The sequence below is a fragment of the Danaus plexippus genome, chromosome 8 (assembly GCF_018135715.1).
Source record: "Danaus plexippus chromosome 8, MEX_DaPlex, whole genome shotgun sequence".
NCBI lineage: Eukaryota > Metazoa > Arthropoda > Insecta > Lepidoptera > Nymphalidae > Danaus > Danaus plexippus.
The window spans coordinates 3,701,456-3,989,813 of NC_083542.1; the positions used below are offsets into that span (position 1 = coordinate 3,701,456).

At 32.7% G+C, this 288,358-nt stretch overlaps 4 protein-coding genes, 2 long non-coding RNA genes, 48 other non-coding genes and 2 pseudogenes across 57 annotated transcripts; 30 read left to right on the plus strand and 26 right to left on the minus strand.

Annotated features, from left to right (window-relative positions):
- Positions 1-527: 527 nt before the first annotated feature.
- Positions 528-600, minus strand: Trnam-cau (transfer RNA methionine (anticodon CAU)). The gene has a single exon. It is a non-coding gene; the product is annotated as a tRNA-Met (tRNA).
- Positions 601-9,231: 8,631 nt separating this feature from the next.
- On the plus strand, positions 9,232-19,820 carry LOC133318854 (uncharacterized; annotated as a pseudogene).
- A 31,959-nt stretch (positions 19,821-51,779) lies between these two features.
- Positions 51,780-52,442, minus strand: LOC133318855 (ATP-dependent DNA helicase pif1-like). Its single transcript, XM_061521229.1, has one exon. The coding sequence runs from the start codon at positions 52,440-52,442 to the stop codon at positions 51,780-51,782; it is 663 nt and encodes a 220-aa protein (XP_061377213.1).
- Positions 52,443-74,908: 22,466 nt separating this feature from the next.
- On the plus strand, positions 74,909-74,981 carry Trnam-cau (transfer RNA methionine (anticodon CAU)). The gene has a single exon. It is a non-coding gene; the product is annotated as a tRNA-Met (tRNA).
- A 16,455-nt stretch (positions 74,982-91,436) lies between these two features.
- Positions 91,437-91,555, plus strand: LOC133318901 (5S ribosomal RNA). The gene has a single exon (XR_009752634.1). It is a non-coding gene; the product is annotated as a 5S ribosomal RNA (ribosomal RNA).
- A 510-nt stretch (positions 91,556-92,065) lies between these two features.
- On the minus strand, positions 92,066-92,258 carry LOC133318911 (U2 spliceosomal RNA). The gene has a single exon (XR_009752644.1). It is a non-coding gene; the product is annotated as a U2 spliceosomal RNA (small nuclear RNA).
- Positions 92,259-92,969: 711 nt separating this feature from the next.
- LOC133318920 (U5 spliceosomal RNA) lies at positions 92,970-93,086 on the plus strand. Its single transcript, XR_009752653.1, has one exon. It is a non-coding gene; the product is annotated as a U5 spliceosomal RNA (small nuclear RNA).
- Positions 93,087-95,043: 1,957 nt separating this feature from the next.
- LOC133318921 (U5 spliceosomal RNA) lies at positions 95,044-95,160 on the minus strand. The gene has a single exon (XR_009752654.1). It is a non-coding gene; the product is annotated as a U5 spliceosomal RNA (small nuclear RNA).
- A 729-nt stretch (positions 95,161-95,889) lies between these two features.
- On the plus strand, positions 95,890-96,082 carry LOC133318915 (U2 spliceosomal RNA). Its single transcript, XR_009752648.1, has one exon. It is a non-coding gene; the product is annotated as a U2 spliceosomal RNA (small nuclear RNA).
- A 444-nt stretch (positions 96,083-96,526) lies between these two features.
- LOC133318909 (5S ribosomal RNA) lies at positions 96,527-96,645 on the minus strand. The gene has a single exon (XR_009752643.1). It is a non-coding gene; the product is annotated as a 5S ribosomal RNA (ribosomal RNA).
- A 17,926-nt stretch (positions 96,646-114,571) lies between these two features.
- Positions 114,572-114,690, plus strand: LOC116773732 (5S ribosomal RNA). Its single transcript, XR_004353730.1, has one exon. It is a non-coding gene; the product is annotated as a 5S ribosomal RNA (ribosomal RNA).
- A 493-nt stretch (positions 114,691-115,183) lies between these two features.
- Positions 115,184-115,376, minus strand: LOC116777142 (U2 spliceosomal RNA). The gene has a single exon (XR_004354011.2). It is a non-coding gene; the product is annotated as a U2 spliceosomal RNA (small nuclear RNA).
- A 742-nt stretch (positions 115,377-116,118) lies between these two features.
- Positions 116,119-116,235, plus strand: LOC133318922 (U5 spliceosomal RNA). Its single transcript, XR_009752655.1, has one exon. It is a non-coding gene; the product is annotated as a U5 spliceosomal RNA (small nuclear RNA).
- A 2,171-nt stretch (positions 116,236-118,406) lies between these two features.
- On the minus strand, positions 118,407-118,523 carry LOC133318923 (U5 spliceosomal RNA). Its single transcript, XR_009752656.1, has one exon. It is a non-coding gene; the product is annotated as a U5 spliceosomal RNA (small nuclear RNA).
- Positions 118,524-119,260: 737 nt separating this feature from the next.
- Positions 119,261-119,453, plus strand: LOC133318916 (U2 spliceosomal RNA). Its single transcript, XR_009752649.1, has one exon. It is a non-coding gene; the product is annotated as a U2 spliceosomal RNA (small nuclear RNA).
- Positions 119,454-120,120: 667 nt separating this feature from the next.
- On the minus strand, positions 120,121-120,239 carry LOC133318908 (5S ribosomal RNA). The gene has a single exon (XR_009752641.1). It is a non-coding gene; the product is annotated as a 5S ribosomal RNA (ribosomal RNA).
- An 11,654-nt stretch (positions 120,240-131,893) lies between these two features.
- On the plus strand, positions 131,894-132,012 carry LOC133318924 (5S ribosomal RNA). Its single transcript, XR_009752657.1, has one exon. It is a non-coding gene; the product is annotated as a 5S ribosomal RNA (ribosomal RNA).
- Positions 132,013-132,466: 454 nt separating this feature from the next.
- LOC116777189 (U2 spliceosomal RNA) lies at positions 132,467-132,659 on the minus strand. Its single transcript, XR_004354022.2, has one exon. It is a non-coding gene; the product is annotated as a U2 spliceosomal RNA (small nuclear RNA).
- A 731-nt stretch (positions 132,660-133,390) lies between these two features.
- On the plus strand, positions 133,391-133,507 carry LOC133318925 (U5 spliceosomal RNA). Its single transcript, XR_009752658.1, has one exon. It is a non-coding gene; the product is annotated as a U5 spliceosomal RNA (small nuclear RNA).
- Positions 133,508-136,165: 2,658 nt separating this feature from the next.
- Positions 136,166-136,282, minus strand: LOC116777234 (U5 spliceosomal RNA). The gene has a single exon (XR_004354034.1). It is a non-coding gene; the product is annotated as a U5 spliceosomal RNA (small nuclear RNA).
- Positions 136,283-137,013: 731 nt separating this feature from the next.
- LOC116777187 (U2 spliceosomal RNA) lies at positions 137,014-137,206 on the plus strand. The gene has a single exon (XR_004354021.2). It is a non-coding gene; the product is annotated as a U2 spliceosomal RNA (small nuclear RNA).
- Positions 137,207-137,660: 454 nt separating this feature from the next.
- Positions 137,661-137,779, minus strand: LOC116777117 (5S ribosomal RNA). The gene has a single exon (XR_004354005.1). It is a non-coding gene; the product is annotated as a 5S ribosomal RNA (ribosomal RNA).
- Positions 137,780-151,037: 13,258 nt separating this feature from the next.
- LOC133318902 (5S ribosomal RNA) lies at positions 151,038-151,156 on the plus strand. Its single transcript, XR_009752635.1, has one exon. It is a non-coding gene; the product is annotated as a 5S ribosomal RNA (ribosomal RNA).
- Positions 151,157-151,578: 422 nt separating this feature from the next.
- LOC133318930 (U5 spliceosomal RNA) lies at positions 151,579-151,695 on the plus strand. The gene has a single exon (XR_009752663.1). It is a non-coding gene; the product is annotated as a U5 spliceosomal RNA (small nuclear RNA).
- A 4,199-nt stretch (positions 151,696-155,894) lies between these two features.
- On the plus strand, positions 155,895-156,013 carry LOC116778636 (5S ribosomal RNA). The gene has a single exon (XR_009752642.1). It is a non-coding gene; the product is annotated as a 5S ribosomal RNA (ribosomal RNA).
- A 6,927-nt stretch (positions 156,014-162,940) lies between these two features.
- On the plus strand, positions 162,941-163,059 carry LOC133318907 (5S ribosomal RNA). Its single transcript, XR_009752640.1, has one exon. It is a non-coding gene; the product is annotated as a 5S ribosomal RNA (ribosomal RNA).
- A 492-nt stretch (positions 163,060-163,551) lies between these two features.
- LOC116773726 (U2 spliceosomal RNA) lies at positions 163,552-163,744 on the minus strand. The gene has a single exon (XR_004353726.2). It is a non-coding gene; the product is annotated as a U2 spliceosomal RNA (small nuclear RNA).
- A 733-nt stretch (positions 163,745-164,477) lies between these two features.
- On the plus strand, positions 164,478-164,594 carry LOC133318929 (U5 spliceosomal RNA). The gene has a single exon (XR_009752662.1). It is a non-coding gene; the product is annotated as a U5 spliceosomal RNA (small nuclear RNA).
- Positions 164,595-165,653: 1,059 nt separating this feature from the next.
- LOC133318926 (U5 spliceosomal RNA) lies at positions 165,654-165,770 on the minus strand. The gene has a single exon (XR_009752659.1). It is a non-coding gene; the product is annotated as a U5 spliceosomal RNA (small nuclear RNA).
- Positions 165,771-166,486: 716 nt separating this feature from the next.
- Positions 166,487-166,679, plus strand: LOC116777152 (U2 spliceosomal RNA). The gene has a single exon (XR_004354013.1). It is a non-coding gene; the product is annotated as a U2 spliceosomal RNA (small nuclear RNA).
- Positions 166,680-167,166: 487 nt separating this feature from the next.
- LOC116777090 (5S ribosomal RNA) lies at positions 167,167-167,285 on the minus strand. Its single transcript, XR_004354000.1, has one exon. It is a non-coding gene; the product is annotated as a 5S ribosomal RNA (ribosomal RNA).
- An 11,500-nt stretch (positions 167,286-178,785) lies between these two features.
- Positions 178,786-178,904, plus strand: LOC116777106 (5S ribosomal RNA). The gene has a single exon (XR_004354003.2). It is a non-coding gene; the product is annotated as a 5S ribosomal RNA (ribosomal RNA).
- A 497-nt stretch (positions 178,905-179,401) lies between these two features.
- LOC133318912 (U2 spliceosomal RNA) lies at positions 179,402-179,594 on the minus strand. The gene has a single exon (XR_009752645.1). It is a non-coding gene; the product is annotated as a U2 spliceosomal RNA (small nuclear RNA).
- Positions 179,595-180,320: 726 nt separating this feature from the next.
- LOC133318927 (U5 spliceosomal RNA) lies at positions 180,321-180,437 on the plus strand. The gene has a single exon (XR_009752660.1). It is a non-coding gene; the product is annotated as a U5 spliceosomal RNA (small nuclear RNA).
- Positions 180,438-184,666: 4,229 nt separating this feature from the next.
- Positions 184,667-184,785, plus strand: LOC133318906 (5S ribosomal RNA). Its single transcript, XR_009752639.1, has one exon. It is a non-coding gene; the product is annotated as a 5S ribosomal RNA (ribosomal RNA).
- Positions 184,786-185,436: 651 nt separating this feature from the next.
- LOC133318913 (U2 spliceosomal RNA) lies at positions 185,437-185,629 on the minus strand. Its single transcript, XR_009752646.1, has one exon. It is a non-coding gene; the product is annotated as a U2 spliceosomal RNA (small nuclear RNA).
- A 732-nt stretch (positions 185,630-186,361) lies between these two features.
- Positions 186,362-186,478, plus strand: LOC133318928 (U5 spliceosomal RNA). Its single transcript, XR_009752661.1, has one exon. It is a non-coding gene; the product is annotated as a U5 spliceosomal RNA (small nuclear RNA).
- A 9,370-nt stretch (positions 186,479-195,848) lies between these two features.
- LOC133318919 (U5 spliceosomal RNA) lies at positions 195,849-195,965 on the minus strand. The gene has a single exon (XR_009752652.1). It is a non-coding gene; the product is annotated as a U5 spliceosomal RNA (small nuclear RNA).
- A 733-nt stretch (positions 195,966-196,698) lies between these two features.
- On the plus strand, positions 196,699-196,891 carry LOC133318914 (U2 spliceosomal RNA). Its single transcript, XR_009752647.1, has one exon. It is a non-coding gene; the product is annotated as a U2 spliceosomal RNA (small nuclear RNA).
- A 654-nt stretch (positions 196,892-197,545) lies between these two features.
- On the minus strand, positions 197,546-197,664 carry LOC133318903 (5S ribosomal RNA). Its single transcript, XR_009752636.1, has one exon. It is a non-coding gene; the product is annotated as a 5S ribosomal RNA (ribosomal RNA).
- Positions 197,665-202,001: 4,337 nt separating this feature from the next.
- Positions 202,002-202,118, minus strand: LOC116777256 (U5 spliceosomal RNA). The gene has a single exon (XR_004354038.2). It is a non-coding gene; the product is annotated as a U5 spliceosomal RNA (small nuclear RNA).
- A 708-nt stretch (positions 202,119-202,826) lies between these two features.
- On the plus strand, positions 202,827-203,019 carry LOC116777159 (U2 spliceosomal RNA). Its single transcript, XR_004354015.2, has one exon. It is a non-coding gene; the product is annotated as a U2 spliceosomal RNA (small nuclear RNA).
- A 504-nt stretch (positions 203,020-203,523) lies between these two features.
- LOC133318910 (5S ribosomal RNA) lies at positions 203,524-203,663 on the minus strand (annotated as a pseudogene).
- Positions 203,664-217,419: 13,756 nt separating this feature from the next.
- Positions 217,420-217,538, plus strand: LOC133318904 (5S ribosomal RNA). Its single transcript, XR_009752637.1, has one exon. It is a non-coding gene; the product is annotated as a 5S ribosomal RNA (ribosomal RNA).
- Positions 217,539-218,027: 489 nt separating this feature from the next.
- Positions 218,028-218,220, minus strand: LOC133318917 (U2 spliceosomal RNA). Its single transcript, XR_009752650.1, has one exon. It is a non-coding gene; the product is annotated as a U2 spliceosomal RNA (small nuclear RNA).
- A 557-nt stretch (positions 218,221-218,777) lies between these two features.
- On the plus strand, positions 218,778-218,894 carry LOC116777237 (U5 spliceosomal RNA). The gene has a single exon (XR_004354035.1). It is a non-coding gene; the product is annotated as a U5 spliceosomal RNA (small nuclear RNA).
- Positions 218,895-221,011: 2,117 nt separating this feature from the next.
- Positions 221,012-221,128, minus strand: LOC116777243 (U5 spliceosomal RNA). The gene has a single exon (XR_004354036.1). It is a non-coding gene; the product is annotated as a U5 spliceosomal RNA (small nuclear RNA).
- Positions 221,129-221,685: 557 nt separating this feature from the next.
- Positions 221,686-221,878, plus strand: LOC133318918 (U2 spliceosomal RNA). Its single transcript, XR_009752651.1, has one exon. It is a non-coding gene; the product is annotated as a U2 spliceosomal RNA (small nuclear RNA).
- Positions 221,879-226,896: 5,018 nt separating this feature from the next.
- LOC133318905 (5S ribosomal RNA) lies at positions 226,897-227,015 on the minus strand. The gene has a single exon (XR_009752638.1). It is a non-coding gene; the product is annotated as a 5S ribosomal RNA (ribosomal RNA).
- Positions 227,016-244,985: 17,970 nt separating this feature from the next.
- Positions 244,986-245,058, plus strand: Trnam-cau (transfer RNA methionine (anticodon CAU)). Its single transcript has one exon. It is a non-coding gene; the product is annotated as a tRNA-Met (tRNA).
- Positions 245,059-245,702: 644 nt separating this feature from the next.
- On the minus strand, positions 245,703-245,775 carry Trnam-cau (transfer RNA methionine (anticodon CAU)). Its single transcript has one exon. It is a non-coding gene; the product is annotated as a tRNA-Met (tRNA).
- Positions 245,776-250,944: 5,169 nt separating this feature from the next.
- Positions 250,945-253,359, minus strand: LOC116772088 (uncharacterized). Its single transcript, XR_004353630.2, has 2 exons — positions 252,697-253,359; positions 250,945-251,731 (listed from the first exon to the last, which is right to left on the minus strand). It is a non-coding gene; the product is annotated as an uncharacterized LOC116772088 (long non-coding RNA).
- A 2,893-nt stretch (positions 253,360-256,252) lies between these two features.
- On the minus strand, positions 256,253-258,237 carry LOC116772037 (deoxyhypusine hydroxylase). Its single transcript, XM_032664065.2, has 4 exons — positions 257,868-258,237; positions 257,394-257,717; positions 256,981-257,170; positions 256,253-256,454 (listed from the first exon to the last, which is right to left on the minus strand). Exons 1-4 carry the CDS (start codon positions 258,145-258,147, stop codon positions 256,334-256,336), a joined length of 915 nt encoding a protein of 304 aa, XP_032519956.2. The 5' UTR covers positions 258,148-258,237; the 3' UTR covers positions 256,253-256,333.
- A 4,748-nt stretch (positions 258,238-262,985) lies between these two features.
- On the plus strand, positions 262,986-271,773 carry LOC116772059 (globin). 2 transcript variants are annotated; one of them, XM_032664109.2, is made up of 4 exons: positions 262,986-263,049; positions 266,579-266,739; positions 270,524-270,749; positions 270,954-271,773. In XM_032664109.2, the coding sequence occupies exons 2-4, from the start codon at positions 266,585-266,587 to the stop codon at positions 271,083-271,085; spliced, it is 513 nt and encodes a 170-aa protein (XP_032520000.2). In that variant the 5' UTR covers positions 262,986-263,049; positions 266,579-266,584; the 3' UTR covers positions 271,086-271,773. The 2 variants fall into 2 exon arrangements, with proteins under 2 accessions (XP_032520000.2, XP_032519985.2); XM_032664094.2 differs by lacking the exon at positions 262,986-263,049 and adding an exon at positions 266,136-266,276.
- Positions 271,774-274,939: 3,166 nt separating this feature from the next.
- LOC116772081 (uncharacterized) lies at positions 274,940-276,065 on the plus strand. Of its 2 annotated transcripts, XR_009752628.1 has the most exons (3): positions 274,940-274,990; positions 275,310-275,535; positions 275,887-276,065. It is a non-coding gene; the product is annotated as an uncharacterized LOC116772081 (long non-coding RNA). The 2 variants fall into 2 exon arrangements; XR_009752627.1 differs by lacking the exon at positions 274,940-274,990 and having other exon boundaries at positions 275,050-275,535.
- A 3,239-nt stretch (positions 276,066-279,304) lies between these two features.
- LOC116772045 (hemoglobin-3-like) lies at positions 279,305-286,121 on the plus strand. Of its 2 annotated transcripts, none has more exons than XM_032664084.2 (4): positions 279,305-279,541; positions 284,817-284,977; positions 285,241-285,466; positions 285,900-286,121. In XM_032664084.2, exons 2-4 carry the CDS (start codon positions 284,823-284,825, stop codon positions 286,035-286,037), a joined length of 519 nt encoding a protein of 172 aa, XP_032519975.2. In that variant the 5' UTR covers positions 279,305-279,541; positions 284,817-284,822; the 3' UTR covers positions 286,038-286,121. The 2 variants fall into 2 exon arrangements, with proteins under 2 accessions (XP_032519975.2, XP_032519967.2); XM_032664076.2 differs by lacking the exon at positions 279,305-279,541 and adding an exon at positions 284,161-284,303.
- The last annotated feature ends 2,237 nt before the right edge of the window (positions 286,122-288,358 follow it).

Consider the following 288,358-nt stretch of genomic DNA (forward strand, 5'->3'; position numbering starts at 1 on the left):
AGGTTGCAAACGAGCAGTAGTCATTTTCGCCCATGAACATCTGCAACAGAAGGAATGTTGCGGATGCCTTGCCGACCCCGATTGTGGAAGAGGGAGAGCAAAGGGTGGGAAAAGGGAAAGGGCAACCTGCTATCTCATTCATCGTACGAAACGCAGCCATAAAAAACTACTTCATGCCGATCTTCTTTGGGAAGGTGTTACTTTCCTGGTCGAGTTAGCACACGTTTAAGCTGCAGTAAATTAACCATGGCTAGGCTCTACCACCTTACACTACCATACGAAATTTAATGGCATAAGAAATATAATTTCTTCAATGAATTTTTAACAGTATGTACTCCACAATTGTATTTTAATACGAAGAAATAACCAAACTGAATGAGATTATGTATGAAGGACGAGTATGTATAATATTGCCCTAATATGTATAGGTGAGATAGCAAAGACTTTTATTAAAAAAAAGATTAGGAATAACACAATATGAGTATCGTCTGTGTAATTTAGTATTTTCTTCATATGTGCAAAATACGTGCCCCGGGTGAGGATCGAACTCACGACCTTAAGATTATGAGACTTACGCGCTACCTACTGCGCTACCGAGGCTTGGAGATGTCTTGAAAAATTATAAAGTATTAGTAATGGTTTAAATTATGCATTGAAGATTCAGACTACTGTGAAGCTAATTTATTAAGTTTTTTTATTTTTGCATCCTTAAATTATTCATTTTAATATTATAAGAATTTTCGCAAGGAGTTATTAAAAAGTTCAGGAACTAGAACGAAGCCTTTGACGCTAAAAGAGCCAAGCGAATTTTAGACTTTTATACTCTAAGAATGTTTTTTCATTCTTTCTAATATTTATAAGTTATAAATATGAAAATTTGAACGGAAAGACACAGATTTAAGAGTATTAATTGAACTAATATTATAAATGAGACAGTTAATACGGTTGTATGACTGTATGAATGTTTGTTGGTCTGTTGCACAGAAACTACTGATAGGATTTTAATAAAACTGTACAATAATATATCTTAGACATTAGAATAACAGGAGGCTCTATTTTATCAAAAATATTTTTTAAACCGTTGTTTTATACCATAGATCTTCCATACAAAGACTCACGATGGAAATCTAAAATTCACTTTTTTACCCCTACTTTATGTCTATACTGTATAACTAGAGAACTTTATTTATAACAAGAGATGCCCTACATATTATTAAACATTCTTTATAAAATTTGTAGTTAAAAAAAAAACTTTTAATAATAGAAATTCAATCTATATTTTTTTTACATTTTGTAGGCCCAAGTACAATAGAGATAGGATTGTGATATACAAAAACGAAAATAAAAATAACTATCTAAATTAAGCAAAATAATAATAAACAAATGTTATTATTATTCAAGGTAAATATTTTATTATCTTTAAAATCGTAATTTTCCAGACGTGTATCCTTTCAAAAGATGTTTTGATTATAAAAGCATTTCCAAAACTATATACCTTAAAGTATTTTGAACTTTGAAATTTGGCTTTTGATTTCAAGAATGTCAGTGTAAATAAACTATGAATAAGATAACATTGATTAAAAATACCAATTTAGATTCTTTAATAAACTCTCGATATATGTATTTGTAAAAAGTAGAGCCATTAAAGGTATCATGAACGCATTTTTATTAGTAACACCTAAAAATCGTTTTATTTTAACCACCTGTTATTCGAGCATATTAGCCTTCATAAGCTACCTTACTTTTTATAAATTAAACATCTAGATGTTTTTGAGTTCTTTTTGAGTTGATATACATTATTTTTAATTTTAAAGGTACTAGCGTTGCAATCGCAAGGATTCTAACGTATAAAATCATTTTTAATAACGTATACCTATATATATATATATATGTAATTAAGTACTAATATTAACAATGCTTTTGCAGTAACATTCAATAATATGCAGGTCAAATGATAATAACAACAATTTACATTCATGTACGTCCACAATTATGAATTACTTTCCTAAGATAAGATTGTTTTTATGGTCATTTCAAGTTCTCACTTCTTAAATGTTTTAATTATATTTTGTTGTTACGGGAAGATAAGATAATAAACAATGTATATAATAAATAAGGATCTTTTCTCTAACAGATATTAATATTAAGTAATTTACTAATATTTTATGTGTAGGCCTACACAACATAATGTTGTGTAAAATATATTTTTATGCTCAATTATATTTAAGAAACCTAAAATTATAATCGATATTTTTATATCTATCCAAGTATGAGTGGTTACGCTTACCCACTTTTAGACCCAAATTCTGAATCCTAAGCGTCATATAACAGAATCTCAAGAGTGGTCTAAAATCCTCTAAAAAAAGGGCAACGTTCCCATGATATGTCAGCTATTCACATGCATGAGATTAAGGTCAGCGGTCACTCTCTATACGATTGTGGCGTCAAAAGGGCATTAACGTTCAATTATCTCTTTAATTGTAAAAGAGTCTTTTATCATCTCTCCGACATCTTTCATGTCCTGTTTACTTATTTTATTGTTTGTTTAATTATATTAAAACCAAAACAACTATTCGAAGCATAGTGAATTTGAGAGAGTCCTACTTTTATTTTAGTTTTTTATTTTTTATGTCACAGCTGTATTATTTTACGACAAATATTTTAATAATTTAATTTTAGCATTTCATAACTTTGATACGATAGTAGGGTTTTAATGTGGTAGAATTTGATAGGTTTTTTAAGAAACATTATTTCGTATATTTTTCACAAATGTGTCTTAAATAAATATTGTCGATATCTTATGATACACGTCTAACCGCTATCTTCTGCCAGCGAAGATAAAATTATCAGTTCTGAATTCCAAGATTTTTGTTATTCTATTAAAATAAACTATTTATTAGATAAAGATAAACAGATTCCAGTTGTGGATTCCTTTTTCAAAATTTTTATTACACTTCATAACTATTTTAAATTTTGGAATTAAATAGATCGAAATACATTTTTACTTTCAATTAGAAGATCTTGATCGTTTCTTTAATAAAATAAAGTAAATGGTAAAATTTTGTAAAATTAAATTCGTGAATATTTTTTTAATTCGTATCATAATTATATATAATAAACTCACCTTACCTCTTTTAGGATTCGAAGTGATGATCTTTTTCAACCACGTGGAAATACAGGTTAATTTCTTAGTAATACAAAAAATTGATTTATTTATATAAGTTTATAAATATAATTAGTATAATGTTATAATAGTTGAAGAATTTTAACTAAAAATCCTTTCAAAGGAACAAATAAGTGGTGAAATTTGAACATTAACTCTTATTTGAAGAAAACAGTAAACACGAATGAGTTGACAAAAACGCTTTCCTGAAAATAAATTCAAACGGTTTCTTTTAGGTCAGATGAAATGAATGCTAGTTCGTCCATAAATAATCCACATAAAACCTAAAAAATGGTTGAACCTAGTAAAGGAAAAATGGTACGTACGAGCTACGAGATGAATTGAACCGAGAATAATCTTTTATGAAACACTTTAAGTCCAACTTTCAATTAAGTTAAAATAATAAAATTAATTACGGGTGGTATTTTAATTTAATTATGTTACAAACATTTTTGTACGAAAAATATTAGAGATTAATTTCAAGTTTAATCCTTGATCACAAAACTTCGTGATTTACGGGAAAAACACAATAATAAAACATAAATTTAATAGCTCAACTGTACAGTGGAATCTAATTTATTCAATTCTAATCTATATTCTAATTTATACGAACGTATTAATATCAATGTATATTTATACGGCGCTATTTATTGTTCCTAGGGCGCCTACGGTGACGATGACGTGAAATAACGCTATTTGTTCACCAAAAAAGTAAACATTATATGCAGTACACAAACGAGAATAGTTCATGTAGGCTCTTGGTGACAATGGTGTGGATTTAACGCCGATCGATCACTTGTAATGACGTAAGTAGGAAATGTTTTTTGTTAGATTTGGATATTTTAATTTCTTTGAAAATTAATACTTTTTCGCCAAAGGAAAATATTTGCAATAGGTAAATTATAAACTCACGAAAATATATAACATTTGAAATAAACATCAACTAAGTCTTATACAAAAGCCACATTTTCCGAAGGTTTTATGTTTACTAATAGTGGAAAATATCTACAAACAATAAAATTAATGAGTCTGTTACTTTTGTTGTTTTTATTTTTGTCTGAATTTTTGTTGTTAGACTTTTGACTTGTAAGTTTGTCAGTTCATGGCACCAAATAACAAAACTATCCTATTTTCAAAGGAAAATAATTTATTCGGTATAACTAAATTATTGTGATTCACATGGGGAATAATATTTTTAACCATTACAATTTGTGTTTGGAAAGCATGACGAAATCGAACAGTAAATTTTTATCGTGGTAAAAATCTTTATAAAAACTAATAATATGGAAATGTATTAACATGAAAGACTTCTTATCTTAAAAACTATTTACAGTGTAAACAAAATTTGTATATAAAATATTTTGTTCTCCATAACTTCTTTCCAAATTCAAAAAAATAAAAATAAAAAACTCATTTTGGCCGTCGAAAAGTTAGTTAATGTTACAATAAAACAGTGAAGTTCTGAAAAATTAAAAGTGATTACACATTTTCTTCTTTTCTGCAATTTTCCTAATTTTAACGTGTGTTATGTTACGTCGACATTTGACAAGGGAAGAGTAGATTAGAGCTGTAGGCATATTGGAAGCGGACGCTATACAAAGCGTGGTTGCTGAAACTCTTTAGACCGGCCAAAATGTAATCTCCCGGTTATGATCACTATATCGTGCTACAGGTGATGTCGCTGAACGGCATTCAGTCAGATATCGCATCACCACTCCTAGACAGAACCGTTTTCTTCAAAATATCGCTAGGAGACAACCCAATATTACAGCTATGCAAATGGTTCAAAGGCTACAATCTGATCACCAATTGTTGGTTAGTGACCAAATTGTAAGAAGAAGATTACATACAGCTGGTCTTCATTCTTGCAGACCACTTCGGGTTTCAGCTTTGCGGAGTGGCAATCGCGGACGGAGACTGTTGTGGGCTCGAGAACATTTCGCATGGAGTGACGAGCAATGGTCCATGGTGCTTTTTTCTGATGAGTCTCGGTTTGGAATTCATCCGGATTTACGAAGATTAAGGGTTTGGCGAGTTTCTGGTAGACGAAGCCGTCTCCAGAATCCAAAAGAAGTCCATTCATATCAAGGCGGCACTATTATGGTATGGGCTGGTATTCGTATCGATATGCGAACCGATCTCATTTGGATAAGAGGGAACATGAATGCACTGAAATAACGCAATGAGGTAGTGGAACCTGTCATTATCCCACACAGGGTACAAATGGGTCGGGAGATCCAACTCATGCACGATAATGCCCGTGCCTATACCTCTGAAATGGTATCAGCTGTGCTTAGGGAACATGAAATCAGGGTTATAGACTGGCCTGCTCAGTCCCCCGACATGAATCCCATTGAAAACGCATGGGACATGCTACAACGAAGAGCAATGGTAAATTTTTCTCCAAATTTGATAACAGAAAAACAACTTTTCGTGCACTTGAAAAGAACCTGAGATTACCACAGCTCGATTTGGATAACTTAATGACTTAATAACTTTTGAGCATGAATAACCGATGGCGAACTCTACTTAATATTGCAGGAGGAAATACTGATTATAACCTTTAATTAAATGCCTTTTTTTGTTGTTTTATGACTTTAATTTTCATTATTTCCTACATAAAATCCATTATGTAATAAAAAATTACACCCTAAAATAAAATCACAAAAAAATAAATTAAAAATCTTTGATGCATCTCTTTTGATGTATTGCAAGTATAAACCATAATATAAACTTCCATTTCATATGTAATTGTTTTATCAAAATATTTATAGAATTTCATATAGTAAGGTTAAAATGAAATATCCCTAGGCAATGTTGATGTATGTACATCCAAATCCCATTATGCTAATGATGGGATTTAAAAAAGTATATTACGATTATATACTTGTAATAATGAATTGTAAACTAAAAATAATTAGAAATATAAATATATATTTGTTCGAACAGATTATTAATTTATTTTACAGAAATACTTTTTATTACCCTTATGGTTGAATTAAAATAAGGGTTAATATTTTTAAATTAATGATAAATATCAATTATTATTCTGCGGTTTGGCTTTAAATACACATAAAGTTCCTGTATACCTTTTGTTTGTTTAGTTTGTTAGTAAGTGTTGTTTATGTTTGTGTAATACAAGTATTATAACCGGTTTGTTGACAATCGGCTAGCCTTACTTAATTTTACAGACGATGCAATTCTATTTTACGCCTCATAATGGTTAACTCCTAGATTGAATTATTTAGTTAAAACTAAGAGAAACTGTTTATTATTAAAGTTGAATTGTGTAATTAAAATAATGTAATAACGGTAAGTCTCTGTAATCGCAGATCAAATTATGAATCAGAAATATATTTTCATTATATATGTGAGAGCACGGGGATCCTCGTGGAACCTTGGCCAAGACCCTAGTCCTTTAAAAGGCTTTCGAGTCTGGGCGTTAAGTACCGATGACGATGGACAGGCTTCCATTTTGAAGCAAAGATAGTCTTTGCTCAAAATGATACTTGTTTATTGCTAACAAATTCTTACATTGAATGTCAAGAATTGTATAGCGGAGATTCTACCACTGTGGCTCCTAAGAGCGACCAATGTAGAATGAATTCAGTACGATTATGCTTTGACTTTTATATGGTAAATTCTATATTACAATTGTGGGTACTTGGAAAAAACTAATCACCTGATGTATTAATAAAGTTATTAACATCGGTGAAGTGGGTAATTTGAAAACAATTATAATGAACGAATACACAAAAAGGAATATTTTCGATACGAGAAGGCTGTCGGCGCGACATATATTTTTTTTTCTAAAAAGAAAAGAAAAAGAAAATCTATAGGACAGTGGTCGAGAAAGTGATTAAAAGATTTCTACTGAAAATGGTATCATATATATATATATATATATATTCGAGGCAAAAAAAAATCTAGAATAATTTATATTGGCTAGACTATATTAATACAAAATAAATAATACCAGGGTCGTTATTGGGATGAAGATTCGATATATATATATATATATATATTCATTTACGATAAAGGGGGCAACTGAGCAGACGGTCTACCTGATGAAGGTAGTACCGTCGCTCATGGACATCCACAACCCAGTTTTGCGGATGTGTTGCCACCCTTGATTAGGAAAGAGAGAGAGGAAGAAGTGGGAAAGGGAGGCAACAGAGAAGCGTGGAAAAGGTGGGAAAAGGGAAAGGACAACCGGCTATCTTACTCATCGGACGAAATCGGTTTCTTTTTTATGAGAGTGGTGGCAAACGGACAGACGGCCTACATAATGGGCAGTAGTCACCGTCGCCCATAGACTTTCACAACAAGTCTTATGTTGTGGACGCGTTGCCAAACTTGGTTATTGCGGAAGAGGGAGGGGTGGGAATAAGGACACGGTAGGAAAGGATGGGAACAGGGAAAGAGCAACTGGTTCTCTCACTCATCGGACGAAACGCAGTGACTAAGGGCTATTTCACGCCAATCTTCTGTGAGAGATCCATATGGACCGGGGAAGTACCCTCTACTTCTCCGGTCGAGCCAGCGCATGTTCGAGCTGCAGTAACTTGACCACAGCTAGGCTCTACCACCTACTGTTTACAAATTCATTTATTATTAATTTAAAATTACAAACGAATAGTTTTATTAAGTTCATGTTTACTGATCGATGTTACATGAAAGCATTTTCGATGATTGCTGCCTCTATTTATCGAATTAAAATGGTTGTGTAAATAAAACGAATATTTTTCAGATTATACTACACGTATTTTATTATTTTAAAAAACTACATACTCCCGACGTTTTGGTTACTTTTCTTTTAAAATTAGTAAAATTTATAGTGGCGATTAAATGCCTTACCTGAATAACTAAAGGGTGAAAAGTTTACTTTATAAACATTTTATTTAATTTTCACAGTATTAAATTTAAACAAAGCAAACAAGTTGTAAGACAACATAATAGTTAGACGAATTTTGCAATATAAATTTAATATACTCGTATAATTTAGTCTTAAGATATCAGACTTTTCAAATATATTAAAGTTACTGTTTTGTCAGGAGCAATATGTTGCAGTTATTGAAGCTAAAATATATATATTAATTAATTAATTTAAGTGTATTAATCTCTAATTGACAGACAAAGTGACTATTCAATATTTTTATATGGTAATTACTACAAAACTTTCCCATAGATTAGAAATCATTTAAAAGCAATATATGCATGTCGTTATTGGATTCGTGCAAATTAATCCTATTCATGTTATGGAGCAGCTGTATATTGATCTCTAACATATAGGAAGTTGGACTCAAGGGAATCAAGGAGTTAGATGTCTGAGCTAAACAAGCTGTTAAGGTAAAGCCTTTGATTTGACAAAATTAATTTAAACAGAACAGATATGATTAGTCCATAAAGGCCCCGATCTGAACACATACTGCTAAGCAGATTTAGATATTTAGTGACTATAAGCTCCTTTACAAATCCCTAAAGGCTAAATTGTGGACGATATCTAATACATTAGGCACATTCAGAACGAACCAAAAAGGTCTCATTTTATAATTTAATGTGATTTAGATATAAACGTTATAAAATCGTGTATTGATATAATTGACCATATGAATCTGATGTTACCAAATTATTAGTTAAAAATATAATTCCAGGTTTTAGAAGCATACTTTATTTACCAACCAACCACAGGAGTGGTGTGTTGAATAGTGATTAATATAAAAGTATAATAACCTTATCTTCTCTAGTGATATATATGTCACCGCGATACTCATTTAAATCAAAACTAAACTTAATTCACAGTGATTACAGTCGTCTCAAAAATTATAAATTATATTGTTGTCATAATTACAACTTACTCGTATCATAATAATAAGAAGATTATCTTAAGTATTTTTTTTTAATTATTCTTATCCGTCCGACTGTCCAGCACTTTGGAAGGTCTGGTTTATGCCGATGACCTATGCCTGCTGAGCCATACACACGCCGACATACAAGCCAAACTGGACGACCTACGACGAGAAGCAATAGAGATGGGGCTAAAAATAAACACGCGAAAGACCTAGGAGATGAGGTGCGGAGCAACAACCTCTCTGGCGTTGCTCGTTGGCACAGAGGCTGTAGAAAAAGTTCACTACTACACCTACCTAGGAAGCCTGGTGTCGGAGAGTGGAGGGACCGAAGAGGACATCGCTTCGAGAATCGCCAAATCAAGAGCAGCCTTCGCGCAACTCCGTCCTGTATGGCAGTCGCGGAAACTGACCAGGAGAGTTAAACTCTAAATATTCCGATCCAACGTCAAAACCGTGCTGTTATACGGATGTGAGACTTGGATGGTTACTAAGGACATCTCGCATCGGCCTCAGGTCTTCGGCAATTGGTGTCTTCGCCGTATTCTCGATATTTACTGGTCCGAGAAAATCTTCAACGTTAATCTGTGGGAACGCTGCGGTGAGATACCGATTGACTTGCAAATCAAATGTCGCAAGTGGAAGTGGATTGGCCACACGCTTCGAAGGGATCCGAAACACATACTGAGACAGGCCCTAGACTGGACCCCTGAAGGAAAGCGGAAACGTGGCGATCATTGCAGAGGTCAAAAACATCGGCAAGATTTGGAGCGACATGAAAGGGGAAGCTCAAGACCGAACGAGATGGCTGCGTACTGTGGACGCCCTCTGCCCCATCTAGGGGACATAGAACCAAGAAGAGAGATTCTTATATGTAGTTTTATAATTTGTAAAAGAATTTATTTTAAATTATTTTAAAAATATTTCTACATTAAAAAAGCTTTAAAAAAAAACCTTTAAATTAAAAAAAAATTGAGAGCTGCATAATTAGTATTTTATTTTAACATTCTGTGCTCATATATGTTTCTGGGATAAAAAGATTTATAGAGCAAGTAGCTTGAACAAAAAGTTAATTTTTGCTGCTTACATTGAAAGCCAACACTCAATGAGTAAAGCTTGAGCTTATTTTAATACATTATTAACTAATTATATAAAGCGTGCATTGTGTTTGATAAATTAAGTTTTTATATACTACCATTATACAAAAATGTACATCGTCAACTCATACTAAAAGTTTCTGCCTTCTTCTCATATAAATCGCAGGCAATACGACACCCTCTGGTGAGTGATTGAAATAACGTTGATATTATAGTTCTTAGGTAGGAGATGAAAATAAATATATTATGAATGCTTAGATCCTTAACAAGTAAATGGTACAAAAAAGATAATTTTATAGTTATCGAACAGTAATTTAAAGCTATATTAAATCAAGCCTGTTTAACACTGTGATTGGCCAAAAGTTCCTCGATGAAACCTTTAATATCAAAGACTAGTAATCAAACTTCTAGCTAAGATAGAAAAATCGAAACTAAACGCATTTAGCTACTAAAATGAAATCATTATATGAATATTATCATCAATGTCTTGAATACTTATGGATATTTTGAAAGCAATTTGATTTTTATGTTTTTTTATTTGCACTATTAATTTTTATGTATATATTATATTTACGTGTGACTTATTTATAATATTTGGGTAGTGCAAATAATAATTTTCATTACTCTAAAAATTAATTGAATATAAGCACAAACATAATCCCACAAATCTCCCAAAAACCTAAGATTTCAATGGATTACCTCTGCTCGAATCCTTTACCAAACTCTGAGACTTCTATAAACTTGTAAGCTGGCACCCTTTCTTGAAATAATGGTTGAAGTTGGAGGTTATGTGACCGTATAGTTTAGACCTCAAGATGATATATTCTTTATAGCTCATGATTATTCAACAATTGATCAAATAGTTTTTGAATATATTCATTTTGCTTCTCTTATATTATTTAATTCGTAACCCCCGGCAGAAGAACTTGTGTTGCTATTGTTACATGTACTGTTTAATACACTCTACTGTATTGTCTACGTCTTTGCTTATATTTTTAAAACCAAAAACAGTACGCTAACCTTGACCGGTTGTTTATTCGTCATAACATGCTTATAACACACCAAAATTCTTACAAACTTACGGCATATTAATTTACTACTAGGTACTTTTTTTTAAATAGTGCAGTAAAATATAAAAAGTTATGGTATTAAACGTTTCCTTTATATCATTTTACTAAATATTTCCTTTTAATGAGTTGACATATTTTTCATAATTACAAATATCGTCAAATATCTATAGATCACGCCTCATTAAACTAACTGTAACTCAACAGGAATATGAATATGAATATGAATTCATTGAGTTTTTATAGGTTTGGGATGTCATTGGAGTTATAGTCAGTTATATTAAAATGATTTCACACAGAAAAAGGTTATTCAGCTGCTTTTCTGGGTAACGGAGTGAGATTGAAGAGTGTTCTAAAACTCATCAAATACATATATTGTTGTTACTTACTTTATGCATACTTATTTAGAAAAAGAATTGTATTTTTTACAATCATTGGAAATAATGAAATCTTTTTCATTATTATAAATTAAAAAATAGCTATCCTTTTATGACAATTTCACCTTAACAAGTTACAAGTTTACTTACTTACGAAACAGTTATGTTAATTTTATATAAATACCAATGTGAATCTTTAAAATATTAAAGTATTCTACATATTCAATATTTGAACAAATAAATAATCCAATCGTATGCCTACCTTGAGGTGCCTTTGAGTGAATTGTACTTAAAATTGATATTCAGTTATTATAACTCTAGTATCTTTATAGTAAAAAACAAACCAAATCTTGTACACGAACAAAAGAAGAGATATTAAAACACCGTGAAATTGAAAAGAAATGAGGACAACTGATGGCTTACGACAGTTATCAAATGGGAGGCAGTTTTAAACAAGTAGCTATTTTACACATATATAAAAATCAATTATATACATATATATATTTAGTGTAAGACCATGTATATAGAAGATAAATAAATTTAATGGTCAGAATTACATAGCAATCTCTTGCGATCAAATTGTTATGATAGAATATTAAATATCGCTTTGTGACAGTTTAGTTACAAAATGATGTCCAGAGATAAACATGTACAACATTAGAATAGTTTTTAGTTGATTGATAAAATTTGACGCCATTTCTCAGAAAAGTTAAGAATTATGAAAAACAAATCGCATGTTACATGAAATGCAAAGAGTTGAAACTCTAGATACTGGTTATGGAATACCTAAGAACTTGATTGTTTGACTTAAAAGTCTATTATGAAAGAAATATTTTAACATAAAAACAGAAATAGTTCACTTATAGTATTGGATATCTACTTTAAATATACTTTTTTTTTAAATAAATAATGGATATATTATAATTGCAGTTTATAATACTTGAGTAGTTCCAATATTTATTGGGATTAACTATTGTACAATCCAATTCAATGCCATCTAATATTTATATTTTATTTTTAAACTTTGGAGGCCGATTATTTATATGAGTTATTATAAATTAATGCCTTAAATTGAGTTCATCTTAAAATAATAATAAAAAATTTATTCTTAATGTAAATAAAATTCATTCTGTATTGAAGCTTATATTTTAATACAGATAGACATGTTTTTTTTTTCTTTTTTGCTATTCCTTAAAGTCCAAGCATTATATTGATTTAAAACTTCTACCAGCCGCACCCCTTCAATCTGAAATTAATAATATTAGTTACTAGACGACTGTAGTTAGTTATTTTATTTTAGTTAGTTGCTCTGTATAGTATAGTATGGTCGGATTTAAAAAGGATTTTAAAAAGCCACTTTTGCTTTAAATCATCATCGGGACTAAAATTACCTATTAATATCTCTTTCATTTCGTATTTCTTTTTAGAATTCTGTGGGATTTTGTTGGAATTGTTATGATTTCTTAGCTTGTATTTATTATTATGTGATCACAGATAGTAATAACAAATGATAATTAAATTAATGTTTTGTCTTATCTGTTATTATCATCTACATTTTTTTTTTTTGTAGAAGATTAGGCAAAAATAGCCTGGCTAAAATTCGGATAAATAAATATTTTTTCTTAATATTAATGCTACAAAGAATTGAACACATTTAATTAATTTTGTTAATATTTCCGTTCCTATTTTGCTGCTATCAACCGAACTTGAAATAAAAGATTTAATGTGGGTCTATAAGGCTCTTTCACTTTACTTGTTTTATAATACTTTGATACGTACATCAACACATACATACCTTTCATTATTTAATTCATTTTCGCATATCACTGGTGACATGAGAAGTATATCCTGCGTTTAAAAATATAAATATTTAAAGCTGTTTAAATATTTTTATTATAAATAAATGAACGAATTATTTATCCTCGAAATTTGTTTTTAGATTTAAGACTTTCTTCTTTATTTCTCTCTCTCTAATAATATACACTCACCCAATGGTTCAAAGCGTTGGACAACGTTCATTGTGCAAAATTTTCTCAGTATCCCTCTGTCATTCTATTCAATTTTTAAATGAATCGGGATGTTATTTGTGGCACTATAATTGTAGACTTTGTGGAAATATTATAATCATATACATTAGACTAGTTTGAACAGAGTTTGGTTAAAATATTATTTCCAAATTTTAATAATTTTTTTTTCAGCAACGTACAATTACAATTCTAGCAACATACTTTTTTAGTCAAGAAATAAGTATTTATTTATAAAAGTTAAAAATATGGATAAGATGGACTAATTTTAAACACCTCTTTATATCTGTTTATATAATTTTAAATTTAGATTTTTTCGTCTTACAAACGTGACTAATAAAAAACATGAAATAAAATATATATCAACTTTGCCATTTGTTTTATATCATATTTTTTTTACAATAGTAAACATTAATTTGAGAGTAGTAAATTACTTTGACATAAGATTAAAACAACATTGATGGAATTATATCACAGTAGCTACAATTATAATTCCAATATTATTTCAAATAATTATATAACTCAGGCCTGTGTTGATAAATAATCTTTAAGACAGACACTTTACTACAAGATAAAACATTATAAATGTAGTAAATTAACATAAAAGAAATAAGATGGTTTTACAATTAGAGAGGCCAGACCTCTTACCATTCAATGGATTCACCACACGGGTGCCGGGTCCATCGCATTACAACGAGAGGAGCTTCAACAGTGCCTAGTACTTGCGACCCAGGTGTAGGTTTAATGGTCCCCTATCTAACGCGTGGTAAACGCTCACCTCCACCATCCAAGCTCCTCTCTCTATCTAACCAAGTTTGAAATGAACCAACTAAGGCTGCCTTCGACGCACGTTCTAAGAATGAATTGATGTTAGTTCGGGATAGGTCCAAGTCTATTAGTAGGTTGTAGAGAGATTTAGCCATTATACCCCTCGCTTCCACTTCTACCGCGCACAAATCCACCATGAACCTATTTCTAGTGAATTCCTTAGTGAGCTCGTAATATTTATTAACCTTGATGGTATGCTCTTTGGGGATGTCGGTTTCCCAAGGAACCGTAAGCTCTATTATCACAACGCGCTTTAAAATTCGCGTATACTTAAATATGTCTGTCCTGGAGGCCGACCCACAAATATCCTCTGGGATTTAGTATTGCTTCTCATATGTATCCATCATTATAGTCCAATGCGAGGCCGTTTTAATGATGGAGTAAAGCTTTTTGCGCTCTATCTACCGAAAGAGTAACGGCTTCACGTATGATTTCCAGAACCCTATCGTGACGACGCGAGTATTGACCGCTATCCAGGAGGACCTTACCAGCAAATGCTTAGCAGTTCCAACTGCCTTCCAACAGATATATCAAGTTTTTTCAGTACCTTTATCCCATCTTACTAAATTACTCTGATCAGGGAGAGTCATTTGGAACGCATTGAGATAAAATTTAGCAATGCTGGCGACCAATCATGAATCCATGAATCATGATCAAAAAATCTCCTATGTCTATTTCGTGCATTTATTCCATATTGTATTAGAGCACGGTCTGGAGTGGAAGTAATCTGAAAGGCAGTATGCGGGACCGTTCAGCAAGCATCAGCTGGCTATATGAGCTTTATATCCTCACAAATTGAAGGGCTACACAATATTTATAAATTTTAATACATTAATTAAATAAATGTTTAGTTTTTGATATTTGTACATTTATTTAAATAATTATATTTATTTTATATTTCGTAATTTCATATCTTACCTCCCATTTATTTCCCATTATCATTTTCATTTTAAAATTATAAAGTCAAGACTAAAGAAAGGAGACATAAGTAATGACATTTTTAAAACGTTTGATTTTTCATTCCATGGGCATGAATTTGTAGTGTGAATAACCGAGCACCAGCTTAAAGGTATTAAAGCTAAATAGAATGGAAACGGGATTTAAGGGAATAAGTAATGGGGTTCATCATATTAGATTGATGTCAAAACGTGCTATGTCTACTGCTTAGATTAAGTTAGCATTTTTTAAATATACAGTAATTAATGACTGAAATTTGTATTTTACAGTTTTTAAAAAAATACTTTATAAGTTATCCAATAAACAAAACTAAAATCGGTCTATAAATATAAATAAACCGGTATATGATCTGACAAAAAAAATAGACTAATAACAGTTCGGTATTGTTTTATTTTAAATATTATATATTTTTTAAATCCGTTTCTTAATCACATGAAAAATATCGTGGGTAGATGCCGATTAACCTTTTATTTAAAACAAAATAAATAAACAACTACTCATCAAATTCTACGTTTCTAGAATAATTCCCATAATGGACTAATGAAATACTGCAGTATCAGGATGAAAATTCATAAACTTTCAAGCTATGTCCATTATTGATAGTATTTATTAAATTAGTCTAGTTTTATAGAGCACTCATTTAAATATATATAAGTAGGAAATCTTAAAGAAATAAAATGGGTAATGGTTAGGTATGGAGAGGAGCTTGGACAGTGGAGGTGAGCGTTTAACGTGCGTTAGTTAGGGGCCCCTAAACTTACACCTGGGTCGCAACTCCCAGGCACTGTTGAAGCTCCTCTCCCTGCAACGCGATGGACCCGTCACCCGCACGGTGAATCCATTGAATGCTAAGAGGTTTCGGCTCTACAAACAGAAATTATAAGAATCATTAGACTTTTCTGTCAACTTAACGCCATCTGTAGTTTTAATCCCTAATGAAGCGTCGATAACGATGAGTGTAATTGGTGAATATTAACAGTAGTGAAACGATTGATTGCTATTTAAAACACCACTTTTAAGTTCATATTCCACGTTGTTTATATAGAATTATGTGTAATAAATCAATAATAGTATTTTTAGAGTTCAATACCTAAATTTTATTTGTGTAATGTATGTTTATGACTATGTAAAACATAAGAACCTTAGATAATATAGACAAGATTACATTTTTTACACGATATATAGGGTTTTCCATTAAGGGCGCTTGATCTTTGAAATGCAAAAAAAAATACATGTAGGAAAGATATTTGCGAAATTTTTTATTTGGAAGGTCTATCGACCCCATTATGTATGGAATATGACATCATTCAAATGACCGCCACGGCTTCGGTTGGTGGCGCGCACACGAAAGGTCCAATTTTCGATGACTCTGGCGCACAAATCGGGCTGTATTTGATCGATGGCGTGGCGTATGTTGACTTTGAGGGCATCGGTGGTTTGCGGCTTGTTGGCATAGACCTGCGACTTAAGAAAACCCCACAAGAAAAAGTCCAGCGGGGTCAAATCGCACGATCTCGGTGGCCAGTTCACGTCGCCTCCGCGCGAGATGACCATGTCCAGAAATTGCTCGTGCAGAACTTCCATCGTAGCGTGTGCTGTGTGGCACGTAGCGCCGTCCTGTTGAAACCACATGTTGTCCAGATCTATATTCTCGATTTCAGGCCAAAAGAGGTTGGTTATCATCGACCGGTATCGCTCACCATTGACGGTGACGGCCACACCATTATCGTTTTCGAAAAAATACGGACCAATCACGCCTCCGGCCCAAAATCCGCACCAAACAGTCACTTTCTGCGGGTGCATTGCCACTTGGTGAACCTCGTGTGGATTGGTCTCGTCCCAAATACGGCAATTTTGCTTGTTGACATAGCCATTCATCCAAAAATGCGCCTCGTCGCTGAAGATGATTTTTTTGCCAAAATCGGCGTCAACTTCCAACTGCTCTAATGCCCAGTCAGCGAACACACGGCGCTGTCTATGGTCATTAACCTTGAGCTCTTGGGTCAGCTGGATCTTGTACGGGTGCAGGCTCAAGTCACAACGCAAAATTCGCCAAGTTGTCGTCTGCGAAAGGCCGAGTTCCTGTGCGCGACGCGGAATTGACTGCCGCGGGTTTTCGAGGACACTGTCGCGCACAGCGGCGATATTCTCGGCAGATCTCGCGTTACGTTGACGCACGGGAACCGGCTGATTGTTAACTGACCCGGTTGACTCGAATTTGTCCACCAATCGACGGATAGTCGACTCGGCAGGACGATCATCGCGACCGTAAAACGGGCGAAGTGCGCGGAACGTTGCTCGAACTGAAGACCCATTTTCATAAAACAATTTTATGATTTGCACGTGCTGCTCGACACTGTAACCTGCCATGGTGGTTTGGGAGGACGGAATGAATATAACACACTGCATTTGACAGCTGTCACTCAAACAACATGGCCGCAATCAGCTGTCAAAGTTCAAGCGTCCCTATTGGAAAACCCCATATTATTAATAATAATATCTTAAACTTTCACGAGTATTTATGTAAATAAAACTAATATTTCCGGATGTACTGTATGTATTGCTATCAAAATGTCAGACATTTTCATCTCGTCTACCCGTGATCGGGGTTGCAGCAAAGTAACCGAAACGTAAGAGAGTTTAAAATAATAAAAAAACTATCAAGTACATCCGAAAATATTAATTTTATTTATATGTTATTAATAAAGTAGCTGATAATATATAATTAAACAGGTTAAAGATTAGAAGTCAATATTTTATTTAACATATACAATATAATATCCTTAATTTATGTTTCCAATACTATATCACAACTCAGCAAAAGGAACTTCAAAGTAAATTGCTATGCCGAAATGAAGAGGTCGGAATGGTTGAGGCAAATAAAGTGCTGACGTAAAACTTGTCACCATATTCGCAGCCGAAATAAGTTGAAATTATCCATTCTTTTTATAAATTATGTTACATGGGCTACTTTTTTTTATTTTATGAAAAAATTATACTGTTTATAAATTACTATTCATATTAAACTATTACTATGCTAATGATATATTAAAAGTAGGAAATAGAAACTAAACAATTATTTTTGTATTTGTAAAAGTTGATTTTTCTATTGGTAAGTATAGCGATGCCATATTGACTATTGGTATATCGAAGTTCTGAGGTATTTGTATAAAACGCCACTAACTCAATCCGACTTCAGAAACAGGGTTCGAAGGCGATTTCCTTAAAAAGAGCCATAAGATAGGGAGACGTCATATCTCCGAAACTGCTTACGGCCGCTTTGAAAGACGCCTTCAATGTTCTGCAGTGGGAAGGACTGGATCAATATTAACGGTGAATACATTACTGGTTCTTAGTTTAAGTCGTGGTGGTCTGGAGGTTAAAGGCCCACCTCTCATGCGTGAGGGCGCGGGTTCGTAACCTGGCAAGTACCAATGTGATTTTTTCCGAGTCATATGTACTTTCTAAGAGTTTTTAGACACCACTGATTGACGGTGAAGGAAAACATAGTGAACATAAGAAACCTGGTCTTATATTCAAATTATAAGAATAAAATCACCAACCCGTCTTGAGCAAGCGTGGTGATTAATGCTCTAACCTTTTCCTTGTGAGAAGAGGCCTTTGCTCAGGAGTGGGCTCCGATATGCAGATGATGATGATGATGAGTTATTACCCATTCGGTTTGCAGACGATATAGTAGTCATGGCAAAGTCGATGAAGGAACTCAGTACGAAACTCGAAGGCCTCAATTGAGGTTCCCAAAAGGTAGATCTTAAAATGAACATGGACAAGACGAAACTCATGTCTAATATCCATGTTGCACCTACCCCTTTTATGGTTGAGAACTCGATACTTGAAGTTCTTAACGCGTATGTATACCTGGGACAGACAGTTCTGTTAGGAAGGTCCTACTTCGAGAAAGAGATCAATCGCAAAAATCCAGCATGGATGGGCAGCGTTTAGAAAGCTCCGTAACGTTTTTTCATTCAAAATACCTTAGTGTCTTAAGACGAAGGTATTTACTCAGTGTGTGTTGTAAGTAATGACCTATGGATCCAAAACGATAGGCTTTACTAAAGGCCTTATAAACAGACTCAGAGTCGCTCAAAGAGCTATGGAGATAGCCGTGCTGGGAGTGTCTCTACGGGATCGAATCAGAAATGAGAAGATACTTAGAAGAACAAGAGTCACCGACATACATAGCTAACCGGATTAGCTCTTTGAAGTGGCAGTGGGCAGGCCATATAGCATGGTTAAGTGATGGCCGTTGGAGCCGAAAAGTTCGCGAATGTATGGAGGCCACTGATCGGAAAGCGCAGCGTTGGACGTCCACCAACGAGATGGACGGACGACTTAAACAAGGCCGCGGGTTCACGGTGGAAGCAGGCCGCTTTCGACCGCTGCGCTTGGAAGTCGATGAGAGAGGCCTATGTCCGGCAGTGGACTTCACATGGCTGAAATGATGATGAAGTCAAAAAATGAGGGCACGGAGACTTCAAAAAATTCATGGCATGGGATTGAGGAACGAATATTTTGTTTTATTTTATTTTTGTTAAACTATTAAAGGTTAAATAAGCCCTACAATCAGGTATCAAGAACAAATATTATTAAAATAAACTCGCTTTCTCCTTATTTAATATGCAATTTCAATTACTTATAGAGACTGATAGTCTTATAGTCACACACTTCTACGCAACATCTATAAAAGTAATGGCAGAGATGCCAACTCTGCTTGGGATGTTCTTCTGAATTTCAAATATATAAATTACATATTTATTAGATTTCCTTGGATTAGTATTCGACGAATTATGATAAAAAACGATGGAAATAAATCTTTTACTATGGTATCTATGCTGTGCTATTCTCTTACCCTTTCGATTAAAATGTTGTCTATTAGTTATCAGCTTTCGTAATTTTTGCGATATTGCTTTTAATACCTGCAGATGTAAGCCAATATTAGGCATGTTTATTTATAGCTGTGTTATATCTTACGTATTAATTTTCATTAACATTAATGGCTTAAGCCATGCCAGAGTTTAAACTCTGAGCAACTTAACTATAATAAGAAAAGTTTAAAAAAAATTACCCCCTGTAAAATTTTTACTAATACAGAATTAAATTATAAAACTGCCGGGTAGTCGAACAGTGGTACTGGAATCCCAAAATTATATTAGGGATTCGCGAATGTTCTTTGAGCCATGTCATTCGTGTGTGTCATGTTGAAAAATTCATTATTTTAATGTATTGAAGTTCCGAACAATTTATTTTTGTATCGTATATACATACGTATTATATTTTTATACTAATATTTGCTTTGCATTGCGTTCCAGATGACTCTCCCAGATCAGAGTAATTTAGTAGCATGCAGTAAAACATCGAAAATACTTTCTACATCTGCGGGGAGGCAGTTGGAACTGCTAAGTATTTGCTTGTGGGATGTAGGGTACTCCTAGATAGCGGTCAATACTCGCGTCGTAACGATAGGGTTTAAGAAATCATACGAGAAGCCGTTACTCTTTTGGTTAAAACGGCTTCGGATTGGACTATAATGATGGATACATATGAGAAGCAATACTAAATCCCAGGGAATATTTGTTGGTCGGCCTCACACCTACACCTGGGTCGCAAGTCCCAGGCACTGTTGAAGCTCCCCTCCCTGCATTACGATGGACTCCGCACCCTCGCAACAGATCCATTAAATGCTGAGAGGTTTCGTCTCATTTTCTATTATTAACTAATCTGTTCCTAATGGCAGAGTTATTGTTTATTTTCATATAATACATTACATTGTTATTTGCTTTTACGGGTGCAACCAAAAAAATATATTTTCATCTTATTCCAGCTTAAAACGTTGCTTCTACCATAATTACCATTTTGAAACATACGCATGCATACGTAGCCTCAGTTATTTGAAAAACGCGTTAAACTGTATATGAGACTGCTTACTCGTATGCACCATAGTATCTTAAACTTTTATAGCCAAATTTAAAGATAAAGTGTTTAGTATCTTTTACCTTATTATGTTTAATAAACTAGTATAAAGTGCCATTTTTATTTTTAAGACCCGAATTTATGATATGGTTATAAGCTTATATACATACCTACATATTTATCTCTACTTCTATCGTTTCTGGAACTTCTTTGAAAAATATTAATTTTAGCATCCCTTCATAAAATTGCTGTTGATAAAATTTTAATTAAGCTATAAATAAAGCCTTAGCTCCATATTTCTCAAAATTATCAGTAGTCTATTTACTGTGGTTCTATGAATTGTGACACTAATGAACTTCACTTCAATAGAGGCTTGTTCTATTGTCAGTTGAATTATGTAATAGTTGATATTGTAGGCTATGTTGATGATTAGTTTTATTTAGATGGAAGATTTTAATAATGGTTTTATATTCTCATTTTTTTTAGTTAATTTTATATAAAATTTGTAACTCAATTTAACAAAAATTGTATAAACCAATAACTAGTCTTTATATAAATTTTGATCAAATGCTCGTTATGGATTATAACATCGTTTTAGAGAAAACTAGTATAAGGTGACTGGTATAAAGGTTAGAGAATCAGTTATCTTAACTATGTTCTTCCATGTTTCTATTATGTTTATACATTTGTAACATATGTTTGTGCCCGATTGTCTATTCGAATGTGGCAAGTTATTGCTGAGAGAGTTTTTGAACTCGCATATTTTCTACAAGAATTTATATACTTTTTGAAACACCATATTTTTTTTTACAAAACATGACATTATTTTCTTAGTAAACTCGTCTTAAGATACGTTTAGAAAACTAGCAATTACTCTATTTCTCAGTAGTAATAACTTTTTGTTGATAATATAATGTGCAGAAAATTATAGATTTTTTGTTAAAAAAGTGCATGTATTAATTATAGTGTTTACCTGGGAATGATATAAGAAGAAGTATTAAATGGGATACCTAGGTACTACTTTTTATTCATGGAAATATTAAATTATTTTATACCCAACATGTCGTGTCAATTTTGAAATAGATCAAAATATTTTTTTGTGCCACGATCGACTATGACCTGGTTGATGTTACAGTGGCTTTCGTTTTTCTCATAAAAAATGTTTATTTCAGTGGTACAAACAAAGATAATTAATAACATTTATACATGCATTTTTGCGAATTTAATATTTCCTGTGTTCTTATTTCTTTAAAATTAACCGAATGAACTTAAGTATTATTTAATTGAAATTCAAACACAAATTAAATCAAGGAATAAAATCCTAGAAATTTATTAATATCACTTATCATTAAGTCTTTTAGAACCCTAATACTTTCTAGGTTATAAAAAAATGGACATTATAAAAATAGTATTAAAAATGTATAAATTTCCGGAAACCACAAAAAATTATTATTGTTATCAATGATATTTTAGCTACTGCAATTTCTAAGACTTAATATGATTTGCAAAAATGTCTCCCTATATTTACTACAAACATACCTTCATAGGAAAAAGAAGACATTTATTCCTGGTGAAATATAATAAAACTTTGAGGCAAAATTAAGAAGATTACTTATTCGATATTTAAAAAATTACAAAGTGTTAAAACCATTCAAATCGACTCTATTTCTCAGCGGTAATAGCCAGTAATAAGTTTTAACGACGGTAACTAGCCTGTGACGTCCCTACTATTTATAAAGCTAGTAGCCTAGTTGGAATCGAGGTGTAATAACTCTTTGGAATTAAAGTTTTCTGTTAAAAATACTAATCTCTATTTCATCTGCCCTAATTTGACGTTTAAGTCACGTACAAACTTAATTCATTTCTGATGCTTAGGTAATGCTAGAAACATATTTTTTTAACATCAAAGGACTTTTATAAAAAAGAAAACAAATATTTTATTTTCAATTACCAAAAAACAAATACATTCTTAATAAAAAAATATTGACTTGAACAGTTTAAGTTACTATACACGGAATGTACCAGTTTCATCAAAGAATAATATAATGCAATACAATTTATGTATTTTTTAAAAATAATCTTTACAAAATACATCATATACAACAAACAATTTGTCAAAAATACCTATCGTACCGGAGTGTGCAATAAAATTTATCCCTGGTCAAATGTTGCAAAAATCGTTTTTTTTTTCATTTCCCAGCTAAATGATAAAAATTATTGATCATACTTTCTATTAAATTATCTTTAATAAACTGTTCAATTACTTTTTTTCTAAAAATCACCAGTTTGGAAATAATTACCGAGGCAAAAATTTGAAAAACTTTGCGCGCCACCCGTGAAGTAGTGCTCTTGGCGTGTTTTTGTCACGTCGTTTCCCCGGTAGGCGTAATCGACGATCCATTGTGTTCCTGTTGGAACACAATTTGTAGCCATGAGATAGACCTACCCACTGCTCTTCCTCAGATAGTAGCGAATACTGTAACTTTGCCACACAATGTTCATGACGATATGCAAAATCTCATCACAAAAGAAGATTTACGATTGTGGGAGAGATTTATTTGAGATATGAAAAATAAATTGATAGCTGCGTCTTAATTTGCTTCTACTAGATAAAATGCCCAGTTAATCAAATGCATATCACCGTTCTCATCAACACACTTTGTTATTCGAATGAAATAGTTAATTACCTCTCTGAATTTTCGAACAGCTTGGTTGCACCCGCTTTATCTCCCCACAAACTGGATCTCAAAATTAGTGTCTTTATAATATTGCTCAATAATTCCAGACTTTGTAATGGCACTAGACTCCGACGCGTATTATTACAAACGAATTATATAGAAGCTATATTTAAAACGGGTTGTGGAAAAGGTAAAACTGCATTTATGCTACCACTTGAAATAAATACAGTTTTAATAACAATGTTGATTTTTCCATTTGTATTAAAGATATTCCAAATCCCAATTAATGTCAACTTTGCTATAACCATCAATAAGTCGCAAGGGTGAACTCTAAGAAAAGCTGGTATTGATCTTAAAGGCGATTTCATCATGGATAACTGTGAGCAACAACAACGTTTGATCAGCCCCAAGAACGTTATCTTACTAAGTCAAGGCAACAGTACAACCAACATTGTATATAAAGAAGCATTACAATTCATATTAAATTGTCGACATCCCTTAAACATATATATATCGGATTTTATTATAATTTTTTTTTTAAAAGACAGGATGCCAGCCTCGCTGACGTCACTAATGTCACTTGTTTCAGTACGTTCCAGATATTTTAAAATGAAACTTCAATTCTTCTAAATGTTCTTGTATTTCTCGAAGGTTCTTCATAATCACATTCTTTATGCTCCGCACTCGCTGAACTCTGCAGTCCGCTGTCGTGCGTCCAGACGTCATATTTATACCAGAATTCAAACATAGTTCTATTCTCTTTGATTTCGTTTTACTTTTAACAATAGTAACGACGACCAATAAGTTGTTATAATAATTGGTGCCAGCCTTGAGTTATTTTCATGTTACATCCGTCATTGAAGCTGCTTGCGCCGATATATACATTAAAGTTCGCGTAACTTATTATGAAGATTATAAAAGTATTCAAATCCTCTTGTCTCTCTTAACAAATTCCAGAATTATTTCATTAATTTTTAAAGTCACAGCAATTTTAATTTTTGCTACATATTTTAACACTGTTTGGAGAACACTGTGGAAGAGCCATCGAATAAACATATCTATTCTAAAATATACTTTAAATCCTGTTTCAGACTCTCATTTATTACTACAAATGTGTTATTTGAACATTTTTCATCAAATTTGCAAATTCAAAACATTATCAATTCAAATGCTACGGAAGTCTCGGGTGTCAGCTAGTTTTAAAATAAATTAGAATACTGTTAATAATTTTAGATTCGATAAGATGAAGTTGTGTGACTTGTTAGTTGTTGGTGAAGCGCTAACTACGGTTTATGTTGTTTTAAGTTTCTTAACAGGAATCTAGTAGAATATTAACATTTCATCACATGTTACTCTAGTAACTTCCTACATGTACATAGGAAGTTAGCTGTATAAATATATATTTTGTTGTATATTTCAATATCAACGCTCATGTAATATCTTCTGTAATCTTTTCACTTTAATTAAAATATATTTAAAACATCATCGACGGCTATTGTAAAGTATACAGTAAAACTTATGATAAAAAATATATGTGGTAAATGTCATTAATATAGAAGATGATATGTCAACGAAGTATGAAATTAGAGCTTTAAAGAATGCAAACTGTTATTTTTCACAAACCTGGATGATTATAAAATCTCCAATAACCTTGGCTCCTACTGGAGCTGCTCACCTACTCGTGAACGATTTGACTGGAAACTTTCTTACGACTCGTTGTGATCATTGTGCCTACTCACAACTTAGCTTAAATAGGGACCGCAAAATATTATTGGACGCTTGATGCCATCTTCCCTACGAAAATATTTACTAGAGATAATGTAAATCTTGAACTGCCGACTTTATTAATATTTATTATTTGTCAATCAGAACAATCTAAATTTTCAATTTAAAATAAAAAACCTTGAGAAAACAGTATAGAATTTTAAGTAACCTTACTAAAATTTTGCTTTAAGAAGTAAAACAGGAAAAAAGAAATTTAGTTATTACACCTGAATTAAATTGCTTTATACGGTTCCAAATATAATTCCTACTTGAGATGAAAAACAAGATTTCTCGGCTTTTTGTTTAAGTAATGAAATGATAAAATCTGTAAGAAAAATACAGTCTGAAAAAGAAATAAAATGAGTTTCACAATTATGTTTCGTGTTATATGTCTATAGTGATATAATAATCAAAGAAAAATCATTCGTTGTTTTTTTTTATATTTGACATTATTTTAATGATTGATATTAATTTAATGAGATCTAAGATTTTCGCGAGTATTCATTTAAATGAAACTCGTGATCACGGTTACTGCAAAGTAACCGAAACGTCGGGATTATGTAGTTTTTAAATAATAAAATCCGCGTAGTAAATCCGAATAATACTAGTTTCATTGATATGAATTTCTTAGGCGAGATAAATTCTACATTAAATGTTATAGAGAATGACTGAAAAGGCTTCTTTCTTTTTGTTTTTTAAATAGATACTTAATTTTTTCTAATAAAACTCTTCACTCGCTTCATTATTATACGTTTCCAATATTAATATATTGGATTATTTACAAAAACATTTTTTTTTTTTGAGGGGGAAAAATCATGACCCGTCCTGTCTTGTGGGGCAAAAGGGAGTGCCAGACTCCAACTGACTAAAAATCCCCCATTGCTTCTCCTGCTCCAAATCAGGCTGCAGTACATCATTGCGATTGCGCCAGCAACCCGGCTGGACATCGGCCCTATGGCCCCATCTATGGTGGTCTAATGGCTCTTCGAGAAACATGCGGTAAGCGACGCGCAGTACGCTCGGGTCTGATTTAGGTTGGAACTTACTTTTGCTCGCCATCCCCAAACCCACGTTTACGGTTCTTACCATACTCCTTAGCTAGTATGACTCCTACGTAGAAGGAGATTACGGCTTCTCAGTACTTCTCGCTCCATACCATAGCCTGAACTAGGCAACTAGGTAGGCGTCAAGGAGGTTCGGTTATTTATATTCCTGTATATCGTGTAGTGTTATATTATTAAAAAAGCTTAGTTTAAGAATCAAGATTATTTAAAAATGTCCTCTTTTATACATTTTACAATACTTGTCAATTTAGCAACTGATATAATTTAAAAATTATATAAATCATATATGTTTAAAATACAATGAATTCTGCTGTATTTACATCTTGTTAAAAGTCTTTCTAAATGTTATAAGAATATTTTACGTAGTTTGGTACAGCTGGCGTTGTAAAACTTTTAGATTCTATTTTAAAATTATTTTACATTAAAATTTCTTCTACTCAGATCATATAAATTTGAAACCTAAGTTTTTGACAATTTATTTGAAATATTAAAAAGTAAATAAAATCCTTTTTCAATTTAAAAAATACTAAATTTAAAGTCTATTTGGAAACCAGAAAACATCCTATCTAATCACTAAAGAAAGCTTATAAAATACCGATAATGTAGTTTTGGAATTTTCGAAGAAAACCTCTAAGAACAAAATAATGTTTTTTTTTGTCTTCAAAATAGCTGTTGCTTACATTAAATTAAATTTAAATAAAATATGTTGCTTCGTAACCACAAAACTATCTGTACCCTTAAATAAAAAGAAAAACATGGGAAACTATATTCTTTTTACAATAAATTAGTTATTCTAGGTTTGGGACGTAATTTAATAAATTATCTGCATGAAAATAATCTGATTTCGGATTATTTATATAATATTTAAGATCCATGCAATGAATTAAAACCACGACTAAATAGTCGTGGTGGCCTGGAGGTTAAAGGCCCGCCTCTCATACGTGAGGGCGCGGGTTCGAAACTAGATTCGAAACCTGGCAAGTACCAAAGTGATCTTTTCCGAGTCATATATACTTTCTAAGAGTATCTAGACACCACTGACGGATGGTGAAGGAAAACATCGTGAGGAAACCTGGTATTATAATTTCAAATTAAAAGATTGAAATCGCCAACCCGTCTTGAGCAAACGTGGTGATTTATGCTCACCTTCTCCATGTGAGAAGAGACCTTTGCTCAGCAGTGGGTCTGATAAGCTGATGATGATGCAATGAATTTAGAGATGCGGAACGACTGGTTAGACATAGGAGGTTTTTGCATTCCATTAGCACTACAATGCTGCACCTTTTATCGGTCTTGAATTTTATCTCAATGCATTCCAAATGAATGTCCCAGATCAGAGTAATTTAGTAAGATACGGTAAAACATCGAAAAAACTTGCTATATCTGCAGGAATGCAATTGGAACTGGTAAGCATTTGTTGGTGGAATTTAGGGTACTCTTGGATAGCGGTCAAAACTGGCGTCATCACGCTAGTGTTTTGGAAATCATACGAGAAGCGGTTAGTCTTTCGGTAGCCAGAGAAATAACCACAAACAAGCTAGCTATCAATAGGTTTTGTGAGAGAAGGCACTAGGGCTATAAAATCAAACGTCAAGTCTTACTCTATCCTTAAAGTGGCTTCGGATTGGACTATAATGATGGAAACGTATGAGAAATAATACAAAATCTCAGAGGATATTTGTACGTCGCCCTCCAGATCAGACATATATAAATAAATATGTATGTATATTCGCGACTTTTAAAAAGCGTTGTATTAATAGAGACTACGGTTCCTTGGGAAAACAATATCCCCAAAGACCATGCCATCAATGTCAATAAGTATTATGAGCTCATCAATGAACTCACTAGGAATAGGTTAGTCGTAGATTTAACTATCTAACCATCCATAATATCAATAAGTATATTATAATTAGGTAATTCGTATTAATACAATACATGTATGTTTTTGAAAATGTTTTTCTAAATCGTGTCTTTTTTCCACGACAGAAACGAGAGCATTGCTTAATTTCAGTTAAAAAAAAATATAATACACTTTCTTCATTAAGTTGCATCTGCAATATGGAAGCCTTTAGGTCTATTATCTTATCTAAATAGGAATTTAAAAAGGTTTTTTTTGTTCAACTCCTAACACAAAAAAGTTATAAAAATACAAAATTTCAGTTATCAAGATTTCCAAGGATTTTTTCGGTAATCTGTAAAAGTACCCTCGAATTTAAACTTTTTGTAGTGAATTGCTTTGCTAAAATAGAGCTAAGGCAATTAATAAGAAACTTTATGTTATTGCAAAAATTTTGTAGTAAATCACGCTGAGACAGTTTAGTTTTTCTCCAAGCTCAGGTTTAGTCATATACAAAACTATCTTCAATTGTAACCTCACTGGTTTAGACTCTGTAAAAAGACTCCTTCTTCATGAACAAAGGATTCGGACAATTTGAATTTGTCTGTATTTTTTATCAATTATAATTGAAGTGTATTGAGAGCTAGAGTGAATAGACTCTTACTCAGATAGTTCATTCACCATTCACCATCAAATTCTAATCGTAAATGATAACTGTCGTATTGGTAACGTACTGTGAAACAGGACTGCGGCAATTAAAAAACCATTAACACGCCCGTGATGATAAATTTTTAAGTTAGTGCAGAAAAACGTCATAGTTAACCTAAACGTTATAATTTTAAGGTAGTAGGTTAAAATTATAATTATTCAATAGTTATATGTTCTTCTAATTTATACTATGACTCTACTTATTACAATTGTAAGTAAGTAAGTTCTAGTTTTGATTTAGATGTGGTTATTCGAAAAAAAGTTCATTATGGATTCGAAACCTGGCAAGCACCAATGTGATCTTTTCCGAATCATGTACTTACTAAGAGTATTTAGACACCACTAATGGACGGTGAAGGAAAACATCGTGAGGAAACCTGGTTTTATAATTTCAAATTATAAGATTGAAATCGCCAACCCGTCTTGAGCAAGCGTGATGATTAATGCTCTAACCTTCTCCTTGTGAGAAGAGGCCTTTGCTCAGCAGTGGGCTCCTATAGGCTGATGATGATATCACCGCAACTTAATAAAGTATTAAAAAAAATTCTCGCTATCATTTTACATTATCCCATTTTGGAAATTTGATTTATATTTTTCCTGTTTTCAGTAGAAATAAAGGATGACGTCGTTACATCGTTCCCGAAAGACAAAGATGCCCCAGAGCTAGAGTCAAGGCTTCAATTCCACAAGCAGTTTATGATAGGAGCGCAAAGTAACAGAGTAGGGTTAGGATCAAGTAGGAAGGTCCAAGATACGGATATATTGAAGTCTTTTATTCGACAAGACGAGAATGATAAATATAAGATCCATGCAATAAGTTTAGAAATGCAGAACGAGTGGTTAGACATAGGAGATTTTTGCATCCCATTAGCACTAAAATGGCGCACCTTAATCCATGATTGGTCGCAAGCATTGCTAAAATTCTATCTCAATGCGTTCCAGATGACTCTCCCAGATCAGAGTAATTTAGTAAGATGGGGTAAAGGTACCGAAAAGACTTGCTATATCTGTGGGAAGGCAGTTGGAACTGCTAGGCACTTGTTAGTGGGATGTAAGGTACTCCTCGAGAGCGGTCAATACTCGCGTCGTCACGATAAGGTTCTGAAAATCGTGAAGCGGTTTGTCTTTCGGTAGCCAGAGCGCAAAAGGAAATAACCACAAACGAGCGATCAGTAGGTTTTGTGAGAGAGGGCACTAGGGCTATAAAAACAAATGTCAAGCCTTACCTTAAAGCGGCTACGAATTGGGCTATAATGATGGATACGTATGAAAAACAATACAAAATCCCCGAGGATATTTATGGGTCGGCCTCCAGACCAGACATATTTATGTATTCGCGAATCTTAAAGCGCGTTGTCATGATTGAGCTTACGGTTCCTTGGGAAACCAACATCCCCAAAGACCATACCATCAAGGTCAACAAATATTACGAGCTCACAAACGAACTCACTCGAAATAGGTTCGTCGTGGATTTATACGCGGTAGAAGTGGGAGCGAGAGTTATAACGGCTAAATCTCTCTACAACCTACTAAAAGACTTGGGCCTGTCCAGAACTCACATCAATTCGTTCTTGGAACGTACTTCGAAGGCAGCCCTAGTAGGTTCTTTTCAAATATGGTTAGGTAGGGAGAGGAGCTTGGACAGTGGAGGTGAGCGTTTAACGCGCGTTAGTTAGGGGCCCCTTAAACCTACACCTGGGTCGCAAGTCCCAGGCACTGTTGAAGCTCCACTCCCTGCAACGCAATGGACCCGGCACCCGCACGGTGAATCCATTGAATGCTAAGAGGTTTCGTCTCATTACGTATAGCATTTTATTTTTAAGAGTGCATTTCGTTTGGAATCAGGCTAAAGTATACCTTCAATAAATTTAATATTAGAAAAGTGGAATTTTATAAAATATTGCGATTTTATTAGGTTTTTTTTTAAATTGCAATGAGCTTAATGAGTATTTCAAATTGAATTGAATAAGAAAATTGAAGCTGCAGTACAGCGTAAATTTTTTTTATTACAAAACAACTCTCTTAATGACCTTTTAACTTTTTAAAATGTTTATATTTTGTAAATTTTACTTATTTTTAGTAAATCTTACTGATCGATAAATTTTACGTATTATGTACTAAAGGATTTCTTTATAATAAAAAATATAAGCATAAAAATCCCATTTTAGCTTTATCTAACAAGTTTAATCTATTTCGAAATTGATGTTTAAATGTTAATGTTTAAATAAATATAATTTTAGAAATCTCACGTTAATGTTTATCTGTTTAAAAATATCAGAAGTTCAAAAAAATAATGTCCAGAAAAAAATACTGGTTGTATTACAAATAACAAAAGTCATATAATACCTAATATCTTAATTATTCTGTTATATTTTATTGGATATTTCTATGTTATAAAATATAGATTTCGTAAATTTTTGAGAAACGATTTACCCATGAATTATTTATTTATTACTTAAATGAGTGTGCGAGATTGTTTATTTCTTTCAATACATTAATGGAACATAAAATTCCTCTTTGTTATATAAGTTACATAACAAATTTATTCGGAAATCAAAATTAATATATAATAATTACCATTTATAAATATCAATTTTCATAACAAATTTCATAAGTATTATCTTCTTAGCTCCTTTTTCAGCTTTTTAAAAATCGAATGGGCAAGGATTGGATTTATATTTATTACTTTGAGGTGGTAGAGCCTAGCTGTGGTCAAATCACTGCAGCTCGGAAATCTGCTGGCTCGATCGGTACCACCCTCTCACAGAAAATTGGCCTGAAGTAATCTGAAATGACTGCGTTTCATCCTATGAGTGAGAGAGCCGGTTGCCCTTTCCCTTTTCCCACACTTTCCTGTCCTTTCCCTTTTCCCTCTTACGCAATCAAGGGTGTCAATACATCCGCAAAACTATGTTGCGGATGTCCATGAGTGACAGGACTACCTCCATCATGAGGCCCTGCTTTAGAATAAAAAAAGTTAATACTGATTAAAAATTTAATACATAATAAAAAACGAATCCCAGCAATATAAAAATTATGTCATAAGTACTCACCACAATATCGTTTATTTGTTACTAAAACATCGAGCAATTAAAATGTATTGGACTAATTTTACATGTGTTTAACCAAGTGGTTTCAGGTGTAGTCCTCAGTGTGCCTATAGTTTAAGGTAACAAAAATATTCATTTTATTGATTTTTCTTAACATACCTTTATCAATCCAAATGAGAAATAAATGAATTATTACAGACAAATATCCTTTAAATGATTTACAAGTAAGATTTAAATGAAGTCCATTAAATGAGAAGTGGGCTTGGAGAGGATCGCGCAAACAAGGTGAAAATAGCTTGCTTTATTTGTTAACCATCTTAAAGCTAGCTTTCGAACATCCAGATACCAGAAACGGAAGCTACTATTTTAACACCATCCGGTTATAAAACAACTTATTACTATATAAAATCTAATTTACCTAAATCTAAGTTTACATTTTTTTTATAATTTCCTTTACTGTTACTGAACATTACTGTTTTTTTTTTTTTGCTTCTAACTCTTGATTCGAAACCATTAAAAAAATATATTCATTCAAACCAGTAAAAAAATATAAAATAACGAAAATATTAAAAGCTATATTTTTAAATCGTGTTGACTTGCATAAATTTAATTTCTCAATGCTCCAAATGTAAGCGAACCCAAGTTTTTGGTATTCAATTTAAATATTGCTTCCTTTATGTCATTGTAGTTTTGCCTGAGGCGCGTAAGCTTTGAGTGTGAATTTTTAAATAATGAAAAATGTATGTATTCTACATACATTTAATTAATTAATATATTCCATACTATTTGAAACTTTTCAAAAATATTGTTCCATTCGTCCCAATGACTGCTTAATATTTACGAATATCAGAAGTTTGGCTTTGAAGATATTTTGCTATATAAATCCATCCGATTTTAATTACGCAATATGGCCCTAGAATTTTATTTTCTTAGTCAAATTTAGTTTAAATGGACGGAGAGTTTACGACTGTTTAGTTTTGAAATTTACAAATTATCCAGCGAACCATAGTTAACAAGGCTCTTAATTTAAAATAAAATAGAGCATATTTAATGTTTTTTTATTAGTAAAAGTGGTATAAATGAGGAAGTGACGATGACTAAAAACGACTGACTAGGATAAAAGAAAGGATATTGTACATCTTTACATTCCTTCGCGCTTGCTGCCCAACCTGGGGGGGCCCGAATGCTCATGCCGGAGACTCTACATGGGGGTCTTACGGTCGATGGCTCTATACGCTGCGCCCGTGTGGGCAGAGGCCCTGACGGCCCGCAACGTCGCTGCGCTGCGAAGGCCGCAGCGCGTGATGGCTATTAGGGTCATAAGAGGGTACCGTACAACCTCCTTTGAGGCAGCGAGCCTCCTAGCCGGATCCCCCCCCTGGGACCTCGAAGCAAAGCTCCTCACGTCGCTCTATTGGTGGCGCGTAGAGGCGGTCGAGCGAGGCGAACGCCTGATGCCTCGACAGATTGAAGCACGGAGGGCGGAGCTCCGCCAGGTCCTAGTGGCAGAGTGGCAGACGCGCTTAGCGCAACCCACGGCCGGTCACGCCGCTGTAGCGGCGGTAAGGCCTGTTTTCGAGAGGTGGCTCAATAGGAGCCACGGCACCCTCAGCTTCCGGCTGACGCAGGTACTCACCGGACACGGGTGTTTCGGGAAGTACCTTTGTCGTATAGACCGGGAGCAGACGTCCCAGTGCCACCATTGTGGTGACGGCCGCAATGATACGGCGCTGCATACGTTGGCGGAGTGCCCAGCTTGGGCCGAGCAGCGCCGTGACTTGGTCGGGGCTATAGGTGATGCGGGAAATCTCTCGCTTCCGACTGTAGTGTCTGCTATGGTAGGGAGCGAGTCAGGGTGGTGTGCCGTCGCCACCTTTTGCGAGGCTGTGATGCTCGCAAAGGAGGCGGCGGAAAGAGAGAGAGAGGCTGCCTTCTCTCTCCCCTCCCGCATCAGACGCATTGGGCGCCGAAGGGTGGCCGAATTCCGGCCACCGTAGAGCGCGGCCTGTGGACGACAGATTCGGGGCATCGTGTCGTCCGAACAGTTGCAGGCTTCGAGGCGGCGGCGTGTGTCCCGCGCGCGCCTCATAGTTGAGTCCTGTGGCCGGGTGACGGCCGCAGAGCGGCTGACGGGGCCCACCTGACCATCTGGTGGGTCAATACTTGTCGGGGGGGTGGCGACGAATGCTTTGGCGATACCCGCCCCTTTGACATACGGGTACATGAGGAACACGGGTTGGTTTTTAGTCAGTAAGAGTCTGACAGTCCCCTTCGCCCTTCCCCGAGGGCGACGGGGCTCCATGAGGATTTTCCAACCCGAAACCAAAAAAAAAACATCTTTACATTCCTAGTGTCGTCAATCAGAAATAGAATATTAAAGAGGTTCATGTTATCGTAAACTCCTAATATTAAACAAACCTTCATACCTAAATAACTTGTCAGAAAAATGTTGCTCGGTCCTAGTTTTCCAATTGTTTAGTAATAAAAGAAAGTAGCAACAAAATTCTCATTTATTTACTTTTTTGTGAATTTTGAATAATCTATCCTTCGTAACTTGGTATATCTTAAATAAATTGGACAAAACTTTTAATTTTTTTGGCGTATGCTGAGAAATATTTTTCAACATTCGAAAATTTATTTATTTAAAAGGGTGAAGTGTTTATGAATATGGATTTTATTCGTCATACACATAAAACTCTAGAAATAAAAAGTGACATGTGATATATATTTAAAAAATTTATTTAATCAAACATACAACCATAACTGAATAAATTTAATATACAAAACGTATGCCTATCTAGTACTCATAATTAATTTAAATCAATATTGACGTTTTTTGTGTTGATTTTGAGGTTATAGCGGTCCTTACCATAACATTGTTGCATTTGTTATTTTTAAGAAGTTTCAAGTGGCTCTCATAACATATTTATTAAAAAATATATAATTCTTATGTCATAAGTATATGTAAAACTGTTTTTCATAAAACTTTAAATTTATTATTCCGACATAAAACCGGCTTTTGAATTTTTAGTTGCTAACATTTTTTACGTGTATGTGAATTGTAAAGTTGATTATTAAGCATAGTGTACTTTACAAAATTCATCTAACAAAAGTGAGTTACCTTTAACACAAAGTGTAAGTGATATTGACAGGTGCAACGAGCCAGCAATCTGCATACAAAGGGGCCAACTAGCAGCTACCTCTGTTAGGAGCTATTCACAATTCGGTAGTGTAAATTTGTGTTCCTTTAAAAACATAATTGTATACAACGGTCATATTTAAATACAAGATTGACTTAAATATACAATTTTGACATTGATGTCATTTAAAAAAAAGTTAGTATAATACACGTTATTAAATCTTTAGGAATATTAAATGTAATCACTTGAGACTTTAGTAGTTTTTCTTAACAATTTACTATACACTAATTACTAAAATATTTGGATTTTATTTAAACAATTTTTGTTATTCTAGGTGTTGGTAAAAATATAACTAGAGGCTTCTTAAAAACAATATAAAAATAATTAATTAAATGAACGCCTTTATATTATTCGACAAAGTCCTTTGTAACTAATATTTTTCGGATTACTACGTATCGTCTGCCCGTGATCACAGTTGCTGCAACGTAACCGAAACGTCAGGAGTATTTAGTTTTTAAAAATAATAAAATACGCGTAGTAATCCGAAAAATATAAGTTTAATTTAAATGAAAACTCGCGAAAGTCTTACATCTCATTAAACTCCTTTGTATTTTCTTCACACAGTATTCAAGATTTTAATTCATCCAACAAATAAAAAAGTTGAAATTTTCAAAATATTTCACGATTCAAGCTCGAATGTAGCACTAGCATAAAAAATAAATAAAATATCTCAAGAATAATTACTGGCTTTACGTAACTTACGGGACCCGAATTCATAATCACATAATTTACAAATGTTTATTTAAAACTATCATGATTTCCTAAAATTGATAAGTCTAGTAAATCACATGTTCCAAATTTAACTTCATTAAATTGGACGTATATATTATGGGGACATTAATAGTACTAATGAAATAATAGTGATATTTCAAAAATAATAAAATCAGTATTGATAGTATTCTAGTTAATACTGATATTTTATTTAAAGAATAGAAAGGTTTACTTCATTTAAACTATTTAAATAATGAAACACTTTCTATAATAATTAAAACGTGATGTCTTCTTTGTATTAAATTTGATTAACACAATAACTTGCTTAAACTATTTATAAATAAGGCCTTGGATATTTTTTGGCATATATTCGTATATCTGTAATAGCATTGGTTGAACGCCGATTATGCTATGTATAAATTGAGATAGCTAAGTGATCATCAAATCATAATTTTGTGTGCTTTACATATATTTTTAAATATTAATAAAAATGTTTTGTTATCTTTCACTACCAGTTCAGTGTTATTAAGATTTAAATACTATCATTCATTATCCATTAACCAGAATTAAAAAAAAACAGTTTGAAACAATGAAAACAATAAAATGATTTTTTAATTTCATTATGATAAAAATTATGCAAAACTCATAGTTACAAAAAATATTGACACATTTTAATTTATGCTGTGAGCGTATATTGGTAATAGACATAAAAATTACAATATTTTCATTTGACGGGATGAGTTTAATCAATGTATAGCTGTAAGCCGCTTGAATGGGTTTTCTAAATAAGATTGTCTGTCCTTTAAGTGTATGCAATAAAGTCTGTGAGATACTCCAGATAAGGAAAATTTAAATTAAATATTTTTCTGAGAGAACGCCCTGGCAAAAAAAATGCAATACAAGAAAAAACGAACTAAGCCTCTTATTGCATTTTTACAGGGTAAATTTATTTCGTGCTTTTATAAATACTTTAATGAAAATTTTAGAATGATGAAACTTCTTATATTAACTTCGTTTTAAAAAGAAATAAACAGCGTCCATTACTTTGTTATTATATAATATTAAATTAAATTCTTTATAACTTATGCGCTTCACAAAAGTAAAGGCTCTTAACAAATATTACGGTTGATTGTGTTTTATAAAGTGGCAGCTGCGATTGTCAAAATAATTTAATTATAAATTGGTACAGATGTAAAAGGTTCTGCATATTTTTTTCTACATTTATTTGTAGTATCCAATAGGATGGTGTGGATATAAACCTTATTTATATATAAGGCGTTGTTTTTACCTTGACTGAAGGAATCGCAGATGGAAGGTAAATATAAGAATTTATTCTACACGTCGTCTCGATAGAGATATTTTCACATCTCCGCTGCTCTTTAACTGTCCTTTTCGACAATTATCTTTGGTATTAAGTTTCTGTCTGGGTCTCCTATTAACACAACTACAATCATCCCATTCCCAAAACAGACACACAATCATTTTACAAGTTCTATTCTTAAAATTACGTTTACAATTAACTACCGACCAACATCTGGCGATAGCATACCCAATGCCTAATTATAGAATTACCTATCACAATCCTTAAATTTACAACACCCAATCGGACTTCAAATAAAAAGTTATATATATCATCTAGATATCTGTATGTATATATAAAGTATGTATGTACGTATCTGTATGTATAAAGGTTAATACGTGACTCAAACAATTATCATTATTTTGTTGATTTTTTTAAATGTTGGTAGCCTTGATGAATTAATTTGATAATATTGATTTCGTTATGACATGATTTGTATTTAGCATTACGTAAAACGATTATTACTTACCCAAATAATGTTAGCTAATGAGGTAGCGACAGAGCAAAAACAGATAGTGTTGTACATTGTACAAATACAGATAGTATTGAGATAATGTTGTACATGTACTGTTGTACATAAGTGGAAGTTCTCTTTTAACTGTTCTTAACTACATACATATAAAATATATGTACACATTTTTTAATGAATAAAACAGCTCAAGGTAAGGTTACAAGCTTTACGCCAATAAAGAAGGCAATGATATTGCTAGAGTATTTGTTAGAACAGTAGAGAAGAATGTTTTACCAGAAAACTTTTACTTGTTTTATGTATTTAGGATGGGAGGTTGTATTACTTTGAGCACATCAATGTTCTATTTGATCTCAAAATTGGATCATAAATTTGGATTTCTTTTTATATTTTACAGCTCACTTACTTAGTCAGCATTTATCTTATACTTAAATAAATTTCGTAAATGGTATTTAATAAATAATTTGTGTATTCTGAAAAACAAAAAAAATAACGTGATAAATCTTTTAAATATATTTAAAATTTCATAAATTTTTACAATATCCCTTAATTTTCCTAAGACTTAATTTAAAATTATTTTATAGTATTTATATTAAAATATGTTATATTGAATAAATATTAATACGTTCTTTGCAAAAATTGAACGAATCAGGAGCTAAAAGTCGAGTATTCCAATTTTATATAAAAGTTTTATATTGCAGTAGATTTTCTCATTAGCTTTACAGACATGTGTATATTCCACAAATACTATTTGCTTGTATGTAGCTTTTATAGCTAAAAGATCCGAAGACAAGAAGTTTTATAATCTGGCAAAACAAAATTATTATTTAGTTTTTAAGAATTAATCACAATATTTACTGTATTAAATTTCTGTGAAAATGGATATTATTTTTTTTTAGATTTCTAAACGTATTGGCACGGATTGTCTGAATGCGAGCCAAAATATCGTTCAGTTTGAAAGATTAAATGCATTTTAGAACAAATGCAAGATTACATTACGGTTAGATAGAACGAATGATCTATGTTCAAATTAAATTTAACCAATTCACCAAATTTTCTCATAAATTTAACCAATAACAAATCGATTATTTATTGATATTAAGGACTAAAAATCATAATATAATACTTATAACTTTTATTTTAGACTATTCTGTAACCTTGATTATAGATAGTAAATCAAAATCACAGTTTGCAGAAAACCAACTATCTGCGAAGAACTAACAGCCTCGCTTGCGGAATGTCTTTATTAACGTCAACTATTCCATAAGCAGAGGAGAGACGGTCAGATAAACAGTTCATATAATTTCCAATATACATGTAGAGCCTAGCTATAGCCTACAGGACTGAAGTTTGTATATCGGTAGCTCGACCATGAGAAAACAGCACCCTCGCAAGATGGAGATATATGGTTTTTCGATGAGTATATCGATGAATGGTTATTGTATGTTTTATTGATTTGAGGTCCAAAGCAAATGGACGAAACGTTGCAAGGCTTATTCGTTAGCCCGCAGGGGAACAGCACCTACAGAGACTCTCTGGCAGCAAAAGAAAGTAACTTACTTTGATGTTCACTAAGTTACAATGGAAATTGGGATTCTGATTTGAATTGCACGCTAAATGAGGGGCCCAAACATTCGCCACGTAAGTGATTCACAAAACATTAACAGGTTTTCTTTATAGGATTTTTCCTTACAAAATTTTGAGTCGGGTACTTGAAATGAAAGGACGCTTCTGTAGTGCCTGGAGAATATGGTTTCTGGTGCCGAGTAGCAAAGGCTTCCTTTGCCTGTTCCATCGTTTTGCAATGGAATGTTCATAGAAACTTTTACACGTAAACGTTATCCTTCTATACCATGCAGGACGCTGATCGAAAACACGTTAAAACAGTATCGGTTATTTTAAAAAATAATAAAGCCGGCAAGAAATTTACCACACATTTGCAAAATAAAAAAATTTGAATTAGGCCCCAAAAGTGCATAAAAATACATTAAATAATATCATATCTCTGAATAAGTTAGCAGAGTAAGTAAGTACGTATTTTATCGGAGTGTAAACATACACATCTCTGCCGATTTTGACTTCAAGGAAGTGTATTGTGATAAAAAAAAACCATACGACGTTTTCGGCTTCTATAAAATAATTCCTATTAAAATACATTGAATTTGAATTAAGACAAGTGATATGTCAGTGACACAGTCCCATGATTATAAATATTCTCTTATTCTAGTTTTTTATGAGGTGATATTGTTAAGAAATAAAACATATTTTACCACCACTTGTTTAAACCAGAACTTTGATTCAATCATATGAATTTATACATATAATAAGACAGTAAAAATGGAATGTCTGTACATTAAATATTTTTCCAAAAAACTGATAGGAGGCAATTAAAGAAGAGACATAGAAATCAAAAAAAAAATTGAAATTTTTGTCTGTCTGTCTGGTACGTTATAACTTCAAAACTACTCAACGGATTTGAACGTGGTTTTCACAGTTGGATTACATATAATTAGGAGCATTCTCAAAACTTTAAAAAAACTTTTGAAAAAGAAGTTATGGTCAATTTAAAATTTACTTCAAGCACTGCTTCAAAACTCTTAAACACTACAACTTAATATTGATTACTTATATATTATATATTAGTTAATAGTTAATAAGTTATATTAGTTACAACAAAAATATGTTCCAATATAGGTTAATCTTAATATTAAAACTTATGAGAGGTAATAAAAATAAGAAATAACGCAGTGCGCGCGGGCGCGGTTGAAGTGTTGAACACTGTGCTAGATAGATGGCGTTGATAAAATACGCCATCAAACTAGATCGCGGTGCTTAGATTCTCCGTTGTGTAATCACTACCATGCGGTTCGAATATTCGTTGTTGTTAGTTGGTTTTGGTTTTCTTTCATTTGTTTTTCTTTTGTTTGTTGGTTGTGGTTGTCTATCATTTGTTATCATCTCTTTTCTGTATGTTATTAATTCAAGTTTGAAATATATATGGTAATGCGAAAAGCGACCAACACGCAGGCGGAGCCGTGGGCAACAGCTGGTAATAAATAAAACACAAATAAAATAATTGCTTGTGTAGTAAATAAAAAAGGAAAGGAAAGATGTCAAATGCAGAAGTTGTATACAATTAATTAAACTTATGACTTAAGCAAACCTTATACTTTTGTTTTTATTGAATAAAATTATATAATTGAATAAAATTATATAATCCAATTTTAAAATGGAACTCAGCCCGTAAGTAAAGTGTCGAGAGGAGCTTAAAGCAATGGATAACAGTGGATAACTGTGCTGATAATTTTCGAAATTCTCATAGTAGCAATACCACAGTACGTTACAATATTGTAACAATTCAAAACATTTATTGCCGCTTGAACTGCTTTGTATTGTTTGTTTTAGAATTGTTATTATTTGAGTTAAATTGCTGTTAAATTGTGACAACTGTATATTAGAAGCAAAACCATATCGCTTTAAATCTATTTAACGTATCCTATTTCTGTGTCTATTTGACTAATAACAAATATTTTTGCTATATTTTATGAAAGACCATTTATGGTTTAGGATAGTATACCTCTTAACACTAGTTTCCTAAGCATGAATAATGTGATATTCAATTAAACGGATGAAAAATATTTTTTATTGAGTTGATAAAAAAAAGCAAAAAAAAAACATAATGAGATCTAAGATTTTCGCGAGTTTTATTCATTTAAATGAAACTAGTATTTATCGGATAAACTACGCGTGATTTATCCGAATACTACTAGTTTCATTTAAATGCATAAAACTCGCGAAAATCTTAGATCTCATTAGTTTCATTTAATTGAAAAAAAAAAAACATGAAAAAAAGTGTACTTAGCACAACATAAACGATGCGAATAAAAATCTTGAGTTCCTTGATCTCTTTGTCAATCTCTTGAATCTGTTTTATGTACAAACATATAAAAGTTTCGACAAGGATTTTAATAGTACACTGTCATTATGTTGAAATGGAAGTCTGAAGTTCAGGATCGTAAAAACATGCGAATTACGAACAAAGTAGTGGGTTGCAGCTACATCAACTTTGGTATGTACCCGTATGTTGCTGTTGAAACCACATTGACCTGAACTCCGCTTTTAGTATGTTAGTGATATTGAAAGGATAAGGAGCGCTTCATGTAAATTTAAATGTAATTTGAATATGAAATAATTCTATGTAATATCTTAGTAGAAATATTGAAAATAATTGAATAACATGAGAACTGAATTCAATTCATTGTTTAAAGTATCACAGAAGACTAAACCATATTAGATGAAAGCCAGAGGATGGAGTCAATTGGGATGACTTTAGGAACATTTTAATCTGTAATTAAGTGTATATTTTTATTATATTTTTATTTATAAATAAAAAACTTAATAAAAAGGTTTTTAATATTTAAAATTTTGCCAAAATAAATTTAATTTATAGAAGAAAATTCATAACAATGTAGATTAAATATCATATTATATGCAAGTATTGGTTATATAATGCAATCTAAGTATTTCGCAAGTAATTATTTAAATAAAACTCATATTTTCGGATTTACTATGCGTTTTTTTTATTATTTTAACTATATATATACTAAACTATATACCAAACGTTTCGGTTACTTTGCAGCAACCCATTTTTCATCACGGTTGCTGCAAAGTAAACGAAACTTTGGGAGTACATAGTTTAAATAATAAAAAACGCAAAGTAAATCGGAAAATATAGGTCTTATTTATGTAATACAAAAAAATTAATTTCATCTTGAGTTGCTTAAATATCTTAAAACATTAAATAAAGGCCATATGTGTATCTTAAAGAACTCTAGGAATTAAATGCTTATGGTAATTATTATTAAAACATTAATCTATAAAAATGGATCGGATTTAAGACAATATAGCATACTTACACATGCAACATAATCACATACAGTGTGCCTGTGGTATATATTTTGTTCTTAAAGAATAAAGGATCCATCAATTCCCCGTCAGCTCACAGCAATATTGCTTTAAAGCTCTTCCTCAAAGCTTAAATGTAACAATTTCAGAAGCTTCATCTACCAAATAAGAGCTTTTAGTGTCGAGCGATGTATTAGTGATGTTAATACAACCAAAGAGATGAAAGTCGAAATCAAAATAGTATTTCACATTTTAATAGACTGTATTTTGAAGATTTTAGTTTTAGCAGCTCATTATAATTTAGTGGCACGTCTCAACTAGTTCAATATAATACGAGAATGATATTTTAATGCTAAATTTTTATTTCTTTAACTGACTTTTATGTTCGATAAAAAAAATGTGCTTGTTTTTTAAAATTGTTTTATTACATTTTTCTTGTTTTAATTTTTTTTTAAATGGGCACAATTTATGACTATTTATATTTGATTAGTACAATAGTGTCCATGCTTATTTACTTTTATATATATCTTCACTCGTAAGAGCCTCGTTAGTACAGTAGAGAGCCAGTAAGTCTCATAATCTTAAGGTCGTGAGTTCGATCCTCACCGGGGGCAATGTTTGTTTTGTTTATTTTATACAATACTAACTTACACTCAATACTTCATTGCCATTAATAACAATATATTTAGCACAGGGTAACATTCCTTCCGACATGGGACACTATAGGTGTTAAAGCTAATCAAAATAAACTTAAATACAAAACAATAGGTCAATTACTGTCAGCAGTTATTCTGTGCCTTTCAGCCAATAAATAGATATTGATAATTTATTTTGATAAGACTTAATACTTATCCTTAAGGTATAGACATATGCAAGAGCGGACCGTTCGGTAGACCTATATAAGATACACAAATCCAGAATTTATTATTTTGTTATATCTCAAAAACTTTAGGCGGGTTTTCGTTAAAAGCTCTCAGACGGCTCATGTTTTCCCAACATCTTCAATAAATATCGTTAATGTACACACAAGTATATTGATTTTGGTAAAGAGCTTAGACGATAGAGGTGAGCATTTAATGCGCGTTAAATAAGGTCCTTTAAAACTACTCCTAGGTTACAAGTTCCAGGCACTGTAAAAGCTCCTCTCCCTTAAACGCGACGGACCCAGCACCCATACGGTGTATCCATGAAATGATGAGATGTTTCGATCATCTTATTTTCCCTACGATATATTGAATATATATTATATTTTGCTATAAGTAATTGTTTAATAAGAATGATATTAAGAAGAGTACGTAACGTACTTGTTGTAGAATGTAATGTTATGTTATGGAATATTTCAAATAATTTTGAAAACACTTTGATATTTGAAATCCTACCCATATATAATTGCAGTAAAATGTCCTATTTTATGGCCTTTTAAAAGTTTTTATCGTCCAGTAGAAGGGTGAATAAAAACAATTCAGGCTTTCTGTCTTAAAAAAGGTGGACACATAAAATCAATAAGTCTTGTTGTATATGCAGGAAATAAAGTAGGCTATTTTATAATACGCTTTTGGCGAGTTATTTTAAAATCAATTTTAAATGAACAAAAAAACAGCAAACAACAAAGCTCTTTAATTCTGCTTGTGTGTTATAAAAAAAATATTTTTACCTGTATTAAAATAATACAAATAAAAATTACATGCTATTGAATTGTAAATACATAGATAAGGCCAGAGATCGGTGGTCATTTTATATGTAGATTGCGAGCTCGTTACCCTTTCAATATCACTTATATACTAGGAGCCACGATCCAGTAAATATAGCCTCCACAATTACTCAATCAGAATGATGTGTTTATTATGCAAACAATATATAAAATAGCGACTATTTTGTACATATTTAAAGACTTCCAACTTCAATTTCAATATATATGTAATCCAATGAAGTGGTTTTTTTTTTGTAATTACACCTTTCTATGATGCTACTACAACAAAAACCTTTAAATATATACACAAATTTTGTTACACGTGAGGCGGTGGTATCTAAATCAATTACATGAAGATATATTTTGATCGAATGAACTATGTTAATTAATTGAGTATTACTCGCTAGCTGTCCTAAGGAAAATAACGAACAGTCATAAATCATAACTTATGTATGATATATTAGTACAAAAATGTTTATTATCACAGCAAAAACGACGTTGTTTGTGTTTGTATAGTAAACACAAAATAGTAGAATTGTCATAATTTAACATTTATTTGACCCAACATACGACTGTATCTGTAACAATCAATACAAAACTATTCACGTGGCAATGAAAGTTTTGAATTATTACAATATTCGTACGATCTATGTTGTTTCTTATATGACAATTTGGAAAATTAAGCCTAGTTGCCCCTTGATTTATGCTCATATAATACTTCTGCGAGTAACTTAGTGTGTTCTCAGCCCAATATTAGTCTTAATGGTTTAATAATACAATTATAACTCTATCTTTAGGACGTAGTTCAAAACAAGGTTTTGTACGCAGTAGCGAATAAAGTGATCAGAATTTAAATCTAAGAATATAATAGAATTCTAATTATCCTAAAAGACCAAAAACTTATGAGAGTCTAACATTAAAATTTATATAAGAAGTAATAGTCTGTTATATTTTCGCTGTCTTTAATGTTATTTTAATTTGTAAGTTCTTATCAATGTCTTTTTTCGTGATCCGATCTACAAGTCTCAGCTTTTCGTGTTTTTCTAAGTGTCTTAAACAAAAATAACAATGAAAATTCATAAACACCACGGCACATTTAGTTTTCATTGAAAATTATTTTGATACCATCAAAATCAGAGCGTGTTTTTTAATCCTTTCTTTGTAAAGGGTATCTGAAGTTCATATTAAAGTACTTCTGCTCTAAACTTATTTTTCGAATATATACGTACCATTAACTTTATGGTTGTACTAATTCTAAAATTATAGAGTGTTTCGTATAATATAAAAAATATTTTTTTCCCATACAATATATAGTTTTTGTGGAGACGAATTAATTTCTCCGTTGAGTCTTAATAAATTATTATCAAAAAAATGTATTCAGGCAATTGAATGCTAAAAAATTCCAAAGATAGACATTTTTTCCATTTTTTATGGGTGCTTACTATATCTATTTTACCTTTAACCTTTATTCGGTAATGTACATTTGAATTACTTATTTTTTCGAAATCAATTCGTTTAAGATCGTTACTTCAAAAACTTATGTGCGGAATAGAAACAATTACTTAGTGAGGTCTAACGGGTTACTAGAGGATGCTACGAATAACAAAGTATATTGGACCTCTGAATAAATAACGAGTATATATCTGAGTGGATAAGAATCAATGCTTATAGATGTTGTTTTTTACTAAGTGAATTGCATATGTAAATATAACAAAAACCGAAGTTTCATTAAAAATCAGGAAATAATAAAAAAAATAATCTTAAAGCACCTAAGTGTGTACTAACAATTCTAAAAAAACTACAAGTTTGGGGAATTATTCAGTATCTACGAATTTTTCATAACTATCACATGCCTCACTAATTAATCTTTTACCCAATACTTATTATTATTATTTCTATTAAAGTTAAAGTAAATAAATGTAACAATACATAACCACAACTCGGAAAATAAGGATATCGTGAATTTGCAGCGAACAGGATTGGAAGTTGTAAATAAATAGGGTTTTGAGGAAAATTTTCCAATTTATATTTAAATAAACATCGCATTTAAAGTACTATGGAATTTTATTTTTCTTATTAATTACCGATTTTTGTCTGTATTGGAATTTATTATTATTTAAACTTTATATTACTCTTTAAGTCTTACATGTAATATTTTTTTTTTACAAATAAATTTAGTCATAACAAAATAACATAGGGTCGTATGATTAATTCCGTGCAGGTTTATGTTTATGCTTTCCGTAGTAAATAATTATTTAACTACTTAATTTTATAATTACCTGCCACAAATTATGAAGCTAAGAATACTCTTGATTGAGTCATCAAAATTCTCTTTTATTAAGCTTTTGTAATATTTGGTAGAGCATAGCTGTGGTCAAGTTACTGCAGCTCGGACAGGGACTGGTTCAACCGGGAAAGTACCACTCTTTCACCGAAGATCGACGTCAAGTAGCCTTAAATGGCTGGGTTTCGTCCGATGAGTGAGAGAATCTGTTGCCCTTTCCTTGTTCCCACCCTTTTCTGTTCTTTTCCTTTTCCTCCCCTTTCCTCTCCCATTCCCCAATCAAGGGTGGCAACAGATCCATAAACTATGTTACGGATGTCCATAGACGACAGTAATAACCTCCATCTAGGTAAGTCATCTGCTCGTTTGCTCTTATATCATAAAAAAAAATTATATATTTGAGGCACTAGTCGAGTATATATGTAAATATTCGGGCCACTCTCTCCATCATTTCAACATTTCAACCGATTTTCATCAAACATGTCTTGAAACACTCGCACATATGTAAGTCAACTTTAATATGAAAAAAACTTAACTAAAATCTTTTCTCTTTCTATATTTGACTCAAAGGTTAAAAAAAGTAATATATGTGTTAACTGAGGATTTTTTTTCTATCACGCAAAAAATAGTTTTTTTTGGAAATATTCATAAAAACTATTCCATGAATTAATCTATTGCCAGTATTAACCATTCGGTGAATTTTAAACGGAATTTTTAATTTATTTTTTTACTGTTGATCGATCAAAAATTAAGTATTTTTCCTACTATCGTAATGTCAATTAAATGTAAAAAGTTAGAAGAAGCAACAACAAAACACAGAATCGTCCTTTTTGCAATGTTTCCAAGAGTGTTAATGTTACTTTTATAGGATTAAAAATTAAGCATATTATTTATATAAATAACATTGTAATTCACATTTTCAAGAATCGCAACAATATACATATGTATCACGAAAGACCTTATACACTTTCCTAACATTATTATATAAATTTTCATAAAACTTAATTAATAACTTAAGCTCTTCTCAATGTAAAAAATCTCAATATAAAGTTATTCAACTTAGATTAGTTCAAGTAATCACTCCTGTCTGGCGTCCCAAGATTCACTCTATTTTTATGTTCCTATTCTTCTATTTTGCCATTCTGTGAACCATATATGTACTGAGAACTTAAGACTTGTGAAAACTTCGTGTTCGACGTCATATTGTCAATTAATTAATATAATGTATTTTTAATTAAAACTTAATACTAGCCCAAGAAAAAGAAGCTCTATTTTGAATAAATAAAAAAACCTCTAATAATATTAAGCCAGAAAGATTCATACTTATTTATTCGTATTAGAAAGACATAGCAATCATTCTTATAAAATGCTTACGATGTAAATTAGACTTAACCTTACGAGACTTTTTCCACAAATTAAATTTTAATAATAATAAAAATTTTTTTAGGTATTCCAAATAATAGAACAATTAATTGTCTTTCAAGCTTGAATTTGTTTTTTTTTTAGTTCATCTCGTATCGTAAACAGATATATAATTTTGACTGCATTTAATATAATACTCACAATAATGCGTTAACCCAAATTATACCAGTATTAACGAAATAGTATTAGGTCAAATTCCAGTAATTTCGCTTTTCTTATTTTGACTTGCTTCAAAACGTATGTAAAATACACTTAAAATGTATCTTTATAATATAATATTTTTTTCGAAGTACAAAAATTTTTTGTGAATTAACTATAATAATTCAAATACTTAGATTTTTTACAATTTTTGTAACATCGCACCGTATTTTAAAGGACTTTTTTAGTTTTGTTAGAATGCTTATTTATTTATTTATTATATCATGGCCTTCATCCGTGCAAAGACGTGCACAGTATATTCTGCCTGTGTTTTATTTATTTTTACATCTCTTTTGAGAAGAGTAGACATTGATCAGCGTGTTAGCTGTCAAATAACTTATAGTCAATGTATTTTTCTAAATATGTACATATTATTTGTAAAAGGTTTGTATTTTCTTAAAAATCATCTTTTGAAACTGTTATTATTATTAATAATAAAAAAATTGAAACTTCATTTGGGCAACGAACGAATGCAAAAAGATAATACTTATTTGTAACATTATTTTTTTTATCCAATAGAAATGACATGAAATACATTGAATTGAGCAATAAATGTGTTTTAGAATAAAAAGTTTTTGAGACAAAAATGTTAATTTTTTACTTTTTGTACGTATCAACTTTATAGAGACAAGTACAATATATAGAAGTCCTTTTTCGATGCCAATCGGATACCAATGGGATTAGATGGTCTCAGATAAAATTTTATCAAAGCCGTGTCACAGTTGTAGTAAAAAACTTCAAAATGAAGAACTGTTCTTTAAACAACGGCAGTTGGCCTAACTGCACCGAGTTTTTTCTTGTTTCTCTAAAAGTTGAATGTTTGTTGACAGAAATAAAAGGGAAATATATTTGCGTGCTGGAATAAAATAGTCGCAAAATATGTGATTAACTTTTTTATTGCATTTAATTTTATGTTTTTATTAGAATTGATATATGTTAAAACCACATAGCACTTTAAAAGTCTCTTTGATAATATATTCTGTTTTGTTTACTATTTCTATAGTTTTGATATTGTCTTAAAGTGAATTTAATTCGAGAGTGTATTTTTAAGTATTTATTTTATATTTTTATTAGTGGTTTTAACCAGGAATTGGCGATTCTATCAAATGCTTAGTTACTGTCAAATTTGGACGTGCAATATACATAGATTTATTTAACTTATTTTTGTGTTTCTCACCAAAGAAATCGACCAATTTTTCTGCTTTTTATATCCCAAATCATTACATCTGCAGTTTTTTTTTCATCGACAGTAATATTGTTGTTTTTCCAGCTTATTGTAGCGACTGTGACACTATGTTCAATAGTTATTCAATAATAAGTCTGAATTGTGATTATTCGAATATGTTTTTTACTCGTGGCGTCAAGTGCCTTATACTTTAAACATTATAATATTCTATTATTTGTAGGCTATGAAAAATAACACTCATGTTTTCTTTTTGCTATATTTTGCTAAAGCAACCTACAGTAAATTTTATATAGAAAAATTGGACATAAACTATAATTTTATTTCAGCACTAAGATAAATAAGTATAGAGTTTAAATATTTTCGAATAAAATGAAACACTAACTGCAGATATTGACAAAAAACAAACAACTAAGTAACATAATAATCTTTGAGGTAACCTTTTACTCTTGAACTTCTCTAATGATTAAGGTTGACTTAAAATTCTGTCTCTTTTAAAAGTTTTTAAAAAGAAACGGTGGTATCATTTTTACTTTGTAGGTTTTATTATATTTCAAAGAAATAACAAGATGTGAGTAAAGATAATTTGGTTTTTGTAAGAGCAATCACAGAGTAGTTTATAAAATTCAAAAGTCGTTTATATCCATGTTTTATTAGACAAAGTGTTTGGGGAAAAATTAATTGATTTAGAAGATTTTTTTTTAGTTTTTTCATAATTCACATCACATCAGACATTCACAATCTTACGAAGTTTTCCTGCAGCTATAATGCGGTATAAACTGTGTAAGTAACTTCGTCTCTCATATATATTTTTTGTCATATTTGATTATCATCACACCAAGTTCACTAACATCAAAGCATTGGAACATAAACTACCCAAACACTTATATACATAATATATTTTTCAATACGGAAGTGAGTTCAACTTAATTCAGGTGACTATTAACATCCAGGTGACGATGAAATTAACCAAAGAATTTGACGCCATGTAATAAAATTAATTACCTTAACAGTAAATATGAGCACTTAGAAGAGCGACTGTATTTACAATCTGAAGAATTCCTTTACATACAAAGGCAATTATCTTTTAACATGTAATACATGATAAACAGTTTTATTTTGTTGTTATGTTATGATTTTATAAAAAATCTGTTAATATTGGATTGAATCGTTCGAATTACACTTTCTTCTGAAATAAGATTTTTTTTTTAATTTCTTTTTCAAAAATTCTAGGTGCATAGTCCACTGTTTTAAATATAATCATCACACATGTACAGTTAAACTGCAGCAAAAATTGGCAAATATATATAAAAATTACATATACATTGAAATTTAAAACATATTTTCAGTCATCATATTAATGAAATTGACAGCCTAGTTTAATACTATTAAAATTATTTAACTTCCATGTAACTTTCGATAATATTCACAACTATTAATACAATAACTATTTAAACACTATAAATCAGACGGGACGTAAAAATTAAGATGTTTTTTATGTACATAACGTAAGACTAGGCGAATATTAAAGATACTTTGAAAATATTAGCGATCTGTTCTTTTACAAGGAATATTATCTTTTTAAATGTAAGAATATATACAAACTATTACGTTATAAGTTATTTATGAACCGCAACTGTTTTTTAGTTTTTGTATTATGATAACACTAGCTATGCCCGCGACTTCGTCCGCGTGAAATAGTTATTTTCGGCATCATATTTATTTTTGCAAAAAACCTACTCGGTTTTATAAATAATTTTCTGTTATTATTTTAGACAATTTAGTTTATTTATTTATTTTAAGTTTTTAAATAACATAATTATTTAAAGTACTTCTGTGTAAATAATATTTTTAGTTTTATTTTCTTGTGGCAGAAGAACATATTGGTTTTCTCCGCAACCTGATCTTGACAACGCGACATATAGTTGGCCGTGTGAAAAGCAGTCTTGGCGTAAATCAATTCCTACGTGTTAAATGTTTGCCCCTGTGATTTATTAATTGTAACGGCGAAAGATAGCTTTACGGGAAATTGAATTCTTTCAAAATTAAAAGGTAAATCATTTGGTATCATTGGGATGCGAGGTATAAGCACTGTTTGACCAACTGCTGGACCAGTCAAAACTATAGCAACGATCACGTTATTGCGAAGAAATTTGATTTGAAGTCGGGTCCCGTTACATAAATTTGGTGGTTTAAGATTTCTGAGTAAAATTATTGGGGCACCTATTTTTAACTTGAGGGAATATGGGGGAAGACCACTGGGGTTCAAAGAATTAAGAAACTCCTGTGGGTAATGGACCGCATCTTCCTGATCCATTACATTATCAATAGATGTGTAGGTAACTATGTCTCCTGGAAGTTTACTTAAAATTAAATCATTAATTTCGTCTACGCTACTGTTTCTCGCCGCCAATATTGCCCTTTGACACATCCATTGATGATCTTTATTTTCTATTTCGCTGATGTCGGGGTAAACTTTCGAAATTAAGTCCTCAATGTTACTCACTCTTTCTCCTAAATCACGATCAATTTCAATTCTATTTTCAAAATGAGGTACTTTCCCGTCTCCTATTAAAAGTAACTTTGAAGGAAAAATTATATTACCTCCACCCAAATGTGCTCTCATATTTGTAGTTAATTTTAGGATGTTTACAAACTTCCATAATGGGGAACTTTTAAGGCAAGACTTTACAATGTCTGCTCTAGTTCCTCCTACTATTACTGGTAAAGTTTGTCAAAAGTCCCCAGCAAACATGACAGTAATCCCACCCATGATTTTATCACAGCTTCTAATATCTCTAACAGTCCTATCTAGAGCCTCTACATGAGCTCTATGGATCATGGTACATTCGTCCCAGATCATTAAACTGACATCTTGTAAAACTTTTCCCAAAGGGCCATTTTTACGTATAGAGCACACGTTATCTTTTTGTAAAGAAACAGTTAGGGGCAGTTTAAAAGTGGAATGAGCTGTGCGTCCACCTGCTAATAAAGTTGCAGCGATACCTGACGACGCTACTGCCAAAGCTAGCATTCCCTGAGACCTTACTTTTGCTAATATAAGATTAGTAATAAAGGTCTTGCCGGTTCCACCGGGAGCATCCAAAAAAAATACTTTTCCTTCACTAAGACGAACACTTTGCATAACACAATAATACGCGGTCACCTGGTCATTAACTAATTTTGGTTCATTTTGAGTAATATAATCATTCAATTCATTTAGATCATATGGTTTTCGCAATGCTACTTCTAACGGATCCAGATGATTAAGTGAATTAATCCTTTTTGATACAGGAAGCCCAAAATCAGTTAGTGATTTATCGCAAATCTCATGAATTTTATCTTCAATCATGATTAGTCCATCATTGTATATATCATCATTATATGCTAATGTCATATCTTGATTCTCATTACGCATTCTGTTTAGTATATCTTCACATAAAGCATTACGAAATTTATTCCATAATGCTAAAGGGTCAGATGGTTGGCAAAATATAAGGATGATGGTAAATAATTCTCTTAATTTTGTGGCTGGCTCGGACATTACAGCATCTGACATTGTATTCTGCCAATGTTCATCTCCCTCCAGTAAACCTAATTCCTTGCAAGCGCCTTGATAAGTTTGGCAAATAACACCATTCACGGTCCTTAGATGTTCAAATGACATTGGACCGCGAACATGTTGCAGTAACATTCTTAAATAAAAACATTCAGTTTGAGTCGGATGAATGTTGTAGACACGGCCTAAAGTTGTGTCTTTTTTTACACCGGGATATCCTTCAACATCTTGCCCACGTTTTCTTCTAGAAAATGAATTTCTTTCCCATACGTAATACTGGGGTACTTCGTGATATAAAAGGGTTTTTGCAAAATCGTCCCTCTTGCAAAGGTCAAAGAACGCTGTAAGTGTCGTTGATGAAGGATTATTAACACGATCTTGAAGGTTTGCATTATTATCAAAATAAACTCTTTGTCCATTTTCCAAATGAACTGCTAAATGAACTACTGCCGGAAAACGTTCATGAATAGGAAATTGGAAAATTCTCCAGATCGCTTCCGAAGAACTTATATAGCGACCATTTAGATATGTTTCTACTTCATTGTTATTACTTTGAAGCGAAAATGTGGCTTGGTCAGAGCCTTTATGAATATACTTACTTGGGTAACCATCATCCCCGGTTTGTGTTTCAGAAATAAAATTCCTAGGGTACTTTTTAGAACAAATGTTTTCTTTCATACATGGTGACGCAGGGTTATGAAATCCGCAAGGACCATGTATCATATTTTTTATGACAATATTATGAAGAATTGGATCTTGTCGTTTGTCAGGTATTTCAGCCGATATTATTGCATCTATAGAATCTGGTTGTACTTTGATAGCCAGCCACAATAAAATGTGGGCGTGTGGTAAACCTCTTTTTTGCCATTCTACGCTGTAAACAAAGGCTCTTGAAGGCCCAAAAATATTTTTCTTCGTCAGAAGGAGTATCATATTTTTGAGTTTTAAATGAAATACTCTAGAAACCAAATCATGTCTGTCGTAAGAATGCTGATCGGGTAATAACTCAATTTTTATTTCCGGCCATTCGGAGTTACATGTAAATGTAATGAAGAGATCTGGTTTTCCAAATTTCCTGACAAATGTCATGGCATCTTGACTTTTTTCGTTCATGTATCTGGGGCATCCTGTAAATGACGACGGCAGTATAACATGCTGGCCAACATTAGAAGCGTCTATATTCGCATCATTAACCACGGCATCTCTTAAATGAATGTACTCTTCTGCTATCAATTTTTTTTGATTTCTTTTTATGAAGTCTAGCCTCTCAGAAATCATTTTAGCCGCCATATCAACACAATACTGGTTGAATAATCCCTTGAAATAATGTATGCTGTTAAAGTCATTTATTCTCAACATGAGTCTAAATGCATAGAATTGCATACATGATACAGTTTTAGATCTAGCAGCAGTATTCTGCTGTGGAATATTTATACAGTATCCGTCATTACCAAAGGGAAACAGTAAAGGATACTTAAGTGGGTCATAAGATCTATGAAGTTCAGAAACTCGTTGAAGTCCACCATCTCTCGCCGTCAACACAATATCTCGGGGACCTTTGTCTTCATCTATCAAAAGAACAGCTACTTCATCTACTATTGGCGCATTATATCGACCTCGATGCTCATTAGGAGGTTTCACATCAGCATGAATAATAAGTTTGAAGTCATTCGGTGGTCTATTTTCCAGATTGTATTTGAAACTTTGAATATACGTATTATGATCGTGAAGATATGTTTGGAGAGCGTCGATAAGATCGATTTGCAAGCTTGGATTTAAATTTGAGCGTAAGGATACCTGATCTGCATGTGAAACAAAATATATTTGCAAAAATTCGGGCTGTGCCCCTTCAGCTGGAAGTAAGTTACCGATTAAGTGATAAACTTGCCCTTGGACTTTAAAAGTGGGCATAAAGTTTCCCTCACGAATCTCTTTGGCACCAAATGAAGTCATCTGAAATAGTGTATTATATTGCCTTGAGTGATTTAAGAAATGCTTTGATGATGGATGTGAGCCTGATATCAGTTCTTTTAAAACTGTAGTTGCTTCCGGAATTATTGGTATATTTACTTTGCCACCACTACAACACAGTCCAGGAGTTTCAGTCACCCATTTTTTTGCTTGGCATAAGTTGCATATTTTATTCATTCTGCCAATATCAATATCATTTAGCTCAGTATAGTCAAGTGTACAATCATAAGCAAACGCAGCATTTAATAAATTATGTTGCCTGCGAGTTCTATTTCTTGCTGATCGTGCATTTTGCTGTGCTAATCGATGGGATCTTTCAGTGCTCGATTCCCGATCGCGGTTAGCCAAAGTGCGGGAATTCTGTGAGGCTAAACGTTGAAAACGTTCAGCGCTTGATTCCCGTTGTCGGTTTGCCAAAGTTCGAGAACTCTGTGAGGCTAAACGTTGAGTACGTTCAGCGCTTGATTCCCGTTGTCGGTTTGCCAAAGTTCGAGAACTCTGTGAAGCTAAACGTTGAGAACGTTCAGCGCTTGATTCCCGTTGTCGGTTTGCCAAAGTTCGAGAACTCTGTGAGGCTAAACGTTGAGAATGTTCAGCGCTTGATTCCCGTTGTCGGTTTGCCAAAGTTCGAGAACTCTGTGAAGCTAAACGTTGAGAACGTTCAGCGCTTGATTCCCGTTGTCGGTTTGCCGAAGTTCGGAAATTTTGTGAGGCTAGACGCTGCGACCGTTCAATAATCGATTCATTAGCACGGTTTTGTTCACTGATTTCTCGTTGAGTAGCCAACCTATGCATATTTTCATCCTCTGTTTCATTGCTGCGCAAAACTCGCAGCCGCTTTGCAGTAGCAGTCTGCCGAGAAAGCTGAGATCTTTTTCTAGGCATTATAATGACGAAAAAAGAACCTAAGATATGAAAAATTAAACAAACCGTAACTCGTAATCAAGAAAAAAATAAACGTATGGTAAATAATTAGGAACCTAATTATTTTTACCTGTATTTGGTACTTACGTAAATCGGATAAAATATATGTCAAAAGAATAACCGTTAAACGATAAATGTATGCTTAAACTAAAACCTAACCTAATAAGAATATTTATGTGGATAACACCTATTTTCAAGTATTATATACAACAAAACAAAAAAGTTATAATATTGCTAAAATATTAGAAACAATACTATCCTTATAACAAAAAATATTTACTATAAAGAAAACTATGACACCTACTTACTACATCAAAATTAAAAAAAATGTTGATAATTGTGAAATTATTAGAAGCAAAATATTATCCTTAAAACAAAATGAAATAGTATTTAAAAAGTATTATTACACGACGATATTATTCCGCAAAAACAAATAACGCTGCATACAACCGTTCAGAAGGGAGCCGACCGCGCGTCTGAGCCGCGCGGCATGGTACCTCGTAGAGCTACACCCCCCCCGCTCCCTCCGCGTCGCTCGCAAGCAACGACGCCTCTCCTATGTTTTGCACTTCATGCGGCGCGCGGGTGAACTTTATATCGGTGTTATTTTAAAATTGTAATATCTTCTAAGATATTCATTGAAATTAAGTGATGTCAAAGACAATTTTGTTCACAGTTAAATAATCTTAATCAACAACACATTTATTTGGATAAAGATTTGTATTATTACGTTGATACAATAATGCATTAATTTCGACCAAATTTTATTACTATAAAAACGGTTCTAGTGTGTTAATCTTAAAAGATAGATATATACTGTCGTGGACATTTTTTTAGATCATTTCAAGAGGAATAATTCTTTCATACATATATTTTTGGTATCTTGAATCGTTTTCGCAACGCATGCAACGAAAGCCCTCAAGAATGAATAATTTACCCCGTTTTTTCCACATTTTCCATTATTTCTTCGCTCCTAATAGTGGCAGCGTGATGTTATATAGCCTAAAGCCTTCGTCGATAAATGGTCTATCCAACACAAAAAAAAAATTCAATTCTAACCAGTAGTTCCTGAGATTAGCGCGTTCAAACAAACAAACAAACAAACAAACAAACAAACTCTTCAGCTTTATAATAATAGTATAGATATAAAAATGACGTAGATACAAGTACATTAAATTGATGTTAGTATTCTGTCTAAGCGAATTCATTATGTTCTAGCCGTTTGAAATTAATGTAAAGTCCATTGGTAGTTTGCGTTTATTGTATTTACATTTACATATACTGTTTGACATAAATTCATGAATTGAATTGATATTAAGTGAACGATAAATAGATTCGGAAAGCTGGAAAAAATAATATTTTTAATTAGTAACATAATTGTAACTGAGAAACTTGCTTTCGTCACTTTTAATTTTTTGCTACTCCCCAGTTCATTTGAAAACCTCCTAGAATATTATCAATCAGTTTTCGTGATTAAATAATCACTCGTTATTAATAAGATAAATATTTTGTCTACACACTATGCCTTCGATATACGTACATAAATGGAAACCTCCTAGAATATTATTATTCAGTTTTCGTGATAATTTTCGTTATTAATTTCATAAATATTTTGTCTATTTACTATGCTTTCGATATACGTACATAAATAAGTTTGTTTAATTCCTTAGAAAAATTTATGTTTCTATCTATAAGGTTTTTTCGCTGCATTGATCGGGCACACATTTTTTTAGTTTGTATGACCAGCAAATTTGTTTAATCAATTCAATTGTTGCTCATTCCATGTTAATTGATAACGCAACGATAGCAATCTCTTGACCACGCTTAGCTTTTCGGTCCATAAGATCGAGAGACTTAGACATTACACTAAGAGAACTGCCTAAAGACTAACAAACATACATAAATAAAATTTTTGCCTTTATATTATTATTACAGTGTCAAGGAAGTCTCAAATAGGTGTTTCTGATTTTTATGGCCTATATAGTACAAAATATTCTTATAATTTATATAAAAGTTCACCATCGCAAGCTGTGTGACACTGTGTTATATATTCTTGCTACTCAAAGATTTATAACATGGCTTTAAAATAGCACTTATTTCAATTAAAATTTAAAAGTAAGTTTACATACAAAAACAGTCCTACTAACAAGTCTGATTGTGAATGTATACAATTATATCTCATTCGTATACAACCTCGGTTCTAAGGTTCGCTGTACAGGGTTTCTTTAATACACTATTTATCTTAATTATCAGGGGTTCCTGCTTACAAATCACGCTATTACGTCACGAATATTTATCTTATTTAGCCCTTACTACACAATACTCAATATCCGACAAGATATTGACCTGGTAAATACATTACAATCCCTTGCTTGGTTAAATATAATTAAATAAACTAAAAAAAGTAAAATAAAAATATTAATGAAGTGTTCGTAATATGTTAATTTAACAAAATAATACTTAATAATAACGAATGCAAAAAATATGAAAATATTGTTCCACCGGCTCTAGTAACCGTTATTTTATTTCATTAAAACACTGGAATAAATTCGTAAGTTCTAGAATTATAATATATATTAGAAAAATTTATAATTTTATATATATTAGAAAAATTTTGATGACACAGTATTATATTTTAAAGCAAAACTGTTAATTCTTTCCCGCAACTTTACGTCCGTCTATATGATAGCATATCGCAAAATAAACAGTTTAAAAGTATAGGCAAAGTAAAAGTCGTTCAGAATATCAGTTTTATCTATGATCCGTCTTTAACATGCATCCAGCATCTGGACTTTTGCCTTCATTACACATTCCACTTGAATTAAAACAGCGGATTCATGAAACCACAAACTTGTTTTTTAATTTTGAGATTCCTGTATTTTAAATATATACATATACAATACCACTGTTACGTACATAAATTATACATCTATGTTAAAACATTTGACATACGTAAATCGTTGAACCGGCTAAGAAAGGCATAACTCAGACATGGTGACGTAGCGGTTAGTTCCATGTCACCGAAGCAATGTATCAAGCTGAGAGCTCTCAACAATGTGCTTCTATCAAACGGGATTTACTACATAGGCCAAGTTAATTTATGTGGATTTGAATAATAATTAATTTGAATAATCCTCTTGTAAATGAAACTAGTGTTATTCGGATTTACTACGCGGATTTTATTATTTAAAAACTACATAATCCCGACGACACCTCGTCTGCCCGTGATCACGGTTGCTGCAAAGTAACCGAAACGTCGGGATTATGTAGTTTTTAAATAATAAAGTCCGCGTAGTAAATCCGAATAACACTAGTTTCATTTAAATGAATACTCGCGAAAATCTTAGATCTCATTAATCCTCTTGTAACTGAAATGAAAAGTATTACACTAACTTTTGTACATATCTTTGACTTCTTCAAGAACTTTTAGTCAAAGGCTTTGTTCTTAAATAAGAAAAGTAACAAATATAAAAATAAAGATTTCGTAGGTCGTAAGTTGTTCACAGTACTCAAAAAATAAGTCTCAAAAAGTAGTTACTTTTTATTTTCTTTTATTCCTTACTGAGAAAGTAAGAATTTAGTTTCAATGTCTGAGAACTAATATACAAAGAAATTAAATGTCAAGAAGCTGTTTACTTTATTTTGACCGTTATAATTTAGTAAACTGACATGCCTGAGGCATTAAATCGAGTAATCAGAGGACAAAAAGGCCTTACAACATGTGGAAAAAGAGCTGATACTCTTACAATTCTGGATCGGTATTAACCAAACATAGCTAAGAAATAACGTAAGGAATCTGACTTTCAAATAACCACATTGGAATTGGTTTGAAAACTACGGTGCCACGGATGCACATACACGCACATATCGACGTCAAATTTTTTAAAACCCCTCTTTTGCATTGAAGTTTAAAAATAGTTAGGTCCAGCATAGTACACAATCATTCTAATCAAATAATAGTCATAGAAAATAAAACAAAGGCATTTTATGTTGTAAAGAAAACTGTTTCTGCTGTAATATAACATAATATGCGGCAACATTTTCTTTATTAAACATGTAAAAACATATAATTAAATACCTTATCCTGCCATCTTTCATTCGACGACAGGTATTTCTCATCAAGAATATATTATTTCATAACTTGAAAAAATTAATCAAAGCATAAAATTAAAAAGAATACATGAACATGGAAAAAATTTTTTACAAGTTCATATATTTCATACGTCATGTTGTGGTCAAACTTGATTTAAATTATAGTGATAATATTCATTTAATAGTGGTTGTTTAAAAGGTAATTAAAATCTAAACAATAGAGCATCAGTTCGGCTTTGTGCCAGCAGATATTTCTATTTAAACGTTATACTAAAACACACGTAGATAGAGCTTTACCTCGTATCATTTTAAAGTTAAGTAAATGTTTAATCAGTAACTAAAATTCAGCTTTAATTTAATTTTATTTTCTTCGTTGATAAAATTTTATAATATCTATGTAAATTATCGTAGTGATGTGAATGTAAGGGATTAAGTATTATGTCATTTTTTAGTTTTAATCTTGGACTAAAGAAGAATGAGAACATGCATCTTTATAAATAATGTTAAGAGAACTTATTTGGTATGTAAGAAAAAAAAAACAAAGTATTAGGAAGAATTAATATTAACATGTATGTTAATACTTTCTTTCAAATAATTTTGCAAGTCGAGTCAGAACACAATAGCTTGGGGAGTAGACTTCAAATCGTTTGTGTAGATAAACTTTTCTATTGATATTATGTTTGCGTGTTTAGTCCTTTTAAATTTGCAAAGAAAAATGTAAAATTTTAATAAACTGAACAAACTAAAATACCATAAATAAATCTAATGTTAAAAAAAAAGGTATAAATATAAAGGCCTGGGTCAAATATTTGAATGTCCCCTAGTAATATTTTTAGTATAAATTGATCGTCACGTCTTTCTTTACTAGTTTTTTCAGGCCTCTACCTTTCCTGACTGAATTGCTTTTGGTCTGGACTAAATAAACATTTTCTATATATCCAACGTTAAAATATCTTCATTTTAAAAACTGTAAAATCTATATTTTTTGTTCTCTATAACTGTCAACCCTAGATAATATAATGTGGTTCCTGAGTCAGGCTTAGTAGTTATAAAAATATCCGGTATATTTTTATTACAGTTATGTACAAGGTGATGATTACGGTCTAGAACGAAAGCCTTAAATAAAATTGATCTTTGATGACCATTACTCACGCAAATTGCCATTTAATCAAATCCAGTTTACGATTTAGATTATTAAGTAAACCTATACACTTTTATGACGTCCTCTTTATATTACAAACCTTACACAATACTTTAAACATAAATTTTATATACAAAATATAAATAGTTAAAAATAAAAAATATATATCTGAAATTACTCGCCGATTTTTCATTAAAAACCCAAACTCTGAAACATGAACGTAGCTCAAGGATTAATCACCAAGCGACGAATAAATTAATTGACATCGTTAATGGCACACTAAAGGATAAAACCGTATTTTTTTTCTTTTTGGAATTGGATATTTTAAAATATATATTTTTTTATATTTAGGTATTAAGTAATAATTAAACTAAAATTATAAATCTAGGACGCCAGATTACCAAATATTATCAATGAACCATTATATTTGAAGCCATTTGAAGCCAGTATACCAACCAATAAATTTGTGCTAAATCTATATTAATAAAAAAAAACATTGTTATACTTTGCTAAACATTGAATGCGCTACATTTAAACTTCCTGATTTTTTTTTTCAGTACTTTTGTCGCATAAGAAAAGAAATAGACCACTGTAAACACCTACAACTTGTAAACAACAAGTAACCACACCTATATATCCCAAGCAACAAAACTCATTTATGATAAAAATTATCGTACAAAATACTGTTTTAATTTGACAGGTAAAACAGGAGGTAGTAGAAAATTTTAAGGATTGAAAAATCACCTGGTATTCTTTATCATAAATAACACAATTATTGTTCAATATATTACTATTCATTAAACTTACGAAGTAAATGCATTTTTTTTACACGGATTAAGAAAAGTGTAAGTAACATTGTACGTATTTAATACATTAAAGTTGTGCTGGACAGAGGAATATTGAAATCAAAATGTTCATTCCAACACTTTCGACAGTTTCATGAATATCGGATTCTAGTAGTAGTTAATATTTTATTTTTTATTTTATAAAATTTTCATATGTTTACAAATTATAAAAATCAAGTCAGAGTATGGATTTAAGGGAAACTGCTTGTCTTGGATGCTACATATGAAAATCCCTTGAGATCGTTTGTAACAAGGAACTAGGTGGTTAATATATCAACGCTTCCTTATAATAAATTATGTGTCCTACAGTTTCTTCAAATAATATTATTCTTGAGAAGTTGTTCTAGGTTAACGTTTTCTAAGCTTCTCTAACAATAAAATGTTGTTCTTCCAGTTTATCAAACTACCTCAATATATTCGTGGTACAGATTGTATAGATGATATTCCAAACTACGTTTTATATATTTCTTGAAAATTTAGTTAAGTATATTATTAGAGCTGGATAAATTAAGGTTTTTAAATTTATTTATTATTATTATTATCAAGAGTAATTACATCTCTGTTCCAACTTTTTGTGTGATCTGTTTTTCTGTAAATGGCTGGTACGTTACATACATATCAGGCGCCTTTGTTAAAAGAAATTATTCAATTTAAAAACTTTATTATTCTTCACAGTGTGGTGATTACAGATTTGATACTACTTATAATATTTTATACTTGCTAGATTTAATATTTAAAAAAAAAACTGAATTTATCATGAGATAACTAAGTTTCATTTTGCAAAATGAATATAAATTTGGTCCTATTTCTGTATAAAAGTTTGAAAGTAATAATTAAACAAATATTCACTAATTAATTTCCATCTATTAATAGCTACTTTTAATTATGTATTTGAAACAATACATCGGGTTCCTCATATTTATAAATAAACGTAATATATCTTGCACTTCAATTAAAATCACAAATTTGATGTTTTTATTATGAGAGTTTGTTAGTAAAACAAAGTAGTAACTTTTTTAAGTTATTCAATAATTATATTTTTGAATGACAAGCTGAAGTAAGAATCCAACAGTTCAGTCTGACGAAAGAAGTTATTTTTACTTTTTACTATTCATATTGTATGCATGTATATATTTATGTTAATAATATTTTAAAACAAAAAACATAATTTAAAAGGTAGTAGAGACTAGCTTTAGTCAGTTACTACATTTCGAACATGGGTTGGCTCGACCGGGACGTACCACCCTCTCACAGGAAATCGGCGTAAAGTGGCCCTTGACGGCTGCGTTTCATCCGATGAGTGAAAAAGCCTATTGCCCTTTTCCTTATCCCACCTTTTCCTGTCTTTTCCCTTTTCTACCCTTTCCTCTCCCTCTTCCACAATCAAGGTCGGCGTCGTATCCGCAAAATACCTTTTGTTGCGGATGTCCATGGGAGACGGTACCTGCCTTCCGTCAGGTAGAGCGTCTGCTCGTTATCACATTTGATAAAAAAAAATTCTAAAACCGTCAGTTTTTTAGTCATACATACACATTATTTCATTTCTTTATGACAAAAAGCTATCCTAATTAGTATCCTTTTAATATTAAGGATGGGACAACAAATGCAGCTATGCACTATAATTGATTATGCAACTCACTTAATTAAAGCGATACCTTGAACTGAAAATTTATAAATATTTATACTTTGAGCTACAGATTAACTTACCTGCTTTTTAAATAAAAACAATTTAAAGGTATTTTGCCAATATTGGAGTATTAATAACGAATGTTTATAAATAGTATAACATAATTCAGCACTAAAATTCACATATTAGTTACGTGTGTTAAATAGACAATAGAAAAAATCAATCTACTTAAATTAAACCGCCTAGCAAGACACCTTAATATTCAGAAAAGCATCACCTAGCTAATAGTCGTTATACGCAATTCAATTTCGGAACAACAGTTCCACTTTTAAACTATAAACAAACAATTTTATTATAATATTTCAAATTTTCACTAAGTTTATAAATTATAGGGATTCTTTAAGTCATAATTTTTTATGTAAAATACATAAGTTGGCTAGTATAATTAAATTTTTATTTGTTTAATAAAAAAAATGTCTAATTTTCGTAACAAGAAGCCTTATAATTTGTACGGGGAAAAAAAATTACAGTCTACAGCAATAGCTAGTTTCAAATTTATAAAACGATTTTAAAGTTTCAACTCCTCACTGCGTCGAAATATGAGATAGATATTTTCGTCAGCACTTTATCTTCTTCAACTATTCTGACCTCATTATTTCAATTTAGCCGTTTACTTTGAAGTTATATCTCCTTAGTTTTTTCATTAAATGAGGAATTTAAATTAAAAACAATTAAACTTAGCTATATTAATAGTGATACAAATTTTATTTTGCTTTATGTTTGCATGAATTTATTCTTATTCGCCTGTTATTTGTCACAAATTTTATGTAATGTACATGCACACATCCTCATTAGAATTATAAGTTTAAAGTACTCTGCATATGTTTTAAACCATGCTAAAATATTCAAAATCATTTTTGCAGTAAAAGATGGGTACAATATTTAAAGATTTGGTTAAAAAAAAATATTTTTATGTTTACCACTTCGAAATTAAAATTCGAAATTAAAAACACTTGTTTATATATAAATCACAAATTCATTTACCTCCAACTAACATTAATTCGAAACTTAGAAGTTTCAGTCTATTAAAATGTTAAACTAGATACATTAACTCGGTTATTTTTTTTCATAAAGTCATAGCGCGTAGCAATAAATTTATTTTATATGAACAAGATATATCTCGGATTGAATTCTCACCCAATAATTGTCCTAAAAGCCTCGGTGTTCCGGAATTAGTCCTGTATAGAATTCTCATCGAAAAGAATTCTCTACTACCGCTTTGCATATTATTTGCTAATCTTATACTTGCATACCACACAAAAACTACATAATATTTTTTTCTACTATTTATTCTTTATAGCTCGCAGAGAAAAATGGTAACAAGAAAAGAACAAAAGACTGGTGGAAAAAAATCGTGTTTTTATGTAGTGGAGATTTATACCAAACAGGATTAGGGATAGAGAACCTTTTATGGGGAGGTGCTATAAAAATTTTAGAAGTAAAATAATACGACAAATACAAAGATACTGTAAAAGCGAGTTACGTCGTTATTCAATCTTTTATCTTATTCTGTTAAAACTGGAAGAATGATATCATAAATTCTACCTTTATACCATCAGGTCAAAACAGTTGTTTATTATGCTAACTGTTGAACCAACGAAAGTACAGCAGGAAAAAATTACTTCTAGCGGAACTTTGATCTGAATAAACAGAATAAATAACTTTTATTACATTAAAATTTAAAATATTATTTAATTTCATAAATAACGTGCTCTCTGACTTTAAATGAACTATAACAACAAAGGAGGATAGATATTAAAAGTTTGTACAAAGACCGTCGTCCGACGCTTTGAACTATTGAGTACGTTATTAAAGTGACAAAAAAAAAAATTCCAAGCAACAAGTTATAACTTAGCTCCATACATTTGAACATTATTAAAAAGAAATAAATATAATACAATTTTTAATATTCTTTTATTTTATTTTTACTGGAGAACCACCGACACAAATATTATTGATATATTATGACATCCGGTTTGGAGACTTTTAAGGAAATATGTACAGAAACAAGTACAAATTAATTTGTAAATTTATTATTTGTAATGCTTAGAAAATTAAATAACTTATATTCATATCGTTACAGGTATCACTAATATTTTCGAAGTATCTAAAACAATTCAAATTATTTTTACAACAGTCAGGGCATGTAAGATTTATTCCTTGATCCATGTATTATACAACAGTATGTATACCAAACTTTTTAAATAAATTTAAAATACTAAAACAAATAGTTCTATTGTTGCCTACCTTTTTCTAAGTTTTTGTATCTTTGTCTTGAACAATAAAAAAGAACATATTATAAAATATGTACGTACTTGTAAAAATTTTAACTTCCTGATTCTTTTTATTTCTCGGCATATTTGTTTTACCTATGAAGAAAATGCATCTTCGCATCACACTTCCGTATAAAACTAAACAAAGTGGTGTACGTCTGTTATTAATATTAAAGCCATCCGTGATTGGAATTCAAACATTTGCAATTCGTACCCACATGTCGTTTTCTGATACAAATTGTTACGTTGTTGCAACGTGCTGTAAGTGACTTGCTTGTTTCATTGACCAGACTTCTTTCATAGATACAATTATTGGTGGTCGTTTAAAAATATATCATATTTATTGGAGAATGCAATTTGTTTCTAATATAATTTAAAAACTTTCATATAATCTGTTATATTTTTTTTTGATAACTTTTGCAGTTCCTTCATAGTTTTACTTGCAATAAGCCTCTAGCTTGATTCTTGACACTATAATTTTGTCTAAAACCGCCCACTTATTATTTTTAAATATTTAAAAATTCCCTGACAAGTCTGTATAAATAAGCGATGCTTATGACCGCATATTTCTCGTTGGTGGGCATAAGTTGAGAAGCAATTTAAAAGCTATTTTATATTGTTTTCTCGTAACGTATCGAAACTCAGAATTTTTTACCCAGCACAAGGTATTCCGAATAGTCAAGAGTTTAATGGAAAATTGGTCCACACTATCTAATTTTTAACTTTTTTATCTATTTTTGGCAATAGTGTATAAATTTATACGGATTCATGAGCTCAGGCTCACATGAGCCTAAATTGAACTACGAAACTACATCGTCTATAGCGATTTCGCAAAATCATTCAATAGTGTAGAGACTATGTTATTCGGTTAAATTAATTGGAACGTTCGGGTATTATATATCAAGGTATACATGTCAATATTTGTTTCATTGAAAGCTTCTATCATATACATAATATTAGGTTATTTGATAATTATTTTTTCGTGCTTCTGAAGCTATTACGTGACTTAGTCTTTAAAATATAACTTAAATTTCCAGTAACTCTGCAGATATATTATGTTATTCCCAAAATATATTTCGTTCTCTCTTAATGCTTTTTATTCGTTGCCGCCCAGTTAACAGAGATTTATTAAGCGTCTTAATAGAAAATACGAAAACTAATACATACTTAATTAATATATACAGTATTTTATTGACAAAAATAAATATATAAATCTTTATTTAATAATAAATTTAATTTATGCACTCTGAAATTGAGCTCAGTTTTTTGTAAGACATTGCGTTCCTGAATTTATGTAATGATATTTAATATTAATATATATTCTGTATATTTTACTGCTCAAGAGTGTCACTCAAAATCATAAGTAAGTCTATAACACTGGTTCTCGTTAATTGCCAAATCATATTTTATTTAGTAATTAACTACTTTCATAGTAATTAAATTCCTAATCAACAGCCTGACACGAAACTTTTCACTAAGCGATCGGAAACTTCAAACTATAATTTTTTTTTGAGAAACTAACACATATTCAAACATTGTAAGATTACATTATAAACATGCAACATATGGCACATGAAAATTAAGTTTACTTCATGCCTTGAAAACAGGTATAATAATTTAGCCATAATTTTTAATATCCTTATCTAAGTTTGAGCTGATACTATTGAAAATTTAATATTTTTTCCTCCCTTTGGAACTCCCTCCCTTTGGAAATATATTTATCACATTCAGTAGTAGCTTGATGGAATCTCTGTGACCGAAAGTAATAATATGTAAAAACCAAAGTTGAAACAGTTTCCGTTGATGAGAAAGCGATACTCATCCATAAAATTTAAGTTGACTTTTGAAATAATTCTGATGTCGATAAAGACGTTATCATTCCACAACGTATTTTACTAGAACATCCTAAGAAAGATCATCACTAATGACGATCAACTCGTTAATATTTCATTATGTCAAGTAACTTTTTAGCGCATATTTGTTGTCCTGACCATGTACTATTCAGACAAAAGATTTTTATTAGATAACTTTTATAAGAATTCGATTTACACATTAGTAACGGAATTGGTCACAGAAAATCATCGTAAAGTAGCCACTTGTATTACAACTGCGTTTCTTTCTATGAGTACCGTAAGACTTCACTTTCTCAAATTCCTATTTTAATATATAATTTATTTACTTTCCTTAAATTCTTCCATTCATATTATGAGTAGACCCACAACACACGGTTCATTTCCTTAATATATTTTTTCATAATATATAATATTTTAATAGTCTTTTAATAAATTATTCATAAGGACTACAAAATAATTTATGAAACAAAAGATTATAGTGTAATTAATTAAATATTATCAGTCTTTCTTTTATCTTTACCATATGAAACAATAATTTTAACTCTATTATTAAATGCACACACAGAAGTACCAATAGGAATGTTTATAAAGTTTTTCAACTCTACTCTGTTGACAAATGTATCGCTTTTTTAAATTCATTGATGCAATTAATCCACGCCAGCCTTCGAGTACGTATGAGAGACTCAAAAGCACTCAAAGACAGGCAATACGAGTAAAGCTGTTTTCTAGTATTCGTATTGATAAGGAATGAATTATAATGTGCTGTACATTTTCTTTGAATCATAATGCTTTCTACGTTTAAATTGTAAATACATTTGTTTGATAGCGATCAATGATATTTATTTTTTTCACCAGTGCTTCCAACACGGATAAAAATTCACGAAATCAAATAGCACCTAACATCACCGACATAAAGGAAAACTACACAAAATAAACAAAAAGCGGATGAAAAACATTCTACACATTTTTTTCTAAACAAAGGACTAAAATACTAAATTTGATTGCTGCGACAAACAATTTGCAAAATTTTTGTTTCGGTGCCTTTTTGCTGGATTAAATTCTGTATTTGTGAATAAAAAAAAACAATAATTAATAAATAAAATTATTCAAAACAAACAATGACTGACTGTTTGAATATAAATTATATTATAATATGTTATAAAAATATACTCTTCTATATTAATAGACGAGGTTCAAAATAAGGAAGAGTATAATTGTACCATAAAATCATCTTTAATAACTCAGCTCTACTACATGTTAAAATTGGTAATGATATATAAAAAATATAAAAATATATTCCTAAAAATATAAAATTAAGAATAAGATAAGTAATAACAATAGATCATCTTTTTGTGAATTTAGTTATTCTACAGCCTCCAACTATTTTATGCTCTTTCCGTATAGTCGCCCTTATATTTTTCCATATTTAATCAACTTTTAATTTTATCAATACAAATAATTAAAACTTTACCACAAACCAGGAATACTAGTATATATAATATTCTGTATTCAATTGTATTCAATCCTTGTACTCCTAACGTATAAACTAAACGTATATTTCCATTTCTATTTGATTGTCATGACAGTCTGCTTTGTTTATTGCTTCAAACTCTTCTTTATTGATCTGGATTCTTATCTCACTGGTTTGTTACAGCAGCTATTCGGCTTTGATGCGATTTTCCAGAGATTATGCATAAAACTCTTTCAAGTTAAGCTCTCAAAAATAAAGAAATATGAATCGTGAGTTTTATTTTTTTCTGCTTATTTTAGTCATTTAATCTAGTATTACAATGATGTACATTAATGCGTTTACTATCGTTAGATCTTTATTTTCTTTCCAAGTTCCAACTCTTTTTTTCTACATATATGTATGTTTATAATTAGCTGGTAATGACAATAAGTTATTATTAAATATTTTGCAATAAGGTAAAAATTACATGAATATGAAGACATCGGTACAACCATCGACATAAAACGAACGTAAGCATTTTATACAGGACTGGTTAAAACGAAGAACATGGTTTTATTCTAGACATCTAATAGTGTTGTCAAATAAATATTTAAAAAAGGCCTTCAACCAGAAAATAGAACATACTGTACAGTGAATAACATATTTTATAATCATCATTCTATTTCTAATAATAGTTCACATATATGAAACAGAATGAATAAAATATTTATTTTTCCCAATATTTTAAAGTCACCATGCAAACAATGTTCGCCAGTCATGAAATGATGGCAGGAATATATAAAACTATTATTGAATGGCATTTTGCAGAAATTCCCTACATTTAACAATTTCCATTTGTAACAGGCATAAAGCTCAATAAAATTCTAAACACATAAGTTATTATACATTGTTATGAATATATAAAATATATTTTGGACGTTTCAGTTTTATATATAAATGGTAGACATATACACGTATGTAAATCATATTTAAAGACCGGTAGTCTTTTGTACGATCTTTGATCTTTTAGAATTTATCTTATTTTATATAAGATTCAATTTTTTTTTTGTATGGGATGGGAGATAGTTAATGTTGCCCATGGACATCCACAACTGAGAGGGTAGTACTTCGAGTCGGTCGAGCCGTAGTAACTTGACCACAGCTAGGCTCTATCACCTAACAAAAACCAGCATAACCTTATAAAAAAGTCTTCCGTCTGTGGCTCTAAACATGTCAGTTACTGTGTTAAATATATTTACTTTCTATATATTCATTTGTCTGCCGACTTTGAAATATTCATAATTTCGTACAAATTAATGTAATTTACTCGTACAAGTAATTCCGTTATTGCCTTTCACTGTTTTGACATGCTTTTATTTTTCCAATTATTTTTTATTTCGGCTGGCTTGACCGGGGAAGTACCACCCTCTCACAGAAGATCGGCCTGAAGTAGTCTTAAATAGCTGCGATTCTTCTGATGAGTGAGAGAGCCGGTTGCTTCAGATAGGTTGCCCCCTTTTAGCATAAAAAAATATTTAGATAGCTATGCCCTGCCACGCTTCGCTGTGAACAACAAAACAAAGCATATTTTTATTCAAATTTAATTTTTCAATCCTTGTGGGTATACAATATTTTTTAAACTCATATTGTTTATGTAGATATAGAGGCTATCTGGTTTTCCAACACGGAAACACAACATACAATTGTCCATGTGAAACGCAAGCCACATCAAAATCTAGAAGACAAGTTTCCAAAGATTGACCTTGAGCTTTGTTAGTTGTGACTGCGAACGATAAGCGAATTGGGAATTGCAATCTTTTAAAATGAACTGGTATATCGATCGCGATCGTAGGAATTCGAGGAATGAGGACATCTTAACCTTTGAAAGGCCTCGTTAAAATCGTTGCTTCCACGATGTGGTTCATAATTTTTTAAACTGCGAGTCGTGTGCCGTTACGAGTTTTGCTAGTTAATGGTGCACTTAGTGGTATGCTAGTATAGTGAAAAATAGATAAAAACAATCCTTAAAGCATGTTATATATCATGTCAAAATTTCAGCTGAATCAGTACAGTATATTTTGAGTTTTTGAAGCATACACAAACCAACTTAACATTTTTATATATATAGATTTAATACAGTAAAGAAAGTATGATTATGCTGTAGTATATTTGAATCTTCTGCGAATTCTGGATAGGGACTTAGCTTTCAGCCAAAGTCAGTGTTTTTTTTCATTGTTTTACAAACGTAAGAATACAAATAATTAAACAATTTTGCACGTATTAATTAAAGCACCATATTTTTCATCGATGGTTCAAGAAAATATAATATACTGCTTCTTAAAAATTCTAAATAACACAAATTTTTGTATTCCCATGAGATCATTAATAATGAGTACTATATTGAGGTATATTCTTGAGGTCTAAACTACATATGAGATTACTTAGTCTGAAACTTTCACCATTATTTCTAGGAATGGCAAAGCCAGCTGACAAGTTTATGGAACTCCCGAGTTTAGTAAAACAATCAAGTAAATGTAATCTATTTAAAACGGTGGACTTGCGGTAATGGTTTTAAGCGAATTTATCGAACGAACTAAATAAGAAAATACTTAATAATTTAAAAGCGAAATAAGTAATATCATTTTCATCCAAGCTTGATCGCATTATATTCTGTACCAAAGAATGAACTATATGATTTTGAGATGCGAGTACACAATTACAGCTTACTTCTGTTGGGTCGACAGTTCTACATTAATTTGCGAAATCTTCTGCAATTATTAAATGTATTTGTAATAGGACGAATAAATAAATATTGAATTATGAATTATTTAATGACAATTTAACAGCTTAAAACGTTAGTCCTTTAATTACTTATGAGCTTTGAAATATGTTGAGAACGAGAATCAATATAAACTTTGGGAGCGGTTTTTATTTAGTGTGTTTTATAAGAATTTTTTACATTGTAAGATATTTTACTGAAAATCATAATTTAAACAGATGATGTTTAAAAGTTGATGTAAACAAATTTATATTGACAGTAAAATTTTCATGTTAATATTAGTTTGTAAGATATTTATAAGAATATCACGTTTACATGGGATTACCAAATTGTTATGTGTTTTGTATTCTTAGCATTCTAAAAACTTATGAATTGCTTGTAAAGCAATCTTTTATTTATATAATGTCATGTTTGTTACCTTTTTTTTATTAACTTAAACATAATCATTACTTCATTTTTAATAATAAAAACAAAATATTATTAAAAAAGTCAGTCATCATTATCTTTTGTCACTTCCAAATGACTAAGCCAATTAATGTTTTAATGAGGCAGCTATAGAGTTGAAATTATTCTCACTCCGACTAATTCATTTAATTGAATCTCTGTAACGAATTCAGTCTCAAAAGTCATTTTAATAGCAAATTGCATAAAAATTGTTACAAAGACAAAATAATCTGATATATATTTTCCTGTATTCCAGAGACTTCAATTTTGGTTGTTAAAAATGTTTTCCTAAAAATGAATCGAAACAGTTTATCTGCGGCCGTCTACGACTAAATAAATTTTCTGTTATCCGATAATTTGCCGTCAAAAAACCTAAGCTGCATTTTGAAAATGGAAATGAAAAATGTTACGATTTAAAACATTGGTTTTGAAGATACTCTCATTAATAAAAAAAAAATTAATTTAACTTTTGATTACGTTTAATCGGCATGAAACTAATGTTTTATATTATATAAATCTTTTTATCTTTTTTATTTGGTTTCGTGATTAATTTCTAATTATGAAACAGCGTCAAGTTCTTTGAAGTTATAAACGATTTTAAGTAAACAATATATTCTAAACAAAAATCGATAAAAAACTTACACTGTCCATTGCAGTGAAAATATTAGAAAGTGACGTAAAAAATTCTAACCAATACTAATCTTTTATACTGTTTACTATCTCATAATAACTTATTCTATACTATTTGTATAGAATAAGTTATATATATATTATAGAAATCATCAGCTTCATTATACAATATATAGCAGACGAAAAAAATTTACAAATATTATGATTACCTCACGTATTGCCTGCTTGTATAAGAATCTTAATAACTTATTTTTTTTTTCAATTTCTGTAGTTTCGTAAATTAATATTCCCTTCAGAAACAAATAAAAACACACTTACAAGACACTAACGAGAAAAAGAAAGACAACCTTAACAAAAAGAAATAAAAATATGACTACTTACTGATGTCAGAGAGGGCGATATTTAAAAGGATATTATTCTCGACTGAGACTCTTTTACGATAATAATTAGTTGTAATTGTAATTAACAAACATACTAATGATTATATGTGGAGATATCTTTTAATAAAATAAAATAAGTTATCCTAGAACATTCTTAAGTTCTATTGAAATATAGTATTTTTTTACGGGAAGTTACACTACTTTGACAAAATTCTTACTTGTGCTTTTGTTTGACCTCAATTTAAACGTCTTATAAAATACTTAGCGCCTTTAGAATATTCAATCCGAACTTTTCAGGTTTAGTATTCAAAAAAATCTACACATATAGCCATTTGAATTTTTTTTATTAATTCCAGTTGTAAAAAAAAAAACGTCTTTAACAAATCACAACAAGGAAAAAGCAACGAACGATGTTTCATTGCTTTAATCGGTTAAATATATTACATTCCTCTTATAAAACCATTCCATCCCTTTTTATTACGAATAAAAAGTAAAGTAAAAAGGTTTTCTTCAGAGAAATCATTACTTTGATGTCCAGCGTTCATTCATGATAGTTTTAAGAATGTTTGTAACTTAAAAATTTTCTAAATACTTTAAATTTAAAGAGTCATTCAATATTCATTTTCTAATAGCATAATCGAAGCATATGAGTAGTTGAAATCTTATAACATGTAATTAATATTTTAGATGCAAAAAAAATTTTTTTTTCATAAAGCAATATATCAAAACTTAATCTGCCGGAAAATGGACTATTTGATCGACAATGGGAATTGAGATTTGAGTTTTGACTATACAATAGATTAACAGTCCATCAGCCATTTGACGAACCGCTACAGCAGGAATTAATATTAATGCCTGGTTGAGACATTTAAACAGACAGTGCGTGGTAGGACGCTCGATACATCTAATAGTCCATCAAACGCCTTAACAAGACATCATTTATTAAACATGGTTTGTTGAAACGGGGTCTACACTACTTTATAATTACTATTTCTAAGGATAAGTAGCAACTATTGCATAAATAAAATATGTACTTATAAACTATTTATCTGCATTTAGTACAAGCCTCGGTAGCGCAGTAGGCAGCGCGTAAGTCTCATAATCTTAAGGTCGTGAGTTCGATCCTCACCCGGGGCATATATTTTGCAGATGTACAAAAAATCTACAACTGCGCTGAAAAAAGTTATAATACAACTTTGACTGTTAATAAGTTTTGTGATCTTTAAAGCATTCTACATAAAATTTCAAATATATATGTATGTAAAAAAAATTTACCTCTTAAAAAGATAATATTTACTTAAAAAGAACAGCGTGAAATACATTTTCACATGAGGGTTCGTAATTAAATAACACGACAAATAATTTCATTTAGTCTAATGAATACACAATGAGTTAGCCCTCAGCATTTTTTCACACATTTTCTTTATACATTTGAAAAGTTATAAGTCCATATCGTCTGCGCTGTAATAATACTAAAGCCACGTGCAAATGTGTTAGGCATCTTGCAGTAATGCATACGCATCAATCTTCTGGTGCATTATCTTAGGAAATTTGACCTAAAAAATTATTACTTACTGCAGAATATAAGTAATGTGCTAAACGTTAGTTGAAATACGAAAGCAATATTTGTGTTTGGTTATTATTATAAGCTCTAACAACATAGTTCTCTAAACATAAAAAATAGATATTGTGTTAAGATTTAAAGTTGCCTGTGTGACAACAATTATTTTCTTTCTCTAAGAAACGCTTCAAATTCTATGGTGTAACCATAAAACGTTGTCTGTACTTTACCTAATGAGATATCACGTGACAGTAAATTTATGGCTGATATAAATTTATCAGTTTAACAATAACGATTAAGTTGCTTGTCGGTGTCCGTGTATACATCATGTATTTTTAGGAAACATCCTACTGTTATATTAAGAATGGATTTATGGAGGATTATTGCTCTTTTACATAAAATTATTGGACGGGTTTTGAAAAACCTTTATAATACTTAAATTTTACAAATACTTTAATTTGTTCAGCATCTCTGTGTACTTACTTAAAGCTTCAAGGCATACCAGAAGAAAAATATATGCTGTCACTTGATATACAGATGTCACTGCCGGTATTTGGCTTGACCTCAAGACACACAAAAAATTTAAACAATTTATGATAGATGTTTCAATTTCTATATAGTTTTTACTTTAGTTAACTTCAAATAAGACAAAAAACAACATATTTTGTGCAATTTTAATCAAATTTAGAATCTATTACTGCTCTGAAAAGTAATAATCTTTTCGGAAAATTATATATATTTTTTGTTTGCATATCGTTTAATATTTCATAAAATAATTTTGGTCGTTTCAGCATTCGATCAGACATATTTTATATTATTAACCCAAAGTTGAGACTGGTCGAAACAAGAGATTACTCTTATTGAGTTCAATGAAATAATGACGATATTTGGTTCTTGTAAAGATTATAAGGGAATGAGAGTAAAGAAATTAATTTTTTTTGGTTTCATATCATACATAAGGATAATTTCTATTAATATAATAAAATTTATTTGATAACGAGACTTAACATATCTTCATATAGTCGATATAAAATGCAAGATTGCATTTTTATATTTTAAAAGTTGTATGTGAGTTATGCTTGTATGATACGAAATTTTTGTGTTCAGAATTTCCGTCCTCAGTGTAATCTGATTTTATCAACGAGTTATAAAAAATATACCGTGAAAATAAAATTTTAGGCTATAAATTTCAGGATTTTTTTTATTTTTGCTTTAATTTTGTAACTGCATTTTTGCGCCAATATAAAGACGGTTGGCTGGAAATCGCATCATGAACCTCGTAAAGCTTCCTCCGACAAAATTATCTCTCTATTGATTCTTACATTAAAATCGATACTTAACGGATATGTGTTTCCCAATCAATTAAAAATTTTATCGTAATAAATATAAATAACCCCGGATAAACGAGGAAACTAACGAAGTAGCTTCCGACCGATTGGCCTGCTCAACGCTTTTGGAAAAATCTATCAAAAAAATTGTCTTGAACAAAATAAATCAATAAGTGGAAAACTTGTTCATTCGAGCCTAATTGTCCAATTCTTCTTTCTGCTATGGAATGGAAGTAGCTCTCTTCTCTCCCTGTCGTATAAAGACCGATGTTTTCCATTACTTCGTCCTAGCTCTTCTCCTATATACATTACTCACAATCTATATCTAGGCTTTGAACTACATCATTATTCGTCTTCAAAAATTAATTAGCAAAGTTGATAGAGTCAAATTCTGAAAAGAGCGTCGCAGTCGTAATTACTAAGAATAGCCGTTTTGATTCAAATAAAGAAATTAAATTGTAAGACAGACCCGTTACTTAGCAATAGAAAAAACAAATATTTTAGAGTCAGCCTGGAAAACTGTCATATGTCGCGTACATTTAACAAATAGTTTTAATAATATGTATTTCTAGATGATTTTAATGTTATTTTTCGCGATATCGCATGCCAACCCGCTGGTCGTCAAAGAAATCGACTTCTGCCAGTTCTTTTATCCCCAACATGAAAAAGATTGCATGCAGATGTGCTCTTAGACACTGACGACAAAATAAAGACCGCCAACAGCCAGCGAAAAACCAACAGCCCCCGCAACATACACAAGCACGTACATGGACCCGCACACGCACAAGTGCTCCCGTTTTATTAACTTTGCTCCGGCGTTCTACCGTCAGACGAAGGCCTGTTGTCATATTCCCTGATTCCTACCTCCCTTCCTACTATTTCAGTAGTAATTCCCAGTCGAACCATCGAACTTCTCCAGTGACGATGTCAAATAGACAATTAGAAATCAATTAGGTAGATAAGTCGAAACATAAAAAAACGTACAGACTATCGTGTCTATATTTATTTTAATAGAATTATTGTATAACGGAATTAACGTGATTACGTATTAATTTCTTCATGTTAAAACCTTTTACTAAGATTACGAAACTTTTTACAATAGTATATAAGAACTTAATATTAAAGTCGTTTTTTTTAATATTTAATAGTTAATAAATAAAAGAAATAATGAATTCGATTGCAGTTTCCATATATTAAATAGTGCTCCATTGATTTGGTACACAATAAGTAAGGTAAGGTAAAGGCTTAATATGTTTTTCTAAAAGTTTTGTAAAATTATCCGTCCAAATTATTTTAACAAAGTTGAAACCTTAACAAAAATGACTACAGTAAACTATTTGATCTCTGTTGAGCATAAAGTAAACTAGGCATAAAATGTTTTAAAATTGATCATTTTCTGTGATATTCATCTCCTAGCTTATAGCATTTTTCGTTTGCTTGGTTAAAGCACTTTTATAGGCTTTTTTCTAATGATCAATGGACGAACTAGCATTCATTTGGTCCAACGAAAAGGTAAAAAAGTCTTTGGTTCTTATTTCGGAAAGTATTTTTAAACTCATTTCTAAATAGTATTCGAAAATTTACCCATGTCCGATTCTTCGAAAGATTTTTAATTAATTTAAAATGAGTGATTACTTAATAGTTATTATCTTTATAAACGTATATTATCAACTTATATATAAAATTTTCATGTCACAATGCTACCTACCATATGATTTGATTTTTATGAAATTTTATGCATATATTTAGTAGGTCTGAGAATGGGCTGCTATTTATTTTTCATATACCTAAATGATAAGAGCTATCCATCCCTAACATTTTATTAAATTCTTGGACGATTTATTTTTTGTTTCATTTTGCTATAATGAGGCATTAGGAAATACATACAACCGAAAATTTTCATACTTCTATCAACTACCCCTATCATTTAAAAGTTATTTTAGTAATTAATCATTTTTCACACCGCCCGATAACTGATCAATTGTCACATGATAAGTGAGAGACAGCAAATTTTGAGTCAAAACCGAGTTGAATGTCAAGTGAAAAGGGACAATTTGATTTGACGGTATACCGTTCGAATATTTTTTTCACTATGTCGTTGCTATTGTCTTTCTAAGTGCAAGTGAAAAAGTTTTAATTAGCTAATAAGTGAATTTATAAACAAATTATAGAAAATTGTAGCTGTGAATCTGTACTGGTGATGTGTGTATAGCGAAATTAATTCGGAGAAAATTTTTAATGCTGTCGTTCGATGACAAAATTAAAATAATTACAAATGGAAGGTATGTGAGCAGTTTAGATTTAACTACAAAAAAGTTTATGTTACTCATTTTAATAAAAAGTATTATAATAATTATAACTACCTAAGAGGTTGTGCACACAAATAAGTTATTTTGTTTTCCTTGTTTGATGTTTTCAAATAAATATAATAAGATTGTTTGTTTCTCCACTAGATATTCTGATTTAAATAACTTTCATAAAGCGGTGATAACAGATAGTAATGGTTTTTAGGTACTTTCCTACCTCAGAACCAGTTAATATATTCAGATGTTAGTTCTGATCGGACTGCTGTAACTTTATGCGCTAATATATTCGATATATTAGAGGAGAAATTTGTTTTTCAAACATATTCTGCTTACCCTACCCCAACTCTCTGAACACTCCCCTGCCTTACACACTTACAATATTTCAGTGTTTTTTGGTGACTAGAAATTCCCTAGAAATAAATTGTATGACAAAAGAGCTTTTGCAGGTTCAACTAGAATATATGTTTGCCCAAAAACAAAAGAAAAAAGCTAATTAAGATTTAAAAAAACTGTAAAACGCCATCTATATCAAAGTTAAATTATCCATAACTCTAGACTTAAATTTGATGAAGCAAGAAGATTCCAAAAAATCATGACGTCACAGCACCCAATCCCGTACAAAATTCATAAAAAACTCGTTTTTGACAATTTGAAAAAAGTATTGAATTTGACTAGTTGTGAAATACCCGATTTTATTAGGTAATCTTACTGTCCTAAAAAAAGTGGCAGGCACCGACTTAAAAAAATAAACTCAGTTTTTATTTTTAACTTTTACGTTTTGTTATATTCTTCCTTGACATACCTACATAAGCAAACCTAAAATAATATATTATTTACGTTCTTTTTGAAGGCGGTAAATTTTTTTTTTATAGTGTTTTTAATTAAACATCTGGACACAAGTCCTTTGTTGAAAATAAAATGGAATATTCAAGTAAACAAATAGGCATAATTACTTCTAACATAATGTGAAAAAGTGTCAACAGTATTTAAATATTATATATTTACTAACTTCAACATTTAAAGGATGCCAGACAAACAAAATTTTATTCAGTGACACTGTCTTGGTGTCATTCACACCCTACAGGAGGTTTCGGGCCATATTAATATGTCGTAGTAAAGTTTTTCGGAAGTTTTCATAAAGTTTTCAATTTTAGCCGTAACAACAGCACTCAAGGTTTTGCTCCGAGAAAGTATCCAAGCATAATCTGAAAATTAATTTTCTATCTTATTACTCGAAACAAAACACAAACAAAGATAGCTATTTACATAAAACTTCTAAAATTGTGTTTTCTTTAAGCGTTCTAATCTTATCATGGCGCAATTTTTTCCCTTCATCATATTTGTAGGTTTAAGTGATAGCGTAGTTTTCATAGTTTGTGTCCAAGGTGTTTTCCATTTTGTAGACTAAAAAAAAAATTTTTTTTAAATGTATTAAAATTTTCTATGAATACTTACTGTCACGAGATAGGGAAGCGACGAGTTTGCCAGTGTTACCAGCATCCGCAGCTTTTTTTATTATACTGTCTATTTTAATTTCTTAGTTGTTTTTGACTACAACATTATGGGTTGAGGATTAATCTCCCTCAAGAGTGTACACGCCATGATCACACTTAATATCCTCCTCATATTCGTTAGGTTACCGAGCTACCTCACGCCAGACACCGGTTCCATACTATAATGAATATAAATATGAAATTAATATATGAATATTAAGTTAAAGAGCTTTAAAATTAAAATAAATTAATGTAAAAGTTGTAGTAAAAAAAAACAGTCATAATTTTGTGTTTTAATCAATATATTAGGATTTTAATAAACCTGCTGGGATAAAATAAAATTTCCACAAAACAATTTAATAATTACCGCAGCAAAGCTAAAGTTCTCTACCGGTTTGAATTCTGGACACTTTGAATCGAAGATCACATCAGCGTAAGCGCTTGAAAAAAAGAGATAAACGTTAATCTGACTGTTGATCGCTTATTTTGTACTCCAATGTACTCTCGCTCTCCAGTCAGAGATCAAAGTGTTATCGTTATTATGTTGTTTGTATTATGAAAATGATATTTTAACATTGTTATTATAGAGTCGCAAATAAAAAGCATTGGTCGAGATCGCAAAAAAAATTACAACCAGCGATAACTATTCAGAATACCGAGAAATGTTGGGTAAATAGATGAGGTTAGTTATAGAGCGTTTATGTTGTTAATGCAAAAAACAAGTAACAATCAACTTTTAAAGTTAAACAGAAACAAGTAAGATCAGTAACTCACAAGTTTTTGATGCCGTACTTTCTAAATCAAATCTATTTACATTCAGTATCTTTATCCTAGTACTCTCTCAAAAATTCTTCAATGCAGGCATCAAACGAAATGACAAAAAAAAATCATTAAACTATTAATACTAATTTTCTTATAACATCTAAATGGACACTTTAAATAGTCATTTTTTACTCTAATTAGTATGTAATGAGTAAATAAATATAAAATATATTTTTGTATTCAAAATTAGTCTTCATTAATAACAAGTTGAGCCCTTATCTTAGATAAAGGAGGATTATACAATTAAAGAGATGGTGGGATTATCTGCCTTCATTGAGGTCACACTCGCAAAGAATTCTCTTAATTTTAAACTTAATCAGATTAATAGGACAAAAATTATATCCACGGCACAAGTGAAATATAATTCTCAATTCCATATCCTATAGACATAAATCAGAGGTACGTTGGTATAATTCGTTGTATGTCGAAGTAACATTTTCATTTGGGTTATAAAATCCAAATAGAGTTTTAATTGATACGGAACCTTTATTAAATATAATGTTTTTATAAATGTTGGTCACAGATTTGTATACGTTATTATATGAAAGAAGGAATAACAGACTCGAAGAATAACTACGACGAAGAACCATTTTTTTTGAAGGGTTTTAGAACACTGGTGGTGGTATTTGAAATTCTAATATAGAATCCAAAGATATATGGCTCTAGAACAAATTTTCTTCCTTCGTACTTAGAGATTCCTAAGTAAATGTTCTTTAAAAGGAAAAACTATTAGGGGGTCAGTAATAACTTTAAAAGGTGATAAAACAAATTTACAGTGACTTTAAATTAGCATAACCTCGTTAAACCTTTGAACACTAAATGGAAATGTGTCGAAAAATATTAAAGGAAATATATTTATAAATGTATTTGTTGTACTGGCTTCCTAAGAATTAAAATAATATTAAGAATATAACAAAAACAATCTTATCTGAAGAAAGTAGTTAAGTAAAATAGTGGAATTGTAACCGTGTAACCGTTTTAATTTCTTGGTCGCTATAAACAATTGACATGTAAGTTCCTGCGCAGTAATAAAGTTGTTACAACCATATGTAATTGAATGTTACTCTCCACATTCAAATATTTGGGACCAAAGCCGATAGTACTATAAAAGATTTTTTATTATATTGTTTTTAACCTAATAGAGCAAAATCCCAGGGCTGCCAGACGTCACGTATTTTCTGATGGATAAAATGGGGACGATTGAGTAGCGTTAGTATGTACTATGATCGTATGCCTACTTGCTAGCTTGGACAAACGGCCGGCCAAAAACAATTTCCGGCCAACGGCCAAACGGCCAATCTAGCAAGTAGGCAAATGATCATAGTTCATACTAACGCTACTCAATCGTCCACAATTCATCCGTCAGAAAATACGTGACGTCTGGCAGTCCTGGGATCTTGGACTATAATATGAACGAACGGTTAAATTAGAATTTAAAAAACATTATACACAAAAGTAACATTTCGTACCTACGTAGTAAAATACACAAATGTAACGTTTTGTATTATTGATTTAAATTTATCTTTGACTTTGTGTCATTGATAAGACTTAAAAAATATTTCCAAGAAATTGTCGGGAGATACGTCGTAATGAAATATTTTAAACACAGATTATTTTTAACAATAGCTCTTTCCGTGACTTCGCCTGCGAGGAATATTTATTCTATTACAAATATTTAAAAAATGGCTTAACCCCTCGTCACATATTCGTATTCGTATTCTTTCTGCCAGTGAAGGTCTCAACATAATCGTTGTCAGTAAAGGACTAATAAGAAGAGCTCTTAACAAACACTTTCATCTTGTCTGTCCGTTATCACGGTTACTGTAAAGTTATTGACACCTCGGAAAAAGAAAAATATAGGTAATAATAAAAAGCCTAGTATATCCGAACAACATAGGTTCTTCAGCTCGTGAAAATCATCAAATCCAGGTAATTTCAAAACTACCCTTAACAAACGAATACATAGAATTCAATTAGAGTTATTTATATAGTGGAGATCGCCGAACGTTCTTTACTCAACCGCAATTAATTGATTGTTTCAAGTCCAATGTAGGGACAACCCTCACATTCAGGAATCTTCACGGATTGACGTATTTTATGAGTTATTCTTAGCCACAGAGTGTGTAATGCTTACTTTAATTGAATTTTTGCATATCTAAAACATTTTACGAGTATATAAAAAAATATCTTTATTTTTTGATATACTCCTAAACTTCTTCTCCATATAAAGTTTGACAGTTTTGTATTACACGTAAGTCCGTTTGTGACATTTTCTTTAAATTATTATTAGTATGACATCAGTATTAGTGCAAAAAAAATAGAGTTTTAGGTTAAAAAAAATGTTACTAATAAGTACTACATTACTTTCTTACTCTCACAAACTTACAGACTTTTTGTTTCACATATCGCTCTATGATACCTTCAGCAAAACTTTGAATGAAACCGGCAAAGATTTTCTAAAATTACAGTTTAATAAAAACACAGACATAATCAATCAGTTTTATAATAATTATGTAAATAAGAACAAGTTATTATCAGGAGATTTATTTGAATTCTGTGATTTAAAATCGAAATAAGAAAAAATACAACTGTTGAAATTTCTCATACAATATACAATGCAAAATATTTTCAGCTCACACTTTATTGAAATTATTGAATTCCGTCCTTCTGTTATTCAAAATTCACGAAATATTACTACTATTTTTATTAAAGTATGATGAAGCAGAATTTCATACTGAATTGTAACAATCGAATAGATTGGAAATGGTGGCCGTTTCATATATAGGCTGAAAGCTGGTTAACATATGGATTACATAATTACTCAAACACATTAAATATAGCTTTAACAATTACAAAATCTGTTATTCAATCAACACACAGACTATTTCTACCTATATTTTGTTTCCCCTTTTCCTTAAGACTTACATCTTAAAATTCTGGCAATCTATCAGTAGGATCGTCGCATCATAATTTGATATTTTAAAATGAGAATGAGGTTTAAGGTCAGTAACATATACATATATATATACGTTTATATATAATTAAGATAATTGTATCTAAATGACAAACAAGAAGTAGTATTTTCATTTTCCTAATGAATAAAATATCGAGCTGAACAATAATAAGTCGTAACTTTTATTCGATATAAAGGAACAATAATATCTTTAATATTATTACAGATAATCTCAATACAGAATAATACATGTTATTGTGGTTGTAACTAGCAATAAGACAATTATAATGCTAAGTAGTTAATAAGTAATTTCGTTTCATATTTGATTGTATTCTACAAATTTTAGAATCGTCATATTTTAACAGCAATTTAACTCAGATGATGACAATTCCAAAACAAACAATACAAAGCAGTTCAAGCGTCAGCAAATGGTTTGAGTTGTTAGAATATTGTTAATTTCGGTTTTGTTGGCACTATGAGAGTCTCGAAAATCAACAGCTCGGTCATCTTATGCTTTAAGTTGTACTTGTGTACATAAAACTATCAACAATTTCGATTGCAAATTATTATTTTAGTTTGTTAATCATGTTTAAGACGTACATTGCTCGGTTTTTATTTATCAGAGGTGTTAAAGTAAAAGATGTTAACTGTACCTATTTAGGCTTAAACAATTAATAAGAGAAATTTACATTTCAAATGTTTCAATAAATCATTAATATATGGAAACTTTAATATATTTTTAAATCTTCCAAAGTTAGGAGCGTATGAATTTAACTTTTAAAATAAATGTGATTGGTAAAAACCAAAACAAATTGAGCTTCTAAAGGGTTGCCTTAGGACGTGCTTTATTGGCCGCTACATTGAACCACTGAATTACTAACGAGGATATATTAAAAATTTTCAGGCATTAATCTTCAGGGATTTTGTGTTGTAGATATAAATGCCATTGACTGTTCATGTATAAAATGTCTACTTTAAAAAGGACGAAAATATTTCAATAATTTTCATAATAAGTATTATTATTCTCATTTCCTTATTGACATCACATTTCATGGACAGGATTATATTAAATTAAGCATCGACGATCAAAAATATAGTCTATTTTTGTCTTATATTAAATATTTTACTATGAAATCTGCCAAAGAAATTCCGTTCAGAATACGTTCAAATCCACTAAAACTAATCACCGCGATAACTAATCGGACTTCATCAATTATTTGTGATATACGAGAATTCACTTTAAATCCCACTCACACTCATTAATTACACAGTACCTGATTAATCAAATAAGTCATCCCTACATTATATTCAGGATCCACAAAAGTACTGAGATGCAGCCTTCTTGTGTATCAAACCAAGGGATCCATCCAAGAGATAAGCCAATGCAAATGTTAGGTATAAATAAATAGTCCACTACGTTTGCATTTCACGGTACAGCGTGTAAACTGATGTGGTTGGGTGGGTCATAATGTTGCCAGGAGGGGAATATTCCTTATAATAAATACTATATAGACATGAAGAACAGCCTAATCAATACTATTACGAGGTAGATTATGAAAATATACGAATATACCGCTGATTCTGGCTACGGGTTATAAATCGTATTTAAAGCCAACTATGGGCTATAGTTAGGTCCCTAATACCGACCATTACAACAAACTAACCGAGAGATAATCTAAGGCTACGTTAGAATTATGCGATCTATCTAAACAATATTGGCGTTATGCGTTGTCTAAACCAATGAGACGTACCTGTCAAGCAACTGGCAGTTATAAAAATCAAAAAGTACGAAACGTTGAGTATATAAATACATGAAATTTATTTATAGTAAATGTTGTTCAGTTTAGTTAAATTTTCTAGAGTTCTGTATTATTTTATTAATTTTTACTAATGTGCGAACCTTCTCTGAAGTTTTAGCAAGCGTATTAAAAACGCTGTGTGAAATTAATTCCATGGTTCTCAGATTAGGTCAGGATAAATAAGTGTTCCTCATTATATATTCAGTTGGACCACTTATCTATAGCTCGGTCACATCGATATCATACAACAATTTCATTATAATAATAAAACAAAAGTCGTAAAAGAAAACAATTTACGTTATTTACTTTTTTTGAAGTTATAGGTAGCGATCACTATACTAGCTGCTGTGTGTTTGTTACTTCATGTTATTATTGTTTTGAATTACATCGTACAAAGTTCATTATAATTGTTATTATTACAAGTTATTCATAGACAACTTTTGTTCACTTTATATAAATGTCTTGCCCATTTCAAGTCAAATTAAAAATGAATCGCATTCTTAAAATTAATATTATTTTTATGCAGTAATAATTCAATTGTCCTATCCAATTTACGTTTTTTTTAGGTTATAAACAGTTATAACAAGAAATTAACCACAGAATAGAAAAGAAAAATTTAAAACAAAGGCAGAATAAAAAAAGGAAAGAATGCTAACAAGGCTATTCTTCTCGGAATATTTAAGCACACGTTTACTTTCTAAAACACAGCAGTCATTTCATTTAAATGCTCTTTACATTTCTATTTAATTAATATTTAAAACAAAAAATCCTACAGATTTCTTTACTAACAATTATTTTACTATATGAATAATTATATATGATAAAATAATAAGATTTGTTCCGAATTAATTTCCTGGGTGGTATAACTTTTACTCTAGATATGTTATATTATTAACGGCATTAATACTTGTAGTGATAAATAAAATAGAATCATTATAGACCTCTTCAAACAGCAGTACATCCCGTTTGCAGTATGGAATTTTAAATAATATATATTTTAAAGGAAAAATTCGAGTGAACAGTAGGTAGTGGTAAATATTGCATAATTTTTGCATTCCTTATTTTGATAAGTAAAAGTAGTAAAAATATTTAAATGAATTCGTAAATATCATTATAAAATGTTATAAATGATGTATTTTAAAATAAACTTTTGTATAAAATAAGTATAATATTTTATAGATTTTTTGTTGAAACATTATACTAATTCCTATGGGCATGATTAAAATATAAGGATTTCACATCGTCTGTATACAAATAAAGTCTACAACGATAGTATGCAAGTACGGTGTGGTCTAGCTACCCGCTGGTAAAATAGAGTTGGAGGAATTATATCGTGCAATATCCTCGCAAACTCGCCAAAGTGTATGATATAAAAACTTGAAGGGCTGGCTGTGTTATGCTTGTGCAAAAGCTGAATGGATAGTTTCAATTCAAATTATTCTGGCTGTTAAGCCTTTTGTCAGAATTTTCCATGGAGTTAAAAAAGTGATGTGAAATCTGACACCAGCAAAAATGCCAACACAACATACACCAACGGGAATGTATGTTTTAGACAAAAAGAAGCTCTAACACCATAAAGTAATTCAATGAACCAATGAATTCTATACGGCACAATCAAGCCAAAGCTAGAGTTCGAGGATACCAAATAGGGATGAGACTTCGATGGCATATCTATCTGAATCTGTTGTCAACAGAAGATATGATAGTCCAATCCGACCTACTCTTGCCTTCCATTACAAAAGGGGTAAAACTTAAAAACAAATTTACCAAATCGAATGGCACATCTCTTCCAGTTAAGTAAATCAGTTTATATGGTAGCCAGCCTCGATGGCATTAAAGTTTTATATAGCGGTAATCTATGCCCAAGTGTACCCAAGTTGAGCCACATCAGCAGTCTTACTGACATTTTGGAAGCTAATAACAGATTTCTTGTGGATATTCAGATATGGGGTATATCTTGCTTGCTGCAGACAGTATTATTCACTAGTGATGAACTGTGTATGCGAATTACGTCCCGTCTGTAGGATTTTGGATCTGTCTAAAGTCCCCCCCCCCCAAAACACGTGCGGCGTTCTAGTCTCTAGGTGTTGATAGAAAAGCAAAAGATTTTTAGCTGTGCCAGGTGCCCTTTGAATGAAGGTGAGGAAGTGCAACCACAGAAGATTGCTTTCTTTATTTTGAAATTTTTGTGCTCTGAATAAGGAGAATGGATTAAACAATGGAGGAAGTAAGTTGAACGAAGCCTTGAAATTATGAATCAGTTTTACAACCATTTGTTAGTTAGTTTTGTTAGTGGAGTCTTGATATGGAAACTACGGGGACGTTTAACACCTCCAGAAATCGCTATTGGGATCGTCAACCAGGAATAATACACAGTTAATGGGGTAGACTTTCGCAGGTGGCTCGCAAATTAATCGGGATCACTCGGGGCTACGGGAGTGCAGAAAAGTACCAATCTTCTTCTTTCATATACAATATCTTTTAAACAATGCCTGTATTTTTTCAAACAGTAGAATGTTATATAATCATGAGTTGTGCTATTTTTTTTACCGGAACACGTATGTAGTTATATAGACAGAGCCGATCTTGGATAGGCGGCCGCTCTGTACGGTCTCATGTCCCAAATTTAACGACGGGGGGGGGGGAGATTTTTCCCAATTTTCGCCCATGGCCAGGATCAACGTTAGAAGAAAAAAAAATTCTTCAAATGTTTATCATAAATAGAGTTTAATTCCCGTTGAACCGGTTTATGTATTTGTTTCGGTTTGGTTCGAGTTCCGGTTCAGCAGAAAAAAAACTTTCTGGATTCCGGTTCACGGTTCGCAAAAACAAGCCCTTTCGTTCGGGTTTTCCTTCCGGTTCGGGATCGGTTCAAACCCTTGTTTATAATAATAAATATAAAAATTTGTCAAAAATTATTAAAAAAAACTGCGATTCTTTTTAATTTTTTTTTCCATACGTATGCCAATTCTCGTTATCAGAAATCATCTTTTGTTCCGGAACGCGTTCCTGTCCAAAAAGGAAGTACCGGTACGACGTTCCGGAGCGTTCCGGCTCGACAACACCAATGATTAGAATAGCACAGGAAAAGCAATATCCCAGGATAAGCATGTTTAGAAGGAAATTATTAAACAAAAATTATCACATACATTCTGTAAAGCTCAAGTGGTATATACATATTAGTATTTAAAAAAGTTGGTAATTACTTTTTGTATAGATTTTGACGGATACGTGAAATACCTGCATCTTTAAAGGTACAAACATTTTTGGAGTTTTAATATTTATCTTTAAAAGTGTACCGTTAGAATAAAATTCGAATCCTTCCTAATCGCTCTTGTGTTACACAAAATCCTCTTGATATCCCCTCCTTTAATACAAAATTTTTCCGTAAATCCTTATCGGTCCTGGGTGCACAACTTTGGATCTCACTCCCACCTTCTGTCTACAAAGAGAGTCCAAGTGCACCTGCATTTAAACATGGACTTAAGAGACATCTTCTGTCACTTTCACTATCTGATATGTAATGTTTATTTATCTATACTATTTGTATATATTTATGTGTGTACAATATCTAAATTTCCTTATATTGTATATATATATATATATTTGTTTACTTATATATAAATCTCTTTATTTTTTTCCTTCTCTATTTCTATTGTACCTACTCCACGCTTTCTCATCCAGTTTCCTTTATCAATAGGGTTTCTGGTAGAGATCTCTTTTAAGAGATAAGTTATCCTTTGTACATCACTCTCCTTTTGTAACAAATTTTTTAACTCTTGGTACATAAATAAATAAATAAAATTCAAGTAAGTTTGGGCCAGATTCAGGTTGTTGTTATACACTTAATGACGTTACATATCGGTAGTTTTGAAACTCAGCTCCTAGATGGAGTTATTAGTTACAATCCGGAAGAGCGTGGTGATAAGTCACCTTTGTTTCTATACTCCTAATATTACATATATATATATATTTAATGTTGATTATATAACAATAAAAAAAGAATCTATACTTTGTCACATATAAATCTGAGAGTATAAAAATCCATTTATTCTTATTTTGTAGGTCTGCTACAAATCAAATTTTATGAAATTGTATATACGTGCCAAGCGTTCCAAACACAAACGCGAATTTCAATATAGTCATTGAAATGACAAATTAAAGTTTTTTATTATATTCCTTTTAGCATTCGATACATTACAGTTAATTTAATAAACAGCATCTAATGTATCCAAATCTTTTGAAATGTTTTATTTGTGAGCTGAAAGTATCCTAATTTATGACTCTATAATTCCTCCTATTCAAATATGTTTTAATTTTGTTTATTGTAATCTCATCAAAATTAGGCCCGTATGTTACGAGAAAGTCGGAGATTGCTTTATTAAATTAGTTGTTAAAAAATGTAAAAAAAATCCCAGTTTCAATGATTTTAATATAATATAGATAAATATTATATGTATATCTATTATACAGATCATTGAAGCCAAAATATTATAAGATATTCAGTGAATAATTTTCAACATATTAGATTTGAAACAATTCCTATACCATACCCTATATACTGGTACCCTACCCTACACAGTATCTTACCCTTCCCTTCCTGGGGCGGCGATTAACAAAACAAAGTAAGAAAAAATGTTTTTATACTGAATTTAATTATTATATAAGTATTAAAGAGTAAAACAACATAAACTTTACAGAATATAAGCATTTTAGTGTTTAGTGTTTTAACTTAATACTTGCATATTAGTAACTTGCATTAGTACTTACCTTACTCGTCATTAGACCGTTATCAGTTATTGTAACACAGTTAATGAGCTCATCCTTGTTAACAAGTGTTTTACGACTGTAATATTGTAGGACAGCGTTCCAACACTCGGTTAAGTTTAGCTTAATCATTAAAGAGGTTCACGTACTCCTTAACGCACCATTACAATATATCCTTTAAAGCCTCAATAACCTATAAAGAAAATATTTCGAGTCCACCTAATTAAGGGTAAATTTAAAAGTTTACTAATTAATTTTTTTTACTTAAACTTATGATTTGTAAATTTTAATATATTTGAAAGGAATTATTATCAAATATTACTTTTTGTGTTTGTAAGTATAATTTTTTAGTTTAATTTATACATTATTTTGTGTAACTTTACAATAACCAGTGATTTAGAACTAAATATTGTGTTATTATTTTAGAAGGCTTTTATCAAAATTATTATAATATATAATAACAGTACTGCAAAGAAAAAGTCACGGATAAAGCTAAGTGTAATAAAATCATGGTTAAATAGGTGGTAAAAATTAATATGTTACAATTTTTCAACGAGTTGATTGCCAACGTCCATACCACGTTGAATACACCGGTTCTCGTCCGATCACCGAAGTTAAGCAACGTCGGGCGCGGTCAGTACTTGGATGGGTGACCGCCTGGGAACACCGCGTGATGTTGGCTTTTTTACTTCTCGTTATTTTAAATAACGAATTATATATACACAATACACAACAAATCCTGTTTACTCTTCTTTTCTACATCTGATATTAATTAAGTACCTAGTATATATATGTACATACAAATTATATTTCGTGTTTTTTTTTTATTAATTCCCTTATTTCTCTTTCATTGCTATTTTCAAAATAATCGTCTTCTTATTATTGGAACACGGAACGTGGCATAACATATGAATAATATACAAAATATAAGGGTGTAATTGTTGATTAACATTAAAAAATTTAAAATATATAATCGTACTTTGAATCACCATAGAGTCCTTTTAGACTTTAGGTCCTCATCTGCATAGAGGAAATGTAATTTACAGGCTACTTCCAGGTTTCTCTGTGTGTATAACACTATATACTATGTCCAGAAAGCACATGTGACGATGTACGAGATAAAAGTTCATATTAAGGTATTCAACATAATGCAACCACATAGGTTGTTTTATAGGGAGATAGTAAATAAGGTATTATGTGGGCCGATCCCGGCGGCACTGCAATGCCGGGTCGACCCGTGACGGGAGTGGAGCGAGCCCCGAACATCCCGTCGGTTTACAAAAATCAGTTTAATATACTGGTCCCGACATGCGGGAACTTTCAGATATTAAGCTGAAAAGAACAGATACTACACTTTGATCTTAGCCAAAAGGCCGAGAAGCGATACTCACACACTGACTACGACCGAGCGTCATTCAGAGAGCAGAAATTTTACCACCGTAATGTACACGAAGGCAACGGATTTCGTAGCGACATCTAGTGGCGCTTTGTAAAGGACGCCGACGATGTAGAGTCCCTTACGTTATTAGTGATTTGTGATAGACACATTTTTTGATGGACTCGAATGAATATGAAAGGAGTAGTCACGCAGTTTAGTTCCACATACGATGTCATTTTAATTCTAAAATACTCAAATTCTACTTATATTTAAGTTAGCCTTGGAACCAGTTACCACAAAGAAAATTGTTTGTTTTTTTAAACCATAAATGTAATTAAGCTCAACAATTCAATATTAATTATAATATTCCCGGGTTTAGGAAAGTAATAGATATTTTATTGAAATGTCAAATAAAATAGAAAAACTAAAAAAAATACTCTCTGTGCTACACATGTATCTTGGTTTCCTGTGTGAGTGTGAGAGTCTAAATATTATTAAAATGTAAAAAATTACCATGTAAAGTCTACATTTTGTCTGGTCCTAGGTGGTTCCAGATGATTTCAGTCAACACATGCATGTTAGTTATATTGTCATACTCTACATCTGTTGTCGCTACAATCATCCACTAGATGTCTCTGTAAGTAAACTAGACGTATTCTGCATCGCGGTGATAAAATTTTTCTCTCTTCGATGACTACACGCGTCAGACGCGGCTACGGTACTCTGGTTTCCCTTCAAAACGTATAAATCTTTCGCCTTTTACTAAAGATTTCCGTGGAGGGGAACACTCAAATGAGTCTAACTCTACTTTTTGAAGCCTCACCCTAGGTGAGGTTAATAATATCCTGTAACAATATACCTTGCGGCCTACGTATTTATTGTACTGAAGTTCTCTGCTCTATATGGCTGCTTCCGATGGTGAACTGCGTGAATGAGATGGTTTATCAATTAGTAGAATGAGCATGAGGAACTACGGAACATAAGAGATAGACTTCTTAAAGTAGTTTAATTTAAATGTGTTTAGTAAATTATTAGATACCTCATTACATAAGTATATAATTTTATTGTTATTGTTTGAGAGGAACAGACAAGCAAATCTAAATCTTTTTTTTTTAATAATGTCTCGTATCTGAGGTTGCCAGTCGACCTATTTGAATGCAGATCGCTGGCTCGTTGCACCTGTCAATATCACTTACACTGTGTCATAGAGGGTAGCTTTCTGTTCGGTGTAGTTGGTAAAGCACTCTCTGTTAATATAAAGTAAACTATATAATACCACCTTTACATAGATCCGCTAAAATCTTACCATACCAAATTTCTAATAGCAAACTCTTTCAAGACCACTCCTTGGTATTTATCAATACAAATAAATAAAGTGACGTGTCTGTTTGTAATATTGAAATTATCGTTTTTTACTACATGTATATGAATATGTATACGGTACATACAAAAAAATATAATTTTTTACAATTTTTGTCAATCTGTCTGTTTGTTCCGGCTAATCTCCGAAATGGGTGGATATAAAGAAACATTCAAATATAAAAGCAATCATTCTGGTATCTATCGATAGTAATTGTTAACTAATAGTCAACTGTTATTCTCAGATTTCGTACTTTATCTTCAACATGCGTATTTTTTTAAATATTGTGATGAGAAGAAGGATGCCACATAAAGTCATGTCAATATCACTAATAAGAAAAATGACGACGGATAAACGGTTTGTTTTGTATGTAAGGAAATAAAAGATGCACTTCTGCCCTAATCGTCTGGCCAGATTTAAGAAAGCTGTAGTGATCAACACCGGTATTAGTCCACCAAAAGATCATAAGTAACTTTTATTGAGTCAATTTTCTCTTTGGGTAGGCTGTGACTGTTTCGCCAGGGTTCATGATGCACTTTTCACCACAGGGGTTTAAATTTAAAATTTCTTCATTACTACTCCGCCGGTTAACGAATTTAACGCAACAGTTGTTTTGAAGGTCGAGATGGAAATTAGAAGAGCAAAAACTGTGAAACCAAAAATTCACAGAGATTTTTATTTGTGGCACCACCGCCATACACAGAACTAATCCTTAGACCCGTTTCCGTAGTATTGGTGTCATGTCTCGTATTCATAAATATCGTGATATTTTTAGTTTTCCATTATGTTAACTAAATGACTATAACTGTGCCTTGCCCCTTCATTAAAATAATAGCAAAGCAATAGTTAAGTGAAAGGTTTTAAATACACAATGTAATCTACGCAGTTATGAAAGTTACGTTAGCTACCAACGGAAGGCCGAAGAAAAATCAGAAACTACTTTAAACTAATTTTATTAAAAAAAAATCTTACAATAGAACTTAATGTACGACCTACTCCATGAAACCTTCTACATTGTCTAATGGCTGGTGAAATTATCAAACTATATTTATAAAATTATAAAATTCCTATCAAAGGAAATCATTGTTCGGTTTCAATTCTACATCATTGAACATACACGAGAAACAAGAACATCATTCCAGAGTGTCTGTTACTTAATAAATTAATAGTTACTTATCCACGGTAGCCCTTGTCAGCTATTTCTATGAGAACGTGTTTATATAACTGGATATACAATATCTCATTATTCACTAAACACATTTAAATTAAACTACTTCAAGAAGTCTATCTCTTTTGTTCCGCCTATAGTTCCTCATTGCTCATTCTACTAATTGATAAATCTCATTCAGCTGGTACACCATCGGAAGCAGCCATAAAGAGCAGCGAACTGCAGTACACTAAGAGTAAGGTATAGTGTTACAGGATATTATTAACCTCACCTAGGGTGAGGCTTCAAAAAGTAGAGTTAGACTCATTTGAGTGTTCCCCTCCACGGAAATCTTTAGTAAAAGGCGAAAGATTTATACGTTTTGAAGGGAAACCAGAGTACCGTAACCGCGTCTGACGCGCGTAGTCATCGAAGAGAGAAAAATTTTATCACCGCGATGCAGAATACGTCTCGTTTACTTACAGAGACATCTAGTGGATGACTGTAGCAACAACAGATGTAGAGTATGACAATATAACTAACATGCATGTGTTGATTGAAATCATCTGGAACCACCTACGGCCAGACAAAATGTAGAATTTACATTGTAATTCTTATATTTCAATAATATTTATAGTCTCACACTCGTCATCGAACTATGAAACACAGAAAACATGTAGTAAAGAGAGTAATTTTTTTAGTTTTACTATTTTATATCTTTGACGTTTAAAAAAATATCTGTAAAAGTTTTTTAAATCCGAAATATTGTGATTAATATTGCTCTGTATTACATTTGAAGCTTTTATTCAAGGTATAAAAGAATAATAATAATCTTTGTGGTAACTGGTTCCTAGAATAACCTTAAATATACATAAGTAGAATTTGAGTATTTTAGAATTAAAATGACATCGTATGTGGAACTAAACTGCGTGACTACTCCTTTCATATTCATTCGAGTCCATCAAAAAATGTGTCTATCACAAATCACTAATAACGTAAGGGACTCTACATCGTCGGCGTCCTTTACAAAGCGCCACTAGATGTCGCTACGAAATCCGTTGCCTTCGTGTACATTACGGTGGTAAAATTTCTGCTCTCTGAATGACGCTCGGTCGTAGTCAGTGTGTGAGTATCGCTTCTCGGCCTTTTGGCTAAGATCAAAGTGTAGTATCTGTTCTTTTCAGCTTAATATCTGAAAGTTCCCGCATGTCGGGACCAGTATATTAAACTGATTTTTGTAAACCGACGGGATGTTCGGGGCTCGCTCCACTCCCGTCACGGGTCGGCCCGGCATTGCAGTGCCGCCGGGATCGGCCCACATAATACCTTATTGGCATTCTCTCTATAATACAACCTATTGGTTGCATCATGTTGAATACTTTAATATGAACCTTTATCTCGTACATCGTCACATGTGCTCTCTGGACACATAGTATTATATACACAGAGAAACCTAAGAGTAGCCTGTAAATTACATTTCTTCTACGCAGGCGATGACCTAAATTCTAAGAGGACTCTATGGTGATTCAAAGTACGATTATATATTTTAATGTTAATCAATAGTTAAATAATTATTATGTCTGATATCCATTTTTTATACTCAAAATATTACTAGTTTCAGTGGTCGATTAATAAGGAGACGATTATTTTGAAAATAGCAATGACAGAGAAATAAGGGAATTGTAATAAAAACCCTTAATATATGTACATATATATATACTATGTACTTAATTAATATCAGAAAAGAAGAGATAACGAGAAGTAAAAAAGCCAACATCACGCGGTGTTCCCAGGCGGTCACCCATCCAAGTACTGACCGCGCCCGACGTTGCTTAACTTCGGTGATCGGACGAGAACCGGTGTATTCAACGTGGTATGGACGTTGGCGACTAAAGTGTTGAAAAATTGTAACATATTAACTTTTACCACCTATTTAACCATGATTTTATTACACTTAGCTTTATCCGTGACTTTATCTTTGCAGTACTGTTATTATATATTATAATAATTTTGATAAAAGCCTTCTAAAATAATAACACAATATTTAGTTCTAAATCACTAGTTATTGTAAAGTTACACAAAATAATGTATAAATTAAACTAAATAATTATACTTACAAACACAAAAAGTAATATTTGATAATAATTCCTTTCAAATATATTAAAATTTACAAATCATAAGTTTAAGTAAAAAAATTTAATTAGTAAACTTTTAAATTAACCCTTAATTAGGTGGACTCCAAATATTTTCTTTATAAGTTATTGAGGCTTTAAAGGATATATTGTAATGGTGTGTATTATTATTATTACTTTAAATTTTGCCCATATATATTCATAAGTATCTAATATATTAAACCAGTTTCTAATTTCTCCTTGCAACTCTTATAGTGCAAAAAATCGGGTTTAGGTTCGTTTTTCCAATTGTACATTTTTATCAAATTTTTAACATTTAAATCAAGAATCACGAAATAAGGAACAAATCTCCCTTCATCTTAATATCTTGTTGTTTTTTTTAAATTAATGAAACCTTTAAAAGATAGGGAATAGTTATCACTTACTTGGACGTCTTAAAGTCTATTTTGAATCATTACTAATATCATAGATGTATGGATATAAGGTTTATATCAGACGCACACATATAAATAAATAATATAAAGGTATTGCTAACAATAATTTACTTTTGGTGTCCTGTGTAATTGTTAGCTTAAAGTTATTTAAATTCTGATATTATTTGGTAATTCTTATAATACTAAACTATCGCCCTCTGTATGATATTGTAACTTACCCTCGACTAAATATGTTACCATTGAATATTTTAAGTAGGATGTAAGTACTGGAGTGGGTATTACGTTACACGTTGTGGAGTAATAAATAAGTGGAGATACTGCCTAAACTTATTTTTAAAACTATAGTGTTGCAAGTGGCGCCATCTGTGCCGTACTAATTATAATATACTATAATCCTTAGAATTATTTTCATGACTAATAATAATTAATTATAATACTGAGCCATTGTAATTTTGTATAAGCCACATTTAAGTTTCACCTTGTATTTATAAACTAAATACTGACTTCAACTATTTTGTAAGACATGACTGAGAGTAACGCTGAACATTAAAAATCAAGTCTGAAACTGTACCTTGAACACTGTACGTTCAAGGAAATTAAATTCTAAATAAATTTCTTTATTTTTTTAATAAAAAGCACAATACTAATGCAGGGACATCTCTCCACCGAGGCTTTCCATTCCGTACTTTAAGAAGAACCTTTTTTAACCACATCTTTACATTTCTGCATACCAATCTCGTAGACTCGTGAATCCAATACAGAACAATATTCTGATCAAATAACGTTACGACTTTGTGAACATTATAAAGACTTGTTTGAGCATATTTATTTAAAAATAATCTGGACTAATAAATAGTATACTTGTATTACTGAGCTGCATGAACGTTACTTAATACTATTTAGTTTAATAAACTACTTAAATACTAATATCAATGCGTGAAGATTTACGTTTATTAAAGCTGGAAACGCTGAGTGTGTTAGCATACTATTCTTAATTGGTGGCTAATAGTATTTAAAACCTCCCTTGTAACAGAGGTGGTTGCTAGTTGACTTCTTTGTAAGCAGATCGCTGGCTCGTTGCTCCTGACAATGTCAGTTACACTCAGTTATAAAGGTTAGCTTTCTGTAAGGTAAACTATATAATACCACCTTTATATAACTCCCTCGTAGATCTAAAAATACCAAATTTTTATTAAATATTTATATGAAATTATAAAACTATTAACTTTTCGATTGTCTCTGGTATCTATCAGCATGTCAAATAATGTTACGCAGTCAAGAAGTCTTAAATGTTTGACTAAATATTTATTTGTGTAAAGTATATAAATGATATGTTTATTAAAATAATAAACAAATTAATTATTGACAATATGAAATAAAAAGTATATAAAATGTATATTATTACTAATAAAATTGCGTAATATATAATTTTTACATTGTCTAACTGTCTGTTGGTTCAGTATAATATTGAAAACCTAGTTTTACTGTGGCAAGTTTTATGTAAAGAAACTGGAAAAAGAAGACATTTATATTATGTTATTACTTTCAAAAACAAGTATTCCTAAATAATACCAAAAATTATTATTAATATGAAATCTAGATAATGAAATTTTTATACTTTTTATTTGTTACCAAATTGTGTCCAAGGACATAACTTTTATGAGAAGTAATCGAGGCCTAAAAGCTTATTTAACATTAAGGTGTCAGGAAATGTATGAACGTCTTTAATGAGTTGATACAACAACTCCTAAATACTTGGTAGCGAGGATAAAAACCTTAATCTTAACTTTAAAAGGTTATGTTTATACCATATTTTATATATTTCAAGAGACCTCACCTTCTGGTACCGTTTATATCTGGTCGTTCATAAATCTATTTTAACTAAGACTTGTATATAAAAGCTATTGAAATTTGAAATGACTTCGTGTCAACTATAACATTCCTTATTAACTTTATTCCGATCCTTCCTCCATGCGTTACTTAATCCTTACTAAAGTTACTAAAACATTCCATTAAAGAATTAATCTAGGAAACACCCAAACATCTGGTTATCCCTGAATTACTCTGCTCGCTGAATGATGTGATATATCCTATCTCTGCCCTCTTTCATTATTCACTTCATTTTGTATGAAATGTATGAAATTACCATATAAATGACTATTTTTTAAGCAATGCGTGTTAGGTAAAATGTTTTTTAAATAGAGCTATTCGATTTTATAAGGAATTGGTTTACAAAACCAGCGGTTAAACTTAACATGATTGAACATCAAAGTAATTCTTTATCAGAAGAGAAGCCTTTGGACGTTGTATGTTTTGGGTTTAGATATAAAAAGGGTTTTAGAATTAAGATTCAGGTGTAATAAGTTTTTAATGGAAAAAGACATTTAAAAATTTGTATTTACTTTTCCTGCTTACAATTTAAACGGAAGTGATAACGCTGTTTATTTTTTTTTTAAACAAAGCAAAAACAAAATACAAGGCAACCTTAGTTTAAGATTTGTATCATTTGATCGCTTGTTACCAAATCAACATAATGCATGTATGAAATTATGATGTGAATGTGTAAATTCATGCGTTCAACAAAAATATGAAATGGGAATATTTAAAATAAGTTCCGTTTCTGTATGTGAAATATAACTTTTAAACTCATCTAAACTCATCTGAAACACAAAAAAAACCAATGAATCAATTAACTTACTTCGTGAAAATAACTACTTTTTAGTTTCCATTTCTTTTGTTCAGATTGCGAAATAACGATAGTTTTATCACAAAATTATCTTCCTTATATTGTATTCAAAGTATTCAATAATTTAAAAGTATTTTTTTTAATTCAATTTAATACACGAAAACAATTAATAATACTACACCAACAAACCTGACACAAACTAAAGGCTTTAATGGAATACATTTATACGATTGCTTTGCGGAACCCAGTCTCGTATATGTAAACGAATAAACTGTCAGTATTTAGTACCGTTTTTTGAAGTCACAGTTAAAGTTGGAGATAAAGTAACCTTATGGTTTAGTACTACAGCTACTATTTGATTATTTGTGACATTTATCTTCCGTAATTTATGACATTGTCTTCTCATGAACATAATTATTGTGTATAACCTTCCAGTTAGCAAATTAGACTCAAACACACACGCAAAAGTGGCGTTACATAAATTTTGAAATACGAAATTTTTTATTTGTAATTCTCGTAATATTTGATGTCAAAACAATTCCCAGTTAATAGTATACTGTAATATACACTTCTTTCGATTACGCTCAGGAGCCGTATTTGGGAGTTTTATTCTAATAACGCTTTTACTAGCACTTGGTAGGCTATAACCTGATGAGTCGATTACAAGAAAACACCTTGATACTTTAAAATGATTTTATACTTTCAAGCACAACCGTCTCGATCGGTATCCAACAGCGAGTGACCGATCGAGTTCCGTTTTAAAAAACATACCATATTCAAAAACATAAATAAAATAATACCCTACGTAAAAAAAGACTATCACTTTACAAAAATAAATCGGTAAAACATTTCCTTTAAATCGATATAAGTTAAGTAGTCATAATTTAATGCTATTAGAAGTTATTATAAATATTAACGTCATTTAACAAACAAAATGTGATATTCCATATCAAGGATTAATATGTCGGTAACAATACAAACATCCTGTTCCTGTAAACAGGTACACAATATACAATGAAGAAGATAAGAAAATTAAATGTTGGAGAGACATTCTAAGATACGATTAATATACAACATGGAGGAGTGAGAAAACATTTTTTATTTATAATTATGATATAAACTAAAATTAGTCCTTGTGTCTTTTACATTTCTTACACGACGCGATGGTAGGATGGGTCATTAGATGGATGAAATTTACTATGGATGTAGATGGTACCATCAGAACGGTCTACAATTTATTTCGGTATGTGATATGGGACATGGCGTACACACCGTCCTATATAGAATTAAACAAATAATCGTTCGAAAACAGTCCCAACGTCTATTCCGTCTAAATTTAAGTTGTGTCTTGAATATTAACCATTTTATTCATGTTATACTGGTAGGTCCCAAACAAATAGAAATTATATATATATTTTTAAATAAACATCTACGTAATATTTTACAGTTAACTATTGAGAATTTTAACGAGCAATATGTGTATTTGAAATTAAAATTGTTAATTGTATTGAATATCAGTGATCCGCTCAAAGTGAACGAAGTGAAACGGCTTTCAGTAAGCGTTTTATATATTTGTGACATTACTTTATGACTCACAGAGACTGCTCACGTTCCGCAGTTAATATATTAGTGAGGAAATATTATTAGGTTTATACAGTTTTGTGTTTTCCTTTAAATTATTTCTAAGATCTACATATAGTATTTATGTATTTAAACCATTTATGTCAGAATTATCTTAAATCATGGTTAAAATATGCGACGTCTCTGAAAATACGATGCCGTTGGTCAGAATCATACTAAAGAAAAGTGTTTATTTATTTTAATGACGAATAGTATAGTAGTAGTAGTAGGAGTATAGTAGTATAATAGTAGTAACCAATGATACAAGTTAAGATATGCTTTAGTTTTTTGGAAACACTCAAACAGTTAACAGACGTCCAAATTATATCAGAAATGGAGGTGAACCAAAAAAAAGTCGAATTGCAGTTCTTCCAGAAGACATACTGCTGTAGGATTATTATTTTTCCTGTATTTGGATTGTATGAAAAATTTGTTGCTAAATTAACTCTTATTTTAAGGTCAACGACATTATTTTGCTCCATGGTCATTGAAGTTATGACCAAAATGTTTAATTGTGAGGAGGTTTTACTTTCCTCAGCCCTAGATTACTAAGCTGATTTCATGGTTACATGGTTACTAAACTTTTTTCGAACGGACTACGTCAAATAAAAGGCATTTTTTCGAAAAAAATGTTTTTTAAGTATAGGAACTTTTGACATTGGTGTGTTCTTTAAATAAACAAAAGAAAATATTAACAAAACATTAACTAAAATCCTTTCCACACATCCATGGCACATATCAACGTTATGAGATCCACAAATATACTCGTATAGCTTGCATTTGTAGCAGTGACGTTTGGTCATCTTTCTAAGCTTTGATGGAAGTAAATATAATATTTTACACTCAGTTAACAAAGAAGGGATAGTAACATCTGACCTTGATGTCACGCCTCAAAGTCACTGTTGATATTATTTGTCTCAACCAGGGCTCAATAAGTTCATCCGCTATTTTTAATACAAAATCTCGCCGATGCAAAGGTTTTTGTTTTTCCCGCAGTGAGATACACCGATCACTTAAGCTATGATTATAGACAGATATAATATGTTATAGATTTACAGATGGGCCACCCGTGGGTTTTGCGGTTGGTACATATTTTTCAGCACTTTTTTACCTGCAGTGTTCCACAAGGGCTTTTAATCGTCGCAAATCAATACAGGTATAGTAGACGAAGCCTATTTGTTTTTATTTTACTTCGGCATTGATGAGCATAACAACCATATGTCTTCATTTAGATAAAAGTAAATAATTCATTTTTCTTTTCGAGTTTTTCATTTTTCAACCTTTTCCTTTCAGACCTGGTATAAAATGCACAATAGTTGGTCTTAAAACGTTGGCAAGCTATATATATTTTTTCATAAATTTATAAAGGTCACACGGTGCATGAACAAATGACTTAAGAAAGTAAACGAAGAGACGAGGTGCAGGGACAGAGGGACGTGAATAGACACGAAAATCACAAGTAGTGCGAGCCAACGACTGTTTATTTATTAAAGATAAACATTTACCCTACTTTCATTTGACAAATAAATATCTAGAAAATACTATATGTTCAATACAGTATTCTGTCTTTGTAAATTCTTATATCTTCATTTTGTATTACATCTTTTATTATTTAATAGAAATCTTTATCACTGAATGAATAATATACAGATGAATACCCGATGTGCAAGTTGCATTCATGTTCACTTGACCTTTATGTAAGATTATTATATCAACAACTGATTGTCTTATAATTCTGTCCATAGTATTATTAAATTATACCACCAGATTATATAAAAGAAGATATCACAACTAAGCATAATAAATAAATTCACTCGCACTACAGCGAGTTATTTTACTCGAGTTATTTGTAGGACGCTATCACTTGTCTTGTAGAGGACTAATATAATCTCAAGTAATGCTCTATTACAGAGGCCCTCATATATATTACTATATAATCCTCAATTACATAGGCTTTTAAAACTTACAACCTAACCCTACTAAGCAATAACATAATTCTACTTGAAGGTTATAATAAGATTTTTCTATTTGAACTATAATAAAGGTTTACAATCACTTATAAAAACAAGATGATTATTATTCATTTTAGCGGATTACTGTTTGTTTAGCGAAAAAAAAAAATAATAAAAAATAGTAAAATTAATTTGATCACATACTTTTTTGACATTTTTTTTTTTTCGATATAGCAACACTATAAAATAAAATTGAATAATGTATGATATAATAATATAACATTTTTCTACATTTTTCCTGTAAATTGCTATACAAGGAACGGCTAATAGTGAGTAGGCCGTAGGTACCAAATAAGACAACGTATGATTGACAATTTAATCTACTTACTGTTAATTAACCTAGTACAATTACTTCAAACTAAACTATTCGTTAAATATAAATTGAACATAAAAAAATATATAAAAATTTACTAATACAATATCAACTAAGTTTACTTGAATACTTCTTATTGCTACATGTTTTATAATTATTAATGTGGGTATACGTTAAAACGACATTATTACATTTTTTAACAATTTGTATGAATGTGTGAAGTAAAGAGCATAGGTTGTTCCACTTAGTTGTTTTATGATTATGAATTTAAATTACTAAAATCATTATTTAGTTTTATCTTTATTATTTGCAATAGAGTGAACGAGTGTGTATAGGCGTAGTTTGGATAAAAAAAATGTGTTACTAGGAGCATTGGCTAGATTTTAAATTCATAAGTTCTTGGTAGTACCGTCTTATTTTATATTTAAAGTTCTTGGGTGTGATAGAGTATATAAAGAGATTGATAATTGGTAGATGAGTTTCTATACAATATATTTTGATGTCGTCTTTCCGTACGAATTGACGTATTCTGGTAGCAATAATTTTAAATTAATCATGCTGCACGTTGTTATATTGCCTATTTTATTTTTATTTTGTTTGAAATTTTCATTAAAGTATTGCTCCATTATTATGGCATATACAGGTTTTTCATGATAGGTAAAATTTCGGTGAGAGAAAATATTTGTTTGTTCTCACTAATAATCGTTTGTTTTTATTTATGTGGAATTCTTTCCTTTGAGATTCGGAACTGTTAGTTATATATTTGGTTCAAGTTTGATTTGAATGTTCTTCCATAACTTGATAGTCCGTAAAATCTTATGGATCTTATCTGTGCAATAACAAAAGTATTTTATATGGAGTTTTAAATTTTATTAAGTTGAATTTTGCTAGAATCGCTCTTAGTTTTGAACTAACTTGGTTTATATGCGGTTTCTAGTTGAATCTACTATCAATAACAAGCCCAAACTACTAGGTTTTTACTTTGGGATTTTCTACTAGGTCACTTTCACTACAGTCACAAGCGAACGGCATAATAGTCTTTTTATATATAGCAGTCATGGCAGTTTATCATTCTTGGATTGTAGGGACTTCGGTTTTGAGTGGTGGTTATATATACATCAGTTTATTTTTGCTAACGTTCAAGACCAACCGACATGATGGGACCATTTAAGAAGATTGTTAAAGTAAGATTGGAATTCAACCAAGACTTCCTTAATGTTACGTCCGGCAGAAATGAGACAGGTGTCGGCAGCAAACTGATATATATTTCAGTTGTTGTAATTGCTTTAGAAATACTGTTGACATGGGTAATGTAATGAAGGGGACCCAGAACCGAGCCTTGAGGTGTACCTTTGGTTATTTCGATGAATTTGCTATGAGTATCACTAATTTTTGCTGAGCTCTTTCTGTCACGTAGGCAGTTTTTACACCATGTTAACAACTTACCTTTGATTCTTCTATCATGCAGTGATTGTAGAAGTTTATCGTGCTTTTAAGTATGAAATACCTTACTTCTTCTTCTTCTTCCTGGCAATTATCCCAGCATTAGCCAGGGTCTGCCTTCCTGCTCAAACTCCTCCACTTTGCACGGTCTTTAGCATCCGCGGTGGTAAGTCCATTGGCTCTCATATCCTGCTTCACGGTGTCCAGCCATCGCTTTCTTGGGCGTCCTGGGGGTCTTGCTCCAGGGACCGACATGTCAAGGCAAATTTTTCCGACGTAATTCTCAGGCCGGCGTGCAACGTGGCCATACCATCTCAGGCGACTCTCTTGAAGCTTATCCGCTACGTCACGGACTCCAAGACTACCTCGGATAAATGTGTTACGTATACGGTCAGCCCGCGTTACGCCACACATCCACCTCAGCATCTTCATCTCCGTGACGTGAAGCTCCTGAGTGTGCCTGGACAGTGTTGGCCAACATTCGCTTCCATATAAGAGAACCGGTCGGATTATGCTCTTGTATATTAGTCCCTTGAGCTTGGGCGGTATTCTGCGATCGCAGACCACACCTGTGACCTCACGCCATTTCGCCCAAGCAGCGTTGATCCGGGCTTGGACATCGTGATCGATGCCTCCGGACTCATGCAGAATAGATCCTGAACCTGAACTTTTCCGACTTAACGGCTGGTTCAGGACCTATATGGATAGTGCAAGAGTTCGGGCTTCCGCAAGCCATGTACTCGGTCTTCATCACATTTAGTTTAAGACCTCCGTTCTCAAGCGTACCCTTCCAGAGGTTCACTCTTCGCTCTAGCGTCAACCTGCTCTCATCAATGAGCGCTATGTCATCGGCATACATCATGAGCCATGGAGGCTGGTCCTGGATGTTAGCCGAGACAGTGTCCAGCACTACATTGAACAAGAAGGGGCTAAGAGCCGAGCCTTGGTGAACCCCTACTGAGATCGGAAAGGGTTTTGTATCGCCAACAGCAGTCCTAAACATTGAAACGGAATCGCGGTACATGTCTCTGATGATGTCAATATAGGCCTCAGGGAGCCCTTTGAATCGCAATGCCCACCAGATACATTGACGAGGCACGCAGTCAAAGGCTTTTTGCAGATCTAGGAATGCGACATGCAGAGCTCTCCTTTTTTCCCTGTATGCCTCCATCAGAGTTCTGATGGCAAAGATGGCGTCCAAGGTGCCCGATCCTGGCTGAAATCCATATTGACATTCCGAGACAGTACACTCTCGGCGGAGCCTGAGGTCGATCATACGCTCAAAGAGCTTCATGGTGTGACTCATGATCCTAACGCCCCTATAACTACCACAATCTTGAACACTGCCCCTGCCTTAGTATATAGGGGTAATGTAACTATAACGCCACTGATGTGGCATAGTCCCAGTGTTCAAGACGCGGTTAAAAAGGTCCGTCAGTATGAGCACACCAAGAGAGCCCAATGATTTCCACGCTTCGATCGGAATATCGTCAGGTCCCACCGCTTTCCGATTCTTCATGCGTCGAAGACAATTCCGAGTTTCGTCAGGTGTTATCGGGGCAATAAGTCCAAGATTAGGAGGTATTTCGGTTGGAAGACTGCACGGGTGCTGAGTATTTAGCAACTCCTTGAAGTAGCATCTCCATCTCTCCTTCACAGAGGCATGATTACACAGCAACGTGCCTTGGGAATCTTTGACGCTAAGACATTTTGCGATATCTTGCGTCGCCTTATCCCGAGCTCGTGCCAACTTGTAAATGAGCTTCTGCCCCTCCGCAGTTTCAAGTGTATCATATAATGGTGATAACCTATCACTGCGGGCTCTGGCAACAGCCCTTTTACTGGCACGTTTCGCTGCTATGTACTCTAGTCTGTCTTCAGGAGAGTTTGATTGCTGCCACTTCTTAAAGGCAGTCTTCTTTTCACGAATCACCTCCTGCACTTCGTCATTCCACCACCATGTCTCCTTGTCAATGACCCGTCCCCCCCCTAGAAAGGCCTAGAACTCGTTTACCTGCTGTGATAATTGCTGACTGGGCTCGATCCCAAACTTCCTGAGCAGTTTCGGTATTAGTCGACAGATTTTGACTCTCAACCTCTGCCCGAAAGCTGGTCTGCATCGTTCCATTCAGCAACCACCACCTGATGCGAGGCTTACGTTTCTCGGCCACTTTCTTTTTCGGGGTAACGACATAGTCCATGACAAGAAGTCGATGTTGGGCCGTCAGGCTTTCACCAGGAATGACTTTACAGTTAGTCACCTTGCCGATATGACGCCGTCTGGTCAGCAGATAATCGATTTGGGTTGAGTGGGACCCGCTCTTATACGTGATAAGGTGCTGTGGAGTCTTTTGGAAGAACGTGTTCACGACGGCTAAGTCAGACGCAATACAGGTTCTGAGAATATTTTCTCCCTCTGCATTGCGGCGACCATAACCAAAACCACCGTGTACACGGTCAAACGTTTCCGCAGCCCTACCTACGTGGCCATTTAAGTCCCCCCCAACTATGATTACTTCAGCAGCTGGTATAGCACGTAGAAACTCTTCAAATTGCTCCCAGAATGACTCTTTTTCGGACCCGCTACATCCAGCCTGAGGAGTATAAGCACTGATCAAGTTAGTAATCTCTCCCTCGATCAGTACCCGCACCCGCATCAGGCGGTCGCAGCGACGATCAACTTCAAGAAGACCATTCCGAAGCTCTTCAGATAGCACTACCGCTACACCAGCTTTACCTGAAGGCGACCCAGTGTATATCAGCCGGTAACCCTTTCCGATGTTCCGAGACTTATTGCCCTTCCAGCGAGTTTCCTGGAGGAATGCACACTGGGCCCGACGTCTCATGAGTACATCTGCGAGTTCTCTGCATCGTCCGGTTAGAGAGCCAATATTCCACGTTGCAAAGCGGAGTTTCCTTTGGGGTACTAACGTCTTTAGCCGTGCCCGTACTTGACACGGTAGCCCTTGCCCACTTATCGCAGGTGTAGGGCGATGTGCCTGCGCGTCGTTTATCGGCGACGCCCTAGCCGTACCCAGTCCATAAACTTTTACAACCATAAGAGTGGCGGGAGTGGTTTTAACGGAGCGACTGCCGTCTGACCTCCAAAACCCCGTTTTACGGGTAAAACCAGGAAAGGAAAAGATAGAGAAGGGGGGAAAGAGGTTAGGAAGGGGAATGAGGGGAGGTACAGGACACCACCTTCATGGACTGAGGATAGAGGTATGAAAGTGGTGGCTCGAGGATCCGGGGTCGCGTACCCGTATGCCCAAGGCTAAATATCGGAAAAATACTAAGTAGGACAACCTCTGGATAAGAAATACCTTACTGTAGTCTACAAATAGTATAAGGACGTGCTCTTTATTGTATTAATGATTATAAATGCTCTCCGTTAAGACTGAAAGCAGTTGCGAAGTAATTTCACGAGGCTGAATTAAAAACTGATTAGTAGCAATTATGTTATTCTTTTCATAAAAGTCGTATACCTACTAACAAACATGCTTTTCTGCAATTTTATCGATAGTGGGCAATATAGTTACAGGTCTGTAGTTCGCATAGTCTTCTCGACTTCCCTTTTTATGAACTGACTTAATAATTCGATTTTTTAATGGTGATGGATATTTTGCATTAATTATAAGTTAGTATTAATCAACAAAACTAAAACCGAGCTAATGTTTTTACATATGTTTTTAACGTCGATAGCTTTAAGTCCATTTATGCCAGGCGACTTATTACTGCTCGAGGATTTAATTATTTTTCCACAGAATTAGAATCCGCTTGTTTGTATCGCACTGTTACATTGGATTCCGAACCATACAATGACTTATCGAGTAGCGGTCTAGAGCCCTTAGGCGTTATTATTTATTTATTTCTCGGACGTTATTTTTAAAATAACTAGCCATGTTATTGACAATGTCTTTAAGAGCTCTGCTTTCGCTTTCGATAGCAGTGCGTACAACTTCATCAATAGAAGATTTTAATCTACCTGTAATGTGGCTTAAAATTTGTCACAGATGACTGTATTTATTTTTGATATGTGTTTTGATGTTTGTATTAATCGTTTTTTGAATAGTTTTGTTTGCGTAATCACGTGCCTTGTTGTAATTAAGTTTAATATTTGTTTCTATCATTTTTAAAAATGTTGAAAAAGCTTATACAGATATTTAAAAGCTGCAATAACTTTATTATTAACCCAATTATTATTAAAGCGCTTTACATTATAATGAAGTTTTAAAGTTGCTCAGTTTTTTTTTTTTTGGCACACTCTGCACATTTATTTTGTATGAAATCAACGTTTATTCAGACATGACAAATGGTCTATTGGTTTCTAATCTATAAAATTTAAGTACTCTAACACTTTTTTTTTAAAAATCATTTTGTATTTTGGAGCAACCTGTATGTGTCATCGAACGTCTAAACATTCAAGCATTACTGTCCGATGATCGGCTAGTGCAGTGCCGATGGCCGCTGTGTAAAGGTCTTGTGTGCCAGATCTAGCGTACCTATATGTGATTGATGCATGATTTTTTCAGTTTTGCCATTGCACATTTCGATTCTGGTATGTCTTCGTCATAGGGTGTTCACAGTAAACAACTGCTTTAAATTTTGATCATATCAAAGAAATGGTGGTAAAATTTATTTATTGACGAGTTAAATCAACTGCAAGCATTGTCATTTTTACATTATTAGTGATTGCATCAGTGATAAGCGAAATTAATAAATTTATACATTATAAAGTAAATTATATATTAATATAATGACGTTAATTTGTAACTGATAACTGAGACTGACAAAAGAGTTTCAACAACAATGGAAGCGTCTCTTTCTGTACAATGGATTTAATTATATTTCGATTTTAGTTCCATAACTGTTAATAACTTAATGCCTCCTCTACACTACTCGCGGAGTTGAACGAAGTTAGACGAATAGGATAGTGTAGAGATGCACTTCGGCTTACCTCGTCAAACTTTACTTCTACTAGAATTAATTAGTACGTACAAAAATTGTTTAAACAATTCATTATTAATATATACCTCCATGTGCTATATAAAGCAAAATAAACATTTATATATAAATATAAAAATATGTAGATAATGAAGATCTTGAAAATATTAAAAACTAAAACGTAAATACTTTAGTTTTATGCTATGGTATTTAAAAATAATTAAATGAGAATGCTTCTTTTTATTCCTTAAACTACTATGTCATTAGTGTACACAAAGAGGTATAGGCTAATTTCGACATTTTTTAATAATTTTAGTTCCCATTCGAAGATACGTAATCAGTAACAGACAATTACTACAATTAACTTATGATAAAGTAAGTTATGTGGCATTCAGAGACTTCACCTAACTCCAGATTTAATTTTATTTTCAAACTTAATCTCTTGAAGGTCGCAATTTAGTGACAAAAGTAAATTAATTATTATTTTGAATATTATAAATTTAAAATAATTGCTATTATAAATAGTACAGGAGGTCAATTTTTTTAAAACAATATTTAAGACATTTCTTTGGTTCAAGTAAATAGGCATGTTCCGAGATCCGTTAGACTTTTATTCCAGCTTGACATTGTAGGTAGTTCCAATCCAAAACGTAGCTTCACTCGCCCGCCGCGTTAAATGCTACAGATGCTGTAACTGAAAATGTAGTCTGTTTGAATTAAACTATAATTACCGACGACGTAAGTTGGTTAAAATTTACTAACATGAGTCGCCGCGGAATTGATTAAGGCATTATGGAATATTATTTGGATAAACACAAACATTCATATTATGTATATACATGAAATATCTAAAAAGGTCATTGCACTATTTAGTCATTCTGATATAGTCAAATGCAAGGTAATATACATCAAATATGTATCGTCAATTCGTTAATATGTTTGTGATATTGCCTGAACTAAATTTATATCGAGCTGAAATCCTCTGCCAAACTGATCTCCTGCATTTGGACACAATATACTAAAATTATATTCCGTGATATCGTAGAAGCTATGACTACAGATCGGTGTTTTGCTTAAAACAGCGAGCGTACTGGATAAGGTCTCCTTTATAGTTAGATACTGATTTTAAATCATAGACTAGATACTATAATTATTTTATATAATGTAACAAACGCTGCAATACGTTAATTTCTTGTAGTAGTTTGCAAGAGAATACATATTAACAGGTATAGATACGTAGAATGATGTCACGTAACCAAAATAATAGATATCTTATAATAAATTTGTTCACATTATAAATAAACGATATAAATATTTAGATACAGGATTTACATTTGCATATAACATTGTTTTTTAAGAAATAAAGTTGAGAGACGTCCATCATATATGGAAATAGCCAATAGTCCTTATTCAAGAAGTATTTAGAAAGAAAACGGAAAAAACAAGTCTAACTTTCCTCTTCAGTTAAAATGTTTGAAACGATATCAAATGGAATTCTTACTGGAGTCGTAAAACAAGATTTCAGACAAATTCCACTGTTTTTCCGAATTGTAAAATGTTATGAGGTAATACATGTTTTACTTTCTTCATATTTAATAAAAAATGTTAACCCAAAATCACACAGAAACTTAACGTCATATCAAAAATATCCCGTACTGTATATTATAAAACTGTTAATTTATATAGGACTAGCTGTTATTTGCGACTTTTTCCACAAATAAAACCCACTATGAGAGACGGGCCAACATTTTCTTGACCTTTTATTTGATTTTTCAAAGCCCTTTTTTAGATACTAACTTGGTGACAATGGAAGTAAGGAAGTACTACAACACAATGCCTCTTCGGTATAAACAAAGATGTATAAAAAACGAGCCTTAATCGAAGGAGTATCACCATAATTACAACACACTTGAATTAAGAACTTTATTTTTTTAAGTAACTTAAAAGAAGATAAAATATTTTTTGGGAGAGATTTGATTATAATTGATAAACCCCTTTTAGATACTAGACGGGATAAAGAAACAGGAAAATAAAATTACTTGCATTTTTGCAGTAGGTATCGCATATGCTTTAACATTCGTTTAGTAATAATCCGTTAATCTGAGGCTACGAAGAGACAATTCATTATTTTGTAAAATTCATGAGAAACCAGACAATCCAGCGTATCTGAAACTTTTCAAGTAATTATAATATTTCTTAAGTGAAGCCGTCACCGACATCGGGGAAGTTCTTTATAACGATTTGACGTCCAAGATAATAAAGGAGGACAAGCAACCAAACCGATCCAAAACAGGGCTGGATGTGGGCTACTCGCAATTTATAATGTATAACTTAAGAGTTAGTATACTTAGAGATAGGAAAAGAGTGACAGACAGTGATAGACTATCCATTTAAAGGAGTAGGTAATGAGTAGAATAGTCAGACTTTACAAATTGTTTGAAGATGATTCGTGTTTTTCACAGCTGGAAAATAAAAAATATTTATTTTTTAGTAGAACTGCATTGAGGTCGATGAATATTTCAAACGGAACGGTTGAAATTTAGCTGGAGCGTAGTCGTAAAGTTTCACTTCTGCTAGAGAATATATCCCAAAGTTCTCTCTTTGAAACTTTCTACAATTCAAGAATTTTTTATTTATTCTGTTTCAATCTTTTACAATTTAATCACAACACCCGCCTTTAGCATGTCGTCCGTATATTTGCAGATTGTTCTTCAATTTAAGTAGTCCTTATTACAAAATATATTTTAAAAAAGATTTTCTGCAAAAGTTGATTTGTTTTAGTTTGTTCCGTTGGCGCGTATATGTAATAAGAATTTAAATTTTAATTGAATAATGTTCAGTACTGAAATAAAAAAACATTCAAAACATCAGTCGCTATTAAATACGCATTAAAATCTCTTCAAAGCGACATAATAGTGTTTGATATTCGGTTTTCGATGCTTGTTTACAAAACATTAGAATTGACATCGATGAAACTAGAGAGTACCTACAGGCTATCAAATTTTAAAAATAAGCAAAATACGTGCAACAAAAGAAATAAAAACATCTCGGTTGTATTTTTTTTGAAGTTTCGAGGAATGAAAATAAATTATAAAATTACTTTAAAAATGCGATATAAAATTCAATGTAACTTATAACAGGCTCCAAGTAAATACTTAGTTATTTGAACAATTTGTGTTTAAACCAAATCATTTTCTATGTTTTATTATTCTTTCTGTACAAACGGACACTCACTACTCCAAGCAGTACCTACCTACCCACCTATTAAGCACAAAAGCGAAGTTTAAACTAAAACGGAGATGCTTAAATCCTAAGACTTGGAGTCGTCCAAGAAGAAAAGCACTCGGCTGGTTCGCTGCGGCTTGTCCTTAAAACCTGACGCTCCGACATTAATAGTACAAGAACGATCGAAACAAAACCTGAAAAGAACATAACTTACAACTGATTATTAAAAAAACTTCACTTATGTTGCTATTAACTGACGAATATAAACAATTCGGACGTCCAATACTATTAATACACGCGGCAACATTATATACTCATAGTAAGTACAGGTTATGTGACAAATAGATTATATATTGTGATAACATCACCTTTAGTACATGTAGTTCTTATAATGAATGAGAGAATACGTAGTATATATCGGCATGACTTCGAATGATGAAGCATCAATTCTTGAACCTGGCAAGACCTGCGACGGGTACGAGAAAATAACGAAAACTAACCAAGAGAGAACACTCTGCGCCAGGCAGGTGCAGGGCACGTACCGCCTGCCAGAATGGCCGTATCGGCACTATCAGCATTAATGACGGATGCAATATGAAAATAACTTGAGGCTGTCATCAATTATTATAAAAACTGATTGGTATTTATAGGTATTGTAAAAAGTAAAACGAAATCAAATACTGTTTTGAAGGAGACTAGAACTATGTTTGAATTTTGTTATAAATACGACGCACGACAGCAGAGTTCAGTGAGTGCGGACCATTGAAGAATGTGACTACGAAGAATCTTCGAGAAATACAAGGACATTTGGAAGACTTGAAGTTTCATTTTAAAATGTCATGGAAAAAGTGACATTAGTGACGTCACCGAGGCTGGCGTCTCTCTCTCTCTCTCTCTTTTTAAACAGCGAATTTGTATTAAATTCGATATATATATTTTGTGTTTTTTTTGAACAGATGTCATTATTTCAATATTATGTGCCAACAATGTTTAATAAAGTAATCGCCAACGTCCATACCACGTTGAATACACCGGTTCTCGTCCGATCACCGAAGTTAAGCAACGTCGGGCGCGGTCAGTACTTGGATGGGTGACCGCCTGGGAACACCGCGTGATGTTGGCTTTTTTACTTCTCTTTTTTTAACAACGAATTATATATACACAATACACGACAAATCCTGTTTACTCTCTCTTCTACATCTGACATTAATTAAGTACATAGTGTATATATATTAAGGGTTTTTATTACAATTCCCTTATTGCTCTGTCATTGCTATTTTCAAAATAATCGTCTTCTTATTAATCGACCACGGAAACTAGTAATATTTGAGTATAAAAAATGGATATCAGACATAATAATTATTTAACTATTGATTAACATTAAAATATATATAATCGTACTTTGAATCACCATAGAGTACTTTTAGAATTTAGGTCATCGCCTGCATAGAAGAAATGTAATTTACAGGCTACTTCCAGGTTTCTCTGTGTATATAATACTATGTGTCCAGAGAGCACATGTGACGATGTGACGATGTACGAGATAAAGGTTCATATTAAAGTAATCAACACGATGCAACCAATAGTTTGTATTGTAGTGAGATTGTTTATAAGGTATTATGTGGGCCGATCCCGGCGGCACTGCAATGCCGGGCCGACCCGTGACGGGAGTGGAGCGAGCCCCGAACATCCCGTCGGTTTACAAAAATCAGTTTAATATACTGGTCCCGACATGCGGGAACTTTCAGATATTAAGCTGAAAAGAACAGATACTACACTTTGATCTTAGCCAAAAGGCCGAGAAGCGATACTCACACATTGCCTACGACCGAGCGTCATTCAGAGAGCAGAAATTTTACTACCGCAATGTACACGAAGGCAACGGATTTCGTAGCGACATCTAGTTTCACTTTGTAAAGGACGCCGTCGATGTAGAGCCGTAACGTTATTAGTATTTTTCAATGGACACCTTTTTAACTAGGACTTTAATGAATATAAAAGGAGTAGTCACGCAGTTTAGTTCGACATACGATATTATTTTAATTCTAAAATACTCAACTTCTACTTATGTATATTTAAGGTTATTCTAGGAACCAGTTACCACAAAGATTATTATTATTTTTTAAACCTAACCTAACCTAATAAAAACTTCAAATCTAATGCAGAGCAATATTAATCACATTTAATATTTCGGATTTAAAAAACTTTTACAGATATTTTTTAAAATGTCAAATATATGAAATAGTAAAACTAAAAAAAAATACTCTCTTTACTACATGTTTTCTGTGTTTCATAGTTCGATGACGAGTGTGAGACTATCAATATTATTGAAATATAAAAAATTACCATGTAAACTCTACATTTTGTCTGGTCATAGGTGGTTCCAGATGATTTCAATCAACACATACATGTTAGTTATATTGTCATACTCTACATCTGTTGTCGCTACAGTCATCCACTAGATGTCTCTGTAAGTAAACTAGACGTATTCTGCATCGCGGTGATAACATTTTTCTCTCTTCGATGAGTACGTGCGTCAGACGCGGCTACGGTACTCTGGTTTCCCTTCAAAACGTATAAATCTTTCGCCTTTTACTAAAGATTTCCGTGGAGGGGAACACTCAAATGAGTCTAACTCTACTTTTTGAAGCCTCACCCTAGGTGAGGTTAATAATATCCTGTAACAATATACCTTACGGCCTACGTCTTTATTCTACTGCAGTTCGCTGCTGTAAACGGCTGCTTACGATGGTGTACCGGCTGAATGAGATTTATCAATTAGTAGAATGAGCATGAGGAACTATAGGCGGAACAAAAGAGATAGACTTCTTGAAGTAGTTTAATTTAAATGTGTTTAGTGAATAATGAGATGTTTTATATCCAGTTATATAAACAAGTTCTCATAGAAATAGCTGACAAGGACTACCGTGGATAAGTAACTATTCATTTATTAAGTAACAGTCACTCTGGAATGAAGTTCTTGTTTCTCGTGTATGTTCAATGATGTAGAATTTAAACCGAACAATGATTTCCATTGATAGGAATTTTATAATTATATAAACATAGTTTGATAATTTCACCAACCATTAGACATCGTAGAAGGTTTCATGGAGTAAGGCATACATTAAGTTCTATGGTAAGATTTTTTTTTAATAAAATTAGTTTAAAGTAGTTTCTGACTTTTCTTCGCCCTTCCGTTGGTAGCTAAAGTAACTTTCATAACTACGTAGTTTACTGTGTGTATTTAAAACCCTTTCACTTAACTATTGCTTTGCTATTATTTTAATGAAGGGGCAAGGCACAGTTATAGTCATTTAGTTAACATAATGGAAAACTTAAAATATCACGATATTTATGAATACGAGACATGACACCAATACTACGGAAATGGGTCGAAGTATTAGTTATGTGTATGGCGGTGGTGCCACAAATAAAAATCTCTGTGAATTTTTGGTTTCAAAGTTTTTGCTCTTCTAATTTCCATCTCGACCTTCAAAACAACTGTTGCGTTACATTCGTTAACCGGCGGAGTAGTAATGAAGAAATTTTAAATTTAAACCCCTGTGGTGAAAAGTGCATCATGAACCCTGGCGAACCAGCCACAGCCTACCCAAAGAGAAAATTGACTCAATAAAAGTTACTTATGATCTTTTGGTGGACTAATACCGGTGTTGATCACTACAGCTTTCTTAAATCTGGCCAGACGATTAGGGCAGAAGTACATCTTTTATTTCCTTACCTACGAAACAAACCGTTTATCCGTCGTCATTTTTCTTATTAGTGATATTGACATGACTTTACGTGGCATCCTTCTTCTCATCACAATATTTAAAAAAATACGCATGTTGAAGATAAAGTACGAAATCTGAGAATAACAGTTGACTATTAGTTAACAATTACTATCGATAGATACCAGAATGATTGGTTTTATATTTTAATGTTTCTTTATATAAATTACTAGTTGTTATCCGCGACTCCGTCTGCGTAAGAAAAACAATAAGAAACAATGAAAAAACTTAAGCTCCGTATGCACCCTGCCTCCCACTCGAGCGTTATAATTTCGGGATGGGGATACCTGATCTTGATAAAAAGTACCCTGATGTACGCCTTATTAGATCAGCTACCTGCGAATAAAAGTCCCGTAAAAATTGGTCCAGCCATTTCGGAGATTAGCCGGAACAAACAGACAGATTGACAAAATTGTAAAAAATGTTATTTTTTTTGTATGTACCGTATACATATTCATATACATGTAGTAAAAAACGATTATTTCAATATTACAAACAGACACGTCAATTTTATTTATTTGTATTGATAAATACCAAGGAGTGCTCTTGAAAGAGTTTGCTATTAGAAATTTGGTATGGTAAGATTTTAGCGGATCTATGTAAAGGTGGTATTATATAGTTTACTTTATATTAACAGAGAGTGCTTTACCAACTACACCGAACAGAAAGCTACCCTCTATGACACAGTGGAAGTGATATTGACAGGTGCAACGAGCCAGCGATCTGCATTCAAATAGGTCGACTGGCAACCTCAGATACGAGACATTATTAAAAAAAAAAAGATTTAGATTTGCTTGTCTGTTCCTCTCAAACAATAACAATAAAATTATATACTTATGTAATGAGGTATCTAATAATGTACTAAACACATTTAAATTAAACTACTTCAACAAGTCTATCTCTTTTGTTCCGCCTATAGTTCCTCATGCTCATTCTACTAATTGATAAATCTCATTCAGCCGGTACACCATCGTAAGCAGCCGTTTACAGCAGCGAACTGCAGTAGAATAAAGACGTAGGCCGTAAGGTATATTGTTACAGGATATTATTAACCTCACCTAGGGTGAGGCTTCAAAAAGTAGAGTTAGACTCATTTGAGTGTTCCCCTCCACGGAAATCTTTAGTAAAAGGCGAAAGATTTATACGTTTTGAAGGGAAACCAGAGTACCGTAACCGCGTCTGACGCGCGTAGTCATCGAAGAAAGAAAACTTTTATCACCGCGATGCAGAATACATCTAGTTTACTTACAGAGACATCTAGTGGATGACTGTAGCGACAACAGATGTAGAGTATGACAATATAACTAACATGTATGTGTTGATTGAAATCATCTGGAACCACCTATGACCAGACAAAATGTAGAGTTTACATGGTAATTTTTTATATTTCAATAATATTGATAGTCTCACACTCGTCATCGAACTATGAAACACAGAAAACATGTAGTAAAGAGAGTATTTTTTTTAGTTTTACTATTTCATATATTTGACATTTAAAAAAATATCTGTAAAAGTTTTTTAAATCCGAAATATTGTGATTAATATTGCTCTGCATTACATTTGAAGTTTTTATTAGGTTAGGTTAGGTTTAAAAAATAATAATAATCTTTGTGGTAACTGGTTCCTAGAATAACCTTAAATATACATAAGTAGAAGTTGAGTATTTTAAAATTAAAATAATATCGTATGTCGAACTAAACTGCGTGACTACTCCTTTCATATTCATTAAAGTCCTAGTTAAAAAGTTGTCCATTGAAAAATACTAATAACGTTAGGGCTCTACATCGGCGGCGTCCTTTACAAAGTGCCACTAGATGTCGCTACGAAATCCGTTGCCTTCGTGTACATTGCGGTAGTAAAATTTCTGCTCTCTGAATGACGCTCGGTCGTAGTCTGGTTCAGGGCATCGCTTCTCGGCCTTTTGGCTAAGATCAAAGTGTAGTATCTGTTCTTTTCAGCTTAATATCTGAAAGTTCCCGCATGTCGGGACCAGTATATTAAACTGATTTTTGTAAACCGACGGGATGTTCGGGGCTCGCTCCACTCCCGTCACGGGTCGGCCCGGCATTGCAGTGCCGCCGGGATCGGCCCACATAATACCTTATTGTCATTCTCTCTTATAATACATAATACAAAAGCTATTGGTTGCATCATGTTGAATACTTTAATATGAACCTTTATCTCGTACATCGTCACATCGTCACATGTGCTTTCTGGACACATAGTATTATATACACAGAGAAGAAACCTGGAAGTAGCCTGTAAATTACATTTCCTCTATGCAGGTGAGGACCTAAATTCTAAAAGTACTCTATGGTGATTCAAAGTACGATTATATATTTTAATGTTAATCAATAGTTAAATAATTATTATGTCTGATATCCATTTTTTAAACTCCAATATTACTACTTTCCGTGGTCGATTAATGAGAAGACGATTATTTTGAAAATAGCAATGAAAGAGAAATAAGGGAATTAAAAAAGAAAAAAAACACTAATTATAATATGTATGTACATATATATCATAATCATCATCAGCCTATAGGAGCCCACTGCTGAGCAAAGCCCTCTTCTCACACGTAGAAGGTTAGAGCATTAATCACCACGCTTGCTCAAGACGGGTTGGCGATTTCAATCTTATAATTCGAAATTATAAGATATATATACTAGGTACTTAATTAATATTAGATGTAGAAAAAGAGAGTGAACAGGATTTGTTCGGTATTGTGTATATATAATTCGTTTATAAAAAAAGAGAAGTAAAAAAGCCAACATCACGCGGTGTTCCCAGGCGGTCACCCATCCAAGTACTGACCGCGCCCGACGTTGCTTAACTTCGGTGATCGGACGAGAACCGGTATATTCAACGTGGTATGGACGTTGGCAACCAATTTATTGAAAATTTGTAACATATTAATTTTTACCACCTATGTAAACATGATTTTATTACACTTAGTTTTATCCGTGACTTTATCTTTGCAGTACTGTTATTATTTATTATAATAACTTTTGATAAAAGCCTTCTAAAATAATAACACAATATTTTATTCTAAATCACTGGTTATTGTAAAGTTACACAAAATAATGTATAAATTAAACTAAACAATTATACTTACAAACACAAAAAGTAATAATTGATAATAATTCCTTTCAAATATATTAAAATTTACAAATTATTAGTTAAACTAATAAAATTGAATTAGTAAACTTTTAAATTTACCCTTAATTAGGTGGACTCGAAATATTTTCTTTATAAGTTATTGAGGCTTTAAAGGATATATTGTAATGGTGCGTATTATTATCATTACTTTAAATTTTTCCCATATATATTCATAAGTATCTAATATATTAAACCAGTTTCTAATTTCTCCTTGCAACTCTTATAGTGCAAAAAAACGGGTTTAGGTTCGTCTTTCCAATTGTACATTTTTATCAAATTTTTAACATTTAAATCAAGAATCACGAAATAAGGAACAAATCTTCCTTCATCTTAATATCTTGTTGTTTTTTTTTAATTAATGAAACCTTTAAAAGATAGGGAATAGTTATCACTTACTTGGACGTCTTAAAGTCTATTTTAAATCATTACTAATATCATAGATGTATGGATATAAGGTTTATATCTGAGGCACACATATAAATAAATAATATATAGGTATTGCTACTACAGCTACTATTTGATTATTTGTGACATTTTTCTTCCGTAATTTATGACATTGTCTTCTCATGAACATAATTATTGTGTATAACCTTCCAGTTAGCAAATTGGACTCAAACACACACGCAAAATTGGCGTTACATAAATTTTGAAATACGAAATTTTTTATTTGTAATTCTCGTAATATTTGATGTCAAAACAATTCCCAGTTAATAGTATACAAACATCCTGTTCCTGTAAACAGGTACACAATATACAATGAAGAAAATAAGAAAATTAAATGTTGGAGAGACATTCTAAGATACGATCAATATACAACATGGAGGAGTGAAAAAACATTTTTTATTTATAATTATGATATAAACTAAAATTAGTCCTTGTGTCTTTGACATTTCTTACACGATGCGATGGTAGGATGGGTCATTAGATGGATGAAATTTACTATGGATATAGATGGTACCATCAGAACGGTCTACAATTTATTTCAGTATGTGACATGGGACATGGCGTACACACCGTCCTATATAGAATTAAACAAATGATCGTTCGAAAACAGTCCCAACGTTTTTTTCGCCTAAATCTAAGTTGTGTCTTGAATATTAACCATTTTATTCATGTTATACTGGTAGGTCCCAAACAAATAGAAATTATATATATTTTTAAATAAACATCTACGTAATATTTTACAGTTAACTATTGAGAATTTTAACGAGCAATATGTGTATTTGAAATGAAAATTGTTAATTGTATTGAATAGCAGTGATCCGCTCAAAGTGAACGAAGTGAAACGGCTTTCAGTAAGCGTTTTATATATTTGTGACATTACTTTATGACTCACAGAGACTGCTCACGTTCCGCAGTTAATATATTAGTGAGGAAATATTATTAGGTTCATACAGTTTTGTGTTTTCCTTTAAATTATTTCTAAGATCTACATATGGTATTTATGTATTTAAACCATTTATGTCAGAATTATCTTATGTCATGGTTAAAATATGCGACGTCTCTGAAAATACAATGCCGTTGGTGAGAATCATACTAAAGCAAGGTGTTTATTTATTTTAATAACAAATTTCTACCAATGATACAAGTTAAGATATGCGTTAGTTTTTTGGAAACACTCAAACAGTTAACAGACGTCCAAATTATATCAGAACTGGAGGTAAACCAAAAAAACTCGAAGTGCAGTTTTTCCAAAAGACATACTGCTGTAGGATTATTATTTTTATTATATTTGGATTGTATGAAAAATTTGTTGCTAAAAGAACTCTTATTTTAAGGTCAACGACATTATTTTGCTCCATGGTCATTGAAGTTATGACCAAAATGTTTAATTGTGAGGAGGTTTTACTTTCCTCAGCCCTAGATTACTAAGCTGATTTCATGGTTACATGGTTACTAAACTTTTTTCGAACGGACTACGTCAAACAAAAGACATTTTTTCCAGAAAAATATTTTTTAAGTATAGGAACTTTTGACATTGGTGTGTTCTTTAAATAAACAAAAGAAAATATTAACAAAACAGTAACTAAAATCTTTTCCACACAGCTATTGCACATATCAACGTTATGAGATCCACAAATATACTCGTATAGCTTGCATTTATAGCAGTGACGTTTGGTCGTCTTTCTAAGCTTTGATGGAAGTAAATATAATATTTTACACTCAGTTAACAAAGAAGGGATAGTAACATCTGACCTTGATGTCACGCCTCAAAGTCACTGTTGATATTATTTGTCTCAACCAGGGCTCAATAAGTTCATCCGCTATTTTTAATACAAAATCTCGCCGATGCAAAGGTTTTCGTTTTTCCCGCAGTAAGTGAGATACACCGATCACTTAGGCTATGATTATAGACAGATATAATATATTATACATTTGCAGATTGGCGACCCGTGGATTTTGCGGTTAGTACATATTTTTCAGCACTTTTTTACCTGCAGTGTTCCACAAGGGCTTTTAATCGTCGCAAATCAATACAGTTATAGTAGACGAAGCCTATTTATTGTTATTTTACTTCGGCATTGATGAGCATAACAACCATATGTCTTCATTCAGAAAAAAGTAAATAATTCATTTTTCTTTTCAAGTTTTTCATTTTTCAACCTTTTCCTTTCAGACCTGGTATAAAATGCACAATAGTTGGCCTTAAAACGTTGGCAAGCTACATATATTTTTTCATAAATTTATAAAGGTCACACGGTGCATGAACAAATGACTTAAGAAAGTAAACAAAGAGACGAGGTGCAGGGACAGAGAGAAGTGAATAGACACGAAAATCACAAGTAGTGCGAGCCAACGACTGTTTATTTATTAAAAATAAACATTTACCCTATTTTCATTTGACAAATAAATATCTAGAAAATACTATATGTTCAATACAGTATTGTGTCTTTGTAAATTCTTATATCTTCATATAGTATTTTATCTTTTATTATTTAATAGAAATCTTTATCACTGAACAAATAATATACAGATGAATACCCAATGTGCAAGTTGCATTCATGTTCACTTGACCTTTATGTAAGATTATTATATCAACAACTGATTATTTATAATTCTGTCCATAGTATTATTTAATTAAACCACCAGATTATATAAAAGAAGATATCACAACTAAGCATAATAAATAAATTCACTCGCACTACAGCGAGTTATTTTACTCGAGTTATTTGTAGGACGCTATCACTTGTCTTGTAGAGGACTAATATAATCTCAAGTAATGCTCTATTACAGAGGCCCTCATATATATTACTATATAATCCTCAATTACATAGGCTTTTAAAACTTACAACCTAACCCTACTAAGCAATAACATAATTCTACTTGAAGGTTATAATAAGATTTTTCTATTTGAACTATAATAAAGTTTTACAATCTCTTATAAAAACAAGATGATTATTATTCATTTTAGTGGATTATTGTTTGTTTAGCGAAAAAAAATTATATAAAAAAATAATAAAATTAATTTGATCACATACTTTTTTGACATTATTTTTTTCGATATAGCAACACTATAAAATAAAACTTTGAATAATTTATGATATAATAATATAACATTTTTCTACATTTTTCCTGTAAATTGCTATACAAGGAACGGCTAATAGTGAGTAGGCCGTAGGTACCAAATAAGACAACGTATAATTGACAATTTAATCTACTTACTGTTAATTAACCTAGTACATTTACTGAGAACTAAACTATTAGTTAAATATAAATTTAACATAAAAAATATATATAAAAATTTACTAATATATAAACTAATTTTACTTGAATACTGCTTATTGCTACATGTTTTATAATTATTAATGTGGGTATACGTTAAAACTACATTATTACATTTTTTAACAATTTGTATGAATGTGTGCAGTAAAGAGCATAGGTTGTTCCACTGAGTTGTTTTATGATTATGAATTTAAATTACTAAAATCATTATTTCGTTTTTATTATTTGTAATAGAGTGAACGAGTGTGTATAGGCGTAGTGTGGATAAAAAAATGTGTTACTAGGAGTATTGTCTGGATTTTAAATTCATAAGTTCTTGGTAGTACCGTCTTATTTTATATTTAAAGTTCTTGGGTGTGATAGAGTATATAAAGAGATTGATAATTGGTTGATGAGTTTCTATACAATATATTTTAATGTCGTCTTTCCGTACGAATTGACGTATTCTGCTAGCAATAATTTTAAATTACTCATGCTGCACATTGTTATATTGCCTATTTTATTTTTATTTTGTTTGAAATTTTCATTAAAGTATTGCTCCATTATTATGGCATATACAGTTTTTTCATGATAGGTAAAATTTCGGTGAGAGAAAATATTTGTTTGTTCTCACTAATAATCGTTTGTTTTTATTTATGTGGAATTCTTTCCTTTGAGATTCGGAACTGTTAGTTATATATTTGGTTCAAGTTTGATTTGAATGTTCTTCCATAACTTGATAGTCTGTAAAATCTTATGGATCTTATCTGTACAATAACAAAAGTATTTTATATGGAGTTTTAAATTTTATTAAGTTGAATTTTGCTAGAATCGCTCTTACTTTTGAACTAACTTGGTTTATATAAGGTTTCTAGTTGAATCTACTATCAATGACAAACCCAAGGCAATCATTATTTTTCTACTAGGTCAATTTTACTATTGTCAGAAGCGAACAGCATAATAGTCTTCTTATATAAGCAGTCATGGCAGTTTATCATTTTTAGATTGTAGGGACTTCGATTTTGAGTTGTGGTTATATATACATCAGTTTATTTTTGCTAACTTTCAAGACCAATCGACATCATGGGACCATTTAAGAAGATTGTTAAAGTCAAATTGGAATTCAACCAAGACTACCTTAATGTTACTTCCGGCAGAAATGAGACAGGTGTCGGCAGCAAACTGATATATTTCAGTTGTTGTAATTGCTTTAGAAATACTGTTGACATGGGTAATGTAATGAAGGGGACCCAGAACCGAGCCTTGAGGTGTACCTTTGGTTATTTTGATGAATTTGCTATGAGTATCACCAATTTTTGCTGAGCTCTTTCTGTCATGTAGGCAGTTTTTACATCATGTTAACAACTTACCTTTTATTCCTCTATCATGCAGTGACTGTAGTTTATCGTGCTTTAATGTTTGATATACCTTACTGTTGTCTACAAATAGTACAAGGACGTACTCTTTATTGTTTTAGTGATTATAAATGCTCTCCGTTGAGACTGAAAGCAGTTGCGTAGTAATTTCACGAGGCTGAATTAAAAACTAATTAGTAGCAATTATGTTATTCTTTTCATAAAAGTCGTATATCTACTAACAAACATGCTTTTCTGCAATTTTATCGATAGTGGGCAATATAGTTACAGGTCTGTAGTTCGCATAGTCTTCTCTTCCCTTCTTCCCTTCCCTTTTTATGAATTGACTTAATAATTCGATTTTTAATGGTGATGGATATTTTGCATTAATTATAAGTTAGTATCAATCAACAAAACTAAACCAGAGCTAATGTTTTTACATATGTTTTTAACGTCGATGGCTCTTTTTTTCCACAGAATTAGAATCCGCTTGTTTGCATCGCACCGTCACATTGGATTGCGAACCATAAAATGACTTATCGAGTAGCGGTCTAGAGCACTTAGGCGTTATTATTTATTTATTTCTTGGACGTTATTTTTAAAATAACTAGCCATGTTATTGACAATGTCTTTAAGAGCTCTGCTTTCGCTCTCAAAAGCAGTGCGTGCAACTTCATCAAAAGAAGATTTTAATCTACCTGTAATGCGGTTTAAAATTTGTCACAGATGACTGTATTTATTTTTATATTTGTTTGTATTTATCGTTTTTTGAATAGTTTTGTTTGCGTAATCACGTGCTTTGTTGTAATTAAGTTTAATAATTGTTTCTATCATTTTTAAAAATTGTTGAAAAAGCTTATACTGATATTTAAATGCTTCAATAACTTTATTATTAACCCAACTATTAGTAATGCGCTTTACATTATAATGAAGTTTTATACTTTGTTCAGTATTTTTTTTTTTGGCACACTTTGCACATTTATTTTGTATGAAATCAAAGGTTTTATTCAGACATGACAAATGGTGTACTGGTTTCTAATCTATAAAATTTAAGTACTCTAACACTTTTTTTTTAAATTATTTTGTATTTCGGAGCAACCTGTATGTGTCATCGAACGTCTAAGCATGCAAGCATTACTGTCCGATGATCGGCTAGTGCAGTGCCGAAGAACGCTGTGTAAAGGTCTTGTGTGCCAGATCTAGCGTACCTATATGTGATTGATGCATGATTTTTTCAGTTTTGCCATTGCACATTTCGATTCTGGTATGTCTTCGTCATAGGGTGTTCACAGTAAACAACTGCTTTAAATTTTGATCATATCAAAGAAATGGTGGTAAAATTTATTTATTGACGAGTTAAATCAACTGCGAGGATTGTCATTTTTACATTATTGCATTAGTGATAAGCGAAATTAAATTATTTTTATACATTATAAAGTAAATTATATGTTAATATAATGACGTTCATTTGTAACTGATAACTGAGATTAACAAAAGAGATTCAACAACAATAGAAGCGTCTCTTTCTGTACAATGGATTTAATTATATTTCGATTTTAGTTCCATAACTGTTAATAACTTAATGCCTCCTCTACACTACTCGCGGAGTTGAACGAAGTTAGACGAATAGGAAAGTGTAGAGATGCACTTCGGCTTACCTCGTCAAACTTTACTTCGCCTCGGGTGACTTCCATTTGTTGTTAGTTTTTGGTACCGAGTCAAAGGGCCCGAAGTTGCACGAGTGTCGGCGCCTTATAGCGAATGAGCTCATCGCAATGTTGAACGACTGTGTAGTGTCGCACTTCGGACTGTTGCCAAAGTATCTCGAGTACTTCGCCGAGGAACACCGCGAGTAGTGTAGAGGAGGCATAACTTTTACCTAGAGGAGGCATAACTTTTACCTACAATTTAAACAATTCACTATTAATATATACCTCCATGTGCTATATAAAGCAAAATAAACATTTATATATAAATATAAAAATATGTAGATAATGAAGATCTTGAAAATATTAAAAATAAAATATTAAAAACTAAAACCTAAATACTTTAGTTTTATGCTATGGTAGATAAAAATAATTAAATGAGAATGCTTCTTTTTATTCCTTAAACTACTATGTCATTAGTGTACACAAAGAGGTATAGGCTAATTTCGACATTTTTTAATAATTTTAGTTCCCATTCGAAGATACGTAATCAGTAACAGACAATTACTACAATTAACTTATGATAAAGTAAGTTATGTGGCATTCAGAGACTTCACCTAACTCCAGATTTAATTTTATTTTCAAACTTAATCTCTTGAAGGTCGCAATTTAGTGACAAAAGTAAATTTATTATTAATTTGAATATTATAAATTTAAAATAATTGCTATTATAAATAGTACAGGAGGTCAAATTTTTTAAAGCAATATTTAAGACATTTCTTTGGTTCAAGTAAATAGGCATATTCCAAGAACCGTTAGACTTTTATTCCAGCTTGACATTGTAGGTAGTTCCAATCCAAATTGGAGCTTCACTCGCCCGCCGCGTTAAATGCTACAGATGCTGTAACTGAAAATGTAGTCTGTTTGAATTAAACTATAATTACCGACGACGTAAGTTGGTTAAAATTTACTAACATGAGTCGCCGCGGAAATGATTAAGGCATTATGGAATATTATTTGGATAAACACAAACATTCATATTATGCATATACATGAAATATCTAAAAAGGTCATTGCACTATTTAGTCATTCTGATATAGTCAAATGTAAGGTAATATACATCAAATATGTATCGTCAATTGATTAATATGTTTGTGGTATTGCCTGAACTAAATTTATATCGAACTGAAATCCTCAGCCAAACTGATCTCCTGCATTTGGACACATTATACTAAAATTTTATTCCGTGATATTGTAGAAGCTATGACTACAGATCGGTGTTTTGCTTAAAACAGCGAGCGTACTGGATAAGGTCTCCTTTACAGTTAGATACTGATTTTAAATCATAGACTAGATACTATAATTATTTTATATAATGTAACAAACGTTGCAATACGTTAATTTCTTGTAGTAGTTTGCGAGAAAATATATATTAACAGGTATAGATACGTAGAATGATGTTTCGTAACAAAAATAATAGATATCTTATAATACATTTGTTCACATTATAAATAAACGATATAAATATTTAGATACAGGATTTATATTTGCGTATAACATTGTTTTTTAAGAAATAAAGTTGAGAGACGTCCATCATATATGGAAATTGCCAATAAATCCTTATTCAAGAAGTATTTAGAAAGAAAACGGAAAAAACAAGTCTAACTTTCCTCTTCAGTTAAAATGTTTGAAACGATATCAAATGGAATTCTTACTGGAGTCGTAAAACAAGATTTCAGACAAATTCCACTGTTTTTCCGAATTGTAAAATGTTATGAGGTAATACATGTTTTACTTTCTTCATATTTAATAAAAAATGTTAACCCAAAATCACACAGAAACTTAACGTCATATCAAAAATATGCCGTACCGTATATTATAAAACTGTTAATTTATATAGGACTAGCTGTTATTTGCAACTTTTTCCACAAATAAAACCCACTATGAGAGACGGGCCAACATTTTCTTGACCTTTTATTTGATTTTTCAAAGCCCTTTTTTAGATACTAACTTGGTGACAATGGAAGTAAGGAAGTACTACAACACAATGCCTCTTCGGTATAAACAAAGATGTATAAAAAACGAGCCTTAATGGAAGGAGTATCACCATAATTACAACACACTTGAATTCAGAACTTTATTTTTTTAAGTAACTTAAAAGTAGATAAAATACTTTTTGAGAGAGATTTGATTATAATTGATAAACCCCTTTTAGATACTAGACGGGATAAAGAAACAGGAAAATAAAATTACTTGCATTTTTGCAGTAGATATCGCATATGCTTTAACATTCGTTTTGTAATAATCCGTTAATCTGAGGCTACGAAGAGACAATTAATTATTTTGTAAAATTCATGAGAATCCAGACTATCCAGCGTATCTAAAACTTTTCAAGTAATTATAATATTTCTTAGGTGAAGCCGTCACCGACATCGTGGAAGTTCTTTATAAAGATTTGACGTCCAAGATAATAAAGGAGGACAAGCACCCAAACCGATCCAAAACAGGGTGTAAAACGAAGAAATCTGATCTATACGAAACTATTCCCAAAGGCATTGGAGGACGTCTTGGAGACATAATTGAAGGTCAATAGAGCCGAAGTCACTCCTCCAGCTGTGTGATGAAGTGTAAATAGTACGGTCATGTCTCCAGACCATCGGATGTTCGACAGAAGCAAAACGATTTAGAGGAGTCCAGGTTAATGTAGCGTATGACGATTTGAGAGAAGGGCTGCATGTGGGCACTCGCAATTTATAATGTATAACTTAAGAGTTAGTATATTTAGAGATAGGAAAAGAGTGACAGACAGTGATAGACTATCCATTTAAAGGAGTAGGTAATGAGTAGAATAGTCAGACTTTACAAATTGTTTGAAGATGATTCGTGTTTTTCACAGCTGGAAAATAAAAAATATTTATTTTTTAGTGGAACTGCATTGAGGTCGATGAATATTTCAAACGGAACGGTGGAAATTTAGCTGGAGCGTAGTCGCAAAGTTTCACTTCTGCTAAAGAATATATCCCAAAGTTCTCTCTTTGCAACTTTCTACAATTCAAGATTTTTTATTTTTTCTGTTTCAATCTTTTACAATTTAATCACAACACCCGCCTTTAGCATGTCGTCAGTATATTTGCAGATTGTTCTTCAATTTAAGTAGTCCTTATTACAAAATATATTTTAAAAAAGATTTTCTGCAAAAGTTGATTTGTTTTAGTTTGTTCCGTTGGCGCGTATATGTAATAAGAATTTAAATTTTAATTGAATAATGTTCAGTACTGAAATAAAAAAAAACATTCAAAACATCAGTCGCTATTAAATACGCATTAAAATCTATTCAAACCGACATAATAGTGTTTGATATTTGGTTTTCTATGCTTGTTTACAAAACATTAGAATTGATATCGATGAAACTAGAGAGTACCTGCAGGCTATAAAATTTAAAAAATAATAAAAATACGTGCAGCAAAAGAAATAAAAACATCTCGGTTGTATTTTTTTTGAAGTTTCGAGGAATGAAAATAAATTATAATTTACTTTAAAAATGCGATGTAAAATTCAATGTTACTTATAACAGGCTCTCAAGTAAATACTTAGTTATTTGAACAATTTGTGTTTAAACAAAATCATTGTCTATGTTTTATTTTTCTTTCTGTACAAACGGACACTCACTACTCCAAGCAGTACCTATCTACCCACCTATTAAGCACAAAAGCGACTTTGAAACTAAAACGGAGATGCTTAAATCCTAAGACTTGGAGTCGTCCAAGAAGAAAAGAACTCGGCTGGTTAGCTGCGGCTTGTCCTTAAAACCTGACGCTCCGACATTTATAGTACAAGAACGATCGAAACAAAACCTGAAAAGAACATTACTTACAACTGGTTATTAAGAAAACTTCACTTATGTTGCTATTAACTGACGAATATAAACAATTCGGACGTCACAATACTATTAATACACGCGGCAACATTATATACACATAGTCAGTGCAGGTTATGTGACAAATAGATTATATATTGTGATAACATCACCTTTAGTACCTGTAGTTCTTATAATGAATGAGAGAATACGTAGTATATATCGGCATGACTTCGAATGATGAAGCCTCAATTCTTGAACCTGGCAAGACTTGCGACGGGTACGAGAAAATAACGAAAACTAACCAAGAGAGAACACTCTGCACCAGGCAGGTGCAGGGCACGTACCGCCTGCCAGAATGGCCGTATCGGCACTATCAGCATTAATGACGGATGCAATATGAAAATAACTTGAGGCTGTCATCAATTATTATAAAAACTTATTGGTGTTTATAGTTATTGTTAAAAGTAAAACGAAATCAAATACTGTTTTGAAGGAGACTAGAACTATGTTTGAATTTTGTTATAAATACGGCGCACGACATCAGAGTTCAGTGAGTGCGGACCATTGAAGAATGTGACTACGAAGAATCTTCGAGAAATACAAAGACATTTCGAAGACTTGGAAGTTTCATTTTAAAATGTCATGGAAAAAGTGACATTAGTGGCGTCACCGAGGCTGGCGTCTCTCTCTCTCTCTCTCTCTCTTTTTAAACAACGAATTTGTATTAAATTCCATATATATATTTTTTGTTTTTTTTTTTTTTGAAAAGACGTCGTTGTTTCAATATTATGTACCAACAATGTTTATTATAGTAGTTGCCAACGTCCATACCACGTTGAATACACCGGTTCTCGTCCGATCACCGAAGTTAAGCAACGTCGGGCGCGGTCAGTACTTGGATGGGTGACCGCCTGGGAACACCGCGTGATGTTGGCTTTTTTACTTCTCTTTTTTTAACAACGAATTATATATACACAGCAAATCTTGTTTACTTCATATATGTACATACATATTACTGTTTATATATATATATACATAATATTTAGTAATTTTTTTTTCCAATTCCCTTTCATTGCTATTTTCAAAATAATCGTCTTCTTATTAATCGACCAGGGAAACTAATAATATTTGAGTATAAAAAATGGATATCAGACATAATAATTATATAATCGTACTTTGAATCACCATAGAGTCCTCTTAGAATTTAGGTCATCGCCTGCATAGAAGAAATGTAATTTACAGGCTGCTTCCAGGTTTCTCTTTGTGTATAATATTATATACAATTTCCAGAAAGCACATGTGGCGATGTACGAGATAAAAGTTTATATTAAAGTATTCTACATAACGCAACCAAATAGGTTGTAATATAGAGAGATTGTTAATAAGGTATTATATGTGGGCCGATCCCGGCGGCACTGCAATGCCGGGCCGACCCGTGACGGGAGTGGAGCGAGCCCCGAACATCCCGTCGGTTTACAAAAATCAGTTTAATATACTGGTCCCGACATGCGGGAACTTTCAGATATTAAGCTGAAAAGAACAGATACTACACTTTGATCTTAGCCAAAAGGCCGAGAAGCGATGCCCTGAACCCGACTACGACCGAGCGTGATTCAGAGAGCAGAAATTTTACTACCGCAATGTACACGAAGGCAACGGATTTCGTAGCGACATCTAGTGGCACTTTGTAAAGGACGCCGCCGATGTATTACCGTAACGTTATTAGTGATTTGTGATAGACACATTTTTTGCGGGACTCGAATGAATATGAAAGGAGTAGTCACGCAGTTTAGTTCGACATACGATGTCATTTTAATTCTAAAATACTCAAATTCTACTTATGTATATTTAAAGTTATTCTAGGAACCAGTTACCACAAAGATTATTATTATTCTCTAAAACCTTCAATAAAAACTTCAAATGTAATACAGAGCAATATTAATCACAATATTTCGGATTTAAAAAACTTTTACAGATATTTTTTTTTTCGTCAAAGATATAAAATAGTAAAACTAAAAAAAAAATGCTCTCTTTACTACATGTTTTCTGTGTTTCATAGTTCGATGACGAATGTGAGACTATAAATATTATTGAAATATAAAAAAAATCCATGTAAACTCTACATTTTGTCTGGCCGTAGGTGGTTCCAGATGATTGCAATCAACACATGTATGTTAGTTATATTGTCATACTCTACATCTGTTGTAGCTACAGTCATCCACTAGATGTCTCTGTAAGTAAACTAGACGTATTCTGCATCGCGGTGATAAAATTTTTCTCTCTTCGATGACTACGCGCGTCAGACGCGGCAACGGTACTCTGGTTTCCCTTCAAAACGTATAAATCTTTCGCCTTTTACTAAAGATTTCCGTGGAGGGGAACACTCAAATGAGTCTAACTCTACTTTTTGAAGCCTCACCCTAGGTGAGGTTAATAATATCCTGTAACAATATACCTTACGACCTACGTCTTTATTCTACTGCAGTTCGCTGCTGTAAATGGCTGCTTACGATGGTGTACCGGCTGAATGAGATTTATCAATTAGTAGAATGAGCATAAGGAACTATAGACGGATCATAAGAGATAGACTTCTTGAAGTAGTTTATTTTATATGTGTGTAGTAAATAATGAGATGAGCTGACAAGGACTACCGTGGATAAGAAACTGTTCATTTATTAAGTAACAGTCACTCAGGAATGAAGTTCTTGTTTCTCGTGTATGTTCAATGATGTAGAATTTAAACCGAACAATGATTTCCATTGATAGGAATTTTATAATTATATAAATATAGTTTGATAATTTCACCAACCAGTAGACATTGTAGAAGGTTTCATGTAGTAGGTCGTACATTAAGTTCTATTGTAAGATTTTTTTTTTTATAAAATTAGTTTAAAGTACTTTCTGATTTTTCTTCGGCCTTCCGTTGGTAGCTAACGTAACTTTCATAACTACGTAGTTTGCAGTGTGTATTTAAAACCTTTCACTTAACTATTGCTTTGCTATTATTTTAACGAAGGGGCAAGGCACATTTATAGTCACTTAGTTTACATAATGGAAAACTTAAAATATCACGATATTTATGAATACGAGACATGACACCAATACTGCAGAAACGGCTCGAAGGATTAGTTATGAGTATGGCGGTGGTGCCTCAAATAAAAATCTCAGTGAATTTTGGTTTCAAAGTTTTTGCTCTTCTAATTTCATTTCAAAACTACTGTTGCGTAACATTCGTCAACCGGCGGAGTAGTAATGAAGAAATTTTAAATTAAAACCCCTGTGGTGAAAAGTGCATCATGTACAATAAGCGGAAATACTCATCGCAATAGCTGAACCCTGGCGAACCAGCCAAAGCCTACCCAAAGAGAAAATTGACTCAATAAAAGTTACTTATGATATTTTGGTGGACTAATATCGGTGTTTATCACTACAGCTTTCTGAAATCTGGCCAGACGATTAGGGCAGAAGTGCATCTTTTATTTCCTTACATACAAAACAAACCGTTTATCCGTCTTCATTTTTCTTATTAGTGATATTGACATGACTTTACGTTGCATCCTCCTTCTCATCACAATATTTAAAAAATACACATGTTGAAGTTATTTACGAATTACATAATGGATGTTATGTTTCCAAACGAGCAATATATATTTTTATATTCTTATTTATATATTTTATAATCTTTATAGATTCGGTTTATAAAAATCACATAAATCACGAACTCACTAGGAATAGGTTTGTCGTAGATTCGTTTGCAGTAGACGTGGGAGCCAGAGGTATAACAGCTCAATCTCTCTACAACCTATTAAAAGACTTGGGCCTGTCCAGAACCAACATCAATTCGTTCTTGGAACATACTTCGAAAACAGCCCTATTAAGCTCTTTTCAAATTTGGTTAGATAGGGAGAGGAGCTTGAAAGGTGGACGTGGGCGTTTAACGCGCGTTAGATATGGACCCCTTAAATTTACAGTCGAGTCGCAAGTCCTAGGCTCTGTGGAAGCTCTTCTTCCTGAATGCGATGAAGTTTCGTCACGTATGTCTTGACATAGCTCTTCATCTTTGTTTGCTAAGATACTAAGCCAACAATACAAAAAATATGTTTAAAAAGTACGAAATCTGAGAATAAAAGTTGACTATTAGTTAACAGTTACTATCGATAGATACCAGAATGATTGGTTTTATATTTGAATGTTTCTTTATATAAATTACTAGTTGTTATCCGCGACTCCGCCTGCGTAAGAAAAACAATAAGAAACAATGAAAAAACTTAAGCTCCGTATGCGCCCTGCCTCCCACTCGCGCCTTATAATTTCGGGATGGGGATACCTGATCTTGATAAAAAGTACCCTGATGTACGCCTTATTAGATCAGCTACCTGCCAATAAAAGTCCCGTAAAAATTGGTCCAGCCATTTCGGAGATTAGCCGGAACAATCAGACAGACAGACAAAAATTGTAAAAAATGTTATTTTTTTGTATGTACCGTATACATATTCATATACATGTAGTAAAAAAAAGTTATTTCAATATTACAAACAGACACGTCACTTTATTTATTTGTATTGATAAATACCAAGGAGTGGTCTTGAAAGAGTTTGCTATTAGAAATTTGGTATGGTAAGATTTTAGCGGATCTATGTAAAGGTGGTATTATATAGTTTACTTTATATTAACAGAGAGTGCTTTACCAACTACACCGAACAGAAAGCTACCCTCTATGACACAGTGTAAGTGATATTGACAGGTGCAACGAGCCAGCGATCTGCATTCAAATAGGTCGACTGGCAACCTCAGATACGAGACATTATTAAAAAAAAAAGATTTAGATTTGCTTGTCTGTTCCTCTCAAACAATAACAATAAAATTATATACTTATGTAATGAGGTATCTAATAATTTACTAAACACATTTAAATTAAACTACTTCAAGAAGTCTATCTCTTATGATCCGTCTATAGTTCCTTATGCTCATTCTACTAATTGATAAATCTCATTCAGCCGGTACACCATCGTAAGCAGCCATTTACAGCAGCGAACTGCAGTAGAATAAAGACGTAGGTCGTAAGGTATATTGTTACAGGATATTATTAACCTCACCTAGGGTGAGGCTTCAAAAAGTAGAGTTAGACTCATTTGAGTGTTCCCCTCCACGGAAATCTTTAGTAAAAGGCGAAAGATTTATACGTTTTGAAGGGAAACCAGAGTACCGTTGCCGCGTCTGACGCGCGTAGTCATCGATGAGAGAAAAATTTTATCACCGCGATGCAGAATACGTCTAGTTTACTTACAGAGACATCTAGTGGATGACTGTAGCTACAACAGATGTAGAGTATGACAATATAACTAACATACATGTGTTGATTGCAATCATCTGGAACCACCTACGGCCAGACAAAATGTAGAGTTTACATGGATTTTTTTTATATTTCAATAATATTTATAGTCTCACATTCGTCATCGAACTATGAAACACAGAAAACATGTAGTAAAGAGAGCATTTTTTTTTTAGTTTTACTATTTTATATCTTTGACGAAAAAAAAAATATCTGTAAAAGTTTTTTAAATCCGAAATATTGTGATTAATATTGCTCTGTATTACATTTGAAGTTTTTATTGAAGGTTTTAGAGAATAATAATAATCTTTGTGGTAACTGGTTCCTAGAATAACTTTAAATATACATAAGTAGAATTTGAGTATTTTAGAATTAAAATGACATCGTATGTCGAACTAAACTGCGTGACTACTCCTTTCATATTCATTCGAGTCCCGCAAAAAATGTGTCTATCACAAATCACTAATAACGTTACGGTAATACATCGGCGGCGTCCTTTACAAAGTGCCACTAGATGTCGCTACGAAATCCGTTGCCTTCGTGTACATTGCGGTAGTAAAATTTCTGCTCTCTGAATGACGCTCGGTCGTAGTCGGGTTCAGGGCATCGCTTCTCGGCCTTTTGGCTAAGATCAAAGTGTAGTATCTGTTCTTTTCAGCTTAATATCTGAAAGTTCCCGCATGTCGGGACCAGTATATTAAACTGATTTTTGTAAACCGACGGGATGTTCGGGGCTCGCTCCACTCCCGTCACGGGTCGGCCCGGCATTGCAGTGCCGCCGGGATCGGCCCACATATAATACCTTATTAACAATCTCTCTATATTACAACCTATTTGGTTGCGTTATGTAGAATACTTTAATATAAACTTTTATCTCGTACATCGCCACATGTGCTTTCTGGAAATTGTATATAATATTATACACAAAGAGAAACCTGGAAGCAGCCTGTAAATTACATTTCTTCTATGCAGGCGATGACCTAAATTCTAAGAGGACTCTATGGTGATTCAAAGTACGATTATATAATTATTATGTCTGATATCCATTTTTTATACTCAAATATTATTAGTTTCCCTGGTCGATTAATAAGAAGACGATTATTTTGAAAATAGCAATGAAAGGGAATTGGAAAAAAAAATTACTAAATATTATGTATATATATATATAAACAGTAATATGTATGTACATATATGAAGTAAACAAGATTTGCTGTGTATATATAATTCGTTGTTAAAAAAAGAGAAGTAAAAAAGCCAACATCACGCGGTGTTCCCAGGCGGTCACCCATCCAAGTACTGACCGCGCCCGACGTTGCTTAACTTCGGTGATCGGACGAGAACCGGTGTATTCAACGTGGTATGGACGTTGGCAACTACTATAATAAACATTGTTGGTACATAATATTGAAACAACGACGTCTTTTCAAAAAAAAAAAAACAAAAAATATATATATCGAATTTAATACAAATTCGTTGTTTAAAAAGAGAGAGAGAGAGAGAGAGAGACGCCAGCCTCGCCGACGTCACTAATGTCACTTTTTCCATGACATTTTAAAATGAAACTTTCAAGTCTTCCAAATGTCTTTGTATTTCTCGAAGATTCTTCGTAGTCACATTCTTCAGTGGTCCGCACTCACTGAACTCTGCTGTCGTGCGTCGTATTTATAACAAAATTCAAACAAGTTAGTTCTAGTCTCCTTCAAAACAGTATTTGATTTCGTTTTACTTTTAACAATAACTATAAACACCAATAAGTTTTTATAATAATTGATGACAGCCTCAAGTTATTTTCATGTTGCATCCGTCATTAATGCTGATAGTGCCGATACGGCCATTCTGGCAGGCGGTACGTGCCCTGCACCTGCCTGGCGCAGAGTGTTCTCTCTTGGTTAGTTTTCGTTATTTTCTCGTACCCGTCGCAGGTCTTGCCAAGTTCAAAAATTGAGGCTTCATCATTCGAAGTCATGCCGATATATACTACGTATTCTCTCATTCATTATAAGAACTACATGTACTAAAGGTGATGTTATCACAATATATAATCTATTTGTCACATAACCTGTACTGACTATGTGTATACAATGTTGCCGCGTGTATTAATAGTATTGTGACGTCCGAATTGTTTATATTCGTCAGTTAATAGCAACATAAGTGAAGTTTTTTTAATAACCAGTTGTAAGTAATGTTCTTTTCAGGGTTTGTTTCGATCGTTCTTGTACTATAAATGTCGGAGCGTCAGGTTTTAAGGACAAGCCGCAGCTAACCAGCCGAGTTCTTTTCTTCTTGGACGACTCCAAGTCTTAGGATTTAAGCATCTCGGTTTTAGTTTCAAAGTCGCTTTTGTGCTTAATAGGTGGGTAGATAGGTACTGCTTGGAGTAGTGAGTGTCCGTTTGTACAGAAAGAAAAATAAAACATAGACAATGATTTTGTTTAAACACAAATTGTTCAAATAACTAAGTATTTACTTGAGAGCCTGTTATAAGTTACATTGAATTTTACATCGTATTTTTAAAGTAAATTATAATTTATTTTCATTCCTCGAAACTTCAAAAAAATACAACCGAGATGTTTTTATTTCTTTTGTTGCACGTATTTTTCTTATTTTTAAAATTTAATAGCCTGCAGGTACTCTCTAGTTTCATCGATATCAATTCTAATGTTTTGTAAACAAGCATAGAAAACCAAATATCAAACACTATTATGTCGGTTTGAATAGATTTTAATGCGTATTTAATAGCGACTGATGTTTTGAATGTTTTTTTTTATTTCAGTACTGAACATTATTCAATTAAAATTTAAATTCTTATTACATATACGCGCCAACGGAACAAACTAAAACAAATCAACTTTTGCAGAAAATCTTTTTTAAAATATATTTTGTAATAAGGACTACTTAAATTGAAGAACAATCTGCAAATATACTGACGACATGCTAAAGGCGGGTGTTGTGATTAAATTGTAAAAGATTGAAACAGAAAAAATAAAAAAAAACTTGAATTGTAGAAAGTTGCAAAGAGAGAACTTTGGGATATATTCTCTAGCAGAAGTGAAACTTTACGACTACGCTCCAGCTAAATTTCAACCGTTCCGTTTGAAATATTCATCGACCTCATTGCAGTTCCACTAAAAAATAAATATCTTTTATTTTCCAGCTGTGAAAAACACGAATCATCTTCAAACAATTTGTAAAGTCTGACTATTCTACTCATTACCTACTCCTTTAAATGGATAGTCTATCACTGTCTGTCACTCTTTTCCTATCTCTAAATATACTAACTCTTAAGTTATATATCGGCGCTATCAGCTTCAATGACGGATGTGATCTTCAACATGAAAATAACTCAAGACTGGCATCAATTATTATAACAACTTATTGGTCGTCGTTACTATTGTTAAAAGTAAAACGAAATCAAAGAGAATAGAACTATGTTTGAATTCTGGTATAAATATGACGTCTGAACGCACGAGAGCGGACTGCAGAGTTCAGCGAGTGCGGATCATAAAGAATGTGATTATGAAGAACCTTCGAGAAATACAAGAACATTTAGAAGAATTGAAGTTTCATTTTAAAATATCTGGAACGTACTGAAACAAGTGACATTAGTGACGTCAGCGAGGCTGGCGTCCTGTCTTTAAAATAATGAATTTGTAATAAAATCCGATATATACATTATAAATTGCGAGTAGCCCACATGCAGCTCTTCTCTCAAATCGTCATACGCTACATTAACCTGGACTCCTCTAAACCGTTTTGCTTCTGTCGAACATCCGATGGTCTGGAGACATGACCGAACTATTTACACTTCATCACACAGCTGGAGGAGTGACTTCGGCTCTATTGACCTTCAATTATGTCTCCAAGACGTCCTCCAATGCCTTTGGGAATAGTTTCGTATAGATCAGATTTCTTCGTTTTACACCCTGTTTTGGATCGGTTTGGTTGCTTGTCCTCCTTTATTATCTTGGACGTCAAATCGTTATAAAGAACTTCCACGATGTCGGTGACGGCTTCACCTAAGAAATATTATAATTACTTGAAAAGTTTCAGATACGCTGGATAGTCTGGATTCTCATGAATTTTACAAAATAATGAATTGTCTCTTCGTAACCTCAAATTAACGGCTTATTACTAAACGAATGTTAAAGTATATGCGATACCTACTTCAAAAATGTTTTTTTTTTGTTTGTTTAACGCGACTAGTATCTAAAAGGAGTTGACCAACTATAATCAAATCTCTCTCAAAAAGTATTTTATCTTCTTTTAAGTTACTTAAAAAATAAAGTTCTGAATTCAAGTGTGTTGTAATTATGGTGATACTCCTCCGATTAAGGCTCGTTTTTTATACATCTTTGTTTATACCGAAGAGGCATTGTGTTGTAGTTCTTCCTTACTTCCATTGTCACCAAGTTAGTATCTGACAAAAAGGTGTTTGAAAAATCAAATAAAAGGTCAAGAAAATGTTGGCCCGTCTCTCATAGTGGGTTTAATTTGTGGACAAAGTCGCAGGTAACAGGTAGTCTTATACAAAATAACAGTTTTATAATATACGGCAGAGGATATTTTTGATATGACGTTAAGTTTCTGTGTGATTTTTTCTTATTTTTTTTTATTAAATGTGAAGAAAGTAAAACATGTATTACCTAGCAGTATTTTACAATTCGGAAAATCAGTGGAATTTGTCTGAAAAAAGATATCATTTATTTCTTAAGAAGGCCGAGAAATCTTGTTTTACGACTCCAGTAAGAATTCCATTTGATATCGTTTCAAACATTTTAACTGAAGAGGAAAGTTAGACTTGTTTTTTTCCGTTTTCTGTCTAAATACTTCTTGAATAAGGATTTATTGGCAATTTCCATATATGATGGACGTCTCTTAACTTTATCTCTTAAAAAAACAATGTTATATGCGAATGTAAGTCCTGTAACTTAATATTTATATCGTTTATTTATAATGTGTACAAATATAAATATGTACATAAAAAATATGTGTCACTGTCCCATGTTACTACTCCTAGTAGTCTGTATGTCTGTCCGTCATCATGGTTGCTGTAAAGTAGTCGATACTTTTCGAAAATTTAAAATCAGATAATAAAGCATATTAGTTTATACGAAAAATATGTTTTATTTAAAGAACGTCAGTGTTAATATTTCTTATAAAGCAGAACTAAAAAAGATGATAAAAAATCTAAGCAACGGAATTTCATTTTCGGCTTTGTCCCAACATTCTGTTCAGACGACTTATTAAAATAGTTAAGGCCTTTAAGATTACATTAAATAAAAAAGTAATAATAAGTAATGTTTTATTAAACAAGAATAAAAAAATGTATATTTTACATTTGAAGATATTTTTCCCTCGTTAACTAAACACAATAACAAAACAAAAACACTTGACATAAATCGCATTTGACCGATGTAAGTAAAGCGAATCTTTACAATAAATATCAAATATTATCCCCGTACACTTAAATACTACAGTATCAATAATATAAAAGTGTGCGAGAAGGGATAATTATATCGACAGCCTGCGCGCCACTCACACTCACCGTCACTGATAACTCTTGGTTAACAACTATGGAAAGGATTGAAAGTCAATAATGCGAAAGTGAAAGAAAATAAAAATTTTAAATAGGAACTTTGGTTTGAAGTTGAAGGAGTTCGAAGAAAAAAAAAATACATCTAATGAAGACAATGACGTTGGATGGGAAACGAATCATTAGGGGTAGTTTTCGAATTCCCGAGTAATGTTGATTCCATGGCACTGTTTTATTATTATCACTTTTTATTATCACTTTTTATATCACAAAATGTATGTTATACACATATAAATGGTTTTTTACATATTCGTCTTTATATAAAATTCAAATATGATACTGAAATGTAGAATACATACATAGCAAGTCAAAGAAATCTAAGTACAAGTACCAATCATTTGTTTCTGCGACAACAAGGTGAATCATATAATTTGTTAGAAAAAACTTTAAAACATACAATTCTATTTAAAACTAGTCTTTATTGTTTTCAATCTCCGTTACTGTTGAGTAGAGATGGTTTCAAAGTCAAATAGTGCTCATTATACGTCATCAGTACGATAATGATCTGAGAAAAAACAGTGAGTCATAATACAATAGTTTTACTTTGTCTCTTTGCTATTTTGTTATAAAATATAAAGTCGACCACAGCAATGTGCCAAGAGATTTCGTAGTATCAATTAATATGTTGATGACATACTTAGCACTTGTAGCATATTTATATTATAGCAGTAATGAATGTCCTTTTTTATTACTTGTATGTCCTAGAAATCAACAAAGTGTATGCCCTAAAGAATCTGCTGATAACATCATTTGAAAATAAAATATTACTGTCCTCAGTAACATGAAAGTTTCGTCGTATGTGGGCAAAGGAAGTTTTAACTTGATCGGAGTGTTATGAATAATTCAACGACACATGTTACAAAATTTTCAATCAAATTTTCAATAATACTCCAAGAAATAAAGGTTCGTTAGTTTTTAAAATAAAATTGCTGTTCCGAAGAGTCATTAGACCTCTGTTCCAACTTGGCTGTTATCTGTAGCTCCATAAATACACGGATCGTCACGAGCCAGCCGCTGTCGTGAAAACTAATAACTAGCTGTTACCACGATGAAAATGACGAAATTTCAACTCGTTGCCCCTCACCCAGATTCCTTTAAAATAACCGGAACTTTGGTTAAAATGCAATATAATAATCGCATATTATGTTATAAAACTAAAGTTTGTTTCATATGAAAATAATCGCATACTTTTATGACTACACTAGTTTTTAAGTAAATTATTTGAAAAATGTACCAAAGCTTACTTATTGTTTTTAAGAGGGCTGAGTTATTAAACTACCCTCAAATATTTAAATTCTTGTATATGTATACAACTTTTAAAAATCTTGGAAATAAAAATACAAGCTACAAGCTATATTTAATACAGTTGTAGTTGTCAGGATTTGTCTTATTTTTATACATTTTTATGCCGAAGTTCATACAAAAGTCAGAAAGCATTGATTCAGTTTTTGACACTAGAATAAATCAAAGTATAAAAAGATTTGTCAACAGATTGCGACGCGATCGTTCAGAGCTTGAAGGATGTTGGTTTGTGGATATTTTTATGTCTCGGTGTTATATATTGGTAGATAGATTACAATTACATACATTAAGATGTTGTGAGTGATTCATACTGTGTTGTGAGAATTAAACGTTACCCGTTCTATTTATTGTTTCGTATTAAATTCACCGTAATCAAGTTTGCTTTGCATAATTTTATTTATACGAACTTATATAAGATTACCCAATGTTCGAACTGTTCCTTAATAACATCTGACAATCTCAAGGAACGGTGTGTTTTACGAATGACGTTGTATCTGTCCAATAGAAGCGACGGTTTGAACTAATATGAAAATGCTCTCTGAACGAATTGAACATTCACCGCTAGTTGATTTTATATGAGGAGAACTCAGTACACGATCAAGACAAGCTGAGGAGAGCATTTGGTAACATCTATTGTGACCTAAGTATTATCTACAAACATATCATACATGTCTTATATTCTATGTCTTATAAAGTTTAAATATGAACAAAAATAAAATTAACTCACAGTAGAAATAATTAATTAATCAACGTTGATTATAAGCATGACTAAAGTTATAAAAATGTATTATCTAATCTCAACTATTACTTACAAGTTATATAACGGCTTAACACACAATAGATTAAACCTCTATTGAGTTGGAGGACTTCATTACTGTTACAATATAAAGGCTTCCCGCAGACGAATTTAGTCTTTTTGAAAGGATTTCCAATGAGGACTTACTAACAATATCATATCTTAACTAACAGCTTACTAGTTCTCGAAGGGTAATGTGACTATTTAAGATTCTAGTTTCTAATGCTTGAGATAATACAATTTCGTATTAATTGGACTTGTGGAAATTGTTTTAAAACTAAAAATAACACTTTGGTGTTTCGTAGAGTTTTTCCTATACGTCTAGATAAGATTTCAAATGAGAATCACATTACTAGAGACCGTTAACTCATTAAACCTAATATTAATCAGATTAATGAATTAAAAAACATGTAAACCATCTCGTTAAGGAACATTTTTATACGGATTAGGAATAAAAATAGTAAAGTAACTTTTCTTTTATAAAATGACCTAAATGAAGAAACAATTATTATCTTATGTTTCTATTAATTTTTAATAGAAACGTTACAAAAATATCGCCGCAGTTAAAACTAATTTTCAAGGAAACAGACAAACCACAAAACTATTAAACTATGTTAAGTTCCAACTTCTCCTATTTGCAACAGGAGTCAGGTGCTAAGATTATCGTCACCACTCTATCTGCCTCAACCATTTAGACCTCATTATTTCACTTAGCCAGTTATAACTTATATCGGCTGAGAAATCAAACAGTAATTCTAGGAAGATTAAAAATTACCAACCCTTTATTATTTCTTCTTTACAAATATTTATAACAATATACTAAGCTTCTAATTTAAAGTACTTTGTCTCGCCGTGAATATCTGACTTCGTGTGTACATTATACTTCGAATGATAACACTATTTACTACTAGGTTTTGCCCACGACATTGTCTTCGTTGTGTACAGAGTTCTCTCTGTATAATGTGTCCTTACTACAGCAGATACATATGTTAACCAAACACCAGCGACATCTGTTATTTGTGTTACATAACTTCATTCCACGTATAGCTCTAAAGATGTATTCTCTTGCAAACTTATATCAGATATAAACGTCTTGCAACGTTTGCAACTATATATAAAAACATGATTATGTTTAGTCTATTATTTAAAATCAGTACCTAGCTGTATCAAGTACGCTCGCTGTTTTATATGAGTATCGCTGATATGACTCAATTAAATTTTACAAAAATGTGTCTTAATGTAAGAACTCGGCTTGGCAGAGGATTTCAGTTCAATATAAATTTAGTTCATTTAATGAATTGACGATACATATTTGATGTACATTTCCTTGCATTTGACTATATCAGACTGACTAAATAGTGCAATGACCTTTTTAGATATTTCATTTATATACATAATATGAATATTTTTTTGTATCTAAATAAAATTTCAAGATGTCTTTCTCAATATTAACCAACTTACGTGTTCGGTAATAATAGATTCATTCAAATAAAATAAATTACTTAATTAAAAATATATAATTACATTCACAGCATCTGTACAACGAGAACTTAAAAGTTTCTCTCTGGATAGGAATAAATCGTTTTCCTCTTGTTAATATCCACCAATAACTTTTAACGACAGCGGCGGGCGAGTGACGCTCCGTTTGGGATTGGAACTAACTACAATGTGAAGCTGGAATAAAAGTAAAGGTTCTCGGCATATTTCCTGTTTAATTGAACCAAAACAATATCTTAAATATTGTTTTAAAGCATTTGAACTCCTGTGCCATTTATAATAGCAATCATTTTTAATTTATAATATATTTTAAATGTATAATAGCTTTTTTTTGTCATTAAATGGCGACCTTCGAGAGATTCAATTTGAAAATATTTTCAATAAGTAACAAATAAAATTGAGTTTCTTGTTAGGTGACGCCTCTGCATCTCACATTACTTTCTCATTGATCAAATGTAGCCATTGTGTGGTACTCATTGCGTACCTCCGAATGGAAACTAAAATTATTATTAAATTCCTCCCTCTATTTGTACGTGAACAGTATAGTTATCTGATATGATACAGTATTCAGTTGAAACTATAAAAAAAACACATTTTCAATTAATTATTTTTAAATACATAGCATTAAAGTAATTACGTTTTTCATTAAATAAATACGACACCTATTGGGGGCTGGAGTGTTTTGAACGGTTAGGCTTGTTACTACAAATTTTGATTGATTTAAATTTTATTCAAGAAATATCATCAATTGTCATTTTGTATATGAGATACGAAACAAGGATAAACCATCACTTATATTAAAACTGTGAGTTTTTGGGCGTTTTTTGAATACATTTTACTGTTGTTTGATTAATCTCCCTTTTATTGTGTAGACAAAAAAACACTTAATTATTTTATTTGCAACGAAATATAAAACAACGTTGTACTTGGAATCTCTAGATTTGAACTCTTTCCGTATTTGAAATATTTTTTAAACAGTGTCTTATTGGCTATGCAAGGAGTTTATGAAGTTGTTCTATGAGTTCAACGGTACGCCATAACTATTGTCCAATAGGAAATCCAAAGAATACAGCAAATACTAAAGACTCCTTTTTAGAGTTAGGTACTTGAATTCTTTATTAATATACGTCATTGAGAACTATAAAAGGTACCGATAGTTGATAAGTTGGTAGCCGTTTAAACTTGTTTCATCATTGTCACCTACGAAAGTGGCTTGAAACCGATTTCAGAAGATAATTAGGAGTACATCACAAATTGTTGTCGTTGAGTAATCGCCGATGTAAGTATCATATTAAAATGAAACTAGTATTATTCGGATTTACTACGCGGATTTTATTATTTAAAAACTACATAATCCCGACGTTTCGGTTACTTTGCAGCAACCGTGATCACGGGCAGACGAGGTGTGATCACGGTTGCTGCAAAGTAACCGAAACGTCGGGATTATGTAGTTTTTAAATAATAAAATCCGCGTAGTAAATCCGAATAATACTAGTTTCATTTAAATGAATACTCGCGAAAATCTTAGATCTCATTAAGTATCATATTGTTTGATTTGTTAAACAATTTCCGAGCTAAAAGCCAAACTTTATATATAAAGCAACCACAAAGATTTACGGATTTTGGATTTATAAAGTGGTAATGATTGCTCATCATCCACGTTGTTCCAGTATATGATGTATAATATGTTGAATTCAAAGCCTCAAACATAATAAGATGAAACATTTAGAGAACGCAATGGATTAAACAATTAAATTAAGTATAAATTAAACTACACAAATATAGGTATCAAAGTTTTAAAGAGCTGAATGACCTGTATCAAGAGGAAAAATGTACAGATTCTCAAACATCGAAAAAATCCAAAGGGAACTGTCATGATACGTAGTAATTCCTTGTAAAATAAATTAATGTCCATAAGTAAACAAAACGATGGATAGTTTGTCACAAGGATTGTGTGACATGATATGTCATACTTATTGCAGATGATCAGGATAAGTTACAATTCAATTCTAAATAAAATTACACTTGCTCTTTTAATATGTATGTAGGATTGATAACTTCAAGAACAGAGAGTGTTGGTTTTCATATAAACATCTTATTAAAATAAAATAATTAATTTAATGTTAAAGATGAGACAAAACTCGTGTATGATTTTTATTTGCTAATGTTTTTGAAGGATTTTCTTTTCTGAAACGGATCTTTCTTTTAATTGAACTTACTATTTTGTTAATATATTTTTCATCTAACTAAAACATTTCTTTTCATAAACCTTTAATAGCGCTCCTTCGAATAAAAATATGGGTTAGGTTGTAAGTTTTAAAAGCCCTTGTAATTGAGACTTATATAGTAATATATATGAGGGCCTCTGTAATAGAGCATTACTTGAGATTATATTAGTCCTCTACAAGACAAGTGATAGCGTCCTACAAATAACTCGAGTAAAATAACTCGCTGTAGTGCGAGTGAATTTATTTATTATGTTTAATTGTGATATCTTCTTTTATATAATCTGGTGGTATAATTTAATAATACTATGGACGGAATTTTAAAACAATCAGTTGCTACTAAAAACATCTCACATAAAAGTCAAGCGAACTCGGGTAACAGCGGGTATTACATGTGTACTATTCCGTCTATAATTTTTATTACATAACTTTGAGTGTATATACAGCCTTATTAAATATTTTTGGTTTAGATTTCTACCTTATAATAAAACAGCACTTATATAAAGATCTACAACGTCACAAAGAAACTATACCCAAATGAATAAATCCTATTTTCTTGGTGTTTATTTGTTCTGGAAAAAACATTTGTTTCTAAAACATCTTTACTTATTTGGGATAGTATTTTCTATTAAAAATAAATTATTTATCTAATACTCGTCTGGACTTCAATGACCTTGAGGCAACAAATGTATTTGCTTTTTAAATAAGAATGATCTCGGGCAATTATCTTTTTCATTCTAAAGGGGGCAAACAAGCAGACGGCCTACCTGATGGGAGGTAGTTGCCGTCGCCCAAGGACATCCACAATATAATACTCTGCATACAATAACACAGTAGTTAGTTCTTCATGCATTCAAATGTAAGAAAAAACAATATTATGTAGGAGCATGTATGGCTTTTGGAAGAACAGCACTGCAAAAATCTGCTTTTAATTTATCTCCAGTTCTGATAGGATTTTGATGACTGTTAACTATTTCTAGAAAAGAAAGCAAACCGGAACTTGCGTAATGAATTGAAATATTCCATTTACATTAACAAATCTCAAATATCGTTCGTTGTTATAACCAGCATAATTGCGTTTTCAGCGACGACACATATTTTAATCACATCATTATAAGATAATTCTGGTATAAATTATGTAAATACATTATTTTATGGATCTTGTTTGTCTTTTTGTTGTAGCTCTTATTTTGCTTCAATAATAATTTAAAGGAAAACTGTATGAATCTAATAATATTTCCTCACTGATATATTAACTGCGGAACGTGAGCAGTCTCTGTGAGTCATAAAGTAATGTACTAGTCACAAATATATAAAACGTTTACTGAAAGCCGTTTCACTTCGTTCACTTTTAGCGAATCACTGCTATTCAATACATTTAACAATTTTAATTTCAAATACACATATTGCTCGTTAAAATTCTCAATAGTTAACTGTAAAGTATTATATTTTTGTTTCGTTTATTTCTAATACATAAGAAAAATATAATTTCTAATATACTGCTATAAAATAATATAACGGTAAAGGTTTAAGACAGACATATTAAATTATTTTTTACTTGACAATAAAAAAATAATAAAATGATTTCATGATTTTATTCGTCAACAATTTCAACAGGAAGCAAATAACGTCCAAAGGCTTCCTTCTGAAGAATCACTCTTATGTTCAATCATGCTAAGTTTAACCGCTGATGCTGTAAACCTACACCTTATATTAATAGTTACATTCCAAAAACAATTTACCTGACATGCAATACATCAAAAAGAATAGTTAATATAGTAAATGTAAATAAAATCTATTATTATTCAAAATTTCGAAGTGAACAATGGCAGAGGGCAGAGATAGGAATAATAATATATAATTAAAATGAGTGTATATAATATTCACAAAGTCGTAACATTATTTGCTTAAATTTTAGTTCTATATTTGATTAATGAATTGAGTCAATGACATTAGCAGTCAAATATAACGATGTGGTTAAAAGAGTTTGTCTCTTATTTGTCTCTTATTAAGATTTTTGTAAAGGAAAGCCTGGGTATAAAGATAGTATTGTATAGTATAGTACTGCATTAGTATCGTGCTTTAAAAAATACGAAGAAATTTATTATTACAACTTTATTTATAAAAATATATATATATGTGTTTGTGTTCAAAAAGTTATATCTACAATAATTAATTAAAGAGGAAATAATCATTGTTTCATTAATGCAAAATTTATGACGTGAAAGAACATATTTCCATTCTTCCCTACACCCGTACAACTTTACAAATATTCTCATTTTTTATCATATAGGTAAGTATAATAGGAATAGTTATTACTAACTATTTATCACCTTCTAAAGGTGACGTGAACAGAAAAAATAATGAGGCTGTTTGAAAATGTTAGAATAATTACCATATATAATAAAAATGTTATAATCACCCTGTGATTGCAACTAAAAACAAGAAAATAGCAAAATACTCAAATATTAGTTCCCAATTAAATTTAAAATAATTCGATTTAAACGTTAGAAATTGAATAAAAAACTATTGGAATGATGAAAGTAAATCAGTTATTTTACCATCAACGTCGCAAGGACAAACTAATCTGGTTCAATAGATAAGATTCTTAGTAATTAAGAAGACCACGACTACTTCAATCCTATGACTTGGAAAGGTCCAAGAAGAAAAACACTCTTGTTAGATGCGCCTTAACTTCCTTAACAATTGACGCTCCGACACTTGTACTACAAGAACACTCTTCACAAAACCTTCAAAGAACATTTATTAGGACCGATTATTAAAAACACTACACTTATGTTACTATTAATATTCGTCAGTACCTATTAACAATTCCTACATCAAAGTATTAATAATGTAACATTCGGCTTACACTGAATATATAGAAAATATAGGTTGTGAGTGTACGATCTCATTGTTCTACAGATAAGAAACCTTCAACCTCCAATACCTAAGCCTTTTTCGTGACGTTGCCAGATTTAATTTTTAGAACACTCTTTACGTTTAGAAAGCTTATTCTCTTAAAATATTCAAAATGAATTCGGGATAAGCAATTTATAAAATAATTAGATTATCTATTGTGATAACATCATGTGCGTAAGAACATAGTTCTTGTAATAAATAGGAGAATAATATACATGCATATATAAGTACCTTTTCTTTCAGACATTTGTGTGTCAAAATTATATCCCAATTATGTGTTATGGGATGTCATTTGCCAACGTCCATACCACGTTGAATACACCGGTTCTCGTCCGATCACCGAAGTTAAGCAACGTCGGGCGCGGTCAGTACTTGGATGGGTGACCGCCTGGGAACACCGCGTGATGTTGGCTTTTTTACTTCTTGGAACCAGCTACCACAAAGATTATATATTATTATTCTTTTAAACCTTCAATAAAAACTTCAAATGTAATACAGAGCAATATTAATCACAACATTTCAGATTGAAAAACTTTAACAGATATAAAATAGTAAAACTAAAAAATAACTCTCTGTACTACATGTTTTCTGTGTTTCATAGTTCGATGACGAGTGTGAGACTATCAATATTATTGACATATAAAAATTACCATGTAAATTTTACATCTTCTCTACAGTCCCTAGGGATTGTAGTCAACACGTGTGTTAGTTATATCTCTACATCTGTTGTCGCTACAGTCATCCACTAGATGTCTCTGTAAGTAAACTAGACGTATTCTGCATCGCGGTGATAAAATTTTTCTCTCTTCGATGACTACGTGCGTCAGACTGGCTGTCAGACTGGTTTCCCTTCAAAACGTATAAATCTTTCGCCTTTTACTAAAGATTTCCTTGGAGAGGAACACCCAAATGAGTCTAACTCTACTATTTGAAGCCTCACCCTAGGTGAGGTTAATTAAAACCTCTAATACATAATTGTGACTTATCTGTACTGTTCAGGGTATAATAAAACTCATGTTGAGAGCGAATTCCGTGAGACCTTGACCGTGAACAGTCCATCCACGAGGTACCTCGTACATCTGTCGCTGATGAATAAGTCGTTTTGTTTCCTGGATTCCAGAACTTCTCAGTCCAAGTCCAGAGATGTGAATTATTCGAAATGTTAATTTATTATTTTAAAATACTTCTGTTTTGATATCCTAATTCATCGGATTCAAACGTTATTCTTATATTAAAAGGTCATTACTTGGTTAACAATTTGTTTCAGTCGGTATAATGATTGAGGCTCTATAGACGCAACATGAAGGGGAAACTTCGTGAGGGATTTAATTACAATCTTTTTTTATAAATGAGAAGATATTTTATTTCATTGATAAGTACAAATTTTTATTGTGTAACTAAAGATGTTTGGGAAACTATTGCACTGATATTATTATAACCAAGGGGCCAAGCTAGTTTCGTGCATCTCAATGTGTCCAGCTTAAAGAAAATATTGTTTGAATTGAAATACCAGTAAATAACATACAGATAAGAAATCACTGACTCTACATGTACCAGGATTCAAACCTTCGTAAACGTGACGTTTCAGACACTTTGTTCATCATTACTTGAGCTATGGTGACCCTTACTTTGATCAGGGACTTTATTGCGCTTTTAATTAATTACGACATTAATTCCCGTATTATTAATCAATATTAGTCAAATTGTCACTTTTGTTACAAACTTATTTATCAATCGTAATATTTCTTAATAGTGATAAAGAAATTAGGTTAAATGGCATCACCCTCCGCACAAGATTTTGAGAATAAATATCTTCAAAGAGTACCATTACAATTATTATTTCTTTACTTCTATTTTAAAGTTTCTTATTAATTTTATTGGTTATTTAAGTTCTGACAATGGCACAGAAAAACAATCTGAATTCAAAGTTTAATGAAGAAGTAAAAAATGCGGATACAATGTAGACTGCAAGATTAACGCGACTTACGAAACTAAAACCTAAAATGTTTACATCGAAATATGCACATAGAATAGGGCTTTCATATTATGAATAATGAATAATATAACCTCATCTGAAATCCTTCCAAACAGACTAAATTCGTCCGCGGGAAGTCTTTGTATTGTAACAGTAATGAAGTCCTCCAACTCAATAGAGGCTTAATCTATTGTGTGTTAAGCCATAATGTAAGTAATAGTTCAGATGCCTTTATGTATTATATCGTATGAGCGACTAATCGTCATTTTGTTTGCACATTTCAAGCACAGAACAGTATTTTATTGGCAAAATGACATGAGACTGTTTTCACTATTCCATTTCCTTTCACGTAAAATACCAAAGAGTTGCGTCTAAACTGTTTTGTTTTGTGTTTTTGCTTTTAATGATTGTCGTATTTAAGCTTGGTCTTTTAATGTGACTGTAAATAAAAGAAAAGCACACTATGTCGTGACCGCTTGGTATTGATATGGCAAAGTAAAGAGTGTGCAAACACGGAAATGAGATTAATTTAGTTAGCAAGTAATTACAAACAGTTGAATAGATTTAATTCTGTTGTATCGAATGTCGTATCTTATATGTAGAGCAAATAACCATATGAGATATAATAGTTTTATTTTCCGCAATATTTCTGTATTATTTATTTAAAGGTTTTGTGTAAAACGCGTGTGCACAGTATTCGTTGTAACAAGTCCTGTAAAATAAAATTTGTTCCTATGATCCACGGTCGCCGTCGTCACCTCGCTAGTTTTGTCAATTATGTCCGTTTTTTATTAAATAAAAAGTTTGTTTATTGTTTTAATAAAAAAAAACCTAATAATAGCGTTAGACTTTTTAATATAATTATTTCACTATTTCATATATTAATAGACAACGCAATATGTTCAGCATCTTAACGCAGGATGTTTAGACAAATTTTACTGTTGCTGTTATATCAAATTTCATAAGATTCAATCTTTTGCTTTAATTCAGTTTATCAGCTGTATACAATAAGCAAGCATGTTATGAGATTATTCCTCATAGTGGTAGCTGGTAATTAGATTTCACGACAGCGGCTGGCTCGTGACGCTCCGCGTATTTATGGAGCCACAGATAACAGCCAAGTTGGGACAGAGGTCTAATGACTCTTCGGAACGGGAATTTTATTTTAGAAACTAACGAACCTCTTTTTTATCGAGTCTTATTTAAAGTTTAACTACTTATACGATAATACCTCGAATGAATGGATTCGCATACTTTAATATATTTCAAATTCAGCAAGGGAGAATAAGTATTGACTTTTAAAACAATCTAAGAAGAAAACTCGTTTTAAGATTAATATTATTCTCAGATTCTCTGGGACACTATTTGTTATAACTAATAGTAGATATAGCAACCACCTGGTCGCTTGATACAAACGACCCCAAAGAATCTTCATGTGTCCTATAAAAGAGACGTTGCTACCCTCGGGTCTCTTCGCTGACTGGGTTTGGAAAGTTGGCAATGAGTAGGAATAAACACATTATGTATATAAGTTATAAGGTACATCAGACTTGAACAAAAAATAAAATAACTGTCCTACGACCTAAGGATCGACACTCGATTAAATACGACTGCTGAGAGGTGTATGACAATATTCGCTTGAATGGTTTGAAACCAAATCTATAAATAATAATACTTATATTACATTAAAAATACTTTCCATATGAAAGATCCTTTATTTATCGATAAGTTATTTTGTGTATGTTAACAAAAATGTTGTTGTAATTCAAATATAAATAATCTTAGCACATCCGTTAAACATTGTTTTCAAAGCTTTGTTCATTGTCTTGTACTTGCCGCGTAAAGTTTAAGCATTCTGTATACTATTATTTATTGTTATAAAGAACTTACGTTTTCCCTTTATTCCTCTTATCATATGTGCCTTATTTTGATGAGGTTATAATATAAGAGTTAAAAATTATTTGAAAAGGAGGAATTATAAAGAAGTCAAAATATTATAAGACATTCAGAGAATAATTTTCAAGCAGGTAAAAATCCTAACCTATACAACCTACTCTTGCCAATTAAAATGAAAATCAACCAAATATATTAGTACTTACCTTACTCGTCAGGAGACCGTTATCAGTTATTGTAATACGGATAATGAGCTCATCCTTGTTAACAAGTGTTTTACGACTGTAATATTCTTGGACAGCGTTCCAACACTCGGTTAAGTTTAGCTTAATCATTAAAGAGGTTCACTTATTCCGTAACGCGCCATTTAAACATATCATTTTAAACCTCAATAATTTGTTGAGAAAATCCTTCGAGTCCACCCAATTAACCGTTAATTAAAAAAAATACTAATTTAATTTTATTACTTTAACTAATAATTTGTAAATTTTAATATTTTTTTAAAGTAATAATGAACTACTACTTTTTGTGTTTGAAAAACTAATTGTTTGTCTTTGCTTTATACATTATTTCGTGTAAGTAAATTTGCAATAAAAAGTGATTTAGAATGAAATATAGTTGTAGTTACAACTTACAACATGCATTATAATATTGACGAAGATAAGTTATTATTTGCGAGCTGTGAATATTCAATTGTTTCCTTAACGTTTTAAAATTGAGACTCATCTGCTATACTAATAAAACCATAATAATGCGAATGGAGGATGCGAGTTATCTGAAGGGATGCCCTCACGAGCAGAGAGCTGATATAAGGAGGTATGACTTAATATGTTTAGTTTAGAAGATTTTATTCAAACTTATTACAATAAATAATAACTGATCCACAACGACAATCCACGGGTGAAGCTAGTATAGCTTTAGTATGGAAATGTTCAAATACGGTGTAAAAGTAAATACGTAATATTTACAAATTTAATCTTGTTACTAAAACTTATGATTTGTAGTTTTAAATTATTGAAAGGAGTTATGAGCAATTATGACTTTTTGTGTTTGTAAGTATAGTTGTTTAGTTTAATTTATACATTATTTTGTGTAACTTTACAATAACCAGTGATTTAGAACTAAATATTGTGTTATTATTTTAGAAGGCTTTTATCAGAAGTTATTATATTATATAATAACAGTACTGCAAAGATAAAGTCACGGATAAAGCTAAGTGTAGTAAAATCATGTTTAAATTGGTGGTAAAAATTAATATGTTACAATTTTTCCACAAATTGATTGCCAACGTCCATACCACGTTGAATACACCGGTTCTCGTCCGATCACCGAAGTTAAGCAACGTCGGGCGCGGTCAGTACTTGGATGGGTGACCGCCTGGGAACACCGCGTGATGTGGGCTTTTTTACTTCTCTTATTCTAAATAACGAATTATATATACTGTAGGAATATGAGAGGGTAGGAGAGAATCAATGTAGGAATATGAGAGGGTAGGAGAGACTCAAACGACATATAAGCAGTTGTCAGAGGACCTCAGGGCTCTTTTTCGTTCGTAACGCGCGTTGGTGTGATAGTTTAGTCGTTAGTAGATTTTAGAAGTGTGTTTAAATCTTTCGATTGTGTTATATTCGGATTTCATTTAACGATTAGTTTAAATCAAGATAGTTGAAAGTTATTCATTTTGAATTGTTTTTATTTTTGTGTAAATTTAATAAATTTGCGGTGGAATTGTATCGAATGTTATTTTTTAAAAAGTCAATTCTTACCTTGTTTCTAAGATCAGAAGTGCGATACGTACCTTGAGAACCCCGTTTGGTAAGGCCTTGTTATTTCAATTTACCCACACATTATTTTTTTTTTTGTGATTTATTAAATATTTCATTATAACTTTTTTTTTAGACACTGAGTTATTTTAAATATCGTGTTACGTTATTATCGAGAATATTAATTTGTGTTAATTACTTTGATTAAGCGGTGAGTAAGCTTTTATTGCGTTTGTTTGTTGATACGTTAATTTCTAGCGATCACACTTATTTAATTATTTTATTTTGTTACTAAAATGTCTGAACGTGAACGCAATTGTAGCCGCAGTGGTCTTGATAGTAATCCTCGTCGTGATCGTAGCTAGAGTCAGGGTAATAGTGCCGTGAGCAATCCTTTGATGAGAATAACATGTTGAGACTTGATATGGAGGCAATGATGTCTCGTCTTAAAACGTTAGAGGCGAAAACAAGGGCTTCGTCCATGCCGCGCCGCGCGTCGGTGAATTCACACGACTTGCAGACACCAACGCGCGTCCGCGATATATCTCGCGTTTCCGATCGTCGTGTACCCTATAGAATGCGTGAATTATCGTCGATAGGGCATCTGGTTTCTCCGACGCATGTGACTTGACGTGAAGCTACCATTCAGAATGTTATCATCATCAGGATCCGAGACCTCGCTCGATCACGACAAGTAGGCGACGCGGGTAAACCGTTGGAATTAGTACAGGCGAGTGTTACCGATTGCATTGCTAGTGCCATCAGATCAATTAATACGGCCGAAACATCTCGGTATTACTATATTTCGAACTTTGACCCAAATCTACACAACTTTGATGATTGGTGCATACAAGTTGATCGCGCGAAAGTTTTAGACAATTGGAATGATTTAGAATGCCTTTCGCGAATAGGAAATTGTTTGTTAGGGGATGCGAAATCTTGGCTCAATGAATGGGTGTCTAGCTACCGTAGTTGGACCAATTTTAAGAAAGAATTTAAACCTTTATGTCCTGAAGAACCAGATTTTGCTGGAATATTGTTTGAAGTTATGACTAAGAATTCCGATCACTATCCAACGTACGCGTAATATGTACGCCGGTCGATACTTTGCTTACGTATAGTGCAAGGACTCGGTGAGGAGCTTATTTCGGTTATAATTATTCGCAGTGTCACTGATCCAAATATTAGGGCTACGGCGACAAATGCTAAACTTTTTCCGAATGATTTAGTCGAATTCTTTTCAATCTATGTTAAACCAAATACAATTAGTATTTCGAGACAACTATACTCGCGTTCGGAATTGTGAAACGTTACGACAGATAGACGATCTCTGGAGTATTCACGTAAACGTAATCTGAGTGATATCAGGTGCTTTTTCTGTGGGCAGTTGGGGCAAAAAGAAGCTTTGTGTAGTAAGAGACCCAAAATCGAACTGTTATCAAGGAGTTTATCAAATAGTGAGGGCGTTAAGTTATCTAGGCTCGAACCATGCACATATTTTATGAATGAATGGTGATGATTGTTCAGTCTGATGTTTCGATGACAATTGATACACCTCTGGTAGGTAACTATTTAGAGAGGGTTACTAAGAGGATAATTAATGAATTCTCTCGGTACTTTATTACGGGAACTGCTACATCAACCGTAAACATAGGCAGCATGTCAATTAAACTTAAATCCAGCATTCCTGTGTATAATCGGTCATATCAACTCTCACACGCTGAAACGATCCGTGGTCGTGACATAATAACAGATTTGCTTGAAAAGCAAATAATAAAGGAATGCTCGTTTTTAGCTACCACTATTGAATACCTGGGTCATACGATTAGTAAAGGTCAGGATAGGCCAAGTCGTCAGAAAGTGCGGGCCTTAATTGATTCAGCCGAACAAAAAAAAATCTTAAGCAAATAAGGCAATTTCTGGGGTTAGCTAGCTATTTTAGGCGGTATATAGTTGGGTTTGCCCAAAGGGCTACTTGCATAGCGGCACTTACAAAAATTAACTTTCATTGAGGTGCTGAAAAACAGGCCGCTCGTGACTTCATCATAGATTGTCTTACAAGTGAGCCAGTACTCGCCATTTATAATCCTACGCTGCCAATAGAAATACTACACAGATGCGAGCTCGATTGGTTACGGAGTCATCATGATGCGAGTGCATAAGGGAAATTGTAAACAAGTACTGTCTTATTGTAGTAGACTCACTCAGGGGGTTGAGAGGAAGTAGCACTCGTACGAACTGAAGACGCTGGCAGTGATTAAGGCATTAGATTATTTCAGGCATTATCTTGTGGTTGCACACTTCATCGTGGTTACTGACTGTAACGCGTTAAAACTTACCCAACGTAAGAAAGACTTGTTGCCAAGGGAGGCTCGGTGGTGGGTATACCTCCAAGAATTCGATTCTAACCTGGAATATAGAATAGGTTGTTTTTGTCCCATGCAGATTATCTTAGCCGCAATCCGGTTAACTTATGTACCATTAAGAGACTGTTAAATTGGGCGCAATTTGCTCAGGCTTCTGACGAGAAAACTCACTCTCTAAAATAAAAACTGGTGGATGGGCAGTTAAACCCCAGTCGTTATGACATCCTTTAAGTCAAGCCCTCACCTATTGGTAAAAATCATAATTTTTGTTGTTATATTCCAAAAGGCCATAGACTGTCTTATGTGTATTTTTCACGACGAACATGATCATCAAGGGGTTGATAGAACTGTAGACTTGATAACAAAACACTTTTATTTCCCAGGGTTGAGAACATTTGCAAAAAATACATTTCCCAATGTTTGGTTTGCCTTTCTCATAAAAAGGTAGCTGGTGCTCTTTCACGGCTCATTCATTCATGAAAAAAAAACCAGACGTAGCATTTGAGACAGTCCATATGGACACCTTGGGCCCCCTACCAGAATCTGACGGTCACCGTCATGTACTTATTATTATAGACGCGTTTTCAAAATTTTGTTTATTGTATCCCATGTTCCGACAAGACACTGACGAACTAAAGCAACACTTCACTACTATGGTGTCTCTCTTTGGAACTCCAAAATTAATTGTCACTGATCGGGGACGCATGTTTCAAAGCACTGATTTCCTTAATTGGGTCAAGGACTTAGCCAGCTGTTTTGTTGAGGTTACAACTGATCCTAAACATAACAAAACGCAAGACAACTCAATATCCTGCCTTAAACCTGCTTATAGGTACTGAAGCTGCCACACCGCTCATACGTAGTTTGATACGAGACGTTACTGTTGAAGGCTCAAGTGGTAATCGAGAAGTCCTTCGTCAGATGAGTCGTCAGAGGGCATCTAAACTCCTTCGTGCCAACTAAGCTCGTCAAGATGCCTATGCTAACTAGAGACGAAAACCGGCTCACTCTTTTGAACTACATTCCTTAGTTTTTGTTAGCAAGGTGGCTCGGTCAACAAGGAAGTTGGACTCATGTATGCGGGGACCATACCGGGTTATGAAGACACTATCACACTGCCGATATGAGCTGCAGATGTTAGCTGGCTCATACGGCAAATCGACTCGAGCAGCTGCGGAATATATGGTCCCGTGGAAGGGAGAATGGACTACCGATGTGTGTTCTGCTTTCTTTGATGGTGAGGTATTTGCCTTATTCTGCCTGAAATTTTGACTAAAACTCCTTTTGAGATTTTATTGAAACTTAATCCCATTGTGTTTTTTATTTTAATTTTGTTTTGACACAAATCTCTAAATGTATTGGGGTTAAAGCGAGGAGACATGAGTTACTTGTTACGATGTGAGCGTTTGTCTTGGAGTGTATCGGACACGCTGTATTAGAGGTAAGATCTCTGGGTCTGGGATAGCTGTCTTGGAGTGCATCGGACAGGCTATGCCAGAAGTGGCGCTGTGCCTGGGACAACCGTTTGCCTTGGAGTGCATCGGGCCCGGTTGTCCTAGAAGTGGTGTTGTGTCTGGGATAACCGATTGCCTTGGAGTGCATCGGGCCGGTTATCCCGGAGGGGACGCTTAGGTTGGGACAACCGTTTGCCTTGGAGTGCATCGGGCCCGGTTGTCCTAGAAGTGGTGTTGTGTCTGGGATAACCGATTGCCTTGGAGTGCATCGGGCCGGTTATCTCGGGAGGAGGCTGATTCTGGGATAATTGTTTATCTTGGAGTGCATCGGATACGTTATCCCGAGAATCTAGTCTCTTGGTTAGGAATTAATTTAGTATGTTCGGAAGCTTGACTTTGATAGTGAATTGTCTATCGAGCTGTGGTTGTAAAAGATCATGAGTTTATTTATGGGATGTTGGTCGGCCAACATTGCCTGTATCAGATGGTATGTTTTGGAACATGTTTTTATGATAACCTTCACACACACACCAAGTCATGCCTCAAGCAATTCCTTGTGGGTCTCTGACGAGGTGTGAGGGGGCGATCTTCCTCTAAGTCCCGCCCCAAGTGGTTGGTTATTGGGATGTTTTACAACCACTTTGTGTGGGCTATGTTTGTTTAGCTCACTTTACATTGACGTTAACCATGATGTTACTGTTGAGTTAAATCAAAAATCGAAAAGATTTCTGCCGTTATATTTCTCAATTTCAGACGTAGACAATGAGGGAGAAGAGTTGTGTCATGACGCCAACTTGCCTCCGGAGGTTGACCTGCCTGTGGAGGGGACTGAGCCGCAACCGAGCCCGTCTGGAATGTCAAGACATTCAAAACTGAATACGTCTAGTGCGAATGAAAAGAATTTCCTGCCCTTGGTGCTAATACTACGTTTTGGACGTCAAGAAAGTTAAACACAAAGGAGCCCGGGGACGTGCTCATGTCAGGAAAGGCCGTGTAGGAATATGAGAGGGTAGGAGAGAATCAATGTAGGAATATGAGAGGGTAGGAGAGACTCAAACGACATATAAGCAGTTGTCAGAGGACATCAGGGCTCTTTTTCGTTCGTAACGCGCGTTGGTGTGATAGTTTAGTCGTTAGTAGATTTTAGAAGTGTGTTTAAATCTTTCGATTGTGTTATATTCGGATTTCATTTAACGATTAGTTTAAATCAAGATAGTTGAAAGTTATTCATTTAGAATTGTTTTTATTTTTGTGTAAATTTAATAAATTAGCGGTGGAATTGTATCGAATGTTATTTTTTAAAAAGTCAATTCTTACCTTGTTTCTAAGAATACACAATACACGACAAATCTTGTTAACTCTCTTTTTCGACATCTGATATTAATTAAGTACCTAGTATATATATGTACATACATATTATATTTAGTGTTTTTTTTTTCCAATTCGATTATTTCTCTTTCATTGCTATTTTCATAATAATCGTCTTCTTATTAATCGACCACGGAAACTAGTAATATTTTGAGTATAAAAAATGGATATCAGACATAATAATTATTTAACTATTCATTAACATTAAAATATATAACCGTACTTTGAATCACCATAGAGTCCTCTTAGAATTTAGGTCATCACCTGCATAGAAGAAATGTAATATACAGGCTACTTCCCAGTTTCCCTGTGTGTATAATACTATATCCAGAAGGCACATGTGACGAAGCTCCTTAACGTACTCCTTTATTTATCGATAAGTTATTTTGTGTATGTTAACAAAAATGTTGTTGTAATTCAAATATAAATAATCTTAGAATATCCGTTAGTCATTGTTTTCAAAGCTTTGTTCATTGTCTTGTACTTGCCGCGTAAAGTTTAAGCATTCTGTATACTATTATTTATTGCCATAAAGAACTTATGTTTTCCCTTTTTTCGTCTTAGCACATGTGCCTTATTTTGATGAGGTTATAATATAAGAGTTAAAAATTATTTGAAAAGGAGGAATTATAAAGAAGTCAATATATTATAAGACGTTCAGTGAATAGTTTTCAAGCAGTTAAAAATCCTAACCTATACAACCTACTCTTGCCATCTTTTCGGTTCCATAAACTAAAAATTAAAAAAAAATGTTTAATGTTTAATTTAATCATTATGCAACAATTAAAATGAAAATCAACCAAATAGTACTTACCTTACTCGTCAGGAGACCGTTATCAGTTATTGTAATACGGATAATGAGTTCATCCTTGTTAACAAGTGTTTTACGACTGTAATATTCTTGGACAGCGTTCCAACACTCGGTTAAGTTCAAATTACTCATTAAAGAGGTTCACTTATTCCGTAACGCACCATTTAAACATATCATTTTAAACCTCAATAATTTGTTGAGAAAATCTTTCGAGTCCACCCAATTAAGTGTTAATTTAAAAAAATACTTATTTAATTTTATAACTTTAACTAATAATTTGTAAATTTTAATATTTTTTTAAAGTAATAATGAACTACTACTTTTTGTGTTTGAAAAAATAATTGTTTGTTTTTGCTTTATATATTGTTTCGTGTAAGTAAATTTGCAATAAAAAGTGATTTAGAATAAAATATTTTGTTATTATTTTAGAAGGCTTTTATCAGAAGTCATTATAATATATAATAACAGTACTGCAAAGATAAAGTCACGGATAAAGCTAAGTGTAATAAAATCATGGTTAAATAGGTGGTAAAAATTAATATGTTACAAATTTTCAATAAATTGGTTGCCAACGTCCATACCACGTTGAATACGCCGGTTCTCGTCCGATCACCGAAGTTAAGCAACGTCGGGCGCGGTCAGTACTTGGATGGGTGACCGCCTGGGAACACCGCGTGATGTTGGCTTTTTTACTTCTCGTTATTTTAAATAACGAATTATATATACACAATACAGAACAAATTCTGTTAACTCTCTCTTCTACATCTGACATTAATTAAGGACATTGTATATATATGTACATATATTAAGGGTTTTTATTACAATTCCCTTAGTTCTCTGTCATTGCTATTTTCAAAATAATCGTCTCCTTATTAATCGACCACTGAAACTAGTAATATTTTGAGTATAAAAAATAGATATCAGACATAATAATTATTTAACTATTCATTAAAATTAAAATATATAATCGTACTTTGAATTACCATAGAGTCCTCGTAGAATTTAGGTCCTCTCCTGCATAGAAGAAATGTAATTTACAGGCTACTTCCCAGTTTCTCTGTGTGTATAATACTGTGTCCAGAAAGCACATGTGACGAAGCTCGAAATATAAGTTCATTTTAAAGTATTCAACATAATGCAACCAGTAGGTTGTATTATGGTGAGTTTGTTGATAAGGATTTATGTGGGCCGATCCCGGCGGCACTGCAATGCCGGGCCGACCCGTGACGGGAGTGGAGCGAGCCCCGAACATCCCGTCGGTTTACAAAAATCAGTTTAATATACTGGTCCCGACATGCGGGAACTTTCAGATATTAAGCTGAAAAGAACAGATACTACACTTTGATCTTAGCCAAAAGGCCGAGAAGCGATACTCACGCACTGACTACGACCGAGCGTCATTCAGAGAGCAGAAATTTTACTACCGCAATGTACACGAAGGCAACGGATTTCGTAGCGACATCTAGTGGCGCTTTGTAAAGGACGCCGCCGATGTAGAGTCCCTTACGTTATTAGTGATTTCCATTAGACACATTTTTTTGCCGGACTCGAATGAATATGAAAGGAGTAGTCACGCAGTTTAGTTCGACATACGATATCATGTTAATTCTAAAATACTCAAATTCTACTTATGTATATTTAAGGTTATTCTAGGAACCAGTTACCACAAAGATTATTATTATTCTTTAAAACCTTCAATAAAAACTTCAAATCTAATACAGAGCAATATTAATCACAATATTTCGGATTTAAAAAACTTTTACAGATATTTTTTTAAACGTCAAATATATAAAATAGTAAAACTAAAAAAAGAATACTCGCATTACTACATGTTTTCTGTGTTTCATAGTTCGATGACGAGTGTGAGACTATAAATATTATTGAAATATAAAAAATTACCATGTAAACTCTACATTTTGTCTGGTCGTAGGTAGTTCCAGATGATTTCAATCAACACATGCATGTAAGTTATATTGTCATACTCTACATCTGTTGTCGCTACAGTCATCCACTAGATGTCTCTGTAAGTAAACTGGTCGTATTCTGCATCGCGGTGATAAAATTTTTCTCTCTTCGATGACTACGCGCGTCAGACGCGGCTACGGTACTCTGGTTTCCCTTCAAAACGTATAAATCTTTCGCCTTTTACTAAAGATTTCCGTGGAGGGGAACTCTCAAATGAGTCTAACTCTACTTTTTGAAGCCTCACCCTAGGTGAGGTTAATAACAGCCTCTAATTCATAACTTAATTGAGATTTATCTGTATTGTTCACTGCTTAAGCTTTTTTAAATATTATCTATTATTACGTATCAGGGTATAATAAAATTTATATTGAGAGCGGATTCAGTGAGACCGTGGCCGTGAACTCCGTCTGCGTAAGAAAACAATAAGAAACAATGAAAAACCTTAAGCTCCGTATGCGCCCTGCCTCCCACTCGCGCGTTATAATTTCGGGATGGGGATACCTGATCTTGATAAAAAGTACCCTAATGTACTCCTTATTACATCAGCTACCTGCCAATAAGGTCCCGTAAAAATTGGTCCAGCCATTTCGGAGATGAGCCGGAACAAACAGACAGACAGATTGACAAAAATTGTAAAAAATGTTATTTTTTTGTATGTACCATATACATATTCATATACATGTTGTAAAAAACGGTTATTTCAATATTAAAAACAAACACGTCACTTCAATAGTTAAGTGAAAGGTTTTAAATACACAATGTAATCTACGCAGTTATGAAAGTTACGTAAGCTACCAACGGAAGGCCGAAGAAAAATCAGAAACTACTTTAAACTAATTTTATTAAAAAAAAAATTTACAATAGAACTTAATGTACGACCTGCTCCATAAAACCTTCTACAATGTCTAATGGTTGGTGAAATTATCAAACTATATTTATATAATTATAAAATTCCTATCAATGGAAATCATTGCTGGGTTTAAATTCTACATCATTGAACATACACGAGAAACAAGAACATCATTCCAGAGTGTCTGTTGCTTAATAAATTAATAGTTACTTATCCACGGTAGCCCTTGTCAGCTATTTCTATGAGAACTTGTTTATATAACTGGATATAAAACATCTCATTATTCACTAAACACATTTAAATTAAACTACTTTAAGAAGTCTATCTCTTATGTTCCGTAGTTCCTCATGCTCATTCTACTAATTGATAAATCTCATTCAGCCGGTACACCATCGAAAGCAGTCATAAAGAGCAACGAACTGCAGTACACTAAGACGTAAGGTATAGTGTTACAGGATATTTTTAACCTCACCTAGGGTGAGGCTTCAAAAAGTAGAGTTAGACTCATTTGAGTGTTCCCCTCCACGGAAATCTTTAGTAAAAGGCGAAAGATTTATACGTTTTGAAGGGAAACCAGAGTACAGTAGCCGTGTCTGACGCACGTAGTCATAGAAGAGAGAAAAATTTTATCACCGCGATGCAGAATACATCTAGTTTCCTTACAGAGACATCTAGTGGATGACTGTAGCGACAACAGATGTAGAGTATGACAATATAACTAACATGCATGTGTTGATTGAAATCATCTGGAACCACCTACGACCAGACAAAATGTAGAGTTTATTTCAATAATATTTATAGTCTCACACTCGTCATCGAACTATGAAACACAGAAAACATGTAGTAAAGAGAGTATTTTTTTTTAGTTTTACTATTTTATATCTTTGACGAAAAAAAAAATATCTGTAAAAGTTTTTTTTAATCCGAAATATTGTGATCAATATTGCTCGGCATTACATTTGAAGTTTTTATTGAAGGTTTAAAAGAATAATAATAATCTTTGTGGTAACTGGTTCCTAGAATAACCTTAAATATATATAAGTAGAATTTGAGTATTTTAGAATTAAAATAATATCGTATGTCGAACTAAACTGCGTGACTACTCCTTTTATATTCATTCAAGTCCGGCAAAAAAATGTGTTTAATTGAAATCACTAATAACGTTAGGGACTCTACATCGGCGACGCCCTTTACAAAGCGCCACTAGATGTCGCTACGAAATCTGTTGCCTTCGTATAAATCGCGGTAGTAAAATTTCTGGTCTCTGAATGACGCTCGGTCGTAGTCAGTGTGTGAGTATCGCTTCTCGGCCTTTTGGCTAAGATCAAAGTGTAGTATCTGTTCTTTTCAGCTTAATATCTGAAAGTTCCCGCATGTCGGGACCAGTATATTAAACTGATTTTTGTAAACCGACGGGATGTTCGGGGCTCGCTCCACTCCCGTCACGGGTCGGCCCGGCATTGCAGTGCCGCCGGGATCGGCCCACATAATACCTTATTGTCATTCTCTCTATAATACAAGCTATTGGTTGCATCATGTTGAATACTTTAATATGAACCTTTATCTCGTACATCGTCACATCGTCACATGTGCTCTCTGGACACATAGTATTATATACACAGAGAAACCTGGAAGTAGCCTGTAAATTACATTTCTTCTATGCAGGCGATGACCTAAATTCTAAGAGTACTCTATGGTGATTCAAAGTACGATTATATATTTTAATGTTAACCAATAGTTAAATAAATATTATGTCTGATATTCATTTTTTAAACTCAAATATTACTACTTTCCGTGGTCGATTAATAAGGAGACGATTATTTTGAAAATAGCAATGACAGAGAAATCAGGGAATTGTAATAAAAACCCTTAATATATATACATATATATAATATGTACTTAATTAATATCAGATGTGGAAAAGAATAGTAAGCAGGATTCGTTCTGCATTGTTATTTAAAATAACGAGAAGTAAAAAAGCCAACATCACGCGGTGTTCCCAGGCGGTCACCCATCCAAGTACTGACCGCGCCCGACGTTGCTTAACTTCGGTGATCGGACGAGAACCGGTGTATTCAACGTGGTATGGACGTTGGCAAATGCTACATTAAACATTGTTGGCATATAATATTAAAACGGTGACGTCTGTTCAAAAAAAAAAAACAAAAAATATATATATGTATATCGAATTTAATACAAATTCGTTGTTTGAAAAGAGAGAGAGAGAGAGAGACGCCAGCCTCGCCGACGTCACTAATGTCACTTTTTCCATGACATTTTAAAATGAAACTTCCAAGTCTTGCAAATGTCCTTGTATTTCTCAAAGATTCTTCGTTGACACATTCTTCAATGGTCCGCACTCACTGAACTCTGCTGTCGTGCGTCGTATTTATAACAAAATTCAAACATAGTTCTAGTCTCCTCCAAAACAGTATTTGATTTCGTTTTACTTTTAACAATAACTATAAACACCAATAAGTTTTTATAATAATTGATGACAGCCTCAAGTTATTTTCATATTGCATCCGTCATTAATGCTGATAGCGCCGATACGGCCATTCTGGCAGGCGGTACGTGCCCTGCACCTGCCTGGTGCAGAGTGTTCTCTTTTGGTTAGTTTTCGTTATTTTCTCGTACCCGTCGTAGGTCTTGCCAGGTTCAAGAATTGATGCTTCATCATTCGAAGTCATGCCGATATATACTACGTATTCTCTCATTCATTATAAGAACTACATGTACTGAAGGTGATGTTATCACAATATAGTGAGTGTCCGTTTGTACATAAAGAAAAATAAAACACAGATAATGATTTTGTTTACACACAAATTGTTCAAATAACTAAGTATTTACTTGAGAGCCTGTTATAAGTAACATTGAATTTTACATCGCATTTTTAAAGTAAATTATAATTTATTTTCATTCCTCGAGACTCAAAAAAAAAAAATCTACGCAAAAAAATACAACCGAGATGTTTTTATTTCTTTTGTTCCACGTATTTTTCTTATTTTTAAAATTTAATAGCCTGTAGGTACTCTCTAGTTTCATCGATATCAATTCTAATGTTTTGTAAACAAGCATAGAAAACCAAATATCAAACACTATTATGTCGGTTTGAATAGATTTTAATGCGTATTTAAAGCGACTGATGTTTTGAATGTTGTTTTTTATTTCACTACTGAACATTATTCAATTAAAATTTAAATTCTTATTACATACACTATATACACGCCAACAGAACAAACTAAAACAATCAACTTTTGCAGAAAATCTTTTTTAAAAATATATTTTGTAATAAGGACTACTTAAATTGAAGAACAATCTGCAAATATACTAACGACATGCTAAAGGCGGGTGTTGGAATTAAATTGTAAAAGATCGAAACAGAAAAAATAAAAAAAACTTGAACTGTAGAAAGTTGCAAAGAGAGAACTTTGGGATATATTCTCTAGCAGAAGTGAAACTTTACGACTACGCTCCAGCTAAATTTCAACCGTTCCGTTTGAAATATTCATCGACCTCAATGCAGTTCTACTAAGAAATAAATATTTTTTATTTTCCAGCTGTGAAAAACACGAATCATCTTCAAACAATTTGTAAAGTCTGACTATTCTACTCAGTACCTATTCCTTTAAATGGATAGTCTGTCACTGTCTGTCACTCTTTTCCTATCTCTAAATATATTAACTCTTAAGTTATACATTATAAATTGCGAGTAGCCCACATCCAGCCCTTCTCTCAAATCGTCATACACTACATTTACCTGGACTCCTCTAAACCGTTTTGCTTCTGTCGAACATCCGATGGTCTGGAGACATGACCGAACTACTTACACTTCATCACACAGCTGGAGGAGTAATTTCGGCTCTATTGACCTTCAATTATGTCTCCAAGACGTCCTCCAATGCCTTTGGGAATAGTTTCGTATAGATCAGATTTCTTCGTTTTACACCCTGTTTTGGATCGGTTTGGTTGCTTGTCCTCCTTTATTATCTTGGACGTCAAATCGTTATAAAGAACTTCCACTATGTCGGTGACGGCTTCACCTAAGAAATATTATAATTACTTGAAAAGTTTCAGATACGCTGGATTGTCTGGATTCTCATGAATTTTACAAAAAAATTTTTTGTCTCTTCGTAACCTCAAATTAACGGATTATTACAAAACGAATGTTAAAGCATATGCGATACCTACTGCAAAAATGCAAGTAATTTTTTTTTCCTGTTTCTTTATCCCGTCTAGTATCTAAAAGGGGTTTATCAATTATAATCAAATCTCTCTCAAAAAGTATTTTATCTTCTTTTAAGTTACTTAAAAAAATAAAGTTCTTAATTCAAGTGTGTTGTAATTATGGTGATACTCCTTCGATTAAGGCTCGTTTTTTATACATCTTTTTTTATACCGAAGAGGCATTGTGTTGTAGTACTTCCTTACTTCCATTGTCTCCAAGTTAGTATCTAAAAAAGGGCTTTGAAAAATCAAATAAAAGGTCAAGAAAATGTTGGCCCGTCTCTCATAGTGGGTTTAATTTGTGGACAAAGTCGCAGGTAACAGGTAGTCTTATACAAAATAACAGTTTTATAATATACGGCAGAGGATATTTTTGATATGACGTTAAGTTTCATGTGTACAAATATACCTGTACATAAAAAATATGAGTCACTGTCCCATGTTACTGCTCCTAGTAGTCTGTATGTCTGTCCGTCATCATGGTTGCTGTAAAGTAGTCGAAACTTTGGGAAAATTTAAAATAAAATAATAAAACTTATTAGTATATACGAAAAACATGCGTAGTTTTATTTTAAGAACGTAAGTGTTAATATTTCATGGAAAGCAGAACTAAAAAAGGTGATAAAAAATCTGAGCAACGGAATTTCATTTTCGGCTTTGTCCCAACATTCTGTTCAGACTTATTAAAATAGTTAAGGCCTTTAAGATTAAATTAAGTAAAACAGTAATAGTAAGTAATAATAAGTAATGTTTTATTAAAGAAGAATAAAAACTGTATATTTTACATTTGAAGATATTTTTCCCTCGTTAACTGAACATAATAACAAAACAAAAACACTTGACATAAATCGCATGTGACCGATGTAAGTAAAGCGAATCTTTACAATAAATATCAAATATTATCCCCGTACACTTAAATACTACAGTATCAATAATATAAAAGTGTGCGAGAAGGGATAATTATATCGACAGCCTGCGCTCCACTCACACTCACCGTCACTGATAACTCTTGGTTAACAACTATGGAAAGGATTGAAAGTCAATAATGCGAAAGTGAAAGAAAATAAAAATTTTAAATAGGAACTTTGGTTTGAAGTTGAAGGAGTTCGAAGAAAAAAAAAAACATCTAATGAAAACAATGACGTTGGATAGGAAACGAATCATTAGGGGCAGTTTTCGAATTCCCGAGTAATGTTGATTCCATGGCACTGTTTTATCATTATCACTTTTTATTATCACTTTTTATATCACAAAATGTATGTTATACTCATATAAATGGTTTTTTACATATTCGTCTTTATATAAAATTCAAATACGATACTGAAATGTAGAATACATACATAGCAAGTCAAAGAAATCTAAGTACAAGTACCAATCATTTGTTTCTGCGACAACAAGGTGAATCATATAATTTGTTGGAATAAACTTTAAAACATACAATTCTATTTAAAACTAGTCTTTATTGTTTTCAATCTCCGTTACTGTTGAGTAGAGATGGTTTCAAAGTCAAATAGTGCTCATTATACGTCATCAGTAAGATAATGATCTGAGAAAAAACAGTGAGTCATAATACAATAGTTTTACTTTGTCTCTTTGCTATTTTGTTATAAAATATAAAGTCGACCACAGCGATGTGCCAAGAGATTTCGTAGTATCAATTAATATGTTGATGACATACTTAGCACTTGTAGCATATTTATATTATAGCAGTAATGAATGTCCTTTTTTATTACTTGTATGTCCTAGACATCAACAAAGTGTATGCCCTAAAGAATCTGCTGATAACATCATTTGAAAATAAAATATTACTGTCCTCAGTAACATGAAAGTTTCGTCGTATGTGGGCAAAGGAAGTTTTAACTTGATCGGAGTGTTATGAATAATTCAACGACACATGTTACAAAATTTTTAATAAAATTTTCAATAATACTCCAAGAAATAAAGGTTCGTTAGTTTTTAAAATAAAATTGCTGTTCCGAAGAGTCATTAGACCTCTGTTTCAACTTGGCTGTTATCTGTAGCTACATAAATACACGGATCGTCACGAGCCAGCCGCTGTCGTGAAAACTAATAACTAGCTGTTACCACGATGAAAATGACGAAATTTCAACTCGTTGCCCCTCACCCAGATTCCTTTAAAATAACCGGAACTTTGGTTAAAATGCAATATAATAATCGCATATTATGTTATAAAACTAAAGTTTGTTTCATATGAAAATAATCGCATACTTTTATGACTACACTAGTTTTTAAGTAAATTAATTGAAAAATGCACCGAACATGTCTTAAGCTTACTTACTGTTTTTAAGAGGACTGAGTTATTAAACTACCCTCAAATTTTTAAATCCTTGTATTTGTATATAAAGTTTAAAAATCTTGGAAATAAAAACAAAAGCTACAAGCTATATTTAATACAGTTGTAGTTGTCAGGATTTGTCTTATTTTTATACATTTTTATGCCGAGGTTCATACAAAAGTCAGAAAGCATTGATTCAGTTTTTGACACTAGAATAAATCAAAGTATAAAAAGATTTGTCAACAGATTGCGACGCGATCGTTCAGAGCTCGAAGGATGTTGGATTGTGGCTATTTTTATGTCTCGTTGTTATATATTGGAATATAGATTTCAATTACAGAAATTAAAATACACTTATTCATACTGTGTTGTGAGAATTAAACGTTATCCGTTCTATTTATTGTTTCGTATTAAATTCACCGTAATCAAGTTTGCTTTGCATAATTTTATTTATACGAATTTATACAAGATTACCCAATGTTCGAACTGTTCCTTAATAACATCTAACAATCTCAAGGAACGGTGTGTTTTACGAATGACGTTGTATCTGTCCAATAGAAGCGACGGTTTGAACTTATATGAAAATGCTCTCTGAACGAATTGAACATTCACCGCAAGTTGATTTTATATGAGGAGGATTCAGTACCCGATCAAGACTAGTTGAGGAGAGCATTTGGTAACATCTATTGTGGGCTAATTATTATCTACAAACATATCATACATGTCTTAAAATATATGTTTCATAAAGTTTAAATATGAACAAAAATAACATTAACTAATTGTAGATATTATTAAGTAATTAATTCGGATTATGAACATTTTTTCAGTTATAAAAATGTATCGTAAGCATAACAAAATGTATTATCTAATCTCGACTATTACTTACAAGTTATATAATGGCTTAACACACAATAGATTAAACCTCTATTGAGTTGGAGGACTTCATTACTGTTACAATACAAAGACTTCCCGCAGACGAATTTAGTCTTTTTGAAGGGATTTCCGATGAGGACTTACTAACAATATCATATCTTAACTAACAGCTTACTATTTCTCGAAGGGTAATGTGAATATTTAAGATTCTAGTTTCTAATGCTTGAGATAATACAATTTTGTATTAAATGGACTTGTGGAAATTGTTTTAAAACTAAAAATAATACTTTGGTGTATCGTAGAGTTTCTCCTATATGTCTAGATAAGATTTCAAATGAGAATCACATTACTAGAGACCGTTAACTCATTAAACCTAATATTAATCAGATTAATGAATAAAAAACGTGTAAACCATCTTGTTAAGGAACATTTTTATACGTATTAGGAATAAAAATAGTAAAGTAACTTTTCTTTTATAAAATAATCTAAATGAAAACACAATTATTATCTTATGTTTCTATTAATTTTTAATATAAACGTCACAGAAATATCGCCGCAGTTAAAACTAATTTTCAAGGAAACAGACAAACCACAAAATTATTAAACCATGTTAAGTTCCAACTTCTCCTATTTGCAACAGGAGTCAGGTGCTAGGATTATCGTCACCACTCTATCTGCCTCAATCATTTAGACCTCATTATTTCACTTAGCCAGTTGTAACTTATATCGGCTGAGAAGTCAAACAGTAATTGTATGAAGATTAAAAATTACTAATCCTTTATTATTTTTTCTTTACAAATATTTATAACAATATACTAAGCTTCGAATTTAATGTACTTTGTCTCGCCGTGAATATCTGACTTCGTGTGTACATTATACTTCGAATGATAACACTATTTACTACTAGGTTTTGTCCACGACATTGTCTTCGTTGTGTACAGAGTTCTCTCTGTATAATGTGTCCTTACTACAGCAGATACATATGTTACCCAAACACCAGCGACATCTATTATTTGTGTTAAATAACTTCATTCCACGTATAGCTCTTAAGATGTATTCTCTTGCAAACTTATATCAGATATAAACATATTGCAACGTTTGCAACTATATATAAAGACCTGATTATGTTTAGTCCATTATTTCAAGTCAGTACTTAACTGTATTAAGTACGCTCGCTGTTTTATATATTTCGCTGATATGACTCAATTAAATTTTACAATAATGTGTCTTAATGTTAGAACTCGGCTTGGCAGAGGATTTCAGTTCAATATAAATTTAGTTCATTTAATGAATTGACGATACATATTTGATGTACATTTCCTTGCATTTGACTATATCAGAATGACTAAATAGTGCAATGACCTTTTTAGATATTTCTGGTATATACATAATATGAATATTTGTTTGTATCTAAATAAAATTTCAAGATGTCTTTCTCAATATTAACCAACTTACGTGTTCGGTAATAATAGATTCATTCAAATAAAATAAATTACTTAATTAAAAATATATAATTACATTCACAGCATCTGTACAAAGAGAACTTAAAAGTTTCTCTCTTAATAGGAATAAATCGTTTTCCTCTTGTTAATATCCACCAATAACTTTTAACGACAGCGGCGGGCGAGTGACGCTCCGTTTGGGATTGCAACTAACTACAATGTGAAGCTGGAATAAAAGTAAAGGTTCTGGGCATATTTCCTATCTAATTGAACCAAAACAATATCTTAAATATCGTTTCAAAGCATTTGATCTCCTGTACTATTTATAAAAGCAATCATTTTTAATTTATAATATATTTTAAATGTATAATAGCTTTTTTTTTGTCATTAAATGGCGACCTTCGAGAGATTCAATTTGAAAATATTTTCAATAAGTAACAAATAAAATTGAGTTTCTTGTCAGGTGACGCCTCTGCATCTCACATTACTTTCTCATTGATTAAATGTAGCCATTGTGTGGTACTCATTGTGTACCTCCGAATGGAAACTAAAATTATTATTAAACGTCAAACTATAAAAGTAATTTCTCCCTCTATTTGTACATGAACAGTATAGCTATCTGATATGATACAGTATTCAGTTGAAAATATAAAAAAAAATCATTTTCAATTAATTATTTTTAAATACATAGCATTGAAGTTATTACGTTTTTCCTTAAATAAATACGGCACCTATTGGGGGCTGGAGTGCTTTAAACAGTTAGGCTTGTCACTACAAATTTTGATTGATTTAAATTTTATTCAAGAAATATTATCAATTGTCATTTTGTTCATGAGATACGAAACAAGGAAAAACAATCACTTATATTAAAACTGTTAGTTTTTGGGCGTTTTTTGTATACATTTTACTGTAGTTTGATTATCCTCCCTTTTATTGTATAGACAAAACAATACTTAATTATTTTATTTGGCAAAGAAATATAAAACAACGTTGTACTTGGAATCTCTTGATTTGGACTCTTTCCGTTTTTGAAATATTTTTCAAACAGTGTCTTATTAGCTATAGAAGGAGTTTCTGAAGTTGTTCTATGAGTTCCACGGTACGCCATAACTATTGTTCAATAGGAAATCCAAAGAATACAGCAAATACTAAAGACTCCTTTTTAGAGTTAGGTACTTGAATTCTTTATTAATATACGTCATTGAGAACTATAAAAGGTACCGATAGTTGATAAGTTGGTAGCCGTTTAAACATGTTTGATCATTGTCACCTACGAAACTGCCTTGAAACCGATTTAAGAAGATAATTAGGAGTACATCACAAATTGTTGTCTTTGGGGAAATCGCCGATGTAAATATCAATATTGTTCAATTTCCGAGTTATAAGCCAAATTTTACAAACAATGCAACCACAAAGATAAAAATGTACAGATTCTCAAACATCGAAAAAATCCAAAGGGAACTGTGATGATACGTAGTAATTCCTTGTAAAATAAATTAATGTCCATAAGTAAACAAAACGATGTATAGTTTGTCACAAGGATTGTGTGACATGATATGTCATACTTATTGCAGATGATCAGGACAATGTACAATTCAATTCTAAATAAAATTACACTTGCTCTTTTAATATGTCCTACAAGACTTGATAACTTCAAGAGCAGAGAGTGTTGGTTTTCATATAAACATCTTATTAAAATAAAATAATAAATTTAATGTTAAAGACTAGACAAAACTCGTGTATGATTTTTATTTGCTAATGTTCAAAAACACTTTCTATTCTGAAACGGATCTTCCTTTTAATTGAACTTACTATTTTGTTATTTTTCATCTAACAAAACATTTCTTTTCATAAACCTTTAATAGCGCTCCTTCGAATAAAAATATGGGTTAGGTTGTAAGTTTTAAAAGCCTATGTAATTGAGTATTATATAGTAATATATATGAGGGCCTCTGTAATAGAGCATTACTTGAGATTATATTAGTCCTCTACAAGACAAGTGATAGCGTCCTACAAATAACTCGAGTAAAATAACTCGCTGTAGTGCGAGTGAATTTATTTATTATGCTTAGTTGTGATATCTTCTTTTATATAATCTGGTGGTATAATTTAATAATACTATGGAAAGAATTATAAATAACCAGTTGTTACTAAAAACATCTCACATAAAAGTCAAGCGAACTCGGGTAACAGCGGGTATTACATGTGTACTATTCCGTCTATAATTTTTATTATATAACTTTGAGTGTATATACAGCCTTATTAAATATTTTTGGTTTAGATTTCTACCTTATAATAAAACAGCACTTATATAAAGATCTACAACGTCACAAAGAAACTATACCCAAATGAATAAATCCTATTTTCTTGCTGTTTATTTGTTCTGGAAAAAACATTTGTTTCTAAAACATCTTTACTTATTTGGGATAGTATTTTCTATTAAAAATAAATTATTTATCTAATACTCGTCTGGACTTCAATGACCTTGAGGCAACAAATGTATTTGCTTTTTAAATAAGAATGATCTCGGACAATTATCTTTTTTCATTCTAAAGGTGGCAAACAAGCAGACGGCCTACCTGATGGGAGGTAGTTGCCGTCGCCCAAGGACATCCACAATATAATACTCTGCATACAATAACACAGTAGTTAGTTCTTCATGCATTCAAATGTAAGAAAAAACAATATTATGTAGGAGCATGTATGGCTTTTGGAAGAACAGCACTGCAAAATTCTGCTTTTAATTTATCTCCAGTTCTGATAGAATTTTGACGGCTGTTAACTGTTTCTACAAACAAAAGCAAACCGGAACTTGCGTAATGAATTGAAATATTCCATTTACATTAACAAATCTCAAATATCGTTCGTTGTTATAACCATCATAATTGCGTTTTCAGCGACGACACATATTTTAATCACATCATTATAAGATAATTCTGGTATAAATTATGTCAATACATTATTTTATGGATCTTGTTTGTCTTTTTGTTGTAGCTCTTATTTTGCTTCAATAATAATTTAAAGGAAAACTGTATGAATCTAATAATATTTCCTCACTGATATATTAACTGCGGAACGTGAGCAGTCTCTGTGAGTCATAAAGTAATATCACAAATATATAAAACGTTCACTGAAAGCCGTTTCACTTCGTTCACTTTTAGCGAATCACTGCTATTCAATACATTTAACAATTTTAATTTCAAATACACATATTGCTCGTTAAAATTCTCAATAGTTAACTGTAAAGTATTATATTTTTGTTTCGTTTATTTCTAATACATAAGAAAAATATAATTTCTAATATACTGCTATAAAATAATATAACGGTAAAGGTTTAAGACAGACATATTAAATTATTTTTTACTTGACAATAAAAAAATAATAAAATGATTTCATGATTTTATTCGTCAACAATTTCAACAGGAAGCAAATAACGTCCAAAGGCTTCCTTCTGAAGAATCACTCTTATGTTCAATCATGCTAAGTTTAACCGCTGATGCTGTAAACCTACACCTTATATTAATAGTTACATTCCAAAAACAATTTACCTGACATGCAATACATCAAAAAGAATAGTTAATATCGTAAATATAAATTAAAATCTATTATTATTCAAAATTTCGAAGTGAACAATGGCAGAGGTAGAGATAGGAATTATAATATACATTTAAAATAAGTGTATATAATATTCACAAAGTCGTTAATATATTTGCTTAAATTTTAGTTCTATATTTGATTAATGCAATGAGTCAATGACATTGGCAGTCAAATATAACGATGTGGTTAAAAGAGCTATCTCTTATTAAGATTTTTGTAAAGGAAAGCCTGGGTATAAAGATAGTCCTGCATTAGTATCGTGCTTTAAAAAATACGAAGAAATATATTATTAGAACTTAATTTATAAATATATATATACATATGTATGTGTGTTCTAATAAAAAGTTATATCTACAATATTTAATTAAAGAGGAAATAATCATTGTTACTAATCAATTATTATCTATATTAATGCAAAATTTATGACGTGAAAAAACATATTTCCATTCTTTCCTACACCCGTACAACTTCACAAATATTCTCATTTTTTATCATATAGGTAAGTATAATAGGAATAGTTATTACTGACTATTTATCACCTTCTAAAGGTGACGCTAACAGAAATAATAATGAGGCTGTTTGAAAATGTTAGAATAATTACCATATATAACAAAAATGTTACCAGGATGATTGCAATTAAAAACAACAAAATTGCAAAATACGCTCCGACATTTGTACTATAAGAACACTCTTGACAAAACCTCCAAAAAACATTTTTTAGGACCGATTATTAAAAACACTACACTTGTTATTAATATTCGTCAGTACCTATTAACAATTCCTACATCAAAGTATTAATAATGTAATATTCAGCTTACACTGAATATATAGAAAATATAGGTTGTGAGGGTACGATCTCATTGTTCTACAGCTAAGAAACCTTCAACCTCCAATACCTAAACCTTTTTCGTGACGTTGCCAGATTTAATTTTTAGAACACTCTTTACGTTTAGATAGCTTATTCTCTTAAAATATTCAAAATGAATTCGGGCTAAGCAATTTATAAAATAATTAGATTATCCATTGTGATAACATCATGTGCGTAAGAACATAGTTCTTGTAATAAATAGGAGAATAATATACATGCATATATAAGTACCTTTTCTTTCAGACATTTGTGTGTCAAAATTATATTCGAATTATGTGTTATGGGATGTTATTTGCCAACGTCCATACCACGTTGAATACACCGGTTCTCGTCCGATCACCGAAGTTAAGCAACGTCGGGCGCGGTCAGTACTTGGATGGGTGACCGCCTGGGAACACCGCGTGATGTTGCCTTTTTTACTTCTCTTTTTTTAACAACGAATTATATATACACAATACACAGCAAATCTTGTTTACTTCATATATGTACATACATATTACTGTTTATATGTCTATATATATATATATATATAATATTTAGTAATTTTTTTTTTCCAATTCCCTTTCATTGCTATTTTCAAAATAAGCGTCTTCTTATTAATCGATCACGGAAACTAGTAATATTTGAGTATAAAAAATGTATATCAGACATAATAATTATTTAACTATTCATTAACATCAAAATATATAATCGTACTTTGAATCACCATAGAGTCCTCTTAGAATTTAGGTCATCGCCTGCATAGAAGAAATGTAATTTACAGGCTACTTCCAGGTTTCTCTGTGTGTATAATACTATATACTATATCCAGAAAGCACATGTGACGAAGTTCGAGATATAAGTTCATATTAAAATATTCGACATAATGCAACCAATAGGTTGTATTATAGAAAGATTGTTAATAAAGTATTATGTGTGGGCCGATCCCGGCGGCACTGCAATGCCGGGCCGACCCGTGACGGGAGTGGAGCGAGCCCCGAACATCCCGTCGGTTTACAAAAATCAGTTTAATATACTGGTCCCGACATGCGGGAACTTTCAGATATTAAGCTGAAAAGAACAGATACTACACTTTGATCTTAGCCAAAAGGCCGAGAAGCGATACTCACACACTGCCTACGACCGAGCGTCATTCAGAGAGCAGAAATTTTACTACCGCAATGTACACGAAGGCAACGGATTTCGTAGCGACATCTAGTGGCGCTTTGTAAAGGACGCCGTCGATGTAGAGCCGTAACGTTATTAGTATTTTTCAATGGACACATTTTTACTAGGACTTTAATGAATATAAAAGGAGTAGTCACGCAGTTTAGTTCGACATACGATATTATTTTAATTCTAAAATACTCAAATTCTACTTATGTATATTTAAGATTATTCTAGGAACCAGTTACCACAAAGATTATTATTATTCTTTTAAACCTTCAATAAAAACTTCAAATGTAATACAGATCAATATTAATCACAATATTTCGGATTTAAATAAGGTAAACAGATATATTTTTTAAACGTCAAAGATATAAAATAGTAAAACTAAAAAAATAACTCTCTTTACTACATGTTTTCTGTGTTTCATAGTTTGATGAGTGTGAGATTATAAATTTTATTGAAATATAAAAATTACGATATAAACTCTACATTTTGTCTGGTCGTAGGTGGTTCCAGATGATTTCAATCAACACATGCATGTTAGTTATATTGTCATACTCTACATCTGTTGTCGCTACAGTCATCCGCTAGATGTCTCTGTAAGTAAACTAGACGTATTCTGCATCGCGGTGATAAAATTTTTCTCTCTTCGATGAGTACGTGCGTCAGACGCGGCCACGGTACTCTGGTTTCCCTTCAAAACGTATAAATCTTTCGCCTTTTACTAAAGATTTCCGTGGAGGGGAACACTCAAATGAGTCTAACTCTACTTTTTGAAGCCTCACCCTAGGTGAGGTTAATAAAACCTCTAATACATAATTATGACTTATCTGTACAGGTCAGGGTATAATAAAACTTATGTTGATAGCGGATTCAGTGCGACCGTGACCGTGAACAGTCCATCCATGAAGTGCCTCGTACATCTGTCGCTGTTGAAGTTGTCTTTCTGTTTCCTCGATTCCAGAACTTTTCAGTCCAAGTCTAGAGATGTGAATTATTCGAAATGTAAATTTTTTTATTTTAAAATACTTCTGTTTTGATATCCTAATTCATCGGATTCAAACGTTATTCTTATATTAAAAGGTCATTACTTGGTTAACAATTTGTTTCAGTCGGTATAATGATTGAGGCTCTATAGACGCAACATGAAGGGGAAACTTCGTGAGGGATTTAATTAAAATCTTTTTTTATAAATGAGAAGATATTTTATTTCATAGATAAGTACTAATTTTTATTGTTTAACTAAACATGTTTGGGAAACTATTGCACTGATATTATTATAACCAAGGGGCCAGGCTTAGTTTTATGAATCTGAATGTGTCCAGCTTAAAGAAAATATTGCTTGAATTGAAATACAAGTGAATAACATACAGATAAGAAATCACTGACTCTACATGTACCAGGAGTCAAACCTCCGTAAACGTGACGTTTCAGACACTTTGTTCATTATTACTGAAGCTATGGTGACCCTTACTTTAATCAGGGACTTTATTGCGCTTTTAATTAATTAGGACATTAAATCCGGTATTATTTTAAGTCTTTGTAAAGTATATTAATCAATATTAGGCAAATTGTCACTTTTAATTTAATCTTATTTATCAATCGTAATATTTCTTAATAGTGATAAAGAAATTAGGTTAAATGGCATCACCCTCTGCACAAGATTTTGAGAATAAATATCTTCAAAGAGTACCATTACAATTATTATTTCTTTACTTCTATTTTAAAGTTTCTTATTAATTTTATTGGTTATTTAAGTTATGACAATGGCACAGAAAAATAATCTGAATTCAAAGTTTAATGAAGAAGTAAAAAATGCGGATACAATGTAGACTGCAATACTAACGCGACTTACGGAACTAAAACCTAAAATGTTTACATCGAAATATGCACATAGAATAAGGCTTTCATATTATGAATAATGAATAATATAACCTCATCTGAGATCCTTAAAAAAAGACTAAATTCGTCATTGGGAAGTCTTTGTATTTGTAACAGTAATGAAGTCCTCCAACTCAATAGAGGTTTAATCTATTGTGTGTTCAGCCATAATGTAAGTAATAGTTCAGATGCCTTTATGTATTATATCGTATGAGCGACTAATCGTCATTTTGTTTGCACATTTCAAGCACAGAACAGTATTTTATTGGCAAAATGACATGAGACTGTTTTCACTATTCCATTTCCTTTCGCGTAAAATACCAAAGAGTTGCGTCTAAACTGTTTCGTTTTGTGTTTTTGCTTTTAATGATTGTCGTATTTAAGCTTGGTCTTTTAATGTGACGGTAAATAAAAGAAAAGCACACTATGTCGTGACCGCTTGGTATTGATATGACAAAGTAAAGAGTGTACAAACACGGAAATGAGATTTAATTTAGTTAGCAAGTAATTACACACAGTTGAATAGATTTAATTCTGTTGTATCGAATGTCGTATCTTATATTTAAAACAAATAACCATATGAGATGATATAATAGTGTTATGTTCCACAATATTTCTGTATTATTTATTTATAGGTTTTGTGTAAAACGCGTGTGCATAGTATTCGTTGTAACAAGTCCTGTAAAATGAAATTAGTTCCTATGATCCACGGTCGCCGTCGTCACCTCGCTAGTTTTGTCAATTATGTCCGTTTTTTATTAAATTAAAAGTTTGTTTGTTGTTTTAATAAAAAAAAAACCTAATAATGGCGTTAGACTTTTTAATATAATTATTTCATTATGTCATATATTAATAGACAACGCAATATGTTCAGCATCTTAACGCAGGATGTTTAGTCAAATTCTACTGTTGCTGTTATATCAAATTTCATAAGATTCAATATTTTGCTTTAACTCAGTTTATCAGCTGTATACAATAAGCAAGCATGTTATGAGATTATTCCTCATAGTGGTAGCTGGTAATTAGATTTCACGACAGCGGCTGGCTCGTGACGCTCCGCCTATTTATGGAGCTACAGATAACAGCCAAGTTGGGACAGAGGTCTAATGACTCTTCGGAACGGGAATTTTATTTTAGAAACTAACGAACCTCTTTTTCATCGAGTCTTATTTAAAGTTTAACTACTTTTATAATAATACCTCGAATGAATTAATTCGCATACTTTAATATATTTCAAATTCAGCAAGGGAGAATAAGTTTTTATTTTTAAAACAATCTAAGAAGAAAACTCGTTTTAAGATTAATATTATTCACAGATTCTTTAGGACACTATTTGTTATAACTATTAGTAGATATAGCAACCGCCTAGTCGCTTGATACAAACGACCCCAAAGGATCTTCATGTGTCCTATAAAAGAGACGTTGCTACCCTCGGGTCTCTTCGCTGACTGGGTTTGGAAACTTGCAGATGAGTAGGAATAACACATTATGTATATAACTTATAAGGTACAGCACACATGAACAAAAAATAAAATAACTGTCCTACGACCTAAGGATCGACACTCGATTAAATACTACTGCCGAGAGGTGTATGCTGACAATATTCACTTGAATGGTTTGAAACCAAATCTATAAATAATAATACTTATATTACATTAAAAATACTTTCCATATGAAAAATCCTTTATTTATCGATAAGTTATTTTGTGTATGTTAACAAAAATGTTGTTGTAATTCAAATATAAATAATCTTAGCACATCATTTACGCATTGTTTTCAAAGCTTTGTTCATTGTCTTGTACTTGCCGCGTAAAGTTTAAGCATTCTGTATACTATTATTTATTGCCATAAAGAACTTATGTTTTCCCTTTATTCCTCTTAGCATATGTGCCTTATTTTGATGAGGTTATAATATAAGAGTTAAAAATTATTTGAAAAGGAGGAATTATAAAGAAGCCAAAATATTATAAGACGTTCAGAGAATAATTTTCAAGCAGTTAAAAATCCTAACCTATACAACCTACTCTTGCCAATTAAAATGAAAATCAACCAAATATATTAGTACTTACCTTACTCGTCAGGAGACCGTTATCAGTTATTGTAATACGGATAATGAGTTCATCCTTGTTAACAAGTGTTTTACGACTGTAATATTGTTGGACAGCGTTCCAACACTCGGTTAAGTTAAATTTACTCATTAAAGAGGTTCACTTATTCCGTAACGCACCATTTAAACATATCATTTTAAACCTCAATAATTTGTTGAGAAAATCCTTCGAGTCCACCCAATTAAGTGTTAATTAAAAAAAATACTAATTTAATTTTATTACTTTAACTAATAATTTGTAAATTTTAATATTTTTTTAAAGTAATAAAGAACTACTACTTTTTGTGTTTGAAAAAGTAATTGTTTGTTTTTGCTTTATATATTATTTCGTGTAAGTAAATTTGCAATAAAAAGTGATTTAGAATGAAATGTAGTTGTAGTTACAACTTACAACATGCATTATAATATTGACGAAGATAAGTTATTATTTGCGTGCTGTGAATATTCAATTGTTTCCTTAACGTTTTAAAATTGAGACTCATCTGCTATACTATTAGAACCATAATAATGCGAATGGAGGATGCGAGTTATCTGAAGGGATGCCCTCACGAGCAGAGAGCTGATATAAGAAGGTATGACTTTATATGTTTAGTTTAGAAGGTTTTATTCAAACTTATTACAATAAATAATAACTGATCCACAACGACAATTCACGGGTGAAGCTAGTATAGCTTTAGTATGGAAATGTTCAAATACGGTGTAAAACTAAATATGTAATATTTACAAATTTAATCTTGTTACTAAAACTTGTGATTTGTAATTTTAAATTATTGAAAGGAGTTATGAGCAATTCTTACTTTTTGTGTTTGTAAGTATAATTGTTTAGTTTAATTTATACATTATTTTGTGTAACTTTACAATAACCAGTGATTTAGAACTAAATATTGTGTTATTATTTTAGAAGGCTTTTATCAAAATTATTATAATATATAATAACAGTACTGCAAAGATAAAGTCACGGATAAAGCTAAGTGTAATAAAATCATGGTTAAATAGGTGGTAAAAATTAATATGTTACAAATTTTCAATAAATTGGTTGCCAACGTCCATACCACGTTGAATACACCGGTTCTCGTCTGATCACCGAAGTTAAGCAACGTCGGGCGCGGTCAGTACTTGGATGGGTGACCGCCTGGGAACACCGCGTGATGTTGGCTTTTTTACTTCTCGTTATTTTAAATAACGAATTATATATACACAATACAGAACAAATCCTGTTTACTCTCTTTTTCTACATCTAATATTAATTAAGTACCTAGTATATATATCTTATAATTTCGAATTATAAGATTGAAATCACCAACCCATCTTGAGCAACCGTGGTGATTAATGCTCTAACCTTCTCCGTGTGAGAAGAGGCCTTTGCTCAGCAGTGGGCTCCTATAGACTGATGATGATGATGATATATATGTACATACATATTATATTTCGTGTTTTTTTTATTAATTCCCTTATTTCTCTTTCATTGATATTTTCAAAATAATCGTCTTAGTATTATTGGAACACGGAACGTAGCATAACATATGAATAATGTACAAAATATAAGGGTGTAATTGTTGATTAACATTAAAAAAATTAAAATATATAATTGTACTTTGAATCACCATAGAGTCCTCTTAGAATTTAGGTCCTCTCCTGCATAGAAGAAATGTAATTTACAGGCTACTTCCCAGTTTCTCTGTGTGTATAATACTATATACTATATCCAGAAAGCACATGTGACGAAGTTCGAGATATAAGTTCATATTAAAATATTCGACATAATGCAACCAATAGGTTGTATTATAGAAAGATTGTTAATAAAGTATTATGTGTGGGCCGATCCCGGCGGCACTGCAATGCCGGGCCGACCCGTGACGGGAGTGGAGCGAGCCCCGAACATCCCGTCGGTTTACAAAAATCAGTTTAATATACTGGTCCCGACATGCGGGAACTTTCAGATATTAAGCTGAAAAGAACAGATACTACACTTTGATCTTAGCCAAAAGGCCGAGAAGCGATACTCACACACTGACTACGACCGAGCGTCATTCAGAGAGCAGAAATTTTACTACCGCAATGTACACGAAGGCAACGGATTTCGTAGCGACATCTAGTGGCGCTTTGTAAAGGGCGCCGCCGATGTAGAGTCCCTTACGTTATTAGTGATTTCCATTAGACACATTTTTTTGCCGGACTTGAATGAATATGAAAGGAGTAGTCACGCAGTTTAGTTCGACATACGATATTATTTTAATTCTAAAATACTCAACTTCTACTTATGTATATTTAAGGTTATTCTAGGAACCAGTTACCACAAAGATTATTATTATTCTTTTAAACCTTCAATAAAAACTTCAAATGTAATACAGAGCAATATTAATCACAATATTTCGGATTTAAAAAACTTTTACAGATATTATTTTTTTTCGTCAAAGATATAAAATAGTAAAACTAAAAAAATTACTCTCTTTACTACATGTTTTCTGTGTTTCATAGTTCGATGACGAGTGTGAGACTATAAATATTATTGAAATATAAAAAATTACCATGTAAACTCTACATTTTGTCTGGTCGTAGGTAGTTCCAGATGATTTCAATCAACACATGCATGTAAGTTATATTGTCATACTCTACATCTGTTGTCGCTACAGTCATCCACTAGATGTCTCTGTAAGTAAACTGGTCGTATTCTGCATCGCGGTGATAAAATTTTTCTCTCTTCGATGACTACGCGCGTCAGACGCGGCTACGGTACTCTGGTTTCCCTTCAAAACGTATAAATCTTTCGCCTTTTACTAAAGATTTCCGTGGAGGGGAACACTCAAATGAGTCTAACTCTACTTTTTGAAGCCTCACCCTAGGTGAGGTTAATAATACCCTGTTACACTATACCTTACGGCCTACGGTATTTATTGTACTGCAGTTCGCTACTCTATGTGGCTGCTTACGATGGTGTACCGGCTGAATGAGATTTATCAATTAGTAGAATGAGCATGAGGAACTATAGACGGAACATAAGAGATAGACTTCTTGAAGTAGTTTAATTTAAATGTGTTTAGTGAATAATGAGATGTTTTATATCCAGTTATATAAACAAGTTCTCATAGAAATAGCTGACAAGGGCTACCGTGGATAAGTAACTATTCATTTATTAAGTAACAGACACTCTGGAATGAAGTTCTTGTTTCTCGTGTATGTTCAATGATGTAGAATTTAAACCGAACAATTATTTCCATTGATAGGAATTTTATAATTATATAAATATGGTTTGATAATTTCACCAACCATTAGACATTGCAGAAGGTTTCATGGAGTAGGTCGTACATTAAGTTCTATTGTAAGATTATTTTTTAATAAAATTAGTTTAAAGTAGTTTCTGATTTTTCTTCGGCCTTCCGTTGGTAGCTAACGTAACTTTCATAACTACGTAGTTTACTGTGTGTATTTAAAACCTTTCACTTAACTATTAAAGTGACGTGTCTGTTTTTAATATTGAAATAACCGTTTTTTACAACATGTATATGAATATGTATATGGTACATACAAAAAAATAACATTTTTTACAATTTTTGTCAATCTGTCTGTCTGTTTGTTCTGGCTCATCTCCGAAATGGCTGGACCAATTTTTACGGGACCTTATTGGCAGGTAGCTGATGTAATAAGGAGTACATTAGGGTACTTTTTATCAAGATCAGGTATCCCCATCCCGAAATTATAACGCGCGAGTGGGAGGCAGGGCGCATACGGAGCTTAAGGTTTTTCATTGTTTCTTATTGTTTTTCTTACGCAGACGGAGTCGCAGATAAAAGCTAGTAATTTATATAAAGAAACATTAAAATATAAAACCAATCATTCTGGTATCTATCGATAGTAACTGTTAACTAATAGTCAACTGTTATTCTCAGATTTCGTACTTTTTAAAGATATTTTTTGTATTGTTGGCTTAGTACCTTAGCGAACAAAGATCAAGAGCTATGTCAAGACATAAAAGACGAAACTTCTTAGCATTCAATGGATATACCGAACGGGTGCTGGATTCATCGCTTTCAGGGAGAAGAGCTTCCACAGAGCCTGGGACTTGCGACTCGATTGTAGATTTAGAGGGGCCATATCTAAAGCGCGTTAAACGCCTTTTTTTTTTTTTTTTGGTAACGAGGGGAAATCTTCTGAAAGACTTCCGACCGAGGGGGAACCCGGTCGGGGTATGTGGGATTTTTACCCACTAAAACCACCTCGACGTTCTCGGCGCAGTGCGTAAGCTAGTGTAACGGGGACGGCCTGCCATTCATCCGTTCACTACGCACGAGCCCCTAAAAGGGGACTCCGCCTTCGGTAGGAGAGGTGGGCCCCACCCACACCCCCCTTCCTTCTCCAAGAACTGCCTGCCAGAACGTAAGGCCTGCAGCTCTCCATTTGCCTGGATCATCGGGCATCGGATTACCCCTCCGACACCCGCAGGCTCCTCTCACTGGGGAGGCATTCGGCGGGCATAAGCCCGCTGCCTACGACCCAGCCTACGTCGGCGCATCGGCGCCGAGGAGGGATCATCTTCCCTCCCCCTTTCGGCAGTCTCCTTCCGCGAGATGACAACCTCACAGAAAGAGACCACCGCCGCCCAGGCCCTCTCACTACCTACCATAGCCTTGACTACGGCCGGCAGCGAAAGGTCCGCGCCAACTTCGGTGATTAGTTGGCGACGTTCCGCTTCCCACGAAGGGCACTCCGCTAATGTATGGTCGGGCGTATCATCCACGCAACTGCAATGGTGACACGCCGCCGTCGGCTCTCTTCCGACTATGTAGCACAGATACCGCCCGAAGCTACCGTGCCCCGAGAGGATCTGCACCAGCCGGAAGGTCAAGGAACCGTGTCGGCGATCCACCCACTCCTTAAGGAGCGGTCGAATCGCCTCCACAGTGCGCAACCCGGCCACTGGCTCGGAGAGCCGCCGCCTCCATCGACGGAGTAGCTCCTCTTGTGCGGAGCGTCGCCAACCATCCACCGGATCCCAGGGCGGATTCACACCCTGGGATCGAGCTCGTGCGCGCCACTGGTGCACCTCCGCCAGAACTTGGGCGACCAAGTCCCAGGGAGGCGTGGCCGGGGACGTGGGATCGGGCGGCGGGCGGTCTTCTAGACTACCCGCCGGCCAGACCGTAACCCTCATTGAGAGGACACGGGGGCGTCAGCTGCGAGGAGTAAACCTCTATAAAAAATCCCCAAATTCTCCTAGTTGCGGGGCGCGGCTAGGGGATGCTTCTTCGGGAGCGGCTGGGGGGTATCTCAGCCACCGAGCGACCAAGGGGCTCCCGCCCCCGAGGCGGGACGACGATGTAGGTCATCGGAGAGTTTTTATAAAATGAAAGCGAGTTGTAAAAACGATTTACCCCAGGAGGGTACCAGCCGCGCCGCGGCTGGAGAATCCCTCACCGGTTCGCCGGTCTGCCCCTCGTATTCTGGGGGGGGCAACAACCGCTTCGGGAGTCCTTCTTCTAAGGACTCTCTGGGACGAGGTGCAGTGGGCACGGGACCTGGCTTGGGAAAAGGACACCGATCAGCAAAAGATTTGGACAAGGTGATGGTGGTAAGCTCTGACGAGGAGCCTGTAGACGCGTCGGCGGTGCGACCAGTGGCGCGCCAGCCACTAGCGTCCAACGGTGAGAAGGGAAGAGCAACCAGAAGGAGCCCGCGTACAACGAGCGGAAGTGAGATGGAGACGGAGGAGACGCGCTCCGCCCTCTTCGCCGGTACGCCGACGAGCCTGGCGCCTCTCCGGAAGCGGCCAGCGACAAGAAGACAACCAGGCGGAAGTTCGTCTGGCGGAAGTGACAAGGCTTCCTTCGCTACTGCAGTGAAGAGAGGACGGGCAGTTGAGGAAGGCGAATCGAACTCGGAGGAGGAAAACGTGGCGAGGTCGACGCGTCGGGTCGAGGTGGCCCTTTCCTCGGTTAAGACGCTGCCAGCCTCGTGCCTCGCGAAAGAGATGGAGAGGGCCCTGAGCGTCATAGTCGACGTGGCCCTCAAATCCAAGAATCTGAAGGGCGGATGCGTCAGGGCATTGAAGACGTCGGCGGCACTCCTGGGGGAGGCAAAAGAGATTCTCCTGCAGCGGACCAGCGGCGAGGAGAATGAGATTCTCCGAGCCCGGCTAGAGGAAGAAAGGAAGAAGAGCTCGCTGCTGGAGAAGGAGCTGGGGCTCCTGAGAGAGGGGCAGGCCCGCTTGCGGGCAGACATGGACCTGCTCGCCACTGCCCCGAAACCAGCACGAGACGAGAAGAGCGAGGAGGAGCTTCGCGGGTCCCTCATGAGGGACCTAGGTGCCATGATGGACGCGAAGCTCCAGGGGATCGCAGACCGGCTGCTCCCCGAAAAGCGCCTGAGGCCGCCCCTAGCGGCGGACAAGAGGCCACCCCCAGCGCCTGCGTCGGCTGCTGTGGCTGAGCCGGCAGGTAGAGTGGCGAGCAGGAAAAAGAACGGTGCCACAAGAGAACAGGAGAAGACGGCGAGACCTCTACCCCCGCCGCCTCCATCCATGGACAAGACATGGACGGAGGTGGTTAAGAAGAAGGGCAAGAAGAAGACCGGCCCGCCAGTAGCCCCACCCCAAGAGGGCCGAAGGCGAAGAAGCCGGCCAAGGAGAAGAAGAAGGCAAAGAAGAAGAAGAAGAGGAGCCTCAAGAGCGTGAAGAATCCTGCGGTGGTAATTACGCTGCCGCGGGATTCAGAAAGGACGTACGAGGACGTCCTCAAAACGGCGCGGGCGGGACTCAACCTGGCAGAGCTAGGACTGCCGATGGGTCTCGTCTGCAAGAAGATGGTGACGGGAGCCCGCATGTTCGAGCTGCCGGAGAGCGCGGAGGAGGCGAAAGCCGACCTCCTGGCGCAAAAACTCCGGGAGCTCGTCCCTGAGGTGAAAGTCGCCAGACCGGTGAAAAGCGGGGAACTGCGAATCACCGGTTTGGACGACTCCGTCACTAAGGAGGACGTCCTCGCTGCGGTCGCTCGGCAGGGCAATTGCTCTGTCGAGCAAATACGGGTAGGGCCGATCCGCTCCCGCGGGTCCTTCAGCACCGGGGCCGCTTGGGTGAGGTGCCCAGTGGAGGTTGCCAAGTGCCTGGCCGAAGCCGGCCGCCTTTTGGTCGGCTGGAGCTCGGCACGGGTGACACCGCTGGAGCCACGCCCTATGCGGTGCTACCGGTGCCTGGAGGTGGGACATGCGGGCCTCAGATGTCCGTCCAAAACCGACCGCAGCCGTCTGTGCTTCCGTTGCGGCGGTGAAGGACACATCGCTGAGGCCTGCACGTCGGATGCGAAGTGTCCGATCTGTGCGGAGGCGGGAGTCGCCTCCAACCACATGGTGGGGGCAAACAGTGCCACCCACCGAAGCGTAGGAAGGGTAAGGGACCCGGAAAATCCTCGGTCCCCCCGCCCTCTAAATCTGCCGCGCTGGAGGTGCCCATGGAAGTGTAATGGCTTGCACAACCATAAGGTTCCTCCAGGCGAACCTGAACCATTCCCCTGGACCGCAAGACCTTTGCTTGCAGTCCATGGTGGAGTGGTCCATCGATGTGGCAGTTCTCTGCGAGCCGTATTACGTGCCCGATCGCTCGAATTGGGTATGTGATGCGGAGCAGTCTGTGGCGGTAGTCATCTCACCGGGTGCGCGCTCCTCTTCTCCTCTCTCTGTCATCAGAAGGGGAGAAGGGTATGTCGTGGCTCAGTGGGGCGACTTCATACTTGTGGGCGTCTACTTCGCTCCGAGGAAGCCCGTCGTGGAGATCGAAAGACTCCTCGACGAGGTCGGGGCTGAGGTCAGACGTGCGTCGCCGAGACAAGCAATTGTCCTCGGTGACTTTAATGCCCACAGTACGGTGTGGCAATCGCCCGCTACGGACCCTCGCGGGGAGGTGGTGGAGGAGTGGGCTGCAGCGGCTGGCCTATCCCTCCTCAACCGGGGCAGTGCAGTCACGTGCGTACGACCGCAGGGCGAATCCATAGTGGACCTTTCGTTCGCTGCTCCTGCGGTTGCAACGCGTGTACGTGACTGGCGAGTCCTGGATGAGTTTGAGACGCTGTCGGACCACTTCTTCATCAGGTTCGAGTTGGCCCCACAGGATGGCTCTTCGTTCCGCCGCCGACCCGTCGGGAACGCTTCGGCGTTCCCACGGTGGTCCCTGACCGAGCTCGACAGGGACATGGCGGTGGAGGCGTCGATCGTCCAAGCTTGGACGATGCGAGTGGAGCAGCCCGTTTCGGTGGATGGGGAGGCGCGCAAATTTCGCCACAGCCTGTGGCGGATTTGCGATGCTGCGATGCCTCGCGTCGCGCAAAGCTCCCCCAGACGCCAGGTGTACTGGTGGACGTCAGAGATCGCGCAGCTGCGTGCGGCTTGCGCGGTGGCGAGACGCCAGTATATCCGACAACGGAGGCGGCACCCTCGTAACGAAGCCGTCGAATGTCGGTTTCGTGACGCCTTCAACGGAGCGAAGAGCGGGCTTCAGCTCGCAATCTGCAGGTCGAAGGAGTCGGCTCGCGAGGAGTTGCTTGCGCGTCTGGACAATGACCCGTGGGGGCGTCCGTATCTCGGTGCCCGGAATAAGATCCGGGCCCAGATGGCCCCGGTCACGGAGAGTCTGGAGCCGGAGCTTCTGCGAAGCGTCGTGAGTGCCTTATTCCCTGCGGAGACGGCGCACTCGATGCTAGCGGAGGCTGGCACTTCACGCGGGCCGGACCGGGTGGAATTTATTCCGCCCGTCTCTCTGGAGGAACTCGAGGAGTCTCTGCGGCCTCTCAAAGCCAAGAAAACCGCCCCTGGGCCGGACGGCGTCCCCGGACGTGTCCTGGCCCTGGCTCTGGGCGAGTTGGCCGAGTGGTTCGTGGAGATCCTCAACGAGTGTTTGAGATCGGGTCGCTTTCCATCGTGTTGGAAAGAAGGGCGACTCGTTCTCCTCCAGAAAGAAGGTCGACCTGCAGACTCGCCATCTGCATACCGTCCCATAGTGCTGCTAGACGACGCGGGGAAGCTCTTCGAGCGTATCCTAGCTACCCGTGTCGTCGCACACTTAAGCAGCAACGGACCCGACCTGGCCGAGTGCCAGTATGGTTTTCGGGGTGGCCGGTCTACGATCGATGCCATCTCGAAGCTGAGGGAACTCGCCGATGATGCCGTTTCGGGGGGTGGGGTGATGTTGGCGGTGTCCCTGGACATCTCCAACGCATTCAACACCCTTCCGTTCGGTGTCATTGAAGAAGCCCTCAGATACCATGGTTTGCCACTTTACATCCGGCAGACCATCGGGTCCTATCTCCGCGAACGAGAGATCTCGTTCGTGGGGAGAGACGGTAGGGTCCATCGCCACGAGGTGCGCTGCGGGGTTCCGCAGGGGTCAGTCCTCGGGCCGCTCCTGTGGAACTTGGGGTACGACTTCGTACTTCGCGGCGCCCTCCAGACCGGGCTGAGCGTCGTCTGCTATGCGGAAGACACGCTCGTCGGGGCCCAAGGCGTGGACCTGGCAGAGGCGACGTTGCGAGCTGAAGCGGGAGCCGCCTCGATAGTACGGCACATCGAGATGCTCGGGCTGAGGGTGGGTCTCGACAAAACCGAGGCCCTCCTGTTCCACGGCCCTCGAGCACGACCACCGCCGGGCGCCAGCATCAACATCTGCGGCGTCCGCGTCGAGCTCAGTCCCCGGATGAAATATCTGGGGCTGACTCTGGACGGTAGGTGGAACTTCCGGGACCACTTTCGCGGTCTCGTCCCGAAATTACTCGGGACGGCGAACGCTCTCGGAAGGCTTCTGCCTAATCTCGGTGGTCCAAGCGCGACATGCCGGCGCTTGTACACCGGCGTGTTGCGTTCGATGGCGCTGTACGGAGCACCAGTGTGGGCCGGTGCCCTCTCGAGGCCGAACGTGGCGTCGCTGCACAGAGCGCAGCGCGTCATGGCTTTGAGAGTGGTGCGTGGATACCGCACGGTCTCCCACGAGGCGGCTTGCGTGCTCGCTGGGACGCCTCCCTGGGACTTGGTCGCCCAAGTTCTGGCGGAGGTGCACCAGTGGCGCGCACGAGCTCGATCCCAGGGTGTGAATCCGCCCTGGGATCCGGTGGATGGTTGGCGACGCTCCGCACAAGAGGAGCTACTCCGTCGATGGAGGCGGCGGCTCTCCGAGCCAGTGGCCGGGTTGCGCACTGTGGAGGCGATTCGACCGCTCCTTAAGGAGTGGGTGGATCGCCGACACGGTTCCTTGACCTTCCGGCTGGTGCAGATCCTCTCGGGGCACGGTAGCTTCGGGCGGTATCTGTGCTACATAGTCGGAAGAGAGCCGACGGCGGCGTGTCACCATTGCAGTTGCGTGGATGATACGCCCGACCATACATTAGCGGAGTGCCCTTCGTGGGAAGCGGAACGTCGCCAACTAATCACCGAAGTTGGCGCGGACCTTTCGCTGCCGGCCGTAGTCAAGGCTATGGTAGGTAGTGAGAGGGCCTGGGCGGCGGTGGTCTCTTTCTGTGAGGTTGTCATCTCGCGGAAGGAGACTGCCGAAAGGGGGAGGGAAGATGATCCCTCCTCGGCGCCGATGCGCCGACGTAGGCTGGGTCGTAGGCAGCGGGCTTATGCCCGCCGAATGCCTCCCCAGTGAGAGGAGCCTGCGGGTGTCGGAGGGGTAATCCGATGCCCGATGATCCAGGCAAATGGAGAGCTGCAGGCCTTACGTTCTGGCAGGCAGTTCTTGGAGAAGGAAGGGGGGTGTGGGTGGGGCCCACCTCTCCTACCGAAGGCGGAGTCCCCTTTTAGGGGCTCGTGCGTAGTGAACGGATGAATGGCAGGCCGTCCCCGTTACACTAGCTTACGCACTGCGCCGAGAACGTCGAGGTGGTTTTAGTGGGTAAAAATCCCACATACCCCGACCGGGTTCCCCCTCGGTCGGAAGTCTTTCAGAAGATTTCCCCTCGTTACCAAAAAAAAAAAAAAAAAGGCGTTTAACGCGCTTTAGATATGGCCCCTCTAAATCTACACTCGAGTCGCAAGTCCCAGGCTCTGTGGAAGCTCTTCTCCCTGAAAGCGATGAATCCAGCACCCGTTCGGTATATCCATTGAATGCTAAGAAGTTTCGTCTTTTATGTCTTGACATAGCTCTCGATCTTTGTTCACTAAGGTACTAAGCCAACAATACAAAAAATATCTTTAAAAAGTACGAAATCTGAGAATAACAGTTGACTATTAGTTAACAGTTACTATCGATAGATACCAGAATGATTGGTTTTATATTTTAATGTTTCTTTATATAAATTACTAGCTTTTATCTGCGACTCCGTCTGCGTAAGGAAACAATAAGAAACAATGAAAAACCTTAAGCTCCGTATGCGCCCTGCCTCCCACTCGCGCGTTATAATTTCGGGATGGGGATACCTGATCTTGATAAAAAGTACCCTAATGTACTCCTTATTACATCAGCTACCTGCCAATAAGGTCCCGTAAAAATTGGTCCAGCCATTTCGGAGATGAGCCGGAACAAACAGACAGACAGATTGACAAAAATTGTAAAAAATGTTATTTTTTTGTATGTACCATATACATATTCATATACATGTTGTAAAAAACGGTTATTTCAATATTAAAAACAGACACGTCACTTCAATAGTTAAGTGAAAGGTTTTAAATACACACAGTAAACTACGTAGTTATGAAAGTTACGTTAGCTACCAACGGAAGGCCGAAGAAAAAATCAGAAACTACTTTAAACTAATTTTATTAAAAAAAAAATCTTACAATAGAACTTAATGTACGAGCTACTCCATGAAACCTTCTGCAATGTCTAATGGTTGGTGAAATTATCAAACCATATTTATATAATTATAAAATTCCTATCAATGGAAATCATTGTTCGGTTTAAATTCTACATCATTGAACATACACGAGAAACAAGAACTTCATTCCAGAGTGACTGTTACTTAATAAATGAATAGTTACTTATCCACGGTAGCCCTTGTCCGCTATTTCTATGAGAACTTGTTTATATAACTGGATATAAAACATCTCATTATTCACTAAACACATTTTAATTAATCTACTTTAACAAGTCTATCCCTTATGATCCGTCTATAGTTCCTCATGCTCATTCTACTAATTGATAAATCTCATTCAGCCGGTACACCATCGTAAGCAGCCACATAGCGCAGCGAAGTGCAGTACAATAAATACCGTAGGCCGTAAGGTATAGTGTAACAGGGTATTATTAACCTCACCTAGGGTGAGGCTTCAAAAAGTAGAGTTAGACTCATTTGAGTGTTCCCCTCCACGGAAATCTTTAGTAAAAGGCGAAAGATTTATACGTTATGAAGGGAAACCAGAGTACCGTAGCCGCGTCTGACGCGCGTAGTCATCGAAGAGAGAAAAATTTTATCACCGCGATGCAGAATACGACCAGTTTACTTACAGAGACATCTAGTGGATGACTGTAGCGACAACAGATGTAGAGTATGACAATATAACTTACATGCATGTGTTGATTGAAATCATCTGGAACTACCTACGACCAGACAAAATGTAGAGTTTACATGGTAATTTTTTATAATTCAATAATATTTATAGTCTCACACTCGTCATCGAACTATGAAACACAGAAAACATGTAGTAAAGCGAGTATTCTTTTTTTAGTTTTACTATTTTATATATTTGACGTTTAAAAAAATATCTGTAAAAGTTTTTTAAATCCGAAATATTGTGATTAATATTGCTCTGTATTACATTTGAAGTTTTTATTGAAGGTTTTAAAGAATAATAATAATCTTTGTGGTAACTGGTTCCTAGAATAACCTTAAATATACATAAGTAGAAGTTGAGTATTTTAGAATTAAAATAATATCGTATGTCGAACTAAACTGCGTGACTACTCCTTTCATATTCATTCAAGTCCGGCAAAAAAATGTGTCTAATGGAAATCACTAATAACGTAAGGGACTCTACATCGGCGGCGCCCTTTACAAAGCGCCACTAGATGTCGCTACGAAATCCGTTGCCTTCGTGTACATTGCGGTAGTAAAATTTCTGCTCTCTGAATGACGCTCGGTCGTAGGCAGTGTGTGAGTATCGCTTCTCGGCCTTTTGGCTAAGATCAAAGTGTAGTATCTGTTCTTTTCAGCTTAATATCTGAAAGTTCCCGCATGTCGGGACCAGTATATTAAACTGATTTTTGTAAACCGACGGGATGTTCGGGGCTCGCTCCACTCCCGTCACGGGTCGGCCCGGCATTGCAGTGCCGCCGGGATCGGCCCACACATAATACTTTATTAACAATCTTTCTATAATACAACCTATTGGTTGCATTATGTCGAATATTTAAATATGAACTTATATCTCGAACTTCGTCACATGTGCTTTCTGGATATAGTATATAGTATTATACACACAGAGAAACTGGGAAGTAGCCTGTAAATTACATTTCTTCTATGCAGGAGAGGACCTAAATTCTAAGAGGACTCTATGGTGATTCAAAGTACAATTATATATTTTAATTTTTTTAATGTTAATCAACAATTACACCCTTATATTTTGTACATTATTCATATGTTATGCTACGTTCCGTGTTCCAATAATACTAAGACGATTATTTTGAAAATATCAATGAAAGAGAAATAAGGGAATTAATAAAAAAAAAAACACGAAATATAATATGTATGTACATATATATCATCATCATCATCAGTCTATAGGAGCCCACTGCTGAGCAAAGGCCTCTTCTCACACGGAGAAGGTTAGAGCATTAATCACCACGGTTGCTCAAGATGGGTTGGTGATTTCAATCTTATAATTCGAAATTATAAGATATATATACTAGGTACTTAATTAATATTAGATGTAGAAAAGAAGAGTAAACAGGATTTGTTCTGTATTGTGTATATATAATTCGTTATTTAAAATAACGAGAAGTAAAAAAGCCAACATCACGCGGTGTTCCCAGGCGGTCACCCATCCAAGTACTGACCGCGCCCGACGTTGCTTAACTTCGGTGATCGGACGAGAACCGGTGTATTCAACGTGGTATGGACGTTGGCAACCAATTTATTGAAAATTTGTAACATATTAATTTTTACCACCTATTTAAACATGATTTTATTACACTTAGCTTTATCCGTGACTTTATCTTTGCAGTACTGTTATTATTTATTATAATAACTTTTGATAAAAGCCTTCTAAAATAATAACACAATATTTTATTCTAAATCACTGGTTATTGTAAAGTTACACAAAATAATGTATAAATTAAACTAAACAATTATACTTACAAACACAAAAAGTCATAATTGCTAATAATTCCTTTCAATAATTTAAAATTACAAATCACAAGTTTTAGTAACAAGATTAAATTTGTAAATATTACATATTTAGTTTTACACCGTATTTGAACATTTCCATACTAAAGCTATACTAGCTTCACCCGTGAATTGTCGTTGTGGATCAGTTATTATTTATTGTAATAAGTTTGAATAAAACCTTCTAAACTAAACATATAAAGTCATACCTTCTTATATCAGCTCTCTGCTCGTGAGGGCATCCCTTCAGATAACTCGCATCCTCCATTCGCATTATTATGGTTCTAATAGTATAGCAGATGAGTCTCAATTTTAAAACGTTAAGGAAACAATTGAATATTCACAGCACGCAAATAATAACTTATCTTCGTCAATATTATAATGCATGTTGTAAGTTGTAACTACAACTATATTTTATTCTAAATCACTTTTTATTGCAAATTTACTTACACGAAATAATATATAAAGCAAAAACAAACAATTACTTTTTCAAACACAAAAAGTAGTAGTTCTTTATTACTTTAAAAAAATATTAAAATTTACAAATTATTAGTTAAAGTAATAAAATTAAATTAGTATTTTTTTTAATTAACACTTAATTGGGTGGACTCGAAGGATTTTCTCAACAAATTATTGAGGTTTAAAATGATATGTTTAAATGGTGCGTTACGGAATAAGTGAACCTCTTTAATGAGTAAATTTAACTTAACCGAGTGTTGGAACGCTGTCCAACAATATTACAGTCGTAAAACACTTGTTAACAAGGATGAACTCATTATCCGTATTACAATAACTGATAACGGTCTCCTGACGAGTAAGGTAAGTACTAATATATTTGGTTGATTTTCATTTTAATTGTTGCATAATGATTAAATTAAACATTAAACATTAAACATTTTTTTTTAATTTTTAGTTTATGGAACCGAAAAAATGGCAAGAGTAGGTTGTATAGGTTAGGATTTTTAACTGCTTGGAACTTATTCACTGAAGGTCTTATAATATTTTGGCTCCTTTATAATTCCTCCTTTTCAAATAATTTTTAACTCTTATATTATAACCTCATCAAAATAAGGCACATATGCTAAGAGGAGAAAAGGGAAAACATAAGTTCTTTATGGCAATAAATAATAGTATACAGAATGCTTAAACTTTACGTTAAGTTTACTTTATTAAAGTATAAGACAATGAACAAAGCTTTAAAAACAATGCTTGACTGATATGCTAAAATTATTTATATTTGAATTACAACAACATTTTTGTTAACATACACAAAATAACTTATCGATAAATAAAGGATCTTTCATATGGAAAGTATTTTTAATGTAATATAAGTATTATTATTTATAGATATGGTTTCAAACCATTCAAGTGAATATTGTCATACACCTCTCAGCAGTCGTATTTAATCGAGTGTCGATCCTTAGGTCGTAGGACAGTTATTTTATTTTTTGTTCATGTGTGATGTACCTTATAAGTTATATACATAATGTGTTATTCCTACTCATCTGCAAGTTTCCAAACCCAGTCAGCGAAGAGACCTGAGGGAAGCAACGTCTCTTTTATAGGACACATGAAGATCCTTTGGGGTCGTTTGTATCAAGCGACCAGGTGGTTGCTATATCTACTATTAGTTATAACAAATAGTGTCCCAAAGAATCCGAGAATAATATTAATCTTAAGAACGACTTTTCTTCTTAGATTGTTTTAAAAGTAAATACTTATTCTCCCTTGCTGAATTTGAAATATATTAAAGTATGCGAATTAATTCATTCGAGGTATTATTATAAAAGTAGTTAAACTTTAAAAAAGACTCGATGAAAAAGAGGTTCGTTAGTCTCTAAAATAAAATTCCCGTTCCGAAGAGTCATTAGACCTCTGTCCCAACTTGGCTGTTATCTGTAGCTCCATAAATACGCGGAGCGTCACGAGCCAGCCGCTGTCGTGAAATCTAATTACCAGCTACCACTATGAGGAATAATCTCATAACATGCTTGCTTATTGTATACAGCTGATAAACTGAGTTAAAGCAAAATATTGAATCTTATGAAATTTGATATAACAGCAACAGTAGAATTTGACTAAACATCCTGCGTTAAGATGCTGAACATATTGCGTTGTCTATTAATATATGAAATAGTGAAATAATTATATTAAAAAGTCTAACGCTATTATTAGTTTTTTTTTATTAAAACAACAAACAAACTTTTTATTTAATAAAAAACGGACATAATTGACAAAACTAGCGAGGTGACGACGGCGACCGTGGATCATAGGAACTAATTTCATTTTACAGGACTTGTTACAACGAATACTGTGCACACGCGTTTTACACAAAACCTATAAATAAATAATACAGAAATATTGTGGAACATAACACTATTATATCATCTCATATGGTTATTTGCTTTACATATAAGATACGACATTCGATACAACAGAATTAAATCTATTCAACTGTTTGTAATTACTTGCTAACTAAATTAAATCTCATTTCCGTGTTTGCACACTCTTTACTATACCATATCAATACCAAGCGGTCACAACATAGTGTACTTTTCTTTTATTTACAGTCACATTAAAAGACCAAGCTTAAATACGACAATCATTAAAAGCAAAAACACAAAACGAAACAGTTTAGACGCAACTCTTTTGTATTTTACGTGAAAGGAAATGGAATAGTGAAAGCAGTCTCATGTCATTTTGCCAATAAAATACTGTTCTGTGCTTGAAATGTACAAACAAAATGAAGATTAGTCGCTCATACGATATAATACATAAAGGCATCTGAACTATTACTTACATTATGGCTTAACACACAATAGATTAAACCTCTATTGAGTTGGAGGACTTCATTACTGTTACAATACAAAGACTTCCCGCGGACGAAATTAGTCTGTTTGAAAGGATCTCAGATGAGGTTATATTATTCATTATTCATAATATGAAAGCCTTATTCTATGTGCATATTTCGATGTAAACATTTTAGGTTTTAGTTCAGTAAGTCGCGTTAATATTGCAGTCTACATTGTATCCGCATTTTTTACTTCTTCATTAAACTTTGAATTCAGATTGTTTTTCTGTGCCATTGTCAGAACTTAAATAACCAATAAAATTAATAAGAAACTTTAAAATAGAAGTAAAGAAATAATAATTGTAATGGTACTCTTTGAAGATATTTATTCTCAAAATCTTGTGCGGAGGGTGATGCCATTTAACCTAATTTCTTTATCACTATTAAGAAATATTACGATTGATAAATAAGTTTGTAACAAAAGTGACAATTTGACTAATATTGATTAATAATACGGGAATTAATGTCGTAATTAATTAAAAGCGCAATAAAGTCCCTGATCAAAGTAAGGGTCACCATAGCTCAAGTAATGATGAACAAAGTGTCTGAAACGTCACGTTTACGAAGGTTTGAATCCTGGTACATGTAGAGTCAGTGATTTCTTATCTGTATGTTATTTACTGGTATTTCAATTCAAACAATATTTTCTTTAAGCTGGACACATTGAGATGCACGAAACTAGCTTGGCCCCTTGGTTATAATAATATCAGTGCAATAGTTTCCCAAACATCTTTAGTTACACAATAAAAATTTGTACTTATCAATGAAATAAAATATCTTCTCATTTATAAAAAAAGATTGTAATTAAATCCCTCACGAAGTTTCCCCTTCATGTTGCGTCTATAGAGCCTCAATCATTATACCGACTGAAACAAATTGTTAACCAAGTAATGACCTTTTAATATAAGAATAACGTTTGAATCCGATGAATTAGGATATCAAAACAGAAGTATTTTAAAATAATAAATTAACATTTCGAATAATTCACATCTCTGGACTTGGACTGAGAAGTTCTGGAATCCAGGAAACAGAACGACAAACTCATCAGCGACAGATGTACGAGGTACTTCATGGATGGACTGTTCACGGCCACGGTCTCTCTAAAATCCACTCTCAACATAAATTTTATTATACCCTGATACGTAATAATAGATAATATTTAAAAAAGCTTAAGCAATGAACAATACATATAAATCTCAATTAAATTATGAATTAGAGGCTGTTATTAACCTCACCTAGGGTGAGGCTTCAAAAAGTAGAGTTAGACTCATTTGAGTGTTCCCCTCCACGGAAATCTTTAGTAAAAGGCGAAAGATTTATACGTTTTGAAGGGAAACCAGAGTACCGTAGCCGCGTCTGACGCACGGAGTCATCGAAGAGAGAAAAATTTTATCACCGCGATGCAGAATACGACATTTTTACTTACAGAGACATCTAGTGGATGACTGTAGCGACAACAGATGTAGAGTATGACAATATAACTAACATGCATTTGTTGATAAAAATCCCCAAGAGACACATATTACGAGACCATATGTAGAGTTTACATGGTATTTTTTTTTACATTTTAATAATATTTAGTCTCACTCTCACACAGAAAACCAAGATACATGTGTAGCACAGACAGTATTTTTTTTAAGTTTTTCTATTTTTTTTGACATTTCAATAAAATATCTATTACTTTCCTAAACCCGGGAATATTATAATTAATATTCAATTGTTGTGCTTACTTACATTTATGGTTTAAAAAAACAATGTTCTTTGTGGTAACTGGTTCCAAGGCTAACTTAAATATAAGTAGAATTTGAGTATTTTAGAATTAAAATGATATCGTATGTGGAACTAAACTGCATGACTACTCCTTTCATATTCATTCGAGTCCCGCAAAAAATGTGTCTATCACAAATCACTAATAACGTTAGGGACTCTACATCGACGGCGTCCTTTACAAAGCGCCACTAGATGTCGCTACGAAATCCGTTGCCTTCGTGTACATTACGGTAGTAAAATTTCTGCTCTCTGAATGACGCTCGGTCGTAGTCAGGTTCAGGGCATCGCTTCTCGGCCTTTTGGCTAAGATCAAAGTGTAGTATCTGTTCTTTTCAGCTTAATATCTGAAAGTTCCCGCATGTCGGGACCAGTATATTAAACTGATTTTTGTAAACCGACGGGATGTTCGGGGCTCGCTCCACTCCCGTCACGGGTCGGCCCGGCATTGCAGTGCCGCCGGGATCGGCCCACATATAATACCTTATTAACAATCTCTCTATAATACAACCTATTATTGGTTGCATCATGTTGAATACTTTAATATGAACCTTTATCTCGTACATCGTCACATCGTCACATGTGCTTTCTGGACACATAGTATTATATACACAGAGAAACCTGGAAGTAGCCTGTAAATTACATTTCTTCTATGCAGGCGATGACCTAAATTCTAAGAGGACTCTATGGTGATTCAAAGTACGATTATATATTTTAATGTTAATGAATAGTTAAATAATTATTATGTCTGATTTTCATATTTAATACAAAAATATTACTAGTTTCCGTGGTCGATTAATAAGAAGACGATTATTTTGAAAATAGTAATGACAGAGAAGTAAGGGAATTGTAATAAAAACCCTTAATATATATATACATATATATACAATATCCTGTCAATGTCAGATGTAGAAGAGAGAGTAAACAGGATTTGTCGTGTATTGTGTATATATAATTCGTTGTTAAAAAAAGAGAAGTAAAAAAGCCAACATCACGCGGTGTTCCCAGGCGGTCACCCATCCAAGTACTGACCGCGCCCGACGTTGCTTAACTTCGGTGATCGGACGATTAACTTCGGTGATCGGACGAGAACCGGTGTATTCAACGTGGTATGGACGTTGGCAAACAACAGCCCATACCTCATAATTGGTATATAATTTTGACACACCAATGTTTGAAAGAAAAAGTACTTATATATGTATGTATATTATTCTCCTATTTATTACAAGAACTATGTTCTTAGGCACATGATGTTATCACAATAGATAATCTAATTATTTTATAAATTGCTTATCCCGAATTCATTTTGAATATTTTAAGAGAATAAGCTTTCTAAACGTAAAGACTGTTCTAAAAATTAAATCTGGCAACGTCACGAAAAAGGCTTAGGTATTGGAGGTTGAAGGTTTCTTAGCTGTAGAACAATGAGATCGTACACTCACAACCCATATTTTCTATATATTCAGTGTAAGCCGAATGTTACATTATTAATACTTTGATGTAGGAATTGTTAATAGGTACTGACGAATATTAATAATAACATAAGTGTAGTGTTTTTAATAGTCGATCCTAAAAAATGTTTTTTGGAGGTTTTGTCAAGAGTGTTCTTATAGTACAAATGTCGGACCGTATTTTGCAATTTTGTTGTTTTTAATTGCAATCACCCTGGTAACATTTTTATTATATATGGTAATTATTCTAACATTTTCAAACAGCCTCATTATTATTTCTGTTAGCGTCACCTTTAGAAGGTGATGAATAGTCAGTAATAACTATTCCTAATTCTCATACTTACCTTTATGATAAAAAATGTTAATATTTGTGAAGTTGTACGGGTGTAGGGAAGAATGGAAATATGTTCTTTCACGTCATAAATTTTGCATTAATGAAACAATGATTATTTCCTCTTTAATTAAATATTGTAGATATAACTTTTTGAACACAAACACATATGTATATATTTTTATAAATAAAGTTGTAATAATAAATTTTTTTGTATTTTTAAAGCACGATACTAATGCAGGACTATCTCTACACCCAGGCTTTCCTTTACAAAACTGCCAATGTCATTGACTCATTGCATTAATCAAATATAGAACTAAAATTTAAGCAAATAATGTTACGACTTTGTGAATATTATATACACTTATTTAAGTCTAAATGTATAAACAAAAAATAATCTTTGAATCTGATCAATCTAAATTAATGAATTCCATACTTATGACGTCAATACTAATATCAATGTGTGAAGATTTGTGTTTATTAAAACTGGAAACGCTGAGTGTAAGCATACTATTCTTAATTGCTGGCTAATAGTATTTGAAACCTCCCTTGTATCAGAGGTGGTTGCTAGTTGTTCTCTTAGTATGCAGATCGCTGGCTCGTTGCTCCTGACAATGTCACCTACACTGTTATAAAGGTTAGATTTCTGTTAAATGCAGTTTGTAAAACACTTTCTTTTAGAGTAAAGTAAACTATATATTGCCACCTTCATATAACTCCTGTTTAAACCTAACTGTACCAAATTTTAACTTGTAAACTCTTTCAAGAGCTCTCCTCAGAATCTATTTCTTCTATAAAATTATATCAAAATATAAAACTATTTACTATTCGATTGTGTCTGGTATCTGAATGTATTTCGAGTAGTGTAATGTAATCAAGAAGACTTAAAATGTTTGATTTAATCGGTTTTTTTGTAATGTATAAAAAATAATAATTTGAATATAAAACCGAAACGATATAAAATATATTTTTTATATACAAATACAATAACGAAATATATATATTAATTACGTTGTCTAACTGTCTGTTGGTTTAGTTTAACATTGAAAACTTAGTTTTATCGTGATAAGTTATATGTGAGGAAAACTTAAAAACCGACACATTTCAATTATATTAACAATTTCAATAAACAATCCATCCTTAATTTTAAAAAGGTATGAAAAATATTAAACTTAGATAGAGAAGAAGAAAATGTTTTATTCTTTATTAATATATATAGTGATATAATATTTATAATTAGTAATCGAGGCCTAAAAGCTGATTTAACATTAAGGTGTCAGGAAATGTATGAACGTCTTTAATGAGTTGATTGAGTATAACCGAGTGTTATATCTTAATCCTTTATACAACAGCTAAATACTCAGTAACGAGGATAAACACAATAACAGCACTACTTTAAATGAGACCAGATACATTATAGGCCATTTCTTTATATAATATTATATATACGAACATAGAGAACGATTATCACATCTACCTTCTCATTAATTTGCTGTGTACCTAATGAAATTATATTATTATATAATACTCAGCTTATTTTTTTTCATATATCTGTTAATACCCGAGCAAAGCCAGCAGTGAAGTCTTGTTTGCGTTTTAAATCCTTAAAAACTCGATTGTCAGTATCATTCCAACAGTTTGCTATTAGCCGCTGGAGAATTCATTATTATTAGAACATATATAAGTTAATTGAATTCGTTACACTCAAACCAGATATGAATACGATGGACACCTAAACAATATCAGGAATTATACAAAAAAGAAAATGACAACAAGGAGTATAATAACTTACAAGAATTACCTTAATCCGTTTATTTGCTTTAAACTTAATGAAAACGATATTTGTATTAAATTCATATTATTGCAGCCCATTGTTATGTTAATACCATATATTTTATATTTCAGGAGACGTCATCTTCTGGTACCTTTTGTATCTGGTTGTTCCTCGATCTATTATAACAAAGACAAATATATAATAGCTATTGAGTATAGAAATTCCTTCATCGTAACTGACTTAATATATAAGATTCTTTACTAAGTTTATTCCGGTCCTTAATCCTTACTAAAGTTACTAAAACATTCCATTAATGAATTAATCTATGAAACACCCAAACATCTCGTTATCCCTGAATTACTCTGCTCGCTAAACGATGTGCTATATCCTATCTCTGCCCTCTTCCATTCTTCACTTCGATATTTGTATTAAAATTATTTTAATAACCACATTCCTTATTCTTGTACACGTATTGAATATAAGATAAATTCTTTCTAACTCGGGATATTTAATTTTATAAGGAATTAATTTACAAAACCAGCGCTCAAACTTAACGTGATTGAACATCAAAGCAATTTTTTATCAGAAGAGAAGCTTCTGGACGTTATTTGCTACCTGTTGAAATTGTAAAGGAATAAAATCATAGAATTATTGTTTTTATATTGTTTGTTTAGTGGAAAAAAAAACACATTTGCTTTAAAATATTGATTTTAAAAGTACCCTCCTTTTATTTAAATAACTTCATTTTAATATGTGTGTTGAATCTTTACCATTACATTTATTTTACACCAGTATATATCTAAAGATATTAGAAACTATATGTTACACATTCGTAAAAATAAACTAAAGTATAATATTTTGACAGTTAACTATTGAGAATTTTAACGAGAGAACTATTACAATGAAAATTGCTAAATGTATTGAATAGCAGTGATTCGCTAAAAGTGAACGAAGTGAAACGGCTTTCAGTAAACGTTTTATATATTTGTGATATTACTTTATGACTCACAGAGACTGCTCACGTTCCGCAGTTAAAATATTAGTGAGGAAATATTATTAGGTTCATACAGTTTTGTTTATTCCTTTAAATTATTTTTAAATCAAAATAAGAGTAGTTGTTTTCGAAGAAGATCTATATTTACATCGTTCATATATAACTTTAAGTTGGTATTACTTTTCAAGATGGCGACCGATCTAACAGCTGTCAAGTGATTTATTCTCAGTTTGATTTGGCAATTCATTATGAATAGACTCACGCCTTACAACGCTTGCAAATTTTGCAATTTTATTTCATGTTATTCCCGATATACGGCCACAAATGTTGGATAAAGTCATCGTAAATTGGGCGTCCAGACTGGACTGCATCCGAGGCGGCCGTGGCAGTCATATGCCGGAAATCATATTTAAAACGTAATCATCATCAGCCTATCGGAAGCCCACTGCTGAGCATAAGCCTCTTCTCGCATGGAGAAGGTTTTGAGCATTAATCGCCACGCTTGCTCAAGACGGGTTGGCGATTTCAAACTTATAATTTGAAATTATAAGTCCAGGTTTCCTCACGATGTTTTCCTTCACCGTCCCGTCAGTGGCGTCTAAATACTGTTAGAAAGTACATATGACTATGAAAAATCACATTGGTACTTGCCAGGTTTCGAACCCGCGCCCTCACGCATGAGAGGCGGTCCTTTAACCTCCAGGCCACTACGACTTAATTAAAACGTAAAACGTAATGCCACAAGATTATCTTTCGAATAAAAAAAAGTTATGTCAATCGATTTTTCCATCGTTGTTTAATTGCAATTTATACCTCTAAAAAAAACACCCCTTATAAATTCACTCACATAAAAAAAATTTCTCACAATAGAGCGAGTTATTTTACTTGAGTTATGTTGTAGGATGCTATAACGTGTCTCGTGGAAGACTAATATAATCTCATGTAATGCTCTATTAGAGAGGTCCTCATATATATTTCTATATAATCTGCAATTAAACAGGCTTTTAAAACTTATAGCCTAACCCTACTCCGTAATAACAATTCTATTTGAAGGAACGCTGATAAGCTTTGTAAAAAAGACAAGATTACTGTTTTTGTTAGATTTTTAATGTTTGTTTGGTGAAAGATGGAAAGTAACAAAATGGTAAAATTAATTAAAATAAAGTTCTGTTTTTGAAAAAAAAATCCTTCAGACATTTGCAAATAAAAATCATGAGCAAGTTTTGTGTAATATTCGACATTGGATTAATTTAAATTTTAATAAGATGAAAACCAACACTCTCTTTTCTTGAAGTTATCAATCCTACATACACATTAAAAGAGCAAGTGTAATTTTATTTAGAATTGAATTGTAACTTATCCTGATCATCTGCAATAAGTATGACATATCATGTCACACAATCCTTGTGGACAAACTATGCATCGTTTTGTTTACTTATAGACATTAATTTATTTCACAAGGAATTACTACGTATCATCACAGTTCCCTTTGGATTTTTTCGATGTTTGAGAACTGTACATTTTTTATCTTTTCTTTACCTCCGTGGTTGCATTGTTTGTAAAGTTTGGCTTATAACTCGGAAATCTTTTAAAAAATTGAACAATATTGATATTTACATCGGCGTTTTACCCAACGACAAAAATTTGTGATGTACTAATAATTATCTTCTGAAATCGGTTTCAAGCCACTTTCGTAGGTTACAATGATCAAACAAGTTTAAACGGCTACCAACTTATCAACTGTCGGTACCTTTTATAGTTCTCAATGACTTATATTAATAAAGAATTCAAGTACCTAACTATAAAAGGAGTCTTTAGTATTTGCTGTATTCTTTGGATTTCCTATTGGACAATAGTTATGGCGTACCGTTGAACTCATAGAACAACTTCAGAAACTCCTTCTATAGCTAATAAGGTACATTTTAAAAAAAATATTTTTGAAATATGTTAAAAGTCCAGCAAGTGCAAGCAGGAAAGCCAGTGATTCCAAGCACAAACTTGAGAACGTTGAGAAATCCATAAAAAATCTATTAAAATTTGTTATTATAAAAAGCTCCTATTAAACAGCAACACTTCTGTGGGCTAACATAATATAATGGTCAGTTAAAAATAACTATCAGATTTCCGTGACACAATAGCCCAAAGAAATGCTATCAATCCATAACCTACCTAACCTATCTGCCGTCCATTGCAAAAGCACCTATCTCGCTTCAAATTATCTTTACAAATAGTCGTATATATAATGAAATATATCTTAGAATCAATATTCGCTCTCAACTGAGAGTCGTATGTCTAATCAATAGCTTAACAACGATATTTTATATTTCTACTTGCAGTAATAATTCTTTAACATCTTAAAAGATATGAGAATACGGAACAACACATGAACTATTTTTATATCTTACCTTCAACAATAACATCAATAGTAACGATGACTTTAATAATAAACCTTCTGATTTTTATACCCTCAATTTAACAACGTTTCTTGCAAGAACTTTTCGTAGCTGCGAATGTCCTTTGTCTTTATGACCCGTTTATAAATGAGTCAAACTGTTTTCATGAGCTAAAACAGATTTGACATAAAAAAATATTATACAACTTATTTATGATAATTTATTTTTACACAAAAATATTTCCATCTCCACATTTCTTGCTGATAGGGTTTTCGTAATAGACAACCGCTTTGACTTTTTGTCACATAAATGTAAAGATGGTAGCTCCCAGTACGGTGATAGCAAACAAATAAAATTTATATATTGACGAGTTGTCAACTATAAAGACTAAGTCCATTTAACATTATAACTGACAGCATTAGTAATAAGCGAAATTAATACATTCTATACATTATAAAATTAATGACTTATTAATGTAATGACATTCATTTGCAACGATAACAATTGAGATTGAACAACAATAGAAGCGGCTCTTTCTATAGAATCGATTCAATTATATTTTGATTACAGTTTCATAATTGTTCACATATAGCTGGAAACTATTACGTACATAAATTATTTAAAACAAATTACTATGATAATATTACTCCATGTGCTGAAATCCACATCTCAAAAATATTCAATTTTAACCCCCTTATGTATTGTTTGAGACACAAATATTTTATATTTCGTTGAATTTGAGTTGAATACAATAAAAGGGAGATTAAACAAACTATAGTAAAATGTATACAAAAAACGCGCTTAAACTGATAGTTTTAATATAAGTGATTGTTATTCCTTGTTTAATATCTCATATACCAAATGACAATTCATAATATTTCTTGTATAAAAATTAAATCAATGAAAATTTGTAGTGACAAGCCTAACTGTTTAAAGCACTCCATCCCCCAATAGGTGCCGTATTTATTTAAGGAAAAACGTTATAACTTCAATGCTATGTATTTAAAAATAATTAATTGAAAATGTTTTTTTTTTTATAGTTTCAACTGAATCCTGTATCATATCAGATAGCTATACTGTTCATGTACAAATAGAGGGAGAAATTACTTTTATATTTTGAAGTTTAATAATAATTTTAGTTTCCATTCGGAGGTACATACGTAATGAGTTCCACACGATGGCTACATTTGATCAATGAGAAAGTAATGTGAGATGCAGAGGCGTCACCTGACAAGAAACTCAATTTTATTTGTTACTTATTGAAAATATTTTCAAATTGAATCTCTCGAAGGTCGCCATTTAATGACAAAAAAAGTATTTAAAATATATTATAAATTAAAAATGATTGCTATTATAAATAAGACAGGAGTTCAAATGCTTTAAAACAATATTTAAGATATTGTTTTGGTTCAATTAAATAGGAAATATGCCGAGAACCTTTACTTTTATTCCAGCTTCACATTGTAGTTAGTTCCAATCCCAAACGGAGCGTCACTCGCCCGCCGCTGTCGTTAAAAGTTATTGGTGGATATTAACAAGAGGAAAACGATTTATTCCTATCCAGAGAGAAACTTTTAAGTTCTCGTTGTAAAGATACTGTTAATGTAATTATATATTTTTTAATTAAATAGTTTATTTTATTTGAATGAAACTATTATTACCGAACAGATAAGTTGGTAATACTGAGAAAGACATCTTGAAATTTTATTTAGATACAAACAAATATTCATATTATGTATATACCAGAAATATCTGAAAAGGTCACTGCACTATTTAGTCATTCTGATATAGTCAAATGCAAGGTAATATACATCAAATATGTATCGTCAATTCGTTAATATGTTTGTGGTATTGCCTGAACTTAATTTATATTGAACTGAGATCCTCTGCCAAGCCGAGTTCTTACATTAAGACACATTTTTGTAAAATTTAATTGAGTCATATCAGCGATACTCATATAAAACAGCGAGCGTACTTGATACAGCTAGGTACTGATTTTAAATAATAGACTAAACATAATCATGTTTTTATATATAGTTGCAAACGTTGCAAGACGTTTATATCTGATATAAGTTTGCAAGAGAATACATCTTTAGAGCTATACGTGGAATGAAGTTATGTAACACAAATAATAGATGTCGCTGGTGTTTGGTTAACATATGTATCTGCTGTAGTAAGGACACATTATACAGAGAGAACTCTGAGAACTGTGTACACAACGAAGACAATGTCGTGGACAAAACCTACTAGTAAATAGTGTTATCATTCGAAGTATAATGTACACACGAAGTCAGATATTCACGGTGAGACAAAGTACTTTAAATTAGAAGCTTAGTATATTGTTATAAATATTTGTAAAGAAGAAATAATAAAGGATTAGTAATTTTTAATCTTACTAGAATTACTGTTTGATTTCTCAGCCGAAACAACTGGCTAAGTGAAATAATGAGGTCTAAATGATTGAGGCAGATAGAGTGGTGACGATAATCTTAGCACCTGACACCTGTTGCAAATAGGAGAAGTTGGAACTCAACATAGTTTAATAGTTTTGTAACTTGCAATTGCTACTTTGTGTTATGTATTTTAATGAAAAGGTTTGTCTGTTTCCTTGAAAGTTAGTTTTAACTGCGGCGATATTTCTGTTACGTTTATATTAAAAATTAATAGAAACATAAGATAATAATTGTGTTTTCATTTAGGTTATTTTATAAGAGAAAAGTTACTTTACTATTTTTATTCCTAATTCGTATAAAATGTTCCTTAACAAGATGGTTTACATGTTGTTTAATTCATTAATCTAATTAATATTAGGTTTAACGGTCTCTAGTAATGTGATTCTCATTTGAAATCTTATCTAGACATATAGGAGAAACTCTACGAAACACCAAAGTATTATTTTTAGTTTTAAAACAATTTCCACAAGTCCAATTAATACGAAATTGTATTACTCAAGCATTAGAAACTAGAATCTTAAATACTCACATTACCCTTCGAGAAATAATAAGTTGTTAGTTAAGATATGATATTGTTAGTAAGTCCTCATCGGAAATCCTTTCAAAAAGACTAAATTCGTCTGCGGGAAGTCTTTGTATTGTAACAGTAATGAAATCCTCCAACTCAATAGAGGTTTAATCTATTGTGTGTTAACCATTATGTAACTTGTAAGTAATAGTTGAGATTAGATCATACATTTTGTTATGCTTTCGATACATTTTTATAAATTAAAAAATGTTCATAATCCGAATTAATTACTTAATAATATCTACAATTAGTTAATGTTATTTTTGTTCATATTTAAACTTTATGAAACATATATTTTAAGACATGTATGATATGTTTGTAGATAATAATTAGCCCACAATAGATGTTACCAAATGCTCTCTCAACTAGTCTTGATCGGGTACTGAGTCCTCCTCATATAAAATCAACTTGCGGTGAATGTTCAATTCGTTCAGAGAGCATTTTCATATTAGTTCAAACCGTCGCTTCTATTGGACAGATACAATGTAGTTACAATGGATAGTGAAAGGACAAGGTTTAATTCTTACAACATAGTATGAATAACTGTATTTTAATATCTGTAATTGAAATCTATATTCCAATATATAACACATAAAAATACGCACAAACCAACATCCTTCAAGCTCTGAACGACGCGTCACCATCTGTTAAACTGTTATTTATTCCAGTGACAAGAAACGGAATCAATGCGTTCTGAGTTTAATAATGAAAATATAAACATGGTTATGAAATATAATTTATTGTTTATGTCCAAGGTTTTTAAACGTTGTATACAAGGATTTACAAATTTGAGGGTAGTTTTATTAGTCCTCTTAAACAGTAAATAATCTTAGGACAAGTTCGGTTCATATTTCAATTAATTTACTTAAAAACTACTGTAGTCATCAAAGTATGCGATTATTTCCATATGAAACAAACTTTAGTTTTATAATTTAATGTGCGATTATTATATTGCATTTTAACCAAAGTTCCGGTTATTTTAAAGGAATCTGGGTGAGGGGCGGATGAGTTGAAATTTCGTCATTTTCATAGTGGTAGCTGGTAATTAGTTTTCACGACAGCGGCTGACTCGTGACCATCCCTGTATTTATGGAGCTACAGATAACAGCCAAGTTGGAACAGAGGTCTAATGACTCTTCGGAACGGGAATTTTATTTTAAAAACTAACGAACCTTTATTTCTTGGAGTATTATTGAAAATTTTGTAACATGTGTCGTTGAATTATTCATAACACTCCGATCAAGTTAAAACTTCCTTTGCCCACATACGACGAAACTTTCATATTACAAATGAGAGACAACAATATTTTACTTTCAAATGATATTATTAGCAGATTCTTTAGGACTTATACTTTGTTGCCAGCAGTTATGAATGTCCATAACATATGTACAAGAAATAAAAGAGAACATTCTTATCTGCTATACGAGATACGTGGGTACCTCCAAGTGTTTTTAATATGAAAGCAATCCGAAGGTTTAAATACGGACAATCCCTACTTTAAAACAATTTACTTTTATAATCCTAGATTTTAAGATGTGGTAGAGCCTAGCTGTGGTCAAATTACTGCGTCTCGAATTTGGGCTGGCTCGACCGGAGAAGTACCACCCTCTCACAGAAGATTGGCGTGAAGTAGCCTTAAGTGGCTGCGTTTCGTCCGATGAGTGAGAGAACCGGTTGCCCTTTCTCTGTTGCCCACACTTTCCTGCCATTTTCTTATTCCCACACCTCCCTTTTCCTCAAAAATCAAGGTTGGCAACGCATCCACGACATCTATGTTGCGGATATCCAAGGCGACGGCCACTACTGTCCATCAAGTAAGCCGTCTGCTCGTTTGCCACCTTTCACATTAAAAAAATATTAGGAATTTTAAGTTAAAAAAAGTATTTTATTTTTTTGTAATACCGTGATTGAAGGACTTTATGTAGTAGAATATCCTAACTTAAACTTTTCCGCTGTATTTTTACTAAAATCGTCCATATATTTTTAACTAAACTTTACAGAATTTATGCATATTTAAAATTAAAATAAAACTAATGCAGCAATATAAATATGTCATGAGTGTTGTAAATGTGGCTTCTATATGACTAATATAAGTAAGTAAAATGTGTCATCGCCTATTAATTAATACTGCCAGCCCTCGTAGTACGCCACAGTCGCCGAGCTGAACTTTCATAACAAAATCACAAAGAGATAATGTAGAAACTACTGTATTATAACTCACAGTACTTGCTTAGATCATTATCATCCTGATGTCGTATTTGAGTTATTCAACTTTATTCTGACAAATTTCATGTTTAAACTTGTTGTCGCGCAAACAATGTTTTGACATTTGAACTTATAATTCGATAAGTTGCTATGTGTATCTATATTTCTTGTTTCAGCATCGTATTTGTATTGCACATAAGGTGAATATTGAAGAACACTATTTGAAAGGATATTACATACATTTTTTTAAATAAAACAGTGCCATGGAATCAACATTACTCGGGAATTCGAAAACTGCCCCTAATGATTCGTTTCCCATCCAACGTCATTGTTTTCATTAGAAGTAATTTTTTTTTCTTCGAACTCCTTCAACTTCAAACCAAAGTTCCTATTTAAAATTTTTATGTTCTTTCACTTTCTCATTATTGACTTTCAAACAAAGAGTTATCAGTGACGGTGAGTGTGAGTGGATCGCAGGCTGTCGATATAATTATCCCTTCTCGCACACTTTTATATTATTGATACTGTAGTATTTAAGTGTATGGGGATAATATTTGATGTTTATTGTAAAGATTCGCTTTACTTACATCGGCCAAATGCGATTTATGTCAAGTGTTTTTGTTTTGTTATTGTATTCAGTTAACGAGGGAAAAATATCTTCAAATGTAAAATATACATTTTTTATTCTTGTTAAATAAAACATTACTTATACTTTTACTAACTAAAGCTCGTAAAGGCCTTTACAAATTTAATGGGACGTCTAATAAGAATGTTGGCACAAAGTCGACAATGTAATTAAGTTGTGTAGATTTTTTATAATTTTTTAATGCGCCTACTGCCTTTCTTAAAATAAAACTACGCATGTTTTTGTATATACTAATCAGTATTATTATTTTATTTTAAATTTTCCCAAAGTTTCGACCTCTTTGCAGCAGCCGTGATCATGGACAGGCGGGATAAAAGTGCCTGTCAGTTAGTCTTGTTATTTTTCATCTACCGTCAAACATTTAATTTTTAAATATCACTACTAGTTTTATTCAAGAAGACCACAACCTTATACTTGATGAATTTAAATTTCATTCCTATATGTGGTTACTTCTTGAATATTTCGGAAATATTTTAATGGTCAATTAGTTTGGGTATTTGTACGATTTTAACTATAAATAATTTACTTTTTAAGGGTAGTCGTAATCTTAACACATTATCTGTCTCTCGTCTTAACTTCTCCATTGTAATCTTACAATGTGTTTTGAGTCGATTATTGGTAAGTATGTTTAGGGTTCTGGCAGTAATTCTGAACTTCTTGAACACATAAAAACATTAACAGACGCACTAATCCATATAAGAAAAAGTAATAAGTAGAACAGTCCCACTTATCAAATTCTTTGAAGATGATTCGTTTTTTTCACAGCTGGAAAGTAAATAATATTAATTTTTTTGTGGAACTGCATTGAGGTCGATGAATATTTCAAACGGAACGGTGGAAATTTAGCTGGAGCGTAGTCGTAAAGTTTCACTTCTGCTAGAGAATATATCCCAAAGTTCTCTCTTTGCAACTTTCTACAATTCAAGAATTTTTTATTTTTATTCTCAACATAAGCCTTTAGCATTTCACCAGGATAATTGCAGATATTTTTCTTCAATTCAAGTAGTGCTTACTATAGAATGTATTGTAAGCATTTTTTATTTAACAAAATATTTGATTTTCTGCAAAATTATAGTAAGTTGGTTTTGTTGGTATATCTAAAAAGTATATATAAGTTTATTGGACACTTATAAAAAAAAACTTATAAAAACATTAAAATTAAATAGAAATATAAAAAAAATTGACATAAAAATCTATTCGGACCAAAGAATGGTATTTAATATTCTGTTTTCTATGCTTGTTGACTTAAGATTAGAATTGAAATCGATGAAACTAGAGAGTACAGGCTATTAAATTTGAAAGATGAGTAAAAATACTTGGAACAAAAGAAATTAAAACATCTCGATGGTATTTTTTGGTGAAAATATAAATTATAATTTACAGTGAAAATGAGATGTAATTTGAGGAGAAATTCACTGTTACAGGCTCTCGAATAAATGCTGATAATGAGGCCTCCATCTCTTGAAAATAAATAAATATGATTTTGAATATTATGATAGAAATGATAGAATAATTTGAATGGAGTTATTTGAAAAATTTGTATTTGAACAAAATCATTACGTCTTATTATTCTTTCTGTACAAACGGACACTCACTACTCCAAGCAGTGCCTATCTACCCACCTATTAAGCACAAAAGCGACGTTGAAACTAAAACCGAGATGCTTAAATCCTAAGACTTGGAGTCGTCCAAGAAGAAAAGAACTCGGCTGGTTCGCTGCGGCTTAAAACCTGACGCTCCGACATTTATAGTACAAGAACGATCGAAACAAAACCTGAAAAGAACATTACTTACAACTGGTTATTAAAAAAACTTCACTTATGTTGCTATTAACTGACGAATATAGACAATTCGGACGTCACAATACTATTAATACACACGGCAACATTATATACACATAGTCAGTACAGGTTATGTGACAAATAGATTATATATTGTGATAACATCACCTTTAGTACATGTAGTTCTTATAACGAATAAGAGAATACATAATAATATATTTATAATTTTGAAATGACGTCGTCGTTTCAATATTATGTGCCAACGATGTTTAATATTGCACTTGCCAACGTCCATACCACGTTGAATACACCGGTTCTCGTCCGATCACCGAAGTTAAGCAACGTCGGGCGCGGTCAGTACTTGGATGGGTGACCGCCTGGGAACACCGCGTGATGTTGGCTTTTTTACTTCTCGTTATTTTAAATAACGAATTATATATACACAATACACAACAAATCCTGTTTACTCTTCTTTTCTGATATTATTTAGGACCTAGTATATATATGTACATATATTAAGGGTTTTTATTGCAATTCCCTTATTTCTCTTTCATTGCTATTTTCAAAATAATCGTCTTCTTATTAATAGACCACGGAAACTAGTAATATTTTGAGTATAAAAAATGGATATCAGACATAATAATTATTTAACTATTGATTAACATTAAAATATATAATCGTACTTTGAATCACAGTAGAGTCCTCTTAGAATTTAGGTCGTCACCTGCATAGAAGAAATGTATTTTACAGGCTACTTTCCAGTTTCTCTGTGTGTATAATACTGTGTCCAGAAAGCACATGTGACGACGAAGTTCGAGATATAAGTTCTTTTTAAAGTATTCAACATAATGCAACCAGTAGGTTGTATTGTGGTGAGTTTGTTGATAAGTTATTATGTGGGCCGATCCCGGCGGCACTGCAATGCCGGGCCGACCCGTGACGGGAGTGGAGCGAGCCCCGAACATCCCGTCGGTTTACAAAAATCAGTTTAATATACTGGTCCCGACATGCGGGAACTTTCAGATATTAAGCTGAAAAGAACAGATACTACACTTTGATCTTAGCCAAAAGGCCGAGAAGCGATGCCCTGAACCTGACTACGACCGAGCGTCATTCAGAGAGCAGAAATTTTACTACCGCGATTTATACGAAGGCAGCGGAATTCATAGCGACATCTAGTGGCGCTTTGTAAAGGGCGTCGCCGATGTAGAGTCCCTAACGTTATTAGTGATTTGTGATAGACACATTTTTTTGCCGGACTCGAATAAATATGAAAGGAGTAGTCACGCAGTTTAGTTCCATATACGATGTCATTTTAATTCTAAAATGTCAAATAAAATAGAAAAACAAAAAAAAATACTCTCTGTACTATACATGTATCTTGGTTTCCTGTGTGAGTGTGAGACTCTAAATATTATTAAAATGTAAAAAATTACCATGTAAACTCTACATATCGTCTGGTAATATGTGTTTCTTGTGGATTTTTATCAACACACGTGTGGTAATGATATAGTCTTACTCTACATTTGTTGTGCTTACAGTCATCCGCTAGATGTCTCTGTATGTAAACTAGATGTATTCTGCATCGCGGTGATAAAAGTTTTCTCTCTTCGATGACTACGAGCGTCAGACGCGGTTACGGTACTCTGGTTTCCCTTCAAAACGTATAAATCTTTCGCCTTTTACTAAAGATTTCCGTGGAGGGGAACACTCAAATGAGTCTAACTCTACTTTTTGAAGCCTCACCCTAGGTGAGGTTAATAGTTCCTTTAGAAGTGTTTTAAGTGATTATGCTCGTACTGTAAGATTAATTTCAAATTAGAATGCCGAATGTTTCGGGTGATTTCCGTCAAGGAATGACTTTAAAGGCTGTTTTGGCCAAACAATATCGTCTCGTTTAATTGGCACATGATTGGTAATTAATTGAAAAATCATTATGCATCGTAGAATACTCTTCATGAAGTAGTATTTGCGTTCTACTCTTACTATTTAGTGAAGCATTCCTTTACTGCCTATGCTGAATACGGTCGTTACCCAAGCGGGCTTCGTTATCTTCAGGCGTTTCTGTTTCTCTTTAAACATGATGCTAATCATCAACCAACGATAATCGGAAAGTACGATCTAGTGAGATTCTCGTGATCTTTAGGAATCTTTCACGATTCAATGATAAACGATCAGTTCTCTGTTGATCATTTTCAAACGAATTTTTGGTAGAAGACGTATTGCGTCCTAAATTGGATTTTCGCCGAGGAATTCTTATATTATCAGGATGGTATACTAAACCTTAAACTAAAGTATTTATGCTTCACAACAAAAAATAAGAATCTGTAGTACGAATTAAAAACCTCTGAAGAATAACACTTAATTGCTTGACTAATTAGGGATGCACTTACTTTGATCTATTTCCTACTAAATCAAGACACGGAACAAAATTGACAGAAGAAGAAGACACAGAACAACAGAATTTAAGAAAATGGACACAACAAGGAAATGCGACTAAAAAGTTTGAAATGATTTACATTAACACAAGATATACAAATAATGGTCGGGAAACTTAGTAGTTAAGTATCGAATTAAATAAGTAAAGAAAACACATTCATTGCTCGTGAATTATTGTCGTTCGGTTTAATAGCTAAAAAACAGTAGATAAGACGGTGCGTGAGGGGACGTCAGCGATTGCCTCATACGAAGCGACTGAGCGAGCTATCAAGCGGATTTAATATTGAGCATTTCTGGACTTATGTTATGATAACTTTCAAATGATAAGGCTGATATAAATGGTTCAAAAAGAATTTACAGATACTGATATAGGCTTGAACACGAAAAGATTTATTTTGAAAAGACTTTATACCGTAATTATGTAATTAGCTTTCCTTTAAACACTTCACGAATGCAAATTTTTAAAAGTAGTTAAATGTATATAGTATGTTATTCTCAAGAGATAGATATATGCCACCGCGGACTCTTCTGTAGATGTAGATCTGTAGATGTGATGGACAATTTCACCACACATTATTTTGTTATATCTCCAGGGCTTTAGGCAGCGTTTTCGTTATAAGCTCCCAGATTGCTCATTTTTTCCCGACATCCTCAACAAAGATCGTTAATGTACACACAAATAAATACAAAAACTTAACAAATTTTATATTAATACCTTCCTCAAGAATCACGTTATCGAGTGGTGAAAGTCACTTGAAAATTGTTGCAACAGTTTTTCAGTTTACCGCAAACAGACAGACAGACAGACGCAGCAGGGGACTTTGTTTTTTAATAAGTATTGATATAATATTTAGGGCCTTACATCAAAAAATATATAAGTAAATGAAAATAGGGATATACATATGTGTCCCCATCCTAAAAACAAATAAATACATTTAATTGATATTTTCGGATTACCTTTATATTAAACTAGACTAATGTCAAAAATAAAAGCAAAAAAAAAAGTTTGATAGATTAAAAAACTTATTTTAGATCCAGTAACACCAAACAATGATAAATAGATAATGTCTTGTTAAGGCGTTTGATGGACTGTTTAATGTATAGAGCGTCCTACCACTCACTAATGTCTATTTCCTTGTATTTATTAATAGTCGGTCATATAACGTCACATTTAATAATGCTTTATAATTTTTTCATCGTGGTTCGTAAATATATTGGTAGAAAATTATATTTTTGAAACTTCGTTAGTAAATTCCTTTTTAAGATTTAACAAACAGAGATTGGTGAAACTGTGTTAAAAAATTAATAATTGAACATTTCATGTACGTACAAATATATTAATGCTCTAAAATTAGTAAATGCCTAGTTAATGTTAATATGAAATTAATCTTACAGTACGAGCATAATCACTTAAAACACTTCTAAAGGAACTATTAACCTCACCTAGGGTGAGGCTTCAAAAAGTAGAGTTAGACTCATTTGAGTGTTCCCCTCCACGGAAATCTTTAGTAAAAGGCGAAAGATTTATACGTTTTGAAGGGAAACCAGAGTACCGTAACCGCGTCTGACGCTCGTAGTCATCGAAGAGAGAAAACTTTTATCACCGCGATGCAGAATACATCTAGTTTACATACAGAGACATCTAGCGGATGACTGTAAGCACAACAAATGTAGAGTAAGACTATATCATTACCACACGTGTGTTGATAAAAATCCACAAGAAACACATATTACCAGACGATATGTAGAGTTTACATGGTAATTTTTTACATTTTAATAATATTTAGAGTCTCACACTCACACAGGAAACCAAGATACATGTATAGTACAGAGAGTATTTTTTTTTGTTTTTCTATTTTATTTGACATTTTAGAATTAAAATGACATCGTATATGGAACTAAACTGCGTGACTACTCCTTTCATATTTATTCGAGTCCGGCAAAAAAATGTGTCTATCACAAATCACTAATAACGTTAGGGACTCTACATCGGCGACGCCCTTTACAAAGCGCCACTAGATGTCGCTATGAATTCCGCTGCCTTCGTATAAATCGCGGTAGTAAAATTTCTGCTCTCTGAATGACGCTCGGTCGTAGTCAGGTTCAGGGCATCGCTTCTCGGCCTTTTGGCTAAGATCAAAGTGTAGTATCTGTTCTTTTCAGCTTAATATCTGAAAGTTCCCGCATGTCGGGACCAGTATATTAAACTGATTTTTGTAAACCGACGGGATGTTCGGGGCTCGCTCCACTCCCGTCACGGGTCGGCCCGGCATTGCAGTGCCGCCGGGATCGGCCCACATAATAACTTATCAACAAACTCACCACAATACAACCTACTGGTTGCATTATGTTGAATACTTTAAAAAGAACTTATATCTCGAACTTCGTCGTCACATGTGCTTTCTGGACACAGTATTATACACACAGAGAAACTGGAAAGTAGCCTGTAAATTACATTTCTTCTATGCAGGTGATGACCTAAATTGTAAGAGGACTCTACTGTGATTCAAAGTACGATTATATAATTATTATGTCTGTCGGCGCAACGACATTTAAAAAACCATTATAAAGGGTAGTTGTTTCATATGTATAGTTGTTTCATATGTATTTCACTTTAGAGGGTAGATGTGACATAAACAATGTCAAGGCGTTAGTAATAACTTTAACAAAATTATTTGTTTTATAGATCGTCGTACGATTTGTATTGAAGGAAAGTAAATGGCAATTCGTATCGTGATTTGTAATATGTAAAGATAAGTTATTTTGTGAGTTTTAGTAAAACACAAACATAAACAGTAACCATTTTGTAATCAATGTTATTCAATTATGATTTCTTTAAATTTTAAATGGCAATATAAAGTTTAGTTGGTTTAATAATTGATTACGAAAACATTTTGTAATGATTACTGTTTATTTAAATTACTACGAATAATCTTTGTAAGTTATTATTTAAAATTAAGAGTAAATGTAATGACTCCACGAAAACCATTTATATTCGGAGACATCTGTGGCGAGGACACAGTGGTGTGAGAGCTATCCAGGAGAAATTACTAAGTGTTAGTTAAAGTTGAAAATAAAGTGGTGTGAGTAAGTGAGAGTGCTTTATTGGTGAAAATGGATAACCTGATAGGTGGAAATAGTGTTATGTGACGATAACATCGCTGACGTCACAGCTCCTAATAATCAACTTGGACATGGCTCTACGACATCAGAAGTGGGATTACCTACTTCTACTCGTCCATCTGACAATACTGGAGGCTCAGTTGCAGTGGTAAATACCGAATTATTATTTTTTTTTTTTCACAAATGCTAAAAGTGATAAAGCGTATGTCGATCGTATTCCTGGTCAACCAGAAGCCAAAATTAAAATTACTGATACCTGCCATCATATGACCGGGACATGAATGTTGGAATCAGAGAATGGTGTCAACATATTACAACTGCTATGGAAACCTATAACTTTACTGATTACTAAATCAGAATGAAGGTCCGGAGTCTACTCAGAGGACGCACAAAGTTATGGGTTGACAATTGGTTAATATTTACAACAACGTGATCGGAATTGCGGGATGTTTTGATTACGACTTTTCACATCGAACCAGAGACTGGATATTCGCGGGAGATCGTTCGTTTTAAAGAACATAACTATGATAATACTAAGGATATTACGCAATTTTTGTCACAAGCGTGGGTTCTATGGCGACGTATAAGAAAGGCAGTGATTGTTGTATAGGGGATGAACGACTGCGAATCGAATTACTAAATGTTAGAGCGTCATCAGTACCCGAATTGATCTCTGTGGCATCGCCGATACGATACGTGAAACGGTCCCACCCTAATACATAGAATACATTACAAGGAACTATAAAACGAACAAATTTAGTACAATATTCGAAAGGTCTGAGACAATTTACAGTAGTGTCGCTATCAACATTAACAACAGTATGCTTTATAAATGATCTTAGAATAGAGATTCAGTTTCATATTGTATCTGACTGTGAAATATGTTCAGATGTTTTAATTGGAATGAATTTGATTGAAAACACGAATTTTAGTGTGATAGTAAACTCGCATGGTGCTATTTTTCTTCACCAACCTGCTATACGTCATGTGATGTCTAGGAGTGATAAATTTAATAATTTTGGCGACCTAACTGATCAAGATCTAATAAATAGATTAATAATTTTGCTCAACAAATATGAAAATCACGTGTTAAACACCGAAGTACTACAAATACGCTTAGAAGATAACGATAGATATGTAGAACGTAGACCATATCGATTAAGTCCTGTGAGGAGGGAAACAGTTCGTTCAATTATTAAGGAATTACTTGAACATAAAATTATTCGAGAAAGAAACAGCACCAACAGAGCTGTATACAGATGATAGTAGCATTGGATACGGAGCAGTTCTAGCTCAGATCGTTAATTCATAGATGTGAATTCATAGATGTAGAAACCCATCTAATGAAATATCTGTCAATATGATAAGCAAAGACATGGAATGGTTACAAATAGAACTTGATGATTTACTTCGTCCTTTAATAAGATAGCATGACCAGCGACCACGCAGCCGCAAACTATACACTAAGAGAAGGTGTCCTAAAGAAAATTTTAACAGATCCTGTGCTTGGCCAACATGAAGTCATTGTCGTTCCTATCATCATTTCAGGGGAGTATAGTAAATTCATTTAAATGAAACTAATATTTTTCGGATATACGCGTGCTTTAATTTTGTTAAAATTACAGGCTCCCGACGTTTCGGTTACTTTTGAGCAACCGTGATCACGGGCAGACGAGATTTAATAAATTCATTTCACACCGCATTACATCACCCAGGATGGGAGAGACCTCTTCAAAAAATAAAAGACATATGTTTTTGATAAAATGAGTACTTTAATCGGAAGATTTGTTGAAAATTTTATAATTTGCAGAACATCAAAAAACTCGTCAGGTAGCAACAAGTACGACTTCATCCAATCCAGAAACCCACGGCAGCATTTCAAGTAGTACATATGGACATTACCTGGAAATTAGGAACTAGGAGTAGTGAAGGATCAGTCTCGCAGCCTTGAAACGATTAGTACATCTTTTTGGAACACCAGTTCAGATCATGGTTGATGGAGGTCGAGAGTTTCTTGGTGAATTCAAAGTTTATTGTAACCGCTTTGGGAGCAACATACATTCAATCGCACCGGGAATAAGCCGAGCTAAAGGACAGCTTGAAAGTATCATGAGCACTTTAAAAAATGCCCTAACTATTATAAAAATTACACTACCGAAAACTGGCAGACTGCTCTTGAACCATTGTAACTCTCGTTTAATTGCACGCCTCATAGAGTTACTGGAGTTGCACCTCTAACTCTTCTCACTCGTCGGCAGCATTGTGTGCCATCGGAACTATTAAGGTTAATTGATTTTGAGAATGAATTTATAAATTTTGATGTATTGGAGGAATATGTGCAACAGAAAATGTTGGCTTCGGCGGAATATGATAAACAGAGTTTTGAAAAAAGTAAGGGTAAGCTACGTTCATTTAAGAGAGGTGACTATGCACTAATCAAAACTAATCCTCGTAAACAAACTTCTTTGGATCTGAAAAATACTGAACCATACGAAATATACAAAATATTGGAACATGATCGTTACATGCTAAAACGTGTAACCGGTAGAGGCCGGCCGCATAAGTTAGCTCATGATCAATTACGTCCAGCACCAAATCCAGCAGCAGCAGGAACCGTGTCGGCGGATCAGATTGATGATCCTCCACATTACGACAGTCCATTAAATGTTAAAGCTTCTGAAAATTTAGAAGTTGAATCCAATGAACGATCAATAAACTTGGTCCAACATTCATTGCTTAGTAAAGTATCAATTTATTGACAATTGTCTTTATCAAAAGATCTCTCAAGTTGATTACTTGACATGAGGTCAATAAAAAAAAAAATAATAATAATTTTAGAACCTGTACTAAAATATTACCTTTCTTCAAATCTTTTAGAGCCTCTGTGGACCACGGACAAAAGTCCCAGACCACAGCATCGACCTACCTCAATCCCTTAGAGCCCCTGTGGACCACGGCGTACGAGACCGCCCAGACCACAGCAACATCATAAAATCAATATCCTCTGTGGACCACGGACAAAAGTCCCAGACCACAGCATCGACCTACCTCAATCCCTTAGAGCCCCTGTGGACCACGGCGTACAAGACCGCCCAGACCACAGCAACAAACCCACTTCAATAAAAGTAAGCAAAGATGCGTGGAGCATTTTGCATTAAAAAAAAAAACACAAACACAGGTTCAGAGAATCCAAGTGATCTCTTTAATACAGCGTATGTTGATACGTTGATATATCACAACAAAGTAAAACTGGTGCAGGGCACGCACCAGGCCGCAGAATGGCCGTGTCGGCGCAACGACATTTAAAAAACCATTATAAAGGGTAGTTGTTTCCTATGTATAGTTGTTTCATATGTATTTCACTTTAGAGGGTAGATGTGACATAAACAATGTCAAGGCGTTAGTAATAACTTTAACAAAATTATTTGTTTTATAGATCGTCGTACGATTTGTATTGAAGGAAAGTAAATGGCAATTCGTATCGTGATTTGTAATATGTAAAGATAAGTTATTTTGTGAGTTTTAGTAAAACACAAACATAAACAGTAACCATTTTGTAATCAATGTTATTCAATTATGATTTCTTTAAATTTTAAATGGCAATATAAAGTTTAGTTGGTTTAATAATTGATTACGAAAACATTTTGTAATGATTACTGTTTATTTAAATTACTACGAATAATCTTTGTAAGTTATTATTTAAAATTAAGAGTAAATGTAATGACTCCACGAAAACCATTTATATTCGGAGACATCTGTGGCGAGGACACAGTGGTGTGAGAGCTATCCAGGAGAAATTACTAAGTGTTAGTTAAAGTTGAAAATAAAGTGGTGTGAGTAAGTGAGAGTGCTTTATTGGTGAAAATGGATAACCTGATAGGTGGAAATAGTGTTATGTGACGATAACATCGCTGACGTCACAGCTCCTAATAATCAACTTGGACATGGCTCTTCGACATGTCTGATATCCATTTTTTATACTCAAATATTACTAGTTTCCGTGGTCGATTAATAAGAAGACGATTATTTTGAAAATAGTAATGACAGAGAAATAAGGGAATTGCAATAAAAACCCTTAATATATGTACATATATATACTATGTACTTAATTAATGTCAGATGTAGAAGAGAGAGTAAACAGGATTTGTTCTGTATTGTGTATATATAATTCGTTATTTAAAATAACGAGAAGTAAAAAAGCCAACATCACGCGGTGTTCCCAGGCGGTCACCCATCCAAGTACTGACCGCGCCCGACGTTGCTTAACTTCGGTGATCGGACGAGAACCGGTGTATTCAACGTGGTATGGACGTTGGCAAGTGCAATATTAAACATCGTTGGCACATAATATTGAAACGACGACGTCATTTCAAAATTATAAATATATTATTATGTATTCTCTTATTCGTTATAAGAACTACATGTACTAAAGGTGATGTTATCACAATATATAATCTATTTGTCACATAACCTGTACTGACTATGTGTATATAATGTTGCCGTGTGTATTAATAGTATTGTGACGTCCGAATTGTCTATATTCGTCAGTTAATAGCAACATAAGTGAAGTTTTTTTAATAACCAGTTGTAAGTAATGTTCTTTTCAGGTTTTGTTTCGATCGTTCTTGTACTATAAATGTCGGAGCGTCAGGTTTTAAGCCGCAGCGAACCAGCCGAGTTCTTTTCTTCTTGGACGACTCCAAGTCTTAGGATTTAAGCATCTCGGTTTTAGTTTCAACGTCGCTTTTGTGCTTAATAGGTGGGTAGATAGGCACTGCTTGGAGTAGTGAGTGTCCGTTTGTACAGAAAGAATAATAAGACGTAATGATTTTGTTCAAATACAAATTTTTCAAATAACTCCATTCAAATTATTCTATCATTTCTATCATAATATTCAAAATCATATTTATTTATTTTCAAGAGATGGAGGCCTCATTATCAGCATTTATTCGAGAGCCTGTAACAGTGAATTTCTCCTCAAATTACATCTCATTTTCACTGTAAGTTATAATTTATATTTTCACCAAAAAATACCATCGAGATGTTTTAATTTCGTTTGTTACAAGTATTTTTACTCATCTTTCAAATTTAATAGCCTGTACTCTCTAGTTTCATCGATTTCAATTCTAATCTTAAGTCAACAAGCATAGAAAACAGAATATCAAATACGATTCTTCGGTCCGAATAGATTTTTATGCGTATTCAATAGCGATTTTAATGTTTTGAATGATTGTCCAATATACTTATATATACTGATTGCATATACTAACAAAACCAACTTACTATAATTTTGCAGAAAATCAAATATTTTGTTAAATAAAAAATGCTTACAATACATTCTATAGTAAGCACTACTTGAATTGAAGAAAAATATCTGCAATTATCCTGGTGAAATGCTAAAGGCTTATGTTGAGAGTAAAAATAAAAAAATAAAAAAAATCTTGAATTGTAGAAAGTTTCAAAGAGAGAACTTTGGGATATATTCTCTAGCAGAAGTGAAACTTTACGACTACGCTCCATCTTAATTTCAACCGTTCCGTTTGAAATATTCATCGACCTTAATGCAGTTCCACTAAAAAATAAATATTATTTACTTTTCAGCTGTGAAAAACACGAATCATCTTCAAAGAATTTGATAAGTGGGACTGCTCTACTTATTACTTTTTCTTATATGGATTAGTGCGTCTGTTACTGTTTTTATGTGTTCAAGAAGTTCAGATTTACTGCCAGAACCCTAAACATACTTACCAAAAACCGACTCGAAACACATTGTAAGATTGCAATGGAGAAGTTAAGACGAGAGACAGATAATGTGTTAAGATTACGACTACCCTTAAAAAGTAAATTATTTATAGTTAAAATCGTACAAATACCCAAACTAATTGACCATTAAAATATTTCCGAAATATTCAAGAAGTAACAACATATAAGAATGAAATTTAAATTCATCAAGTATTAGGTTGTGGTCTTCTTGAATAAAACTAGTAGTGATATTTAAAAATTAAATGTTTGACGGTAGATGAAAAATAACAAGACTAACTGACAGGCACTTTTATCTCGCCTGTCCATGATCACGGTTGCTGCAAAGAGGTCGAAACTTTGGGAAAATTTAAAATAAAATAATAATACTGATTAGTATATACAAAAACATGCGTAGTTTTATTTTAAGAAAGGCAGTAGGCGTATTAAAAAATTATAAAAAATCTACACAACTTAATTACATTGTCGACTTTGTGCCAACATTCTTATTAGACGTCCCATTAAATTTGTAAAGGCCTTTACGAGCTTTAGTTAGCAAAACAATAAGTAATGTTTTATTTAACAAGAATAAAAAATGTATATTTTACATTTAAAGATATTTTTCCTCGCTAACTGAACACAATAACAAAACAACACTTGACATAAATCGCATGTGACCGATGTAAGTAAAGCGAATCTATACAATAAATTTCAAATATTATCCCCGTACACTTAAATACTACAGTATCAATAATATAAAAGTGTGCGAGAAGGGATAATTATATCGACAGCCTGCGCTCCACTCACACTCGCCGTCACTGATATCTCTTTGTTTGAAAGTCATTAATGAGAAAGTGAAAGAACATAAAAATTTTAATTAGGAACCTTGCTTTGAAGTGGAAGGATGTTAAAGTCATTGAAAAACATTTTATCTGTTGAAGACAATAACGTTGGATGGGAAAAGAATGATTCGAGGTAGTTTTCGAATTCCCGAGTAATGTCGATTCCATGGCACTGTTTTATTTAAAAAAAATGTATGTAATATCCTTTCAAATAGTATTCTTCAATATTCACCTTATGTGCAATACAAATACGATGCTGAAACAAAAAATATAGATACACATAGCAACTTATCGAATTATAAGTTCATATATCAAAACATTGTTTGCGCGACAACAAGTTTAAACATGAAATTTGTCAGAATAAAGTTGAATAACTCAAATACGACATCAGGATGATAATGATCTAAGCAAGTACTGTGAGTTATAATACAGTAGTTTCTATATTATCTCTTTGTGATTTTGTTATGAAAGTTAAACTCGGCGACTGTGGTGTACTACGAGGGTTGCCAGTATTAATAAATAGGCCATGACACATTTTATTTACTTATATTAGTCATATAGAAGGCACATTTACAACACTCGTAACATATTTATATTGCTGCATTAGTTTTATTTTAATTTTAAATATGCATAAATTCTGTAAAGGTTATTTAAAAATATATGGACGATTTTAGTAAAAATACAGCGGAAAAGTTTATGTTAGGATATTTCTACTACATAAGGTCCTTCAATCAAGGTATTACAAAAAAATAAAATATTTTTTTAACTTAAAATTCCTAATATTTTTTTAATGTGAAAGGTGGTAAACGAGCAGATGGCCTGCTTGATGGGCAGTAGTGGCCGTCGCCTTGGATATCCGCAACATAGATGTCGTGGATGCGTTGCCAACCTTGATTTTTGAGGAAAAGGGAGGTGTGGGAATAAGAAAATGGCAGGAAAGTGTGGGCAACAGTGAAAGGGCAACCGGTTCTCTCACTCATCGGACGAAACGCAGCCACTTAAGGCTACTTCACGCCAACCTTCTGTGAGAGGGTGATACTTCTCCGGTCGAGCCAGCCCATATTCGAGCAGCAGTCATTTGACCACAGGTAGGCTCTACCACATCTTAAAATCTAGGATTATAAAAGTAAATTGTTTTAAAGTAGAGATTGTCCGTATTTAAACCTTCGGATTGCTTTCATATTAAAAACACTTGGAGGACCCACGTATCTCGTATAGCAGATAAGAATGTTCTCTGTTATTTCTTGTACATATGTTATGGACATTCATAACTGCTGGCAATAAAGTATAAGTCCTAAAGAATCTGCTAATAATATCATTTGAAAGTAAAATATTGTTGTCTCTCATTTGTAATATGAAAGTTTCGTCGTATGTGGGCAAAGGAAGTTTTAACATGATCGGAGTGTTATGAATAATTCAACGACACATGTTACAAAATTTTCAATCAAATTTTCAATAATACTCCAAGAATAAAGGTTCGTTAGTTTTTAAAATAAAATTCCCGTTCCGAAGAGTCATTAGACCTCTGTTCCAACTTGGCTGTTATCTGTAGCTACATAAATACAGGGATGGTCACGAGCCAGCCGCTGTCGTGAAAACTAATTACCAGCTACCACTATGAAAATGACGAAATTTCAACTCGTCCGCCCCTCACCCAGATTCCTTTAAAATAACCGGAACTTTGGTTAAAATGCAATATAATAATCGCACATTATGTTATAAAACTAAAGTTTGTTTCATATGAAAATAATTGCATACTTTTATGACTACACTAGTTTTTAAGTAAATTAATTGAAATATGAACCGAACTTCTCCTAAGATTATTTACTGTTTAAGAGGACTAATAAAACTACCCTCAAATTTGTAAATCCTTGTATACAACGTTAAAAACCTTGGAAATAAACAATAAATTATATTTCATAACCATGTTTATATTTTCATTATTAAACTCAGAACGCATTGATTCCGTTTCTTGTCACTGGTATAAATAACAGTTTAACAGATGGTGACGCGTCGCTCAGAGCTTGAAGGATGTTGGTTTGTGCGTATTTTATGTGTTATATATTGGAATATAGATTTTAATTACAGAAATTAAAATACAGTTATTCATACTATGTTGTAAGAATTAAACGTTATCCTGTCACTATCCATTGTAACTACATTGCATCTGTCCAATAGAAGCGACGGTTTGAACTAATATGAAAATGCTCTCTGAACGAATTGGACATTCACCGCAAGTTGATTTTATATGAAGAGGACTCAGTACCCGATCAAGACAAGCTGAGGAAGAGCATCTGGTAACATCTATTGTGACCTAAGTATTATCTACAAACATATCATACATGTCTTATATTCTATGTCTTATAAAGTTTAAATATGAACAAAAATAAAATTAACTCACAGTAGAAATAATTAATTAATCAACGTTGATTATAAGCATGACTAAAGTTATAAAAATCTGTCTAGCTGACTGAAGCATGACTAAAGCATAACAAAATGTATTATCTAATCTCAACTATTACTTACAAGTTATATAATGGCTTAACACACAATAGATTAAACCTCTATTGAGTTGGAGGACTTCATTACTGTTACAATACAAAGACTTCCCGCGGACGAATTTAGTCTTTTTGAAAGGATCTCAGATGAGGTTATATTATTCATTATTCATAATATGAAAGCCTTATTCTATGTGCATATTTCGATGTAAACATTTTAGGTTATAGTTCCGTAAGTCGCGTTAATATTGCAGTCTACATTGTATCCGCATTTTCAATTATGTATTAACGTTAGAATCTAGATAATTTTTTTATGAATTATCAGTAAAATATATATTTTTTTATTTTTAAATTGTTTTTCCTGTTATTTAAACGACGAACCATCACCGAAAACATCAATACAAATATCTCGTTTCCATGAGTCCTGAAAAAATCTTCTTAATAATATTCGCATTCAGTAATAATTAATGAATATATTTTTAAAATTTTAACCAAATTTTACACAAATATTGAAGCGGAAAAGAATTGTTTTGCTTTATTGATTACCTTCCAATATAAAATATTAAAAATTTCAAATCAAATCCCTCCTCATTTTCCCACTCATTATCAAAATGAGTGGTTAATAGTTTTTTTACGTCTACCAATTTGGCAGGTTCGCTTCTCACAATGCTTTTAATAATCGCTTCAGGGTTCAAATCAGAGGCCTTCTTATTTTTACGAGTGATCTTTTTCAATACACCCATATTATTAGTATAGTGCACTTCCCCTTGAATCATAACATTACCAATTTCTTTCGACCACTGTATTAAAAATCTTTTGCAATTTTTAAGTTGCAAGTGCCAAGAACCGACATCCTTTATAACTGAACTCATTCCTCTTTTAAAGTCTAGGACCTCACAACCAGAACCCATACGAACTATTGTGCTATAAATGCCTATAATCTCAAGGTAATCCTCCGGTCTTAATATACACTCCAACTTTTTCACATCCTTTTCTACATGAGCAAATACGCGGTCCGGTGGAATGAAAGAAAAGAGTCTCCTACTATAGGAAAAACTATTTCAATTCTTTGCACGTGATCAGGTGCCGATCTACTTAACCAATTCCAACACATCGCTATCATCATCGAGTTTTTATTTTGCCCCGGATACCACCTGCTGTCAATCTGACCGTACTTATATCTGTCAAATTCGTGTTCATCAGTCTGTGATATACTATGGAAGCTATTGCGTTAGCTCCCTTGGAGTATTGGTCTTCGGTCCAACAGTAGGCGAATACATTTTGTGTTGTCAGAGGAGCCTTTGATGAACCTTCTACTATAGTCCAGTTATATAGATAATTTAATGAGTTATCTGGTCTAGAATAAGTTATCTGATCTGGTGTTTTTGGTAATGGTAGATTTTTTTCACAGTCAAATGAGAATGTTTTTAAATTAGGTATTTCTTCTCTTACTAAATTAAAAAATGCTTTAAGTTTGTCAACCCTATGTTCTACCATAAGTCGTTGCTTTTGTGCCACATCTGATTTTATTTTAATTTTTTCTAGAAGTAGAATACATGTCGAGCATACATCTGTTCTAGGACTGCCGAATCCGAGGTTATAGTTGGTGTTGAAAATTTTTCTTAACAGACCTTTTTTGACTTTTAAATTTTGCTTCAAGATTTGGCTGTTTGTTGTACAATTTCTACATTTTCTTAATCGAAAGTTCTGCAGCTAAATATCTCCGTTCAGAATGTCCCCTACAGTAAAGTGCTTCATCAACGTGAAACATATTTATAAAAGCATTACAGCATTTTTTTCTCTGTGAATAAATGGGACTTGTGGTAACCGCCTTTTTTTTCTTTTACTGCTTGTCCACCCGATTACACAAACTTTTTAGCAATATACTGTACTCGATGTTTAATAATGTTTAAAATTCCGAGGAACGTTTTCTGACATATTGTCATATTTGTTTTCTGTGAGACACTGTAAATGCTGTAATTTGTATGAATAGTTGTCGGATGATGTTTCTTATTTTTAGGTCTCTTTCTCTTGGGGGTTAGAGGGACGCAGTTATTTTAAAATAAAAGTATCTTGTGTTTCCTTGCTCTGATTTTTATAAAATGCCGCATGAAAGTTCATCACGTCTCGCATAGTTATTGACTCGCATTTATAAACACACTTCTGAAGTTATTCCGATCTGGGTCTATTTGGACTTTCCTTGGGAGAATAGCTGTAACAAAAGCACATAAAATAAATAACTTGGCACCACTTGGTACAACGAGGTACTACGCTTACCGCTGCCGTTTAGCTGTTTTGTTTCCAGTTTTCTGGATGAGCCGTACGTTTTCTGGTCTTCCCCGATGTACTCGGCGATGCCAGACACTCCATAATTACAATTTTAACCAAAGTTATTAGAAAAATATACAGTATTCATTATAAAACAACAAAAACATTAACACTATTTCAAGAGCGCTAACCGCCTCAACGCGTTTGAAATTCTGCGCTCTGATTGGTCCACATGGATGTTGCCATCTTTAATTTGAACAATACAGGATAATGCCGGGTTTGTTACGAGCTCCAAACTTTGAGCTCCATTTTCTATGGGATAATGCCGTAATTGATGCGTAATGTAGATTTCCATACAAAACTACGTTCACAGACAATAAAACTACATCCATAGTTAAATTTTGAGCTTAAGTGGATATAACCGCCTATGTTATTAGATGACTCATTTATTACATACAATAAAAACAATTGAAAAATACTTTTAAATTATATCTGACATGTTTTTCCTTTGAAATGTATCAAAACTGCAAATATTACGCTTTAAAAATTTAGTCAATTGACAGTTTTAAGAATCTCAAGCGTATATAAAATATCTAAATGATGTTCAAAGAAACAAATTAATTTTTACAATTACGCTTATTAAGAATTTTAAACGATTTTCAGATTCAAATTTCTTCTCGGCCTCCAAAATAGACGATAATTATTTTCGTCAGCATATTATCTGCTTCAATTCAAGTATTAAAACTCAAGCAGTCTACTTTAAATTTATCTTACTATATTCAAAAAACTTAAATTAATAACCTTTCTTTCCACTTTTATCTTAGGATTCACTCGCTTTGATTTCATTGGCATCCCTTCAAGTTGTATTCGTTGTTATTTGATTACAGAATAAAATTATGAGACATCAACTATCTTATTGTATTGTTTTCTTTTCTTAACCTTAATGTTGTTGCGGATTGTAGAGATCAAGCTAATTTTATACTATCTTTGGGGCCATCCATAAAGTAAGACACACGCTAATGGGAGGGTATCACAGAAGTGTGACATCGTGTGACAAGGGGTTATGGGGGAGTCAATAGTTTTGTAACGTCACATATTAAAATTTAAAACACTAAAACGCAAAGATTAGATATGAAAAGAAAATTTAAAAAAAAATACGAACTTGATCTATATTTATTAATAATTTAGCATTCTAGCTATGAGATAATCTCACACGCAAGTTGCAACATTATTTAACTTCTAATGCGGCGTTGTAATGCAAGTGAGACACTCAAGTTGATGAGAATTTTGAATGGTAAGGATTTAAATAGTTTAAGGAAGTTAAAATCTGATGTAAAAAATAATTTCCAACTTTGAGCATTGAAATTAGATAAGCATACGTAGGTCTATGGACACTCCGTAATCTCTTTGTTTGTTATTGGATACAATCAAGTTCATTCTTTTGTTTACATTTCATTCAAAGTATAAAATATCTGTTCTGTAATAAGCTTTGTTCTATTATGTATAACTTTAATAATACTTGGAAGTATTATTAAAGTTATTATTTATTTAGAAAAAAATATAAACATAAAATCGATAAAAATGACGTAAGTCGTATCTCCAAGTACCCAACAGCACATTGAATTTAAAAGAGATTAAAAATAGTTGAATGCAAATATCTAAATTAAATAAAACATGTCAATGATTGGTTATTTAAAATAAAATAATCTATATTTTATATTAAACAAGTATTCCTACGTTTTTTTAAAACATAAATAATTCTCTTTCTGACACTTCCGTTGTGGTTTATCGTATTTCACAGTCTTTGATGAAATTAATACTTTATTGATGTTATTTTAATGAGTTTAGCTAACGTCGCACCAATATTATAAGGGAACACATTTAATTTGAACCGAACCTTTAAATTCCTAAACGTATCCAAAGTGACGTTAAAGCGGTGACATTTGGACTTTTACGCGGGAAAGAATTGGTCGACGCAATTTGTGACTTTGTGAATTGAATTTAACATATTTAAGGTGTTTTAGTTTAAGATAATAATTAGTTTATTCTAGTTAAGGCTGGATTTGTTATTCAAAAGTGCTGACTTTATAAGACATCTATATTTTTTAACATAACATAATTATTTTTTTTTATATTTTTTTTCGGGCAGTACATCAAGAAAATTTCCAACAAATTATTTGTTTTGCGATATAAATGTGTAACCATACATTTTATTCCAATCTGTGTTATACAGAACCTATTTAAGGCATGACTAATTCAAGTATTTCAATATTAAAAACTTGTTTAAAACTGAGCACTACATATATCTAAAGCGTAAGTGCTCTAAAAATACGTGCTCTATTGTTATATATTAAAAGCATAAGTGCTCTAAAAATTAAAATATAAAGCTAGTATTATTCGGATTTACTACGCGGAAGTAAATCCGAATAATACTAGTTTCATTTAAATGAATACTCGCGAAAATCTTAGATCTCATTAAAATATATAGACCAACTCTAGTGAGCCATCGGCATTTCTATATTGGCCTTGACTGCTTTATTGAGTCTTTCTTTAACCTTACCCCTGCTCTGTTTAATTTTATAAAACAACATACATTAGTTAGATGAAGTCATTTGAATGGATGGAAAACTATTTATTACATTATATAAACAACTTAGCATGATAAGATTTTATTGAAATAAAACACGCCGACCTGCCCATACCAGCTAAATACTGATTAATATATACAGGAGGTTTAGAAAATTACAGGAAAAATGTGAGGAAATATGTACAGAATGAATTGAACGTGTATTTTTTGAAGGAAAGGACATTTATTTATGTGAATACGTCTCACATTGTTATTGTCCACTTTTCTAAGATAATATAAAATATACTTATCAGAGAGAAGACAAATAACATTTATTCATTGACTTTCGGTAAATATTATTCTATTTTTGTACGAATATTGGAAAGGAACTTCAATGTATACTAGAATAGTCGCTGAAGAATTTAACAATGAAATGTATTCGATATAAGAAACTTCTGCTTTTTTACATTTGCAAATTTTTGACCACCCTAAGCAATCATCGTCGGAAAATTAATTACCTCTTAATGTAGAGCGAGAAATAAAGGCGCCCGGAGTTTAAATTTGTCGCAACAAAAAAAATGCTTTAATAGGTCGAGTCTAAACGCAACCTAGACTACGTTATGTCCAAACTTTTTTTTATTAAATATTTGAAGTATAAAAATTATTAATAATAAATGTATTCAAAATAAAACTTTTCTTTAATTATTCTAAACCTCTGCTGAAAACGGAAATTCTGTTCCGTGAAGTTAGGAATTTAAGAACCATTCTGAGTTCCGTACATTATTTATAATGTTACCAAGATTATAACAAGACTATGTATGGGAACAAGAAAAGTTTACGTATAGGAAACTATTCATTTCTTCTTGTTCTTGTTGTTCTTCTTCTGGTAATATGTATTATATTAAAATATCTTCAGAATTATATCATTGCAAAATATTTTTTTATCCTCCTTGCCAGATTTTAAAGTTATAGGTGCAGTTAAGTAGCAGCACTTGGATAGATTACATTGTTAATAATCATATAAGGAAATTCATAGATACATTTGCTGGAAGATCACATTTATTACTCACGAAACACAGTGAGATCTAGTTATATAGATTTATATTTTTAATTCAGATCAACCACAACATAACACAAACAGTGACTCAATGTAGTGATTTGTATTTTTTTATATGTCATAAACAGACATATATAAAAAATGCAAATATATAAATTATTTATAGAGTATGTAATTATGCAAACTATGTTTAATACATATATCCGCGCAAGCAGCTTCAATGACGGATGCAACATGAAAATAACTCAGGGCTGGCATCAATTACTATAACAAATTATTGGTCGTCGTTGCTATTGTTAAAAGTAAAACGAAATCAAAGAGAATAGAACTATGTTTGAATTTTGATATAAATATGACGTCTGGACGCACGACAGCGGACTGCAGAGTTCAGCGAGTGCGTATCATAAAGAATGTGATTATGAAGAACCTTCGAGAAATACAAGAACATTTAGAAGAATTGAAGTTTCATTTTAAAATATCTGGAACGTACTGAAACAAGTGACATTAGTGACGTCAGCGAGGCTGGCGTCCTGTCTTTAAAATAATGAATTTGTATTAAATCCGATATATACATTCTTGATTCTTTAGATCAGAACAGTGTTAAGAGCGATAATTATTAATTTTTATTGTTTTTTTATTCTTTTAATTCACTCATATAACTTATCGTATTGTACGGTAAGTAGTCTATTTAATATAAATCCAACTCTCACCATATTGTATTAGCTCCGTGGTCTTCATATTTACCAGTCTCGCGTAAGGTTCCATCATTCATCCAGTACAGATGTACCATGCTTCATTAAATAATAACTTCATAGACTCAACAGGAAGATGTGTTAAGGAATGGTAATTCATTCAGGTCATAAAATTTATAATTTCAAATAAAAAGTGACTGTTTATAAATAAACTGTGTTACACTTCATTACCTATCTAGAACCGGAAAGCTCCAAGGGAATAGATTCAAATGAAACTAATATTTTAGGATTGCTACGCGGTATTTTATTATTTTTTAATAACTACATACTCCCGACGTTTCGGTTACTGCAGCAACCGTGATCAGAGGCAGACGAGATGTGATTTCAAAATTAATTTAATTATTTAGTTCCAAAAACCGCAAACATGGCAGTAGAAGTGCACTATTCTGTCGTGTTTTGTATCAAATGACCAACAATACATTTTCAATAATATTTTTATTTCTAAATTGAACTATATTTTATTGTTAACAAAGTTTAAGATTTAACAAAAATCGTTTGGATTCAACGGACAATGTATATTTTTAACGACTCTATATAAATTTATTATGGTAAGGATTAGAAATATTTAACATTGAGGTATAGTTCTCAAAACTGATTGCCAGTGTTAAGACTTAAGTAAGTATATAAATGTATTGTATTTCACATGAACAGTCCAGAACTACTTTGTCCCCTTCCCGTATACGAATTTCTTTTTTTAAATTGTTTTTAACGTAATGAATAAATAAAATATAACCCTCGCGATATATCTTAACATAGCAAGATGGAGTTACCATTCCCTCTTTCAGTTCAACTGTTGTGAGGCAGACTAAACGTTTTTAAGGTGTTAAAGCCTAGCTGTGGTCACGTAACTTCAGCTAGAACTTGAGCTGCCTCGACCGGGGAAGTACCATCCTCTCACAGAAGATCGTCGTGAAGTAGTCTCAAAATGCGGCGTTTACCCTTTCCCTTTTCCCACCCTTTCCGTTTTCCTACCCTTTCCTCTCCCTCTCCCACAATCAAGGTTGGCAACGCATCTGCAACATTCCTTATGTTACAGATGTCCAGGGGCGACGGTGACTACCTACCACCAAGTCGGCTGTCTGCTCGTTTGCCGCCTTTGATATAAAAAAAATTAATGAAGCATGCTCCATCGACACAAGTTGAATGAACTTACTTTATACGAGACTGGTTAATATTAAGAACACTTAGTTATGCTAGTTATATGATAGAGTGAGTTGAGTTCGTATTTTGAGAAATCCCCAACCACAGATAGTAAATAGTTAAGTTAACTGAACATTGACAAGCGTTACAATGAAACTAATATTATTAGGATATACTACGCGTGCTTTATTTTTGTAAAAAACTACATATTCCCGAAGTTTCGGTTACTTTTCAGCAACCGTGATTACGTGAACGTGATGCTGGCAGAATGCGCTTACGGTGTCCGAGGTCTAACGGTGTGGTCATGGACATGGGATTTTATATTTTTAAGAAGGGGGTCCCAGGTGTTTAATAGATTCCAGCCATCTTCTCTACTGAAATTGGGAAGTTGTTTAATTTCAATAGCCTCGCGGATTAACCTCGGTATATAGTTGTCTTCACGAGCGAGGATTTGTCGTTTATCAAACCAATGTATTGGCCTGGTTTGTCCAACGTGTGTTCACACATTGCTGACTTCGACGCGCGCCTGTTTTTGATGTCTGAGATGTGTTCTTTAACCCTTGTACCGATGCTCCTCTTTGTCTGCCAATGTATGACAAGCCACAGTCACAATCGAGTTTGTATACACCTCTTGTTGCAAAGGAATGGTACTCTTGGTAAGTCTCAAGAATTTCCCCACTTTCTTGTGTGGTTTGTAAATAGTCTTGATCGAAACCTTCTTCAAGATGTTGCCTATTCTGTCAGTAACTCCCTTCACATATGGTAGTATCGCAGGTTGTCGTTCAACTGTGGGTGGCTTCAAGTGGTTCTTGCGATGCTGGCGAGGCACGGGCAGGTTGTTGATGATGAGAGCATTTTTACATGCTGCAGCTCGGCCTCTAGGTGGTCAGCATCACAAAGGTGTTGGGCTCTCTGTAACAAAATGTTTCCAGCGGTAACTAACTAGATAGGGTGGTGGTGTGAGTTACCATTATGATACCTATCCGTATGCATGGGTTTCCTATAAACAGTATAGACTAAAAACAGAACAACAAATCTTAAAAAAAAGATTCCAGTAAACTTAGGCCGTATCGTTCTAGTAAATAAGAAAGAAATTCCTTTATCAATATTTTTTATTTATGCTTAAGTGGTTATAAAAGTTTAGTAGCTTAAGTTGTTAATTAATAGACCATCGTTTTCCAGGTAAAGTTTCAGACTTGATTTTGGATGTTCAGCGTTACTTCCAATAATGTCTTCACAAAATGACTGAAGCCAGTATTTATAGTTTTCAAATACAAGTAGACACTTAAATATTGTCATTACAAAATTACAATGGTTCAGTGTTATAATTAATTATAATTAGTAATAAAAATATTTCTAAGGATTATAGTATATTATAATTAGTACGGCACAGATGGCGCCACTTGTAAAAATAGTGAATGCTAAAACTCCAAGGGGGTTTACAATGCCACCTTTAATAAAAACATGTTATTATAGTATTCGTTTTTCTTTTAATAAATAAATAAGAAACTGTATGAACCTAATAATATTTCCTCACTAATATATTAACTGCGGAACGTGAGCAGTCTCTGTTAGTCATAAAGTAATGTCACAAATATATAAAACGTTCACTGAAAGCCGTTTCACTTCGTTCACTTTTAGCGAATCACTGCTATTCAATACATTTAATTTCCATTCGAATGCACACAGTGCTAGCGGAAATTCTAAATATTTAAATGTTAATCTTTTATGTATATTTTCATTTATATATAAAAAATAGTTATGGACGTGATATATAATACATAAAAAGTCAAACACACATATATATGTACTCTTAGTAATAATTATTTAAAATGTTATGTACTTTATAATTCTAAGCTTAACGTTATTTATATTCTGATATTTATTGGAAATTCTTATGATAGTGAACTAGCGCCATCTGTATATTTGTTATAATAGTCTAAATTAATATTAATAATGTTTCTGTACAGTAATTTAAATGTCCAAATACTTAACAATTGGTTTTATAATTTATAATTAGAGCCTTAGCATGTTTTATGAGATGTTCAGTGTTTTATTATTTAATGGAAACTCTTATGAGGGAAACTAGCGCCCTCTGTGTGATATTGTAACTTACCCTCACCTAAAAATTATTGAATATTATAAATAGGATGTAAGTGCTAGACTGGGGATTCTGTAACGAGTTGTGGAGCAATAAACATCTAAGTGGAAGTACTGCCTAAATTTATTTCTAACAGTACATTTATGTAAATTATTTCCTTTTCTGAGTACTAATGTCTTGAAATCCTTAACTTATATTAAATACACTGGATATACTTATAACGAGATTTGTCAATAGATTCGTGTAGGAGTGTTACCATCCCAAAGATTTTATCTACTTCAGTACCAAATTTCTTAAAACCTTTCGACGAATTTTTTATAAGACATCATAAACAAGGATTGCAATTTCCACATTTAAATCCTTTGTATAGACAACAACAATACAACACTGTTATCTTGAAAGAAGTTACTTTGATTTTTTAATTATATTATTGAAAATATCTTATAATTTAATGTGTCTGAAATAAAATGTAGAATTTTACATATAAAGATGGAGTGTCTCTAAATTATTTTTATAATACGCCTGTTTGATAAGTGCTGAAATAGGATCTGAAATCGGTTATTCAAAATACATGATATGTATGTATATTATAAATTAACGTTAGGTCAATATCAGCATTTAGTTTCTCTGTCTTACAAACGTAACTAGACAAAGACAGGATGATAATTGTAAACCCACTATTTCCTTCAAGTAATAATTTTATAAAGCATAATCATGAAGATAAATTGTTTAAACAATCATTGAATAATATCACAGATAATCAATATATTAAGTGGAGTTCTAAACCACAAGATCCAATCTCCAACTTTAACCATTACATCAAAGAACGGTACTCTAACAGTTTATAAGTTTACACAGGTCTGTGAGTTCGGTAAAGCAATCGTATAAATGTATTCCATTAAAACCTTCAGTTTGTGTCAGACTTGTTGGATGGTGGCAGGAACTATAAATGGTTTTGCAAATAAGAAGAATGTAATGACGTGAATAGTATTGGCGACACATAAAGTAAATCAAAGTTTTGGAAAATGAGAATGAATATTTTTTCAAAGTACATATTGTCATTTTTTCACCCACCTACTAATTCCATTTATCGGACGAAACGCAGCCATTGAAGGCTCCTTAACGCCGATCTTCTGTGAGAACGTGGTACTTCCCCGGTCGAGCCAACAAATGTTCTAGTAGCAGTAACTTGACCATGGCTAGGCTCTACCATCTTTAAGATAAAAAAGATATTGTAATAGAGTAGGAGATAAGAATAAATTTATCGTCAAACAAAACTGACATGTTTGTATAAGAAATGTTTTCATAATAGTTATAATATTGATACTTTGAAACAAACAGTCGGAATCCATTTTTTAACAGAATTGCGAGTTCGGAGGACTGTAGAATTAAAATAAATATTTAGAAGAACTTTACGAAGCCATTTTTGATAACATTTGTTTTTGAAATGCATTAAACACCTGTCACACGTGTTCAGGTAATACGTCAAACCGTGAAGATTACTCAGTATGTGCAAGTAACATAATAATTTACTATCGAAGTTGAGATAATAAAAAAAAAACATATATATAAATAAAACACATAAAATAACACGGGTAATTTATAGAAAAATTGCATAAGATATTTATAATACTATTGTCCTAGTTAGGGTTACCCAAAATCAGTCTTGGTCTTGTTCTTGAATTTTTGCAAGACCAAGACCAAGACTGACTGTGGGAGATTTAAGCAAGAACAAGACCAAGCTTGCAAGACTCTTGCGTCTTGCAGTTAAGACTGCGGGTCGTTTCAGGGAGTAAGTACAGGAGTTCGGGGTCTACGCTTAGGGACTCTATAAGACTCTATGAGATAAAAAGTATATGATTTTTTTTACGGAAATTGGACTTATGCGAATCACGAACATTAGATACCATAAAAAACTTACATAGCGAATGAAAATATCCATTAAAAGAAAAACGAGTGCATCCCTAGTTTAGACCATAGGCAGTGTGTGTGATAGTGAGCGGTGCCTTGTCGGCATCATCAAAGGTCGGGTACTGAGCGGTGCCTTGTGGGCAACAAAAGGCAGGTACTAAACTCTCATAGAAATTTTGCAGCTATTCGGAAGTACAAGGTCAATATACACGTGCGGTGGCTTCTAATGCACATATAAACAATCGTCGCCGCCTCGCCGGACGCACAATATTTGACACCGTTTGATTGTGGCCACAGAGTACAAGTGTTCCAAAGTAATCTAATAATATAAAAAGCGTGCAGTAAGATTTATGTACTGTTTAGGAGCAGGAATATAATAACATATGAGAGAATTGTTTAAATAAATAAATTGAAATATTGACTGTTGCATTACAATATATTTTTGCAAGAATTCATTTACAAGTAAAATAAAGTCAAGTGCTTTAAAACACAGTCAAGTTTATGTCATTAATTTGTTTTCTACATGTTTAAACCATCTTTTAGTATATTGAAATTTATTAAATGAAAACGTTTAATAACAAACAGACTGACCCCCCCGCACACAGTTGACAGTTCAGTTGGTTAGTTAGAGCATCGGCACTGATGGCTTAGGTCGTTTTAGAAACTTTTTTCATAAATAGTTTACATGATACTGAACTTGAATAAATTGTGAGCTGCATGGAGGGTAGTCTAGTTCCGAGTTGACAGCTCAGTTGGTTAGTTAGAGCATCGGCACTGATGGCTTGGGTCGTGAGTTAAAACTCCAACCGGTGTCAGTTGATTTTTTGAATTTGTTATGAAATGTTTAGACAATTATTAATTTGGTTGGTCTTTATCACGCCTATATTAATTCAAGTTCAAAATATACCTACTCCGTTGCGTTATTCTAATATCTAAAATAACCTTTAATAAATAGCGACAGGCGAATCGGTAATTGCAAGACTTGCGAGACTCTTGCTGCAAGAACAAGACCAAGACCAAGACTGGGAGTGCAAGACCAAGACCAAGTCTCGTCTTGTTCTCGCATTTGGGCAACACTAAACCTAGTTGATGATGGAACATTTATCCTTATAAATATTGCTTGTAAAGTTGTATCTTTAAGTTATATTTACAGCAAATTTACATTTTTTTGCAGAGTTGAATCAGTAATGTTTAGATCACAAGTTATTTTTCTTATTAATTATAACTGATATTGACATAACAATAAATTCCTATAAAAGTTTTAAGTTTTGTAAAAATTTTCCGACCCTTTAAACTCATTTATTTTCTCAACCCCTTTTGATTTTTTGTTTTGCTCTACTGAGCTATATATAGGCTACGCAATATATAATAATGGACATTGCATTAGAAGCAGTTTAATAGAGGTTCACATGAGCCTCGGTGGCGCAGTAGGCAGCGCGTAAGTCTCATAATCTTAAGGTCGTGAGTTCGATCCTCACCCGGGGCATATATTTTGCAGAGATAATAAAAGGGGTTAAATTATAAAATAAGTAACGATAAAAAAAGCATGCGAATCCTCTAAAATAAATCCTCTAAAATAAATAATTTTAATAAGAGTCTAGTCTCCAGTCAGAATTCGCTCAAACATGTTAAATATTACGCCGGGTGATATTTAAAGGGATTGTTAATGTTATCAAAAGTACGAAAACATAAATAATCTGCGTGTACACTGGAAAGACAGAAATATAGCAATTTACCTGAATATTTCATTTATATTCACTACAACTTGCTTTTTGTTAATTTGACAAGAAAAGTTTAGTTTGAGGTACTATTTTGATGCATATTTTGTCGTGCTTATTGTTTACAATTTTTATTGTAACAAAACCATATTAATATCGAATACTCAACAATAATTTAAGTATTTTAACATAGTCGTACTCGTAATTCCTATTCGAGGTTAGGTTTTTCTTAATATTAAATTTGCTTTCTTATATTATCATTCATATTTTATATAAAGTAAGTTGACACTTCATACCAACTAATTTATTTTATTCAACTCTCACTGACAGATTTATTTAAGAGGATTCGCATGCTTTTTTTATCGTTACTTATTTTATAATTTAACCCCTTTTATTATCTCTGCAAAATATATGCCCCGGGTGAGGATCGAACTCACGACCTTAAGATTATGAGACTTACGCGCTGCCTACTGCGCCACCGAGGCTCATGTGAACCTCTATTAAACTGCTTCTAATGCAATGTCCATTATTATATATTGCGTAGCCTATATATAGCTCAGTAGAGCAAAACAAAAAATCAAAAGGGGTTGAGAAAATAAATGAGTTTAAAGGGTCGGAAAATTTTTACAAAACTTAAAACTTTTATAGGAATTTATTGTTATGTCAATATCAGTTAAAATTAATAAGAAAAATAACTTGTGATCTAAACATTACTGATTCAACTCTGCAAAAAAATGTAAATTTGCTGTAAATATAACTTAAAGATACAACTTTACAAGTAATATTTATAAGGATAAATGTTCCACCATCAACTAGGTTTAGTGTTGTCCAAATGCGAGAACAAGACGAGACTTGGTCTTTCATCAACATACCTCGTCTTGGTCTTGGTCTTGCACTCCCAGTCTTGGTCTTGGTCTTGTTCTTGCAGCAAGTCTCGCAAGTCTTGCAATTACTTATTCGCCTGTCGCTATTTATTAAAGGTTATTTTAGATATTAGAATAACGTAACGCAGTAGGTATATTTTGAACTTGAATTAATATAGGCGTGATAAAGACCAACCAAATTAATAATTGTCTCAACATTTCATAACAAATTCAAAAATTCAACTGACACCGGTTGGAGTTTTAACTCACGACCCAAGCCATCAGTGCCGATGCTCTAACTAACCAACTGAGCTGTCAACTCGGAACTAGACTACCCTCCATGCAGCTCACAATTTTTTCAAGTTCAGTATCATGTAAACTATTTATGAAAAAAGTTTCAGCCGGCGTACTAAAATTTTATTTTTTTTTTTTTTACCCATGTCAGAACCACCCACACCGGCACCCAACGCTACTTAAGCACCAGATAGTAGGTTTACTTATTGATCATATAAGATCAACCATCGATGACACTATCAGCCGGCTTATTATGAATTATTTTTCCAACGCTACCTCTGCTATTAGTATATACAGGATAGAAATCTAACGGTATTATTGATATAATTAAGACTAATTATTGAGACAAGATATATAAACGTCTGATGCCTGAATAATATGAATCAGTACTTATATTTATTGTATTGAAGTATTTCAGAGTACACATTTGTAAATTTTTGCATGTAACAAAAATTTACAAATACATACATACAATTAGCTCCTAGAATTAATATGTCAATAAAGTCGATATGTTGTTTTAAAATAATTATTACTATTAAATAAAAATAATAATTATATTATTATTTCTTTATGTTAATATCGTCAGACTACAAACGTTCGTTGGTCATGAATGAGAAAAGGGGAACGCTACGTATATAGACGTGCAAACTTCCAATACTTATAGTAATTCAGAGAGACTAAGTAATAAATTCTTGTGAAAGATTCCAAATTCATTATGATCCTGTATTTGAAACGCGGCTTTTTACAAAGTCTAGAGATATCACTATTCAACTAAGTTATTTTAAAACCATTAAAGATTTTGAGATATTTATAACCGGCATAAATTCATGTAGGAAATATACAATGAAAAATTCGTCGACACGTGCAGAATTTTGAAATTACAATTTTCGGAATACCGCGTTCCACTTGCCTTAAACACGATAGTTTATTGGGTAAAGCAACTGGAAAACGATAATGGTATTCAATGTTAATATATATATATATATATATATATATATATATATGAGAATAACTGAACAATTTTATTATGTATTAAACCTCTTTTGTTTTTTTTATAATGGTTTTAAATTTTTCCTAGCTTCAAGATCTTCACTCCCACTTACGAGTGTTTAATTCATAAATCTCTTAAAAGTTTATGTCAATGTACCGACCTGTTATATTTATTACACAAGGTTATATTCAGCTTGCAAATAATAAGTTTACACATATTAATTGTTCCTATAGAGAAAAAAATTGTAATTATAATATTCTATTACCGATAGCGTTAAATATAAAGCGTAGTTTGCTTGAAGCAGAAATGAATAAAAGTTTAATGTTTCTTTAAATAAAATCATTGATATGAAATATAAATACAATTTATAATGAATATATTTAAACATGTGCAAATGTTTTTACACTTCCACTAAGTTCACATTCAAATAGTTTTTGTGTAAATGGTAAAGCAGGCGTAATTTTACACACACAATTTATTAACTAACAATGTTTTTGGGTGTATAATATTTTAGTTACGAATTGTAATCGCTGAAAAAAGTCACACTAAATGAATGCACTACCGTGACGCTTTACACATTTAATATTTAATTCTAAAATTTTATACATAGCTAGATGTAATTTGCATAAAATAAATCGAAAGAAAAGTAATTTATATGTATATAAATACTTAACTTCCTAACGCTAAAACAAAAAAATATGAGATAAGTAAGAACAAAATTTGTTTACAACACAATGAAATGCAATTCTAATAATCACATTAATTCTAAAAAAGCCTAGCAATGTGATTCATTCAAACATTCAGTCATTCGTTCGTTGTTTTAATCATTATCATTTCTTAGATCAAAATATATCATGCTAGCCTCGGAATATCAAAACGACTATATTTTATAACAGTCGACTATAAATAATAAGGGCATTAGCTTACGAAGCCTTATATCATTTCTATGTGGAAGAGAAGTTTTTTATTTGTTACTCAGCGTGTTATTTTCGTATCAAACCTTATATTACAGTAATATCTTTATACGTGATTTTGATAAAAACGACGTCTCAGAGCGTTAACTATTCTTTCGGGTCACTGAATTCGCTTACGCTGTGATTAAACATGCCCCTACAATTTGTTTGAAAACAAATCCATTTGCGTACAAAAATATAGAAACTATAATGCTTAAACTAAAATACTTGAAGTAGAAATTATTTAAGAGCAATTTTAAACTATACAATGGGAACGTCGATACCGTCAGTATTTAAGCTGATCATAACTGGTATTAAGGATACCATTATCGGTCATATTATGTAATTTTATATAACAATACCAGTTTTATTGTCATTATAATAACTATCTCATTAAACTTCTTGTGATCATCAACAACAACAATGTAGTAAATTTGCAATAAGGTTTTTGAAACCAAAAATTGTCATAAATCGAAAGACCATATATAAGTTTAATAATAAAACTATTATTATTTTATATTTCTCGTAATAATTCTAAAGTTATTTCAAAATAAAAATTAATTTTTGAGTCCAGTACCCAAGAAACGGCGTCAAGTCCCCAACAGTCCCCGAGTGTGACGTCATAATGTTAGTTTTCACTCATTGCAGTTGCTAGATAAATAATTAATAAATAGAAAGTGTAATTTTATTAAATAAATATAACAATATCACGTCGCAACTATGGTGACCGTTTATTACGTGAATTTTATTTCAATTTCATAAATATTTAATTATATATAATAATGTAATTTAAAAAAATAGGATTTTTTGGATTAAACATCAGTATATTTTTTTCCATGGATCGTGTATATGTATAAATTATTACCTGTAATATAGTTTTTTATACAATGATTTTAGAAATCTGCTCAACGCTCCCCTATAAAAGATACTTCATATTTTTTTCATTTCACTACATTCATATTCAATACCGTCCGAAAACTGATCGGACATTTATTAAATTAAAAATTCAAAAAAAGGATGAATTCAATAGAACAATAAAAAATACTCTTAAATTATTCCGCACGAACTGAAACAAAGTGGTAGACACAGAAATAGCTGTGCCAATGATTATAAATCTTGTATTAAAGCCTTCTTAAAACTTTACATAGCATTTCATATTGGAAAATGCGAAAACCTTCCTTCGAATTGCTTTTATACTGAGATTGAGAATTTTAAATAAAATTGCGCTTTGATTAAATCGTTACATTTCCAATAGCGCCTTAATTTTGTTTTCAATATTTGTTCAAATCCAATTCGAAAGGTTACTTTGGGAATACCAGACAATGTAAATGATATTGAACTATAGAACAGAAAATGATAACAAAGAAATAATACAAATACACCAATTTAAAGGTTAAGCATTTAAATAAATAAATAACACTGTCACAGGACACATTGTGCTTTAAAAACCCATGAGATAGGCTTTTTTCGAAAAAAAAAACCCTTCGTTATGGAAAATAACAGGGTGTTAAATGTTACGTTATCAATTAAGTCTTTGTGATAATCTTTTACATCCATATATTAAAGGAAACTTAGGACAATTATTATTTGAAAACAAACAAAATCACTGCGTTCTTCAGAAACAAACGACATTTTTAACAACAGAAAAAAAATTACAAGCCGGTAGAAATTTTACATGATACTTTCAAATACCATTAAAAAATTACTTAATTTTCGTTATATCAAGCATTCTTATTTATTGCCAACGGCGTGTGCGAGTATTAAAGCAGATAACTTAAAGCAGATCAATTGCTGTGCGACGGCACGGAATAAAGAACGAACAATAGACATACACACGTCCAAAAATACCCACCTAAGACATAAATCTCAAATATCTGATCGACAAATTGTATAGATTAATATCATAGTTTTAATATTTCATACAATACCAGCACATTAACAGCCAATACAGTCGCGGTACAGATTTCACAACGCTCGGTGTAATTCGTTACCGTGTGTTTCCATTTAAAATTATTATATTGCAACGAAGCGGCAAAGGACGAATAAAAGACGGGAATATGTTAACACTAGAGGATATTAAAGTGCTTCGAGATAAAATGGCTTATTTGCCTTTCAATACATTGGCTTTTTTATTTATTTTTCCATCTCATCATATTTTATGATGGAAAAGCTTTAATATTTTTCTTTTTAATTTACTTCAATAGTGTGAAAAAATTTAATGCACGGCCATATTATAAAATACAGTAGAAATTCTTATGGTAAGTACATGAGTGGATGTAATAATTTAACAACCCGAGAGAAACTTTAGATCGTTATTGTGATTCTGGAAGAACATTAGTGGTTGAAACTACGCCGTTACACCTGCAACCTGCAACCTTAATGTTTGTAACTAACATAAATATTCATTAATTCCCCATTGAGAGTTAATAAATCCTAAGTCATATTTACGGTCTTTACACCTATTTTGGTATTTTATTGGTCTAAGAAAGTATTGCTTATAATGTTATAATCTCATTAACTTAAAATGTATAAATTATGTTTCAAACACAAAAATAAATGTTTAGTCATTTATTGTGAGACTTTAATTTTAATACAAGTAATTATCTGAAGTGAAGATGATTAAAAAATATTTTCAACATGCTCCACGTTGAGGCTAACAGCATATTTTTACGAATTGGTCCATCTAGATGAAAAATAAAACACACGGCCTTTGACCATTTCAAAGTGCTCCTCTTTGCTATACAGACTATCGAAAATATTTTTTTTATTTCCACACACATGTTCCTAACAATATCGTAGACGCTTCAGGACGATATACCTTAAAAATATTATAACAAAAATCTATTTAGGTATACATAAATTGATTGAATGTATTTAACATTTTTTTCATATTGAAATCCTCAATTATATTCGTACATTCTGCGAATGAATGAATGGATTGAATTGTCTTCAATTTGACGATACAAAAATAAATTAAGATAGTAGTGATATTTGAGAAAGTTTCTTAGCAAATTTTCCAATAAAAGCTCAGAAAAACATATTCATTTATAGGTAAGTATAATATTATAAGAACGATATAGATTTAGTTTCATAAAATTTATTAACACATTAGTTTCTTAATATATCAATCGTAATTAGAGTTATAATTAGTTCTTCTGCCAGATCCAATGAAAGGAGTGTCGTATGCATCGAAATATCTACGCACACGCCGATCGCCTCTGGAACGGTCGAACACTTCATCCGTGAGTTGTTCCATCAGCTCAAGAGTACTGGGGCTAATGTTGACTTCGTGCGTGAGACCGAAAAACGATGATTGTTCTGAATCCAGTATTGTCGATGACTGTTAGAAATAAAGAATAATTTACTTACAATCGTTTGCTTTGTAATCAAAAAATTGAATGATATGGAAATGTTTTTACCGTACCAAGTCACAATTTTACACTACCAAGATACAAAATAGGAAGGATTATTACGAAATTTTATGTATGTACGGCTTTTTTATCATGTACTAGGTTTTGCCCTTGGATTCGCCCCAATAGATTTCAGAAAACCGTAAAATAGAAAATAGTATGTAATTAAAATGTTGATATCGTTACGAACGGCTAGCGCCATCTATCGTCTGTGATAGGTCACTGCATTCATATAATGGAACAGTATGCTTATAAGTTTTATATAGCCTTTTTTTTAATCCAAGTTACAAACTCACTTTATCAGCAACTGTAGTTTAATCTATTGTATATTTATTTGCTTAAAAAGTAAGAAACATACTTTTTTCAAATTAAAACAGTTGTACTGTGGAAGTTTGTAAATAAGTTTGAGCTAACTGGGAAAGTATTTAACATAAGAATAAAAAATGTATAATATAAGAACAAAAAACATCACGCACAAAAAAATTAAAATTAAAACTTTTGATTGCAATAAGGCTCTCATTAAAATTTCTATGTAAAAAGCTTTTATGACAATGTAGACTATTAAGGTTGAGGAAAATATTTTTCCTTCTGCTCCATCTATTGAGTTTTTCTTGAAACGAAGTTTTTTTTTAATTTTATTATTTTTTTTCAATATAACCTTGCAATAAAATTAGTTATTATTTAATTAAACACCTGGACTCTTGTTTGAAAACAATCTTTTTTTTTGTGAAAATACACTACAAATTCTAATCTCATATAAAATAATAAAGAACAATTTTAATAATATATAACAATTTATCGTAAAAATAATATCGATATGAGAGGATCTTTCCGAGTTATTGAAGCACATACTTTATCATAATATTATAGTCTAAGATAATAAAAAAAAACATACCACGTGATGGAATATAATAATAACACAGGGCAAATAATATTATTCTTTGAACTACGCAACATTGCACCCGTTACGGAAAACTATTTTGCATTTCACAATATTTATGATGCGTTTTTATTAAAGCATCGATGTAAAACGATAACACGGCACATTTTTCCTCGGAAGGAATTGAGTGCAAAATAATAAAAAAAAAAAAACAACAACAGCGTTGGCTTGATAATGAAATTGATATTAAGGAAATGGACAGAAATAAATGTGTATTGAGAAATACCGATTCGTTTGTGGAGTTTATTATTTATAAATGTAACTAATACATCGATTGAATTGAAAGAATCTAGTTTCCGAAGCATTTTTTCTCTTTTTCTTTTTGTCGGTTCTGATGGAGGGTTTTTTAAGTTTGTCGCATCCGTAGTTGAGACTTGAGACTGACTCAATTTAAAAATTTCTACCGTAGTTTAAGGATAAAGCGTAGATTCTATCAATATTATAATTGAAAGTTAGTATTGTGTTTTATATATATAAATTTTTATACCCTAATAAATACACTACTGGACGGGTTTTGATAAAACCTAACAATAATGATATCTAAGATTTTCGCGAGTACACCTTTGACCAACCCATTTTAATTCGGGCCCGAAGGGCCCGTCGGGGAATGCGCCCGTCCCAAGGGTGCCTCTAAGAGACCGGACCTCGGCTTAGGAGATCGTTGAAGTGGAGAATGGCATCGGAAGATGGGATTGCATGACGCCTCCCGACGGCAGAATGCCGGAGCGACGTGTATAAAACGGGCCCTCGCCTTCGCCGCCAAAGGCGGTGTGTATCGGTGTGGTTCTATGTAATAGGGATAATTGTGTCTGTGTTTTCGGTTGTTATTTTATCTTCAGGGTCTAAGAGGACGTCTTTAGGACGCCTCTTGCCTATCGGGAAGTTGGGTGATGGGGAATAGTCACACGCTTTGACCATTAACGGATTGGGATGTACCGTCGCGGTCTCGAAAAATCTCTTTGACATCTTCTTGAAATGCGCAGTTTCGTAGGAAGTCGGAGGTCCCTATGGAGATCGGAATTCCTGATGTACCGGGGTGCTCCTGTGGCTGTGCGCATGAATTTATTTTGCAGCACTTGCAGTTTGTTGATGCCTGAGGGACGGGTGTGGGCGAAGCACGCGCTTGCGTACGACATGTCCTGAAGTATGCAGGTCTTGTATAGTTGTTTTTGAAACGCACCATCCCCTCTATTTATACCAATCAACACTTATTGTTGTGACTCCAATAGAACTGGTGGCTACGCAGGTGTTTACATATTAAAATTATCACGTGACACCTGATAATTTTAACTACCCTTACTTATTGATTATTACCTACAGCCAGGTACTACATATTCATTAAAACTGGGCCTGTAAAAGGGACGAATAGAGAAATGGTTGATAATTAATCTAAGTAAATTATTTAATTTAATAAAACCAAAACGTTTTATTGGATCTTCTAAAAAAACTTTCGAAATTAACTTATTTTTTTATTTACAAACATTATTTTTGCAAGAAATAATACTTACTTTTTTATCACAAAGCAAACTTTGAAATGAGTAGGGCCAAAAAATTATGAACAATGGTACATTTGGACATAACACCTAGTATATAATCCACAATAATGTTTGATCCAATGTAAATTTCTAACAGTTATTAATCGGACTATTTTCTTAAGAACATTTGAGTCTCGGTCAAAAAAAACGCATATACTTTGATGTTAACTATATTATTTTAGTATATATTTATGTATGCACATAACAATACACGCACAAAACCTAAATTAATGTTGACCCGACGGTTCTGGAGTCACAGATGACTGGTTTGACATCCGCTATGGCAGTTAGGCAATTATCACGTGCTGGTTGGACGGAGATAATTTCGGAGTTTATATGAGTAATAGAAAAGTAAATAAAACAAAAAGGGACTTAAAATAACTATATATAACATATGTATGTCAATTTTGTATGATTGTACGGAATTATACACATACTATGTATGTATAGATATTGTGCATACCAACAATACCATATACTATAGCACTGGAACAAACGGCAGACTTATCTCAAGCCAAACTGACATTTTACGTCAAAAGCAATAATGTTGAAGTGTCAGAAAAGTTTTAAAATGTAACTATGTTTTTCGGATATACTACGCCGTTTTATTATCTTTTACATTTTTCAAAGATGTTGTTTATTATCTGGCAATCGTGAGTACGACCAGACGAGATGTAGGTGTGTGTCAGTAAGTCTTGTTTATTTGTCGTCTAATGCCAACGATTTTTTAATTTTCCCTCGTACTGCTCTGGATGCCCGCAGAATGCGCTAACTGTGTCATTAGGTATTGTTGTATATTTTTAATGAAGGGATCCCAGGCGTTAGATAATTGCAATGACCTAACTCTTGTCCATTCGTTTTTTTTAATTGATATACAAGTATTTTCTTGCTGCTCTTTAAGAGTTAATGCAAATGGCAAGTGAAGTTAACAAAAACTTGATTACCAGCAAGACTTTAATCCGACGTCATTACCTAGTTCCCATATTTGTAACTTTAACTATATCTGACGACACCAGTCCATGCGAAGGTGTTTCTGGTCGTCGGTTAAAGTATGGGGAATCCATCTGGTACAAAGCTTCCTGACGCCTGAATGTTCGTGTCATATTTTTTGAACTTGACTCATACCAATGCCAAGGCTTGCGCGTTTCTGCTGCTAGGTCACTCTCTTATCTTCCTCTATCATGCGTCGCACAGCACTGATGTTATCTTCAGTAGTCGCTGTTAAGGGAAGTCCCTCACGCGGATCATCAGAGATTGGCTACGTCCACGTTTAAACTCATTAAACCAATTGTAAATAATAGCACGAGATGTTGTTTCATTAAAAGACGATAATCTCAGCCTATCATAGCTTTGTTGTTGAGTAAGTCCCCAACGAAAGTCATAATAAATCATTGACCGAAAATTTTCTCGCGTTACGTAATTTTTCACGTGTAAGTTTAGTGTAGTTGAGTAAGAGAGTTTTAGATTTGACGCCAATTCTCGAAAACAAATGACAAATTAATGCAATATACTACATTAGGTTACCAAAGAGTTCTATAATTTAAATTGAAATAAAGTTTTCATTAGCAATGTTTCTAACTGGCCCGTTCTAAACATTTTTAGTGTTGCCCACATATATGGAATATCTTTCCAAAATAGAATTTTCATCTAATTCTTGCACAGGTCTTGTTTTCACTTCTGTCCTGTTTTCATGCCAGAGCAGTATTTATATCTATTTTTCAACAGATTATCCATACAATGAAGAAAAAGTCATAACTTTAGATGGAGTCATTTAGTAATTATAATAGAAGTGTGTTGGGAATGTTCATAAAAGTACAAAAATGTATATATTTTTAATTTATAATTACATAAAAGAAAATTAATATTACTTTTTTTTTCAAATTTAGAAACACTTTGTTCTTAGGCCAATGTATTTTACATAGTAAGGCCACAAATAACTTAAATGTCCTCTTCATATTAAAATAAAAAAAAAAAAAAACACAATAAAGAAACATTTATAAATAAAATACTTTAAAATATTATTCAAAATCTTTAACAAAGTTTGCTGTATCATAACCCTAGCTCTGTACTGTTAGTAATGTGTTTGCGTACTGGAACTCTGGACTGTTCTCATATTCAGACATATCCAATGCCACTTCACAACTCTCCCTCACAACCGGACGAGGGTCATTCAAGTATCTGAAATATATAATACACTTTAGATCAGCATTACGTAGGGGCCTCGGGGGTGATTTACAATTTCATTAAGCTAGGATATGTTATAGTTTTTCAGTAGGTGATAAATATTGGGGCGCTAAAATATAATTTATTCTTAAAGTGGTCATTGAACAAAATAAGTTTGGGAACCCCTGCTTTATGTTGATTACTTAATAAATATATGCTATAAACAATCTATTATTGATAACAGAGCCACAATGTTTTATATGCACTAAACAGCAGAATGATTGTTGAAACTAATGCCTGTAATTTAATCTTTCTGATTAACAGAAAAACTTTATAGCAATTTATTAGTTAATTAAACATCTACATAAAAAGACAGATAGATAATAAAAATAATTAGTTAGAGAATTAGCATAAACTTTATTAGATGTCCAATAAGGTTTTAATGCATTTCATCTAAATGACATACGTTTAAAAAATATTTATTCATATGTCGGATCCTTCAAAAAGGTTTAATACATTTAAATTTATTGAAGAATCTTACTTTTTTAGCACTTCAGTACATTCATCCGTTGCTATAGAACCAAGGGCTTCTGCAGCTTCATGTCTGACCATCTCATGCTCGGTAACATCCTCTAGAGTTTGTTTGAGGTATGGCACACTACGCTCATCTTGCATCTGACCAAATATGAATGCTACTTCATGACGGAACAGTGCACTACTTGCTTTAAAACCTAAGATTGAATTATCATTAACTTTTTATTTGATTCGTATTTAATCAATACAAACATTTTCATTAGCATGGACTAATAAAACATAATATATCTAAAAGCAAAATTAATGATGACTTTTATGACAATAAATATATATATATATACATACATATATACATAACTTATTTAAAATGGTGTTATTTAGTAAGTAATACATTAATAATCCCTATTTTTTTTTATTTACCTTGGCCTAGAGCATTAATACTCTCAGTAGTTCCCAAGTTTCGTAAACTGAACATTGCTCTATACCGATCAAACAATAGTTTGGTCTCATCCATCATAGTTTGCTGCAACTTTTCCACATTATCTTCAATACTAGGAGGTGCAGGGTCTACAGATTCATATCTACTTTTGGATAAATTTGTGTCCTCTGAACCCTTATTGGCCACCCAATGTAATCTCTGAAGAGCTATTTGACATGTTTCTGCAACTTCTACTGCTGGGTCATGTTGGTATTTCTCTAGCAGCATCTTAAGATCTGGATCCCCAATTGCTCCCAGTGCTTCACCTGGAATATTTTTTGGATAAACATGACAAGGATGTATACTAAAATATAATACTGTTTTAACATTTTGTATCTAGTAAACAGGTCTATTAATAAATATCTAATAAAATAAGAAAAATTATTTACAAACGATAAGAAATAAACACGTCTTACCGGCTTCATGTCGAACGATAGGATCCTGAGTTTTGTCTTCTAAGACGCTTCTAAGTATGGGTATGGCATTTTTATCCTGCATTTGACCAAGACAATAAGCTAACTCATGTTTTAACAGCACTGACTCATCCTGAAAACACTCACTGATGCATTTTATAGCAGTTTCCCCACCTAAGTTTCGCAGTGTGAAAAGAGCACGAAATCTCTCTTTCATGGGTCTTTTAGGGTCATTCAATACTTTGCCAATGTTTTCTAAAGCAGTTATATTTATATTCACCATTGTACAGTCTATATTTTGTTAAATAATAAAAAGTTGTATTGTAGAAAAACGTACACGCGACTTTAATGACAAACGACAGCTCTGAGATCTTAAATGTCAAAGTCAAAATAACAGCCGACAGGTATTAACAGCAATCTGCTTTTTGTTTTGCTATAGAGCTAAGACAAAAGCGCTCGAAATAAAAATCTCAAATTTTCCATATTATGTTATCATTAATTGATTCACGCGTAAATTTTATAAAAGACAGAATATAAATATTGTAATATAAAGTGGTTAGCTTAGGAAATAAAAATCTTGTTAAATATTTCTTTCCAAAAAATAAGAATAAGATTAATAAATAACTTGACTTTTTTTTAATTAATCAATCAACAAAAGAAAAATGCCCACTGACATACTCTGAAACAAATACATTGCTGTTCTTGAGAGGATGAGATCAAAATTATAAAAGATGGTGATGATGGTGTTGTAATGACTTGAGTAATTTATTTTTACTTTTGACAATCAACTCTGAAGGATTCAGAGAGATGATCTTACTCGCCATAAAGTCTTAACAGCTTGATATAAGCTAGTGAGTATGTTTAAAAAAAAGTAGAATTCGTATGTTTAATTTATAATTGAAAAGAAATCATTACGAATATGTATATAGAGCTTACACAATTTAATATAACATAACATATATCATTAGAAGGTAGATTTTTATAAGCCTTAATTATATTTTTGTTTCGATTTGATTGTATCTGTTGGACCGTCACAGGAGCGGGGGGAAAAGGAACCTACTCATGAAGCTGTATTGTAGTTACTCGTTGTGTATTGCCAAAGTAAATTATAATTCAAAGAACTGCTTACTTCAGCGATAGTTAGGATTTTAATTAAATAAAATAATCAGTGTTAATAATAATTAAAAGACATAAAAGTATCATAAATACGGTTTTCTCTGAATTCCAATTTTGAAAAAATAAGTTATAAACATTGAAATTTAAAACAATCCCCTTTTCTCTCAAATAACGTCTTAATATAATTTGATTTTTATAATAAATATTAACCGTTCAGAAGTGTCAGGGCGACATTTTTAAAAATCTGGATGATATGAATACAACCTCATGTAGAAATTTAAAATTGTAGCCTTAATTAATTAAATAAAAGAGCTATTTTGTAAAAGAGCTGATGAAAATCTTTTTTAAAATTAAAATAAACAGTTAGCAAATCTTTACGAGACTCGCTTTCTTTTGATTATTAATAGAAAACAAATGTGTGTGTCTCGGAACGATCGACAGAAGTGATAACTAAAACTATTTAATGTAAATATTATACAACTTATAAAAAGTTTAGTTGTTTACTTAAATTTTATATATACTAAATTGATAATCTGTTTGTGAAAAAATTAATATCACTCAAACACTTTTTCCGCATACGTGTAAAACTGATGTGTGTGGGAAAGGGAAACCAGATTCAGTGCGCCGTTACGCGTTACGTTATGAAGCGGTTTACCCTCCTATAAGAAGTTATCACTTCAAAATATTTGTGTAAATAGGTTCTCTTTCTAGGAATAAGTAACAAAAATATATAATATCCGATTTTTGTATATTCAAAAATAAGCTATTATTTGCGGTTATTTTTAATATGCGGTCAATACTCGCGTCGTCAAGATAGGGTTTTAGAAATCATACGTGAAGCGGTTAGCCTTTCGGTAGCCAGAGCGAAAATAGAAATAACCAAAAACCAGCGGTCAATAAGTTTTGTGTGAGGAAGCACTAGGGCTTAAAAAAAACGTCAAGCCTTACGACTACTAATCAAAGCGGCTTTGGATTGGACTATAATGATGGACACATATGAGAAGTAATATGAAATCCCGGAGGATATTTGTGAATCGGAGTACAGACCAGACATATTTGTATATTCGCGAATTTTACAGCGCGTTATGCTAATAGAGCTTACGGTTCCTGGGGAAACCAACAGCCTCAAAGACCATGCCATCAACAAGTATTACGAGCTCACTAACGAACTCACTAAGAATAAGTTCGTTGTAAATTTGTACACGGTAGAAGTAGGAGCGAGAGGTATAGCAGCTAAATCTCTCTACAACCTACAAAAAGACTTGGGCCTGTCCAGAACTAATATCAATTCATTCCTGGAACGTACTTCGAAGGCAGCTCTAGTAGGTTCTTTTGAAAATTTGTTTAGGAAGAGAGAGGAGAGAGGAGAGGACACCTGAGTCGCAAGTGCAGGGCACTGTTGAAATTCCTGCCTGCAACGCTATGGACCTGGCACTCGCACGGTGAATTCATGGAATGCTGAGAAGTTTCGTATCTCTAAAAATGTTATTATAATTGATTTACAGTAAGTACTTTTTTCAAGTCTTTGCACTATTTGATATTAGGAGAGCGAATATATAAAAAATATAATGAAAACGCAAAAAAATTGGACTCACAAACCAGGTCCTTTAATTATTATTTAAATGCGTTTTTAAATTTCACGTAGGGTATATTCTTTACGTTATTCATCCTCGTTTCTTTATTTAATCGATTCACAAATGTTCCAATTACAACTTAGGTTGTATAATAAATTTGGCGTCGGGAAGTGACGACCCCATCGCCCACCGGGTAACCGGTGCAATCAGTCACGGGGGGGAGGACCTTGACCTCCTAGTGGAGTCTTGGTCCAGGGTTGGGGGTCAGCCCATGGAGGAGGCGGCCGTCCGCGGCTGCCGCGTTTGGCGTCGGGACGTGACGACCCCATCGCCCACCGGGAAACCGGTGCAATCAGTCACGAGGGGGGGGGGGGTTCGCCGCTGAATGCGGTGAACGGAAACTCGGGCCTCTTCGGAGGTCCGGGTCGCTTGATGGCCAGTCTCCGCTCTGTCTGCCGTTGGACGCTTGCGCTCGGCGGTGGGTAGTTTGAGACTGGCCGCGTGGGCTTGGGTGGGAGGGGTAAGGGGTTAACCCTCTCGCGATTAAGCAAGCCCGCCAGGCGGGGGGACGCTCCTTGTCACGTGGAGTGAGCCCTCGGGGGAGGTGGCCGTTCGCGGCCTGCCGCCGGATCGTCGCGGATGCATGCCTTGAGCGATTCCCGCGTCGATCCAAGAGGCGGTGAGGAGAGTGACCGCTGGTGTTTTAGTGGGTAGCATGGGCCCTTCTGGCCCGTGAATCCCACATAAGATCCTCCGTCTCCCCTAGACGGAGAGGTAGGTATAAAACATTTCACCGCGTTAACAAAAAAAAAAAAAAAGTTGTATAATAAATGAAAGTTGGGAAGTAAAGCAGCATTTAAATAAGTCTGTGACGCTTTTGGGCTAAACGGATTCGGAATAGTTTTGAATTCACAGAAAGTATGTAACCTAGATTAAAAACTAAGACTAAACCAGCCTTGAGTGACCTTAAAGTATATATTTTTTTGAGACTATATTTTAGTATGTAAAAAAATAATAATATTCTTGTAGTATTTTAAATAACATTAATTATTTTTGTTTGATTATCGACATACTACAAAAAAAAAACTTTTTAGGGTTCCGTGTTTCTATTTTCGAAAAACGAACAATTACTATTTTTATTCGTTTTTATTAAACAAACATAGATTATTGACTATGAAACCTTTATTTGGAATAATAATAAAAATATTTTAATTTCAGCAACAGAATCAATTTTGTGGGGGATTCTTGTTGATGTAAATAAACACGAAACAATATAATTTAGCTTAAATAAATAAAAAACTCGAGTATTTACCACAGTGTATATATAACTTTTTTGTAGTTGGTAAAGTAACAAACATCAAAATTTATTTATTTATTTATTTATTCTATGACAACGTTAACTTTGTTCATTACTGATTATTCGTTTCTTATATGCTTTGGAATCTATTAAAAATATAACTACAATTAAACAGCCACTGCTTAATATGTTTTTGTACTAAACTCAAGTGTGACTTGCATAAATGCCAATTTTTTATTCGTAAAATAAAAGTCATGTCAACGGTCATGTAAAGTAAAATATATATGTTGCCAAACAAAGAATTACAACTCTGGCCTTGAGTAATTACTATTATTGATTTGTTACCAATTATTTCCCTTATGTTGGGACATTGTCTTTGATATGTCATTGTTGTGTAAAATAAATAATTTTATAATTTGTATATTAATTGTTGTTGTTTTTTTTATCATAATGGATTAAGATGTTTCAAGGTTACATCGCGCGATGCGATGCAAACGAGGATGAATTTTGTACGAAGAAATTCAATACATTATTTCACTTTATATTATTTGTTTTATAAAATTTAATTTTACCTCTATTTGCTGTTTCTATTTAAGTTAAGCTATTAGCAGCACTTCGCTTATTCGGTCTTATTTGTCTTAACATATTTCCACTAATTATCAAGTGTCATAGTTCTTATTAACATGTAGTATTAGTACATATTTCTAAATTTAAATAAAAGATTAATTTAAACGCTATAATTTTATATAGACGTTTGCTTTTTTAACTGTGCTATATTTTGTGAATTGATTTTATTTATTCAGCTTTTTATTTTTCGAAAAGTACACTAAAGTATTGAATTTTCTGTTTTAGGGTCAAACATATCGTAGAGGTCAATGGACATTTGACTTCAAGCTTCAGAACTCGTTTAGTTACTCAATATCCATATACATAATGTACACTTTATAGTGTGTTTACCGATTATTAAATAAAATTTAAATACTTCTCTATGATCCAAATGATACAGATGACTGGATTTTTTATATGTTTTTATATTTGACGCCGTCTTTGCCGGACACTGTATATTTTTGTTTTGATAAAATGTTCAATTCGCGTGTCCTAATTGCAATAAACATATTTAAAGCCAGTACTAAACCGTCAAAGTGAAACAACACACGTGTTTTGTGTTATTGTTGTTCTCTTACGATAGACTTTTGAGGTAAGTGTATATATTTTAGATATTTTCGAATATTCATATAATAACATGACGATTTATTAATTAAACCTTTTATAGTTTTTCATCAGTAAAAACTCTTTCGTCTTTTTTTTACAGCGTCTAAGAATTTGTGTAATATTAAAATGATAATCGTTTCGTTCCATGATTAAATAAATATATAATTTTATGATAACGACAACGTTCCTAAACTTTTTCCCCTGATTACTAGACTGAGCCCATCTAAATTCAATTTATAGCCAAACAGAATGACCCACTTAGCCCAAATACACCTTTGTAGTGTAATCAAATATTTACAAGACGACTCCGTCCCAACTGTTTGTGATCACAGTTGACTTTGCCAAATACTCAAATAAAACTAATTTTTTTCATTTATCCCGTAAATAATAATTACGTTAACTCCCCGAATAATATTATACATACATGTATAGAGCTAAGAGTAACAACTTTTTAAATATAACTCTTTAACAAAAAAAAAAATTAATTGTGTAAGTCAAAATAATTTAAACACCTAGTATAAAAATATGCATACATTTTTATAAGTTTATGTTAATTCCATTCAGATAAACTCAATTCGCTTATCCCACGAATATCACAAAAGCGAAAGTTTCCGGAGCGGTATAGACGTTTGTTGCTCTTGAGCGTACAAACAAAAAAACGGATTTTGATTAAACTCTACATTAATGTCGTTTTCAGATCAGAATAAGGCTGCAATATATCTCAAAATTCCTTGTCGTTCCTTCTAGATCATGGCATATGAGTTGTATATCGTAAGGTCCCGTGACACAGACTATAGATTGTCGAATGTAAGCAGAGAAAATAAATTATCAATAAACTATGGGTTTGTTTCAAACGATATGTCCTGAAACCTCATCACTCTCTTTAACACAATTATTTGACGCGTGTTTAAAAACAATAATTTGCTTAACGTTTCTTTATATAAATTATTTATTAAAACAAAGAAGTCGGGTTCATTCTCTTTGTTTCTTTATTATACTTTTTCCTCAAATCAATGTTATTTTAATTTTATTTGTTAATACATTGTATCATTCAGTGGAATAATTAAATGTATCCTTACTTTTTTACTTAACGTTTTTTACCTAAACCTTTCTCTGCATTGAAAAAATTTACCAAAATTAAGTATCAAGAAGGGTTTATGAATCATGAGATTTTTTTTGATATATCTGTCTCTTTCTTTCTTCACGATGATCTCCAAAATTTGTAAAAAATTTCTTAAGATCTTCCTCTATTACGTTAAACTGACATTGAAACGGGGTTTTAGTTTTATTTTAGGAAAAGGCAAGAAAGTACCACGATTAATATTACAAACTAACGTAATAATTACAATCTGCCACTAGAGTCTCCAAAGTAATCATTATTTTTGTTTGATTGACTATTTCGATCGTCAGAGATTTACAGTAAGAGAGTCTAGACAATACCTAGCTGTGGGCATGTCTAACATTTACTTGATGTAAATAATTGATGTCTTTTTCGTCACAACAAAAGGATATAAGAGAAGTTTTAAAAGAGAGTTTATTGGATATATTCGAGTGATCTACATACATAGGTTTTCGAGATAAAAATATAATTTTCAAAATCAATATTTACAACATAATCTGCAATAAATCGTTGAACGTTGACACCTTGTATCGGTGACTGAAAAATCAATAAACAACTGAACATAGAAACATAAATATTGTAATCTTTATATCTACTTAACTCAATATTTTTTAACTCATTAAAGAGACAAAAGAATATAATAGAACGACTGGCTCTTAAAATAATGCTCTAAGTCTAAATACGAGTTTGTAAATTATAATATAACCTTGTCTGTGCCTTGGAACTGCGCAAAAATTGTTTATCAGATTTATTGAGACTACTAGAATACGTAACTAAGCAATATGTTTCTGACAAATTTATGTGTAGAGATGAAATTAATATCGTCAATTTGAAAGGAAAGTATACCTACATGTGTGCTTGTTTGTCATCGTATACAGGAATGCACTAGAATCTAGATGATTTCCATGAAATCTTCAATTTAGGCGCTATTAATAGCACAATATATATGGCAAAAAACAAGCAAATAAACTCGTAAAATTTAGCTATATATTTTATAACTTCATTCATTGACTTGGAGACGGACCAAGTTATAGTATATAGTATTAGGTTATATACAAATTATAAAAAATATATATTTCCATACACTTACCCTAAGTTTGCAACGTCACACTAAACAAGCAGCGTTTCGAGTATTTCTTTCATAAATTTTCTCCAATTATAAAATCAAAGTAGGTTATTTAATGGCAAAAGGGAAAAGTTTCGTATGTACTGTGACGACTAAAACACGCGCTGAACGTACTGAGTACAAACAGATTTGAATATTTACTAACAAAAAACAGTACATTGATCCTTGTAAGTAATAACTATCACGACTCATTATAGACGATAATATTTTAAGTATCGCGAATAAGACTATTTTGCTCCAACAACAGCTATTTTTTTCTCTTCAATAATTACATTGCATCATAACGAATTCTACACCATTCAGTAATTACGAGAAAAACAAGTATTGGTATTGTATACTTATTAAATTTTCAAAATTGTCTGCTCTTTTTATACATACTGTTTTGTACATTTTTTTTTATTTGTCTCTTTTTTTTATAATTCAAATAGATTATACAATGTACCAACTAACCGCAAAATCGTTTATACCTCGTATATATAAACATTATAACAGTAATTTCATAGCCACGAGTTAATAAAAATTGCACAAAAAAATAAATAGGTGAAAGTGTCTGTATTTATCTGTAAAGTATAAAAAGAGTTGGAAAAAAATTCTACAAGTATAATTATGTCTATAACAAATTTTTATAAAACGCTGAACACTTATATAAGTATATGTATATATATATAACAAACACAATACTGACCCCAGACTAGGGTGATTAAATAACCAGCTGAATGAAAGAAACACACTTTAACACTTAAAAAAAAAACAAATAAGTTGTTTGTTTTTGTTTGAAAGGAACCTTAATAATCTACTATAAAACCTGTTATAAGTAATACTTCTTTACTTCAATGTTAATCAAATATAAACTAAGAATACATCTATTGATAATGAAGTTCAGATGTCAAAGTCACAATGGATCGCTCCAGCGATGATTGTTACTTAATCAAAGACAGTCAAGTGTTAAGGACGTGTTATATATTGTGTAAGTCCTAATTTATATTCGCTTTTTTATAATATCATATAAATAATTAAATAAAATTATTTTTATTTATCAATAAATTGGTCAACATTAGCGATTTAAGATTAGAAGTGGTATGGCCTTGCAAGAATATTAAAGATAACATAGGTAATAAAGTTAATAATTAAAAGAATTTTATTTAAAATATTCACGGTTATTATATGTATTTTAAATATACTCTAGTATTCATATTAAAAATGACGACACATCTCGCGTAACACTTGCAAAGTAATCGAATATCTTTATAATTTATTATAATTATTTAGGTTGTTATGGGGGGTTTGTTAAATCGCATGTGGTGGGGAGGAGACCCGGATGGTGTGAACCCAGTATCTGGATTATCTCGTAGAGATGTGTTCGCTGTGCAGAAGTCCTGGGCGATTGTTTATGCCAATCCACTCGCAAATGGCAGCGAGCTATTGAAAAGGTAAAACTCACATTTCTATTCTGTTCTGTTTACACAAATATTGCGCAATTTATTAGTGTTTAACTTTTTTTACTGACATCAATAAGCCATCAATCAATCAATCAATTTGTTTGTATGTAATGAACCAAAATATTGACATTGATTAACAAGAATTTTTTTATTATAGTATATGTTGAAGTGGATTTTTGTTTTATTTAAATAAAATTCTGTTTTTTTACATCCAAATTCCTAAAGCAAGTCCAAATAATACCGTTTAAAGAAACCAGGTCATAATTTGATCTTGATTGGCCTATAACGTTTGGTGGCATATAATTGCTCAATAATGTATGTAATGTTTTAAATTATTATGAAAATATGCGTTACGATAGATTAAATTTTAATTCTAATTTTCATACTGCCTCCAAAGACTTATTTGATCAATTTAAAGTCTTATCTGTCATCAAATATAATTCAGTTATTTTTCTAAGACTTAATAAATATAAATTTCCTACAGCGACTAAATGTTTACTGCAAATATAATGAAAATATTATCTTTGTATCAAAAACTATATTTTATTTATATACATGTTGCGACTGACCCAAAATTACCAAGATATTAATAACTGATCACTATTATTATAAGAAGCGATTATCATAGCATAGCATAGCATTATCATATCATATCATAAATTATAACATCATTACCTGATATTCAAATAACAACAGTCGTTAATATGATAGCGAAAATAAAATATACATAATATATAAAATATTCCTCTATATAGAACACAATTCTACCTATTCAACATTAGCTAAAGATGGACTTCAATTTTGAACTATTGAAAATAAATCACTAATTGGATTATTTCCAAATTAACCTGCACTCATATGAAGTAGAGCGAAAGAGGCTCTTTATTTTGTTCCTGATTGGGCCTTGACTGGCGATGACATTGATAGCCCATTAATTCTCATAAATACCAATAGCTTTGAACCGACAACAAAATATGGTTTTGTATTCCTATATGTATGTTTAATGGAACGCTTACCTCAAGTTCGTATCGTCACGAAATACGGAGCGCTATATGTTCTTCGTTTATCTTAGCAATGATAGTTTAGACGAAGGTTATTGAGTGAAAAACGGGAAACAATTCATATGTAGTGTGCCAAACAAATTTGTTCTAAACAAACTTACTGTACTCTAAGAAACTTTGTCTTTTCGAAAGCAATGTAATTCTGAAAACTTTAGTTGTTAGTTTGAAGAAGGTTGTTTATTTTACAGTCCTTATATTAGCAGAATATTGATATTATTAGTGGATAAGGTCAGTGAAGTTGGTAGCATCGTTAAAGCTGCAACAGATGTGGAAGTGTAAACCAAACAGTTTATCTTACGCTTTGATTTTTGTAACATCAAACGGATCGATAAAAAGCAGAGTGCTATCTTGGTAATTTTTACGTTTTTCAGTTTAAATTAATGCCTAAACTTTCTGTCAATCACATTTACTTTGTATCAGAACGAAACAATCATAATGCAACATGCATTGAGATAACAAACAATTAAATTTTAAATCTCCGAGATAAATGAAAACAAAGACAATAGTACAATTAAAATCTTTAATTTCAGCTCTTTCTCAATACAAATAGTGGCATTCCTGTTGCTTATAACGGATGGCTTTTTTCATTTTATATTCGCGAATGAAATATTAACTCAGATATTCGCCTTATTTTTTTTTTAACACGCTTTTATTAGCTTCACTTGTATGTTCGTTTGCATGTTACTACTTCTAGTTAAGCTAATAACAAAATTATAAATTGTAGTAGGTGTTTGTCCAATGTCTTCAACATGAAAAAATTTACGCCCCTTAGGATGAGTAACTGATAGAAAAATAGATGGCGTCTTATTATTAAAGCAACTCAAAGCATAAAATGATTATGCATTTCGTTACATCTTATTTTCATCTCAATTTAATTTAAAAAACTGACTCCTTTTATTTCATTATTTTGTAGTCTACCGAATTTAAAAATTGTTTGATTATGTTTAAGACTTAATTTCGTAAGCACGTTGGTACATTAGTTCTGGTGTCTGTCCTAACGTTTGTTAGTCCGTCCAAGTTTAAAGCCATCGTAGAAATCTGAAGATCCTAATAATAAGTGAGCTAACAGTGTAGGATAAAAAGAAAAAAAAAACATTAATAAATTTATCGTACACATGTATAAACTCCGTCGCAAACAAACGGTAACAGTTGACTTTTCCGTTTTACATGAAGAATATAATCGAATAATTTGTTCACCATCTTCGTTCAATACCTACCGAAAAAGAGCTTACAAACTCCACAGAGTTTATCTGCTTTGGTTGAAACGTATCTGAAGAAGTTACTCCTTTGAATTAGTCATAACTGCTGCCGCGACCACTTCTGTTTAGTTAAATTCTATATTCTTATCTATCATATTTTATATGTATAAGTAGAAACAAATAATCTAAGGTATTCTATTTAAATGATCTATATTATGAGATCTAAGATTTTCGCGAGTTTTATTCATTTAAATGAAACTAATATTTTTCGGATAAACTACGCGGATTTTTATTATTTAAAAAACTACATAATCCCGACGTTTCGGTTACTTTTCAGCAACCGTGATCACGGGTAGACGAGATGTGAATTTCTGTCAGTTGGTCCTGTTATTTTAAACTATTATAAATTTAAAATATTAGTTTCATTTAAATGATCTATATTATTTATTAACAGTGAACGTTTCATTTTAATATTAATTTTCTACTATTAAACATAACAAAACATTTCAATTGATCGATCAGTTTAATGGCTGTTGTTGAATTTCTAAATTATACATATTATATAATAATAGGATACAGAACCTCTCACTTATTCTATTATTTCACTTTTCGTAATCGTTGAATCAGACAATTTGTTTCTTAATGAAGCACAATAACGACCTAAATAAACATAATTTATGCTATTTGGGAAGGTCAGCAGTATTAATGTGCCATGTCATAACTTTTGTAGGCTTTCAGTTTACCTTTCAAAAGGTTTTGTATTTTTTAATACTATACGCTTAACAAAGAACACATTTATAATAAGATATGTAAAATGTCTGCATATTGCATCAACAGATATATACTGTGTGCAAATGGTAAATAAGGACGATATAATTATAATGACAGATCTCCCTTATGAATAACTGTTAGTCCCTTATCAACCAGATGGCTTATTGGAAAATTAATTTTAAACAATGCCTTATAATTCTTATAATGTATATATAAATCTATGTATATCTGAGCTGTTGATTTGATTTGAATTTAATTTAGTATAAACAAGGTAGGAAAACCGTTTGTAATAAAAGTTTATGAAGATGTATGTATGCTGTGCTCTTTCAAGCAATAAATACTTAAAGGATCTTAATGAAACTTTATAGTTATGTAACTTAGTCATCAGAATAAGACTCAGATCATAGTATATTAAGGAACTGCGTGTAGCTATCACAGGATGAAGGCATTTCAGTTATACTATGTATAAAGTCAAGTTACGGAGTCTATATATGTATCAGCTGGCTGGTTACCATACCTAATGTTGAACAGAAATTATATATAATGAGATCTAAGACTACGCGAGTATTCATTTAAGTAAAACTAATATCATTCATTCATTTAAGTAATCCGAAAATATTACTTTTATTTAAAAATTTATTATAAATACGTTTCTCTGAGACACATTTCAAAATACACACAAATGAAGTCACTGATATAAACGGCTTAACAATATTCTTAACTCAACTATATTTTCACGAACAGATATTTCCGAGCACATCCTGAAAGCAAAGAATTCTTCAGAATGCTTCACAAATTAAACGAAAATGAATTTGATGATAATCACCAGTTCAAGGCGCATGTTATGAGTCTGATGAGCTCCTTGAATCTAGCCATAACCAACTTGGACCAGCCGGAGATAGTGGTGGCCATGATGAATAAGCTCGGCGAATCACACGGCAGGAGAAAAATTGACGAGCAAAACTTCCATGTAAGTAAACATTTGACATCAGCATCAAAAAAAAAAATGATACCAAGACAATTTCTTTTCCTATTGAACTCGGCATGGCAACGCTTTTTAATTCCAAACCATGGAATGGAACATAAAACCTTACTCCAATTAATATACTAAATGTTTTTTGTAATTTTTATAATCGCAGCGATTCAAATATTCCCATGCGCTTCTTTTCTTCAGGATCTCAAAGGAATCATCGTTAAAATGTTCATCGACGTCTTAAAACTCGACGACAAGAACCTCGCCTCCTGGGGTAAAGCGGTAGACTTCCTCTACAAACACATCTTCGTAACTTTAAAACCAGAATCCTGAGAGATGTTAAGGCTGTTTGTATTTAGTCAATATTTAATGTACCAAAAAAAAAATACTCTTAACAATATTTCTTTGTAACAATAATGTATATATTCTATTTATATATACATATGAATTTGTTAATATACATTTATATGTATTTGTATATTTTTCAAATTTTATACAAAAAATTTTACACGCTTATAAGATGACGAGATGTTAAGTAGAATTAGAATAATGAGTTATGAAATTACATTGAATTATATTACACGTGTTCATATAAAATCATTGTAATTATCATAACAATTTCAGAATTTATTATATGTTTGGTTTGAGTGACAATACAATAGCTATTATTTTGCTTCCCAATTATTTAAAGATATTAACTACAAGGGCGTATTCTACTGACTATCTTTGCTATGAATGGTTTTGATATGAGTCGCTTAGGCAGTAAACAAATTACTGTGTATGATTTTTCATATAGAAAAATATATTTGTATGTTCCAAAGATAGTTTAACGTACACATAACTACATTTGAATAAATATTTTATTATACTGTTGAAAACAAACATATCACTATTATATAAGAACTCCATACAAGAAAGTTATTTTTATATTAAAATGAAATTTTTAAAAACGTTTTTTATATCAAAATAAAAAAAATTTTACCTTTGTTGGTATTTTTTAATAAACTGTTGAATCATTATATTTTTTTTTTAATCAATATACCCTTTTCAAATATTTTCTTTTACACGCTCTCGTTTTAAATATGAATTATATATACCTTTATTAAGAATCAATAGATATTTCATATTTAAAATTATTAAATATAATTCTCATCTAACTCTTAGATAATATTGGCGTGGAAAATAAATAATTCCTATGTGATTCAATGTTTCGAGCATGCAGACTTATATAATTATATAAGTAATCTTTATATATACATAGGTATTTAAAACCTCCAAGTTATCTTAGAACTAGATCAAAATAGTTATCGCTTCACACCTCAGAGTCACAGAGTTTATACAGTGTAAAGAACAAACTCTACACTACATACAACAACAGCTTCTGATAATATTACTTTCTCGACCAAAATTTTGTTTTAAAAGTAATGCTATTAAAAAATTTACGCTAACGATACTTGGAATTTTTCTAAAGGTGTGAATCCGGAATGAACTCATTCTTCAGATAACCCAACCCACATGGTTCCAACGGTTTTGCGAGCTGAAGTGGAATTGGTCAGGTCATAAGAGCCTTAGAAATCGTGACGGTTGGAGTAGAGTTCCAAATGTGGACATCACGAACGGTACAAAAATTGTAGGAAACCCTGTATATATGCATTGCTGTAGATATGATAGCCATTATGTGGTAGGTAGATATTGGAGGAGAAGAGGTGGAGTATGAGCTCAATATCGTGGTACCGGAGAGGCCTATATCGAGCAGTATAGAGAGAGGAGAGGCCTATACCTGATGATGAAGATAAGTGTTTTGTTTAATGTGTACATTTGTTTCCATGCAGAGGTAACAAAAATTAAAAATAAGTAGTTCTTCATAATATTTGTGAAATTATAAAAAGTTGTACAATTAAATTTGACATTAATCAGGGTTATGGTTGATTATAACAAATATTTATTACTTTTTTTTTTTAGTATTATTCGTATAACAAATTCAATGTTCATTGACAGGCTTCTATTTCAATTCAGTAATATTATAGTAAAAAATGACTATTGACAATTTAAATTTAAAATTATCAAAATCACAAGTGTCCACTTTGTTTACTCATAAAATCCGTTACTTTATGGAATTAGTTTAAATTTAATAGGTGCTTATTTTTAAACATATTATTTTTACTCGAGCAAATATCTTTCTATGGACGAGCCTGTCATTAGTGTTATTAGCACTGCATAACTAGTTTATCGTATAAGTGTAAACCTGTAATGAGTTGGATATAGATGATGTTGTATGTCTGTGTTACATTGTAAAGTTTCCGAATAAGTTTCCACAGCGAACCACAGATTAAAGTTTTCCTTAATTTTTTTTGTCCTGTTTATTTCAAATGAAACAAAAATGCTTTATTTGGAATATAATTGTTGAAACCGGTGCAGAAACATGACAACATATTTTGCGTATAGGATATTTAATGGCTTTAATTTGGTCAGACATCCATGAAAGTCTGCTATTGATGATATAGCCTAATTAACTTAGCTTCGATTTTTTTATTCATTTTTATATTAATATCTCAACGATCCAACATTAATACGATCCGCTAGATTTTAAGAAATTAGTGCTATCGATAGAAATCAGCAATATAAAGCTATTTACACATTGTCATCATCTTTCTCGTCACAGGGGAGTGTAATGTCTCAAAGAAAGATCATTACCCTCCATTACTTTAAGACGGCTCTCGGTGCCGTCACCACCAATTATTTGAATTAGTTTTGCTCACCTATCGCCAGGGGTCTAATTTAAAATTACAGCTTCTTTTCACAGTAAAAAAGTATGCAAAATCTCTTTTATTTACAGTTCTGCTTACTAGAAAAATATCTTTGAAATATTTTTTAACTAATAAAACATTTAATAACTTTATTACAAGCAGCATATTTCATTAGAGACAATAATTTTATATTAAATACACATTTTTAAAACGGAAATTCTATTCACTATTATGGATACCCTTGTCAAATACTTAACAATTAGTTGTTTCTAGATAATCTGTGAAAGTAGACGTGCTGTGAGCATTTAACTGATAACTAATTGTATTCTGTGTATGTTGTTGTTTAGACAAATAACCATAAAGTATCGTATGCAATATAGTAACCAAAAAACAAATATACGGAATGTAAGTATAAATTAGTTTGCTATAAAGATATTAATGTACAATTATTTATTTATTTATTAATTCACATCAATATTGGGGAACAAATGTGCCTACAGTAAACTAAACTACGAGTGTAATATTTAATTTATCGAAACTCCGTAAACGGTTAACTTCGTCATGTTTCTATTCGTTGCCTGTTGATAACAATATTTTAAACAGTTGGTTTAATTTAATACCTCAATCTTATATTTAAAACATGTTTATTGTTTGAAAAATTAATATATTAATTTTGTATCTCATACAGCTGAAATAGTTTATGATAGTAGCTACAAGATAATTTCTGCTGTTACATGAGTTCTACTTAATTTTATAAATGTTTAACTTTCATGTAAAAACTAAAACGACCGAAGTCACTGGCATGTACTAGTTATATATATACAACTTTTTTATTAGTATTTTATGTTTAATACTATTAAATATCCGTACGTGGCTGTATCCGTATGAAACTGTTCCTTTAATACGAGCATTTATATAAACGGATTCAACTCGTCGAGACTATCAGTGTTGATGTAAGTAGATAATTATACCGTGTTCTGAAGGTAATTATCACAGTAGTAAATGGACATAAAACAACATACAATAATTATAATTAAACCTAGTAGTTATTGTATAATGTGTATGTTTTTATTGTATCTTTAGTAATAGAAGAATATTTGAATTATAGTATGATAAATTAATTTTACTTTTTTTTTGCAAAAAATTACCAACCTTTTTGATTTTTATACACGTCTACTTATTTACTAAATTGTTATTGTTACTTACTCTTCGGGGCACAATGGGAAGCTCCGTTGAAAATTTTTCTTTAAAAAAAATAAAAAGAACGACATTACAATACAAATAACAACTTAATAATATGAGCCACTAAAAAATATATATTTTCGTCTTTATGGGTGGGATCGTGAGTCGGATCTGGTGGGGTGGCGTTCCGGATGCCGTACAGGCTTACTCTGGCTTATCTCACCGAGATATATACACAGTGCAGAAGGTAGGTAGGTAGGCGGTAGTATATTGCAATGCAGCTGAGAACGGCATTGAACTATTCAAAAGGTAATATTTTTGATAACACATATATAAGAAATTTATACCTTCACTTAAAGATGAAAGGAAATCTTTCATTCAATTATAAACGATCACTGCTGTAATTCAAACTGGTGAGGCCAAAATAATCAATGTTCGGCTGCCAACGATAATTCGAAACGCGACACCTATGTCTAAAACATCCGCTTTAAGTGAAAATTTTCAACGATTTTATCACCAACTTTATTGAGATTTATGTATTCATTGTGATAACTGAACCTTACAATTTTTAATTAAAAAAATCTTACAAATTAAGTTCAAATAGTAATGCTCTATTTTCTTTCACCAGACTATTTCATGCGAATCCAGAAACGAAAAATTTTTTTATAAACTTTCGGAACCTTAGCGATGAAGAGTTGGATAAGAGTCACCAATTCAGGGCTCACGTCATCAATTTGATGTCGTCTTTGAACCTGGCGATCACCAATCTTCACCAGCCGGAGGTGACCGCCGCGCTGATGAACAAGCTGGGAGAATCCCATGGAAAGAGAGGCATACGAGGGGAACACTTACTTGTAACGCATATTTTTGTATATAATTATTTTTCAGTCTACTACCAGTAATTTGTCAACATCCAAAGACTTAAATCATAGGTCCAAAGGTTAAAGGATGATTTACTGACATTTCTAAGAATATGTTAGTAAACATTTAGCCAAAAAAAATCGAATTCTATTTATAACATTTTGCTTGTTTTGTGTTTCTAAGCTCAACGTTTTAATAACATTCTTCATAATAGAAGAAACCTTTAACATTATCCTGAATTGGTTTTTCATTGTCCTTATTAAATTCTATTTGGTTAATAGAAAATGCAAAGAGTTTCGATCATTTTATTTTATTAAGTTATTTTTATATATTTTTATCAACAGAGCCTCAAATATGTGATGCTGGAGATGCTCAATAGCCTTCTAGGGCTTAACGAGTCGGCACTTGTGTCTTGGAATAAGACAATAGATTTTATATACAAACATATATTTCAAACTTTACATTGATTTCGCATTATATTTTTTACAATGTTAATTTGTTCCAACAAATAATAATAATTAAGTCTTTGTGTTTTATTTATACCGCAAAAAATTTAAAGTATTTGTTAATGGAGGTAGCACACTAGTCTTCCAGTAATTACTTATATATTGAGTAAGCCAAGAGATGAGACGAAACTTCTCACCATTCCATGGATTCACCGTGCGGTTGCCGGGCCCATCGCATTGCAAGGAGAGGAGCTTCAACAGTGCCTTTTTTTTTGATGACGCAGGGAAACTCTTTTTGCGAGCCGTCTAACCGGCCTTGGTGGGGCCGGAGAGGATGTGTGAGACTCGGCCTGGGCGGGCCCCTACTCACGAAAACCACTGCGAAAGCCATCGGTCGCTATGTTGGTGCACCTCGGATCTGTCAGCGACAGGGTACACCAGCGACTGGCCGGTCCTGGCAAAGACCGGACTTACTCCCTCGAAGAAAAGGGGCGATCCCGGCAATTAGGGCCGCCCCGACGACGCCGGGCTTTCACAGGAGCCGGGTTACCAGCCCGATCCCAGCCCGGGGTGCAGGGGCGCTACTGGAGGCGTTGATACCGCCTCCGGCGCACCTTCATCCGTCTTCTGCGGAGGGAGGGTGCATCGACGGCATCCTCCCGTTCCCGCTCAGATGCCTCCGAGGCTGACATGACCGTCTCACAGAAGGAGGACACCGCCAGCCAGGACCTGTCACTCTCGAGCATCTTCTCCACGATACTCGAAAGCGACAAGTCCACTCCGCCGACCTTCAACAGTGCTGGGCTTGCAACCCAGGTGTACGTTCAAGGGGCTCCTATCTAACACGCGTTGAGCGCTCAGCTCCACCGTCCAAGCTCCTCTCTCTACGTCACCAAATGTGAAACGAACCTACTAAGAGTGCCTCCGTAGTACGTTCTAAGTATGAATTGATGTTAGTTTTGAACCGGCCCAAGTTTTTAGTTCTGTAGTGAGCTCGTAATACTTATTGACCTTGATGGCATGGTGACTGAGGATGTTGGTTTTCCAAGTAACTATAAGCTTTACTAGCAAAACATGCTTTAAATTTCGCGAATACAGAAAAATATCTGGTCTAGGCGCCGACGCACAAATATCCTCTGGGATTTAATATTGTTTCTTATACATATGTATACGTAAAGGTGATTAATGAAGTAAACTGGGCTAAAACTTTTTAACTTTGCCTCTGAAAGAAACACAAAGGCTTCAAAGCTTAAAATTTAGCGTAACTAATGGTAAAGATCGTTGGGATCCTACATTATTCAACGGTATGCATATTAAAGCCTGGCATAAAGCCTCCGCGCTATTTCCTAACACGGTAAGGGTGTTCATTCCAGCTAAATTGTTATTGAGATTGCGTTCTCGTCAAGATGTACTCTAACTCACTAAGTCTTCATTAAAGTGTTCCGTCTTAATTATTACTTTACGTGAAGAGAGAACTTATATACGATGAAATTAAGTATCAAATGATGTTACATTATTCACACGTTAAATAATTAATTACAACTTCATGTATTTTCATTTAAAAAAAAAATTGTTTCTTATTTTACAATGAATAAGTTAAGCATTTAATATATTTCTTTCATTTAGGTTCTGGTTGTCCTATACACATATGTATGTCTATAACCAACCTTGACTTAAATCCTCTCCATGCATTAAAAATAAAGACACTCACAACTCTACCTTCACTTCTATACTGTGACTTGATCCGACATTCATATAAAAATATTACGCGTGTCAAGATATTAAAAAAACTCTTATGCAACGTGATTACAATTGAGAAAAAAAAACCGTTTGATTGTAGAAAATCATTATAATGTTTAATTACCGAAATTAAATAATATAAAAGAATTACATGTAATAATTATTTCTGTGATAATAATAATCGGTAATAAATCCCCTAAAGAATTTCGTATTCGGCAAGCCATCAGCCATTGTTTAAAATTCCGCTCAGCTAGATGACGCTTACGATCAAACAATGGGCTATTAGCGATAGTGATCGTCGATTAACCAATTAGAGATATGATTTGGCTTCTAGAATTCAACATAGATCTATTGTTGCGTTCAGAAACTCTGAATAGCGATTGTGTTGCACAAAAGTGCAGCCATTAAGACTAGTGCATCGAAAATTTTATTCAATCGATTAATTTGCATAAAACTTAAATGGATTTCTTCAATCACAAAGCACGTCGCAGTAGTACGTTTTACGTAAATGATAATTAAATTTACAAGTACATAGTTATTTAAAAACAAAATTTAAAATACGGACCTGAATTCCATTTCTTAAAACCGAAATAAAATATAATTACAAATCAATACGAAAACAGATGAAAAATATTTGTAACGGCATCAATTTGGAACAATAAATATTACTATTCTGTATATGGTTACTTCAACAAATATCTATTTAGTTTCCATATTTCATGCCAACGCCTTTCATACAACGATAACGGAAGGTTTTAACTTTACACAGATAATAAAAGAATTCAGAAAAAAGACCTCACATAGAAACAATTACATTGTTATAAAATTGGTTCCTTCTATGAACTGTGGTTATAAAAAGTTTAAAATACTCGTGTACTAGCAAATTTAGTTATTATAGTAGAATAGAATAGAGGAACAAAAATATTAGTACATATTTTGTTTTTCGCTTTGCTCCTTTGTTTGAAGATATTATGGTTACTATATTATGCTTTTATACCTGGTTTACTCTTTGTAAATGTATACGTAATTACAGGAGCAATATAATTATTGGAGGCATGTGACGTGTCATGGAAGGATTTTTAATACATTAATTAATTATTACTAGAAATATTGTAATTTTTTTTGTGATAAATATTAAAAAAAAAGTAGACGTCATAAGTTTTAATTAGCTTATATACTTATTTGAAAATATTCGGGTTTTGGTTCTAATGTAAAAATGCATTTATTTTCTTAAAGAATGCTTTTAATTATATATATTTTTGGATTAAAAAATAAAAAGAATGTATACTTATTCAACAATGTATTTAACCTGAACTGTATCATTTTAAGCTAATATTTAAAAATAATCCAAAAGTATTTTTATGAATAAAATTCACATTAAAACAAAATTTAAATTAACAAAAATTTATAATGGTCCTAAATATCCATGTACAACAAGTTCTCAGCTTCAATCTACACAAAAGACAAGATAATATGCCTTCATGTGTATTTCTTATATCTATCAAACTGGAGAGACGTTTCTTAGTTGCCCTACGTCGAAGGGCGGGCGGGGCGTAGTAAACAACCAGAGCCAGTTCCCACCCTGACTCCGACTGGAATGCACGTAGACCGTCACATCCGAGACAAAAACCGGTAAAACTTTACAAATAAAATTAATTGAATGTTTCCCTTCAACAGTACCCGTGCCTTATAGAATGTGCATCGTGTCTACTTCCCTAGTATCTGATGTGTTTGTAGTGCATTTATATGACTGCATTATGAGTTGAGCTAGCATCAACGCTCGGACTGTCCAAATTAAACGCGTATGTAAAAGGTACCAATTTTTATTATTTGTTATTATGTTCATTACGTAGCTTTGTTTCTGATTTTATTTCAAATATTTTATTTTTATTTTTATAATTATAGTTGTGTATTATTTTAAAAACTATAAATGTTACAAAAACAATAACCTGTCAGAATTTCGAACAATTTGTGGTAACGGTAGAGCTATGAGGAAATCGCATAGTTTTTGTGTATTAGAATATTTTAATTATTTTTTTCTAATTACTAAAAAACATGAGTAAATTTAAAAAATTCAGTAATCTTCAAAGACATACTATTTTAATGACTACTTTTCGATAGTCACCGTTGTACAATAAAAAAACAGTATACGTTTCGATGTAAATCCTATATTAATTAAATCTTACACCAGAAATAATGAATATATAGAACAAAGGCTACATACAAAACGACATAATTCTTTATTCAAACTACCACGAACTTGACCTACATAATGACCCCATGACATAACCCCATGGGGAAAGGTTTATTACAATGAATCTTTAACAATCCCAGAATATGTTATCCAACTTGTTCGAGCCCCAAACTTACGAAGGATTTCTTACTTTAGGGATATTGCGTTAAGTTTTAATTCTATTGATATTTTAACTCCGGCCCGTCGTGAAGTCGTCCAATTTGACTCGTTAACAGTACACTGTATAGACTATTGACTTTTCAGTACTCTAGCAATTAAAGAATTTCCATCAGAGAACTGATGTGAAAATGTATATTTTTTAACTATAAAATATAGGAAGTATTTATACAACTCTTTTTCTATCGGTACAGTCGCCGCTAATGGCGTTGGAATCTTTCCAACAGGTCAATTTATACTACTCCGTTACAGACTGGGACAACAATGTCAGCTTGGCATTTATTGTGTAATTTATTACAATTTTAGCATAATAAGTTAGTGTTACGAATGAAGTTTATTTAATTTTTCATTTTAATTTTGTGCATGAAATTATGATTTTACATTTAAACATGGATTACGTAAGTTAATTTACTTATTGATCAACAAATAAACAGATTGTTAGTTTGAAATGAATGTAAATAAAGGGAACGCAAAACAAATAAAATACAAATAGATAATTAATCAATAATCAAATAATCATTAAATAATCATTAATCACACGAATTTATATACTGATTAACATGTTTTAAATATTACTCATTACATAATATTTTTAATCTATATCTCTCTTTTAAGTTTCTGAACGGATTTCAGTTCACAATTTTTAGTTTTTCAATTCGAGATATAAGAAATGTTCCAAATTTAAAATTTAAGAGAATAAATACTGTTTGTCTTTTTTACTGACAAATGAGTCTTAGTTAATAATAACAAAAAAATTTACTGTCTTTATAAATTAGAGTTCAAGCACACACAAACAAGGCAACGAAATATAATAGACAAAAGCTTGTCATTTCTTAATCTAGTTGGTAAGTAAATAAGTTTACGCTCACAATGAAAAATCTATCAGATTTGTAAAAAAAAAATCGATTGACACGTTAAAAAATTAACCTAACAAAATATATATATAAAGACACGTAATAAATTAATCTTATATAATAAAATAATATCTAAATTTATGAAACAAATTTTATTGATACAATTATAATTTATAAATTAAAGACATAGAAAACAAAACTTTATGATAATACAAAACAACTGAAAGCATCGCAAAAGCCAGTTCCAGGCTAACACAATTAGCGATCAATCTATCAGATGAGCGCCAGAGTGCGGGCATTACACTTTATTCAATTACATCTCCACTGAAATGGCCGTATCGTGTAACCCTTTAATTTTGTTAATGAAAGATAAAAATACTATGAATTTAATTTATATAAAAACGATGGTTAACATTTTGCGAGTAACATTATTGCGCCGTGCTCGATACAGAATATTTCTCCTTGATAAGGTTATGAATTATGAAGTTCAAATATAACTTCAACACACAAAAAAGTATTATCTTTGTGTTTTTTAGCAGCTAAAATAAGTAAATGAAGATTAAAAGAATATTAATGAAGTGAGAAAGCAAGTTACTTTAGCTATTGTGGGTTTGGTTGATCACGAGGACAACTAGCACCTACTTTTATTACCAAGTATCATGTTATGCTTAAATTTTTAAAATCACAATAATAAGTGACGGTTAGGCTTGCAATGCTATAACTTTAAATAGTCAGATCACTTTGCTATAAATTTACGAGATACAAAGTATGCCTATCCTCTTTCATATTTTACTTGGATTCATTATAATATCCAATGGAAAAAATAGATGTGACTAAAAATTTTTCTCTCCATTATACAAGTATGATAATCTATGGGCAAAACCTAATCGACTAGAAGATAACATTAGTAGAGGCGATTGAGCGATATTCCTCATAATCAATCGAAAATTTTAACAATAAAATTTCATCTTACTTAAATGAAAAATAACGCAGGTACACGAAATATTAAATTTCAAAGAAATATTCAGTGTAAAAGTTTAAGTGCATAGCAAGGTAATGCATTAATTATAGTCCTGGAGTCCATTCCGAGTGAACAAAAAATTGTCAATATCTTCTCGGCCTCTTATCTTAGCTGGAATAAGTTTTAATATCTGGTATGTTGCTTGCCAAGATTATAAACTAGTACTGGAAGCACAACTTCATTTGTCCAGGCCAGTAACCTACTGTGACCAGAAACACTCGTCTTTTAGATGTAATAAATTATTCTTAGGTACATATTCTTTTAAATTACTCACGAACGTTACAAATAAAATTGCTGGTTACCTTAGACGTGCTTATTGGATGTACTATAGATGCGATGTAGTTCTTCCATCTAATTTTTCCATCTTACAACACCTTCAACCCTTCGTTACGGATGTTATTTGCAAATAAAACAAACGAAACACTAATTCCTCTCCCATGCGAACTGCAAGGAACTGTTTTGTGTAGGACTGTTTCTTAACCGTTAAGATGTCTCCACAGCAAGAGTGAATATGTGACTTAGTCTATAAAAGTCATACATTTAAATCAAACGTTGGCAAAAAGATGGCGTCTCAATCATTTCAATTCCCTACATAATATACTCTATATAGTTCAGAATAACAGCGCCGACGACTAATTTTATAAAATTAAAAAAAAAATGTTTTCTACCTACGGAAATAAAAACAATTTAGTAAGTTGAAAAATGTTTGCCCACGAACAGTCATTGGTCCAAAATAATGATTTCGTAACAAAAATAAGAAATAGGTCTTTAACATGATCATCAAATGATTATCAACAAATTATATTAAATTGACTAATTAAATCCTGAATAAAATTAAAATTGTTTAAGTCTATTTAGTCATAAACGTGCCTACATATAAGTCCATGGTAAAGAAAAGATTAAATAATTTTTGCACAGCAAATAGCACGTGATGATTTATCAAACGGCTCAAGAAATTAATGATGTGAACACATCATAACAAATAATACTTATCTTAAATCAACAGGCCAATATATAACAGAGGCGATTGTTACTTACGTACAAAAAAAAACATCTTTTTCTCATGTGACCGTTTAATTTACTAAACAAATATATGTACACTACTGTTTCCCTTGATAATATGCATTATGTAAAAGCTGGCCTTAATAATGCTAAAAGCGACTACTGATATACATCGTGGTATTGCTTGGTCATTGCTGAATCAAATAGTATTTTAACATTATGTATGACTATATGAATATAGGTTACCGACACATTCGAGCGTTTTACGTAAAAACCCCTTTTCCTTTAAGGTTACAATTTTTTTCTGAATTATTGATTAAGATAATTGTCATATATATTAATAATATAATATAAATATGTAAAAACGCATTCTGTAACGTCTTATGTAAGGTTTAGGTTTGTTTTTTTTTTTTTTTGACAACAGTTGAACAGTTTAGTCTCTAGAATATAGTATTATTATTTATCTGTCACATTTATAATTCTGGATTTTAAAATCCAGGAGGAAGATATATCTAAACAACAGCCAGTACCATTTGGTGGCTTTTCAGGGCTATTCTAGACTTCTTTTATAACAGAATATTCATAAACATGTAATTTTTATTTAACCACCACATGGCTAAGAGATGTCGTGGTAATGTAGACCACGAGTCTTTAAAACAAAATACATATATGATTACAATGGAAATCTTCGAAGTGCTTTTTAAGTAAATCACCCACCACGGCACCGCAGCGGCATTTGTTTTAAATTCTTATATAGACTGGTTTTGGTATAAATGTTATTTTAATAACTCGTCCCGTTTGTACTAGCTTACAATTGATTTGAAAGCACACGCTGCAAGAAACTTATAAAGGAACAGTTATATTTGGCACCCACAAGAACATTGATTTCTAGTCTATATATATATATATAAATATACGTTCGAAAACATGATAAATTAAACCAAGTTAAGACAATGAGTGCAAGTAAATACAAACTATTGATAAAATGCACAAAATAAACCAACAATTGCGCCTAGTACAAATCGTTTTATCGTACATATCTCTGTGATATTTATTTGAAATGACTAACCGATTGATCACTTTTAAATGACAAACAAACAGTAACGCCTCGTTTAGATAACAGTGATTACAAATAGCTTAATTTCATTTAGAACGCATCAGTTCCTAAACGCCTCTGTTACAAAAAGGTTTAAATTCCAAAAAAAAAATGCTCTACTACTATCTTTGTTCTACATTTGTCTTGCTGTCAGCCTACGTTGTGTTGAAGAGGGTTAAATTTGGACATAAGGTACCGCTTTAAACGATTTCGGTGACAATTTTGAAAAATTCTTTAACGTAATATGTTTATTGAACAATGTTTATTGTTGTTTACGCCGCTTTCGATAAATTTTATAAGATTCTGATATATTTTTTCTACGTTTCATTAAACATTAATTTATTTTAAACGCTTCTTATATACTCTTATTATTTAGATTATATATAAAATTTAAAGTATTTAATTGAATTCTTATTATAAGGTAAAAATCAGCATGACTTCTATTGCTCATCAGCGTTATAATATCATATTTATTTTTAATTTTTATATTCAGACACAAAACATAAACGATAACTTACTCAAATTTAGTTTTAAACAACAAAAGTTACTATTATTATTATCACTGGCCACGCGAAACAGATAATATGATAGTTCTAAAACATGTTTACAAATAAAAGAGTATTTTTATGCTTTATAGATTACGCACTCTTGTGACTTTTCGTCACACATATGCAAATAGCATTAAATTATCTTAATTTTTTCCAGATTGAAATGGGTAGTTGGCTGACATACCTCTGGTGGGGCGGAGACCCAGATCTGGTAAATCCTTTATCAGGTCTGACGAAGCGTGAGGTGTACGCCATCCAGCAGTCGTGGGCTCCAGTCTATAGCAACTCTATAGCCAATGGAACTGAACTCCTCAAACGGTGTATATTAAAATAGTCACTATAAAATACGTTCAGAAACAGGAAATTTAATTAATTTTATTTAATGAGCTCTAAACACGATAATCGCCATTCGTAAAAAGTTTCTTAATTCAAAACCTTTATCAATCTATCGACAAAAAATAAAAAAAGAAATGTAGCATTTGTATACAATACATGTCTTATTAAAAATATATTAGGTACATTAATTTGTGTTATACATAAATAATAATAACCTAACATTCAAGTGTTTAAGAAATTTTTAGGTTATTCCGAGCATACCCAGAAACTAAGGAGTTTTTCAAAATGGTGAGGAAATCTTCTGAAGACGAATTCATAGGAAATCCACAATTCAGAGCGCACGTGATAAATTTAATGAGTTCATTGAACCTGGCTGTTGGCAATCTCAATCAGCCCGAAGTCGTTTCGGCCATGATGAACAAACTGGGAGAGTCACATGGCAGAAGAAAAATACAGGAAAAACACTTTCATGTAAGTCAATATTATAAAGTTATGTGTTACAATAAATGTACCTTTGTATTAAAAACGATTAAGAACAATGAAAATATAACATGGCAGCCATGATTTGACAATACAGTTTTTTGAAAGTATATATATTATAATAAAATAAATGAACACGATTTAAATAGCATATCAAATTTAAAAATAAATTACAATACTGAATATATATGAGGTAGCGTTGTTCAACTCACAGCAACAGGGGAAATTAAAACAAATAATTTACCTACTTAAATACCTGCCGCATACATTAGGAAAACAATCTACTGTTTTGGGATTGAGGGAGTTCGCGATTCGTTGTCTTTCTCAATTTTTATCCACTTTTCAATTATTAGGTTAAATTTTTTACTTTTGTTGAGACAAAGTGTATGCAATTTGAACGATTAAACTTACTGTTTATTTACAGGACTTGAAAGACGTTATAGTCAAAATGTTTATAGAAGTATTGAAACTGGATGGCACTACACTGAATGCGTGGGGAAAAGCTGTTGATTTCTGGTACAAACACATCTTCGAAACGTTGAAACAAGCCGAGATAAGATAACCTTCAGTATCATAGGAATAGAGTTAGTTTAACACCAAATATACCTAGTTATAGTAACTCATATAATTATAAATATTTTCTCAACAGACATGTTTTTATAGCCGAAGGGTGATTACATATTTTATACTCAGACTGCAACAAATAACGGTCTCTAACGAATGATTAAAAAATAAAATCATGGAAAGTAAGGTCTCGTAATTCTTATAATTATTCGTTGTGGCTTTTCTCTTACAAATTTATTAAAAATATATATTATATTGTGACTTTTAAGTAGAGCTTTTGAGCAATATTTTATAATTTCAATATTAAAGATACTTTTCTATCGTTACGCTAAAACATTTCCAACCTCAAAGAACCGTATAAAGATATCATTGCGTATAATAAATTAAATACAACCAGGTACTGTTCATTACGACTTAATTCTCGTTTAATTAAACATAATAAGCCTCTGTCGTTGCAAGAAGATGAGCTCAGTAATTTTTTTAAACCTTTTAATCAATAGTTTACGTATCACGGCCTACATTTTTATCATAAAGTAAGTAGGTTCTCACAGTTTTTTATTGTATCAATTGTAAGAAAAATCTATGTAACCTCTGAAAATAAGACGAATGTGATTACATTCAGTTCACAACTGTATCTCCAAATTTAATTATTACGGAATTCAACGGTAAAAATGCAATATTACGTGACACCTCGTGGATACCTTAACAACATATATATACATATAATAAACCAGAATATTTCAGTGCAATTCTTCAATTTGGCCATATTTAAACACGTACTTTGAAAACAAATTGATCGTACAAATCATTTTTAAAGCAGACTTCCAATACAATATAAACATTTGCTTAACTACATCCTTACCATATCTATATATAGTGTTGTACATATTATTAGACAATATTATATAACTATAGTTATATAGGAATTAGGTAAATCGACATATCAAAAAGATAAACGCTGTATTGCACCCGCTGTCATTATGAAACTTTAATAATATTTGTTATATATATATTTAGCGTAATAATATAATATACCTAATGTTTTAGTCAAGTTGCAATTTACATTTATAACTCTACGACAGGAAATAAATTTTGATCACTTTGTAAACATTGTGAAGGCATGTTTTGTAAATGTATGCTGAATGTCGGCACATATTTGTATTTACACTTGTCAAACCCGACTTAATGAATAAACATCTATGTTGTTATATATTTCTTTAACTAAACTTAAAATTTTATTACGTTATCATCACACTTTCATAACTCCTCTGCAATATTCTACCAGTACTTTTAGTTGTATTAACGTTTATCAAATATAAGACATACAAAAATATAAAAAGGTGATCGAAATTACGTAAAAAAGATTTATTTCCGAATTAACACAAATGAAACAAGCAGGATCATAAGCTCAAATCGTTTATTCTCTAACTATATTAGTGATACACTTAAATGTATAAAGAGTAAAAATTAAATGCTTTATCCTTTTGGAAACTTTTAGAAGAGTGTACTCGCATGAGTACAGCGGCCACATAGTGGTGTAACATTTCAAAGCACTCTTTTTCTCTCTCATACGACTTACATGGCAAGCCGCAGCTGTTTCTGAAGTTTTCGCCAAACCTAGCACTGCTGAAGATGGGCAGCTTTTCCTTTGTTTTGCTTGACGCAAATAGACCCTTGCCAGATTATGGCTAAGCAACAACTGGTCCATATGGTCATCGTGACTGAGAATATGTCAACAGCAGGCAGTAGCCTATGGTCATGTCTTTCATATAGGTGACTAGAACTACTATTTCCAAGAACAGCAATTCTGCAGAGAGATACAGATTGTTTATATTCCTAACCTAACCTAACCTACTCCACTCAATCGTTTATTATAATTTTGTAACAAACGAGGATTACCTACATCGACTCTTTTGCGACTTATATCTCTTTACAATGCCTAGCGTTTCAATTCTGTCGTAGTTTATTCCCAGCAATAATTCATTTGTTCTGTTGAATCCATAGTCGTTGGCGGTCGTACATACCATTTGTACTCTTCAAGGGACATTTTTTTTGTCCTGTTTTCACGAAGTGTGCCAGTTGCACAATATGCAATCTTTCTCGAATTAGCTAAAAGATCGTAAGTAGAAAAGAAATTTTCAGAGAACACCTTTTGACTTGTAGGGTTGGTTTGTAGTTTTTCGAGAAGTTTTTGACAACTCTTCATCCAAAAGGCTCATTGGTTATATATTTTTTTCGATCGACTTCAGAATTGTCATCAGATGTTGTAGAACAATTTGGTTAGCACCTGTGCCAAGATCGTATATCTTCCTACTTATC

Excerpts from the sequence above, each read along its gene's own strand:
- LOC133318855 (XM_061521229.1), bottom strand. The coding sequence starts at position 52,442 with ATGAGAGCACATTTGGGTGGAGGTAATATAATTTTTCCTTCAAAGTTA.
- LOC116772037 (XM_032664065.2), bottom strand. The coding sequence starts at position 258,147 with ATGGTGAATATAAATATAACTGCTTTAGAAAACATTGGCAAAGTATTG. Across the intron at positions 257,718-257,867 it reads TATCGTTCGACATGAAGCCG|GTGAAGCACTGGGAGCAATT; the intron begins GTAAGACGTGTT and ends AAAATATTCCAG. Across the intron at positions 256,455-256,980 it reads TGTACTGAAGTGCTAAAAAA|ATACTTGAATGACCCTCGTC; the intron begins GTAAGATTCTTC and ends TATATATTTCAG.
- LOC116772059 (XM_032664109.2), top strand. The coding sequence starts at position 266,585 with ATGGGGGGTTTGTTAAATCGCATGTGGTGGGGAGGAGACCCGGATGGT. Across the intron at positions 266,740-270,523 it reads GGCAGCGAGCTATTGAAAAG|ATATTTCCGAGCACATCCTG; the intron begins GTAAAACTCACA and ends TTTCACGAACAG. Across the intron at positions 270,750-270,953 it reads TTGACGAGCAAAACTTCCAT|GATCTCAAAGGAATCATCGT; the intron begins GTAAGTAAACAT and ends TCTTTTCTTCAG.
- LOC116772045 (XM_032664076.2), top strand. The coding sequence starts at position 284,223 with ATGCTCTACTACTATCTTTGTTCTACATTTGTCTTGCTGTCAGCCTAC. Across the intron at positions 284,304-284,816 it reads GGGTTAAATTTGGACATAAG|ATTGAAATGGGTAGTTGGCT; the intron begins GTACCGCTTTAA and ends AATTTTTTCCAG. Across the intron at positions 285,467-285,899 it reads TACAGGAAAAACACTTTCAT|GACTTGAAAGACGTTATAGT; the intron begins GTAAGTCAATAT and ends GTTTATTTACAG.